The sequence below is a fragment of the Ctenopharyngodon idella genome, chromosome 16 (assembly GCF_019924925.1).
Source record: "Ctenopharyngodon idella isolate HZGC_01 chromosome 16, HZGC01, whole genome shotgun sequence".
In the NCBI taxonomy this organism is placed as follows: Eukaryota; Metazoa; Chordata; class Actinopteri; order Cypriniformes; family Xenocyprididae; genus Ctenopharyngodon; species Ctenopharyngodon idella.
Window position 1 is genome coordinate 20,475,926 of NC_067235.1, and position 288,358 is coordinate 20,764,283.

General features: G+C 36.7%; 14 protein-coding genes and 1 long non-coding RNA gene across 74 annotated transcripts in view; 4 read left to right on the forward strand and 11 right to left on the reverse strand.

Moving 5' to 3' along the window:
• phactr4b (phosphatase and actin regulator 4b) overlaps window positions 1-21,392 on the forward strand; it is a 46,218-nt gene extending 24,826 nt beyond the window's left edge. For 7 of the 8 annotated variants that reach the window (XM_051865422.1, XM_051865424.1, XM_051865423.1 and 4 more), the window contains 13 exons: window positions 3,183-3,353; window positions 3,844-3,924; window positions 8,364-8,813; window positions 10,167-10,571; window positions 13,120-13,251; window positions 15,301-15,811; window positions 16,792-17,087; window positions 18,095-18,275; window positions 18,806-18,861; window positions 19,233-19,294; window positions 19,444-19,581; window positions 19,795-19,871; window positions 19,966-21,392. In XM_051865422.1, coding sequence (XP_051721382.1) covers window positions 3,183-3,353; window positions 3,844-3,924; window positions 8,364-8,813; window positions 10,167-10,571; window positions 13,120-13,251; window positions 15,301-15,811; window positions 16,792-17,087; window positions 18,095-18,275; window positions 18,806-18,861; window positions 19,233-19,294; window positions 19,444-19,581; window positions 19,795-19,871; window positions 19,966-19,981 — 2,576 coding nt within the window. In that variant the 3' untranslated portion in view covers window positions 19,982-21,392. The remainder of the gene's footprint in view (window positions 1-3,182; window positions 3,354-3,843; window positions 3,925-8,363; window positions 8,814-10,166; window positions 10,572-13,119; window positions 13,252-15,300; window positions 15,812-16,791; window positions 17,088-18,094; window positions 18,276-18,805; window positions 18,862-19,232; window positions 19,295-19,443; window positions 19,582-19,794; window positions 19,872-19,965) is intronic. The other variant, XM_051865427.1, reaches the window with a different exon arrangement.
• A 952-nt stretch (window positions 21,393-22,344) lies between these two features.
• On the forward strand, window positions 22,345-30,175 carry rcc1 (regulator of chromosome condensation 1). 2 transcript variants are annotated; one of them, XM_051865864.1, is made up of 10 exons: window positions 22,345-22,518; window positions 23,260-23,366; window positions 24,811-24,998; window positions 25,120-25,299; window positions 25,379-25,475; window positions 25,553-25,675; window positions 27,625-27,771; window positions 27,879-27,998; window positions 28,107-28,259; window positions 29,386-30,175. In XM_051865864.1, the coding sequence occupies exons 2-10, from the start codon at window positions 23,291-23,293 to the stop codon at window positions 29,559-29,561; spliced, it is 1,260 nt and encodes a 419-aa protein (XP_051721824.1). In that variant the 5' UTR covers window positions 22,345-22,518; window positions 23,260-23,290; the 3' UTR covers window positions 29,562-30,175. The 2 variants fall into 2 exon arrangements, with proteins under 2 accessions (XP_051721824.1, XP_051721825.1); XM_051865865.1 differs by having other exon boundaries at window positions 22,358-22,518; window positions 23,266-23,366.
• A 25,564-nt stretch (window positions 30,176-55,739) lies between these two features.
• oprd1b (opioid receptor, delta 1b) lies at window positions 55,740-70,851 on the reverse strand. 2 transcript variants are annotated; one of them, XM_051865192.1, is made up of 4 exons: window positions 70,731-70,851; window positions 63,597-63,793; window positions 58,419-58,771; window positions 55,740-57,571 (listed from the first exon to the last, which is right to left on the reverse strand). In XM_051865192.1, exons 2-4 carry the CDS (start codon window positions 63,761-63,763, stop codon window positions 57,039-57,041), a joined length of 1,053 nt encoding a protein of 350 aa, XP_051721152.1. In that variant the 5' UTR covers window positions 63,764-63,793; window positions 70,731-70,851; the 3' UTR covers window positions 55,740-57,038. The 2 variants fall into 2 exon arrangements, with proteins under 2 accessions (XP_051721152.1, XP_051721150.1); XM_051865190.1 differs by lacking the exon at window positions 70,731-70,851 and having other exon boundaries at window positions 63,597-65,376.
• Window positions 70,852-72,513: 1,662 nt separating this feature from the next.
• Window positions 72,514-85,043, reverse strand: tcea3 (transcription elongation factor A (SII), 3). Of its 46 annotated transcripts, none has more exons than XM_051865143.1 (24): window positions 84,822-85,043; window positions 84,024-84,086; window positions 83,581-83,686; window positions 83,314-83,416; window positions 82,976-83,140; window positions 82,800-82,898; window positions 81,712-81,732; window positions 81,387-81,476; window positions 80,177-80,260; window positions 79,970-80,077; window positions 79,772-79,864; window positions 79,398-79,487; window positions 79,157-79,270; window positions 79,000-79,053; window positions 78,441-78,500; window positions 78,205-78,270; window positions 78,009-78,080; window positions 76,676-76,696; window positions 76,085-76,245; window positions 75,906-75,967; window positions 75,634-75,783; window positions 74,633-74,779; window positions 74,182-74,253; window positions 72,514-74,070 (listed from the first exon to the last, which is right to left on the reverse strand). In XM_051865143.1, the coding sequence occupies exons 1-24, from the start codon at window positions 84,888-84,890 to the stop codon at window positions 74,062-74,064; spliced, it is 2,079 nt and encodes a 692-aa protein (XP_051721103.1). In that variant the 5' UTR covers window positions 84,891-85,043; the 3' UTR covers window positions 72,514-74,061. The 46 variants fall into 46 exon arrangements, 44 of the variants coding, with proteins under 44 accessions (XP_051721103.1, XP_051721102.1, XP_051721106.1 ...); XM_051865142.1 differs by having other exon boundaries at window positions 76,637-76,696; XM_051865146.1 differs by lacking the exon at window positions 82,800-82,898 and having other exon boundaries at window positions 76,637-76,696.
• Window positions 85,044-109,114: 24,071 nt separating this feature from the next.
• tent5ba (terminal nucleotidyltransferase 5ba) lies at window positions 109,115-115,148 on the reverse strand. Its single transcript, XM_051865816.1, has 2 exons — window positions 114,722-115,148; window positions 109,115-110,778 (listed from the first exon to the last, which is right to left on the reverse strand). The coding sequence occupies exons 1-2, from the start codon at window positions 114,875-114,877 to the stop codon at window positions 109,753-109,755; spliced, it is 1,182 nt and encodes a 393-aa protein (XP_051721776.1). The 5' UTR covers window positions 114,878-115,148; the 3' UTR covers window positions 109,115-109,752.
• Window positions 115,149-115,549: 401 nt separating this feature from the next.
• LOC127497390 (uncharacterized) lies at window positions 115,550-125,555 on the reverse strand. The gene is made up of 4 exons (XR_007925531.1): window positions 125,495-125,555; window positions 125,141-125,189; window positions 116,735-116,819; window positions 115,550-116,629 (listed from the first exon to the last, which is right to left on the reverse strand). It is a non-coding gene; the product is annotated as an uncharacterized LOC127497390 (long non-coding RNA).
• Window positions 125,556-134,397: 8,842 nt separating this feature from the next.
• zdhhc18a (zinc finger DHHC-type palmitoyltransferase 18a) lies at window positions 134,398-143,608 on the reverse strand. Of its 3 annotated transcripts, none has more exons than XM_051865637.1 (10): window positions 143,490-143,608; window positions 142,628-143,398; window positions 142,241-142,401; window positions 141,994-142,143; window positions 140,719-140,856; window positions 140,044-140,095; window positions 139,208-139,310; window positions 138,982-139,091; window positions 138,557-138,659; window positions 134,398-136,556 (listed from the first exon to the last, which is right to left on the reverse strand). In XM_051865637.1, exons 2-10 carry the CDS (start codon window positions 142,867-142,869, stop codon window positions 136,215-136,217), a joined length of 1,401 nt encoding a protein of 466 aa, XP_051721597.1. In that variant the 5' UTR covers window positions 142,870-143,398; window positions 143,490-143,608; the 3' UTR covers window positions 134,398-136,214. The 3 variants fall into 3 exon arrangements, with proteins under 3 accessions (XP_051721597.1, XP_051721596.1, XP_051721598.1); XM_051865638.1 differs by adding an exon at window positions 137,312-137,382 and having other exon boundaries at window positions 136,320-136,556; window positions 142,628-143,551; XM_051865636.1 differs by having other exon boundaries at window positions 142,628-143,552.
• Window positions 143,609-144,133: 525 nt separating this feature from the next.
• On the reverse strand, window positions 144,134-146,443 carry pigv (phosphatidylinositol glycan anchor biosynthesis, class V). Its single transcript, XM_051864287.1, has 3 exons — window positions 146,070-146,443; window positions 144,735-145,880; window positions 144,134-144,653 (listed from the first exon to the last, which is right to left on the reverse strand). The coding sequence occupies exons 1-3, from the start codon at window positions 146,157-146,159 to the stop codon at window positions 144,351-144,353; spliced, it is 1,539 nt and encodes a 512-aa protein (XP_051720247.1). The 5' UTR covers window positions 146,160-146,443; the 3' UTR covers window positions 144,134-144,350.
• A 2,733-nt stretch (window positions 146,444-149,176) lies between these two features.
• Window positions 149,177-169,282, reverse strand: arid1aa (AT rich interactive domain 1Aa (SWI-like)). Its single transcript, XM_051864286.1, has 20 exons — window positions 168,064-169,282; window positions 161,273-161,470; window positions 159,112-159,726; window positions 158,182-158,292; window positions 155,572-155,779; window positions 155,304-155,393; window positions 155,021-155,194; window positions 154,010-154,334; window positions 153,701-153,849; window positions 153,474-153,577; window positions 153,150-153,359; window positions 152,842-153,046; window positions 152,324-152,456; window positions 152,081-152,244; window positions 151,798-151,939; window positions 151,572-151,694; window positions 151,385-151,481; window positions 150,302-151,139; window positions 150,075-150,205; window positions 149,177-149,992 (listed from the first exon to the last, which is right to left on the reverse strand). The coding sequence occupies exons 1-20, from the start codon at window positions 168,961-168,963 to the stop codon at window positions 149,252-149,254; spliced, it is 5,658 nt and encodes a 1,885-aa protein (XP_051720246.1). The 5' UTR covers window positions 168,964-169,282; the 3' UTR covers window positions 149,177-149,251.
• A 6,117-nt stretch (window positions 169,283-175,399) lies between these two features.
• Window positions 175,400-178,622, reverse strand: gpn2 (GPN-loop GTPase 2). Of its 3 annotated transcripts, none has more exons than XM_051865105.1 (6): window positions 178,500-178,622; window positions 177,558-178,020; window positions 177,316-177,472; window positions 177,062-177,222; window positions 175,738-175,868; window positions 175,400-175,634 (listed from the first exon to the last, which is right to left on the reverse strand). In XM_051865105.1, exons 2-6 carry the CDS (start codon window positions 177,975-177,977, stop codon window positions 175,562-175,564), a joined length of 942 nt encoding a protein of 313 aa, XP_051721065.1. In that variant the 5' UTR covers window positions 177,978-178,020; window positions 178,500-178,622; the 3' UTR covers window positions 175,400-175,561. The 3 variants fall into 3 exon arrangements, with proteins under 3 accessions (XP_051721065.1, XP_051721067.1, XP_051721066.1); XM_051865107.1 differs by lacking the exon at window positions 178,500-178,622 and adding an exon at window positions 178,156-178,307; XM_051865106.1 differs by lacking the exon at window positions 178,500-178,622 and adding an exon at window positions 178,145-178,280.
• A 359-nt stretch (window positions 178,623-178,981) lies between these two features.
• snip1 (Smad nuclear interacting protein) lies at window positions 178,982-184,108 on the reverse strand. The gene is made up of 4 exons (XM_051865104.1): window positions 183,812-184,108; window positions 183,498-183,627; window positions 180,342-180,913; window positions 178,982-179,804 (listed from the first exon to the last, which is right to left on the reverse strand). The coding sequence occupies exons 1-4, from the start codon at window positions 183,973-183,975 to the stop codon at window positions 179,549-179,551; spliced, it is 1,122 nt and encodes a 373-aa protein (XP_051721064.1). The 5' UTR covers window positions 183,976-184,108; the 3' UTR covers window positions 178,982-179,548.
• A 137-nt stretch (window positions 184,109-184,245) lies between these two features.
• Window positions 184,246-186,756, forward strand: dnali1 (dynein, axonemal, light intermediate chain 1). Its single transcript, XM_051865108.1, has 6 exons — window positions 184,246-184,878; window positions 185,001-185,137; window positions 185,703-185,872; window positions 185,960-186,138; window positions 186,410-186,574; window positions 186,648-186,756. Exons 1-6 carry the CDS (start codon window positions 184,798-184,800, stop codon window positions 186,687-186,689), a joined length of 774 nt encoding a protein of 257 aa, XP_051721068.1. The 5' UTR covers window positions 184,246-184,797; the 3' UTR covers window positions 186,690-186,756.
• Window positions 186,757-202,275, reverse strand: gnl2 (guanine nucleotide binding protein-like 2 (nucleolar)). The gene is made up of 16 exons (XM_051865102.1): window positions 202,080-202,275; window positions 199,780-199,864; window positions 199,560-199,654; window positions 199,272-199,411; window positions 196,181-196,365; window positions 195,968-196,034; window positions 195,705-195,863; window positions 192,821-192,934; window positions 191,991-192,119; window positions 190,161-190,265; window positions 189,914-190,072; window positions 189,473-189,580; window positions 188,715-189,184; window positions 188,531-188,610; window positions 187,341-187,420; window positions 186,757-187,224 (listed from the first exon to the last, which is right to left on the reverse strand). Exons 1-16 carry the CDS (start codon window positions 202,141-202,143, stop codon window positions 187,090-187,092), a joined length of 2,175 nt encoding a protein of 724 aa, XP_051721062.1. The 5' UTR covers window positions 202,144-202,275; the 3' UTR covers window positions 186,757-187,089.
• Window positions 202,276-240,130: 37,855 nt separating this feature from the next.
• rspo1 (R-spondin 1) lies at window positions 240,131-263,693 on the forward strand. Its single transcript, XM_051866338.1, has 7 exons — window positions 240,131-240,540; window positions 244,646-245,220; window positions 250,364-250,555; window positions 253,290-253,430; window positions 255,370-255,579; window positions 261,751-261,792; window positions 262,066-263,693. The coding sequence occupies exons 2-7, from the start codon at window positions 245,124-245,126 to the stop codon at window positions 262,218-262,220; spliced, it is 837 nt and encodes a 278-aa protein (XP_051722298.1). The 5' UTR covers window positions 240,131-240,540; window positions 244,646-245,123; the 3' UTR covers window positions 262,221-263,693.
• Window positions 263,694-280,140: 16,447 nt separating this feature from the next.
• fhl3a (four and a half LIM domains 3a) overlaps window positions 280,141-288,358 on the reverse strand; it is a 39,262-nt gene continuing 31,044 nt past the window's right edge. For both annotated transcript variants that reach the window (XM_051865250.1, XM_051865249.1), the window contains 4 exons: window positions 286,498-286,672; window positions 282,862-283,031; window positions 281,901-282,087; window positions 280,141-281,742 (listed from right to left, as the gene is read on the reverse strand). In XM_051865250.1, coding sequence (XP_051721210.1) covers window positions 281,591-281,742; window positions 281,901-282,087; window positions 282,862-283,031; window positions 286,498-286,672 — 684 coding nt within the window. In that variant the 3' untranslated portion in view covers window positions 280,141-281,590. The remainder of the gene's footprint in view (window positions 281,743-281,900; window positions 282,088-282,861; window positions 283,032-286,497; window positions 286,673-288,358) is intronic.

The following is a 288,358-nucleotide window of genomic DNA, read 5'->3' on the forward strand; positions in this document are numbered from 1 at the left end:
GGCAGTGAAATGAGGAAAAAAAAGGCAAAGATATTAAACGCGAGTTAAGCTTTTTTTTTTTTACTTGACCGCTGTGTTTTTAGAATGCCGTTTCATGGGTGAGACACAAAGTGCAACACCTAAACATGTCCGCCAAAAAACCTGTAAACCTGTTTGATATTTCATGTTTGCATGATGGTGACAGACTGAAAGCTGCTTTTGTTGTCTGTTTTTACAAAGCATTTGCTGTTAATAATAGCCTATTACTGGTGTTATTTATTGCTATTACTTTTTGGCTAAGAAATATTTAGCATTTTCTTATTTTATATTATTTCTGAGTATATAGGATGTGTTTAAGATAAGTTTGTACAACATTTGCCTTCATATTTCAGGCATATTTTCCGCAAAGATATTTAACACCATGTCGATCCCTTCATGTGTGATGCACTTGGAACGTTTTTTTTAACCAGATTGTTAATAAAGAGAATGTTACTTAAATCATATTGTAATAAAGTTTTTAAGTTGACTAGTTAAACTGTTAAAAAAAACTGTTTTTAGAGAAAAAAAAAATTGTGACTACTAGGCCTGTAAAAATTAACGTGTTAATTTTGCGATAAATTAAAAAAAAAAAAAAAAATTTAATGCAATTATCGTTTTTTTTTTTTGTTATCCTTTGGCTGAGCTACAGTATATGATCACGCTATCATTCATTCAAGTGCTATTAAACCATTAAAGCGCAATAAGATGCAAAAAAATTACTAAAATCTGTACTGCCACGCTGTCTGTGAACAAACACCCGAAACACGTGCAAAGAATGCTGCTTCAGACGTTGAGTTCTCTTTTTGTGCTTGAACGGACACAAATACACAAAATTATGTCAAAATGCACATTTTTGGCAAGTATCATCGTAAGCATAGTCTTACACGACTTAAAAAGTATTAAATGAACATAAAGAATTTGTCATATGTGTGTCAGATCCATGTCGGGTCTTAAAGTGACAGCAGCCTAATAAACCTGCTGCTGTCTATGTCATTAATGTTAATCAAAAACAAAAGACAAAGAGAAAATCTGCTCTTGACTGAATCACTTTTGTAGCTTTCATAAGGATTAATCTATATTCAATTTGTAATTCATGCAGTGAAGACTGTGCAGTGTTTGATTATTCAATTTCTGTATATTTACATGTTAGACCTATACCTGAAAATCTTAAAGCACTGTTTACAAGGTTACATAGGTCAAAACCAACAAAAACAATAATTTTTTGTGCCTTTTAGCAGAGCAGGTCAAAATCTGAACCGGCCCACCTGGGCCAGTAGGGAAAAAAAAAAAAAAAAAAAACCTTAGCGTTGAACCCTAATATATTAAAAGCACAGCTAAATGTGACATTTATTACAATGGGTTCATGTAAAGATTGTTTTAAGTTCACTTAAATTAAAAGATGTTTTTTTTTTTTTTTTTAAAGCCTATTAAATGTTAAAATTGATAGCTTTTAATTATACTGTAATGATGAATGGCTATAATTAATGGTTAAAATTTAGGAAAAAAAGTCCATTTATTAGTCATCAGTGTCAGTACTGGTATCAGTGATATTGGCCTTAATTCTTAGTGCTTAGTAAAAAGATGCAATTAAACAAATATTTACAATATACCATCTTTATGTTGTTTCTATATTATTTTGGAGATTCAATGTGAAAGTATTATAGTCTAAAAATGTTAAAAACTTTAATGTTAGTGTGATTAATCACGATTAATTACAGAAAAATTTGCAATTAATTAGTTTTGTTTTAATCGATTGACAGCACTAGTGCCAACATATGATTTTCTTTACACAATGATTTTCTTTTATTTTTGTTAATGCTTGAATTTGACTAGATATTGAAATAAAAACAGCCTACAGGGTTCCCACAGTTCTGGAACACATGAAAATGTCAGGGAATTTCAAAAGTGTAATTTTTCATGCCGGCAAAAGTCATGGAAAATATTAATATTTTTGTAAAAATTATTATAATTTTTAAAAGTTCATGGAACTTTCTGTAGTAATTAATTTACTCTAAAAATAATATTCTCTCTCCCTCGTACCAAGGCTGCATTTATTTGATCAAATACAGTAAAAACAGTAATATTGTGATATTATTATTATTATTATTATTATTATTATTACAATTTAAATTAGTTTTCTGTTTTTATATATTTTAAAATGTAATTTATTCCTGTGATGGCAAAGCTGATTTTTCAGCAGTCTCCAGTCTTCAGTGTCTAAAATTCTGATTTGGTTAGTATTTTCATGGAAACCATGACACAATTTTTCAAAAATTTTTGATGAATAGAAAGTTAAAATGAATAGCATTTATTTTAAGAATTTTTTGTAACAATGTTGAAGTCTTTACTGTCACTATATCAATTTAAAAAAAAATCATACTGACTCCAACCTTTTAAACAGTAATGTACAAAAAAAAAACACTAATATTTCAAACAGAGAATGTGTTTTATAACAGTCGCAGCTAAGCAGGTACTGTTATAGGCTGATAATCTCTAAATGGAAAAATATTTTAAATGGCCCTGGCCCAGTACCTTACTGTACTTATGTGATGCACAGCTTCATCTGTGTACAAAAGAGAGTACAGTGAGGCCCATCCCCATCAACCGGAAAGTTCACAGCCACGTTCAGCACCCACTTGAATGGGCCAAAGATATGAAATTGTGAGTCTCTTGGCAGTGCTGGACCTGAGAGGAATGTGAGTGTGTAACATGGGGAAGCAGTGGCCTCTGGCCAGCTCACCATGCTGAGATGTGATTGAGGTTCGCAATGGGGATCAGCTCGTCTTCTCACGAGAGCTGCCAGAAAACACTCTGCGTTGGGGTTTAAAACAATAGTAACTCTTAGGAGGCTCAGCAGTTTAGTATGTTTTGATATTGAGGTTGGAGAAGGGTTGTGGTGTCAAGTATTTCATGCTTGAAGGCATCTCTGGATCCAGTGCACAAGACACAGCTGCATATTTGGGACAGCATGTTTGTCATGTTTCGTATGATGGCACAATATTATAATTCACCCTGATGTGGCATGCTATATATAATATGCTTACATAAACACTCTGCACAACACAAAGTAACATAAACCATCTGACCCCAGGCCTCTTGGAGCCATTGATATACCCCGTGTTTGACAGGTCAGTTGAGGCACTAATTCTCTGTCTGTTCTCCAGATGATGAAGGTGACCACCAGCACAGCACCATGGGGAGCGAAGGGGGCACGGCAGGGGAAGGTACCCCTCCTCCCAAGCGCAAGGGAAAGTTCTCTACCCTGGGTAAGATCTTCAAACCCTGGAAGTGGAGGAAGAAGAAAAGCAGCGAGAAGTTTCAGGAAACTTCAGAAGGTCCTTTGTTCTTTTTTCTTCATGTTTGTTTTGGAAAATATGTTTCCTTGACTTTTTTTTCTTAAATCACACCCTACTGTTTGTTAATGTTTTCTTTCCTTTGCTGATATGAATGTTGTTTTCTCAGATGTTTTGAACAATAATGAGATGATTTTAAAATCCTTTTGCCCAGTGGTTCGTAACTGGTTTCGCTTGAGGGCTTGATACCTGACATGTTCACCCAACACTGTACTAAAAATGTTTAACATACAAAAGTAAACAGTTGTCCTTATTTTGGTTTATTTTTGATGTCTAAATGTGTTTTAAATGTCCAGTAATTCAAATGATAATATTCAGTAATTAGCCTGAATCCATAAACACTGAAAGCACTCATCATATAAGGCCTTTGCAGGAGATGCACTAATCTGTGGTTCAAAACCATTAAGTTGTATACAGCTGTGTGCAGTTGAGAGTTTAGCTTTTATATATAGTGTTTTTGTTCCCCCCACAGTTTTGGAAAGAAAGATGTCGATGAGGAGGCCAAGACAGGAACTGATCGAGCAGGGAGTGCTAAAGGAGCTTCCTGACAATGGTAGGAGAGAAAAGTGTGTTTGTGTGTGTGTGTGTGTGTGTGTGTGTGTGTGTCTGTGTCTGTGTCTGTGCGCCTACTTAACGATATATTGTACCAAGAAATGTGTACCCTAAAGTGAGCTAAACCTGGCAAAACCTCCTTTTGGGGATAAAAAGGATATAAAAAGTAAATAAAGTGCAGAAAGTTTGCTATTAGGGTTAAGGTTAGGTAAAGTTACAGTATTTATAACTATATGTCTATAAAATCAATGGAAGTCTATGCAGTGTCCCCATTTAGATGTGTGTGCGCTCAAGAAAATGGGTGTTTCTTCAACTAAGGGCACTTTTATGTCCCGGGTTTTTTTTTTTTTTTCTTAACAGATTTTTGACACTTTTAAAATGCTTTTCATGTGTAGATTTTGTTGTTTTTTTCCTCACACCAAGAATCCATCTTAAAAATACATCATAATCTGTTTTCGTCATTTTCACCAAAGCCAATTTTATCCGTAATATTTTTGTCTGTCAGTTAAGCTGTAATTTTTGGCCAAATCATGCAATTACGTATGACATTTAAAAAAATTGTTATTATCTACTTATGTCTATTTTGGATTCATAAAATGCTAGCTACTGTTTGAAATTAGTTTTAGTTAGCAAAGAGTTAGCTTTTTTTTTTTGTTATCAAATGAAATACATAGTCTGAAAAAGATGAAAAAGACATTTGTTGGTTCAGGAAAAATGACTTAACACGATTCTCATTTGAGGAATGTATATGATAGTTTGATACAATTTTTAGATCATATGTTAGTGATAGTATGAAAAGTATTTTATGAGAGTTTCTTTCTAAAGGCCCATAGGTTCAAAAGCACCCAAGAAACACCCGTGTGTGTGTGTGTGTGTGTGTGTGTGTGTGTGTGTCAGGCAGGGGGTTTGCGCCTTTAATTTCTGAGTGGTCTCGCTGTATTTCTTACATTCTGTCATTGTGGTCCTTGAGGATACTGGACATACCAACAGTGAAAACTCTGGGCCTCAGAAGGAAAATAAACATTGGGAATGATTTCCCCCTCATTTACAGATGTGTGGCATCCATTAGTGCTGAATCACAGTTCTGTGCTTCAAAGCTGTTTTGATACATGTGCTGTACATTCATTTCAGTGCACCATCTCTCTTCACATCAGAGAAAGACAGACAGCTCAGTGAGGTTGTTATCTCAGCCCCACATAATGTGGCAGCAGTCAGGGGAGCTGAGACAAATTCAGCAGTTTTCGAGGCAGATGAAGGGTGGAAATTTCAATTTGATACTTTTTTTTTTTTTTTTTTGACTTCATATTTTGGGAAGGAAATGACATGCAGTTTTTCTTAAGACAAGAAAGTGGAGCAAATTGTGCCCTGCAGCAAAAAGCTTTGAAAGTCATGTGCTGTGAACTGGCTGCTTTGGAGGCCTATTTATTTGAGAGCTGCTCATGTAACCTCTGAGAGATGTGTGAAGAGATGCAACCTGTACTTCAGAGCCAGTCGAAGATACAGACTTGTGTCGTACTTCAGAAGCAAACCACATTAGAATCTAACCTGATGCGAACCTGATCCTTTTTTTTTTTTTTTTTTTTTTTTTTCCTTTTTTTAAGGCTCTCAGGGAAAAAAATATTTATTCAGTGAATACTGTACTTAAAGGTGAAGTATGTCATTTTTGTCTGTGCATCTCCTAGGTGTGTGTGTGTGTGTGTGTACTGTACTGTTAATTAATCAATAAGGGTTGATTCACAAAGCATGACCTCAAGTGCCTTTTTGCTTGTGAATACTACATATTAATCAAGGGTAGCGTTAGTTCTGGCAGGTTCTCTCAGCTGATCCTCGTCTACCTATAAGTATACGATGCCTATCACAGCATTCATATATCAGTCCTTCAGTATTACCAGCGGCTATGACGTTTCTCAGGAGCTAATTACCCCCCTCCATCCCCAGCTCCTCCTCTCGTCCAGTCAGGATTTGGCCCCTGAATCAGAATTTTCCCCCTTGAATCAGACTAATTCTCAAATGATGTATACGTTAACATATTCAACATTGCTACTCTCCCTGCTCTTATCCATGCTAGGCTGCATGGATGCGCAGGGAGTTCTTGCCCGGAACTGAACCATAACGCCAATCCAAACTGTATGCCAATTGACCCTTCGCCGGGAGTTTGATTGACAAGCGATCTGACCAATTATAACGTCGAATCCGCCATTTTGTCCGACAAAGCAGTCAGGAGTTAGAAGATTAACCTCGGTGGACTTGAACTTGAAAAATGGTGTTTATTTACGTCTTTCCGTGTTTTAAACAACATTCCTTCTCATGTTCATTCATGTTTATTTGATGCTATAAATTAACTAATAGGAAGAGATGATTGGTTCACGAGCCGCTTGAGCTGAGGCACTACAGCAATCTGTCACAACGCATTTAAGAGCCACAAAACGGTTTTTATTGTTTGAATTTCTGAAAAAAAAATACACAATTTGAAAGCTGGGACTTTGTTTAATATCATAAGTAACCTGCTCTGTCTTGTCTGTTGACGTGTTGTCAGTGTCCTCTTTGCTCCGCGATGTATTTTTCACTGCGTGTGGCGTGATAGTGCCATGGCTTGTCGGACAAAGCAATAGTAACTAAGGGAGGCAGGTCTTTGCGAAGGGTCAGTTGGAAATCAAAACCTAGATGAATTTCTTACCTCCATGGAGTATAGATGCTAGAAAGTGAATGGTGACCTGGGGCTGTCAAACTCCAAAAAGTACCATAAAAGCACCATAACAGAAGTCCATATACGGCTTCTGCACTATTTTCGAAGTGTTAACTCATACAATACAGAAAAAAATATTATCTCTCAAGTCTTATCTGTGTGATTTGAATATGCAAATATCCACTTTTTGCACATTGCAATTGATCATGAGACACACAAACCATTTGGCATCAGTGACCAAACCTGGTGTGACACATCTTGACACACCATATTTGTCGTGAATGAGATTTCAGACACAAAACGGAGGAGAAAATTTATGAGTATCATAATTAATTATTTCCTGTCTTTTTCTGACATAAACATATTCAGAAGACGTTATATAATATAGCGCACAGTATAAGTCAGATAGGCTACTTTTAACAGTATTTTGACAGAAAAGAGCTTGAATACAGAAAAACATGGTTTCATCAATGAACTAAATTAAGTTTTAACAACTTGACTATCCACCTTATTCCTACAGCCCATGAAGCTTGGTGCGAATTATGGGTGTAACTTCGTTTAAGCTGTAAACAATCAGTGAAAGGCTCGCTCTATGAATGTTGTTTTTTTTTTTTTTTTTTTTTTTTTAAATGGGTACAATCATGAGATGACATTATTCTACTCACCCTTCAACCATCGAACATTAAAAGGACATTTAAATGTGTAAAAACATCAACAAGGTACTTTCAGCAAACCGTGAATAACCCCAAAATCACGATTCTTTCCACAGCAATAACGGACGGGTTAAATATCACTGTAGTAATGTATATCTGTATTATGTAACATACGTTGCCTTAATCAAAAATGTTCATTAACTTCAGCATTGTGTATACTATTTCAAAGTCATTTCTGTCATTTTGACAGATAATAAATTGTATTTACCTGTGAAAACAAACCTGGAAAGAGATGTGAGGATTTGAGGAGAAAAACGAGAGATTCTTTGTGCATTCCAGTGAATTATTAATGGGATATCTCGTAAATTAAATCGGGACAACAGACCACAAATATGCAGTATATGTTGTCCTTTTTCATACTATTACAGTGGGATGCAAAGGGGCAAAAAAAGAAAATAATCATGAGGAAAATAATGCAGCGACTGAAAAGAGCTCTTGTCATAGATATTCTTGTTGTAACGCCACGTTAAAATACCAACCGTTACGTTATTCTCATGATGTCTGGAAATAAAACATGAAGGAAAATTGATGGATAAGCTTTATTTGTAGGGTAACCTTATGATTTGAAATGATTAGTTTCAGTCTTTTTAAATGAAAGTTCCCCAAACCGCAAGTGCCATCCATAATTCAAAACGCAGTAGGCTCGTCAGGAATAAGGTGGATAAATGTATTACAAATGACAGGCTCCATTAAGTGTTAAGATAAGCTGTCAAAAATTTTGAACAAATTTCAGCAATCCTGACAAATTTACATTATCTTCATTCCATCTTAGTCCAGAATAAGGTGTAGTTTCCCTCACGTTTTACTAGGCTTCATGCAACTCTGCAAATAACATCTGTGACACAAGACAAAATGAAAATCTGTTTTGTTGTTATGAAAAAGTGGTGGCAAAAGTACATTGCACTGACTATAGATAATCTAGACTAACGTTGATGATGGCAAAAGTAAAACTGTTGACCTGCCTTTATAATATAATATTAATCCAGTTACTTGCAATGTAGTTATGATTTAATTTTTTTTGTTATAATTCTTTGTTAACAGAATCAGGTGAGGCCCATGGCCACAAGACACACTATGTGAAGAATGGTCACACTCTGCCTGTAGGAGTTGGTGGAGGTCTGGGGCTAGAGCAGGTTCACTCGCCCTCTGAATCTGAATTCAGGGTCAACCCTGTCTGGCTGCCACAGCACGATGACCGCAGAGGTCGCGCCCCCTCTGATGGGGATCATCGCGGAGCATTGGGCCCCCGGGCCTCCAATCAGGACGAAGGCAGGAGAAGTGGTTGGTCTGTCGGGACGGAGGACTGGAAATCTAATCTAGCCTGGCAGGGAGATGATATCCGACGTGGAGGAAGACCTCACGCTGAAGTGGACAAGAGGCCTGGGCTAATGAAAGCCCCATCTGAGGATGGGCGCAGGACTCGCCCCGAATCAGACTGGAAGCCGACGCTTCCCCGTCACTCGTCTGTTGAAGAGGGAAGGGGAAGACGAGGTTTGTAGGATCAATTCTCTTCATGTTTCTCTAGTTCCCTTTCAACCTTCCTCTTCTTTGTTCTCCACACTTCCGTCATCACTTCCTCACCTTCTGTTGGGCCAACTGGAGTGAGACGAGTGTCTGTTCCCATGGGTTCTGCTCCAGCTAAGGTTCTTATTTAGGAACTGAGCACAGCTAAACTGAATTCTCCTGTTCTTTCCTAATTAATAAACCAGTCACCTCAAACCTCATCAAAGCCAGCATTATCATCTTTTATCCCAAACCATTCCTCTGCAGGCAGATCTGTCTCACCACTAGGACTGATGAGACAGTTTTAATTTAGATTTAGTCACCATTCAAATGTTGCTCTACGTTTAGAGCAATGTAGCTTATAGAATAATTATATAAATGTTTTTCAGCTTTTCTCATGATATTCAATGTGCGTATTGATATTTGTGTTTTGTTCTGTAGTGTCTTAAATTGTCTTAAAAAGATTAAAAATCTTTTATATTCATTTTTTTTAATTTTATTTTATATCATCGTTTCAACCGAACAGCCATTGTAGCAATTAAAACTGTTTAATATAACGAGAACAATTCAATAAGAATCATTAAAATAATCAAGGCATGTTTTCCACACTTTTTCTTTAAATTATTGTATTTAATTATAATATATTATATTAATTATTATATTTTTAATATGAATTTCTATTAGAAAATAATAATAAAATATTTTTATGTACCTACATTTATTTTTAGTAAAACATTTTAATATATTAAAAATACCACATAGGAATTTGCCAGAACATGTTTTAATGATAATGCAACAATATTAATTTAGTATTTTTATATACTATTATGGTATGTATGCATTTTTTGAATTGGCTTTTTACATTTTCAGTTTTCACTTTTTAAAATTTTAGTAATTTTATTATGTGCTTTATTCGTTTGTATTAGTTTTTGTCTTACTAATATTTAGGTGTAATTTGAATTGTATAAAAGTAATTTTAGTATTTAAATTTTAATTTTATTTAATTTTAGTTAGTTGCCAAGGCAGCATTTTTCATGTTCAGTTTTTTTTTTTTTTTTTTTTTTTTTTTTATATATATAAAGTTTTTCGTTAATATTTATATTTTAGCTTTAAATTGACAAAAATTATTTTTAATAGTTTTTGCTAACAATAACAACACTGTGACAAATAAATGGCTGAATCAGAGTTTTGAATTGATTCACTGAAGTGGTTCTTCTGTGAATTTTGAACTTTGAAGTTATAAACGTAATCCTATCTTCAGATCATCTTAAGTTAGGAAACACAAAGTAAATATATTAATCAGTTTTTTCATGTAACTGAATATTATGTTTTCGCTTACAGAGTCTGACAGCAGTCAATACGTTCCTAACTCAGAGGTTCTGAGGGACACACTGCGAGAGCCTCTGCCCCCCAAGCAATCTGTCATGCCCCCGAAATGGCTGATGACCTCCACCCCGGAATCTGGTGTTGACAGCTTGCCTCGCACCCCTGTCCACAACCCTGCAGCTGGTTTCTCCTCTTCCTCAGCCTCTTCCAACTCTTCCTCCTCCTCAGCTGTCAGCACAGCTGGAAAACCGCTACGAAACGTCTCCTCAGCTGGTGCCAACACACAAGCTTCCAGCGGCCCTCCCCTCACCACCTCCTCAGGACCATCCTCAATGGGCTCTGTCCCAACTCAGCCCACTAAACAGCCCCCCCTCCCTCCACCCAAGCCAATCAACCGTAGCAACAACCCCGCCATGTTGGGTGAGTGGTCACAAACATGTCATACGAGATATAAGATGACCTCTATTAAAGTCAGTGAAATTACTAGTCACAATTCATTTGCTTCCTCATGCAAGCTCACTGATAAGTCCTCATAATCTTCTCTATGGGTGTAGATAGGGCATGTCTCTACAAAAGTTAAGAGACTTCAATGTTGATAATCCCTACCAATATTTTTAGCAATCACAGTTAGGAATTACTTGACCTTTATAAATTAAATTACCAGTTTCTAGGATAACTGTATAAAACGTTTGTTCTGCAAACCACCACAGATGACTCATTTTAATTGTGTTAAAATGAGTATGTTTTATAAAATAATTTGTCAATACATATATTTTATAATACTCACATTTATGCAGTTTATGTATATATTTATAATATAGTATTTACATTTTGTATAAATATTTTAGTGCATAAAAGATATATTGTAATCAGGAACTGATCAGCAGTGGAAACATTTGTTTGGTTATCTTACATAGTCGAGAGTGCTGTGTTAGGCAAACTTGTAATACCGTAAATGAGGAAATGAATAAAATGCTCTGTGAGAGAAGTCGAAAATTAAAATTAAAATAGGAATTCCAGTAAAATTCAGATACTTTCTCATTTAGATTTCACGTATTGTGACAACCCTAAACCACCTATGTAGAGGCTAACAAGGTAATCCTTTCATACATAAAGATAGCAGTATTAGTAATTTCTGTCTATGTGTGTAACTGTGTATGTGTATAATTTGACAGATTTTAAAATATCACTACTAATATTCAGAGCAAACCTACTGCATTTGCTCACAGGAATAACACTACAGCATCTCATACAGAATGCACTGATTCTTATATGTTTGTGTTGGAGCATTTTAAACGAGACTTCTATTTTTACTTTAATATATTCTAAGCATGTGTGATGCAGTCGTGCCAAAAAAAGAAACATGATTTCTTGTGTAAATTACATTAAATCCATGTGACACGTCTTGAGAACCCAACCATATATTTATTACACTTCTGCAATACATTTCTGCTATTCTCTGCTTATAGAGCCAGTTTTTCTTTTGGGTTCATGACCCTTAAGCTGATCAACTTGATAATAGTCTTTGATTGCGAGATACTGAGTTATTACTAAAGACAATGTTTTCATTTATGCTGTAATCTTGGATTTGTCATTTGTCCCTGATTATTGCAGGAAAACAATAGACATGTTTGTTTCAATTTAGTGGGAACTCTTTCTTATTTGGGAGAATTTGTTTACTGAATGAGTTTCTTTGTTAAATCATATGAGAAGTTCTCCTGGCAGCTGCATGCAAAATTTCATCCCGCTGATATCAATATCTGATGTTGAATATGATTTTATTAGCCCTTGACTTGAACTATGAAAAATTGGAACCTATTTAGGGAAAATGAGATGTTGAATGTTATCAATATATTCCGCTTTATATTAGGAATTATATATTTAAGCAGTATAACGCAACAGTCCTGCTGAATCGAATATCAGCATGGTTGTAATTTGCTCGTAGGCACAAGTTATATTTTTTTGGTCTTCCAACAACAAAAATAGCTCAAAAGGAAGCCAAAGCATCAATCTTTTCATGGTTTGTAGTGTCTAAACATCGTGTATCAAACATTCGATCTCTACACTGCCTCCTGCTGTCCATTTGGAAACCAGTCAATAAGCATGTCAGTCAGTGCCTCTGACAGGCAGAGCTGTACATCTCCCTTATGCGTTGTTGTTGTTGTTTTACTGCACAGTACACTGGAATGGTTCAGATCTTGATATTGAACCACAGACACCAGACAGTAGCTCTGTTGCATAAGAAGAGTTATTGTACAAAAGTCTTGCTGTGTTAGTATTAACTACAACATTTTAAAGTGTGTGGGTTTTCTTTTACTTTGACTGGTTGCACAGTGCTGTGGCATTTTTCTTGGTGTAATGGCAGTTCTGAAGATAGTGGTGCTGGTGACGTATTTGGATCATCTAGGTGTTCATATCTATGGCTTTAGCTGGTTCTTTATCTCACATATGCATTTAAAGTCAATGTGAATTGCCATTTGCAACCCATTTTACTTCCATAATGTGCTGTATTTCCAGGATATTCAACAAGAAAAAATGAAAATGAGGATAAAACAAGTAGCTATTCGATTTTGAAACTAGACAAACGCAAGCTTGCTGAATGCCTAAAATAAAATCTGTCTATTTGACTATTGGTTAATGTTATTCAATAGCTTGCTCGGGCGAAGTAATGTCACCAGAAAAGGAAAGTTGTTTCAGAGGAAGAGCATTATATTTTGATTTTTAAATATTTTGAAAAAAAAAAAAAACATTTTAACAATCTGCACCAATTAATCATTCACAGTAAGACCAGGAACGTGCATTAGGAAAATAAATGGGGTCAATTTTGATTTCACATTGACTTTAAAAACCTGTGTGTGTAGTCTCACTGTTGTGCTGTTTACAGTCAATTAAAGGAGTAAGTCGTCACTGCTTTTGTAAAGGTGTATGTTGTTTGATGCCCGGGGACTGTGTTTTTGTCCCCCGCCAGCCTCCACCCTGCACGGGGGTGACGGCAGCGATTTCCCCCTCTACTGGTCCTGTTGGAAGCGTGAGGGTGACCATGACGTCTACCTGTCCCTGCCTGTCTACCTCTGCCGGCGGGCAGGAGGCATGCGCACAGGTAAACGTCGAGGCCAGGCCTGTCGCCAAAGCTGCGTCCTTCATCTGCTGCTGTGTGCGCTAGCCTCATCTTTCTCACCTTCAGCATAGCATGCCTTTAGTGCACCACCTGAGCGTGAGACTAACACGCCCCCCTTGCTGCTACTCTTTCTCTCTCACTCACATTCTCAAGTGCAAAACTGCATGTTTTGGGCATTAAAGCTGTCAAAAGCGTGCAGCACGTTGGCACATTATTAACAGGTGTTTAAACGGCTAGAAGACCCCCTGTGGAATTGAGCCAATCTTAGCCACCGCTGTTGGAAATGCCCCATCATGCCAGATGCCAGCATATGTTCTGTATAAGCTACTCCAGGCAACAGTTGCTCCACAAGCAGCTGTGAGATTAGAGAACGAGGAATGAATCCAGTCCACCTCATCACATGCTGAAAACCTGCGGGTTGCTTAGCTTTAGGGCTAAAATTCATGCTTTTGATTCATAGAGAGGCAGCCAGGCTAATCCAAAGAATGTTTTAACATGCAGTTTGCATGTTAAGCTTATTTTATGCTTCCTTCTCATTAATAATGTTTGGCCACTGTACTTCATTATACTTACACTATATTTTTGGCAGTTATGTGTAGAGCAGTTCATCTGTAAGTCATGTGACATGGGATTCTGATTGCATTGATTAGCAGTCACATGGCTTTTCGTCAATGAACTTGCTTGCTTAGAATGTGTTCTGTAAGAATTAGTTGGTCTTCGGTGACGTTACTGGCGAATCGGGATGAGAGTCATTTGATTCTACTAATATGATATCACTGATCTGAAATGTGAAAACTTTAAAGTCTGTGTTCAACAAAAATGACATTTCTGTAATCATTTACTCACCCTCATTCCAAACCTGTATGATTTTGTTTCTTCTGTGGAACACAAGGATACATTTTGTCTGTACTGGATGCTTTTTACCATGCAGTTACATTGAGCTTTTAAACTTCAAAAAAGACACAAAAGCACTTTAAAAGTATCATAAATGTAGTCCATTTGCCTTATGAAGTCATACAGTAGCATTTTGTGAGGAACGGATGGAAATTTAAGCTATTTTCACTGATGTTATCCGGTGAAGGGTTATTTTAATATTATTTCTTTACTATTACAATATTTATTAAAGGGGTGGTATAATGCCATTTTTACAAGATATAAAATAAGTCTCTGATATCCCCAGAGTGTGTATGTGAAGTTTTAGCTCAAAATACCTCACAGATAATTTTTTATAGCATGTTAAGTTTGTCACTTTTTGAGGGTAAGGAAAAAATGTTCTGTTTTTGTGTGTGTCCCTTTAAATGCAAATGAGCTGCTGCTCCTAAGCAGAGGGTGGGTTTCAAGAGCTTGTGTTAGCACATAGTGTTAGCAGCGTAGATTACCTCATGAAGACTCACTGAAAATGTCAGAAACTGTTCAGCTTTTTATGTTCAAACCGAAGTCGGACAATGATGGAATAGCTCAAGAAGAAGTGACAACATGTAGAATGCAACAGGACATTTCTGAATGGTTAGTTGCTTAATTTATGTAGCTGATGTGGGATATCTTAAAGTCATTGATTAGCATATTAGACTGTTATGTGCTTTTGGTGTTTTTATTATTTTTTTTATATATTTCTATTTAGCTTTAATTTATAATTCAGTTTTAGTAATTGTGCTACTTCTACATAGTTTTTTATTTAACATTTATATTTTATTTTATTTCTAGATTTATTTCAGTTAAAAGAATGATTTTTAATAGTTTTAGTTGTAGTTAACAATAACAACACTGCTTCTGTGAGCTGAATCATTCAGTTGAGGGAGTTGAACTTGAGAACATCATTCAGACTGGTTTTGTGAACTGGACCAACTAATTTAATTGACAAGATTTATTTAAAAAAAAGTCTCATTTTGTTTTCCATGGAAGAAAATCATATGGTTTGGAATGGCATGAGGGTGAGTGACAGAATTTTCATTTTTAGGTGAACTGTTCCTTTAATTAGAGTAAATAATACAGTAATGTTTACAATGTTTCTTTATGCATAATATTCTACAGCTGAACTCTCACAAGGAGGCACCAACCTAGTACCGGTCAAACCCTCGCCCCCCATGCCCCCAAAGAGAACCACGCCTGTCACCAAGCGCAGTGCAGAAGACTCCCCACTGACCATTTCCTCCCTTCCCTCTATTCTGTCTGAGGACATGAGGGCCAACATCCCTGGGGGCTACCAGCTGCCCCTACCTCCCCCATCCCCACCTCTCCCCTCACACATCCCCCCGTCCCCTCCACGGGCCCACACCCATCACCTCCTCCACCAACACTCCTACCCCTACCCCCTGCCCCAGCCACTTCCTGTCCATTTTGACCCTCCCAGCCCTCCAGAGGAACCGCCTGCCCGTCAAGCACCCGTTCCCTTACACATCATGATCCAGAGGGCGCTCAGTAGCCCAGGACCCACCCTCCCACACCCAGATGGCTCCCAGCGTGCCCACTCACTGCTGTTTGAGACACCACCGGAGTACCAGGGCGGCCGCCCACTGCCAGTCACCATCCAGCCTCTCAAACTGTGAGTGTAATCTGGGCAGTTTCTTTACTTTCGATTAGAGCTGTCAGTCAAAAATTAAATAATAAATAAAAATATTTAGTCCGTTTGTAAATGTTTTACAGCAGACTATGTTTTTGACCTTGTAACGTTTAATCTAAATCTAAGACTTCTCTCTGATGGTGTATGCTGGACTTCTCCAATCATTTAGTGCACTTAAACCCCATCTTTCCACAATTTACTGCAAACTTGAATTCATTTTTTAAATCCAGCCTTCATGAGTCAAATTCCAATCAACAACTGATTGATAGAACCAAGTCCCCGCCCTACATTTATTTTCTTTTTTGATAGTTCATTACACTCAAATGTATACCACAAAGAAAGAAAAAGTTCTGTCACTACTTCAGTTTCAACAAAACTTTTAAAATAGCAGTGATAAACATTTAACTAGTAATTTTCTGCCCTTCTTCTTCATGCTCTTGCTGCTGCTTGATCCTCCATAGACATTGAGCCAATCACTGTGATTTTGCCATGTAATACATTTTCCTGGATCAGCATATTTTGTTGATCTTGGAACAACATTCCTGTCTGAAAATTTAGTCCTAATACTATCCCTACCGCTAAACTTAACCCTACCCATAAGCTATCCTTAAAATCAGAGGGAACCGATAGGTGAATAACACTGATGTAGAAGCACCTAACCCTGGTTGTAAGCTTAAACTTGACGTAAACTTTAAACTTGTCATTCAAATCTGATTGGTTGATTGGAATGTTGTTCCAAGATCAACAAAGATGTTGATTCAGAAACATGTTGTACTGGTGTTCACACATTGAGCCTTGGTGCTCGTTTGGGAGAGGCTGGTTTAATCCGTCTTTGTGTTGCATTCCCTTTTTCTCCACAATATTTTTATCCTCTCTTAAATGTCCCTGACAGTAAAAAGTTGCAAATACAGTACATTAATATGCATATGGGTCCAATATGAAATGGATTTTTATTTGCTCAGGGATGAGGATGACTACTCTGATGAAGAGGAGGAGGAAGAGGATGACGATGATGATGATGATGAGGAACGTCCACCTAATCACCTCCCATCCCCTCAGTCCCAGCCAGAACTTGAGCCTCGTAGCCGCAGATGTCTGGTGGGGGACCTGAGCGTCAGCATCATCCCTGAAGGAAACAACAGCAGCGAGGAAGAGGAAGATGAGGAAGATCAGCAGCCAGAGGAGAGCGATTCAGACGGACCCGTGCTGTACAAGGATGATGAATCAGATGAAGACGAGGAGGATGATAGCCCACCAAGTGTGTATATATATGTGTGTGTGTGTAGATATACTGCTTGTTTATTCATATAAAAGTTTCGACTTTTGACTTCAGTGAAAGTTACATTAATACGCCATGAGATGGCAGCACAAGAGTCAGTCAGTCAGTCGCGAAGTCTTTTATATTGAAATGGACTGAAACAAGGAAACAAGGACGTTGTTTTTACTTTAAACATCTTACGAGATGTAACTGACAAATGCATCGACTAGCACTGTAATGGGAATGTCTTAAATGTTAAAAGGACAAAGACAAAAGATATCGCTTTCCTCAGCAGACATTCAAACTGATTTTGTAATTATGAATATAAGATTGACTTGAAGAATATCAGCTAGATGCAGGTAATACACTGGCTCAGGATATCTCTCTCATAATACTCTACATATTACAGTGAGCTTCAATGAAGCGACTCAACGTTTCTTCGTTACTAGTTTTAAAGTGACGTTTTAGAATTAGTAATGGAGGCTTGGGCTCAACTGTTAAACTGTCAACTTGAGATTTGAATCCAAGGCGGAAGGAAGTAGTTCCTCTCAAAACAGGGTTTTTTAAAGACACTCCATTGTTGTTGTTGTTATTTATTTACACACTTGTGCCGTCTAACTGTTGTATAAACGCAATATCACATTTGTAGCCGTGCGATATGGCTGTATATCGGCACCCTGTGATTGCCTCCGGCACTCGGCCTGTGGCTGATATACATGCCATATCGCACGGCTACTTGTGTCATATTTCATATATATATATATATATATATATATATATATATATATATATATTAGTACAATGTTGTATATATTGTTAAATGTGTGTACATTTGTATAATACATTTGTGAATGTGTTTTTAGAATGGGCCTTCTGCTGTCTGTATTAATTCCAGTTTTTTTTTTTTTTTTTTTTTAGTAGGATTGTATGTTCAGACATCTGTCCATATAAAAAGAGAGCCAAAACTTCTGACTGTATGCGTGTATATATGTGTTTGCTCGCTGCAGGTGCTCTGGCCAGCAGGGTGAAAAGGAAGGACACATTGGCGCTGAAGCTGAGCAGTCGGCCCTCTGCCCCAGACAGACAGGCTCCTGAGAGGCAGGCCAAAGTAGAGCACACGGGTCTGTCGTGGCAGAGCAAGGAGCAGTGGGAGGCCATCCGCACACAGATTGGTAGTGCACTCACACGGTAATAGCCCTCTCAGCCACACACCCACATAAATGTTTACACTGAATAACTGTTGAACTGTGAATCGGCCATAGGCTGATACTCCGTGTAAGAAGAACCAACCAGAAGTTAAGGCCCATTCACACCAAGAACAATAACTATAATGATAAAGATATAGTTATATAAACTGCTCTAAATGTAAAAGAATAGCAGAGTCCATACCACAAACGGCACAGATAAACAATATCGTTGGAATCACTTTCACAACGATTGTTTCCAGCTGGTGAATGATAAAAACAATGGCAGCCAATCAGAATCCATCATGCTTTAAAGAGCTTGAGCATTTAAAGTGACAGATGGCAAAACTGCACTGTGTGCTTATAATAAACAGAACAATATCATGCCTATTTAATTTAATATTGAAATATATTAAAACATTACATTACATTTTAAATTATATTTAAACATAATTAAAATATTGTTTATTATATTGTGCAAAATAAAGAGAATATATAAATGATGAGGTTTTTTGTTTGTTTTTTTATCTGTAGACGATTGAGCCAGAGACCTACTGCTGAGGAGTTGGAACAGAGAAACATTCTCCAGCGTAAATTGCCTCTTTATGCTCACTCAAGTTATTGTATCATGATTTATTTCCCTGCTTCCGTCCTGTCCCTTTTTTCTCATTTCATTAGTTACTCATTTATTCTTGTTCATTTATTCCCTCAGTGTTCACAAGCAAGGACTTCCCTCTATTGGTTCATAAGATATTATTACAGATACTTTCTACTAAATAGAGTGAAGTCCTTGCTTGTGTTTCTCTCATAGATTTAAAAAACTTTCCTGTCCACTTTTATTTGTACTTTAATAGTTGTCTGTCCTTCATGTGCTCGCAGTTTTCAGTACTTCACATCATTTTCCTGTGATATTGGATTTGATTCAGCCTAATCGGTGTTGATGGTTTCTTCATTTTTCCAGCCAAAAACGAAGCGGACAGACAAGCAGAGGTCAGGGAGATCAAGCGCAGACTCACCAGAAAGGTGCGATTCGGTTTTCTTGCATTAAAATTTACCTGGAATATAATTTTAATGTTGATTTTAGCAAGCATTAAAAGTGATCTTGCTTCCAATCAAACATTCGACAGCATTTGTGACATGCATTTGTCCGTTTTTCTTTTTCATTTTTTTAGTTGAGTCAACGACCGACTGTAGCCGAACTACAGGCTCGGAAAATATTACGTTTCCACGAGTATGTGGAAGTCACGTGCGCTCAGGACTATGACCGCCGTGCTGACAAGCCATGGACCAAACTCACCCCTGCAGACAAGGTACAACTACAAAAACGAAAGCATCTCATTTACATCTGCATAACTTGCATATACAGCCACACACAGGAGAATATATTCCTGGAGAATATAAATAGTCTTAAAAGACACTGCTTTCTTTTGAATTTCTCACAAAAAAGTAATCTGATTACATATCTCGTGTTACTTGTAATGTGTTACCCCCAACACTGACCAACTCTAAACCTCTTTGTTTAGGCTGCTATTCGTAAAGAGCTCAATGAGTTTAAGAGCTCTGAGATGGAAGTGCATGAGGAAAGCAGAATTTACACAAGGTAAGTGTATTGTTACTTTCAAAATAAAAATACAGAAAACTGCAAAGCATCTAACCATTAATTTGCATTTTATGTGGTTTTGTGTCGTTTCTAGATTCCATCGTCCTTAGCGGCGTCTTTTAACTGGAAAATGAAGCACTTAAAGGCCGGTGGATATTGGGATGAAATGGCTGTTTTTTTCTGGTGAGGAGCCTCAGGGTGTCAGAGAGCCTCTCAGACTGCTTTTACTATGAATGTACTTCTTCAATGCACAGGGTCACCTGGAGCATTTAGAAACAAATCAAAACAAAAACAAAACAGACCGTTTCTCAGTTGTCCACCCACTGACGTGTGGGACGGGTGACCTCTGGGGGACAGATGCAGTATTTCTCCTGGACTTTAGGGGACCCACGTGCCAAGACCGAGAGGGATGAAGGACTTTTTAGAGGATGTTACTTGTGCCAATGGCAGATATTCCTCTCTCTACTCTCTGAATGGCCTTTTTTCTGCTTTTACTTCATATGATAAACTTTATTTCCTTTCAGGGAAGTGTAACAAAGTTAAAAATAATAGTAATAATAATGATGTGACAATAATAAATACAATAATAAGTGTTAGTTACTGACAAATAGCAGGGCAGACAGAGGAACTGCAAGAATAAGGCCTGAGCCTGGACATTAATTGTGTATTTGTGTATGTTTGTATAGGCTGCTGTAATTTTTCTCTTAGTTTGGAACGTTCTAAATGTTAGATACTTTAAGGCTCAAGATTTTTTTTTTTTTATTTCATAACTTTGGCTTTGGCCCTCTTTATTCAAGACAGGGTTACAGATTCCCCCTACTTTGTGGTCCTCACTGTTTGAAAGGAATAGAACATAGGTTAAATTTTTAGATAGAATGTAAGCGTTGCATATCTCACTATTGATCTACAGCGAAACTGTGATCTGTTATCTTTTACTATCTTTTTTTATTAATCATATCACCTCTGTAAAAGTGAGGTCCAGCTATTTCAGTTTTAAGAAGTGTCCAAATTATGTTTACAAAATATTTTATTTCTAAATAAAAAGGATTTCCTGATTATTTATTACCCATTTAAAAGGAGAATGAATTTAGTCCGGGCACGCACTGATACAGCTCTAAAAATGAAGTTTTTGTAAAGTACTGTTGACAGGGAGGTTTTTGCGGCAGGAACTCTTCTTCATTTTTTTGCCATTATTTTGTCATTTATGTTGTTTTTGGCCAGTAGGATTATAGGAATTGCTCTGCTGTACAGATCTATTCTGTAGATGAAACTGACTGTTTGTGTATATCTTGTCTTCCTTTTATTTTAAAAAATATTTTAAATATATTGAAACTCATATAGGTTACTATTTTTTTAAGCACAAAATTATTAGTGTATTATTCAGCACTACAAGAATGGGAGCAGAATGTTCCATTGTAATGTAGCGTTGTATATTATTGCTTTTTAATTATATGTGAAACTGACAGTAAATTTGCTGTTTAGATGTAAACACTAAATCTAAATTAAAATGCTTACCAATAATGTTTGTGTCGCTCTTTCTTACTAACAAATGCATTCTTATGACATACTGACTATCATTTTGTGCACAGAACCTAATAGGTAATGATTCACATTTTATAATTTAAAATAATCTGTGCCACAGTTCTTCTGGGGACCCGAATTTCAGAAATAAAGATGTTAATCAAAGACAGATTACAGTCTTTGTTGGACCCTTTTTCACAGTTCTGAGATGTCCAAATGAGATATTACATTGCAAATATGAGAAATCAGTTGCAAAATTGCAGTTACGGAAATAAACACACTATGCACATAATACATTGCAAAGCAGATAAAAATGTGCCACAATTAACATATAACATTGAAGGTGCAATGAGGTTTTAGAGAGTACTGTTAGTGCTGAGGAAGGGCCAGAAATCACAATGTATATGGTCATTTTTTACATCTGTAGTGGCTTTCAGATGTCTGACCCAGTATTTTAATTGTTAACTAATACTAAAATATTAAAATTGTTTTCAGTGATTGAAGCTGATATTGAATAAAATATGAAGAATAGACAAAAACCTTTTGCCTTGTCAACTAAAAACATTTTAAGTATTAAACTTACTAAAACTAAAATAAAAATAAATGAAGGCTAAATAGAAATATTAAATAAGCTAAAACACATAACACACTTAATAAAATGAAAATGAAAAATGAAAATATAAAAATAAAAGCATTCAAAATATCAATAAATGCCATAATAGGATCCAAATAAAAACAACAACGTAAAAAAGGTAATGATTTCTTTACACACCTTTTGCATTGATTTAAAAAAAAAAAAAAATCCCACCACATAATTAGAAATGTTCTTTGGATTTGATTTTGTTCAGATTTTTTTATTATTATTTTGGTTGTGGTGTATCTGCTTGCAGCCATTCTTCAACCACAAAATTGTCCCACCCGCCTTTCCAATAGGTGGCGCCTGTTCATTTGTATATTAGCGCGAATCCAGTGAAATACATGAAGCAAGTCAGGAGTGAGACACGCGTGCGTTACACTCTCTCAAGGAGTTATTGGTGTTCATAAACCTTCTCGAGCCAGCAAAAGCTTTGAACCCGGGCATTTTTTGTTCATACGTGTTGGTTATCATTTCAGCTGCCTACCGACGGTAAGATAAAATTGTCTCTCATAGTTACAGGAAATGTAATGCAAATAGTCCTTGTGAAATATCTGTTGCCGAACAAGCATGATTGAGCCTGTTTAATTCATTCATTGCTCTTAATCCCATTTAAAGTGTGATGCTTGTGCGATGTGAGTTAAGAAATAATTTGTCGTCAGACTAAATGTTGCCAGGATGAACCGTATAGACTCTGACTCCAGGGTGTCGCTTTTCAAGGCTTGATCTGTTTAAACTTTTAGCGGGTTGTTCCTATGACTTTGAACTTGAACTCGGCTCTTATTCCGCCATGTTTAAATTCATTTCCTGCATCTAAATTATGCATAAAAGCTGAAAATTAGACCCTCGTCTGTTCTTTCCAATGCCATGTTTGGCCGATAAACCGCCATCAAACATTTGCTGCTGTCAGTCATAGTCTGTGAAGTCAGCGCCAAAAAAAGTGTCTGTCCTAAAACCCATTAAGTTGCCTATGTTGTCCACATTTTTAGCTATTATAATGCCCCCCCAAAGAAGCTTGATGTGCCTATAAGACCAAATTGGCGCACATTATGCTTTAATATGCTATCTAGGTAGACTGCAGATTTTGACTTTTGAGAACTTTATAGTAAAAAGTGAAATTAACTTTTGCTTTCATGACTTTAGCAGTCCTGGCCTGTTTTTTCTTGTAGGCCTCAAATGCTGTTTAGTTCGGCCTTGAAGAAGTTACTTGTGTTAACATGTCTTTATTCATAGTTTTAGGTTTTGTCAAGAATTTGGAGTCACCATGCCTGCAAAAAAAGCTGTAAAGAGACAAACTGTTGCAGCATCTGAGAACTCAACAGCTGTGAAAAAACAGAAAGGTAAGCCGTCTTGTTTCAATTTTCATGTAGTCAGATTGAAAGTGCCCCTATTATGCTATTTTAAGCATTCTTAATTTTTTGTGGGTCTCCTACTACAGGTTTGCATTGCATGCATCCAAAAAAAAAAAAAAAAAAACCCCTCTTCTCGCAGTGTCTGAAACGGTTTGATAAAGGATTCGGTCTATCTAAACCCCTTGGCCCTGTGTACACCTGGTATTAAGATGCGTTTAGGTTGATCGGATCATAAGTGGACAATGCTAAATACAGGTGTAAATGGGGTGTAAAATGTTTTGAGACTGTCCACTCTGACCACTTCAAGAGGTAGTTGAAAATGGATTTGACCATATCCTCTTAAGTCGTGACGTAAGGAACGCCGTTTCTGGGTCCGAGCCCTGGCTCATTTCACTTGAGAATGCCATCTCGACGGCCGTTTATGAGCGCTATTTATTCATATTAAACATTTAACATTTTAAAAAGTTAAACATTTAAAATACTTAGTCTACACAACGTTTTCCGTGCTCACAGCTTCACAGACAAATAATATATTAACGATTTATAAGATGAATCACTGTCTGGCCATCTGGGATTTTGGTATGGAGATAAAGGTTATGATTATAATTTTTTTTGGTAGTATTACACCACATCATGTGTGTATATTAGCACCGTTTGTTGTTTTCTTATGGTATGAGAGAGAGCGTTTGGACCTGGAAGCGCTGCTGCGTGACATCAGACTTAATCGAATTGCTTTCGTAGTGTAGACGCTCATGTGGACGAGTGGACGAATGTCCGAACAGCGCAAAAGGTCGCCTTCTCTCCACCTACTGACTTGTTTAAACATTATGGGAAGTGTGCTAGCCATATGGGATTTAAGCTTTGTCGGCTGAAGACCCAAGTTTGGTTTGAGGATGAAAAGTGTACCAAGCACAATGTTCTCTCACCATTCCTGTTTTCTAACACACTCGCAGCGTTCAGCATGGTCTTGCGGCTATCAAAGCAGAAACAAAAGCTGCTGCTCTCCGTATGTTTTTCCATCGTCTCTGGGCACGTTCATGTGTAAATTGCGTGAGCTTATTTTGTCCATTAGATCAAAAGATCTGAAAACCCATACATTTAGCCGCCCATAGACCCTTCCTCAAAGAAATCGAGATGGATTAAAACACCAGGTGTAAACGGGTATGTGTCTGCCTTGTCTACTTGTGATCCGATCGACCAAAACTCATCTCAATACCAGGTGTAAACAGGGCCCTTCTTTCTATCTAAACCCTTCCTTTTCTGATTAGTCAGATGGCCCAGTCTGTTGTGATTGGTCTAACGCTTTACAGCACATCATAAATGTAACGTCCCCTTATGGAATCAAATAAGTACAAAAATGCAGTAGTTGTTTTTCTGTGATATCCAGATTTGAAAACTCATGCATCTTTTTTTTTCCTGTGGTTGTTTGTAGTTTCTCACAGTAGTCATGGCCAGGAGAAGGGCCTGGTGCTTGTTCTCGGGCAGGGTGATGTTGGGCAGCTTGGCCTGGGGGAGGATGTGCTGGAGAGGAAGAAACCAGCTCTGGTGACTCTTCCTGAGGGTATCGTGCAGGCTGTGGCTGGAGGCATGCACACAGTCTGCCTCAGCGACACTGGAAATGTAAGCTGAGCACAAATAACATTAATCGTGACCTCAAAAATGAGCTCAACTCAATTAGCAAGACTGTTCAAAGTTATTTTATGTTTTTTCTGATGCCCTGCCTGTTCTCATCCCTGTGTAGATTTATACATTTGGCTGTAATGATGAGGGTGCTCTGGGTCGTGATACATCCGAGGAGGGCTCAGAGATGGTGCCAGCAAAGGTGGACCTTGGGGAAAAGGTTGTGCAGGTTTCTGCAGGAGACAGTCACACCGCTGCCCTCACGGAGGAGGGGACCGTCTATGTCTGGGGCTCTTTTAGAGTGAGTATAGCCTTTATGTATACTGCAACACAATGGAAAAGATGTACCAGTTTTGATTGACCTCTCCTTTCTGATGCAGGACAATAATGGTGTCATTGGACTCCTGGAGCCCATGAAAAAATGCACATTCCCCGTCAAAGTTCCTATAGAAAAGCCAGTGGTTAAAATAGTCTCAGGTGGGTCATTCAAGCTTTGACTTTAGTAGTCATTCTCTTTGAAATCTTTCTTGTGATGTTTTGAATTCATTCTAAAGGAAATGACCATTTGGTGATGCTGACTGTGAGTGGAGAGCTGTACACCTCAGGATGTGGAGAACAAGGCCAGCTGGGTCGTGTGGCTGAGCACTTTGCTAACCGCGGAGGCAGAAAGGGGTTGAGTATGTATCTCCATGTTGATCGAATAGTCACTACTGGAATGTGAATGAATAATTTTAGGGCTGGAACGAGGTGTCGTTGTAATTGATTACGTCAATTTACATAAATTAGTTGATTTGCTTGTAATTCATCGATTTGGCTCTGACTCTCGGGCATGCTGAAAATCAGCCGTTAGATATCGAGCCCAGTCTAAATTGTTTTTTGTTTTTTTTTTTGTTGTTTTTTTTAAAAAGAGACCAAATAAAATGGTGCCCTCCACGCTCTGTAAAACTGAAATGGCATAGGCCTACCACAACAGCACAACTTCTGTGCAAGGGCATCTGAAACGAAAACATCCCGGGGTTCTTCTGCCTCAAAATGATGAGAAGGCAGGGCAAGTATTTGGACTATTATAGTGAATATTTTTTTTTTTTTTTTTTTTTATAAATACACAGCACTAGAATACGGTGTCAGTCCCATATTTTGTGCTTAATATGGCTGCATTCATACAGCATTTTATACGAAATGCTGTGGGTGCGACATACTCTCTGCAACAGGTTACAAAGCATTTAAAGGATTAGTTCACCCAAAAATGAAAACTCATTAATTATTCACCCTAATGTTGTTCCAAACCCGTAAGACCTTCGTTCATCTTCGGAACACAAATGAAGATATTTTTGATGAAATCCGAGAGGTATATGACTCCTTCTTGGACAGCAATTTAACCACCACTTTTAAGGTAGAAAGGTACTAAAGACATCGTTAAAATAGTCAACTTGACTGCAGTGGTTCAACCATAATGTTATGAAGCGACGAGAATACTTTTTGTGCGCTAAAACAAAACAAAAATAACGACTTTATTCATCAATATCTTCTCTTCTGTGTCGTTCTCGTTCGCTGTTTACGTTCAGCACTTCCAGGTTCTACATCCGAACAGCGGCTCAGTATTGGCTGACACTGTTCACTTGAGCAGAACAACGCATGTGTGTGATGCTGATGCAGGAGCCGGCCAATAATGAGCCGGCGTTCTGACGTAGAACCTGGAAGCGCTGAACGTAAACAGCGTAAAAAGTGACTGTGAATGCAGCAATAGTAAACACCTTTCCTAATTAGGCCTACACAAACCTTATCTTTTGTCATAAATAGTATCATTAGGTAATAGTGCATACATGGATTAGTTACAGTTATTATTTATTGGTCAATTAACCAAAGGATTAATCGGCTTTTCAGAAAATAAACGATAGGTTAATCGATAATAGATTATTCGATTAATTGAAAAAATTGTCGAAGGATTAATTGATTGAAAATATAATCCATAGAAGCTGGCATGGCGTAAAGAAAAAGAAAGAATAATTGTTAGTTCCAGCCCTAAATTTTATTTATTTGCAATTTTAGCTTATTTTCTGAATATGTTGATCATTTTAAAATATACTCTAAAACAATCTTACTGACCCCACAGTTTGCAAGCCTGCATTTACTCTAACAAAAGTACTAGAAACGGTATTATTGTGAAATATTACAATTTTAAATAACTTTTCTATATTAATTTTAAAATGTAATTCCTGTGATGGCAAAGCTGACTTTTCAGCGGCCGTTACTACAGTCTTCAGTGTCACATGATCCTTCACAAATCAACTAACATTTGGTGCTCTAGAAATATTTCTAAAAGAGTTGTGCTGAATATTTTCTGAATTTTTTTCAGAATTCTTTGAATAGCATTTGAAATGCTGTTATAAAATCTTTTGTAACATTATAAATGTTTTCAATCTTACTTTTGATAAATTTAATGCATCCTTGATGAAAAGTATTACCCCAAATGGCATTCAAACATTTGGATGACCCCAAATGTTTGAATGCTAGTAAAATATAAATAACTCTGTGGTCTTATCCTTTTCCAGTTACCACCTTTGCTGGTTAAGTTCTGTCTTCTACAGTGTTCATATAATTTTATTTTTTTTTCTTTCTGTGTCAGTGAGACTGCTGGAGCCGCAGATGGTTATCATTAAGCCACGGGGGAAGGTCATTTTCACGGATGTCTTCTGTGGAGCGTATTTCACCTTTGCTGTGTCTAAAGAGGGGCACGTCTATGGATTTGGCCTGTCCAATTACCACCAGCTTGGTAAGATTCTTAGCTCATCCAGTCCTGAAGATTAAATGGTCTGTCTTTTGCAGTCTTTTTAGAGATGATATGATTTTTTTTTTTTTTTTTTTTTTTTTATTAAACAGGCACCCAAAGCACAGACATCTGTTTTGTTCCTGTGAAACTCAGTTCTTTCAAAAATTCCACCACCTCCTGGGTGGGTTTCTCTGGAGGGCAGCATCACACACTGTGCCTGAATTCAGAAGGTAATTCATCCACAAACTTCATATCTTATATGTACGTTTGGCACTGGCATTGAATCATGTGTCCCAGCAGTGTATCAAATGATTTTCAACTACTGACTTCATCCACAGGACAAGTGTACAGTCTTGGTCGGGCGGAGTATGGCCGTCTGGGCCTGGGGAAGGATGCAGGGGAGAAGAGTGAGCCCACACCTGTCACTGGGATCAGTGACGCTCAGGTGGTTGCCTGTGGTGCCTCTGTGAGCTACGCTGTCACCAAACAAGGTGAGAATACACCCTGTCCTGGTTTACAAGCACTCCAAACACTTCAAATCAACATAAACTTTTTAGCTTCAGGTTCGTTTTGACTAATTCTAAATATTTTTAGCCACTACAAGTTGTTATACAAAACTTGAAATGCATTGTAAACAGTTTCAAACTACAACCAAATTTAGTATAAATACACATAGAGAACCTAAAGAGAATGCTTATGCTCACCAAGGCTGCATTTATTTGATCAAAAATACAGAAACTACTATGCCCCATATGGTGATGGACAAAAATAAGATGGGAGATTCTCTCGCAAAAGTATTGCGTTTCCCTGAGAAACTTTGTTTTCTCTTGCAAAAGTACAAAAAGAAGTAAATTGCAATAATATCGTACAATATTAATATTTTAAAATGTATGTAATTTATTCCTGTGATGGCAAAGCTGAATTTCCAGCAGTCATTACTCCAGTCTTCAGTGTCACATGGTCCTTCAGAAATCATTCTAATATGCTGATTTGGTGCTCAGGAAACATTTCTTGTCAATGTTGAAAACAGCTGCTTAATATTTTTGTGGAAACCGTGACGCATTTTTATTCAGGATTCTTTGAATAGAAAGTTCAAAAGAGCAGTACATTTGTAACATTAAATGTCTGTCACTTTTGATCACTTAAATGCATCCTTGCTGAATAATTTTAATTTCTTCTTCAAAAAAAACCCTTACTGACCCCAAACTTTTAATCTGTAGTTTACTTTATGGCAGATATTTAAATGCATTTATAAATTTAATATCTTTCATATTGTCCATAATGCTTTGATGCCTAAATTCAGTTATAGCTTGGTTTTACTTGTCTAATCAAAACTGATCAGTGCATTTATAGTTTGATACCATTTGGGTTTGGGTTGTAGCATTGTTTGTCCCTGTAGTTTTAAATGGCAAATGCAACAAATGACGCAACGTGTGTACTGTTGTTCACAAATGTATCCTCAACCACTAATTACATTAATTGCACCACTCAGAGCAGTGTTTTTTTTTTTTTTTTTTTTTTTAGGACATTAACAAATAACATAATGTACTCTTGGCTTGTTTTGATCTCACTTAAAAGCTGTGTTTTAGTTTTCTAACATCGGTATCTGTTGGCCAGGCTCTGTGTTTTCCTGGGGAATGGGCACCAACCTGCAGCTGGGTACAGGAGAGGAGGATGATGAATGGAGCCCAGTGGAGATGACGGGCAAGCAGCTGGAGAACCGTGTAGTTCTATCAGTGTCCAGTGGAGGGCAGCACACGGTCCTGCTGGTCAAAGACAAGCAGGAGAGCTGATCTTTAACTCCTTGACTAAAGACAGCTGAGCCAATCTACTGTATCAGTGGTATCTGTAACCTAAAGCTTGATCAAGATTTTGGGAGTCTGGGGTTGGTAATGCTTCCTGTGCTGTGCTAAACTAAGTCAGCGAATGAGGGAGATGGTAGGTTGTGAAGAAGGTAGGATGAGAATCATCTAATTAAACCTTTTATCCCGCTTTATGGGGAGCCCAAACATTCACTGGATATGGTCCGGTAGATGATCAGAGACCTTTTTTATGGACTTTTGTTTCTTCTTTGCTTTATTTTCTTAATTCTTTTTAACCAAGATCTTTAGTATGCCTCCTGGAGACTGCCTGTCATGAATGATTGTATGTCTGTATGAGCTGGAAAGTGATTTAATAAGTGTTTTAGAAAAGTCCCAGAAACCGTTTTTTTAAATTCCATGTTCTGGTCTGAGCAATAAATGGTTATGATAGCAGGTCTAATCTATGTCTCACAAAAAAAAAACAGATTTGGTATTGCTGTACTTTGCAGTGTTAAACTGTTTACCTAATTTCTTGATGAAACAATTATTGTATCCATGCATTGCTGGCCCTCTGGACAATTAATAAAAATGAGTCTTTACAGAAACTGACCTATGATTACTTATTTAAAACACAAACTACTCATTTAGTGCAGATTTATTAGAGCAAGAAGTCACTTTTTAATGCCTAGTTTCATACATTTAATGACTTTGTTACCCAAGAAGGTTTGGAAGCATATATAGTGTTGTAGTTATTTATCTATTTTAATTGTCAACTAGTGCTCTTCAATGTGAAATGCCTACTTTTGTTACACAGATGCATAGGTTTGCTCATGATGTCATTGCTATGGCCTGAAATGCAGCTGGAGGGCAGGAAGTCATTTTTCTATATAGGAATCGCTATCACAAACTCAATTTGTGTCGTTTATGGTCGCTCAAATCATTCAAACAAAGAAACCACAGAAGCTTTTATTGTTTATGTAACTTATCTTTTTTTTTTTTTTTTAACTTAATAGCATCTGCTGATACTGAAATTAATATGGATACCTGCTAACCTGTTTTGTTTTTGACTTGGTTAAATATTCATTCTTATCATTTGCAGGGAAGAGAAGCTATTTTATCCCATTGCATGATCGTTTGGTGTTTTCGCTTAAGTTTTGTAGAATTCTGTTCACAAAGGACCCTTTTCACAAACAGTGATGCATTTTAAAGGTTGTCAGTATTGTAAAGTGTTTTTATACTTTTTTTTTTTTTAATTTTTATTTTTTTTTATAAATATATATATGAATGTATGTACATATATAACACTATACTTATATTACCTTTGCATCAAAAAATAAATAAATAAATAAATAAATTTAATGCTGCTGTGAGGGTGTTTTTAATACAGTGGCAGTGAAGGATAAAATGGACATCTTTCTTTTGACTGCTGTTATCATTCTCTATTTTTTCCCCTCTTTTTGAAAGTTGTGAAAACACTTGTGGAGTTTATTATTTGAGCAAATGGGAATACAAAAAATATATATATAATGTAGTCTCATTCACAGCTATAGAAGTTTACCCAACTATGACGACTTCCTGAGAAACCCGGAAATGTGAAAAGGGTCAATGTTGATCTGGTTACTGTTGAAAACTGTCACGCTCTGCTGCTTCAGCCATCATATGGTAAAAATGTCCAAATAAATGAGTTCAACAAACTGACAGAAGTAGATCCATTTCTTTGTTGGGAAGGGTGTAAATGTAACTGTAGTTTCAATGTTGTCTTTGTAAATATTCACTTTCCCAAATGGCCATGGAGGAGAATCGGAGGGTCACATTCAGCGGACAGACACCGACACACCTGTATTTTTTGTATTTATTTCAACATGACAACTAAAATGAAACCCACAGAAGCCTGTGAACAGTTTTATAGTGGCTGCGTGCAAGTTATGCTCATTCACAAGCCGAGTTAGAGTCATACTCGCAAATGTCATGTTAATTATTAAACCTAAGAAAATACAAAACTTTCAAAAACACTCAGCAATGTGATTATTATATTAAGTGATAGGCAGTGGGTTCAATTAGTGACGACATTAGATTTGCTATATGGCGTCTTCCCATTACCACCTCAACCTGCTTCCCTTAGTGTTTTGTTACATGTAGAAAAGACGAAAATCGTATTACACCGTTTTTTTCCCTGAACGATGATGTGAGTTCTAATTGCAATTCATGATTTGGCATGAATGACCTAAAATGGTGACATTTTTCACAATCAGGACAGAAAATCAAAATACTGCCCTAAACTCACTAGTAGAAAGGCAGTGCAAAATAAACAAACCAGACTAGAACTCAACACAGCGTGAGGGCAGCTTCACATTCTCTATATCTACCGCCTTGATGGCAGGCAAGTCTTTCAATTCAGTAGAAAAAACACTCCTCTTCATAACATAAGGATCAAGTCCAACACATGTTGTGATTTTCTGTTTATACCTTTCTATACCAGCACAGTACAGACTTTCTTCCATCTTGTCCATTCTAACCCAGATAGCAACTTTTTGCCAAATCTGGCCCAAATCTGCCACGTGCGGTATGATGATCTGGGCCACATGTGGCGTGGAATGATGGCACTTGGGCGGACCGCTCATGTTTGCCAGATCTGAGCCACAAGCAGGCCATAGCAATGCCATATGTCAGTCTTTATAAATTATTTATAGAATCATCTTAGCATTAACAAGCAGAATCACTGAAGGAAAGAAGAGAACCGAAAAAAAAGACACAAACAGAAACACAAGAGCTACAACTGTCTTCAGCCACAGCCTTAGATGAAATCAACTGAAGATAAAAAAAGACATTAAATCTCTCCAGATCTCAGCAGAGGAGGATTAAACAACTCCACAAACAGCATTACAGCTTCACATATTACTAACCAGAATGACTTTATTTACTGTCGTTCATCTACAAAAGTTCTTATAACTTTTTTGCAATCATGTGGTTCTGATGATGCACGAAATTCAGATGGGGGGCAGGAAGTGAAAATCAGAATAGACGAGATGGAAGGAAGTCCTTAATGTACTGGTTTAGACACTATCACAAGAAAATCACATTTCAGTGATTGCTAGTTTTGCCCGGTTACATGATCTCAATGACGGTTAGTTTTGTTCCTTTACAAGATTTCAAAGACAATAGTTTTTTTTTTTGTTACAAGGTTTCATTGATGGTTATTCTGTTACGACATTTTTATAACATCTGTTTTATTCGGTTATGAGATTTCAGTGAAGGCTGGTTTTGTCCGGCTATGTGATCTCAATGACGGTAAGTTTGTTCCTTTATGAGATATCAATGACAATCGAATTTCAGTGACAGTCGGTTTTGTTCCTTTGTTTTTTTTTTTTTTTACAAGATTTCAAAGATAATTGGTTTTGTTTCGTTGCGAGATTTCAATGATGGTTGGTTTCATTCCGTTACGAGACTTCAATGGCGGTCAGATTTATTCGGTTGCGAGATTTTAATGATGTCTGTTTTATTAGGTTATGAGATTTCAGTGACGGCTGGTTTTGTCCGGCCATGTGATCTCAAGGACAGTAAGTTTGTTCCTTTACGAGATTTCAAAGACAATCGGTTTTGTTTTGTTACAATATTTCTACGATGGTTGGTTTTGTTCATTTAAGAGATCTCAATGACAATCGATTTTCAGTGTTAGTCGGTTTTGTTCTTTTACGAGATTTCAAAGACAATCGTTTTGTTTCGTTCCGTTACGAGACTTCAATGGCGGTCAGGTTTATTCGATTGCAAGATTTTAATGATGTCTGTTTTATTAGGTTATGAGATTTCAGTGACAGCTGGTTTTGTCCGGTTACGTGATCTCAATGACGATTAGTTTTGTTCCTTACAAGATTTCAGAGACAAATGTTTTTTTTCGTTACAAGGTTTCATTGATGGTTGGTTTCATTCCGTTACTAGTTTTATTCTGTTACGAGATTTTAATGACGTCTGTTTTATTCGGTAATGAGATTTCAGTGACGGTTTTGTCCGGCTCTCTGATCTCAATGACGGTAAGTTTGTTCCTTTACGAGATCTAAATGACAATCAATTTTCAGTGACAGTCGGTTTTGTTCCTTTGTTCTTTCATACAAGATTTCAAAGACAATCGGTTTTGTTTCGTTACGAGATTTCAATGATGATTGGTTTCATTCCCCTTAGAGACTTCAATGACGGTCAGGTTTATTCGGTTACGAGATTTTAATGATGTCTGTTTTATTAGGCTATGAGATTTCAGTGACGGCTGGTTTTGTCCAGCTATGTGATCTCAATGACGGTAAGTTTGTTCCTTTACAAGATTTCAAAGACAATCGGATTTGTTTCATTACGAGATTTCAATGATGGTTGGTTTTGTTCATTTAAGAGATCTCAATGACAATCAATTTTCAGTGACAGTCGGTTTTGTTCCTTTGTTCTTTCATACAAGATTTCAAAGACAATCGGTTTTGTTTCGTTACGAGATTTCAATGATGATTGGTTTCATTTCCCTAAGAGACTTCAATGACGGTCAGGTTTCTTCGGTTATGAGATTTTAATGACGTCTGTTTTATTCAGTTATGAGATTTCAGTGATGGCCGGTTTTGTCTGGCTATGTGATCTCAATGACGGTAAGTTTGTTCCTTTACAAGAATTCAAAGGCAAACGGTTTTGTTTCATTCCCCTAAGAGACTTCAACGACGGTCAGGTTTATTCGGTTGCGAGATTTTAATGATGTCTGTTTTATTAGGTTATGAGATTTCAATGACGGCTGGTTTTGTCCGGCTATGTGATCTCAATGACGGTAAGTTTGTTCCTTTACGAGATCTCAAAGACAATCGATTTTCAGTGACAGTCAGTTTTGTTCCTTTGTTCTTTTACGAGATTTCAAAGACAATCGGTTTTGTTTCGTTACGAGATTTCAATGATGATTGGTTTCATTCCGCTAAGAGACTTCAAAGACGGTCAGGTTTATTCGGTTATGAGATTTTAATGACGTCTGTTTTATTCAGTTAAGAGATTTCAGTGACGGCCAGTTTTGTCTGGCTATGTGATCTCAATGACGGTAAGTTTGTTCCTTTACAAGAATTCAAAGGCAAACGGTTTTGTTTCATTCCCCTAAGAGACTTCAACGACGGTCAGGTTTATTTGGTTGCGAGATTTTAATGATGTCTGTTTTATTAGGTTATGAGATTTCAATGACGGCTGGTTTTGTCCGGCTATGTGATCTCAATGACGGTAAGTTTGTTCCTTTATGAGATCTCAAAGACAATCGATTTTCAGTGACAGTCAGTTTTGTTCCTTTGTTCTTTTACGAGATTTCAAAGACAATCGGTTTTGTTTCGTTACGAGATTTCAATGATGATTGGTTTCATTCCGCTAAGAGACTTCAAAGACGGTCAGGTTTATTCGGTTACGAAATTTTAATGACGTCTGTTTTATTTAGTTATGAGATTTCAGTGACGGCTGGTTTTGTCCGGCTATGTGATCTCAATGACGGTAAGTTTTGTTTCCTGACAAGATTTCAAAGACAATCATTTTTTTTTTTTTTCATTACAAGGTTTCATTGATGGTTGGTTTCATTCCGTTACTAGTTTTATTCTGTTACGAGATTTTAATGACGTCTGTTTTATTCGGTTATGAGATTTCAGTGATGGCTGGTTTTGTCCGGCTATGTGATCTCAATGATGGTAAGTTTGTTCCTTTACGAGGCTTCAATGACAATCGATTTTCAGTGACAGTTGGTTTTGTTCCTTTGTTCTCTTTTATGAGATTTCAAAGACAATCGGTTTTGTTTCGGTACGAGATTTCAATGATGATTGGTTTCATTCCCCTAAGAGACTTCAATGACGGTCAGGTTTATTCGGTTACGAGATTTTAATGATGTCTGTTTTATTAGGTTATGAGATTTCAGTGACGGCTGGTTTTGTCCGGCTATGTGATCTCAATGACGGTAAGTTTGTTCCTTTACAAGATTTCAAAGACAATCGGATTTGTTTCATTACGAGATTTCAATGATGGTTGGTTTTGTTCATTTAAGAGATCTCAATGACAATCGATTTTCAGTGTTAGTCGGTTTTGTTCTTTTACGAGATTTCAAAGACAATCGGTTTTGTTTCGTTCCGTTACGAGACTTCAATGGCGGTCAGGTTTATTCGATTGCAAGATTTTAATGATGTCTGTTTTATTAGGTTATGAGATTTCAGTGACAGCTGGTTTTGTCCAGTTACGTGATCTCAATGACGATTAGTTTTGTTCCTTACAAGATTTCAGAGACAAACGTTTTTTTTCGTTACAAGGTTTCATTGATGGTTGGTTTCATTCCGTTACTAGTTTTATTCTGTTACGAGATTTTAATGACGTCTGTTTTATTCGGTAATGAGATTTCAGTGACAGTTTTGTCTGGCTCTCTGATCTCAATGACGGTAAGTTTGTTCCTTTACGAGATCTAAATGACAATCAATTTTCAGTGACAGTCGGTTTTGTTCCTTTGTTCTTTCATACAAGATTTCAAAGACAATCGGTTTTGTTTCGTTACGAGATTTCAATGATGATTGGTTTCATTCCCCTAAGAGACTTCAATGACGGTCAGGTTTCTTCGGTTATGAGATTTTAATGACGTCTGTTTTATTCAGTTATGAGATTTCAGTGATGGCCAGTTTTGTCTGGCTATGTGATCTCAATGACGGTAAGTTTGTTCCTTTACAAGAATTCAAAGGCAAACGGTTTTGTTTCATTCCCCTAAGAGACTTCAACGACGGTCAGGTTTATTCGGTTGCGAGATTTTAATGATGTCTGTTTTATTAGGTTATGAGATTTCAATGATGGCTGGTTTGGTCGGCTATGTGATCTCAATGACGGTAAGTTTGTTCCTTTACGAGATCTCAAAGACAGTCGGTTTTGTTTCATTGTGAGATTTCAATGATGGATAGTTTCGTTCCGTTACGAGTCTTCAATGATGGTCAGGTTTCTTCGGTTGTGAGATTTTATTGACGTCTGTTTTATTCGGTTATGAGATTTCAGTGACGGCTGGTTGTGTCCAGCTATGTGATCTCAATGACGGTAAGTTTGTTCCTTTACGAGATCTCAATGACAATCGATTTTCAGTGACAGTCAGTTTTGTTCCTTTGTTCTTTTACAAGATTTCAAAGACAATCGGTTTTGTTTCGTTACGAGATTTCAATGATGATTGGTTTCATTCCGCTAAGAGACTTCAAAGACGGTCAGGTTAATTCGGTTACAAAATTTTAATGACGTCTGTTTTATTTAGTTATGAGATTTCAGTGACGGCTGGTTTTGTCCGGCTATGTGATCTCAATGACGGTAAGTTTTGTTTCCTGACAAGATTTCAAAGACAATCTTTTTTTTTTTTCTTTACAAGGTTTCATTGATGGTTGGTTTCATTCCATTACTAGTTTTATTCTGTTACGAGATTTTAATGACGTCTGTTTTATTCGGTTATGAGATTTCAGTGATGGCTGGTTTTGTCCGGCTATGTGATCTCAATGATGGTAAGTTTGTTCCTTACGAGGCTTCAATGACAATCAATTTTCAGTGACAGTTGGTTTTGTTCCTTTGTTCTCTTTTACGAGATTTCAAAGACAATCGGTTTTGTTTCGTTACGAGATTTCAACGATGATTGGTTTCATTCCCCTAAGAGACTTCAATGACGGTCAGGTTTATTCGGTTACGAGAATTTAATGATGTCTGTTTTATTAGGTTATGAGATTTCAGTGACGGCTGGTTTTGTCCGGCTATGTGATCTCAATGACGGTAAGTTTGTTCCTTTACAAGATTTCAAAGACAATCGGATTTGTTTCATTACGAGATTTCAATGATGGTTGGTTTTGTTCATTTAAGAGATCTCAATGACAATCGATTTTCAGTGTTAGTTGGTTTTGTTCTTTTACGAGATTTCAAAGACAATCGGTTTTCAGTGACAGTTGGTTTTGTTCCTTTGTTCTCTTTTACGAGATTTCAAAGACAATCGGTTTTGTTTCGTTGCGAGATTTCAATGATGGTTGGTTTCATTCCGTTACGAGACTTCAATGGTGGTCAGGTTTATTCGGTTGCGAGCTTTTAATGATGTCTGTTTTATTCAGTTTTGAGATTTCAGTGACAGCCGGTTTTGTCCGGTTACGTGATATCAATGATGGTTAGTTTTGTTCCTTTACAAGATTTCAAAGACAATCGGTTTCGTTTCGTTACGAGACTTCGATGACGGTCAGATTTATTAGGTTATGAGATTTTAATGATGTCTGTTTTATTAGGTTATGAGATTTTTAGTGACGGCTGGTTTTGTCCGGCTATGTGATCTCAATGACGGTAAGTTTGTTCCTTTACAACATTTCAAAGACAAGAGATCCCAATGACAATCGATTTTCAGTTACAGTCCGCTTTAGTCCCTTGTTCTTTTACGAGATTTCAAAGACAATCGGTTTTGTTTCGTTATGAGATTTCAATGATGGTTGGTTTCGTTCTGTTTCGAGACTTCGATGACGGTCAGATTTATTAGGTTACAAGATTTTAATAATGTCTGTTTTATTAGGTTATGAGATTTCAGTGACGGCTGGTTTTGTCCGGCTATGTGATCTCAATGACGTTAAGTTTGTTCCTTTACGAGATTTCAAAGACAAGAGATCCCAATGACAATCGATTTTCAGTTACAGTCGGCTTTAGTCCCTTGTTCTTTTACGAGATTTCAAAGACAATCGGTTTTGTATCGTTATGAGATTTCAATGATGGCTGGTTTTATTCCGCTAATAGACTTCAATGACGGTCAGGTTTATTCGGTTACGAGATTTTAATGACATCTGTTTTATTCGGTTATGACATTTCAGTGACAGCCGGTTTTGTTCGGCTACGTGATCTCAATGATGGTAAGTTTGTTGCTTTACAAGATTTCAAAGACAATTGGTTTTGTTTCCTTACGAGATTTCAATGATGGTTGGTTTCGTTCCGCTAAGAGACTTCAATGACGATCAGGTTTATTCGGTTACGAGATTTTAATGACTTCTGTTTTATTCAGTTATGAGATGTCAATGATGGCCGTTTTTTTCTGATTACATGATCTCAATAACGGTTAGTTTTGTTCCTTTACAAGATTTCAAAGGCAATCGGGTTTTTTTTCGCTACAAGATTTCATTGATGGTTGGTTTCATTCCCTTATGAGTTTTATTCGGTTACGAGATTTTAATGATGTCTGTTTTATTCAGTTATAACATATCAGTGACCGCCGGATTTGTCCAGTTATGTGATCTCAGGTTTTGAGATCAATGAAGGCAATCTGGGTTTTTTTCGCTACAAGATTTCATTGATGGTTGGTTTCATTCCGTTACAAGTTTTATTCGGTTACAAGATTTTAATGACGCCTGATTTATTCAATTATGAGATTTCAGTGACGGCCGGTTTTGTCCGGCTATGTGATCTCAATGACGGTAAGTTTGTTCCTTTACGAGATTTCAAAGACAATTGGTTTTGTTTCTTTATGAGATTTCAATGATGGTTGGTTTCGTTCCGCTAAGAGGCTTCAATGACGGTCAGGTTTCTTCGGTTATGAGATTTTAATGATGTCTGTTTTATTCAGTTTTGAGATTTCAGTGACAGCCAGTTTTGTCCGGCTATGTGATCTCAAGGAAGGTAAGTTTGTTCCTTTACAAGATTTCAAAGACAAGAGATCCCAATGACAATCGATTTACAGTGACAGTCGGTTTTCTTCCTTTGTTCTTTTACGAGATTTCAAAGACAATCGGTTTTGTTTTGATACGAGATTTCAATAATGGTTGGTTTCATTCTGCTAAGAGACTTCATTGACGGTCAGGTTTATTCAGTTACGAGATTTTAATGACATCTGTTTTATTCGGTTATGACATTTCAGTGACGGCCGGTTTTGTCCTGCTATGTGATCTCAATGATGGTAAGTTTGATCCTTTACAAGATTTCAAAGACAATTGGTTTTGTTTCCTTACAAGATTTCAATGATGGTTGGTTTCGTTCCGCTAAGAGACTTCAATGACGGTCAGATTTATTCGGTTATGAGATTTTAATGAAGTCTGTTCTATTCAGTTATGAGATTTCAGTGACGGCCGTTTTTGTCCAGTTACGTGATCTCAATGATGGTTAATTTTGTTCCTTTACAAGATTTAATAGGCAATCGGGTTTTTTCGCTACAAGATATCATTGATGGTTGGTTTCATTCCATTACGAATTTTATTCGGTTACAAGATTTTAATGATGTCTGTTTTATTCGGTTATGAGATTTCAGTGACGGCTGGTTTTGTCCGGCTATGTGATCTCAATGACGATAAGTTTGTTCCTTTATAAGATTTCAAAGACAATCGATTTGTTTCATTACGAGATTTCAATGATGGTTGGTTTTGTTCAGTTAAGAGATCTCAATGACAATCAATTTTCAGTGTTAGTCAGTTTTGTTCTTTTGCGAGATTTCAAAGACAATCGGTTTTGTTTCATTGTGATATTTCAATGATGGTTGGTTTCGTTCCGTCACGAGACTGCAATGGTGGTCAGGTTTATTCGGTTGCAAGATTTTAATGATGTCTGTTTTATTAGGTTATGAGATTTTTAGTGACGGCTGGTTTTGTCCGGCTATGTGATCTCAATGACGGTAAGTGTTTTCCTTTACGAGATTTCAAAGACAGTTGGTTTTGTTTCTTTATGAGATGTCAATGATGAGATTTCAAAGACAATCGTTTTTTTTTCGTGACGAGATTTCAATGATGGTTGGTTTTATTCTACTAAGAGACTTCAATGACGGTCGGTTTTATTCGGTTACGAGATTTTAATGACATCTGTTTTATACGGTTATGACATTTCAGTAACGGCCGGTTTTGTCCGGCTATGTGATCTCAATGACGGTAAGTTTGTTGCTTTACGAGGTTTCAAAGACAATTGGTTTTGTTTCCTTACGAGATTTCAATGATGGTTGGTTTTGTTCCGCTAAGAGACTTCAATGACAGTCAGGTTTATTCAGTTATGAGATTTTAATGACGTTTGTTTTATTCAGTTATGAGATGTCAGTGACGGCCGTTTTTGTCTGGTTACATGATCTCAATGACGGTTAGTTTTGTTCCTTTACAAGTTTTCAAAGGCAATCAGGTTTTTTTCGCTACAAGATTTCATTGATGATTGGTTTCATTCCGTTATGAGTTTTATTCGGTTACAAGATTTTAATGACGTCTGTTTTATTCAGTTATAACATTTTAGTGACGGACGGTTTTGTCCGGCTATGTGATCTCAAGGACGGTAAGTTTGTACCTTTACGAGATCTCAATGACAATTGATTTTCAGTGACAGTCAGTTTTGTTCCTTTGTTCTTTTACGAGATTTCAAAGACAATCGGTTTTGTTTTGTCACCAGATTTCAATGATGATTGGTTTCATTCCGTTAAGAGACTTCAATGACGGTCAGGTTTATTCGGTTACGAAATTTTAATGATGTCTGTTTTATTTAGTTATGAGATTTCAGTAATGTCCGCTTTTGTCCGGCTATGTGATCTCAATGATGGTTAGTTTTGTTCCCTGACAAGATTTCAAAGACAATCTTTTTTTTTTCGTTACAAAGTTTCATTGGTGGTTGGTTTCATTCCGTTACTAGTTTTATTCTGTTACAAGATTTTAATGACGTCTGTTTTATTCGGTTATGAGATTTCAGTGACGGCTGGTTTTGTCCGGCTATGTGATCTCAATGACGGTAAGTTTGTTTCTTGATGAGACTTCAATGACAATCGATTTTCAGTGAGAGTCGGTATTGTTTCTTTGTTCTTTTACGAGATTTCAAAGACAATTCGTTTTGTTTCTTTACAAGATGTCAATGATGGTTGGTTTCGTTCCGTTACAAGACTTCAATGGCGGCCAGGTTTATTCGGTTGCAAGATTTTAATGATGTCTGTTTTATTAGGATATGAGATTTCAGTGACGGCTGGTTTTGTCCGGCTATGTGATCTCAATGACGGTAAGTTTGTTCCTTTATGAGATTTCAAAGACAATCAGATTTGTTTCATTACGAGATTTCAATGATGGTTGGTTTTCTTCAGTTAAGAGATCTCAATGACAAACGATTTTCAGTGTTAGTCGGTTTTGCTCTTTTATGAGATTTCAATGATGGTTGGCTTTGTTCAGTTAAGAGATCTCAATGACTATCGATTTTCAGAGACAGTCGGTTTTCTTCCTTTGTTCTTTTACAAGATTTCAAAGACAATTGGTTTTGTTTCTTTACGAGATGTCAATGATGGTTGGTTTCGTTCTGTTACGAGATTTTGACAACGGTCAGATTTATTAGGTTAAAAGATTTTAATGATGTCTGTTTTATTCGGTTATGAGATTTCAGTGACGGCTGGTTTTGTCCGGCTATGTGATCTCAATGACGGTAAGTTTGTTCCTTTGCAAGATTTCACAGACAATTGGTTTTGTTTCTTTACGAGATTTCAATGACAATCGACTGTCAGTGACAGTCAGTTTTGTTCCTTTGTTCTTTTTTTTACGAGATTTCAAAGACAATCGGTTTTGTTTCGTTACAAGATTTCAATGATGATTGGTTTCATTCCCCTAAGAGACTTCAATGGCGGTCAGGTTTATTCGGTTACGAGATTTTAATAAAGTCTGTTTTATTCGGTTATGACATTTCAGTGACGGCCGTTTTTTTCCCGGCTTTGTGATCTCAATGACAGTAAGTTTTGAGATCAATGAAGGCAATCTGGGTTTTTTTCGCCACAAGATTTCATTGATGGTTGGTTTCATTCCGAGATTTCAATGATGATTGGTTTCATTCCCCTAAGAGACTTCAATGGCGGTCAGGTTTATTCGGTTGCGAGATTTGAATGATGTCTGTTTTATTAGGCTATGAGATTTCAGTGACGGCTGGTTTTGTCCGGCTATGTGATCTCAATGACGGTAAGTTTGTTCCTTTACGAGATCTCAATGACATTCAATTTTCAGTGACAGTCGGTATTGTTGCTTTGTTCTTTTTTACGAGATTTCAAAAACAAACGGTTTTGTTTCGTTACGAGATTTCAATGATGATTGGTTTCATTCCCCTAAGAGACTAGACATAGCCGGACAAAACCAGCCGTTACTGACATCTAATAACCTAATAAAACAGACATCATTAAAATCTTGCAACCAAATAAACTGCACCGCTATTGAAGTCTCGTAACAGAACGAAACCAACCATCATTGAAATCTCGCAACGAAGCAAAACCGATTGTCTTTGAAATCTCGTAAAAAAGAACAAAGGACCAAAACCGACTGTCACTGAAAATCGATTGTCATTGAGATCTCGTAAAGGAACAAACTTACCGTAATTGAGATTACATAGCCGGACAAAACCAGCCGCCACTGAAATCTCATAGCCAAATAAAACAGACATCATTATAATCTCACAACTGAATAAACCTGACCGCCATTGAAATCTCGTAACGGAACGAAACCAACCATCATTGAAATCTCACGATGAAACAAAACCAATTGTCTTTGAAATCTTGTAAAGGAACAAAACTAACCATCATTGAGATCACATAGCTGGACAAAACCGGCCATCACTGAAATCTCATAACTGAATAAAACAGATGTCATTAAAATCTCGTAACTGAATAAACCTGACCATTAATGACATCTCTTAGCGGAACGAAACCAACCATCATTGAAATCTCGTAAGGAAACAAAACCGATTGTCTTTGAAATCTCGTAAAAGAACAAAGGAAGAAAACCGACTGTCACTGAAAATCGATTGTCATTGGGATCTCTTGTCTTTGAAATCTCGTAAAGGAACAAACTTACCGTCATTGAAATCACATAGCCGGACAAAACCAGCCGTCACTAAAAATCTCATAACCTAATGAAACAGACATTAAAAATCTCGTAACCTAATAAATCTGACCGTTATCGAAGTCTCATAATGAAACAACACCGATTGTCTTTGAAATCTTGTAAAGGAACAAAATTAAAAGACATAATTAAAAGCTCGCAACCGAATAAATCTGACCGCCATTGAAGTCTCATAATGAAACAAAACCGATTGTCTTTGAAATCTCGTGAAATAGAACAAAGGAACAAAACCGACTGTCACTGAAAATCGATTGTCGTTGAAGTCTCGTAAAGGAACAAACTTACCGTCACTGAGATCACATAGCTGGACAAAACCAGCCGTCACTGAAATCTCATAACCGAATAAAACAGACGTCGATAAAATCTCCTAACCGATTAAAACTCATAACGGAATGAAACCAACTATCAATGAAATCTTGTAGTGAAAAAAAACCCTGATTGCCTTCATTGATCTCAAAACTTACTGTCATTGAGATCACATATCCGGACAAAACCAGCCGTCACTGAAATCTCATAACCTAATAATTTTTTCCTTCATGAGATTTCAAAGACAATCAGATTTGTTTCACTACGAGATTTCAATGATGGTTGGTTTTGTTCAGTTAAGAGATGTCAATGACAATTGATTTTCAGTGACAGTCGGTTTTCTTCCTTTGTTCTTTTAAGAGATTTCAAAGACAATCGATTTTGTTTCTTTACGAGATTTCATTGATGGTTGGTTTCATTCCGTTACTGGTTTTATTCTGTTACGAGATTTTAATGACGTCTGTTTTATTCGGTTATGAGATTTCAGTGACGGCTGGTTTTGTCCAGCTATGTGATCTCAATGACGGTAAGTTTTTTTCCTTTACGAGACTTCAAAGACAATCGGATTTGTTTTTTTACGAGATTTGTTCAGTTAAGAGATCTCAATGACAATCGATTTTCAGTGACAGTCAGTTTTCTTCCTTTGTTCTTTTACGAGATTTCAAAGACAATTGGTTTTGTTTTGTTGCGAGATTTCAATGATGGTTGGTTTCATTCCATTACTAGTTTTATTCTGTTACGAGATTTTAATGACGTCTGTTTTATTAGGTTATGAGATTTCAGTGACGGCTGGTTTTGTCCGGCTATGTGATCTCAATGATGGTAAGTTTGTTCCTTTACGAGACTTCAATGACAATCGATTTTCAGTGACAGTCGGTTTTGTTCCTTTTTTCTTTTTTACGAGATTTCAAAGACAATCGGTTTTGTTTCGTTACAAGATTTCAATGATGATTGGTTTCATTCCAGTAAGAGACTTCAATGACGGTCACGTTTGTTCCTTTACGAGATTTCAAAGACAATCAGATTTGTTTCATTATGAGATTTCAATGATGGTTGATTTTGTTTAGTTAAGAGATCTCAATGATAATCGATTTTCAGCGTTAGTCGGTTTTGTTCTTTTACGAGATTTCAAAGACAATCGGTTTTGTTTCGTTTCGTTACGAGACTTCAATGGCGGTCAGGTTTATTCAGTTACAAGATTTTAATGACGTTGTTTTATTCAGTTGTGAGATTTCAGTGATGGCCAGTTTTGTCCGGCTATATAATCTCAATGACGGTAAGTTTGTTCCTTTACGAGATTTCAAAGACAATCGGTTTTGTTTCGTTACAATATTTCTACGATTGTTGGTTTTGTTCAGTTACAAGATCTCAATGATCATCATTTTTTGCTCAATTGTGAGATCTCAATGATGGTCTGTTTTGTTCAGTTACAAGATTTCAATGACGGTCAGTTTTGTTTTTTCATTCTTTTACGACATTTCAAAGACAGAGAATTTTGTGACGAGATTTCTATGACAGTCGGGTTTCAGTGTCAGTTTTGTTCCATTACAAGATTTCAATGATGGTCTGTTTTGTTTTCATTACAAGGGTTCAATGATGGTCGGTTTTATTTCTTTATGAGATTTCAAAGATGGCCTGTTTTGTTCCATTATGAGATTTAAATGAAGGTCGGTTTTGTTCCTTTACAATATGTAGATTTTTCGCCGCTAGAGGTCGCCTATTTAAAACAAAGGCGTAGCTTGATGATGCCGAGTTTGAGCGCGGAATCTTGGGAGATGTCGTCTTCACCTCACAGTCAGTGGAAAAGAATTGGGACAGGACTCGGGCAGAAATCATATTCATGGATGAGATTATTAACATTATTAACGTCCTTTACGAGACTGCAATGACAGTTGGTTTTCATTGTCAGTCAGTCAAATTTTCATTTGTTAAGAGAGCTCATTACGGTATGTTTTGTTCTTTTAAAAGATTTTAATGACAGTTGGCTTTGTTCCATTACAAGATTTCAATGATGGGCAGTTTTGTTCAGTTCCGAGACTTCAAGGATGGTCAGTTTTGTTTCGTTACGAGAGTTCAGTGATGGTTGGTTTTGTTCTGTTATGAGATTTCAATGATGGGCGCTTTTGCTGTGTTATGAGATTTCAATGACAGTCGGTTTTGCTGTGTTATGAGATTTCAATGACGGTTGTTTTTGTTCCATTCTCAGATTTCAATGACAGTTGATTTTGTTCCTTAACGAAATTGAAATAATGGCGCTTTAAAAAAAAAAAAAAAAAGCTTGTTATTTCTTACGAGATTTTAATGACGGTTGGCTTTGTTTCTTAATGAGATTTTAATAACAGTGGGTTTTGTTCTATTACAAGATTTCAATGACGGTTGGTTTTCAGTGTCAGTCAGTTTTGTTCTGTTATGAGATTTCAAAGACGGCCGGTTTTGTTCCTTTTTTTTCTTTGACAAGATTTCAAAGACAGGCGGTTTTGTTTCATTACAAGATTTCAATGATGGTTGGTTTCATTCTGCTAAGAGACTGAGTTTTCATTGTCAGTTTTGTTCTGTTATGAGTTTTCAATGATGGTCGTTTTTTTCCATTATGAGATTTCAGTGATGGTCGGTTTTATTCGGTTACGAGATTTCAATGATGGTCAGTTTTGTTCTTTACAAGATTTTAATGACAGTTGGTTACGGTTTTCAGTCAGTTCAATTTTGTTCAGTTGTGACATCTCAATGATGGTCGGTTTTGTTCCATTAAAGACAAAAATGATATTAAATTTTTGCAGTAAAATATCCAAAAAACACTAGGCTAGTGTTATATATTTTGTTCAGTTGAGTACTTACAATATCTGAAATGTTTCCAACTATTTGTAAATCGTGAGAAAATTGCGATTTTAACAAGGATATGGGACGTGTCCGTGAGTCGCCTGTCAATGGAGTTATATCTGTGTTACCCTCGGTTTCCGGTTTTATTTCGTAGAAACCATGGGAACGCCAAAGACGCTTTAATATATTACATGTTTTATTAGACAAGAGAACAACTGTTTGGTTTATAGACAGAAAATGAATGATTGTTATATAGCTCAACACGTTTAGTCTTAATTTTTAAATCTAGTTTTGTTTATTTTCCGAGAGTACATTTTTCCATGCCTCAGAGAAAAACTCTATTTTGTCAAGTAGCTAAGTAATACAGCATTTTCACCATCATACAATACATTTTAAAATTAATCGCATGCCATTTATCAACCCAAGCCACACAGCATTTATTAATATGATATTCTGAAATCAATCTAGCTTACTGCAGTGTGCAAAAAGTGTCTCACAGCAGCCGCCGAGCGAATGTTTAGAGTAACATAATAACATCATTTTCAACACAGTCAAATGTATCTAATATGATAAACAGCGCTGTGTGTTACCTCATACACTTGACCGGAACAAGCGGAAGCGGCGACTACAGCATAATAAAAGTTCCGCTGCTCGGAAGGCATGTGTCGTGCTCGTCTCTCATTATCAATCGCTCCAGTGGCCTCGTTCAGCTCATCACTCACCCTGCTCTGCTTCACACTACAGTAACGTTAATAATCTCATCCATGAATATGATTTCTGCCCGAGTCCTGTTCCAATTCTTTTCCACTGACTGTGAGGTGAAGACGACATCTCCCAAGATTCCGCGCTCAAACTCGGCATAATCAAGCTACGCCTTTGTTTTAAATAGGCGACCTCTAGCGGCGAAAAATCTACATATTGTAGCTTTAAGACATCTCAATGGTTAGTTTTATTCCGTTATGAGATTTCAATGGCAGTCGAGTTTGAAATGATTCAAACTGTTGTTTTTGTTTTGTGGCAAGATTTCAATGACGGTTGGTTTTCAGTGTCAGTTTTGTTTTATTACGAGATTTCAGTGACTGCATATTTTGTTCGGTTATGAGATTTCAGTGAAGGTTGGTTTTGTTTCTTTGTTTTTTTACAAGATTTCAAAGACAGTCAGTTTTGTTTCGTTATGAGATTTCAATGATGGTTTGTTCCTTTAGGCTGGCCACACACTTGAAGATTTTAAGTCTGATTCTGAGCCTGATTTGCACCACCAAACGGTGGTAACAAAAAAAAATGACCATCATTGAAATCTTTCAAAGGAACAAAACTGACCGTCATTGAAATCTTTTAAAGGAACAAAACTGACCGTCACTGAAATCTTTTAAAGGAACAAAACTGACCGTCACTGAAATCTTTTAAAGGAACAAAACCGACTGTCTAAACCCTCATAACTAAACAAAACTGACCGTCTTTGTAAACTCCTAACAGAAAAAAAAAAAGTTTAGATCTCATAATGGAACAAAACCAACCCTCCATTAAGTCTCGTAATGAAAAACGGACCATCTTTGAAATCTTGTAAAATAACAAAACTGACATCACTGAAATCTCATAATGAAATGAAACCGACCATTATTGAAAAGGCATAATGGAACAAAACAGGCCGTCACTGAAATCTCAGTTTTGTTCCTTTACAAGGTCTGATTGACTGTCCATTTTGTTTTATTACGAGAAGGCAACCAGGCTTCAATGACGGTCAGTTTTTTTCCTTTGCGAGATTGAACAAAACCAACCATCATTGAAATCTCAAAGTGGAAAAGAACCAACTGTCATAACAAAAATCACATAACAAAACAAAACTGTCAACCATTGAGATCTTGTTAAGGAACAGAATTCACTGTCACTGAGATCTAGTAAAAGAATGAAACCAACTATCATTGAAATTTTGCAATGAAACAAAACCGACTTTCTTTGAAATCTCATAAAGGAACAAAGAAACAAAACCGACTGTCATTGAGATCTCATAAAGAAACAAAACTGACCATCATTGAAATCTCGCAAAGGAACAAAACCGGCCATCACTGAAATATCGTAACGAAACGAAGCGAAACTGTCCGTCGTTGAAATCACATAATGAAGCGAAGCTGATCATCATTGAAATCTCGTAATGAAAAAAAAAAGAACTGTGATTGAAATTTTGTAACAAAATAAAACAGACACTAAAAACCAACCGTCATTAAAATTTTGTAATGAGACAAAACCGATCATCACTGAAATGTCGTAATGGAGTAAAGAAACATAACCAACTGTCACTGAAATCTCATAAAGGAACAAAACTGACTCATTAAAATCTAATAATGAAACAAAACTGACTGTCTTTGAAATCTCATAACAGAAGAAAACAGACCGTCACTGAAATCTTGTAAAGGAATAAAACCGACTGTCATTGAAATCTTGCAAAGGAACAAAACCAACCGTCGTTGAAATCTTGTAAAGGAACAAAACCGACTGTCATTGAGATCTCGCAAAGGAACAAAACTGACCGTCATTGAAATCTCGTAACTGAACAAAACAGACTATCATTGAAATCTTGTAATGGAACAAAACTGACACTAAAAACCGACCATCATTGAAATCTTGTCACAAAACAAAACCAACTGTCTGAATCATTTCAAACTCGACTGTCCTTGAAATCTCATAACGGAATAAAACTGACCATCATTGAGATCTCGCAATTGAACAGAACCAACCGTCATTGAAATCTCATAACAAAACAAAACCGTCAACCACTGAGATCTCATAAAGGAACAAAACTGACTGTCATTGAGATCTAGTAAAACACCAAAACCAACCATCACTGAAATTTTGTAAAGAAACAAAACCAACTGTCTTTGAAATCTCGTAAAGAAAAAAAAAAACATTGTCGAGATCTCACAATAGAACAAAACCGACAGTCACTGAAATCTCATAAAGGAACAAAACCGTGTACCATTTAAATCTCGTAATAGAACAAAAACTGACCATCTTTGAAATCTTGTAACTGAACAAATCTGACCGTAAATAAAATCTCGTAAAGGAACAAAACCGACTGTCATTGAAATCTTCTAAAGGAACAAAACCGACCGTCATTGAAATCTTGTAAAGGAACAAAACTGACTGTCATTGAGATTTTGCAAAGGAACAAAACCGACACCGTCATTGAAATCTCGTAAGGAAACAAAACTGACAGTCATTGAGATCTCCTAAAGCAACAAAAGTGTCCATCATTGAAATCTTGTAGCGAAATGAATCCAATTGAGACCTCGCAACTAAACAAAGCCGGCCGTCAATGAAATCTTATAATGGAACAAAACCGATCAGAAGATAATAATAATAAAAAAATAAAAATAAATAAAAATTGTTCTAAGATGACACACAAAGACATCAAGAATCAGCACATGAATCTCAACAAAGGTGACAATCAAAAGTGTCATGCTGCAATGCATACTGGGAACAATAGTACAAAACTCCCAGCATGCATCACAGCATGAATAAATTATGCAGCCGAATAGTCCTATTATTTTCTTTAATTCTAACTATTTGCTTTTATTTTTGCTGTGGTTTTTGATCTGTCTTTTAGTAGCTTTTTGTGATGTCCAGAGTTGATCTGATTGTGTGAATATTTTGTTGCCACCATTATTGAGATTCATATGCTGATTGCTCATATCTGTGTTTGTCACTATAATTCACTTTTTTTAAAAATCTTTTTTATCTCCAACCTTATAGCTGTTTTAATGGCACAACACAATTATTGCATTCAAACAACATCAGTGATTCAGGCTATTTCACAAAGATTATAAAATCGTCATCTGACCTTATTTTAGTTTTCTTTGCTACTGCAATTGTTTAACAAACACATTGTCACAGCAGTCAGAGAACAGAAACATATAAGAGTTAGGAGTCCAACTAATGGAAACATTGTTCACCATTATGGTGACTTCAAATGAAACAAACATGAGTGTTAAACTTCTGTTAATTCTCAATAAGAACTTCTGTAGAAAAAAGTCTAAAGTTAGTAATATGTGAAGCTGTAGTGCTGTTTGTGGAGTTGTTTAATCCTCCTCTGCTGAGATCTGGAAATGTTTAATGTCTTCTTTTATCTTCAGTTGATTTCATCTAAGGCTGTAGCTGAAGTCAGTTGTAGCTCTTGTGTTTCTGTTTGTCTTTTTTTTCTGTTCCCCAGCAGAAAAGTATACTCTGTTAGATATATGGAATATCAGAGTTGATGCTTATGTAAGTATGTACTAAACTGTTGAAAGCACTTGAGGCTGGAAATGGTTTGGTCGCTATTGATAAAATTTGCAGATCAAAGCACCACTTCAGCATCCATGAAGGGGAAATGGCATTGTGCTCTCGGTCTGTTCTTTATGTTACAGCCCACAGTGAGTCATGCTGAGAGACTTCGTGGGGTATTTCAGTTGAAAAGCCCTTCAAGGCCCACTTTCTCGGAAAGCTTTGAAATGCTAACAGCCTCTTCTGCAAGCACTTAATTGACCACCATCATTTAATGCTCTCATCAATGTTTTTTGATGCCTGGTGTGAGACAGCATGAGGTAGCTACACTGAGAAGTGGACAGGGCACTGGCATTAAATGTTATTGTTTCTAATGCCAGCAAGCTACATTAAATGTTTTTGAGAGAAGGACATCCTTATTTGCTTAAGTATAAATGTGTCATTGTTAGCTGAAGTTTCCATCATGTAGTTCCAAAAAGTCAGGAAAATGAGAAGTTTCACAGCAGGCAGCCCATGAATTGTTAAAAGCATAAGGATTTTCTAGTTTGTTACAGCTTTTTCCTTAGTTTCTTAGTTTCTTAGTTTCTACAGCTTTTTCCTTAGTCTCAGTGAAATCAAAATGGACCATTCTTGTATTTTTTTTTTAAATATTGCCAAATTTGTTATAAATGGAAAAAAAATTGCTCTCGTAATCTTTAATCAACTTTCACTTCCTCTTGCAGCGACATCTCTTCTCTGATGATGTGCTTACTGGTGTGAGGGCGGGACAACCTGTCACTCACATGAGCAAACCAATAGCAAACCACAATGATCCAATCAATTCTCCATGGACAAAATCATGTCCTCTCCTACATTTTTTTTCTTGTTCGAGAAGCATTTAAAATGGGATGCATCACAATAGGTAAGAAAAGACTATTGCAACTTCCATTTCATGCCGACTTTTTACACATGACGTAAATGAATTGTGCTTTACAATATTAACAACCTCAGTAACAAATAAATCAACTGCAAACATGCTGCAAAATGCAAAGCAAAAGGCATTGGTGACTGAAAACGTGCGTTATCAGTAGTGATGCTAAAGTTCACATTTTTGGTGGTGCACAAAATCAATCAATCAATCAATCAATCTATCAATCTATCTATCTATCTTTTAATAGAGTGCACCATAACTGATAAAATTGTTGCGCTTCTGTTTTCACAACTGAAAACTGGCACCCTATAATTGTTTGGATTATATGTTCTTTTCTCTCAGGCATAGAATGTGCATCGTATGTTTATAATATCAGCATGTCTTTAACCATTAGACCAGTCATTATTGTATAGCATCTCATCTTGATGGGTAAACAACCACATCACCATGGAAACTGAGCAGGGCAACCTTTAATGGAAGGTCTTAACTGGATATGGGTATGCCATATTCTCCTTAGATAAATTATAGGGACCTGTTTAGCTTAGAGAATGACTGACATTTTATATAATGTTTTTAATGTTTATGCATATTTATCTAGTTTTACCGTGTATGATAGTTGACAGTCAAAGTGGGGGGGTGGGGGGTGTTATTATGTGTAAGAATGTTATCCGATTTTAAAATCCACACTGACTCTCTGATTTAGCCCACAGCTTGTCAGTAATGAATCTCATAAGGACACTGAAGGAGTTGAGCACAATATTGTGCAGAGTGTGATCCTCCTGATCAATCTAGCTGACATGCTGTGTCTCTTGTCATTACTGTGCCTCATGATGCTTCCCTCCTCTCAGTGTAAACAACATTGCTCTCTGATCCGCTGTTTATGCCATTATGTAACTGACACTCCAAACCACAATCACAAAGAACCAGAGAAGCACATAAATGACATTTGCTGACCATAATGATGGTGTTCGCTATTCAGACCATTTACTCATCTAAGATTGTGTCTGCTGGCCGGTTGAGACTCTGTGTCGCTCAGTAGCCATTTCCAGAGTCCATTATCCCTACTATGGGACAAGGTATACTGCAAACACCATTGCTTTAAGTGTCAAGGTACACTAAAAAAATGGCTTTTTAATTTTACTCAATTTTTTAAGGCAAGTGGTTACACTAAATTAATCTTCATTTTAAACATATATTTTTAGTTGAACTTAATCAATGTCTTTTAGTTATTTTAGTTATTTCACTTTAGTTTTTTAGATTCCAATATATTCAAGTCTGTGATTTTGAGTAAATGGAAAAGACCTGTTTGTATTTGACATTCAGTTATGTTCTACAATGAAAGACTGTCTGCAACTAGCCTAGCACAAGTAGAAAGATACTTGTTACTGCACTGGCATTAGCAACATTATTGTCTATTGGGCAGCGTCATGCTTACATGCAGCCACACACACACAAACAAAAATTGGTTCTTCAGTGGTTCTTTGGGGTGGTTAAGGTGCTATATAGCACCACTGCCATACAAAGAACCCGTTTAAGCCCCTGTATACAGTATTTCACAGAAGTGAGTACACCCCTCACATTTTTGTAATTATATTTTATTATATCTTTCCATGTGACAACACTGAAGAAATGACACTTTGCTACAATGTAAAGTAGTGAGTGTACAGCTTGTACAACAGTGTAAATTTGCTGTCCCCTCAAAATAACTCAACACACAGCCATTAATGTCTAAACCACTGGCCACAAAAGTGAGTACACCCCTAAGTGAAATGTCCAAATTGGGCCCAAAGTGTTAATATTTTGTGTGGCCACCGGTTTTTTCCAGCACTGCCTTAACCCTCTTGGGCATGGAGTTCACCAGAGCTTCACAGGTTGCCACTGGAAACCTCTTCCACGATGACATCACGGAGCTGGTGGATGTTAGAGACCTTGCGGTCCTCCACCTTCCGTTTGAGGATGCCCCACAGCTGCTCAATAGGGTTTAGGTCTAGAGACATGCTTGGCCAGTCCATCACCTTTACCCTCAGCTTCTTTATCAATGCAGTGGTCGTCTTGGAGGTGTGTTTGGGGTCGTTATCATGTTGGAATACTGCCCTGCGGCCCAGTCTCCGAAGGGAGGGGATCATGCTCTGTTGGCATTCATGGTTCCCTCAATGAACTGTAGCTAACCAGTGCCGGCAGCACTCATGCAGCTCCAGACCATGACACTCCAACCACCATGCTTGACTGTAGGCAAGACACACTTGTCTTTGTACTCCTCACCTGGTTGCCGCCACACACGCTTGACACCATCTGAACCAAATAAGTTTATCTTGGTCTCATCAGACCTCAGGACATGGTTCCTTTGTCTGCTTGTCTTCAGCAAACTGTTTGCGGGCTTTCTTGTGCATCATCTTTAGAAGAGGCTTCCTTCTGGGACGACAGCCATGCAGACCAATTTGATGCAGTGTGCAGCGTATGGTCTGAACACTGACAGGCTGACCCCCCCACCCCTTCAACCTCTGCAGCAATGCTGGCAGCACTCGTACGTCTATTTCCCAAACACAACCTCTGGATATGACGCTGAGCACGTGCACTCAACTTCTTTGGTCGACCATGGCGAGGCCTGTTCTGAGTGGAACCTGTCCTGTTAGGCCCCCGTGCCCCCAAGGCCCCCCTATAAGTAAATATTCCAGGGCCCCTACACAAGACTTTTTGACCTCAGAAAAGCATAAAAGTGATTCAAAACAGCTTTTGCCGTTGTAGTAAATTCCCATTTATAGCCAACATATGAGAGTGGAGTAACATATCTAAAATCTGAGGAGAATGAGGTGGAGGTGGGATGCAACAAGACAGTTCAGATACTGAGAGCTGTCAGTTGCAGTTTAAATTGTGTGGAAGGAGGAATACAATTGGACGATGAGAGAAAGCTAAGAGATGGTGAGCACCATTTAGCACCATTTTTGTTTTCAAAAATAACAGGTGGACTGATTCTGCACCTCTCACTGTGTTGGAATCTAGACAGAGCAGAGGTACTGTATATATTGAAAGCCACAGTAAACAGGACCCCATTTTGCAAAACTAGCTACAGAAAAAGGGGGAAAAATCAGCTTGGCCCTATTAACAGCAAAGTTCCAGTATAGAATAGACAATGAAATATTTGTTTGACCTCCTGTGGCCGACAATCAATATTTTCTGCAGATCAACAACTTTCACAGTTTCAGTTTATATCCTGTTTGTGAAAAGTGAAGAGAGAGAGTTAGGAATGAATTCATTGATTTCCATACATGGTTACTTTTAGGCTATTTGTCACAATGGAAGCAAACCAGAAATAATTTAATTTGACCAAATGAGCAATATATCTAAGTATACAGTGAACAAAAAAGATTCAGGATTCGTTTGGTAAGAAAAGGATATGATGAGTAAATAAATGAGAGATTTTTACCATGATGCTCTGTTTTTCCATACATTGGAAGTGGATGGTGACTTAAGTAATTATTCAACGACAATGTATTTTTGGACCAACGCTCACTGTCTGTAATTTTCAGATGCTTGACTGACTACACAACATTACTCCATTATTATATAAGCACACTGAGTGAAACAAAATTTCATTTCATTTCAACCGGAATGACAACAAAAATCAGTAAAAAATACAATAGATTAAATATCAGGAGCTTTTGTCTTTATAGAAGTCACTGTACAACAGCCTCTTTTTACTTTTTATCCTGATTCAGATGCGTGTAGCCCAGTACTTTACTAAAAGCACTTATTTCATAATGGGGGTCTATAGGTTGTCTGCTGAAGAGATTATGTAAAAGTACTTGAGTCTCCAACCTTTACAAGTACCTGCAGAAAATTAGCATAGTAGTTTTCCATTTCTACCAGCTGTTTTAGTGCTTTTGTGTTATATTTTTACCAAACAAAATTTAAATCTTTAAAACAGGTAAAGAGTGCAGGCTTATCATTCAATATATGATATGACGAATGTATATTTTAGATACTATGGCTCACTTATCATGTGGGGAATGAAAATTGAGATAAAGGTTATTTTTCCCAACACCCATGCAACCTACAGAAACATTTTAATAGGCTACTTTAGCTTTCACAATATAGACATTGACAGTTAAGATAATTGGTGACGTCTAAATACCGTGCATCCATAAAAAATAAATTCATGAGGAAATATGCAACAGTTTCACAAAAGTACATACAAGTTCTTACAGAAAAGCAATACTCACTGCTAATACATAAACACATTCCTGACTGGAAAAGGATTGTTTATAACAGCTCAAGAAACTAAACTCTCCTTTTACAGCAAAGCTGACATTTAGAATGAAACGCTAATATTACAAAATGAATCGTTAAATGTCACTTCAACTTTGGGATTTGAAGAAGGTCAAAAAACAACCATTCTGCGCTAATGGCAATGAAATGCAAGAATTGTTGCACTAAATACTTCATAAAGAACTACAAAGAAAATATCAGTGTCCTTTTGTGATAGAGTCAGAATATGTCTAAACACTGTGTACTTCATAGTCAAAGGTTATCAAACACCTTCACTAGTAGCACAAAATTACACCTTATCAAGCACCATGAAATGAATGTGTCGAGAGTTTATGTAACAGTGTATTTTAACAGCCATCCTGAGGGAATTACTCTGTCATCCTTGCAAATCTTTCCTGCAAACCTTAGGATGAAATTTTGGTCCATTCTCTGTATCCGACACCTCTCTTTCTCCATATATCTTTATCTTCAGGTTTAATGAAATCCTCTTATTATGGAGTGGCAAAAGACCTCTGTACATTTTCACCGTTCTTTGAAAAACTAGCATGTTTGTCTCTTTAAATGAAATATCCATCTTACAGCTTATTTTGTTGTATTAGAATCTGAATTTGTGTATTCAGTGCATCGTTTGGCCCCGGTAATAATGTAATTCAATAACAAGATCCCACAATTCCCAGGGAAATGCATTCACTTTTATTTTAAAATCTGATTACGGGAATCCACTTTGATGGCTCATATACCACTAATGAATGTATGCATTTCCTGTTGACCATTCAAGGCCACATTTTTGATGTCTTTGCCAATGCATGATTAGAATCTTGATGGTCCAAATCATCTTATAATTTTTGGTGATTATTTTAGAGCCATCCATCACATTTCCCACACAGTGAAGTCAAGAAACGTGGGAAAAAAAGATGACTAATAAAACAAGCATTTTGCCTTTCGGTATATGAGCTTGTCGTCAACTTTTATTAACCTCAGAGGAGTTTAAAACTCAGTGGTGGAGATCTGGGTGACCTCAGACTGCAGGTCTTTCTGTGTCCTTGGTAGCGTACCAGGAGGCATCTGGTCCAGGTCTAGTCATGTAGGCTGCTTCATTGAATCAGACTTGGCGCACACCGAGATGGGCTCTCTCGTGGCGCTACGGGCTCTGGAAAAGCTGCCGTGCTCCATGCGGGAACGAAAGGGCAGGCAGAATTCTCTGAAGCACCTCTTGAAGTTTTCATCCAGGAATGCATACAAGACCGGGTTGAGGCTGCTGTTCATGTAGCCAAGAGCAATACACAGGTGCCAGCAGGCGACCACGAGCAGATTCTTGTGGTCGATCTCCACCACAGTCTTGACGATGATGAAGATATGGATGGGGGTCCAGCAGATGATGAAAGCTGCTACCACCACCAATACCATGCGGGTGATGCGCCGGAGGTTTCTGTCCTTCTCTTTGGAGCCGGACAGCAAGCGTACACTCTTAAGGCGAAGGATCATCAGGCCGTAACAGATGGAGATGACCAAGACGGGAACCACAAAGGCGAAAATGAAAACACAGATCTTGGTCACAGTATCCCAATACTGTGGATCTGGGCCTGGGAATTTCAACATGCAGACCGTTTTGCCTGAGGAGAATATATATGTAAAGAAAAAGATAAGAAGATTTGATAAGCCTAAAGTCATTTCATGATTAAATTTACTGATAATTTGTTTTGTAATTCCCTAACTATTCGTTTTTACAATAGTTATTTTCAGTCCTCGAGTCAGACTGGCCAAGTGTGTTCCAAGAGCACTAAAATATATAGATATGCAAGTTATCAGAGTATGCTTACTTCCCTACTATATAGGGAATAGGCAAAAAGATTCTAAAGTGCGTATCTGATAGACGCTTTACTATCCCATGAGGCCATGGGAGAAGAATTGTGAAGCAATGCAACTGATGCTGGGATGTCACATGACAATGACAACGAATAGTTTGTTCATACTACCCATATTCATACTATATAGTACATACTGTTTTAACAGTCAGGAAGTACATTTCAAACCAAATGTAGACAGTTTGCAATTTCGGACAAGCTACTGTCTTTATAAGCGAGTCATTGAGTTCAATCAACCAATTCGTTAAAAATACTGATTTCTTCAGAACCTGAAACAAGTGATTGTCTTTATATGAGCAAGCACTGAATCATTCATTCAACTGATTTGTTCAAAAAAAAAAAAAAGATTCATCTACAGCAAAACGCTCTGGTGTATTAGAGAGCGTTAACTAATTCAGCATGGTTTTGTTAAAAACTAATTCAGCATGGTTTTGTTAAAAACTATTTCATTAGCAGAGCAAAAAATATACAAAGTAACTAGCAATTTTGGATCTAAAATGTAAGTTACTCAAAATGAACATCTATTGTGCTATAAAATCAAATACTTCAGTCTTTTTGCCCCACTGTCTTTACCCCACAGTCTTTTTGTCCTCACCTGTGTCTGTCACTGTAACGGCCATAACCATGACTGGGAAGCCGACAGCAGAGGAGAGAATCCATATGCAGATGTTGATGATCTTTGCTTTGACGGCTGTGCGAAAGTCCAGGGCTCTCACTGGATGGCACACGGCAATGTAACGGTCCACACTCATCATCGTCAATGTGAAAATACTGGTAAACATGTTGTAGTAGTCAATAGCAATGACCACTTTACACAAGAGCTCACCAAATGGCCAGGTGCTCATGAGGTATTTGGCACTCTGGAAGGGCAGAGTACTGGTGGCTAATGCATCGGCCAAAGCCAGATTAAAGATGTAAATGTTGGTAGCTGTCTTCATCTTTGTGTACCTATTGAAGAAAAAAAGAGCAAAAGTCAGCCTGAGAGAATCAGCTACACAAGCACTTCATAGTTTTTGAATGTCGATCTGCTGCACCTGGGTTTGCAATGACGAACATTCATGAATACAGATGCAGATGAATGATGAATTGGATGCGCTGATTGTACATGATTTGAGGCTCTTCTTGCTTTTGCCCTTTTCATTATAATTATCAGATATGATTAACATGAGCACATATTTCCATTTGTGGAGTTAATCATCATTTAACAGCCTTCCACACTGTATTTAACTTTTATTTCAGTTATTAAAATCTTAACTTATTAAAATAATGCCAGATATGACATGCATTAGCATATTTATGAATTTTTAGATTATTTGTTAAAACATAAAAACATTTATAAATTTTTTTTTCACATTTTTTTTTTTAGTTGCAAAGTGTTATTTGATGTTTTCCATCAAAAACATTTACACTTTTTTTCAAAACTTGTTAGTTTCTCTGTTTATTTTAAAGCTAATAGTAAAGAGTTCTGTACAGCTAAAATAATGATTCTTCAATAATAATAATAATCATCATTACTGTTGTTGTTGTTGGTGGTGGTTTTTTATTATTATTATTATTATTGTTATGGCTATAATGGATAATTTGGCTATAATGGCTAAAAGGACCATTTTAATGGCTGTCTATGGAGAAAGAGTGAAAAGGTGTAGTTACAACATCTACCAGCAGGGGCTAACAACATGCTTTCATTAAATGGTGTCTCAAGAGTCTCTCTGTGATATCATACAATAATCAGCTCATGATTTTTTCTGTTTTATTTTTTTTTTAATTAATAGTGGGCTGATGAATGGATGAAAGGATGCAAATAGTTACTAAAGAAACGACCAATGCCAAAGGTATAAATTGTAATCCATTGATTATCCTGTCTTTGAGATTTGTCTGGTGCCCACACAGTGATCTCTTTTGAGGACTTGACATTTGAAGTCTCACAGAGCTGAAGAGAGAAGGCAGCACATCCATTAGTGACACTACAGTTTATTCCTCTCTTTGTACATGACTATATGTGTGGTGAGATGAATAAATCTATTATTATACGTTCCATTAAGTCTTTTGTACTGAGTGCATAACATGTTTTGTTGTATATCCATGACTCATATTTGCATTTCTAAATTTACACTAGTCCCTCACTCATAGGGAAATACTGGTTTGCTAAGTTGTCTATTTGTACAAACCCAATTCCAAAAAAGTTGGGACACTGTACAAATTGTGAATAAAAAAGGAATGCAATAATTTACAAATCTCATAAACTTATATTTTATTCACAATAGAATATAGATAACATATCAAATGTTGAAAGTGAGACATTTTGAAATGTCATGCCAAATATTGGCTCATTTTGGATTTCATGAGAGCTACACATTCCAAAAAAGTTGGGACAGGTAGCAATAAGAGGCCGGAAAAGTTAAATGTACATATAAGGAACAGCTGGAGGACCAATTTGCAACTTTTTAGGTCAATTGGCAGCATGATTGGGTATAAAAAGAGCCTCTCAGAGTGGCAGTGTCTCTCAGAAGTCAAGATGGGCAGAGGATCACCAATTCCCCCAATGCTGCGGCGAAAAATAGTGGAGCAATATCAGAAAGGAGTTTCTCAGAGAAAAATTGCAAAGAGTTTGAAGTTATCATCATCTACAGTGCATAATATCATCCAAAGATTCAGAGAATCTGGAACAATCTCTGTGCGTAAGGGTCAAGGCCGGAAAACCATACTGGATGCCCGTGATCTTCGGGCCCTTAGACGGCACTGCATCACATACAGGAATGCTACTGTAATGGAAATCACAACATGGGCTCAGGAATACTTCCAGAAAACACTGTCGGTGAACACAATCCACCGTGCCATTCGCCGTTGCCGGCTAAAACTCTATAGGTCAAACAAGAAGCCATATCTAAACATGATCCAGAAGCGCAGGCGTTTTCTCTGGGCCAAAGCTCATTAAAAATGGACTGTGGCAACATGGAAAACTGTTCTGTGGTCAGACGAATCAAAATTTGAAGTTCTTTTTGGAAAACTGGGACGCCATGTCATCCGGACTAAAGAGGACAAGGACAACCCAAGTTGTTATCAGCGCTCAGTTCAGAAGCCTGCATCTCTGATGGTATGGGGTTGCATGAGTGCGTGTGGCATCGGCAGCTTACACATCTGGAAAGGCACCATCAATGCTGAAAGGTATATCCAAGTTCTAGAACAACATATGCTCCCATCCAGACGTCGTCTCTTTCAGGGAAGACCTTGCATTTTCCAACATGACAATGCCAGACCATATACTGCATCAATTACAACATCATGGCTGCGTAGAAGAAGGATCCGGGTACTGAAATGGCCAGCCTGCAGTCCAGATCTTTCACCCATAGAAAACATTTGGCGCATCATAAAGAGGAAGATGCGACAAAGAAGACCTAAGACAGTTGAGCAACTAGAAGCCTGTATTAGACAAGAGTGGGACAACATTCCTATTCCTAAACTTGAGCAACTTGTCTCCTCAGTCCCCAGACGTTTGCAGACTGTTATAAAAAGAAGAGGGGATGCCACACAGTGGTAAACATGGCCTTGTCCCAACTTTTTTGAGATGTGTTGATGCCATGAAATTTAAAATCAACTTATTTTTCCCTTAAAATTATACATTTTCTCAGTTTAAACATTTGATATGTCATCTATGTTGTATTCTGAATAAAATCTTGAAATTTGAAACTTCCACATCATTGCATTCCTTTTTTATTCACAATTTGTACAGTGTCCCAACTTTTTTGGAATTGGGTTTGTACTCTTTAGCATTGCCATCAATCACATTTTTCATGCTCATTACACCAGGTAACATATTACTACAACAGGCCTGTTCTGGAAAATATTGTTTAGAGGTAGTGCCATCTTATTGATCTCTGAATGGGGTGTGTGTGTGTGTATATATATATATATATATATAGAGAGAGAGAGAGAGAGAGTGAGAGATGATAGAGTACCAAGCAACTAGTTTGTCGTTTTAAGCAAAAACCTTCATTTTAGGTTTGAGCTTAAAACAAAGGTGTTTTGGATATTTTTACAGGGATACAAGACAAAAATATGTGAGAAATAATGGAATAAAATGAGGGGAAAACTTTTATGTTGATGCAATCTAAAATGCATTCATATCAAGTTCTCTGTCTTGAAACTTCAGGGGGAATTATTAATGAGTTCTTTTCACATCTAACTTCCTATTGTACAGCTTCTTCCTTCCAGGCTGTAGTGGCTGATACACTATAACACTCTCTTCAGCTACATTTTTTTATGTCTCCAAATGGGAAAAGGCATCTGTGAAAGGTAGGCAATCCCGAGATTGCGAATATGATTAGTCCATTCAGACTTTTCCTAGGCAATGGCTTTGCACTCTTGAATATATGTTCTGTGAATAGATTAGAAAGATGTGATCTTGCTGAATTGTAATGGTTTTGTGATCTGAACCACTCTGAGGGAACATGCCAAAGACTCAATTTATATTTCAAAGATTTTTGGTTCCCTTCCATTTTTTTTTTTTTTTTTTCCTTCTCTATATAGAGTTGTAAAATATGTTCACTTTTAGTTTAAATGTATGCAACCTAACAAACACAACACTGTTTCCTTTTGAATATTTAGTTGATTTTCCTGGGTTTTTCTTAATTTTTGAGTTCCTATTCTGTTTACTTCCTTGCAGCGTTCTAATGCTCATTTCATATTTGAAATGCCTGAAAGGTTCTATATAGAATGATTTATGTGTTCAAAAGAACTCTGGTTGGTTTTTTATACAGTAGCTGTGTGAAAGGGTTTTATACACTGTGAACTTTGGGTTTATGGAATTTGGGGTTCCTCAGATCAAGAAAATTTTGCAAAACCTCTAAGCATCCTTTTGAAGGTACCTCAAAAGACCCTAGTCAGAGTAGCAGTATATTTAATTTTTAACAGGAATGAAAACAAGGCTGTGAGTGATAAAAGTAGTGTGTTCAATGAACTGTACTGTTGTTTAACAACAGGTTTTTTTTTTTAAGTGCTTTCAAACAAATATTTGACGTGCCTCAAAGCCTCCCTTTTGGTTGAGAAATTTTGACAGGCTTTAGGGTTCTTACAAGAAGGTTCTTACATGAAGGGTTTCATTTTCCTTCAAGTTCCTTGAAGTTTTAGAAAGGGTGCTTAGAGGTTCTACATTGGCATTGCGTTTGCCAGGTGTTGATCTGAAAGGGTGACTCGAGTATCTTTTTATTTTACAGTGATATAAACTTTAAGGGGTTACAACCATGAAATTGTAACTGATTAGAAATTTATTGTTTATTTTATTGCACAACATTATACACAGAAGATAATTCCAGAAGAAATTAGATTACTTTTTAGTTTAATGAAGCATTTTGTGCAAAATAGATTTTATTTGTAAGAAACCCACCCTGCCTTTGTGAAGTCAAAACCCAAATATAAGGGAACTCTCCACCCTCAGATGAGCACATTACAAATATCTCACTCCTCAGCTCTGTCTTTCATCTTCTACCACTTGATCAGATTTCAATCATAACTCCCAAGTCCACCACATTCTCTGTAGATAGGTTACAGGCTATTCCCTGGGTTCAAATAGATCTAGGAGACATTTGACGTTGATATTTCTCTTTAGAATTTGTGCACTTACTAAACCAGCAAATTTTGGGCTAAGTGATATCATATCTCAGTAGCTATTAATGTCAAAGTGTGGTAAATTAAATAATTAATGATTACCCCAGTTGCAGAGACTTTTTAAGTATAGGCTACATAGGCTATTTATCGAATAAACAAGTTCTCTTACCTGACCACGCCGTACATAACCAGAATATTTCCAAACAGTCCCACCACGCATATGACGGAATACAGTGCGGTTATGCACACAGCGATAGCGACCGCAGTGCTGCCTCTCACCGCCTTCGGCTCGCTGACTTCGCTCCAGTTGGACAGAAGTCCCGCTGGTTCCTCCATAAAGCTCGAGTTGTGGAGAATCAAAGGATACTGTTCGAGAAAATCATTAACAGTCACTGTTGGAGGCTCCATTATGCGCTTCCCCTGTATGTCACACGTCTTCTAATGTGAGTAAAACTGGAAGATTAAACATATATCGTTAATCTAAAAGGTATAGAGAGATATAGAACAGCAGTTAGAAAGGCATCAACTCCACTAGTCACTTTAAGCAGCCCTCCTTTTCTCTTCTCTGCTCGAGAGCGCACTCGACTTCCAACTGCGCGTGGTGCTGTGCATGCGCTCTTACTCTCTCCCGAAGTACAAACCATTTGCATGGAAGGAGTAGTGAACACACTGCAAATACTGCGCACACACACAACAGTGTCACTCGACACACTGTAAATGTGGACTATATCTATGCTATTTACTATGAACAGTGCGTTTGTTATATTTTTCCATTCCGCACACTTAGAAAAAGGTTAAATAGGGTTTCTATAAAACCCTAAGGTTCTTGACTCGATTTTAAAGAGCCCTTTATGCCAAAAACGTAAGCTACTATAAAGAGAAATGTCTTACTTTCATAAGGAGAAATGTCTTACATTCAATTTTTCTAGTGATAAAGCATGTTTATGAGCTGTTTCATTCATAACATTTAATATTTTTGCCTATATTTTTCTTCTAAGCATGTCTACAGGTAAAGAGACAGATACATTTTAGCCTTTATGCTGCACAGTGCACAGATTTTCACAAAACAAATGTATTTATGATGTATGGAAAATGTAAAATGCATCCTAAAATTTCTTTCTATCTATCCATCCATCCATCCGGTTCAAATCATTGTCTCAATCCAAAACAACACTACTGATGTTGCAAGTTAGCACACACAAGTGATGTTGCAAATTTCCAACATTATTGATATTAATGGATATGACCCTTGATTAACCTTTGCTGTTTTTAAGTTTGGAGGCTTATAAGTTCTTGACCTTGCTGCTTTGAGGTGACAGATTTGTCAAGATTGTGATTTTGTCAAGCATTGCTCTTGGCTTCATTTCCTGAAAAACAGGACACCATCTGGAGGCTTTGTATTTAAGTCAAGCTGTTAAAGCATGTTGTTTTGGTACCTCTTAAAACATTACTGAGTTCATTCAATTTACAAAGTAGTAGATCAGCATACAGTAGGCCTACTTCTGTCTACATCAATGCATGATACAAGTCAAATGAAACCTTTATCTGATTTACTTTTACAGGTGCTTGGATCCCACTAAGGAAAAGAACAGTGACCCTCAGGGGTAAATTTGCAATTAGCACACATTTTGATAATGAAATCATGCTCAAATGATTACATGATCAGTTCAATCAAAAAGATTCTTCACTATTCTGTGGCTTCTAATCACAGGGGTTGTGCGGAAATGAAATTATATAACAGAGAATCTAATTCAAGCACTTGACAATATCCTCCCTGATGGCTCTAATGGTTCTCTATTGTTGTAACATGCTTTTTTATCCAAAATTCATTATAAGCTATGTTAAATGTTACCATTTGTGTAAGCTTTGTATATAGCTCAGAAAACAAGATGATTTCTCTGGAGCCTGTTAAAAGAACTGATAAAACAGAGATAAACAAATAGACAGATTACTGTTTTTTATGATGAAAAGTTCTGCAACGCTTTCACACAGAACAGAAATCTTCCATGATTTCAGAATAAATGTGCTATGAGATTTATTTTGAGTGAATTATCCAGTTTCTGAGTGTCATAAGAGCTCGTCCTAACAACGAAGTTACATTTGACTTGTATGACATTAGTATAAATGTATGATACTGTATTATGGCTGTTAGCCAATGAATTTCAAAGCAACCACAAGCTTTCATCTGGACTCAGTCTGTTTTGCTTAATGCCCCATAGGTCACCATTTTAGCTGGCCAGTAGACACTTAAACTGAGAGAGCATCTGTTGTTACAGATGGCTCGATAAATATGGCTTAATGAGAGAGATTGGATCATTAACTTGCATAGACTATTCCACTTCTTCCCAGACAAAATATTCCTGGAAGTTCTCAGCATACACTGAGATACAGCCTTCACTTTTTACTTCTTTTCTATGAACTAGTTCTACCTGTATGTGTGATTATGTTGGGTTTGTCAGAGAACAGATGCTGAGCCTGGCCACTAACAGATTGAAGTCTGCTTTAGCCTGACAGGTCCAAGAGCCAGATGCTCCCATTAAACCATCTGATCATTAGCCAAACCATCCTTTAGTTGTGAATGAACTGACCATATGCCTTTCAGAGAGAAATATTACTAAATATTGGCAAAATAAAATCCTGAGCCCTTTTTATGTTTTTTAAAATGGTATCTAAAATTGTCAACGAGAGAATGAGAAATGTTTCTTGATCGTTGATTGTTTCTTGAACAAATTTGTAATTGCAGCTGTATTGCTCACTGGTTTGAATGCCAGGTCATTTTAAGTGGCTTTGGATCAGCACTTGATACTAATAATCTGATTATTTATTCTTTCTTTAAAATTTAGGCCTCATTTTAAAGCTATATAAATTTGGAGTGGATACAGGACGTCAAGCATTGAGTAACAAGTATACACAATGGATTTCATTCACACTTGTAGTAATATCTGCTGTTAAATGTAGGTATATTTTCTTTGAAGTGTGGTAAAACGGATTATGTAATGCTTGAATATTATGTATTGGATTGTTATGAAGCCCCAGTTCGCCCAAGGATCAGTGCATGATAAGATGGCGGGTTTGCTTAATTATCATTAATGCGAAGGACAGAACAGCCACGAATGCCATTAGCATCTAATCAGTGTTTCTGCCTCTTGTCATCAGCAGAACTGATGAATTCAAGCCAGTGGGAGTCCTAGAGTGAAACATTCCTGTTATGTTTACTGGGGATGTTGTAAATTGAAATCTTAAGTTTGTTTTTGTTTTAAACAGCCAAAAAATAATGCCCCTGTTTAGCTGTTCCTTTTATTGAGTGATTGATGGCTTCATTGTTTTTTCCTCCAAGAACATCCTTGGCTAAAAGGCAGATTGCCTGTTGTTAGCATAATTATAGTTTACAAGGCTGCAATGCATGTCAAAATAATACATACGTAATATGTACCCCCCTTTTTTCCCTAAGTTTATTTGCATCGCGGAATCTCTACTCTGTCCATTACAAGTTTTTCTTTTCCAATTGAATTTCCTTGGAAAATACTGTATGTATCATATAAGTTTGATGATTCTCTTTTTTTGAGGGACTGGTGGATTAGATCACGGGTGACTGGTGCATTAGATTGATGAGACTAGCCAGCGGGGACTAACTAGCCTTCTGCCCACATATTGGAACAGATCTTCTGGCAGCCACCAACACTTTGAGACTGAGAAATCTGTCTATCACCTCTCATTTTCATCCAGATCTGACCATCCAGCTTCTCACATGAGCTTGTGCTGTAGAAATACACTCACTCTGCCTTGTTTTTCAAAAGATTTAGAGCTGTAAAATATATATACACAATATTTATGGAATATAATATCTTTGTCTTGCAACCACACACTGCCATGAAAATAGTTCTTATAAGCTCCAAGCTCCACTCTGTGCTTGCATTTCATTGTAGAATCCGTTGTGAGCTACTGCATTTCTGATGAATGTATATTGACCATCTGCTATGTGCCTTCACTGTTTTGATAAACTAATAACTAATACATTTTTCCTAAAGAAATTACATTAACATCAAAGCAAGTTAGTCACTCTTAGAAAAAAGTTCAGTGGGGTTCTATATAGAACCCTAGGATTCTTGACTTTAAATTTGATGCCAAAAAGGTTCTATATAAGAAGAAATGTCTTCAATTATTGCTTTCATGTTTAAAGGGTTCATTTCAGTTTTTTTCTACACTGTAAACCTGAATAAGCTGGCAAAACTCAAACAATTTGAGGTAATCAGTTACATTAAAATTTTTAAGTTAAGAAATTCAAAGTTTAAGTAAGCAGAACTGGCAGATTTTTTATTTTGTACCAATATATTTTATTTGCTCTTAACTTGAAATATTTGAGTAAGCTAATTCATACATTTAACTTAAAATATCATGTAATCTCAACTTAAATATTTTAGTAGTGGAAATTGGCTAGCTTTAACTAGCATTAGCATAGCAATTTCTGAACGAGTACAGCAATATAAGAGATTTAACATATACCTGTTGTCAAACCAAGCTTATGCTCCACTCGTCACTATGTTGGTTAAAAAAAACATAACAAACTTCTGAAATAGCATAGCTAAACTTTAAACGCTACTAAATATTCCACTTAACATTAATCTTGCACACACACAAACATTATATAACACTTTTTTATATAACACTTTTTTAACACAATTTTAGCATTTACTCTCCCTTTCGAGACCTAAATAATGGTGGAAGTCAATGTCACTTTAGCGCTCACAAATGCAAATTTTCAAGCAGTTCCTAAAATAGTTATCAAAACATCTGAATGGTCACACTGTCTGTGAGTGTAACATAGCAAATGTACAGTATATTGTTCTATTCTAATATATCTTGGATCTAGCAAAATGCATTTCAGAAAGCATTCTTGGCTGTGATGTATTTCTCTGTACAGTGAGATGTCAAATCATGACCAATATCAGCATAGAATGACTATAGTGCTCCTCTTTGTTTGGCTCTTTTATACGTGTTTGCAATACAATCATGACTCATCTTTTAGTCATATTATCGCAATTGTCTTCTAGAGGTCACTAAATTGCCTCTGTAAATACATGTTGATGCTGCTGTAATACATTTCATGCCATGACAGTTGAAAAGAGGGTCATATAGTGAGCCAATTATGCTCTTGTCTGCCTGAGATGTGATTCTTGCATAGCTGGCTAAATTGTGTAGGTTTTTTTTTTTTTTTTTGTTCCTTCAAGAGCAACTTACAGTTCAATTATATGGATCCTTACACAGCACTTTGGTTTGTATTGAACTGCATTTCAACTTCACACTGAAGATAGCGTCGACTCTGTCCTGCCAGTTGCAATTTATGCCCTATACCGATTATTTATAAAAATTAAATCCCTTAACTGATTGAGTAACACAAATGTATTTATCTTCGATTTTTAGATTTTTAGTTGTCTAGGGGAAAAAACAGGTTTTAATATTTTATAAAGATGAGTGGGCACTAAGAGCAATCATCCACCTCCTGAAGTCATGATGGCTGAAGTCTAATAGAACACATTAGATGTTTGATAGAACGAGTCTCAGTCCTTTGATACCTCTGCAAAAATGATCCAAGAGGTCCTAATGGATTCTCTCAGTAAAATGTAGTTGTCATGGGAACAGCTGACTCACTTCATCCTCAGCAAGGGGTCTAGTTTTATAGCTAGGATTGGTTGTATGTGTGCTATTGAGATTTTTCTGACATTTTTTAATAGTGTGTTTATTGATATACTCGGTCAAATCCAAATATACTCTTTCCAAATCCAGTGGACATAACCCATCACACAACGGCAGTATTCCACTGCATAGATTTCTGAACTGTGACAAGTAAGTGATAAATGTACAGCTATTATCGATTGACTGTATATAACAACCGACTAACTGTGCATTTTTCAATTACTTTATCATTTTACCTGTATAACTAATCTTAAAGCTTCTGCTATAAGAAAAAAGTTACAATGTACTAAACAATTGTCCTAACTACAAGATGAAGAACAATATTAGAGTTATATGAATACTGAAATTTCTGAGGTCACTATCACGAAAATCACGCATAGATATGCATACATAGATGCCTCATTCCACAACTCCAGACATGTCGGCGCTCCCACCATCTTGCAACAGTCAGGGTATCGTCACTTAACGATGGAACAACATTGCGCAGTTTCTGGTTGTGAAACCATAAATGAAATGAGATAACCTTTCACAGGTGAGAATGTGTTGGTTTGTGTTTCATATGTATTAACTCAATATTACATGTTTTTACTATGGTACTTTTAATGCTTTTAATTTTACTATGGTAACTTTTTGATATTGTGTCAGCTGACGCCTTCGTCATGTATTGTTTAGTTTAGCTAAATCATCTGCTGAAGTCCATTTCATATAGATATTCATACATGCGTCTAACTATGTTTGCAGACGGTGTCGTCAACTTGCTCTTGAACGTTCACGGACCACTCCAATATGGCGGACGACTTATTAAAACGACCACTAATGAGGAATTTATGTATATATATCTCTGTTCACACAGATCCACGTAAACGACTAAAAACACTATTATTCATGCCAGGCAAGTATTTGTCAATGTCACTTTTTATAGAAACACTACACGCTTATAGACTGAACACATAATATGCATGAGCATGACATCACAAATTTGCGTTTGTTTTTTTTTGTTTACATAGAGACGATAAAAGTTTGTTTTCAGGCCCCCAAAATGCCATTGTTGTGTATATGAACAGCCAAACCGCATAAAATGTTTTCCATTTTTAGTTGAAAACGGTGTTGTGTAAACGGTCCCTAAGATTACGGCAGTTGCATTTGCTTGAAAAAAGATAGCACAAGTCCACGGTGTTATGATACTAGAGACATGAAAGTAGCGCCGTTTTCATTTAACTGGATGAGCGGACTGCTATACAGCATTGTCATGGACGATGGCCAAAATGAGGAAATATCAGAAAGCTGGCTGATGCGATTGACCAATCAGAATCAAGTATTATAGAGCTGTGTAATAAATAAGCATAATAAAAATAAAAACTCTACCACTCCTTTGAAAACAGTCTTTGCAGGTTGGCTATGGACAGAAAAACATGTATGGGGAAAAAAAGGATTATCGTCTCCTGTCTAAGAAATGTCAATTTGCATTTTTTTTTATCTTACCTTGATCTGTTTTTGTGTTCATTTGCATTTTTACCTCCTGATGCTTACAGCAATACCCATGGCTCTCCAAGTATGAAAGCTGTAATATGAAAATCTAAGCATCAAAATGACTGAGGAGCTCTCTTACCTGCAGGGCATCCAATTATCTGCTCAAGCCTGAGAGAAATAACTTCTAGAGAAACTGAATGCTGCACAGTTCTGGCATAGTTATCCACTGCTTCACGCCGTCCTCTCAATGGCATTTCCTTTTTTACCACAAGAAATGCTGTCAGAAGCGGAACATTCATTAACAGCCTTTAATTCAATTCACTTCTAATGAGTGGGCACCCTGGTAAACTGAGTAATGAAACCTGAGTGAAGATTCAGGGCTAAAAGGGATAATTTCACACAGAGTTACTCATCTCATTTCAAACATAGTGCATTGAGGATAGCAGAGACCAGGGTACTTATTAAGCCCAAAATATAGTGACAGGGGCATCATTAGCTCGGCTAGAAAGTGCGTCAGTAGGAAATGCCCATGAATAATGACACACAGGGCAGACTTTGACATCCCAATGAAACAAATTTCCCACAAGTATACACGAGGAAAAATGGCTTTCACTTAAACTCTAGGGGTCTTCATTTATCAGTGTCATAGGGTACAAAAATAATTTATTTCTATTCTAAAATAATAGTAAAGGACTATAAGTTAGGTTTTAAAAATATAGCATGTTTTAGGAATAATTTGGTTAATTGACACAATAGATTACATCATATATGTAAATTGTTTACTTGTATTTAATTTACATATGTTGACTCAAGTACAGCCGTCTACAGCAAAATAAAGTTCGACAATTTAACCCTCTGGTGCCCTTCGGTCATTTTTGACCAAAAAATGTTACGTTTTTTTTACTTCACCGGAATGGTACGAAACTTGGTAAGGTTTTTGGCACCTGCTATGTGAACACACACACACACAAAAAAAAAAAAAAAAAAAAAAATCATGATGGACATGATTCAAAAAGGTTAAATAGTCCTGAAAAAGATAGTCACAGTTGTACACCTCTCGGTCAAAATCAACCGCATTGGAAATGAATGGAAATGAATTTCATCTAGTGGAAACTTTTGGTACTGGACCCAAACAAAATCTTAGTGAAAACTAATTTTTTGAGGTATTTTTAGATTAAAACCTGTTTTGGGAAATATATATTTCATATAAAAATTGAAAATTGTATTTTTATGCATTTTTCATAACTTTTCTTAGGTTCACTTTTTTCACTTCAGCAATAACCTGGCAAGTGTCGTCTTTAAAAAGAGACCAAATTTAAACTGTCATAAATCTTGAATGCTTTGGAGCACAGATGTAAGGTGGAAATTTCATATTCAGGTCTATGCTCAAAAAGTGAATGGATTATAACTACTGCATAAATATAATTTAGTACCATAAAATCCCCCCCAAATACAAAAAAAAAAAAAAAAAAAAGTAATAAAATACATAATCGAACTAAATTATAGTATATTCATTTAATTTAAATAAAAAAAATCTGTCATTTTTGACCACCACGCGAAGTGCACCATGCAGAGGGTTAATCCCTTAATCGCTAGGACCAATCGTGTCCTTTATGTATTTTTGGGAATTTGACAACATGATGTGGAGTTGTCCATGGTGCTTTACTAAATGCTTTTGGCTGTAATGGTAAATCACTCAGCATTGCAGTTAGGCATCTTATTTCTCTGAGTGCTTGTTTGTGTGCAGGTGAGTGAGAGAAATGTGTGGTATTTCCTGCTTTCACAGGGCTGGCAGGTTGACAAGCGTTCAGTCACACCTGACTGAACAGAAACCACGCATATTTGATGAGCTTTGGACAACCATGGCTGTGCCTGAAAGGTCCTAGGCCTTTTAAAGCCTGCAAAAAATACTACAAAAAATATCAAATCAATATAACAATTTATTCAAATCAATATTACATTCATTGCTTTAGTTTTTGCTATTTTTCTCTACATTTATGCATCACCATAATTTAAAAAAAAAAAAAAAATATTTAGATCCATTTTTGTGTTGTACTGTATAGCTGCTACATCTGAGATAGATTAGGATTCTCTTCATTAATTAAATGTACATTTTTTAATACATTGTTTTTTTTAAATCTGACCCAAAAAGGGTTCTGTTTAAGAAACCGATTAATCAAGTAAAAAAAATTAACACTGGCATTTCATAAAACAGTATAAAAGCGTAGAATTTTATCAGATTGACATTTCCTAAGTAATTAATGTTCACTTTAATTATGAATATACAGAACACTTTGCTGTGTGGTGTACTTTTGTAAAAGTTAAAGAATACATTTACATATTATAAATTCAGGGCCACTTTCTGGTAGAATAAAACATTATATTACTTTCTCTTTCAAATTAAAAAAAGATCCTACATGGCAGTGGCGAGGCTACACCAGGGCCAGGGTGGCACTGGCCCACTCAGACTGATGGCTGGTCCACTCAATCAAATGAGACAAAATAATTTTTTGGTGGGAAAGGAAGAAAAAAAATCACATATACAGGACAATAATAATCGCTCAAATTCATGAATTTAGCCGATGTCACTCCTGAAACTTTGCAGTGTGTATGTGGCTGCTGGTCAAGAATGAAAAAAAAAAAAAAAAAAATTTAATCAAATTCTGAATTGATTATATATTGCCTAGAAAGCGAGCAAAGAGCTGTCCCTTTATAATCACTAAACAGCTGTCACTCATCTCACCAAGTTCCATTATAATCAATGAATCTCAATTACATCGAGTCTACACTTTTTCAGTGAGAGGATTCGCGAGCATGCAGAACTCAGCACTGAACAAAAACTCCGGCGTTTTGAGTGGTTAGTGTATTCTAAATTAAACACCTCTGATTGGCCATTACGTTCAAGAAATCAACAGATATTTCTGTGATTGACTACATTACTCAACGATGTAAAAACACATTGAAAATGGAAACCTTCGACACTCTCCAGAGTGCAAACACAGATATGCACCGGATTGTTTGTCAAATCGCCAATATGCTATTATTTACAGAGAGAACTGATCCTAGACCAGCAGGTTATGGGCAGCTTTTCCCTCTAAAAGCAGTCAGAAGCAGCCGCAGTCAGTGGTTTGAGAGAGAAAATTCCACGCTAGTCTCAAGTCCTTCATCCAGGGGAAGGGTAAGCCTTGCCCAGCCTTACACACGCTCCGTCTATGATTATTTATCTTCGTTTATTGATCTTATTCTGTTCATTGGATAAATTTATGAATGGATTTTGTTGTTTTCATGAAACTATTGGCTGACAATAAATCTCATTTAACTAAACTTAATTGTCAAATTATTTTTTATAATTGATGTTATTTGAGAGTAGGCATTGGTCCACCCTATTTCACCAAGGTCCGCTCACTTTAAAATTTCTGGCCTCGCCACTGCTACATGGTCAATGTTGTTGGACTTCTGGCTCCTTCAAGTTAACAGAACTAGAAAAAAAATATTGAAAGACACTCGTTACTTGCATTGTTCTACTGGACATAAGAGGATTTGTTTAGAAATAAATATCAAATACATAAACCAAAACATATTTTTCTGACCTTCCAGCGATTACCACATTCATTGCACAACACAAATGTGGTCATTGGTTCATCAGCACTCCGGGTTTGCACCTATGGAGGTCCAAAACATTCATCAGTACATTTATTTCACAAAAAAATTCAAGAAACAATGAAAGGAAAAATCAAAAAGGAAGCAAGTATTCTAGGTCATAAACACATTTCAGTTTCCTTAGATAAGATGCAGTTCTGACATTCTTACAAAGTATTTTTTATAAGAATGTTCTTTGAACGACCAAAGGCTCATTTGATGGTTCAAGAGGGTTCTTTGTAAAATCTGCACAAGGGGGCTCCTACTTTCAAAGATTCTCCAACCTGAAAGCCCTTTTTAGAAAGTGCATTACTCAGACTTTGCATACTAGGCTCATATGCACTATACATATCAGCTAATAATCCAGTAATAATAGAAAATGCTGTTGTTTCATTGACGTACCTGGTTGTAGGTGCAGTTTTTCTTCCTGCACTTGCCACACTGCAGCAGGTCAGTTGTGGTTCCTCCAGTCTTTGCCATCTGATGTTCTCGAATGGCCTCCTGGGTCAACACGTTCCTTAACTGTTTCAGTTCATCACTAGCCATTTCCTACAATAGCAATAGTGTTCATTTATATACAGCAGATTATGTATTGACTTCTGATATATCTTTCTAGGTAGAAGATATTTGTTTGACTACAGTTTCTTGACACTGAAGACTGGAGTAATGATGCTGAAAATTGACAGCTTTGTCATCACAGATTTATTTTAAATTGTAACTGTTTTTTATGAATGTATTTTCAAATAAATGCAGCATCTTTTTTTACAGATTTTTTTTTTTTCATAAATCAGGAGACCTTTTTGCTGAACAACACATTTTTAACCTGTAATTGTTATTTATTATTTATAAATTGAAATTATTTAAGGGCCCAATGAAGTGCAGCATTATTCAATGTGTTGACGTAACTTTCACTGAGACAGGAAGACAGGGCGGGAAGACAGGGCGGGACATATTGAACAGCTCCTCCCCTTTTTTAAAATGACCAACAGCGTTTCGCCTCAATGGAAAGCATACACTGCCTTAATCGTTTCCTATCCCCTATATAGTGCACTGTGTGCCTTTCACCATGTAGAAAATAGTAAATGTGTGAACAAGTGACCAATTTTAGCTGCAGATTCAGCGTCTATTTATGATGTAGGGGGCGGGATGCTTTAGATTCTAAAGAGCATTTGATTGGACAGAAAATCTGATGAGAAGCAGCGTGATGTCATCCAAATCATTGATCCATACTGACGGAAGTGAGAGACTGTAAGTTTTGAATGCTTATATCTCCTAAAAACAAATTGTGTCATTATTTCAGAGCACACTAGCTTATAGATAAGAGTAAGACTAACGTATTCATACCAAATAACTTCAATTTTGATTTCATGGCGACTTTAAGAGTTCCAAAATGTGCAATCTACCTCAGCAGTCATGGTGGCGATGCGGCTCAACTCGATGGCTCCAGCTAAGACATTTTTACGCAGATTGGGATTTTTAGGATCCTTCAGGTTACTTATGCGGCTGCGGACTCTGTTCTTGTATTTCATGTCTGTGGCTTTTATCTCCTGGTAGATATGTAGGCAGAGGAGGACAGTTAAGGAGATCTACTTTTGAATTTTAAGCAATGGCTTCAAGAGGATTCTACACTCATTTTTACAAAGCAAGTAACTGTCAACCAATAATGTCCACAAAGGATATGATCCTCTATTTCCGCTGCCATGCCCTCACAGTTTGCCCCATAGTCTTTAAAGTCATCTAAGAGGAAAGAAAAGCATATTGTGAGCATCATCTCCACAATAATGAACATCAAAACGATATATTTCATTATGTCTGTGTGGGTGTCAAGTGTTTGTCATTGTTTGTTTTGCGTACCATCTGTACGTAGGGCAGCAGTCAGCATTTCAATGCATTTGTCCCTGATGGAATCCCCGGTTTGCAGACGAGGAGATAAAGGACCCACACTGGAGCTAAGCGACGGAGAGAGGGGGCTTGTGGGTGTTGTAGGCGTCTTTGGGGTCTCTGGTTTACTCTTGCTGTATGGGAAAAACAGGAAGCAGGAGATTTTAGTTCTCTAATGACCATGAGACAATTTAACTTTCAGTTAAACCAAAGCAGGAAAAGAGAATTCTAGTTTTATTTTCTAAATTTAAAATTATTTAAAGATAGAATGTTCCAACATCCCAACAGCAGCATTGATTACTGCTGTCTGTGAACATTATTTTCATGATTTGTTGAGTCATGATTTGAATGACTGGGATTTTGTGGTGTATTACAACTGGGACATGAAGCAGGCAGAATTTTAAGTATATCTGATCCTATCCAAAAGGATGAGAGTGAGAACATAATTCCATAATAAAGTAATATGGCATGCTGGTCACAGCTAAATGAGGTAAATAATAATAAATAGTAAAGTATAGTTCTTGCCATTCCCTATATTTCTTGGCCTGAGGTGAGTTGCCATACCTTGAGCTAGTAGAATCTCTCCTGGAAAAATAAGACATGAGAGTTTACAGTTCGAACACGAAAGTCATGGATTTATCTTTGCAAAGGATCAGCAAGTTTGGATTAGGGATGTGTGAGACTAGTCAACTAATTGGTATTGCTGCTAGTTGACACCAGAAATATTAGTCATAATTTTTTTTTTTTTTTTTTTGCACATTTATGGTTTGCTTTATTTATTAATTTATTTATTTTTTACAAAGGTTACATTCAAATTACTGTCACATTATTGTTACAGTACTGTTTAAAAACAATACATTATTTTGAAAAGTGTACATCTTAAGCAGAAAACAAAATCATAAAATAATTCTACCTCAGACATTCTATGCATTTATTTTGAAATGTCCACTCGGAAGATGAGTATTTTGACAGTCGAGTTCCAGAGGTAAAAACTCCATTCATTTTCTCCATAGGGAAATTGATTTGAACGATAATTGTAAACCTTTAAAGACTGACCTACTGTGAGATACGAGGTTGTTAATCCATGGTATTTGCCCACATTATTTCAGCTTATTTTTAAAATAATTGTGTTTAACAGTGGAATTCCTGGTGAAAAACTACATTACCCATGATGCTGTACAGAAAACTACACCAATCAGAGAGTTGAAAAAAAGCAACTTGCCAAAACAGCTCCGGCCACTCCCATGAAGCACTGTGAATGACGTAATCGAGTTAATCTCTCTACGCTCTTAAAATACTTACATTTTTGTATATATATATATATATATATATATATATATATATATATATATATATATGCATATTTTGCAATAAACTTAATATATATAACATCAACATTTGTAAAAGAGTAGTATTATATTTCTCCATTGTTTTTAAATTGATTATGCTGTTCACAATGCTTCATGGGATTGAAGTTCTTTCAATCACTCAAGTCATTAAGCGCACAGTCGTGTATCTTTGTCTTTTTGTTTGATCTTCAAAAACATTTTTGCTTCAAATCAAAGTTTGAAGTGTTGTAAATAATTAACTTCGTAGCTGCTTGGCGCATGGCTGATAACTCTTTAACGAAGACTTTTTAAATATCCCTATGGGAAAAATGAATAGAAAAAATACTTCTGGAACCAATGCCGCTGAAAAAGGGGGCAGGCACTGTTGCACCCTCTTGGTCCTGCACTGCCTGTTGATTCAGTTGATTTTAATAAATATGTCAATATTGGATAACGTTAAACACTTATGTTTATTGTATAATGATCATAATGCAAGGCAAGCACACATTCCTATTTTGGATACTTTACTATTTCATTGCAAGACCAACTGCATTATTATAACAGGTTACCTCTCCAATTTAGTTTCACTTGATTGTCGTTTTAAAAGGTGATGGCTTGACTTGGAGTCGGTAGAGTCCTTACTGCAATAAAAGAGCAAAACACAAATGCCTGACTGTCAGTAACCATTTCATTTGGCCTGGAAATGTCACACATTTTAACATTTTTTTTGTTGTTTGTTGTTGTTTTATTAATGCATGAGCAGACCTTTCTCTCCGTCCTTCTATGCTCAGCTTTCTAGGATGGAGCTTTTTGGAATCGGTGAAGTCCTTTCTAGAAATAAAAGTGACAATAAAAATTTTGGTGACAAATTCTAATGAATATAAAGAAACCACAATTCTTGCAAATCGCCAGCATCCTCAAACTCCCAAGACAAAACAACAATAATGCATGCACTTCTGCTGCCCTCTGCCTTCATTCTGCTGCAAAACATCTATTCGAACCTCTCAATCTTGAGCTTCATTGATGGTCTTTTGAGTGGTTTACTGTGTCTTGTGTCTTTTCTGGAAAAAAAAGCATCATCTAAGCACTATGGGATGACAACCAATTATTAACACGACAAGCCATGTAAAGACTTCATCCAAATTAAATGAAAGCGATAGTTCACTCAAAAATGTAAGTTCTATCATTCTTGTTATTCCAAACCTGTATGACTTTCTTTGAATATAGCACACAAGTCATATGGATGCCTTTTATGATACTTTAAAGGTGCTTTATGAAGCATGAAAGCTCCCGTCTCCATTCATTGGAATTGTGTGGAAAAGAGCGACCAGTGCAGTGTTTAAGATTTTCCTTTTGTGTTCCACAGAAGAAAGTAAGTAATACAGGTTTGGACCAACATGAGGGCAAGTAAATGACACCAAAATTATTATTTTTGGGAGAACTATCGTTTTAAAATAGTAACACCAATGGTTTAGTTAAGACGAAACACTATGCAACATCAAATTTAATTTCACTCAACAATGGTGTCGTCCAGGGGTTAGTATTCATCATGTTTCAGACCTATCTTTCTCATTGTGTTCAGACGTCCGTCGCTTCGGGTCTGATGTGTCTTTTCTATAGTAAAACAGCTTTAGTTATTCTTCAGACGGTGAAGTAATTAAAACACAGGCATACAGCTTTTAATATCAACATGCTTTTCATTTCCCCTGACCCTAACCTTTCTTTCTCTTTGTCTTTATTTGTGTCTAATGAGGGACGTTTTGTAGGTGTAGGAGGTTGAAGATGAAGAGGAACAGGAGGGAGAGGAGCACTGGGAGCCGCTGTTTCTTTTCTAAGCAAAGAAAGTCACTGATTATTTATGAGACAAAAAAACACTGCGCTTTGTTAGAACACAGTGTTATGCTAAATTAATGTTGCAAGTACTTTGTTTACTCAAAAAGACGACACCAAGCCCTAACCTTTCTTTCTTCATCTCTCGTTTCTGAGGAGGATGTAGATGAAAAGGTAAAGGAGGAAGAGGGGCATTCGGATCAATTTCTTTCTTTGCCCTAGGCAAAAATATACGATTTACATGTGGCGTTACAATGAGAACAAGGTAAAAACTTGTGCTTGTGGTAATACTAGGTCATCTAGTGAACTAGAAATTATAATTTACAATTTTCTATCAATTGAATACTGAATCATTTAGAGCCACCACCACTATTTTACAAAATAAAACAAACAAAATCAAAACTAATGCAATAATAGTATATTATATTGTGCTCTTCTATTTACTAAAAACCCTCTTTATCACAAAAGAGGACCAATAACTTGAACTGAAAGGGTCTCAGACCTTTCTTTGGGCTCCTCTAGTGATGGACGTTTGGGAGGAGGAGGAAGAGAAAGGACAGGAGCAGGAGGAGGTAAAGTTTCAGAAGGATCTTTCCTGTGAAAATAGATATTTAGTGGTGACCCCCTATGTGGGATATTTACTACAATTACTATAAATAATACAAATTATGAACTCATTCTCCTGAGTGCAATCCCTGACCTTTCTTTCTTCACTTCTGATGAGCGCTTAGGGATAGGAATAGGAGGAGGAGGAAGTGGAGGATGAGGGTGATGATGAAGAGGAAAAAGAAGTTCATGTGCGTCTTTCCTGCAGAATAATAAGCCAGTCTCATTGCAGTGTTGACTCAACATGAAAGCAGATATTTTCGCATCACACACTGCATGCACTTCTAGCACAATGTCTAACCTTTCTTTCTTTCCATCTATGAAGGGACGCTTAGGGGGATGAGACTGAAGAGGAAGAGACTGTAAAGAACCCAGAGTGTCTTTTCTGTATAAGAGATGTAAACATCCAAATTCAGCATTTAAACCACATACACTACCATTCAAAAGTTTGGGGTCAGTAAGATTTTATTAATGTTTTTGAAGTCTCTTATACTCACCAAGGCTGCATTTATTTGATCAAAAATACAGTAATAACAGTAAAATTGTGAAATATTATTACTGTCACCGAGACGAACTCCGTGATTCCCTCCTCTGGCCATCAGAGGGCACCATCACCCGAATACTGACACACACACACTACATTTCCCACATCCCCGTACCTTGGCGCCAATCATCACACCCAGCTGCTGTGCATCACCTGGACTATTTAAGCCACTCAACCTCACAGTCACTGCAAGGTCTTGTATTACTACGGTTTGCATTTCTGAGCATTTACCATTCTGATTGTCTGCCTGTTATTTACCCAGTTTGTTCCTCGATTACGATTCTCTGCTGCCTGCCCTTAGACTATTTACTGCTTATTGGACTTGTGATTGATATCTGCCTGCCCTGATCTATTGCCTGTTTTACGACTACGATTCTGCCATATCCCTGCTGTACCTGTCTGCCCCTGTTTGACCACTGCCTGTTTGACCACGAGACTGTTTAATAAAGCCTGCTTATGGATCCCACTTCGTGTGACGACTCGTTACAATTATTATTTAAAATGTGATTTAATCCTGTGATGGTAAAGCTGAATTTTCAGCATCTTTACTCCAGTCTTCAGTGTCACATGATCCCTCAGAAATCAATCTAATATGAGGATTTGGTGCTCAAGAAACATTTCTCATTAGTATAAATGTCGAAAAGAGTGCTGCTTAATATTTTTGTGAACACTTTTTAATGAGGAATAGAAAGTTAAAAAAAAAAAAAAGCATGTATTTGAAACAAATTATAAATGTATCACTTTTGATCAATTTTATGTGTCCTTGATGAATATAAGTGTTAATTTATTTTCAAAAATCATACTGAACCCAAACCTTTGAGAGGTAGTGTATTTCTTTCGCTGTATCAGCAATCACTGTGGACAGCATGCAATATGATGAATAGACTGCATCAGAAAATAAAACTTTTCGCACTACAATGATGTGTTCTTAGCTAACACTTGCCAAACACATGCAAAAAGCTCTGACCTCTCTTTCTTTACATCTACTGATGAGCGTCTTAGAGGATGGTGATAAATGATCGAAGCAGGAGGGAAAAAATCAACGGGAGCATCTTTCCTAAACAGAAGTGAAAATTCATCTTACATTACAACTCTGCTTGCCCAGCATACAAGTGGGAACAATAAAACACAATGATGTCATCAGGATTGTGCACCATTCAGAATTGAGAATAGCTTATTTTAAGGAAATTCCTGAATTTGAATTGAAATAGCAAACATTATGTAGAATTTTAATTAAAATTTGAATTTAAGGATGATAGAAATTACTATGTAGTGTAGTTTTTAAACTATACCTTGTTGGACATTTTGTTGTGCTGTTGAGAGAAAAATTAATTGTTCATTTTATTGTTTTGTTGTATTTAACTTTATCTGATCAATGTAAACAATATATTTCATAATTCAGAAGGGAAAAATAGGCATACATAGTCAAAAAATAATACTGCAATTAACAATTTTGTTTCGTTGAAAAATAACTAAATTCTTATGTTGTGTGACTGTTACCTTCACACAGTCAGTTTCTGGGATTGACAACCGCATTTAGTGTCTCGAAATGTCCAGTTCACACAGCAACTTACAGTAGCGTCTGTATGAACGTGCAGCGAGAGTCCTTACCAATACAGTGACAGTGAACAAAGAAATATCAACGATGGCGACGTCCATAAAACTGAAAAGTCTTATCATATTTTGACACGACAAGAGTCAAAACAAGTCGCGAATTCATCCGTCAAATCTTCATTAACTGACAGTTGGAACATTTGAGCCGCGCGCTCGCGCGTAGAACACAAAACTGATGGGAGCGGCTCCGGTGGAGAACAGTGACTGGATCTAATACCAAAAGATGACACACAGGTCGTATCTCCTTCTCTGCAAGTTACCAAAACCACACACGGTAGACACGCGCTTAGAGCGGCTCTCTCTCGCACTGTATGACGTGACAGACAACGAGCTGTGCAGTCCGGTTCCGTTCGTACAGCGCGCGTTTTCCAAGAATGCGGTTGTCACTCCCGTAAATAACCGTATTGTGTGTGAACCTAACTGTATTAAGGACTCAAATACAGGACTGATAACAGTATTCTGTTGCTGTGTGAACACGGCCATGTGAATTCAGTAAATTGCACTTCCTGTCCAATTCAAACTGAATTCAACATCCTGTTGGACATGAACTGAAAAGTCAATTCTTAAATTCTGATTATTGCCCAACACTAGCAACAGAAAACTACAATGTTAAAGTTCAGAAAAAGCCATTCATGCAATTGTCATGACCTAGATAACCAGAAACTAGTTTGAAACACTGATACTTTCACCATAATAATATGGCTGCATGTTTTGTGCTTCTTCCTAACCACAGTCACATGCTTCAACCGCATGCACAAGCCCTAACCTCTCCCTCTTCACTTCCCCAGATGGAAGAGGACACTTAGGGGGCGGAGACGAATGCGTCTTTTGGGAGGGAAGATGATCACTGTTCAATGCGTCTTTCCTGAACAGAATACACAGAAAAATCTAATGGCACAGTTTGGGAGGAGCAGAGGGGCTTTATGCAGTGGGGCTTCTCACCTCTCTAGCTCCTTTTTATTGTTAATAGATTGTTTCTCTTTTTTCTGGTCACTTTCTTGTTTTTTGTTCCTGAGCTCTGCATCTCGTTTCTCTCTTCTGTGTTTTTCATCGGGTTTCTTGTTGAAGTCTAAGTCTGGTTTAATTTCCGTTGTCAACCTTCGTGGACTGACGAGATAAACAGGTTATACTTCATAACGTAAACCACTTTGCTTACTTCACCTTTTGCATTAACTGCCCTCTTATATGTTTCTGGGAAGAGGTTCCCAAAGCTTTCAATTACACTGTACAAAACTAGGTCTGTAATACTTCCATGTTTGCCCTGTTATCAGCAAACATACCTGGAGTCTCTCTCAGGAGAAGTCCTGTTGGGTGACCCTGATGGCTTGCTTGGATGACTGCCATTCTCATTTGTCTTCTCAGACTTTTGGTTTTGAGCTGATTCTGTCAAAGACAAAAGGTGTATAATTTAACATTTTAAAACAGACTATGTTATACTGCATATGTTAATAACACTATAAATATTGTGTATTATGAACCTTTTTAAAATGGGATTTGGTGTAAAGTTTAAGCTGAGTGATTTTTTTTCTTTAAAACATTATCCCTACCTAAAAGCTTCTTCCAGTTTTTGATAAGAATCTTTGCCAAGTTGACAACATCCTCATCTGTGCAATGTTTTCTTATTCCGTTGACAGACATGCCAATTCTTGTATCCTGGAACAAAGTAAATCTTAAACGTTAGACAAACAAAAGCAAGAGATATCAGACAACCTATGGTCACATTCACAAGAACAGCTGCATTTGTGCACTAATCAGTCTTTTGTATCATATCTGTTTTATCATTCAAATCTCTCACATCATTTTAAAACTTACATTTCAAATGTAGCTAATTATAAAAATCTCCATATTACTCTAACATGGATATTTTGATTTGCACTGTTGCATTGTGTGTGTGTGTATATATGGCTCTTTGTGATACCTTTGATTTGCAGCTATATTTCCCTACAGGGATCAATAAAGTATGTCAATACAATTGATCCAGCAGACATACCTGAAGAAGCTTCAGTGTCATGTTGAAATTTTTCAATTCTCTCAGAAGATCTAGAGCTCCGTCCTAAGCAGACAGGGAGATGGTATTTTGACAATTATTTACTGTTAAGTGTTATGATTTTTCTTAATATTTTCCTGTATTTTACTTATTGTTGTATTGTAATAACACATCACTAGTGCCAAATTTCAAACATTTGGCCTACAACACTTTCACAAAAACAAAACTGAAACTTTTGTGTTTCACAAATGAAAGAAAGCCATACTGGTCTGAAACAACAAGAGGGTGAGTAAATCATGGCATAAGTTTCATTTTCATTTTTGGGTGAACTATCCCTTTAAATTCTGTGCCCATGCGCGTGAAACTATTTGAGTCGGCCAAAACAATACATACACTCACCGCCTTCTCGACCTTGTGCAATTTACTACGAGGAATCAATGCATACAGGCTGTTAAATATTAACAAAAACGTGCATACATGTCAACCAAACTGTCTATAATGACGCACTTTTGTCCTCGTTCTTGTCGCTGCCCTGAATAAATCTAAAGTAACGTTAAATCTGCGCAATCCTCAACCAGCACCTGTTGTCACATATGCGTCTGTAGTCCTATTACACATTACCGTCTCTTTCACTTGCAACAACATTAAACAACGCGTGTGCACGCCTGTACCTTAATGAAGCAGAATTAAAACGGCGCAAACACACATGCAAACAAGTTTAAATTAGTTATTCATAAGCAGCATGCGCAGAGATCGCACAAACAAACAGCGTGAAGCGTTGCGTCAAAATTAGGATCTCACCATGTTATTTCTAGACACCATCTTGTCTAGTTTTTTAGCAATCCGCAACAGGTCCTCCTCTCGCGTCATTGTGTGCGCATTAATATGCAGTGAGTGAAAATGAGATGTGTTTATGATACGTTATGTCATATAAATCTTATTAATTCAGCGAAATGTACGAAGTTTTGTTCCCACGCATAAGTTGCTCCTGCACGGTCAGTTGAGACGGGGGGGCGGGGCCTTCGGGACAGTCGCAGTTGTCAATCAAGACTTCTGGATTTATTACAATTCCTAAATATAGATGTTACCAGGGAGCGATAAAAGTTCTGTGATTTTTTTTAGGAGTGGTTTTAGGAGGGACATACTATGAATTTTGTTACTTGGGTCTATTGTATTTTATGCCTGTTTTTGAATCAGTTTTTCCGATTGAGAGCCAAATTCTGGTAACGCTTTATGAACGACGTTTACATCGTTAGTCTGTCATTTAAATGTTTCTTGAATGTTATTTAAGTGTTTATTGATTAGCTAGACCGTGTGTGGCAAATAAGAAGCAAGTTTTGAGGCATTTGGTTCAATGGACTTCACTACACAATAAAACTCGACAGGTTTTAAATCAGTTAAGCAGCAGATGGCAGCACTGTGTCATATATTAATGTCTTTTGACGGTTGCATCTGCTGTGGAAGAGCCGTGCAATGAACTGCAATAGCCTATTCAAATAGTTCACTCAGAAATTAATATCATTTACTCATACTCATGTTGTCCCATGACTTTCTTTCTTCTTTGGAACACAAAAGGGGAGACTGACAGAATGTTAGGGACTGACAGTGTTGGTAACCTTTCACTGAATCTGTTAAAGAAAAATGGAAAGATTGTCAGTCAACATCTTCTTTTGATGAATTAACAGTTTATATTTCTTGCGGTAATATAGAGTATTTTCATAGACACTTAAGCTTTTTACAACCTGGAATAGCCTACTCGTTTAAAATGTAGGCACTATTTGGCTTTATTTTGCAGCTTGTGGGAGGGTGATACTGGATTTTCATAAACCCTCCTACACTTTTCATCACACTCACTCTGTAGGAACATTGTGGTGTGGGGCCTGGATGTCTTATTGTTATTCATTCAAATGTGTAGAGCATGTTTGAGAAGCTAAAATAAAGCTCAATGCGATTCCATGTTGGGATGACCTCAGATGACATCTGTCCTAAAATGACACAGCGAATATGTTGTGGCATTTTTCCCACCAAAAATCTGCACAAAATGCACCTTCACCATAACACCAGCAACATTTCATGGCCTTGTACATACAAATATTCATCACTTCCTCTTAGTTACCTTTATTGCAAGTGTGTCCTTCTTCCGATGTCTTTACCCTAAATAACCTCTATGGCTTCTATGGTTGCATAAATTATATAAAATTATCAACATACGTTTAAAATGTGCTGAATTACAGCAGATTTCTGGGAAACAGATCTATCATTACCCTTTTCAAGCACCCCACATCAGTCAGCAAAGGCAACCAGTTCTCAACTGCAACAGACAGACAAGTAGAATTTGCCTGGAAGGCCCGGTTTTCAAACCACAAAGAAAAAAGAACAAGAAAAAAAGAAGAGACTTGAAAAATGGTTTTCCTTTTGATGACCTCCCGCTTCAATTTTATGACAAAATAATGAATCCACCAGTACCCACCTACAGTGTCTTCTCAGAGAGTTTGCGGTGTCTCTACCAATTATAGACACAAGACGCCGGACTCCGGCAATTATGGAGAGTCTGAGATGACATCAGACCAGAAAATGAATGATTTCACCGTGCTTCAGTTTTTTTAGGCGCAGAGAGCCCCTGTAATAAAACACAAAGATGCTAGGCTGGATTGCCACGGCATGCACACCAGCCTTTGGTTAAGGGTGTATTTATAAAATCTCAGCAAAGAACTTTTTTTTTTTTTTTAAGTTGGATAGTTCCTAGCATGTTTGTGTGGAAACAGTTTTGAAGGAACTGATATTTGCTGAGGATTTGAGGCGCTCGCACGGCAGGAGCAGAACTAGTGCTTTGTATACAGTATGCCTGGCCAAAACCACAAAGGTGTGTTTGTCATTACAACCCTGAGAAAAGACGGATATTAAGAGTGTTTCATTCAACATAATTAGTCTGATGTAGCTCAGATGCTGCAAACCGTGTTAAACAATGACCCAAAATTCCAGACACTATTCAGTGTTTCCTTGCTACATGTGTCTATGCAATTACAGCCTTTTAATAAACTCACTCATGCTAAGTGGTCACAGACATCATTGCTTCAAAAAAGGAACTTGGTATCACGCTCAAATTCCTGCAATTGACAAGACGTGCCTTTGTGATACCACAGACGCTGAACTCCATAACGAGATAGTTAAAGGCAGAAGTGTGTTAGTGTGTAAATCCCCTCTTACTCTCATTTCCCTTCCTATCTGCCATTAATCCTTTTGTGAGAACATCCACATCCCCTTACTTAGCCTACACTTTTCCTGCTGCCAAATTCAGAGCAGTTTTTACCACCTACAAGCCCAGTTTCACTTATTTCTTAATCAGCTTTAAGCGTATTAATCAGCTTAAGAGTTGCAATGAGGTGAAATCTTTTAAACTGGCATTGAAGAAAAAAAAAACATATATTGGTGTGTTTTAAATGTTACATTTTCTGGAGATATACTTTATTTATTTTATTTTTGATAAACACTACTGTTCAAAAGTTTATGGTCATTTTTTTTTAAGAACTACATTTTTTTTCTTCAGCAAGGATGCATTAAATTGATCAAAAGTGACAGTAAAGACATTTGTAATGTTACAAAAGATTTATATTCCAAATACATGCTACAAAGAATCTTGAAAAAAAAAGTATCACAACATAGATAATAATAAGAAATGTTACTTGAGCACCAATTCGGACTTTTAGAATGATTTCTGAAGGATCATGTGACACCAAAGATGGCTGCTGAAAATTCAGCTTTGCCATCACAGGAATAAATGACATTTGAAAATATTTTTCAAAAGAAACAGATACTTTTAAATTGTAATACTATTTCAAAACATTACAGTTTTTAAAGGAGACCTATTATGCCCCTTTTCACAAGATGTAATATAAGTCTCTTGTGCCCCCAGAATGTGTCTGTGAAGTTTCAGCTGAAAATACCCCACAGATCATTTATTATAGCTTGTCAAATTTACCCCTATTTGGGTGTGAGCAAAAACAGGGCGTTTTTGTGTGTGTCCCTTTAAATGCAAATGAGCTGCTGGCCCCCTTTCCAAAAGAGGGCGGAGCTTTAACAGCTCGCGCTTCAGACAGATACTCAACAACAAAGCTGGAGAATCTCACGCAGCCAAAATGACAATTGGCAGTAGTGGTGTTCAAACCGGAATCGGACGCTGATGGAGAGACTCAGGAGGAAGAAGTTAGAACTTTTAGAATACAACTGGACGTTTCTAAATGGTTAGTGGATAAATGTATGTAGTTGATTTAACTCATCGACTAGCATGTACCGTCATGTTAATCTTTTGTGCAAATCCAGCGTTTAACTGATCCTCGTTACTTTACTGACATTCTTCGGCACATTTCCTTTACAATTGAAATTCAACCATGGTGTCCTCAGTGACTCATATGCAGACTCTTATGTTCGTTTGTACATCCAGCAGCCCAATATGGCCTCACCCCCTTTGTTGTATGGTTCTGGGGGCAGGGTTTATGTAAATTTTGGGGTTTGTGATGTCACCAACCCGGGAAGAAGCTTGTTGTAGTTCCTACCAGCCGTTTGTTGTAGTCCTTAAAAAGCGATTTCTGTAAAAGAAAATATCATCCTTTGCATTGAACTTTGAGCATCATAACTTTGCAGATGTTGTTTAACAGCAACATTACACACTAACTAAAGATAAAAAGTGAAATCATAATCAAGGATCTCTTATAATCTTGGTGAGCATGAGGTGTTTGAATGAATTTTGATTGATTTTATATTGATTTATACAGTTATTTTCACAGTTTTTTTTAAATTCGAGTATAATGGAGCCAAATCTGTGGGTCATAGGGCAGGTCACATACTCAGTCTTGGTTGCAATGTAATTTAGACAAAATGTGTAGTTACTACATTTTGCCTTTGTAGGGCAATACAGATGATAATTGACATATGCACGTCAACAGTTGATGCAACAGTTCCAGTTTGTTTTTGCCAAACTACAAATCCAATTTTGGATATTCTTATCAGGTCTAGTTCATAGAGATCAGCAGAGTTTATCAGACTTTGTTGATAAACAACCAATACTGCAGTCTGTAGATGTCTCTCTGTCGTTCACACAAATCTGCTGGCTCAGCTTTTCATTAGTTGCATTAGCTCTTTGCTGCTGCAAGAGAAAATTTAAAAGCTTTTTGGCTTTCTTTGGGCTGATGCCAGCATATTTTGAGGATGGAGGATAAATGTGGACCCCTACTGCATGTGTTGAAGTTATCTGTATAGGATTAGTATTGAATTAACCACTAGGAGAACCAGTGCTTTAGTCTTTAAAATATGTGTTGGTTTCGACCACTGAAGCCAACCATTAAAAAAGTGCACTTGTATCAAGGCAACACCTCAAGACTAGACGTGTCCTGTGAAAACACAGTGATCATCCACAGACATACTTAGCTCATTGTTATAATCTGATTAGCTCACTTCAACTCCTCTCAGTGTTTATAACCCTGTGAACACACTCATCTGTTCTTATGAGACACATCCTCCCCTACACCGCATTTTTGGTTAAATACATAACCAGCTCATTAAGGTAACTCCAAAAGAAATTAATATTTTTATTCAGCAAATATGCATTAAATTGCTTAAAAGTGACAGTAAAGACTTTTACATAGTTACAAAAGATTTCTAAAATTAAAAAAATTAAATTCTTTTTGTGGCATATTTTATAAATTTGTATTTTTAAAGTTTTTCAAATATTACCTTTCATGCAAAGTGTAATATAGCTGTTTGTGAAGGTAAAAGGTTTGCAAAGTTGTAAAGATCAAAGTGCACGACAAATAAAGTTATTATCTCCTATAAGAAAGAATTGATTCAGAACTGCTGAAACAAGTCATCAGCAATTTCAGTCTCACTTCCTGTTACAAACCTACATAGCAATGTAACACATTTGCATAATGCCAGCCTGTGGTCTTCATTGGCTGCCAGCGAATGTACTTTGACCCGACCTCAAACATTGTTGTAGCTGAGGCCTCTAAGAGTTTAGTTTGTGTTGTCGACATGTTGAGAAGACGTTGTTTTCTGCACTGCAAATCTACTTTGCATGCACTTCAAAAGGTTGTAGACTCATGCTTGAACTGATATGGAAAAACCAACGGCATCTTTCTTATTACTGTGTATTAAATGCTGAGGAAGCCTCCGGAGCTGAAATTCAGATATGGTAATAGGCATTTTGTTTCCGACACACACTGTAAGCGGTAGACCAATCACAACAGACTGAGCCATGAGCAAAGTAGGATCTTGTGTCATTTTTCCTTTATGACATCACTTCATACCTGGACGCTTGGATAAGAGAGTTTTGGAGGTTCCATGGTGCTTGGCAAAGACTTGTCATAAACAACTCTTAGAAGCTTACAGGAGTTGTTACCTCCTTAAAAAGTGCAAAAACAGAGAGTAGCAAAATGTGTTGAAGCAAAATGGCACCTCTCATCACAAATTATTCTTTACCCCCTTAAAGCCTGAAATTAACTCTCATTATTTGACTGTCTCTAACATTTGATAGTAACAAAATGAAAAGGAAAAAGTGTTGTAAAGTATAAATGATGACTGGGATCCATCCAAACATATTTCAACTGTTCTTTCACGTTTGCACAGGATTTATAGATACCACATGATTCTTGCAGCCTAGCGGAAGCAGGGGTCTCCTCTCCAAAACCTGGATGGAAAATCTCCACAATGGCTTTAAGGTCGATCTCAGGTCAGAAGGAAAGAGCCGTAAAACGGGGGTAAGGGGTGATGTCACTAGAGAGAGGCCCGAGGTAGCTGATGTAATGCAAGAGGCTGTTGGCAGGGCAACTTTCTAAACACATCCGTAGACCAGAGGAGACGTAGTCCGTTGGGACTAGCACATTGCCTTAAGCGGCCCAGAAGGTCAGGGTTTGTAAAAGACGAGGTCCTGTGACTCACCTCCATGGTCAATTTGCTGAGGGTGTTTTCCAAATCAGCCCAAGTGGAGGAAGAGGCCACTAAGCACAGAAGCTGAAAACTCTTTGGTGCAGTCAGTCCTTCCTATGAGGAAAAAGAAGGAAAATAATATGTTGTTAATAGCTTACTCCATTTTTCAGCTTGATTATCTGACAGTAAGAATGTTTTGTGATATAGGTTTCTACATTCATAGTCATAGTTACATTAGCAAACAACCTCTGTTTGTTTTTCCTTAAAAACAAAGAATTATTCATAAGGTTGAGGTTTAGTGGTCTTTTTTTTTTTTAAGCAACATTACACATGATTCAATTAATGACTCATAAGTTGGCCATTGTAATAGCTGTATCTGGTGAATTAGTTCACAGTTGGAAGACAAACATCCTCTCAATGGACCTTCCAGATCTAAAGTTAGAATCAGTGGGCTAATGTATAAAGTGGATTTTATTAAAGGCAGCAGTATGTCTGGAAGCTTGACTCTAGGGGAGCAGTTAAACACGGTTTTGTGGTCTGATTACAATGGCGGGAACTGTCTTACAGTAGAAACATAAATTAAAGTATTTTAGATGGTCATTAATTAAACCAACAGTTGTATAGACATTGAATTCATATGTGATTTTTCAGTGTTTTCTTGTGCAAGTTCAAAATGAGAATGTGTGATACTTTTAATATGTGACTAGTGTCTTGCTTATAGAGAAGTAAGAAGAAAAACAAGGAAGACTCATGACGTTCTTTTTTCACCAGTTAGGAACAGAAAAAGGAAGCGTTTGACCTAAATGCTTGACAACAAGCAATTACTAGGAGCAAAGTATGGAGTCAGTCACCAAGAAAACAGGCGGAAGTAAGGATATAACAGAGGGTGATTAGAAAGAAACAGGCAGAGGAGAGGAAGACATATCTGATCCGATCAAATCCCACTTTGAGCTCTCAGACAGAGGAATCCAGGGTGCAGTGTTGCATCATCACTTTTGAGTCTCTTGGATAACAGCAAGCTGTCTCATTATCTTGTGATAGCTTAACCGTTCTCTACAACAATCATACAGCTGCAAAGACTGAAACTTACTCTTTATCTAATTGGCTTTGTTGGGAATGGAGTACAAGCTGCACAGTATAGGTACTGCCTACATTTAATGTGAAACAGTACATTTGAAATGCGAATCATGCAACAATAAACATTTTAAAGGCACAATATGTAAGATATTTGGGTTCAAATATTCAAAAAACACTAGAAAAATGTTATATATTTTGTTGACTTGTATACTTACATTATCCCAAATGTTTCCAAGAATGTTTAAATCTAGAGAAATAAGCAATTTTAACTAGGACACGAACCGTGTCTGTGCGTCGCCTATCAATGACGTCATACCTGCATTACCCTCGGTTTTTATTTTGTAGAAACCATGGAAACACCAAAGACGCTTTAATATATTATGTGTTTTATTAGACAGGTGAGCAACTGTTTGGATACATTCATCGACAGAAAACTAATCATGTTATATAGCTCAACACAGTAAGTCTTATTGTTCAAATCTCTTTTCTTGATTTACAGCGAGTACCATGTTTTACCATGACTAATGGCACTTTTCCACTGCATGGTATGGTTTGGTACGACTCACTTTGGCTCACTTTTTGGCGCTTTTCCACTGCATGGGAGGGCTCAGTACGGAACGGTACGGGTCGCTTAAATTGGTCTACCTCGGTGGAGGTTCCAAGCGTGCCATACCGATACTAAATATATAAAATGTGTGTAAACACTGCAGACCACTGATTGATCAGAGAGAATTGTCACTACGAGCATCATTGGATTTGAAACACGAGACACCAAACCCGCTAGATTTAAATAGTCAGTAAGAGCCACGGCAGTATGTGATCTGCCACGACTTGCTTTAAATGACCGTCACACACAACTTGAAAAAAGAAATGGCTGTATTGTGGTCAGTAGACGAGGTGCAACTATATGATCAGTCTATAATCCCACCCACTTTGAAGCGGTAGTAAACTGCAATGGAAAACCAAACCGAAAGTAAAGCGAGCCGACCCGTGCCCATACCGAGCCGAGCTTAGTAGTACCACGCAGTGGAAAAGCGCCATAATATCGATCAAGCTTACTGCATTGTGCAACAAGTGTCTCATAGTAGCCACTGAGCGAACGCAGAGTAGCATAACAACTTTCAACACACAAATGTATCTAATATGATAAAACAGCTCTGCTTTACCCCACATACACTTGACTGGAAGAAGCGGCGACTGCGGCATAATAAAAGTTCCGCTGCTCACAAGACATGTGTCGTGCTTGTCTCTCATTAGCAATCGCTCCAGCGGTCTCGTTTTTGCTCGCACAGCATTCGGCCATTCGGCTTCATACTACAGTAACGTTAATAATTTCATCCATGAACATGATTTCTGCCCGAGTCCCATCCCGATACTTTTCCACCGGCTGTAGACATTAAGACAAAACATCCCATGATTCCGCGAAATCAAGGCGTCATCAAGCTACGCCTTTGTTTTGAATAAGCGACCTCTAGCGGCGAAAATTTACATATTGTGCCTTTAAACAGCAGTGTACTACATAAAGTAAAATATGCTAATAATATTGTATATTGTTATCTCATTAACTCATTGTTATTATTTCAGCCAGTCTAATTATCTCATCTTATTTTTTGAAATATTAAAATATTATTATTAATAATAAATAAATATATTACAAAGTTATTGAATCAACATGGAACGATTTCAACTGAATAATGACTGTTTACTATTCTTTTTAGAGCTGCTTTACAGCAGAATTGAATTCTGTTTGCATCACTGTAAAGCTGCTTTGAAATGATACTATATAAAGCGCTATATAAATAATTAATGAGTAAAGAAGGAGATTAAAAATTGCAACTGATTTTCTTTCTAATTCATTTGCTCCAATAAGAATGGAAGCTCAAGCAAATTGCATTGTGGGATACAGTGTTCAGAGTAGTGAAGTTCTGTTGTATATTGCAAATTTTGGTCTGCACATTTATGTTCATTTACATATATTGATAGATGTAATTAATTGATCAGCATATCATTTTTTTTAAACAGATGAACAGAATTAACTATTCATACAGAAAATGTAAATACTATGGTTAGTATACAAACTGCATAAAATAGTAGTATAGTGGTACACAATTCAAACAAACCCATTGTTTGCTGGAAGTCTGTCTCTTCATGCATCCATCCGTTTGTAATGCCTCAATCCAAAATGCGAGTGTGCACATGAAGATCACATTCAAATGCACCACTTTCATTTTGCACTTGCATATGTAATGTGTCTACTCAGTGTTTTCACTCAATGCTTTTTTGGCATTAGGCCACTGCTATTACTGAAGTGAAATTACCACCGTGTAAATGTATGTGTCACATGTGTGTGTTGTGAAGCCATTTTTCAGATAGCAGAAGAGCTGTCTAAGCTCTTTCAGGTTTGGCTCACGGTGACAACAAATCTACAGTAGCCGTTTCTGCTTCTCTCATTCGTTCTGCTACATCCAGCCTGAGGCATGGAAAATCCCAGCATCAGCCAGAGTAAATATTCCAACAGACAAACTGAACTCTTCAACAAAGCATAAATTTAATTCAGCAGCCCAGGAGGAAAAGCAGTGAAGTTTAATGCTGTAATTAAGATATGACTGGGTCAAAGACATAATTTAAAGGATGGTAAGTGAAAATCTTTTAATCAGGTCTGAATAGTTTAGCGCACCTCCTCCAACTGAAATCACTTTTAAACAGGATAAACAACATGATAAGATCACATTTTAAGTGTGGGTATATGCTAATTTTGATCAGACTGCACAACTGCTAGAAATGAGTGTATGGACAAATTTGTAAGGACAGAAGGCAAAAACCCATTTAGCTAAAAACAAACAAATAAATAAACAAACTCACTGAAATCATATAATCATCATCATCTACTTTTCTTTAAAAATGTAACAGCTTTTATAACAAATAAAATCAAATAAATACAATATTTGTATGTAATATATATAATATAAATGTAATATATAAAATATAAAAAAATACAAAATATAAAATACATATATATTATAAATATTAAATATATAAAATATACATTAATAATTTACTTTAAAGATATAAAAAATAAAATACTAAAATATAATTTTATTTATATAAAATAAAATATAAATGTCCTTTGCGGTAATAAATACTGACAGTTCATTCTCAATAGGACTGCTGCTACTCCACAGCTGTCTAAGCTTAGTGAGAGATTTAATGTCTGCACATAAATCATGGCAATACCCTGAAGTTTGACTTCAGATGAAGGTAATGCAACCCATCTCTAGAGTGTCAACATTATGCTTGAAAATCTCACAGGTATTGAAACACTGTAGGTGGGATGCTGTTATCACACAAATGATCATGTTTTACTTAATTTATTTAATTATTTTAATTGACTTATATTGCTAACTGGTATGTATTTTTGTGAAAGAGTAGACCACCAGAGAGTACCTGTAAACAACAGAGCTTTTGTTCCAGCAGTAGCCCCCTATTGAAAGCTGAGACTTTTTTTTTTTAATAAAGAAAACCTGTTTTTCTCATCACAGGCAGGGAAGGTCTTGAGCTGACCACCCTTGTGATTGACCTTGTGCTACAGAAGGGGCCACTTCACTTTTGGTTACACAGGAAATTATTTTGGAGGAAATAATTCTGGCTCTGATAATGCATGATAACAACTGCCATATTAAGCCTGTGCATTTTGGCAAAAGTATAAAATGAATAAACTCTATTTTTAATAATTTAAACTTTCAACTAAATACTTAAATTATGCATTTCAAGCTTTTATGTGACAGGAAGCATCAGTGTGCAAGATACGGTTTCAAAGGGAGGAACTATTTACCTCAAAGTTATCCTAAAATATCTACCCCACCCACCTACACATGTCAGTCACCAATTCTCCCTGGTTTTCTCTAGTTTCTTCCACACATAGAGCTTTTGTGTGTTTTACACAGGATCTGAGCATAGACATAGGAAGTTCAAGTCAACAAGGGAATTGTGGGTGGACATGATGTCACAGTAAAGCTAGTGTGGATGATGCAGGCTGACACAGCAGTGACTGAGTACGAAATTTTATTTCCAATAGGAAATATATCAACTTATTTCAGCCACAACTTGATGTACAATACGGACAACACTCAAAAAAGCTTTATGGTTAAAATGAAGTTAATTAAAAATACCCCATTAAATCAAATATAACAGATTTGTAGCTGTTGGTAAGCTTCAATGTAATTTATAAGCTAGTAAATTTGACAAAACCTGAAGTTCTTTTTTGGTTTAAATGAATAGTTAACTCAAAAATGAAAAATCTGCAATAATTTACTCACCATCATGTTGTGCCAAACTTGTATGACTTTCTGTCTTCTGTGGAACACAAAAACGATATTTCTGTCCATACAATGAAAGTCAATGTGGTCCAGCATTATTTAGACAACAACATTCTTCGAAATATCGGAAGATAAGAGTGAGTAAACTGCCACATAATTTTCATTTTTGGGTGAACTGTTTATTTAAGAAGCCAAAATAAGAAGTCCATTTTGTCAAATGTAACAGATTACCTCTTTACCTATTAAACACTGGGATTTAGATGAACATAAGGTTAAAATCTACATTTGTTTTTCTCTACCTTCCATCCTGGGAATCCATTAAAAATAAGGTTTACAAGATTCATATGTGTGATGGTGTTAAATCAGCCCTAGTATTTGAGATAGACTGCACAAAAGTTGCCATCACATACCTCGTGATGGAAGTATTCCTCAATAGTGACCTTGGGAATTTGGCTCATCTTTTAGCCAAACAAAATATCAGCCAAACAAAATATAAATAAAAGCAAAGTGACTTTCCAAATAAAACAAAGTAAAGGGGAGAAAACACAATAATGCAACAACAAAACCATACAAAAACACCTACGGTAGTGAATAAACATCAAAAACATGTTAACATCATGCCCCAGACACCAAACTCCAACCAACGCCAATAGACGCCGACAGGGGTAACACACTGATCCAACAAAACCCAACAAACGTGTTTGATGGTGTTTGTCTGTGCGGTGTGAATTGGCCTTAAAGGGTTAGTTCACCCAAAAATGAAAATAATGTCATTTATTACTCACCCTCATGCCGTTCCACACCCGTAAGACCTTCGTTCATCTTCGGAACATAAATTAAGATATTTTTGTTGAAATCCGATGGCTCAGTGAGGCCTGCATAGCCAGCAATGACATTTCCTCTCTCCAGATCCATTAATGTACTAAAAACATATTTAAATCAGTTCATGTGAGTACAGTGGTTCAATATTAATATTATAAAGCGATAAGAATATTTTTGGTGCGCCAAAAAAACCCAAAAATAACGACTTATATAGTGATGGCCGATTTCAAAATACTGCTTCAGGAAGCTTCGGAGCATTATGAATCAGCGTGTCGAATCATGATTCGGATCGCGTGTCAAACTGCCAAACTACTGAAATCACGTGACTTTGGCGCTCCGAACCGCTGATTCGACACGCTGGTTTGACACGCTGATTCATAACGCTTCGAAGCTTCATCGGATTTCAACAAAAATATCTTAATTTGTGTTCCGAAGATGAATGAAGGTCTTACGGGTGTGGAACAGCATGAAGGTGAGTAATAAATGACATTATTTTCATTTTTGGGTGAACTAACCCTTTAAGGTTTAAATGAAATCTGTAATTATCTTCTTAAGTAAACAACAGGAATTCTGATGCATTGATCTATGGATACTTGGACTAAAACCCAAGAATAAATACAACTGAAAAAGTGTTTGATAGCGGCTTCTTCTGTAAATCAATACCACAAAGTCACAGACAGTTGATACATAACAAAGGAAACTTTCACAGAAACCAGTGGAACTTCAGGAAAGAGACTGATGCCATTAGGGTGCCTGTATATTTTTTCAGCCTTGATCAAGGACTAAGAACACTAGTTCCCAGCAGCAGCTTCTAAGAATCAAGGAAATGGGATCTCCACAGAGTTCCTCTGAAGCCAAATCCAAATCACACCCCACTTACTGGGGCTTTGCCTCTGATGAGTGATGTTGCACTATAATTACTTTCCTGTGAATGTCCTCACGGTCACCCAGCTATACAAATGAGCCGAAAACACCCTGAATCTACTCTAACGTAAGCTGTGAACATACCATGGATGTGCAGACAGTCCACTGCACGGCTGAGTCAAAATAAGACCTACAGTGAGAAATGGACCTGGATCTACATTTAAAAATAATGTGAAAAAAATTGAGTTGCTGATTGATATTTTTGGTCAAATTATTGTCAAAAGTGCATGAGATTTTTAAAATTGGTCTGAATTTTTGAAACCCACAAAATACAAGGTAAAAGGCAATATAAACTTAAATAAGTTTAAACCTAAAACTACACAAACACACACAATTTCAAATTCAATAAAAAACTAGAATACACACAATTTAGAAAATGAGTAACAGTTATACAGTATAAAAATGCTTTTAAGACAAAATATAAAGTAATTAAAAGAAAATATACTGTAAGTAACTTAAAAAAGAACAAATATGAGCAGGCAAATATCTGCCAAGGAACCACAGGAAAAAATGAACAGTAGATGCCAACATATTCTCAAAACAAAGCATAAAACTAAAAGCAAAGGAACACAATAAAAATAAAAGAAAATGTGCCCACGAGTAAAACGATAAATGATTTTCTATTTTTGATTCCCTCTAAATGACATTTATTTTGACTCAAAGCTTTGCACGTAAGCCTCAGAGTTCCAGCGTTCCCGTAAAACGGTTTTACTGTGAAAAGGGTGGATGTTGTTGAATTATGTGTGCTTTGAAACAATTTAATGTGGGCCTACAGCGCTGTTATTTATAGAAGGCGAGTTTCTGAGTTCGTTCCCGAGGTCGTGTTTATTTTGTTTCTCAGGGAGGGTAAAAACATTCCCCTCCAGAAGTTTTATAAAGTCTTTCGCTTGAAGACAGCAAAAGAAACTTGAGACAATGGGACACTGTTGCACAGACAGTGGGATGCTCTGTGACCTTGCCCATGATCTCCGCTCCCCGTGCTGGGAACAGAGGATGTCTGAGATCATAGCCCCACAGACAGCCTTGCATCCCCCTCAGCACACCACAGGCCGCAGCACTTGGCTCAATCTCCAGCTTGCGATAACATCCGAGCCTAATTCCTCCTGCAGACTTCACATGAGAACCACGTGTGGGGCGAGACGACAACCAACGGAGCATCTCTCGAGCCAATCGCCCCACCTGAGAACATCTGGCCCTGGGCAGAACAACCCGCAGCTTTCATCTGGCCTTGAGAAGCAAGGGGGTGGAAAGAGTGACTTTCTCATACTGTAAATATGGACAGCCTCAGACAGCTCACTGTTTCCTCAAAGCGTCATCGGCTTTAGTGTATACTCTGTCTGTAGGGATCAGCAGGGCTTTGCTTTGCCAAACCTGCTGCACCTTTATATTATCTATCCTCATACACAGTAACAGTCTCATCTGAAGGATAGAAATGCCAAACTGTTCTCAGACCAGCTTTCATATTTGACAGCACCTGACACGACAGTGAGCTCTTTCAGAAGGAGTCTATCCTAAACAGCTGGGATGGATGTGTCCCGTTTATTTTAAGCTCTGTTTCTCAGGATGTTAGGTTAGACAGCAAATAACTTCTAACTTTTATGAAGGGTCCTGCCAAATTCCCCAAAACTGGTCTTGTTGCCTGGTTGAATACCATGTAGCTATTAAACAGGGGCTCATTCACACAAAATGTGTATTCATGCAAATCAGTAAACACCGAAAAAATGCTAGGAGCTTCCTGTATTCCTGAATTAAAAACAGCCATATTTATACTGCTATATTTAGGTTTATTCACCCGTTCTATTAAAAAATACTGGATTTTAATGATTTTCATGATGTTTGGTTTCGATAACAGTTCTTGCACATGCATTTTTCATCCGATGCAGGACAGGACCAGACTAAAAATTGTGTGAAAGTGTTCAGCAGGAAACACAGTGTGACTGGCAAAGTCAGATTGCCAAGCTAATTACACGAGCTGGCTCTTTTAATGACTCTTACCGGGCTGTTCTTTTTAGAGAAATAATAACATACAGCGTGACCAGAGATTCCCAAGCTAATGAGAAGGCATTTTTAGTGATTCAGTAACACAGCAGTGAAGTCCTAAGTCTTGATTCCCAAGCTAATGATTATTATGAGCTGGTTCTTTTTACTGAATCAAATGCATAGAGCACAAGCAGTGAAATCTGTTTCCTGAACAAAAGACTCTTATGAACTAGTTCTTTTCCACAAACACTTAGAGCTTATTTTCTCAGTTATCTGAGTCACTTACTGAACCACAAGACATTCATTTCATCATGTGAACAATAGTAAACCATGAACTGATATTGTGTTATGTGCCAGGATTTAGAAACCTAAATCGGTGCAGTTACTGAGTGGTTCTTCATATGACAATGTGTAGTTAAAGAGTCAGTGGTATTTTAGAAAAAAACTAATGAAATATGTTAATACATTTTTTGTTCTTTGTTTTTATACATTAAAGGGTTAGTTCACCCAAAAATTAAAATTCTGTCATTAATTACTCACCCTCATGCTGCTCCAAACTAGTAAGACATTCGTTCATCTTCGCAACACAAATTAAGATATTTTTGATGAAATCTGTGAGCTATCTGCCCTCTGATAGACTGCAACACAACTACAACTTTCAAGGCTCAGAAAGGTAGTAAAGACATCTTTAAAACAGTCCATATGACTACAGTGGTTCAACCTTAACGTTAGGAAGCGACGACAATACATTTTGTGAGCAACAAACAAACTTTATTCAACAGTTTCTTCTCTTCCCTGTCAGTCTCCTATGCTGTTTACATTGCAGACTCAGTGAAGTGCTTCTGGGTTCTACGTCAGAACGCCGGCTCATTATTGGCCGGCTCCTGCGTCAGCATCATACACATGCATCATGGTGCTCACGTAAACAGTGTTGGCCGATACTGAGTCGGCGTTCTGACGTAGAACCCGGAAGCACTGCAATGTGTCTACTACATCAACTGCATAGGAGAATGACATGGAAGAGAAGAAACTGTTGATTAAAGTCATTATTTTTGTTTGTTTTTTGCGCACAAAAAGTATTCTCGTCACTTCATAACATTAAGGTTAAACCACTGTAGGCACATGGACTATTTTAACTATGTCTTTACTACCTTTCTGGGCCTAGTTGTGTTGCAGTCTATCAGAGGCCAGATAGCTCACAGATTTCATCAAAAATATCTTAATTTGTGTTCCGAACATGAACGAAGGTCTTACGAGTTTGGAGCGACATGAGGGTGAGTAATTAATGACAGAGTTTTAATTTTTGGGTGAACTAACCCTTTAAAATAAATTTGAAACTAAGAAATTTCTTGAAATTGTTGATGGAACCGTTAATGAATTATCAGAAACATAATCATTAAATTCCTTACGATTCACCCCTAGCTATATTTAGAAGTGTTACACCCTGCAATTTTGTTGTTCCAATTCATAAGGACTGGCTAGGCAAGCAGAATGAGAGAGCATTTGCCTTTGGCTCCTAGCGGCCCATCCTCTGCCAGCACTGCACAGTGTCCAGTCAGGCCTACAGTAGCACCTAAGCTAGGCCTGTGTTTGGTTTGGGAGCAAGGAAGTGCGGTTGGGCAGTAGGATTTGGTCTGGCCGGCATCGCCCTCCCTCCTCCCCCCCTGCAAAAAAACTCTAGAGGCCTGCGGCCTAAACACTGCAGCCATTCAGCTGCCCCGCGTGCTGGGGATAAAGTTGGGATTGTTTGTCAGCGGACTGCAATGTGAGGAATGCAGAGCTCCAATTCCCCTCTGGGAAAGGAACATTGAAGGGTGGACATTCTGTCCTTTTCTCTCTCTTTCTCTCTCTATCTAACTCTCTCTCTCTCCAAATCATCATTTTTTTCCTCAGGAACAATCCATTTACCACATTCAGCAGCAGCCTCAATCATAACGGTTGTGACTGAAGTGGAATAACAGATCGGATCTCTCCCTGGTGAGCTATTCTGAGTTCCTGGCAATAGTGAGCTTAGAGGCCCACAAGCCCCTTCACATGAGGATTCCATATCCACAGTCCACCCCACTGGCATTTCCATGCGCACTCCATCATTCCCTGTGACATCACATTCCTGTCACATACTCACACAATTTCCTCCTTGCATAAACGCGGTGCACTCCCAGTGCCACCGGCTTTGCAGCTTGACATATGGGACCATCAGCAAGGGGCGACGTCCTTAATGAATATGTTCCTGAACTAAACAAACTCAGTGAAAGGCTTCTGCTGAGATTTTTAAAGCTCCCTTTGATGTTTCTCCCAACAAATGAGCCCACAGATCTGCGATGAGAGGCTGATACAAGGAGAACTTTCTTTCTAACTTGTTTAGAGACCACACAGCCCATAAAGAAAGATGATGCCTGTTCATATTTGTTGGCCCACCGGGCCAGTCCCGTGATTTAGACCAGCAGCAGCATGTGTTAACCTTTAAGTCCTATAGAATGATGTCAATTTATGGCAATCATGTGACTAACAAAACAGTTTAATTAAAAACACCTACTGCAGCCTGACAGCATCTGCTCTTCTGGCCAGCTGTGCGCTCACATGGTTCAAGAAAACCACCATTGGCACGCTTGCTCTGCCAAGATTCAAAGGCTGGAGGACACATTACACCAGGTGCTTGCAAGGTCATGACCATTTCACTAAATTGGAAGATAATTGGAGAATCTAGCTCTCCTTTCTCTACTACATGTGAGCAATATGTTAACTTTCATTATATACTCATCCATGACGTTTAAAAGCTCTGTTCCAAAACCTAGTGAGTTGCCTGCAGGCAACTGTCTTCAAAGGCTAAAACCTAACGGTCATTGACCCTCATAAGTGACTGATTTGAAACACACATTATAGCCTATGTAGAAACAATTTGCATGCCATACAAATAAAGCTCCATATGTCAAGAATATGGGAAAATTAACTCACAATTGAGTTCACTGTTGCAAAATGAACAATGGCATACTCTAAGCATAATCATACAGTACTTACAGTAGCACTTACAGTTTAAATAGTCTGTTTTAATCCTTTTAAACTATTTTTGATACTTTTCATTTATTTAAATGAAAATTTTTCCCCCACTGAGCTTGTCATAATGCATTATGGGGTTAGACTACTCAGTAAATGGGTAAAGGCTCTTTCTCACCAAAAACAACAACTATAAAGATAAGGCAGGGAATTCTTGCCCAGAACAGAACCATACCGCCAATACAAACTCTATGCAATTATCAATCATATTTGACGGTAGTGGTCCTGACAGAATTCTGTTTATTATATATTTATGTTTCTGCCACTTTAAAATCTTGACCTCTTCAAAGTCTGTTCTGATTGGTTGTCAATGATTTTATCATTCTGAAAGTGATTCCAAAGATATTGTTCCTTTGTGCCTTTAATGTTAGGCAATAGATTTGGACTAGCATACCCTATTCTCATAGAACGAACGATTATTAAAACTGTATAGTTACAGTTATAGTTATCTTTTTTTGTTGTTTGGTGTGAACAATCCTATATATTGTTGTCAATGAATGGGACGCTAAATAAAATGTAGGCTTTGATAAGATTTTCCCAGTAAATAAGCAAGAATAAACTGGTGTCCTCCATGACTTCTGTTCTTTCCGACAACAAAGCGGCACGCTCGTAATCACTACTTCAGAAGTGGGAAGTGGGAAATTTCCGATAGCACGTGAAGGTAACATTATTCACAGCGTGCCGTCTTTGATTTTTTTTTTAACGGAAATATAAACGAGGCTGTGGATGACATATCTCTTCAGTGGGTTGTACTGTTATTTAATGTTTTTGGGATCTTTCTGCTGACGAAACTGCAAAAATATCTTTCCAGGAATTTTCAGTAGACAAAAAACTCCCGATAATATGACCTGTGGAAAATTGTAAGTGATCTAGGAGCCATTGAAAACACGGTAAGTCTATTCCCCTTACAACCTTGCTTTCATACCTGTCATGGCGCTGCTCTGAATACGGTGCAACGCAAGAGCGCACATTAAATAGCCTATAGCCTACAACTAGAACACGCTTTTGCATGCCTGCGTAAAGTATCTACGTTCTGACATTAAAATACTATGTTTGGAATAAAGATTAAGCCTAAAGGGGATGTTTTTTACGATAAAATCGGCTACGCTGCCTCTGGCGTTGAGAATGCAACGCGTAATCGCGTCGCGTTAAGAATTTCAGGTCGGACACATTTAGAACCCAATGATGCACAAAACTGAGCTTATGTAACTAAAATTATCTGCATTCACATACTTAGAGAGTAAAATTGTTTTGGACCTGAGGCATTAGGCATACTCCTGACGTGAAGGGTGTTCGAGCCTACCTTTTTTTCTTCTTTTTTTGATGAATTCTGAGAAAGCACTGCATGTAGGCCTACCCTTCACAGAGAAGCTAATGACATAGGTTTTTCAAAGATAACCTATAAACTAAACCATAGAAAAAATGTGTCAGCTACATTAGAAGATATGTTCAAACTTGAAGCAGTGGCTCAGCAGATAGAAGTCTGGAGCTGCAGTGCTGACTGTGGGAGTTTTGAGAGTTAGCCAGCTCTGCCAGAAGGTTCACCGCCTGTGCTTTATGACCAAGTCGGTTCATGCCAGACCAAAGCCGTTTTAGCGAGTAAATAGCCTATCAATAGCTTTCCTCCCTCGTCGGTTTGCTCTTAACTCTCATTACACAGACCACACATTATCAAAGACACATGCAGATCACAGACATCAAAACTACCTCCATATAACATGTACTTAATATTATAGTGAGATTTAATCTGACCGCACTGACCTATAGTTGCCTAGAAATATCATTAACCATTAATATTAAGCATATTTTAATGGACTGTCCTGATTTTAATGCAAGGCGACATTTCCAGAAAGTACTTTTTTAAAGAGTTTACTTATTAGATGTTTTTATTAAAAAACAGTTTTAGCAGGAAAAATGTTAAAAAACAGTTTATGAAAAATTATTATCAAATAAATATGAAACATGTAGTTTTTATTGTAATGTAAAAATGTATTTATCTTTTATTTCTTCAAATGTGCCATGAAAATAGCTTTTGATGCTAATAGGGCACTAAAATAAATATCATTACTCAAAAAAACGCAACAAGAATTTTCTATGACATTTAAAAAAAAATCAGATTAAACAGATTAAAAAGAAAGGAAAATATGAGATACTTCGTAACTTTAAGAAACGCTAGAAAAAAGTCAACACATTATAATGAGTGACCTACCTTTTGTGGTCTGCACATCAAGTTACAACTTTATAGCATTCCTTCAAAAATAGGACTTATTTGGTTTCTTCCTATTGAAAAGAGACTCGCCCTGTTCATTTTTCCATTCTTTTCTCTGCCCTGATTCAAATGACGAAACATGTGATAACTTTGTCTTTCCCCCCTGAGGCTTCAGGGTACATATCGTGCATTCCAGTCATGAATTTATGGTTTCACCGTGCTGTTTTTCCAACACTTTTCTGGATACTTATTTCAGTGATGGTCGATTTATAACAATGGTATTAGGTTTGACACAAAGATTTAATGTTAAAATACTCCATATATACTGAATAGAGCAGTCATGCTTGAGGGAAAACTTGTTTTGATTGTTTGGTGTTGAAGGTGTGTGATCATTTAAAATTAATTTGGAACCACATTGTGTGCTGCAGACACTGTTTAAGATGTTTTAGACAGGTTGTAATTTAAAATCCTCATTAATTGAGATTGATTTAGCTATTTTGTGTGTCACACAGCATCAGAATCATCCATCTCAGGCGGTGCTTTGAATGTTGCAGACGTTTTAATTTAAATGGCTCATTAATGGAGACTGAGTCATCTTTTTAGTAACACATGATTAAAACAATCAGTTTAATTTTTTTATTGACCTAAATTTGGCATGAGATCTCTGTCAATAGGACTGCACAAAATCAAGAATATTATCCATGATGAGTACATGGATGAGTTCTCTGAAACAGAATAAACACATTCATTAAATTTGTGCTCTTTCCAAATGTCAGCCTGTCAGGTTTATGAATACCATGAACATAATTATCTAAACAGCGAATATTGCACTTGCCCAGTGTTGCGGCGGCGGTCCAGTTGACCTGCCCTCAGTGATTCAAGGATGAAGACAAGGAGCGTCATTGTTCCAGGGGAAACAAGACAGACAGGTGTGACTCACACACATGGATGTTATTGGCATGGACAGAGGAGAAATATTTCCCAGCCCTACCAAAATATTAAACATCATATTCATTTTCCATTGAAGTTTTTCATTTTTACACGAGGCACACACTTTTAGGCAAATACATTTTGCTGTGCAGAATATACAGTTGACCCAAAATGTATTTGGACTATATTTGAATGTTATTGCATTAGACACAAAATAAAGTGCCATTTTACTTTTTTTTTTTTTTTTTTTTTTTTTTAAATAACTAATGTCAAAAGTGATTTTTAGTGGATGTATGAAGCCAGTTCACACAGGTGTACACTTCTGTTTAAGTTAAGTTTATGTTTTTTGAAAGTCTTATACTCACCAAGGCTGCATTTATTAGGTAAAAAATACAGTAATTTTGTAAAACATTATCACAAGTTAAAATAACTCTTTTGTATTTGAATATATTTTAAAATGTAATTTATTCCTGTGATGGCAAAGCTGAATTTTCAGCCATTATGCCAGTTTTAAATTTAAAATTAAATTTTAAACATTTCTTACTATTATCAATGCTGAAAACAGTTGTCGTGCTTAATATTTTTTGTGGAAACCATGATGCAGTCTTTATTAGGATTCTTTAATGAATAGAAAGTTCAAAAGAACTGCATTTATTTGAAACAAACATTTTCAGCAACAATGTAAAAGTCTTTACCATCACTTCTGATCAATTCAATACATCCTTGCTAAATAAAAGTATTAATTTCTTTTTAAAAAAAACCTTAATGACCACAAACTTTTGAATGGCAGTGTAGTTCATATTTTTCTAACTTTTCTGAATACTTTTTATCTTAATTTTGAACAAGATATTTATTGTTCTATCATTAAAAACCAAACAGGCTTATTATTGTTAAATGGTTGCTTGAAATGTGTGTTTGTTCTTTATTTTTAAGTGTTGTCTTGGTGTCCAAACACCTTTTTGTGGTCACTGTATCACTGTAGCTGAAGTTGTTTAGAATAACATCATATATGAGTCATGACATATTATATTGCCATTTTGTGCCATGAAATGATATTGTTGCCCTCGTTTTGAAGGCTGCTGTATTAAGTTTCTGGGTTTATGTTTTACATTTTATGTTCTTTTGTGAACACAATTCTGTTATGACATTTTCTATTTTTTTGTTTTTCTGAGGTCAAATACTGGTTTCATCTGCAGTGACACTTGAGGAAAATGGTAACATAAAAACTCTTACAGATAACAGGTGTAGATAACAGAAAATAGTTGGTATAAATTACATCAAAGGCTAAATACATGTAATAGCTTGTAGCTTCTTGTCGAAAACATGTCTCAACATGTTTGAGCATGTCCTTATATATTCCAGAATGTCTGTGCTTTACAACCCGCTGAATTAAATAGCACTACCTCATCCTAATTTTTTAAGCCACTGTCTGACAGGGTCTGCTTCACCAGTGACACTGTTTGCACTGGGCCGGGATATTACACATGGTTTACCAATGGCTGTGTTTTTCTTTAGGGTTCCTTAGTCATTTAACTAGGTGGGTATATTTATATCCTTATAATGTGAGGCCTAACATGAGGGAATAAGTGGATTATTATTCCCCAGTTGTCTACTTCAGCTTTATGACAGTAGTTGCTCCCCTGATGCCTTTTGAATAGCGTTGGCCAAACATGTCTCTCCATGACACACTGAAATGAAACATCACCTTCACTTAAAGGGATACTTCACTAAAGAACATAAATTTTGCCATTATTTATATACATGTTTTTAAAACATCATAAATTTACTTGAGAATCAAAATTGTGTGCAATTATAGTACTTGTTTTTAAAGTTCGACATTGACTTTTATTTATCCCATTAGCAAGTGATTCTCTTTAATGTCATAAGAATAAAAATACTTCATATTTATTAATTCTTATTTAATTAATAAAAAATGCATATTCTCAGAAAACAAGCCTTCATATTTTTTAAGGATGCTTTTTATATCCCAAAATTGCAAAATCAGTCATATGAGCTCTAAATAAAAGCAAAACATTAATGTTCTTATATACTTCTAAACTTTGTATGGAATAGAATTTTTTTTTTTTTTTTTTTTAAACTTGTTCTAAAAAAGATACCTGAGATTGAATAAGTGGATGAATTTCTAAATTGATAATTTATTGACTGATTCCCAAAAGGCAACGGCACAAAAAGACTCGAGCACAATGGTGAAAGGAGAATTTATGGATTGTCCCACTTGTCTGAACCTACAGTTGCCAGTCCTGACCATTAACTACTTTAAATTAGCAAAAGAATGAACCTGTTGTAGTGACAACTTTAAATAATTAAGTATTTGAGCAATTCACAATGGTAAATTACATTATATATTAGTCTACTAATCAGTAGTAATCATTTTTAACATCGCATCCCTTGATCAGTTAGCTTACATCGCAATACCAGCTCCTTGATGTTTACAAAAACAATGACATGGATATGGCTTTATGAAAGGAAATAGGATTCTATCTCCAGGGGCAGCATGGGTGGGTTAACAAAACAGCCTTTGTCTGTTACCTTTAGTGTCACACTAAAAGAGAGGCCATTGTGCTTTAGAAAGGATCCTTATGGTTCATGTCCTGGAACTGCAATGGATCCATTTCCTCAGATTAAGAGTCAGCACACATTCAGACCACAACAGTGCTACACTTGAAGTTTCACCACTGACCACTTTCACCTCTGCTCTGTTGATACAGAAAATCCTTACCATTTGAAATTCTTTTCCAACACAAAGTGAAAAGCCTAAAATGATTATAAAATATATGCTTGAATATTAATAACGACAAAAAAAACTTCAAAAGGTAAAAGAGGTCTAGAACACATGAAGATGGGTTTTGTGCTTTTTTAATCACATGAAAATACATGCCTCCATCCCTGAAAATAGAGTTTTACAATTAACAAGGAGACAGAAAAATGGTTTTAGAGAGCACAGGTCTCACTTGTACAATGTTTTTAGGCACTTGGAATTACAACAGCAAACATTCCGTTCTTCATGACAAAAATAAAATATCTTTGGTCCTTTAAAAAACCAAGAAGCAAAACAGAGGTTGATTGAAACCACAGTCTGGGGGAAAAAGAAAAAAAAAATCCCATATAGCTTCACAACGCAGAACGCAGCCTTCTCTCCCCGCTTACATAACCTGCAAGAGTTTAACTGAATCTATAATGAGTTTGAGAGAGAAAAAAAAGTTGTTTTTTTTCCTGCTACATGTGAAAAAGATCTTCGTTCACTCTGCAGAACAGAATACGTAAGGATCGGCTCAAATTAGACATACAGCAGTGAACAGTCATTCTATATATGTCACATTTAGCACAAAAACAATTGCCATTGTTTTGTAAAAGCTCCTCCTAAACGTCCATTTTTGTGTTTGAAAAAAAAGTTTATATATTCACTTGCATATCGTCTTCACCACATGGGAAGGTACAAGGGCTGAACTCGATTTTTATCAGAAGTCCTCTGCAGGGGTCAGTTGCAGGGCAGCCATGTTGGGTAGGTACTACTGCAGGTGTGCACCAGCGGCTGCACGTGAGCGATGTAGTAGTTACTGAAGTTGATGTCTCGCACGTAGGGTGCTGGCTGGTAATAGCATGTGACGTTGGTAACCGTAGGGATGGCATTCTGTTCAGCCAGCACCCTCAGTGCGAGCATGGAGATAAGATTTAATGTCTGCCGTCGTTCGTGTCCCATCAAGCAAACCGTACTCTCATTGACCACGTGGTATAATGTGACAAGGCAGTCGTACCGTTTGTGCTCCATTCCGGCAAAGTGATTCTGTAGGTACGCCTCGAGCTTTCGCTGTTGCTCGCCTATGTCTGGAAAGTCAATGAAGAACCGAGAGCACATGTACCTCTGGAGTGATTTCATCTCCGATTCGGAGGTCGGCTGAAACCCTCGCACCAAAAGGTGGCAGTATTTTAAGAGACCGCCTCCCCGGATCTCCTCCGGGTTTCGTGTTGCGATGACCTTGTTGCACAGATGGCCGAGAGCTTCCTCAAAGTCCCCGTACATGCTCTCGCCCAACACCGTCGGATGGAAGCACTCCGACATGGGTGTTTCTGAACAACGGTCGAAGAGAAGAAGAGAGTCCAAGACTATCTGGAAGGAGTCCACGCTGAACTCAAATTGGCGCCTCAGAGAGTCCACGAATTTAAGCTCAACGTTCTTGCCGGTGTTGTTGGAGAGCGAAATGAGGCTCCAGCGGTCGTTGTCATTGCAAACCTTCACCAACTTCTGCACATAGGCCTCCTTCAAAGTAAGTGCTGAGATTCTTTCCTTGCTGACGCCCTCAGGTAGGAAGTCCAGAAGGCTGTCGAGAACCACATCTTTAACCACATGGAAAGCCTGGTCATCTGACAGTGAAACACCAAAAATCAGGTCCAAGTCCTTGTATCCGAGCCCTGTGTCTTGGTGCAGAACGTGACTGGCAGCCGAGCCGTTCAGCCTCACATCTCGAACTGTGATGCCTTGCTCCTCCAATCGTGCTCGAACCACCTGCAGAAATAGTTTAAGATCAGAGATCAGAGACTGTTTTATTTATTGGTCAGTAATTGATATTTAAATGTACATATTTCCCCTGTTTTTACATTTAGATAATCTTTGCTGTCATCTAATGCTCACTTAAAGTTAATCTTTAATAATCTAACACTGTTAAATGTAATTTTTAGCAAATCTCAAAGTCATTATCCATTTTTCAAACTGTACAATATGATGTTGTGATTCCTATGTATACTTCATGTAGCTTTTAAAACAAATTATTTTATTTTTTGTTTTATTTTTTATTTATTTAGAAAATTATTATAGAATTTTATTATTGGCCAGTTATCGATTATTCACAATAATATCAAAATCATTTTCATCTTACCATATCAGCCATAACTGAAATATCCCTAATCAGTAACATCTAATCACTACATGAACAAGTAAACACTGGAAAACATAATAGCGCACTAAGTACTGCCTTATTTGAACAATTTGAGGATACTTTGTTATGCCACCACTGCTATTAGATAATTACCTTATTAGCTAAAAAGCCTAATAAGACAAGCTAGGCTTCAATGTTTATTTCAGGAACTGCTAAAATCACAGATCTCTTGTATTTATCCCCCCTCACTCTGAGAACATCTTTAGAATCACAGTTGGTCTAGACTCTATAGTCAGTGATCAATAACACATCAATTCACTATAGTTTGCAGCTGCTGTCCTTTTGTCTCGTTGTTGATGTGATTTAGGCTGTTGAAAAGTAGAATACTGACAGCCATATGCTCCAACTAACTTCCCCCTGAGAGAATTTTTGTCACATTTACACATTTAACATTATTTACTATAATTGGCCTTTTAGTGTTAATCTTCTGTGCTGAATGCATTTATTTGCAAACTGTCATTATGTTTCCAGTACATTTTAATGCATAGACTACAGCTAAAGCTGATTGTGAAGACCAGTATTAATGTGTTAATATGGAATGTGCACTGTAGAGATTGGCACATCTGTGCTTCGGCAGGAATACATCCACAGGGAATTGGAAACATACACCACTGTGTACAGCTGCACAACATGCTAAAAGGCATTATACAAAACTGCTCGCTTAAGAATACTAAAACTACAGAGGCAGATGTTAAGACTTCACATTCACATGTAGGTCTTATAAATCTTGAATGTGAAATGGGGAACGCATTCATAAATGCCTAATTCAATAAAGGCAAAAATGTTGATTTTGGCACAGACCACATTTTATGCATGCCAAGCAGATTTATATGCTATTTATATTGTTTTGCAACCATTCAGAGATTAAAATGTGCTTAAATCAAACTCATTATCTCCGTCCTGAATGCACGTAACCTTCATTTTCCACAGCTCTGTCGGATTAATGTCAATCAGATCACCTACCCTCACTCCTGTCAATCAAATCATTAGCCTTCTATTTTTACACATTAGGTCAGATTGCAGCAATTGACCAAGTGAATGCAGTGAAACCAAGCACACATGCTGAGAACATATATGGTTTTACAGAGTTGACGCACAATTAATCAACATGCAAATTGCAATATGGCCGAGTGCAATTTATTAAACCACAAAGGGTGTGATTTTTTTAAACAAAAAGTCTGTTTACTTTATTTAATAATGGACTATTGTCAGTATGAACTTAAGTCAATGGTGTTTCAAAAACACTGACAATGACAAACAGAAACTCAAAGGTTCTTTAGTTCTTTTAGGGTTTAACCGGATCACCTTGCAGTGCATGTGAATATTATGATATTAAGATGACGCCAAGTCAGGTTCACAATTGCATTCAAAACCTACATTTTATGGTTCAACTGTACATCACAGCTAAAAGCACAAGGTGCAAATGTGCAATCATGACACCGTTATGATGATAATGAAAACAGCCACAAAGTCCATGTAATGACATGGATGCCGTGGCAAATCATTAGGGTTAAGGAAAACTAGTAACAGTGAACGAGCAGCCATCTTTTGTCAATTTCGCAATGGCATGTGGAGGCTGTGCAATAAAACATCAAAGTTGGTTTTTACAGGTTTTCCATTAAATATAATGGGCTTCCTTGTTTGGTTTTATTGACAGGACATTACTATCTGTTCAAACACAGGCAAATAACGTATTATGAAACAGAGATTGTCAAAGGCTTGACCATTCATTACAGTCCACTCCATGTGGAGCAGAACTGGATCAAATTAAGGAAAACTGTCAAATCCAGTTCATAAGTAGTTTCCATCTTCATGTAATAATTAGAACCAATATAGGCCAATCTCGGCCAGTTTTTAAGATCTAAGGAATGGCACTTATAAAGCATTCTTGAGAACACTGAAATCAAACATGTCAGATGTACATATATGACTGATGGGCAACTTCCCTAAAACCATATGGGATCATATACATGAAATGCTGAAACTTGTACACATTTTCTGTTCAGCTGCAAGCACATTCTCCCCAAAGCACTTAAAACAAACCCTCTCTTGTTGGGGAAGCCATTCTAAAGGAAGTGATCTGGAGAAAAGATCAATATCTGCTTGTGTGTGTAGATGCAAACCCACACTGCTTGTGTATGAGAACAAGAATTCTTTTCATTAAGAAGGGGGGCATTGATGCTGGTTATCACTGGACTAGCTCAAGGAGTGTTACATTGCATGGGATTAGGGTCGGTAATGAGTCACACTCAGTGTAGGATTCGTGAGAATGTCCAAGTCATTAACAAGTCACTTAAATTTGCTAAGTGCAGTTTTCTGTATCTGCTGTGGAGGGCCAAAGGCTAAGAATGTTTTGCTTATCCTTGGGGGGTTGAGACATTACACCAGTAGTTGGCCATGCAGTGACAGGCCAGTGATTGAAAAAAAAAAAAAAAAAAATTGAGTACTTTTTTTTTTTTTTTTTTTTTTTTTACATTTATTCCTTAAAATTAACTAAAATAAATTTACACTAGACTAGAACTTTTTTTTTTTTTAAACAAGGCATCCAATAGTGACTAGCATATTTTACCATTACACTTGTATTTTTGACTAATACCTATTCCATTGCACATTTTTGCCACTGAATTCTGTGAGCATCTGTGATTCAGATATTAACTATTCACTTTTGATAGCCTATTTCAATTTTTTTTACTGGTAACTTTTCATTAGTTTCTAGTAGTCCCCGTAGTAATATCCGTTCCAGTTTTACTAGTATTTATGAGACACTAGTATCTATCCCAGTTATTACTAGTTGCTTTTTACTTTATATTTCAACTAAAAATCTTACAAATCAGATTTAAATGTTAGTAACACACTAGTGTCTGATAAATAGTCACTAGTGTATATTCATTTAGTACTGGGGCAACTAGAATAGATATTAGTTACTATTAAACTTAGTTTACGATTAAGAAATAAATACTATTATTAGCAAATGAATAGTTAGTAGTAAAACTTGAAGGTACTGGTTATATCTGCAACACACTAGTTCGAAGTGAACAGCTGATATTGACTTGTCACATTGGGATAGTGACTAGCAAGAGTCCTAGTGAATAAATGAATAGATATTAATCACTACTGGAATACTAAGTAGCCTACAAGCAAGTAATGAACAATAACTAGTGAAACTGAAAGAAGAGATACTACTCACTTTTGATTACTTGCTAGTAATTAAAAAATAAATAGGTAACAGTAACATAAAATGATAGCCAATAGTTTTAAAGAATACATTTTGAAACATCTAACCATATGTAGTATGGTTATATGTTTTATTTATTTATTTTTAATGAAATACAAATATATATATATATATATATATATATATATATATATATATATATATATATATATATATATATAAAAAAAAAATTCAAATATTAGGCTATACAGACCCGTAAAAAGAAAATGTTTCACAAAATTAGTTAGGATATAGTAATGTGCAGAAAAGTATTCAGAGAGATGCGCTTTCATAATAACCTGAACAATCTGTCGTGGCTGCACCGAAAGCGTCGGGAAGTTTCCACGTCCGTGAACTGGAACCGTTTCGCCAAGAATAGAGTCCAAACGTTGCACCTGCTCCCAAGACAACACGCAAAACCGCCGACACTGCTCTGACACATCACCGGAGGACATGTCGATAGAAAGAACAACCAGCTTTAAAAAGGCAAAAACTTCTGCTCTACTCCCGCACAGATATCGCTGTCTTTCCAACAGATGAAGTTCCAACGCAAAACCGTATGTGAAAAGCTCAGTTATTTCGCAGTTGCTCTCGTTATCAGCTATATATAACACGGTTCGTGAGGTATCGACACAGTATGTGAGGTCATCCAGCTGCGTTCGTGATTCACTATTCCCAATCCACGCACAACCAAGAGACGCTGTAAGTATTACAGTTATGCTAGAAACGCACCATCTGAATGGTCTTTATACCTATTAGATTTGCATACGGGCGTATTATTGGTTGAATATCTTCTCATGAATAATGTCATAGCACCTTCGGATTGGATTGGCGGAAGCGTGCAGCTGTGACACACCCACCGGTTTAAGGCCTCAGTTGTCATTCACAGTAAATGTCTCGCTTTCAAAAAGAGAAACCAGAACCTGAAACAAAACAACAAAATAAGAATAAACACATATATTTCTACTATTAAGTTATCTGTATCTGTGAATTTGAACCTTATTCTCGTTTGGTAAATTTATATTATGGAAAATTGATCAATTTATATGTTGTATTTAATGTATGTTCTTTTGTTTTTCTTTTCTTTTCCTTTTTTTAAATAAAATCTGTAGCTGTAATTTGCCTTTTTTGCCAAGTAATTTTGTCAGATAATTACCTTAACCAAGTTTAGTGTTTTGTTCTTCCCTCATAGTTAAAATATTACAAATATATACATAAAATATATTCTGGTGGATTAATTGATCTTGTAGTAGAGTCATTAGAAAACAACAAATATCCCCTCCAGACATCACTTTTGGCCACTACTGTATGTGTGTGTGTGTCTTGTTTGGTAAATTTTATATGGCAAATTGCCATTAAATATAAATGTTTTAAATTTTATTTTTATTATAGATACATTTACATCTTTATCATTCATTTTTTATTATATGAGCCAAGAACTGAATTAGCTTTTTATACAATAAAATAAATTTGACATGTTTCAGCAGCATAACTAAGCAAAGCAAAAGAACAGGCTTTTTCTTCACTGCTCCCAAATGAGAAAGGAAGAAAAAGAGAAAACCACAAACCCCATAAATCAGGAGTAAGCATCTGAACGTGGGATGTTTAGGGAACCAAATCAGACTCGCACATTTATAAAAAAAAAAAAAAAAAAGATCAACATCAACTTGTACTGATGTTAAAACTTCAAATACTGTGTTACCACATAGCTTATTACTACTGGGACTGCCCTAAATCTGAAGTCATGTCTCATTATTCATTGGTGAATGAAGAATTACATCTTAATTCCCAATTATATAATAATGATTACTGTAACAGTATGTTTGTGTGAACTGCCTAAAAACATCCAAACATCTGTTCAGACTAGATTTATTTGGCTACACAGAGGATGAAAAGAAAGGCTGCTACGCACGATTCTCTGCTGCGTGGCATTTGTGGATGACTCACAGCTCGCAAGCTGTTGATCGGTCTTGGGGGCAACAGCAGCGGGGGTTAGTCATCATAGATTAATGTGTATGTGATCAGAGAGACGAACTACATACCATTTCAATAGGGGAGGTCCTGATAGTGTGTGATGTCAACCAATTTCAGTTCCCCTGGCAACAGCATCCCCCGTCGCCAGGCAGCACGGAAGAGGGAGCCCTCATCAGTGTTCTGAGCAGGTGGTGATATGAGACACCTGCGTCATTGGCCTAAAAATAGCTTGCCTTGAGGAAGGAGAGCATTGTTGGTGACAATCCAGGGCCGGAATGATTTAGAAGGGTCGCAGAACATTCAAATAGAGTGAAAGCAAGGAAATACTTGATATTCACCTCGCCGTCACCGAAGGCCCTGCTGGGTGGATGTGGATCTGTAATTGCAATCCATGAAGCACACTTCTGGGTGTATCCATTTGACCTAATGCATGTAGACAAACACCTTTAGCTTAAAGAAAAGTATCTCTGTTCCCAGACTATTCCTAGTTTCACACCCAAGAAAGGGTGCATCTTAATCCCAAAAGTGTTTAGAAAGGATTCACAACTTGTCTTTTTGTTTGGAATGCAATTCTGCCGCCCTTAAAACTTTAAACAACACCCCAGACTGATGGATGTGGATCATTTTTTCTTATTTGATTACACCGAACGCATAAGCGCTGACTAGTGAAAAAAAATAGGCAAAAGTCTAAAAAGGGTCCTTAACCTTGGTTAGCAAATAAGTTACTTAAAGTCAAGTCTAGAGATTCTTAACACATCGCCCATTACAGATTCAGGTCATATTGAATTTTACAACCCGCATTCTGGTGTTATTGAACTTTTCATGGTAGGTTTTGGCAATTACTTCATCATTAAAAAAAACATTAAAACAAAGGGCTCAATATAGCACTATAAAATGGGTTGTACCATAACTAGTTTGTAGTATGGAATGCATCAAACCACACCAGTCACTAGATTGGTGGATTGATTGTCATCACAAGCTGCTGATAAATAAGAAAATGAATATAAAGTATAAATAAAGGCATTCTTGAAGGCAAAAGGCCTATAAAAGAGCACATAGCTCCCTCACCAGGATGACACAAATCCTGGAGAATGTCACAAGACTGACATCTCAATGTGACTAAGCAGGGTTTGACATGATGATCATGAGTACATATTATCCATACTTCATTAGAGCTAGGGTGAGGCGTACGGCTTTGCGAATAGGATAGGAACAAGAGAATTATGACGTATATTACATAACACTGCAAGCTAATAGCTGGCTGTTCATCAGTTAACACCTGATGAAGAAAAACTGGACTTCCTCATTCTTCAGGTCTGTCTGAGTTGACTGGAGGTCAGAACAATATTTCATGACTGCAAAGCTGAAAAACAACCAGTCAGTGTGAGACAGGTGCAAAAGAGGTTTGAAAGGTTTTCCTCCCCCTCAGTCTTTAAATAGTCTATGATCTATGTAACTTGTTAATCACTGTCATTTTGATACTACATTGTCTGATATAATATTACAATATATTATAAATAACTATGGATCTAACCATACGCTGACCCCCAAAAATTGTTTGGACACTTAAGATGTATGAGTATCATTGCATTAGATAACAAAATAAAAGTGGCATTTATGTTAAAGATAAATATAACAAACACACTTTTTAAGCAAAAGGTTTTAAATGATAAAACAATAGATATACTGTTCAACACGAAGACTAAATTGATTCGAACATTTAGGGGCTCCAGTCTTCAGTGTCCTTCAGAAATCATTCTGATATGTTGTTTTGCTGCTCAAGAAACATTTCTTCTTATTATCAATGTTGAAAACAGATGTGCTGCGTAATATGTTTGTGGAAACTGTAATATTTTCTTTCAGAATTATTTGATAAATATAAAGTTCAAAAGAACCGCAAGTATTTTAGATGGAAATCTTGACTTTTGTAACAGTATAAATGTTTTTTTACTGTCACTTTTGATCAATTTAATGCATCCTTGCTGAATGAAAGTATTAATTAATTTAAAAAAATATTACTGCCCCCAAACATTTGAACAGTAGTGTACCTTTTGTAGATGATTACTGGTGCAGACAGTATACCTCTTAAATAGGTACCTGAGAGATTCCCTATGACAACAGCACCATTTGTCTTTTATTTTTGGTGTTACTAGGCCATTCTTTTAACTATTATAGGGCTGGCTCCTGTTAATGTTTGATAAGATCCACAGGTTCTTATCTAGAAGTCCCATGAGACTGTTCAACTTCTGGAATCATGTTATGTAAGCTTATCTGTGATGTAAAAACAGATTCTCGCTGACTGAGGGACTTTTTTGACAGAACATAATGATGTAGTTTAAGTCAAAGTAAATATAATTTTTACACATTTGCTGCAGTATTTTATTTCAGGTTTAGATTTGCTTTTATTTCCATTTTGTTACATTTCCAGATGTCAGCTCGTTCTTGCATTAGTATAGTACACACAGGCTTATTGTCTACCTGGACATGGTGTACAAAAGCTAATTCTCCATGAAACCACACAGACAAAGGAACAGTCCAACCCATGATAATCTCCCTTCAGGCCTTGTAACACTCTGCACTTAAGTGGCCACTCTAAGTGATTGATTAAAAGCTTATTTTTCTCATGTTTGCTTTACATTTGCGTCACAGACAAGGTGTGCCACCCGCATATTTTCTTCAATTAACTAATCTTGTGTATTTATTTATATAACTAAGAATTATTTTCCTCAATTAACTGACTGCTTAGCACTGGTTTTATGTCAGATTATGACTTGTAGTTCAGCCCTATATCATATTCAGTGTTGGTGGGGGGTGAATGCCTTGTAACAGTTGCTCTTTTAAGCACAAGGGTCAAATTTACTGCAGTCCTCTTGTTGCGTAAGGACATCTCCATTTGTATGTCGCAGGAGAAATAAAAAGTGTGGGCGGATATTCACAAATGAAAAAATTACTGGTGTAGACAACAGTCATTCTTGGTGGATTTATAAGCATTTTTTGTTTCTCACGGCAAACTATATAAAAAGTGTGTTTATGTAACACAGCTTAGGAATACAACTGGTTGTGTAACATTCATAAACAGTGAGAATGCAGATCTCAAGAGTGACATGAATTGATTTTGTACCACATATCACATTTTACAGCACACCTCCTAAGAGAGAAGGAAAAGTGGACCTAAGAATACAGGGCCTCCCCTGAATGGAACATCTCAGATCAGAGAGAGAACCCCAGCCTTAAAAGGAACCATATCAGGAGTTACGCAACAAGCTCACATCTGTCCTCATATATTCGAGCTGGTTCTCCATAGCCAGCCTAAATCACTAGTGTAACAGAAGAAGCAATGATGCATACTAAAGGCCAGAACTGTCCCCTCACCACCAGAGGAATCCTCTAGCAGGCAAGAAATTCTGCCAACTGTCACTGCCAGTGCAGACGTCATGTAAGCTCCTATTTCAGCAATATTATCATGTTAAAAAAAACAGCAATATGTTAAAATTTGCTGCTTTTAGATAAACAGACAGACAGATAGATAGATAGATACACAGAGAGATACACAAAATACTCATTGAAACAAAGTACCCTAGTGAAAAATAAAAATACGAAAATGTATTTGAAATGCATTTATTTTATGCTAAGTATTCTACAAATACATTTACATATTTATGTATAAATACCCTGCAATTGTACTTTTGGTATACTAAATTCATATACTTAAAGTCTTTTAAATTGGAACAACTAATTTTGTCATTATTTACTTACCCTCTGTATGAATTTCTTTGTTCTGCTGAACACAAAGAAGATATTTGGAAGAATGTCTATAACCAAGCAGATCTTACCCTCTATTAACATAGTAGGAAAGAAAAATACTATGGTAGTCAATAGGGGGTGAGATCTGCTTGGTTACAAACATTCTCCCAAAAGTCTTCCTTTGTGTACAGCAGAAAAAAGAAACTCATACAGGTTTGGAACAACTTGAGGGTGAGTAAATGATGACAAAAAGTTCATTTTTGGGTGAACTATCCCTTTAAGTACATTTAAGTAAACACATTTTAGCCTTAATATTAAGAAATGTGCATTGTGCAATAAAGAAGTACTCCAAATAAAGTTTAATTATAATATTTATACCAGTAGGTCTCAAGCGATATGTCAATAAATATGTTAATGGATACGTAGTATACTACATGAAATAAATGTATTTTAAATAAATTTTGGTATGTTTTTTTTTTTTTTTTTCACTAGGGTATGTCTATGTTATTGTTGGCAAATCTAAATAGAAATAATGAGGGTGAGTTGTTCCCCTGCCAAAGATGAAAATGTGATCTAGTCCACTGTGAAGAGATCAGCGTGTGACTCAAATCAAGAGTCACCGTGAGCCTTAAAATATAAAGTCAGCGTGTGCCTCAAATCAATTCCTCCAAGACTCTTCCTGAGGAGGGACACCACAGGTTTTAAAACTCTGTGTACTAAAGATGTGGTCCTCAGCTGTGCAGTTATAAAGTCATCACTACAGCCTATTGCAGCTTTCATCAGATACCTGTATTTCCCATTACAGGCCTGAATTTGCATGAAGATATGCGTGGGTGATGCTGCAGTGAATATTTTAAAGTTCTGTTAATATCATAAATCCAGCAACCCCTGCAGTGGGAAACTGCCAGACTGGAATTCTGCCTCATGGACATGAAATAATATTTCCACCTACTGTCAGTAACACTATCACTCTAGAAACAGTGTTAAAATAACAAATTAATTAATTGAAAACCAGTTTAGCTTCTTGGATAATTGAAGGTTTTCCAAATATTATGCAAACATGTATGTAGACATTCTGGTTGTACCAAACCTTGGCAAATGCTGTGAATAGACTGCAGGTGTAGTCCATTCACAGTAGACAATAGGAAATCAGGGATATTTAAATACAATAATATTCTACTTCCTTTTTTCTTAAATTGCTTAAGATATTCATACTTATTCAGGGTTTCTTCTTTCTTCTTCTCTAAATCGGAGGGCACATCTTTGTGCAGCTTCCACTCTCAGTGCTACTGCCAAAGTCCATAATGACAACGCATTGTCTTCCAACAAAAACAGTGAGACGCTATGATTATAGAACGAAGTTCCATCTTTAGTGCTCACAAGTAAAGAGCAGTGACAACAGATCCAAGAAAAACCATGATGATCTACAGTAGTTGCTTGGCCAGTTGAATGCTTAGTAAATCTTCATAAGGCATCTATTTGTGTAGCCCTGTGCTATCTATTCCTGAAATGTTCAACCACCATGGATTGAATAAATTAGATAATATATACCTTCATAATTTTATTCCTGAAATCATGAGCTTTCCACGACAACAAAATATACCCCCGGTTTTACAGACAATGCTTAAGCTAGTCCCAGACTAAATGCATGTTTGAGCTATTTTAACAGAACGACATATCTTGTCAGTGCTGTTGTTTTGTCTCAAGATGTACACCAGTATTGTTTTTTTTAAGGAACTTTCATAAAAGCTACTTAAATGTCATAATTGAACTAAGGCCTAATCCTGGCTTAATCTAAGCCCTGTCTGTGAAACAGGGTCATAGATTTCCAAAATCAGCTTTTTTGACTTTAGTAATTAGCTCTCAAGTAAATATATCCTGTTTTAGGTATTTTTAGATATTTTTTACTGGAAAACGAAACAAAAACACTTTTTGCTTTGCCATGAAGGGTCAGGTTTGGCGAACATATGGTAATTCAGTTAATAATTTAATGACATGCTAACCTCCCCAACCAACATCATGTAGCATGAAATTTAATCAAGAAGATATGATTAAGATATGAGTGACTCAGAATCTGTTTGCTATGCCATGAGGTCATTTTATGAGTCCTGGTAGACATGCACTCTATTTAGATTAATTTAGCATCTTTGCTGGCATATCAACCTCTGTTTTGAATGAATCAGATACTGTGTGCATACACAAATAGAGCTAAATACACTCACCATTAGTAGGAGTGTAAGATCATGCGCGCGTGGTTGTACGTTTGACGGGATATTTGTTCACATATTGCACACATGGATTCAGCAACCACATTACTGGAAGTTACCCTGAAGTTTATGGAAACACTTATCAGGCCTTTCTTTATTGTTATTGCACCTGCCATGACCTATTTAATGTGTAGTCTGTTACATAACCTATAATGTCTTCCTTCATGAAAACATACCTATTAGTCATTGTAAACAGATGTGCTGTTAAAAATCTTTTATCGTATGTGTCCTAAAAGTAATAGGGAAATAACCAGATAAACAACTACGCCATAATCGCACACTGGGGAATTCGCTTTCACGTACATAAGTGTTTATGGATGCTGTGACCTTTTAACTGTGATTTTATGGGGATTTTAAAGGGTTTTATGAAGATAAGCAAATTGTTTTGGACATCAAAAGAGCTTGTTTAATGTGTCACTACACTCTCAGATTTATGGGATCTCATCACGAAACTTTTTTGTGTTCTCCATGAATGCACTGGAGAAAAATTCAGGAGGAGTTTATAATCCTGATCATTTGTCGATCACGTCTTGCACCCAAAAAGGAAAATTATGTCATTTACTCACTCTCATGACATTCCAAACCGGTATGACTTACTTTCTTTTGTGAATCACAAAGGGAGACAATTTTAATAATGAGCTGGGTGTTGCTTTTTTTTAATTTTTTATAAATAATGAAAGGAAGTCAGGGGGTGTCAAACTCCAAAAATGACAAAAACAAGTACCACAAAAGTGGTAGTAGGACTTAATAGATTTGTGTGAGGAACAGACTGTAAGTAAGTCAGATTGGGAACAAAAAGACAAAAAAGACAAAAAAGTATTTACAGTTACCATGCAGAGAATTAAGTGCTAATGAGTTCTAAATGAACGTTTAACCAGCAATATTAAGCAATGAACCCATTAGAGATGGAGGGAAAGCATATCAGCAAGAGCCATGTGACTGCAAAACCCTGATAAGATCTGACCTGCTAACAAACCAAAGGTACGTAGTCATGATTCTGCTGAGAGCACTTTCCAGTCCTGTACAATGGATCATGAAACCCATGAAACCCTTGAAATAGTGTTCTATCTGTTTTGCCAAAATCTTTACTGTACTTGTTTCAATAAAATTCCTCAATCTATCACAATCACACATGATCGATGACTTAAAAGACCATTTAAAAAGATTCACAGTGACACCACACAGAAGCATTTCATAGTACACTCTTAAAAATTAAAGTTTAAAATTTAATTTTAAATCAAATTTTCCACCTTCGGGCCGAATGGTTTCTAAGAATATATATTCATCAGTTTTATATTTCCACTAGAGCTTGGTTCGGCATGGTACGATTACAAACCGTTCTCAGCGTGGTTGGCTAACCATTCTGGTAGACTGCGTGTAATTATGTTGCCATTCAGGATTGGTGACTTGTCTGTTGCCTGGCTACCAGTTTCTCTGTAGCTGGCAAAGAGCGCTATTTTAGCAAAGTAAACACAAGTTAATAATAAAATTAAAATAAAATAAAATCTGATCATCGTTCATAACGCGGTCGCTGTTTACATCTCATACTGTCTGTAAACTCTTGCGTTAAAACAAGGCAACTGCTGACGCATTTGTATTACATTCCAAAGAGTTTTGTTATCAGCCCACTGAGGAAAATGAAACCATATCCAAACTGGATTGGAACAGAATGGAACAGTTAAGCAATGAGAACAGTTTCGCCTTATGGTGGAAAAGCAGCTTATGGTTTCATGGAACCTTTCTATTGTATAAAAGGAACTTTATAGTGAAAAAGTGAGAAAATGTTAAAGTCCCCCTGAAATCAAAATTTAATTTTTTTTAGCTTTTAGTATGAATATGTTAGCCTTAAGGTTATGAATAAGCTGGTGCGTTCCAAAACAATGAAAAAATTCGCATTTAGGAGATACAAGCGTTCAAAACGTACAGTCTCTCACTTCCGCTAAAATGGATCACAGATTTTCATGACATCACTGCGGACTTCAGCTTCTCATCAAATCTTCTGTCCAATCAAATGCTCTCAAGAATCTGAAGTCCCACCCCCTCCTACACTATAAACAGATGCTGAAGCTGTGGCTGAAATACGTAATTTGTTCACACATTTAATAGTTTCTATATGGTGAATGGCACATAGTGTACTATATAGAGAATAGGGAACGATTCAGACAGTGTAAATATGCTTTCCATTGAAGCGAATGAAGTCCGTTTTCGTGTTAGTGTCCCGCGAACCGCAACAGCGTGAGCACAGTCTGCTCCGGTCCAGAGACACGAGAGCACAGAGCGGATCATACACGCGAGTCAGCACGAGTCAAAACGTTCGGACACATTTGAATTCTACAAACAATGCTATAATTTAAAGCAATATGGAGGAGAAACGGTTAGAGGTTATGAGGAAAATTGAGTTTTATGAGCTCAGGTCGAGCTGTGATCTAGGCAAAACACTACTGGGTATTTTGAAAAAAGGGGAGGAGCTTCTAGATATATCCCGACCTGTCTTCCTGTTTCATTGGAAATTACGTCAACACAGTGAATAAAACTGCACGTTCCAGGGCACTTCGGAGGGCCTTTAAGAAAAAAAATGGTTCTTTTAAGAACTGTTCACTAAAAGGTTCTACGAGGAAACAAAAATGGTTCTTCTATGGCATCAGTGCAAAAAAACTTTTGGAACTTTTATTTTTAGGAGTGTATGTGGTCACTTTAGTCTAAACCTCTGAACAGATCTCTTGATGTACTTACAGAAAAGAGCATCATGAACATTCTTCAAAATTTCTTGTTTTGTGTTCCACTGAAGAAAGAAAATAACAGGTTTGACATGAGGTAAATGCCAATTTTGCAACTGTTTTTTAAATGAACAAATGAGAATGTTAAAGAGAGCTAAAGAAAAGAGGTTACACATTATTTTAGGGTGTTCTTGTTACAGTATAATGACACATTTAAGTACTGAGTAATATTAATTAACATGTACTTACTGTTAGGTTAGGTTTAAGTTTTGGGTTAGGGTTAGTTGCATGTAATTATGCATAATTTGCTATTATTACTATTGCAAGTACATACAATGTGTAACAAAGACCCTGTAAAATAAAGTGTTACCATAAATAAATTCTGAGGACAGACTTCCACTGCATGTTCAAATCAGGTGAGGACAGCTGAGTCAAAACCTCAATGTAATTATTTGACTTAAAACAAGCCTGGAACCTTCACCCTTGAACAGTGCATCACAGCGGCATGTGTGCATGGTGTGTGGGTGGTCTATAGCGCTTCAAGGAGGAAAGGGTTCACACTTGACGCATAATTTGGGACATTTTACAGTGATTCAAATGGTGATTTTATTTGGTAAAACAAGTTTTCCATTAATGTCCAATATTATGTTAGGAACTGTTCACTTTCGATCATCACTGCAACATGAGAGTGCAAACGAGAACTAATTGTGAGTAAATGTCTATTAGCGAGCTTTGTCTAATCCTTCACCTGTCAGGCTACTGATCCAATTACGAGTGACGGGTGATTTGGGCTTACCTTTGTCCCATATCTTGTCTCATTCATTAGCGTAGACAGCTGATTGAGCACAGACTGAATGACTTCTCATGCAGGGGACAGAAAATGTGAAGTGAAAAAGAGTAACGAGACCGTATTTGCTTTCACTGAGGAGAATATAGAACTAGGAACTGTTTCGGGGAATGATTTGATATGCAATGCAATGGCGGTAACTGGAAATACCATAAGCACACATTCCCTTTTAATTTTCACCACGTGTTTGAAGTAGGTGCTCTCCAAGCACTTTTAACACATCATGAACACACAATGAAGTGATACTTTACCCTTCTGTCATTTATTGTATTTCCCTCTAGGCACTCTCACTCAGGAAAACTTTAAAAATCTTCAGAAAAAAAAGCATGCCTGAAAGCAATGAGATAACAATGTTGTGCTATAGTAAATGAGAGGTTTGTAATAGTTTTTGAGGTTCTAGCAAGCAAAATGCTTTCAAACAAACAGTGTTTTACTTTAAAAGTGATAAAAGCTTCCTGTTTAAAAAGTAGCATGAACATTCTTCAGAATTGTGTTCCACAGAAGATATGATTACAGGTAAAAGGACATGGTGATAGAATTTTTTGCAATACACCCTGCCATTTTCGTAAGCTTGTAATTTATGTAATGTCACGACTTCGGATTTCCTTCAGTAGTCTGGCTGCTGTTCAGTATTTTTTTGCCTCTTGTTTGCATGAAGTTTAGCATGTTCTAACTTTTTAATGATCTTATTTTGTGTGTATATATATATGTACAGTATACATACACATACACACGTACATATACTACTGTTCAAAAGTTTTGAAGTTTGTAACATTTTTTAAAATGAATTAACTCTTTTTTATTTCACAAGGACACATCGATCACGTTCAAAACTGCTTTTACCAAGAACAACATGTTCCTGAATCAACATCTTTGTTGATCCTGGAACAACATTCCAATCAACCAATCAGATTTAAGGGACAAGTTTACAGTTTATGTCAAGTTTAGGCTTAGAATCAGGGTTTTGCTGCTTCTACATCAGTGTTATTCACCTATCATTTGCATCTCATTTTAGATTTGGGGTAGCTTATTAGTAGGGTTAGGTTTAGGGGTAAGGATATGGTTAGGACTAAATTTTCAGACAGATATGTTGTTCCCCGATCAACAAAATATGTTGACCCATGAACACGTCTAACTCGGCAAAATCAGAGCGTCCAGTAAAAACAGTAAAGATATACTCTATTGTTTTAAAATATTCTTTTGAACTTTCTATTCATCAAAGAATCCTGGGGGGGAAAAGTACCACAGTTCCCACAAAAAAAAAAAAAGAAAAGCTGGATGGAAGGAAACGCCAAGATGTCATAAATTCTAAAAATGTGTACAAAAAACATATTATGCACTCATTATATTTTTATCTGATAAGGAGACATGTGCATAAACTATGATGTAAACATATTTAATGAACCACTTGAACAACACAAAAAACTTTTGTTCCAACAAAAATGGAACGTGACTTTGCCTCAACAGTGGATGCGATTGGATAACTAGACTAACCAGCTGACTAATTTCATTGCGCAGCATCTCAAATTTTGGTTGGTCATTCTGAAATGCCTGAGGCCAAAGTCTGTCATCAGAATGACTTAGTTTAAAGGTGGGGTAAGTAGATTTTGAAAAACACTGTTGGACATTGTTGATATTTGAAATCAACCCAAACAAACCCACCCCTCTCTTCATTGCTCCGCCTCCAAAACTCACACTTCAATCCTAACCACCCTGCTCCGGTCTCGAACCCCGGCCCGTCAGCTGCTGGCAGGCGAGGCGAGTACACTAACAATGACGCTAAACACTGCATTATCTAGCGGTCGTCAGTGTTCAGTAGTTTAACTGCACAACTCTCACTATCTGGCTACTGTTACACACACAATGCGAGTGGATGTCTGTTTATCACAGCTGACGCGCAACAAAATGCTTCATGAAAAATAAAGTGCAGTTGATGAATGAACGACAAGGAAGCACAAAAAATGAACGTACAGTACACAAGAGTAAATACAAAGTGTTCGTTGTTAGTTGCAAACAGCAGAGCAGCTCCAGACAATCAAAACCCAGTGTTACTCACATGTGAAGCAGAATGAAAGCAGCATCCGCGTCTGTTTTCAGGCCTTCCCACTTAGCTCTCTCCAGCGCTGGAAAGCTTTTCTAAAATAAATGCGGGTCCTAAAGCGCTTGCCCAGTCATAAACCTTAATTCCAGTGATTTTCTTTTGAGCTCTTTTGTATTGTGTCCCATCTCTTTTTTCTTTTTCAAATCTCCCTCTTACTCGTTCTCTGTCCTCAACTGTTATACACCCCCTAATGCTGATTGGTTACACGTTTGTTGTTGGTGTCGGCCTGACTAACTTTCAAACAGTGTTTTTGAAATTCTACTTCACCTTTAATTGATTGGTTGGTTTTATGATTGCATTCCAAAAACACCAGGCATCCGAACGCAAGATAACATGACAGTTAGGGCTGGGTGATTTTTCAGATATTTCCGATTAATTCGAATTTAATGTTTTGCCTCGATTTTATTATTTTTTTAATCGAGAAATCGCGATTTTGAATAAAAATGTTAGCAAGCGTTACAATTAGACATGTTGACAATACAGCAATGAAAACTGCATTAGGAGAAGAAAATGATCTGACCTCATGATGGCGCCGGCGCGCCTGATTAACCGCTCTCATGTGACGCTCTATGAACGTAGAACACATCACTATTCTTAAGCGGCTGTTCATTCAGAAATGCGTTATTGCGTTATAAAAATGAGACGCAGGTAGTGGAATGAGAAAAAAAGGCAAAGTTATTAAACACGAGTTGAGCTCTTTTTTTTTAACTTGAGACACTGCAAAAGACGCAAGACACAAGAGCAACACCTAAACATGTCCGTCAAACATAAAAACAATATGATAAATAGCGCAATGGAATGCAAACACCTGTAAACCTGTTTGATATTTCATGTTTGCATGACGGTGACAGGCTGAAAGCTGCTTTTGTTTTCTGTTTTTACAAAGCATTTGCTGTTAATAATAGCCTATTACTGTTGTTATTTATTTTATTACTTTTTGCCTAAGAAATATATAGCATTTTCTTATTTTATATTATTTCTGAGTATATAGGATGTGTTTAAGGTAAGTTTATACAACATTTGCCTTCATATTTCAGGCATATTTCTACAAAGATATTTAACAAATTGTTTTACATTTACACCATGTTGATCACTTCATGTGTGATGCACTTGGAATGGAACTTTTTTTTACCCAGTTTGAGAGAATGTTACTTAAATCATATTGTAGTTAAGTTTTTAAGTTGACTAGTTAAACAGTAAAAAAAAAAAAAAAGAAAAAAAAGAAAAAAAGAAATCGAAATCGTGAATCGGTCAATCATTCTGAAAAAAAATCGAGATTTTATTTTTTTGTCATATCGCCCAGCCCTAATGACAGTGTTTATAGTGTTTCATCTCCGCACTCTGAGACGCAAGTCACATTTATGATGGAGAGGAAAAAATGCCACAGTTTCTTCCCCGATTGCAGCAACTTCCAATTTTATTAAAGATATTTTGTGCCAATTTCCCAGGAAGTAATGATTTTTTTCTCCTGAACACATGGGATGGAAACTATGCTTTATTCGCAAATGTTTTATGTGATTTTCCAATTTTGCGCATAAGTTAAATTCGGAACTTTGGATGAAAACGTACAGTAGCTAGTGATAATAATAAGAAATGTTATTTAAACACATGTATAATGATTTCTAAAGGATCACATGAAACAGAAGACTGGAGTAATGACTTCTGAAAATTCAGCTTTTCCATCACAGGAATAAATTTCAGCCTGGAATAGATGTGCTCTCACTACAGTTGTAGTTAAGCAAACAATATGACTGGCCTGAAGTGAATCTTGAATCTTCAGACACATAAGCCATGTCTAAATCAATGCAGGCCTGCTTTCCTGGCTCAAAAAGAGGAGGGCATGAACTCAGGTCTTTGAAGAACTATACCGCCAACCCTCTGCATATAGGACAAGATGTCCATCTGAAGAGCATTATGGTTTTGCCTTATCAATCACTGGCCTTGACATTAGCAATAAAATACTGCCCTCTTCATCTGACCTGTGCCAGCAAACCCTTTGTAGTATTCAAAAGACTATGGAATACCATCACGAGATGAAGTATAAAAGTCTGGTATATGATTTCTTGGCTGCTGATTACCCAAGAATCACCATTACATGAAATCCAATGTATGAAAACAGAAGAAGCGCTTGCAATAACAAACTTTCACAAATGAACAACTCAAACATAAATGACTGGTGCATGTTAAGTAATTAAATTCTATATATAGGAATTCAGGAGCCTTACTGGTACAATTAAGCTAAACTGACATGAGAAACACATAAATAATTAAAAAGAAACAGGAACAACACAAAAATAAACAGGTGAAAAAATATGCACAGATTAATGCAAAAAAAAGAGGCTATTTGCCAGATCACTCTGACATGTAGTACTTTTAATATTGGACACAGATGCTGAGAAACCTTGGCTTCATCTTCTTCTAGAATAATAAATCTAAGACTGTAAACCTGCTTTTAGAGCTAAGGTAAAAAAAAAAAAAAAGTATGAAATGCATCATGGGTTGAGCTTTTGAAGTCAGAGTGGATTCAAAATGCCAAGAAACAATGTGACTAATACAAACACAGACATGCTAATGAAATCCATAATTTAAAACAACAACAAATAACAATTTAACAAACTACCTGTACCTGCTTGTGCAAATCTCACCACCACAATGTTAGGGGTTGTGGGTGGTTGCCAGGGTGTTGCTAAGGTATTCTGAGTGTTTTTAGTGCATTGCTATGTGAACATTTACAGGACCAAAGCTGCGTTCAGATTGACAGGGTCCCTATGAAGTGTTCAATGCTCCCTATTCCCCTATGCACAAGATATCATATGATATCTGAAGTTCACTTGTCAAAATGTGTTCATTCAGAACACCCTGGAAACAGTGTTGGGGGTAACACATTTCAAGTAACTAGAGTTACATAATAATATTACTTTTCAAGTAGCTACTAAAGTAACGCAAAATATCTGTTAAGTTACTTTTTAAAATAAGTAACGCAAGTTACACTAATAAGCAAAAATTACTTTAGATTATATTTAAAAATATGAGTGTTGAACTTCCTTCTCCTGTATCCTATTCTTCTTTAATCCAGAATGGCTGCACAGCTGAAAGGTTTGTTTGAGCTGCGCCCTCTACTGTACAGCCTTAAATATGCATTTCCTTCAGCCTGAGGCTTATTCATTTCACTTTTGGTGTGAAAGGGCCTTAAAGGAACACGCCACTATTTTTGAAAATAGGCTCATTTTCCAACTCCCCTAGAGTTAAACAGTTGAGTTTTACCGTTTTTGAATCCATTCAGCCGATCTCCGGGTCTGGCGGTAGCACTTTTAGCGGCAGCTTAGCATAGATCATTGAATCTGATTAGACCGTTAGCATCTTGCTTAAAAATTACCAAAGAGTTTCAATATTTTTCCTATTCACAACTTGACTCTTCTGTAGTTACATCGTGTACTAAGACCGACTGAAAATGAAAAGTTGCGATTTTCTAGGCCGATGTGGCTAGGAACTATACTCTCATTCCGGCGTAATAATCAAGGAACTTTGCTGCCGTACCATGGCTGCAGCAGGCGCAATGATATTACGCAGTGCCTGAAAATTTGAAAGAAAAGGGTGTTGATACAGTTTTTTTAGCTTACATCTCAAAGGAATTGCCTAAGGTATTTTTCTAATTGCACACAGGTAAATCCAGTCACTACCCAATTTGCCGGCTGGAACTCTGCAACTACACAAACTTAGTGCCGGTCACATTGGAAGTTACCTAGCTGGGGACTATTTTCAGGCGCTGCATAATATCATTGCGCCTGCTGCACCCATGGTACGGCAGCAAAGTTCCTTGATTATTATGCCGGAATGAGAGTATAGTTCCTAGCCATATTAGCCTAGAAAATCGCAACTTTTCCGTCGGTTTTAGTACACGATGTAACTACAGAAGAGTCAAGTTTTAAATAGGAAAAATATCGAAACTCTTTGGGCATTTTTGAGCGAGATACTAATGGTCTAATCAGATTCAATGAACTATGCTAAGCTGCAGCTAAAAGTGCTGCCAGACCCGGAGATCAGCTGAATGGATTCGAAAACGGTAAAACTCAACTGTTTAACTCTAGGGAAGTTGGAAAATGAGACTATTTTCAAAAATAGTGGCGTGTTCCTTTAACATTTGCCAAAGATATAACTTTTTTTGTTGTTATTAAAAAACAAACAAGCACACCCAGCCCAGGAGAGAAAAAGTAACGCAATGTGTTACATTACTTTTCATAAAAAGTAACTAAGTAACGCAATTAGTTACTTTTTTTAGGGACTAACGCGATATTGTAATGCATTACTTTTAAAAGTAACTTCCCCCAACACTGCTTGGAATATCATCCTACACAGACAAAGCAACAGTAGTTTATATTGAGGTATAATGGCATAATACTTACATACTTAAATAAATGTAATATAAATTACCATACTTTAATTTAATATACATGTGTACATAACACACACACATTATTGTTACACTTATATTATTAATTTAATTATTATAAATTGTCATATTTGAAAGCATTAAATTGAGTGATAAATGTCTGTTGCAGTGATTAATATAAAAATGAATGTCACTTGGTTATATTATGTATATTTTATCTTATTTAACCATAATCATGATAGTTGCACTGTAACGGTCACATCTTGTGCAAAACGGGTTTCAAAGAACGGGTTTCAAAGTGCAAGTTTTTGAAAACGTGTAAACTCAGTGTAATCTACAAAGATGCCAACCTTTGAAAACGGTGACGGCATGCACATGCGTATTACGTGTTTAGTCTATAGGCTCTATGCATTTGGCGCAAGTGAAATGTAAAAGAATGCATATGTGTTCAGGCGCGTAGTCTTTCTTTACTAAAAGTGACATTGCCAACTACTGGCCTGGCATGCATGATACAGTGTTTTTAGTCGTTTTCACGGATCCGTGTGAACAGGGATCTTTTTGACAATGTTGTCATCTGTACAAAGAAAAAACTTTTTTATAATAAGCAGTCCAATTTGAGATACATGTCTAGCACAAATGGTGTGCATTTTTTCAAATCTTTAATCCTAAGTGTAAGCAATAGAAAAAGCCTTAGCAAGCACCACTAATGTGTTATCAACTGTCGTAACCATTTCCTGTTTGTCTAGTATCTACAAAGAAGACAAACACCTGTAATTTCCACAATATCCAAAAAGTGGCTGAGGAAGAATGTTTTGTATCTGTGATGCAAAAGAAGGTACAAATTACTACATGCTGACAGTGTTCATTTTTGCTTAATTGAGATCAGCGTAGGTGGAAAAATAGCAACTTGTGATATCCTCTAGCCAATGTGAAGTGGTCCAGACAAAAGTCTTTGTGGAGAGAGCGGTAAAGCCACTGTCTACAATGTGATCCATAACCATTACATGCTTTTGATTTTATCGTGCAGTTAGATAAGAGGATGTGGTCTAACCCGAACACCCTTATTTCATGGCTTTGCAGTGACATACACTTTTCCTTCACTATAACCACATTTGATGATGTTTTCAAAACTGTCAGTCAAAATGAGCTGATGTTTTCTCCATTTCAATAAAATTATTCAAATAAAATCTAAATGACTTGGACTGTTATACTCAAGTTGTCTACAATTAAAATTCTGTCTTAGAAAAACAGGTTCACGGAGTTCAAAGGAAGAGCTTCTTAAAAATAACAACCAGTCGCTCCAAATGACATTTAACAACAAAGCAAACCTCATATCAACTTCTGTGATAATTTCACCACTTCAGCTCCAGAGGTTCCTCATAATTGTGGCACTCTGTCAGCAAATCAATTCCTTTTTACCCAGACACAGGTATATTTTCATCACAAGCAAGGGTTGCATGAGGGTAATTGAGGTTAGCTCTGGGCCAAAAACACTATGAAGGTAGGTACAAAGCTATGATGTTGTTCTTCTCTACTGTTCCCACATCTTTTTGTAAGTCTAGACTAGCTTATACTAAGAAAGAAGACACAACAACCCCACAATTATGCATTTCAGCATTTCCCATATCCAATTTTGTTACATCAAACCAGAATAAATGTCAGCTTGATGGCACTGTGGTGAAGCCAAATATCACATTCAAAATAGCTCAAGTACTGTGAATGCAAATGCTTGAATCAATCAAACAGGCAATCAATCAACAATGCCTCCAGGAGAAACAAACTCCTTATCTGATGCATGCAAACAAGAAGTGGAAAACTGTGCCATCTACTGTTTAAATGAATGTGCCCTTTCTGGCATGCAGCAGATCACAGAAGGTAACAAAAGATGTTATGCGATTGTGTCCCTCAAAATCAGAAAGCATTCATGCAACTAAATCACATTTGGAAAGAACATTTGTTTATTACATTAAGTCTTTAGGTGAAAAAGGATAACACAAAACACAAGAAGTTATACATTCTTTTACTTTCCCTCAAACACAGCTGGCAGTGATAAACTTCTATTTAAGGTCTAGTCCTTAAGATGTGCAAGACAGTTCTGCAACTTATACTGTCAACTTTATTAATGTGCCAGACTCTTTACTAAAAAACTGTCTTAATGATGGTGCAATTCGTCGCTAATCCATCAATCTCAAGGCAAAATGTTTCAGTTACAACAGGTCTTTCTTTCACGCTTAGTAACACCACTTTAATAGAAACAATCAGAAAACAATCTTTGACCCACCAATGGAAAGTCAGAAATACTACAGGGTTTTTCCTAGATTAAAAATGTTTTTCGGTGGTAGCTTACATACACGTGTAAATTTGATGACACTAAATGCAAATAATTAATTATAATAATTATATATATAAAATATATATATATATATATATATATAAAATAAGTATCACGATATGTAATATAATTGTAATTATATTTATATTGGATATATGAGATATTGATCATCTAACTTTAAGAATTTGACAGAATTTTCGGTAACACTGCAACAAGGTTCAATTTGTTAAGCTTAAAATGTAAAACTTTTCACAGCATGTATTAATCTAAGTTATAGTTAATTAATGTTTGTTCATAATACATTAATGTTAGTTTATACAACTCGATATGTTAAAGTATTATTATATGTAGAATTTAACATTATCTTTAAATGCTTTAAAAATATTTTCGTTAGTTCACGATGCATTAACAAATTAATGCATTAGTTACAACTTTACAACAGTGATACCAATTGTTCTACCTCAAAATGCTGTGGGAATTCAAACTAAAGTTGAACTTTCAGAATTGTACGAAGAAAAAAAAGAAGAAGTAGTTAACTTCCACATTTCCATTCCCAGGTTTACTGATTATGAATTTAGAGCTAACTAGTTGTTTAAGTTGATTGACTTCCTAAATGGGTCACACAAGCTTTATGGTCTGTGCTGTAGCACTTTCCATCTCAAAATGCAGAACTCAAGATCTTGGAAGAAAAATACTGCATCAAAGACTACTACATTTGCTTTAGGAAACTCAAATATTCACTTTGGTGGCCACCAAAAAATGTTCAAAGTAGGAAAAACCCTGTATTAAAAACGACACGAAATAAACAGAAATATGAAAGCTGTTAATTCACTGTAAGTCACAACATTATACAGGAGATAATAAGCTCTGGACCAACAGTAACAGTCTATCATGTACATAGAAAACTCATTAACACTCAAATCCTGAGCTCTCTGATACTGTTGGATGCGAATATCTTTGAACCAATGACTTTATTGTAGAAGTTCTTTAACACCACACAAAATGAACAGAAGTGACTCTGAAGTAAGGCTTTTTTAGACCCAAGTGACCTTTCAAAGCATGTAGTTATTGCATTAGGTCTAAGTGAATGGCAAAAGGCTGAAAGAATGGCTTGAGGTTCTGTAAAACACTGATCATCTGCTGATATTTTTGTGCAAAACGACTGAAAACCAAAAGCATCTTCTGAAGATATTTTGCGGTTCTCTTCACCAAGTGTATGTTGATGATAACGGAACAAAATCCCTCTGTTATTTAAAAAAAATCAATGCAGGCTTATTCTCATTCGTTGAAAGATGGCATGTTTCCTGAGAGGATCCTGAGTATAGTACGTCACAGTTTCTTAAAAAGTGTGATGCGTTCTCAAAGTGGTAACAGAGAGGAGAATATTTGCACAAGGCTGCTGGTGGCAGAGTTCCAGCGCTCAGTTCAGTGGGATAAAGCCCATGTCGGGAGCGTCACTAAAAATGAGCGGACTGTGGCTGAGGGAGTATGGGGGGCTAGGCAGACGCAACATAGGTTTATGGGTGTGAAGAGCAGCCCGTTTGTTCCCTCTCTGGGGGCAAGGCATGTCTGTGGGGCGTCGGGCCTGGCGGCCTGAGCAGCCGGTAGAAGGCTTGCTGGGTGGAGAGACAGCGATGGAGACGGTACTTAGTAGACTCTCTTGGGTAACCGGAGCGGTTTTGGGTGTGCCTGGAGTGCAGATGCTCTGGATCACTGTGGAGTGTGCCATTGATTCTATAAGCTCCTTTGTGCCCTGTGTGCACTGCAAAAGAAAGGGTAAGAGATTAAAATATTAACAAAGAAGATCAGTCATAAAAAATGCTTATGGGGTATCCAAGTGCCAACTGATGTTAAGACAGCAGAGCAAGTATGAGTATGAGAATCTAGCCAAATCAGAATTAAGATGAAAGAAGGTTAGTACCGCCAAGGAAATAATGAGATGAAAAAGCATATCGTTTTACGGTTTCCGATGAGCTCAGGGTGAAGTGGTGCAGCTGATTTTATAAGGGGTTCTCCAGGGGTCACAAAAGGATGAAAACACCTCTTAACATTAGGATAAACATCCATCATGAGAGAAGGTGGAAAAGAACACGTGTGCATGATAACTAGCATGACCTCAGTCGACAGAATCCCGAGAGTGGATGAAAATGAGATAAGTACAGATGAATCGTGATGATGATACATTAATTAGGAAACAATGACATAATGGAGGAAAAACAAAACAACTGCAGACCTCTGGCAAGCACTAATATATGAACACATGACCATTATAAAATGGAGTAAAAACAGATGTCAGCTAAAACACTCAACTCATCCAGGAGCAAAAGGAGGAACAGAGAATAGACGGCGATTCCCAATGATTTCTGCTCTCATGACAGATATGTCTTATGATAGTGGTTTCAATGCATAGAAATGGAAGCCAAGCAGACGGTTCAAATCAAAGACTGAGTAAAGGCCAAAGAGTCAGGAGAAGGTGGTCATGAATGACATGCAAGCAGCCCTATAACACACCCTTACCACTGAATGTCACAGTGCTGCAGGAGCCTTCAGGCAGTGCAGGAGAGGGCAAACTCCTGACAGTTCTCCTCCTGTGTGAGGTTTATAACTTCAAACATCAGGGCTTGATGCAGGTCAATATCAAAACAACACAATAAACTAATACGATTTGGATTTGCATTTGTGGACTTCAATATTTTCCAAGCTAAAAGCATTAAAAACACACATTTTTACAATTCTATCCTCCTCTCCATGATTTTAAACCTGTGAGATTACACATTTATAAAATGTTATATCTAGGTTCCAATGTAATAGTATATAAACTGAAAACTTTATGTACACTGTGTTTTACATTTTGAGGTAAAGATAATGACCACTCTAGCTTTGTAATTTTTCCATGTGCATATCTCACACATCAAACAGAAAAGGTGCAAGCCTCATTAACTGTAACTCTTTCCCAGCATTACATCACTAGCCGGGGTTTACATTAAATGATTGTGATTATAATTAAACCTGGACAACCTCAAGTGCATTTTCACATGCTTTCCTGTATCAAAACTTAAGTTTCAGACCTGTTAAAATTGTGGATTCTGTTCATATTTGCACTATTGTTCAAAAGTTTGGGGACATTAAGAAATTTGATAAAAATACAGTAAAAATCAGTAATATTGTGAAATATTATTACAATTTAAAATACCTTTTTTATTTTAATATATTATAAAATGCAGTTTAATCCTATGAGGGCAAAGCTGAATTTTCAGCAGCCATTACTCCAGTCTTCAGTGTAACATGATCTTTCAGAAATCATTCTAATATGATGATTTGGTGCTCAGGAAACATTTATTATTATTATCAATGTTGAAAACAGTTGTGCTGGTATGTGTGAAAACTCTGATACATTTTTTCAGGTCTATTTGATTAATAAAAAGATCAAAAGAACAGCATTTATTTAAAATAGATTTTTTTGTAACAATGTAAAAGTCCTTCAGTCACTTTTGATAAACCACATCATGCTGAATATAAAATAATTCAATTATTTTTTTAAAAATCGTACTGACCCCAAACTTTTGAAATGCCATGAAATGCTTTTTGGTGGATGGTGGATGCAGTAATATGATGATTTTAAACCACAGCTACCAGGGCTGTACGGTGTGACATATATGTCACACATGCTAAGAAAAAAAATCAGTCTGTGCAATTAATACATTTACCACAGTAGCATGCGTGCAGTACAGTTTTGCGTGTGTGAGACAGAGGCACTCATACCATGTTTGTGTCATTCTTGGCCACGAAAGGAGGGAGCTCAGCATCAGAGGTCACCGTTTGAGGTGCGTCATCTGCAGGTAAAAAGCCTCTTCTATCAATCAAGCTGTAAAAGATGAAAAGGGAGAAGTGCGTGACCTATTGTGACTTGACTTTCAAAACATAGCACATACTGAACTTGGAAAGAAGTCAAAGAATTGTACAATTAACATGTCATAGCTGGCTGAGAAACTGTGTTCTTGTTTGTATCAATATGTACTGAAGGCCAGGATGTACATCAGCCTGAAGCTAAATGACAAGCAAAGTTGACATCCTTCACTTACTCATTAACAAACTCTGATATTTGCATATTTCATAATTTAGTCTGATGAATACTAAAATAAACATCTATTTCTGCTATGATGTTGGCATATGCATACAGTACTGACCTGGGTGGCATCGGCCCACACAGCACCACACAACAGTTTGTGAAGATGTTGTTATAGGTGTAGGGATTCCCTGATTCTTCACCTCTTTTACTGGACCAAGAGCCTTTGATCTGCAATGTATAAAACATTGCAATTAAATTATAAGTATTGACTACATTATTAATTAATTAATTATATAGCTTTTTGATATTATTGATTAAATTCATGCATTCATGGTAATATTTACATCTTCGTTGGTTGTGAGGTTGGAGGCCACAAGATAAGTATGAAAACCTGACAGACCCAGAATGGACCAGATGGAGAAGAAGCAAATGACCAGTTCGACAACAGTGCAGAAAGAGTTAAGGGTGCAAATCTGCTATAAATGTGTGTCAATGTCCAAATATTGCCCTGTTCACACCAGAAACAATAACTATAAAGATAACTATAACGATAAATATATGTTCTGTGATTCCAGTGATGCTGTTTAACTGTGCCATTACCAATACAGTTGTGATGTTGATGTTTATATTTAGAATGATTTTTAACTACATCTTTATCGTTATCATTATAGTCATCGTCTTTGGTGTGAACGGGCCTTAACAGTACAAAATATACAAAAGCAATAACAGTACAAAACAGTACAGTGATTTGTTAAGAACAGTTATGCAAAATCAATCCCATGTGCTTGCCTTGAACAGTCATTCTGCCCTATCACTGAACTACAAGTATTCTTCTGAGGTCAGCCAACCAGGTTGATTAACTCAGAGGTTGTGGTGGAAAACCATGACCTCAAGCCGCAAACTTAAAAGGGGGCTGGACACCAGCGGAATCTGTATCTAGCGGCAACTGTTGCCATCCTGACAGGAAAGCAGGGCGTGGTGGAATCCTTGAGCCGATTAGGGATGAATGGGATTAGGAAAAAGGCGGAACCAACAGCAGTGGGCCTGTAAACAGATAGTGAACTCTGTCAGCCTTGCTACTGTGTGCTTCTGAGCATGGGGCGGTGCAGACAACAAGCATGCCAGCGATGGAGACAGGAGTGTGAACACTCAACACAGTAAAAAAAAAAAAAAAGGATATCTGGCTGGGCTGTCCTGTATTGCCTGGATGACACCTCTATCACCTTGTGATCCTGTTGATGAGAGTAACTGATCAGAGAACAAAACTGCTTCAAAACTGACTAACAATATGTCAGTTAAAATACAACAGTTTCACACGTATCTACAGTACTGTTCAAATGTTTGCATTTAATTGATCAAAAAACTGTAATAATGTGAAATATTTTTGCAATTTAAAAAAAACTGTTTTCTATTTTAATATAATTTAATCCTGTGATGGCAAAGCTGAATTTTCAGCATCATTACTCCAGTCTTCAGTGTCACATGATCCCTCAGAAATCATTCTAATATGCTGATTGGATGCTCAAGAAACATTTCTCATTGTTATCACTGTTGAACTACTGTTAAAAAGCTGTGCTACTTAACATTCTTGTGGAAACCGTGATGCATTCCTTTCTAAAATTCTTTGATGAATAGAAAGTTCAAAAGAACAGTTTTATTAAGAGTTGTATTGTAACATTGTGAGTGACTTTCCTGTCAATTTTGATCAACTTAATATTCCTTGCTGAATAAAAATATTACTTTCTTTTAAAAACAATTACTGAATCCAAACCTTTGAACAGTATTGTAAAGTATTTGAACAAACCAGATTTTAACTATCGTGTTTTTGTGTGAAAGTGACTGTGGTGAAACTTACGTAAAGTGAGGTGCGTAATCACACAACCAAAGATAAAGGAGGTCAGAAAGGATAGCGACACTGTGAAGGCATAAAAAAAGCGATAGTTGCGCTTTCCAACACAGTTCCCCACCCAAGGACAGTGATGGTCGAACCGCTCTACAAGAGGAACAGAGGCATTCTGAGAAACATGCTTACAAGAAACCTGTGCATTCTTATGCAATGATTATAAGGAACTGATTTGTTATGGGTTAAACTATTACACATTCATTTTCACAGCAGCAACATGATATTTTGTAGCTTTTAAAGAAATAGATCACCCAAAAATTCTGTTGTTATTTACTCACCCCCACTTCCTTTCATTGAATTACAATTTGAGTTTTCAATGTTCAAAAAGCAAAAGTACAGTAAAAGTTTAATAAAAATGGACCATATGACTTATGTGTTATATTTCAAGCCTTCTGAAGCCATTCAATGGCTGTGCATGAGAAACAGATGAAAATTTAAAATAAAAAATTAATAAATTTAACTGAAAATCTTTGTTTCCACCCTAATTCTCCATGGCACATTCACAAGAGTTAATTACAGAAGCTACATAGCTAGATCATTCATAATTTATTTTTAATCCAATTTTCAGAATGAGCTGATTGATCCAGGTCTGAAGTATTAGTTCATGAATTGGACTTATCCAATTTGTTCAACTTACTGATCGCAGAAGTATACAATTCACTGAATGTGAAAATAAACAGTGAATAATGACTTAAATTTCAGTCTATACATAAAGTGTAAGGCTTCAGAAGACATGGAATATTGTACACAATTTGTATAAACTGCTTTTTTGGTTCTTGTGTAAGTTTTAAAGTGATAGCTCACCCAAAAACATAAACTCTGTCATGATCAACTCACCCTCACGTTGATCCAAACCTGTATGACTTTCTTTTTTTCAGTGACACACAAAATAAGATATTTTGAAGAATGTTGGTAACCAAACCATTTTGGTTACCATTGACTTCTATTGTATGGACAAAAAAAAACAAAAAACAGACATTTCCTTAAAATATCTTCTTGTATGTTCTCACAGAAGAGAAAGAAAGCTATACAGGTTTGAAACAACATGAGGTGAGTAAATCATGACAGAATTTTCATTTTATAATTGAAAAAACAGCAATATCATGTTATCAGTTCATTTGGGTTTAGAATAACATGTAGGTGAGTGAGTGATAATTTTCATTTCTCAATGAACTATTTCTTTAAATGCAGAAATTTTATGTGCTGAATATGTAAATCCTGCCTTACCGACACAGTTGTCACACAGGCTGCAGTGGGATGTCCGGGGCGGACGGAACATCTTGCATGTGAAACAATATTTAAGCTTGACCACCTGGTCATTTATAAGGATCTCTTTAGTGCGGGGAGGTGGACGATATGTTGACGATCCAGAATTATCTTTAAAGAAACCCACAATTTTAATATCAACATACACAACAAATAAGTTAGAAAGCAAAATAAAGACAAATAACAAACTACACATTCAAAGCCTCACCAATCTGTCTCTCTATGTCAGCAGCCTCATCCGGCGAAGCCCTGGGTAAGATCCCAGGGTCTGTAAAACTGGTTTGAAAGAGGGTAACGATGACGAATACAAATAATACCCCACCAATTACTGGAATGAAGACAGTGAGGTTTTGCACCAGAAAGGGGCAACTGTTATGGATCAAACACAAAGACAAGAACAAAGTTATCACCTGACACAAACATGGTTTAAAACGCTTACTATCTGATGATAACCATGTGAATACAACTCTTTCAGACTGGTATGATGTCAAGAAGAACTACATCAGGTGGTGGAGATGTCTCTATTGTCAGAAGTAGTAGTATTGTCTAGCAGTGTGAACACTGGTGTCTCTGTGAGTAAGTGCATACTACTCACTCAAATGTGAAGAATAAGCCACTGGTGATGAAAATAAGGCCGATGGTCAGCGGTAGCACGCCGCATTGCCTGGCCAACATAATACGCCCATCACAGTAGAATCGATTTTCTCCAGGGAAAACCTCCCATTTTCTCCGCAGGCGATGGGAGCTTTTCCTATCACAGGGTAGGGTGGAGGACGTCCGGGTGGTTGATGTTCTGAGCGTTCGTGGGTCTATTTGTTGATACTCACAGTTTTTCATTTTAAAAAAATTGTAACTGACAGTATAGAGGTAGGAGAGTATAGATGTAACCTTAAGAGCAGGTTTAGTAAACTTGTTACAAACCGAGCCCTAACAAAGAGGAAGCTAGATCGAAACTACTTATCAGCTGTGAAACTCCGACACATATTACTAAAGATACGGTCACAAATGTACTGACCAATCACTTGAGTACTAATTTTAATAGGTCAACATATCTATTGAACTAAGCTAACTTGAAAGTCCACAAAGTACATAATGCGTTGCTCAATGCATTCGTTTGCAACTAAACATCCCCTATAGGGATTACACCGACGAGCAATTATTATATGATCATGACATGTTGTTGTTTTTCCTATAAATGAGGAGTCTCTTTGCTAAGCTAATTACGTTAGCTTGCTGACTAGTTGTCAACTATCTCAGCGGACGACATTATCCTCACGCGCTGTTCAACCGTCATTTGAGCGACACTCGGCTCCTCGCGCTGCCCAATAGTCCGATCGCTGTCCAACCGTAATGAGTCTGTTAGGTACTGAAAATGAGATCAAACCATGTTGTTTACATTTATCTAATAGCTAATATAACGTATCGATCAGCTACAGCCGAGATACAAAAATATTTACCTCAGGGCGATCACTTCCCTAGCCGAGGATTACCTGAAGAAAGCGACCAATGACTCGCAAGGGATGCGTCATCTCAGCCAGACCAATGAATGATTACTTCCGAGATGCTATGTCACGATCTGTGTAAATTTTTACGGATACTCATTTGTTGTACACCAAAAATACGATTATAACAAATATATGCAAAACATCCACAGCCATGAATGTAACAAAATATGTATACATTAAGGGGCGAATATTCAAACCTTTATAAAATATTAAAGAAATAAATCTATTTTAATTATTTTTTGTCTGCCAAAGTGATCCAGTTTGTGTTTTTTTTTTTAAAAAACAAAGCAATAAATACTATAATAGTATATAAATAATTCTAAAATAACATTGGAACTGTCACAGACCTTTTTATTTTACCACTTATATGACACTTTGTACCCACTAGATGGTGATACAACAATATAACAGGGGTCTTGTGATGTGACCATGTGTTTTTTTTTCTTTTTTTTTCTAAAACTGCAAACCAAATCATGAAGGCCTGAAATGTTTATGGATATCAAAAGTAACTTAAAATTTAAACACAGAATATAGTTTGGCTAAGGCTTTTTAGCAATGTTATTCTTTTCATATAGGAGAAAGAAGTACACGACTAATTTGTAAATGGTCCAATAAGGATATTTATTAAATACTTATCCAATACAAAAATATATATTAGCCTTTTAGGGAACACCAGAAACCATCTTTTAAAAAAAAAAAAAAAAAAAAATCCTTTAATTACATCAATATTTGCCAAGCAGCATTAATGTTATTTAAAAGGGCAGATGAACATTATGAAAACTGAAACAAGCTCTTCAATTTCTTCCTGTAAAGTTAAGTCCAGGGAAGGAAGTTACAATGCAGAGCCAGACCTAAAAACCAATATGATATGAAATATCCCATGATGCACCGTGTATAAACTGAGCAAGTCTGCCAGTGCATCAAGAGGTAAAGGACTTGATTATTTCTGCACATTCCCACAGCACATCTTAAGCCAGGTTTGTGATCCTTTTGCTGTTGTATTTGGTCAGGTCTGAACAGCCTTTCATCTTGCAGCAGAGGTTCATACTGAAAAAGCAGATGGCCACTGATCCAGTAGAGCACAGGTGAAGAGGATGCAAGAAACCGTGTCAACACCTGAGGACACAATAAAACAAGGCATGTTGAGCAAGTATACTACATAGGTTGCATGATAATGGTCAATTTCAAGAGTCTTACCTGCACATGCATACAGAAAATTCCAAACAGAAGAAGGACAGAACTGTGCACAATGTAAACAAAGACTTTTGGATTATAGAAGCCATGCGTTTTTCTGTCTTTTCCTTTGTCTCCCAACCCCAAATACATACAAAACACTGGGTTAGCCATTATGTACATATATGAGGCGATGAATCCCAGAGTTGCAACAGGCAGTGCCAAAATAAAGTTGGGTATCTGCTTCCATCGAAAGTATCGAAGGAAGCCCACATCCCAATAAGCATCCTGTATGTACGAATACAAAAGTGGAATTTGCCACTGGCACCATCTTGGTGTTGGAGATGCTGCATTAGCCACGCGATATCCTTTTTCCCGGGCCAAATTAAGCAGAGCAGGGGGAACTTGAGTAGCAGATGGATGGCAAAACGTTTGACAACCATAAAACTGAAACAGACAAAAAGGTAGCGCTACGACAGCTGCATAAAATGCTCCTGTGAGCACAAAACGAATAAGCTCCCAGACATAGTGACGATATCGAACACTCCCTTCTCCTTTGCTAAAGGCCCGGGTACGGGCAAAACCACATTGCAAGGAGAGATACAGCAAAAATCCAGCATTCACGAGCCCGTTGGCACGAGCACCTGTAGCAAACCCCAGGAGAAGACAAGCTCCTATTGTGAATCTTTTCTCTAGTAACCAGAGGCCTGCAAAGGTGAGAGCTGCAAAGAGAGTCTCTGAATAGCCTGCAATCATAAAAACATTAGCCGGTGTCAGACAGTACATTAAGACTGCAATAAGGGCAAGTTTTCTGTCCTGCACCACCAAACGACTCAGTTTGTATAGTGCCATGGCACTTATGACAAAGAGAATGCTATTCCCTATAGCCACAGCTAAAAGTAATCGGCCATGCATTGTGAGAAATCCACACAAGGGCCAGAGCGCAGTGGCTGCTAGTAATCGCAAGATGAGAGGAAATAGAGGAAAGAATGCAAAGTTGTGTTCATATATGTATCCACGTTCTGCAATGAAGAGAAAATGCTCTGCATCCCAGTGACTAAGGCCACCAAATAATGCTTCGATGGCAGGGTCAAGCAGGAGAGGGGTCTCTGATCGCGGAGGGCTAAAGGCATCTGCCACATGGTCTGGAATCACTGCATTCAGCACAGCCTTCAAGAGGACACAAAATAAACAAACAGCAATTTGTCATATGCCCAGTTCTGCAGTAGGTGTCACTCTAATCTCAACTTCACAAAAAAGCGCCAGCGCTTATTTTATGAAGCTTTATATCAATAATAAAGGCAGAATACAAGTACAAATATATAATTTTACGTCTATTCGTTTATGTCAGTTGCTTACCTGTAATAAAAGGGAAAGCAGTCGCGTGAACGTTGCAAACTGTACAACTGTCCACACGTCTTGATTTTCACAATTGTTTGAAGGTGACATGTTTGACAGAAATTTTCATTAACGAAAACAATAGAACATTTCAGCAAATTAGCAGATACGATAAGCGAGGCATCCTTAAAACAAAAGGAGCCATAAAAGGCGATATGCTTTTTATTCTTTGAGTTTGGAACAGCAGCAAAAACATCGCTTCCGCAGTCGAATAATAAAACAAAGCAGATTATATTCACGTTTTCCAATTCGTCTCATAAAGCCATTGAAAGGAACGATAGAACTAACGACACGCACTTCCGTCATGCAGTCTTACAAATGTCAAAATAAAAGCCCCAATATCTTAACCGGTAATATAGAGCTGCTTTATATAAACATTTTATTATATTACTTATCCTGCCCCTACAATGAACACCCTTTAAAAACAGTTAGGTATTCAATTATTTCTACTTCATAAATGCAGAAAATATTTATATTTTGCTTCAGCTTTTCATGGTCTCAGGAAACAAACGGTTTTCATTGTCTTTTCAACTGATGCCATTAAACACTACTATTAGAGTAACATTAAATCTTACTAATTAAACTAATTTGTAACATTCAAAGACAACATTGAGTTAATTCAACCTTCCATTCATAATCACATTCTAGGATAAACGGCCTGTTATTTATTAAATAAAATAAAACATCTAAATGGAAAATAATCACAAACATCTTACCAAGATTTAATGTACATTTATTCTTACCACGTGGAACATATAGTATAAAGATTTCATAGTGAATAAATGATATTCATTGAGCCAAAAAGGGAAAAACAAGGAATTTACATTAAGCTACATAGTCTGAAATACAAATATGCAGAATTCATATCACTGGAGAAAAAAATATCTCAACTGTGTTTCTTCATCTAGAGTTATTTTGTTGTACCAGGAGATGAAATTAAAATATTTCAGTTGTTTGCTGCACTATGGAGTAACCGTGGAGGCCAAAAGATGGTTCAGTTTATATACCTAGGGATTCTGATGCAATTAACCCAACTTGAGTGTCCGCTCTTATTCTTCATAGATAAAAAGGGATAAGCAAGAGAGTGTGTGAAAGATAGAGGGAGAGAAAGAGAAAAGGAGGTCTAAATTTACAACATCTTATATACAGTACAGCCTCGGCTGCATCTTAAGTTGAAAACCAGTCCTAGAAGGTGATTTCTTTATAGGGGTCAATTCATACAATCAAGGGTTAAAGAGAAGAGGTCAGGGTGTTGTACGTCCTTGATACTTTGGGGGTTATTCTCCTCACCAGCAAACTAATGGTTTAAAAACTGTTTAAAAATGGAGCCGACTGAGCCAACATTTTCCCAATGTGGAACAGTGCAGTACGTTTGCAGTATGTTTACAGTTGTGGAGTACTGTACAGAAAATGACAACTCATTTCTGCTGTACACGCATCCAGAAAAGCTGACCGTGTAGCATCAAAATACAACCACCAAACAATGAAGAGTCTACCTGTCGATGTGAACAAGAGCTGTGTATTATTTGCACCCTCTTGGGGAGAACAAAGGAACAATTAACCCCAAAACTCACTGTAAACAAGACAGCAACTTTGGTAAATAGTTTGTTTTTCAAGCTATTTATTTTATTCATTTATTTATTATAAAAAGTTCTTTCACCTCAGACAAGGACACAAAAGTTGGGGTCCCTGTCCATGTCATCTAGTTGGCATCAGTGTTACAGTTTGTGTCAGTGTGTTGAGGTTCTGGTTCATGATCCACAGCAAATTCGTGACAACCTTCCCAAAGTGAGACACGGAGAAAAGGGGGGCCAGTGGGTGTAATATGAAAGGGCTTGCATAAATTAAAAAAACAAAACAAGAAACAGTCAATTTTCTCTGCTTTCAATCCCCACTCGCAAATGGGGAGGACAGGCAAGGGGGAAGTATGAAAACCAGAGAAGGTGGAGCCATAGCTCCGCACAGCTGTCATGACTGGCCTATCAAAAAGAGTACATCACAGATGACATGGGACACCAATGAGTTCATGAGTGGGGAGACAGAAAGGTCCAGTAGCCGCGATTCATAAAGCGTAAACTCAGAGTGGTTCTCCTCCACCTTAGCGAGGGCGAGCAGAGCCCGAGCAGCCCGCCGCATCATGTCCACACTTGTTGGCTCAAAGTGTGACCCCTGCATGTGCAGTAAGGAACCTTGGCTCTGCTGAAACTGTGTAGCCGCTAAGCTGTCCTCCAAGAAGCCCAATAGATTCCCTACACTGGCCTTCTGTACCGCAATGGCACGGGCCGCCAGGCTGTCACCCTGTGCAAGATTGGCCAGCAGCACGACCGCCATCTCCCGACAAACAGGCACCTTTCGCTCTCCAACTAGACGCACAAGGTTCCCAAACAGCTTCTCTAATCTACTAAAAGGTGGCGTTGCCAGAATGAGGTCCACATTGTTGTCCTGAATGCTGAGCTTACAGAGGGTCTCCAGGACTAGTCTCTGGGGGGACAAGGCGCCATTAAGCCCGAGACTAGGGAAGGGGTCTTGGGCTTCGGCTGAAGGACAAACGGCCCAATGGAGCAAGCCATCCAGCAGAGGCAGGCAGATGCTCTCAGTGTAGACTGAGAAGTCAAGCTGGCCTGAGATGTTGGCAAGAGTGACTAAGCAATTTTCCCGCAGTAGCTCCAGACAGTCCCACCACCATTCATCTTTCTTGCTACCAAGACTCTCATCCACCTCTTCTTCTTTCTCGTAGGTTAAAGGTGCCTGCTTTCGCTCTGGATGCAGATGGTGGAGAAGCAGCAAGCGGCCCAGCAATAACAACAGCCCTGGGTGCTTGGACATCTCCGAGTCATTTCCCGGGACGAACGAGAGGCTACGGACGATGTTGGAGACACAAATGCAGCGACGGGCAAGGGAATCTTGCCAGTCTGAGAGCGTGACGAGAGGAGCTTCATCCTTGCTGTGTGGCTCATCTTCTAAAATGGCAATGGAGCGCTGACCCTGTAATGATGGGCTTGGAGGTGCTGGCCTAATGTTTTCTGGAGTTGTCACCTCTGATACTTTTTTCTCTTGATCTTTGTCTATGTGTGATGTCCCCTCAGAGGCAGTTTCTAAGCAGTCAGCAGGTCTGTCCTCCCTCAAATCTGAAATTCCGTTGGTCACTTTCTCAGTGGATGACTCTGGAGAAGGCTGCCGATCCACTTCTTTTCGTTGCTCTTCACTGGATGAGGGCAGTGAAGGTGCCTGGCTGTCCTTCTGAGCTCTCTCTTTCTGTCTGGGACCTGGGCAGCAAGATGCTTCCGATGGTGCAACAGGTCCATCTTGCTTTCAAAGTGGGTTTGGATGTGTTCTGTTGTATCACCTCCACCGATACTCCAGTGCAGAAGGCCGCTGTCAAATTCCTGCAATCGGCCAAGCTTATTCGAGCAGTCCACCACAAATGGATCCTTCTTTCTTACAATCTTCAAGGGAAGCTTATCAAACTTGCTAGCCTGTTTGGGCTTCTCTTGAGTCACAGCCAACTCGAGACATGGTGGCTCTGAAGTCTTGGGTTCTGCAGATGACTCTCCTTCAATCCCTTGGCAATCTTCTTTCTTCACAGAGTCTTCAAGCGTCCTTGGTTTTTCTTCCTGTTTTATCTGGAGCGGTGCTGAATGTTGTTCTTGATGTTTTGACCTGTGCATTTCCTCTCCTTCATCTTCCTCCTCTGTTTCTCCATCTTCCTCCATGCCCTCCACCAATACCTCGTCTTCCACAGTGTTTTCATCTTTTTTGAGCACGCTGGGATCCAACAGAGCTCTTTGTCCTGGATCACCAACTTCATATTCCCTCAGAATCCCAAAGATCTCAATGAGGCAACGGCGGAAATACTCAACAATTAGTTCCAGGAAACCAGGGAGCTTCAAAAGAAGACAATAGTGTTATTTAGATGAACACTTAAGTAATGGCAAATATTTTTGTCATTTCCCCAAAATGACTCACCTGTATAAGGTTGAAATTTGAAATACTGTTGTCATCATATAACAAGATGTTGATGGTGTCTAAAGCCCATGTGCTCTCTGCCAACAGTCCTGATTTAAGGGACATCATGACTCTCCATGCTTCTGGAGTGCCTACAAAAGTTGTATATAGTTATCTTTCCATATCTCACAGGTCTAAGCCAAATAAATGATTGTTGTAATTCACTACAAGAAATAATGAACTCTTACCAATTTCTTTCATGGTAAGACGCCTGCGTGATTTGAGAACTGGCGGCGTAGCCTCTATGGAACCTGGAGGGAAGGATAGGTCTCTTCTCATCATTGGAGGCTGTACTGAGGGAGGTACAATGTGAGATGCAGGGACTGGAAGTCCCACCTTCTGCATTTTGATATTGCTGGGCATGAAGGGTGATTTGCTGGGGGAAGTCCTACTTTCCATGGGGCGAGGCATGGGCGTGGGGCTTGAAACCTGTGGAATGTGGTTTTGCATGGTTTGAGGAGACTGGTAGTTGGACTGCAAGGGTCTGCTCATTGGTGGACCTGCACCACCAGGGCCATATGGGGGTTGTCGTGGCCCAGGCCACTGCCCATCATGATTCATGCGTGGTTCAGATGACATCATGTCTTCAGATCGGTTCATTGCATGGTAGCCAGGTCCCTGGCCAGGACCAGCAGGAGGTCCTTGACGGTTAGGGTAACTGGGGTAGCCCATATCACCTCTGCCCTGCCACATGCCACCTTGAGGACCGTCAGGACCAGACTGCATTGGACTGCCCATCATTTGAGGTGGAATGGAACCCTGGGAGTTTGGGCCCGTCCCTGCTTGCATCCGATCTCTTCCAAAGGGGAAAGTGAACTGATTCTGAGGACCAGCTGGGCGGCGCTCAGAACCAGGGTAAGAACTGTTATACTGGTTAAACATTTCCTGCTGACCACTTGAGGGACCACTAGGGGGAGCCTGCGTTGGTGGCTGTGGCTGCTGAGCGTTGTATGGCCCACTGAACATCTCACCATCATGATGCCGTTTAGCTGGTGGGTAGCTGCCATCACCTGGCCTTTTGTAGTTCTAAAGCAAACAAATTACTTTTAAAATGTATGGCAAGGCTTTCGGTAGCATTTATTCATTATACCAACGTCAAATATAGTAGTCAACATTTGAAGTGGATCAAAAAAAGTTCAAAAAATTGTTCTAAGAACTAAATTGTCCTAAGAAGAAGGTTTTAGGTCAACTTTGATAAAAGGTTTTGATCCACTTCAAAATGTTGACTACTGTAGAAAAACATCAACTCATTCTATTAACTGCTTTCCTACCAATTGTTGTTGCGGGTACATTCCAGGCTGCTGATTCGGATAGGAGCCACCAGGAGGCGCACCCTGCCCAGGATACTGATTACTATAGGAATCATGTCTGCACAAGCACCAAATGTAAGAGAGATCAGTAAAAAGATATAGCAGAAATACAAATACAATCTCCATAAAAACAGAGTAGTCAACTAACCGCTGTTGCTGTGGAGGGTAACGATTTGGTGAGTACATTCCAGCTTCAGCACTGGAAGGTATTATATTTGGCTGTGGCACTCCAGGCCCCATGCTGCCATCTGTGCCCATCCCTGACTCTGGTCTACGCAATGCAGGAGAGGTTAGAGTTTATTGCATCATTTCCATAACACCAACAAAAGAAAAAGGATGAGTTTAAATCCAAAAAAAGTAAAGATTTAGTATACCTTCTGTCATAACCGGGACCATATGGATACTGGTGTCGCTGGCCCATAGGCATGTTTCCCATAGGGCCTTGTGGTCCCCTGTTGCACTGATCACTAAGACTGCTGTTGGGACCCTGCCCACCAGACATGAACTGTTCTCCAACTAGGACCACAAGCACACAGCTCATTATACCATGTAGCTAACCATGAACTATAATGGCTCATGACACTATTATAAAATATGAACTGTTATACAAGGTGTACAGGACAAATTATGTTACAGAAATACAAAAACACAACAAACCTTTACGCATACCACTGAAGTGGTCTTTATTGGGTTCATAGGGTCCCATGCGAACAGGCATCTCTGGGGTGCTCATGCCTGACTGGTAGCCAGAGTTGGGGGTCATAGTGCTTCTCCGTGAGAAGTCGCTATCAGCAAATGGATCTTGCAAGTTCACACTGCTCCTAAGAAACAGGGCAGGTAAGAAACAGTTCACAGTCAAATGACAAAGGCAGTAGCACAAGACAAACAAGCAAAACTCACCTGCCACTTGGCATTGGGGGCATCTGGCTGTGTGGGGTGGAGGCAGGAGTAGGGGGCTTCAAGTCTCCGCTTTCCGCCATGGAGCTGCTGGTGGACTGTGGTGTCTGGGGCCCCTGGAGAGAGCCAGATCCAGCTGTGCCATGCAAAAAAAAAAAAAAAGACAAGATTGGGAACATTATACTTCTATATTTACATGCAAGTACTACAACACCAATAGTACTACAAGCCAAATTCTTGGGCAAGATAAAGGGTCATGAAATATTTCATAAAGGAGTTCTCACAAATAATGTGGAGAAATGTTAAGAGTCTAATGATGTAGACACATACTCTTCAATCTGCAATCATGTTGACATCTCAAAAAATGTGTTTTAAGGTTTTATGACACTTTAAAGATAACATATGACTCCTGCAACACGGTCATTAGTGATTAGACATATATACATGAGTTCAAACAAAGCTTAAATTGCACCTGCAATATTAATTGATGAACTTAATTAGTCCAAGTTGCCAGTACTAACCTGGGGAGGGAGGCTGAATTTTGGCCTGGTTCTTTTTGCTATCTCCAGACATAATGTCAGGTGGTGGGTCTTCTCCACGCTCAATTTTACATTCAAAAGCATACAGACATTGGATGTACTGCTTTTTCAGAGAGCTGGCGGCACTGCTGGAGGTCCCCACGTTCAGATTTGTGGCCAGCTCCCTCCATTTTTTGTTCTTATTAACCTGCAATTACAAGGATGCCAAAGCATATAAGCAAATGCCCTTGAGAGAAAATGAGTTGAGACTTTCAACATTATCTAAATGTGTATGGACAGCTTGGATATACCTGTGTAAGACCTCCAATCTCCTTGACGGACATGTAGAGGCGGAAGAGATCAAGGGGCTTACGTCCCACAGCTGGAAGGTTACTCATGCCCATGGCTTTTTCCTCTATGAAAGCCAAGTAACGGTCTACCCACATCTTTCTTTCTGGCTCTGGGCCTAGCTCATACAACCGAGTGATCTTCTCATTGGTTGTTGTGGAGGAACTTGACTTCTAGGCAGAAGCATTTATATGGAAGGAATTACACATGAGGTGCAACAAAGGGTGACTGAATTCAGCTATAAAAGGCATTATCTAAATATCTACCATCTGAATTGTTAAGCAAACCTTGGATTTTGATTCTGTCTTGGGTGTACCCTCAACTTTGTTATTCATTTTCTGGGCTTGGTTAATTTTCCCATCCATACCAAAGTCTGGACCAGGGGACATGCCTAGGAGAGAAACATAGGTTAACTGTGTTTTGACCTGGCATGAGATTTGACTTAACAAATGAAGTGCTTTAATTTCAGCTAGGTTATATAGTGTACAAAAAGAAACTTTTGTTATGATCTTACCACTAGTGTTGTTAGACATGTTACCACCCATGGGGTAGGGAGAACCCTGGGTGTTCATCATCCCAGGCATGTTGTTCATAGAGGGGACATACGGAGGTCCTGAGGCCATCATACCAGGACCAGGAGACATATTGGGGTAACCTGGTAGTCTGAGAGGCAAAACGTAACATTTCACTTCAAACAGACTCATTGCCATCATTTTATATTAGACAAGGCAAAAAATAAATAAATAAATAAATAAAAGACATTTAAAATGTGTACTTGTTAATGATATTATGCAACTTCAGTTGTATTTCAGTTATTGCATACCTTATGTGTATCGAGTTGGCGGGTCCATGCTGCATTGCTGAGGCGTCCTGTGGCTTTCTGTTGAGGCCTGGAGGTGGGCACATCCCGGTTCCCACTTGAGGGGGCATGTTACCCATATTAGGGCCCATACTAGGACTCATGTTGGGACCCATGTTGGGGCCAAAGGGACGTGCACCCATCTGGCCATGAGGCATCCTCCCAGAAGCCATGCCTGCAAACAGTGGCCCTCCTCCTTGCCCAGACATAGGATTCATGGATCCGCCCATGCCAGGGCCTGGGTAATTGGCATTAGGCATGCCACTATAACCAGGCTGCCTGGGATAACCTGAAGAGGAAGATGGGAAGTTGTAATCTGATACAGGGTTGTGTAAAAACAGGGTACTTAATTTTGTTGTAAAATATATGCATGCATGGAAATGTAAAACAAACATAATGCTATATTAATAATAGTTTTACAATGACAGTAAAGCCAGTTAATTTAATAAACAGCACACTGCTTATGCTATCTTTTTGTAGAGAAAAACTAATGGATTTAATAAGAAATCTAATCCAGGATTACATTTTCTGCAATGAAACAAAAAGTCTGAAAACCACAACAACAGTATTAGCAGTTTGGTCAATTAAAAGTCAGCATTGGCCAAATGTGGTGGGGTATGGATGCCTCATGGGTGGGTTTGTGAAGAGACTTCCAGGCCCTTGAGTGTTTTAGCAGCATGTAGCGCTGCTGTAACCCACAGTCACTGTAGCTGCTCAACTGACGTGAGCCATGCTACGTCAACTCCCTTTTTTTCACCAATGCTAAAAATAACCACACTGTGATCCACTGGTCGCACAAAGAGAAAAAGAGTGAGAGTGAGAAGGATTTGGAGGGACAGCAAGAAGAGAAAGACTAAAACAAAAGTCCTGCACCTCCACTACAATCACTTCTTTTAACATAACACCCTTTTTAAAATGTGCATTTTTCTTCATTTTTTTTTTAGATGATGTGATGTTTAGCAATGAGTCACTTACCTTGTGGCCCATATTGACCACCACCCTGAGGCGCATAGTTCGCCACAGAGTTGTTCTGTTGATAAGAAACCATTCCAGCATGCACCTGGCCTCCAGATGACTGACGAGGAGACAAAGCAGAACTAGACTGTGGAGACCCATAGGGAGCCATCTGAGGGTTTCTCTGCATATATCCTGCACAGACAACAAGATTGATGAATTGATACAATAAATAAAAAGTGAGCCTGAAGATGGAAAAAAAAGTCCTGTCATTGTAAAATAGAACTTATACAGACTGTGTTACCTCTCTCTTGTCCCATGCCAGGTTGATTCATCGAAGGGTGCATGATCCCATCAGACTGTCCACTTGAAGGGCGGGGAGGCATCTGGTTCCCTACAAATGAGAAATGCACAAATTGTGATTAAAAAAAAAAAAAAAGGTTGCAAATGGTACTACGGAAATACATTTCTTATTTAATTTTGGTAAATATTCCAAATCATCTGCATGATGACTCAAAGTGGTACTAACACATTTTAGGATTTCTAAATAATTTAAGGTTTACTAGCCCTACCTGGCATCGTGGCAGGAGACAGCGGCCCCGAACGAGATGCTGAGGCACTGGCAGGCGAGCCCACCGGGGGAGAGGTGTGGGGGGAGAAGGGCGACTGTGCTGGATTGCTCTGCTCTCCTTGACTGCTAGATACTCCAGATGTGCTGACTCCAGGACTCAGAGCGCCCTCCGTACCAGTAGGTAGGTCATCGATAGAACCGGATAGGTCCTAAGCAAATAGAACGTAAAAGGTCAGAAAAATCAAAGATTAAAGCCTTGATGTAACAGAAGTAGAAAAAGAAAAAAAAACATCTTTTCTGTTGTGTTGTACAATACTGTGCTAAAGTCTTAGGCACTTTAGTATTTTCACCCCAAAAAATGGATTTAAGCCAGTTATTTATATCTTTTGCTGTAGTGTGTCAGTAGGAAATATCAGTTTACATTTCCAAACATTTAATTTGCCATTAATTGCAATAATCCAGTGAGATTTTTGTATGCACAAGGAGTCTGACAACAGCCAGTATGTTCCATACGGAGATCTGATCTCACCATCATCGAGTCTGCCTGGGATTACATGAAGAAACTGGAAAAACCTGAGACAGACTTAATCCAGAAGAACTGCGGCAACGTCTCCAATACGCTTGAAGGTTCCTACCTGCAAAGCTACCTGAAAAACTATGCGCAAGTGTACCCAGGAAAAAAAGCTGTTTTAAACGCAAAGGATGGTCACACCAAATATTGATTTGATTTACTTAATAGAAGTTAATTGATAAATAAAATCTATTTATGACAGTATTTTTGAAAGCATCCTCACTTTACAGCATTTTTACACAAGTGCCTAAAACTTTTCATAGTACTGTAGCGTTGGATGTAGGTTTCTTCAAGCGTATTGGAGACGTTTCTGCAGTTTTTCTGGATTTAGCCAGTCTTCATTTTTCTGTTTCTTCATGTAATCCCAGATGGACTCGATGATGGTGAGATCAGATCTCCGTGTGGAGCATACCGGCTGTTGTCAGACTCCTTGTGCATACAAAGATCTCACTGGATTATTACAATTAATGGCAAAAGGAATGTTTGGAAATGTAAACTGACATTTCCTACTACAGCACTACAGCAAAAGATATAAATAACTGGCTTAAAACAATTTTTGGGGGGGAAAATACTAACGTGCCTAAGACTTTTGCACAGTACTGTACATCCCAGTGAAACAGATTATTGAAAAAAAAAGAAAGAAAAAAAAAATAGTGTGGGGACTGGGTTCTGTCGAACAGTTTTTAATTGGATGGAGGCCAATCTGAATGCAAGCTTGCAGTCGATCGTAAAAAAGGTGTGGACTAAATGATTGGAGAAATCTGGCATGTCACAAGTGTCATTTCGCAGGAAGATCAAGTTTTTACAAGCTCAAAAAAGATCAAGAATTACAAGCTCAAAAAAAAACAAAAACAAAACAACAACAAAAAACATGTGCATGGATGAATCCTTCACAGTAAAATCAATGACATGCTTTTATAAAATTTAAAGGTAAATTGTTTCATGCCGACTTCAAAAATCACTGCTTTACAGTTTAAATTCCCTTACAAAACAAAATGTAAAAGAAAAAACAAACACAAAAAGACTGGTGTTATTTGGTATTCCAACGTTTCTGCTAGGACTTTAAAAATGAAGCTGTCAGCTGATTCAAACAATTCTTCATGCCATTATCTTCAGCTTTCACAGATTTTAAAGCATAAGCTCTATGGAAAAAAAAAAAAAAAAAAAAAAAAAAATCCACATTCAGCAGCATAGGAACTTGCAGCTTCTGGATAAGTTTTGTTGCTTAATTGTTAGGCCAAGGCAAGATATATTTTCTGTACTGAAAATTAGCCCAAGGACTCACCAAAAAAAAAAAAAAAAAAAAAAAAGAATCATCATCTTAAAAACAAACAAACACAAATCAGCAGCACAATAGCAAGTTTAATTATACCACAAAACTTTTCTTCTTCAGAATAAATCTTCCTGTGACAGCTTCTTCCACTCTGCAACAATGAACTCTGGCACACTTTTTTTTTCCTCTCTGGGACACACATACGCTCAAGTGCTCTCGTACACATACAATCACACAGCCAGAGGCTGCTGGCCTTATTTATCTCATCTGGGGGGGGGGGGAGTGAGATCACAGCGTCCCTGAGGTTGCCATGGCTACGGCTGTCGGCTGCACGTGTGCTGAGTCAGCGCAGCTGGGTGTCTCTCCATGTGTCCTTTTCAGACACTGTCTCACAGGTCATAACACACACTCAAATGCAATTATATCTCGAAGACAGAGAAGCAGGATTCACATGGAGAGTAAAAAAAAAAAAAAGGTACCGAGAGAACCGACGGCATATATTTCCGTGACAGACCATATGAAATTCTCCATTTAGCAACAACCCCAAAGGTCCTACATAATCACTCCTGAGATAAAGGTGCAGCTGAGGCTGAATTATGCTCACATCTTCAAGCTAATTACTCTGAACAAAAAGTCAACATAAAATAGAACGCTTTGACTGAAAAAAACTTGATTGTGCATTTGCGAATCCGTCAAATTCACAATGCATCTTTAAATGCGTCTGGACGAAGTCAACAGCTTGTGCGAAATGAAAGCATCAGACTCACTGGTAGACTGGAGGGTCTGCCCTGCATGTCCTCTGTGCTGCTCTTCGATGCCAAAGGCGGGCCGGAGGTTGGAGCGCTGGACTGGGAGCTAAAAGACTCCTGGGAAATCTCCTGTGGGGGGAAAAGCCATCCCAGGTCAGTCGATATAGGTATCTAGGCCAGTGGATGCATGCATAGATGCTTTCGCTTACAGATATTATGGGTCCGTTTTGGTCAGTCTCACAGTTAATAATAAAAGTTCCTGTTTTTGTACTTAAGAATAACCAGTTACAATACCACTTTTATTACCGTATAAGCCTGTGAATGCGGTGGCACTGTAAAATGAAATGCATTCCAGATTTTAAAATAAATGCAAAAGCAGTCATCCAATTTAGTTCAAACACATATTAACATGCAATTCACATCCCACCTTTACATTTGCATACGTTCACAAATAAACATGGTAAATAGGTTGACAAAACATCATTCAGTTGATTTACACATGAAGCGTTATTTGACATACATTGTCAATACTTTACAATAAGGTTACATTTGTTAATGCATTGTGTATTATAAACTAACAATGAACAACCATTTTCAATTTTCAAACCATTTTTGCAGCATTTATTAATCATTCTTAATTCACATTCATTCATAATACATTATTATTAGAAAATATAGACTACCATTCAAAGATTTTCTTTCAACATTTTTGAAAGTAGTCTCTCTCTGCAAGGCTGCATTTATCTTATCAAAAATACAGTAAAAGCAGTAATATTGTAAAAAATATTTCACAATTTAAAATAACTAACTGTTTTCTATTTTAAAATGTAATTCATTCCTGTGAGGAAAAAGCTGAAGAATGGGGTAATGGCTGCTGAAAATTCAGAGTCCTTTCATTTTCTCATTTTCATCCACCACTTGGATAAAAAAGCAGAAAGCTTAAGTTACCTGAGGAGGAGGAGGAAATCGCTGATACGGTGATTGTTGCTGCTGCTGTTGTTGTGGGGGATTCTGGGAGTATGACGTGGGCTGTCCCTGCGGCATCTGTCCGTGTCCCGCGGGCTGCTGAGAAGCAGGTGTAGGCGTCTGCGGTGGCTGCTGTGATGGTGGTGGTGGCGGCTGCTGCTGCTGGGGGCCTTGGCCGGGCGGGTAGCTGGGCTGGGCCTGGGATGCAGGAGGAGCCTGGGAGCTCCCCTGCTGTGAGGGCTGGGACTGAGGCACCTGTTGCTGTGGATAGGGAGACTGGCTAGACTGGGATGCTGCTGAGGACTGCGAGTACGGGGACTGGGATGAGCCCGGCGAGGGGCCGGGCATTTGCCCCTGAGTTTGCTGGGGCATGTGGGGTTGTTGGTAAGGAGGGCCAGCCTGTGCATGTGGGCCAGATGACTGGGGAGCATGAGGTTGCTGTGAATAAGGTGCCTGGACTCCTGGTTGCCCAGGGGACGGCTGGGGGTATGGCGACTGCTGCTGGCCGGAGTGAGGCCCCTGACCGTGCTGACCATAATAAGGCTGCTGCCCCTGCTGCACGTAACCCCCTGGTCCCTGCTGTCCGTATGATGGCATCTGCAAAAACAAGTAGGATGGCACTAAAGATCATTAAACTCATGGCATTTCCTACACTGATTTACATCATGCGGGTAAATAGACTAAAAAAGAAACTTCCTTTCACATGCTATAGACAAGGTTCCCACACTTTTTGACAAATGAATTTGCAACACTGACGCTTTTATTCCTGTTAATTACTGTAAAGCTGCTTTGAAGCAATCTGTATTGTATTAAGTGCTATAAAAGTAAACTTGACTTAAATTTCCATGACTTTTCAAGTCGTTCTTGATCAAAGGATTAAAAGATTTAAATTACTACTTTAAAAAAAAATAATAAAAAAAGACCAAAAATGTACTTCGATGTAGCAAAACAGAGAACACACAGCATAAGAAAAATGGATATTTCCACATCAGAAATTTCCATGACTCTTTCAGGCCTGAGAAATCACAATTTTAAAATTCCCTGATATTGTTAATGAGTTTTCATGAACAAATATCAAAATAGGGACAGAGTTTATTGCTAAAGAAACAAGATCAGATGGGTTTTATTTATAACCTGTACATAATGAGCCTAACAACATTTTAACCTTTGTATTCCCTAAATAATAATAATAAATGGAAAAAAATGTGGTTGTTTTACCAGGCAGAAAGTGTGACCTTGTCCGACATCACATTTGTAATTATTTATTAAGGCTAGTAATGCTAGAGATCCAATGATACCTGGGACACAATATTGTCCAAACAAAACTGTCATGTTTTGTAACACCAAAAACCAGCCAAGAACTAAATTTTACTTCAAATTAAGAATATAATCATTCTTAATCTGTCTTCCCCCCCCCCTCACAAGATCATGCATTCTGGGAGTTAAACATAAAAGATACTGTTGTGTGGTACTTTATGCATAACCACATTTGACAGCAATGTTGAATTATCATTACCAAACATATCAAGAGCGAAGTCATTTAGAATTATGGGTTAGGGTCCAAGATAATGTTGGTTTGATTGTAACATCACGTCCTGAATGTTTAATAATAAATTTTAAAGATCTGTCTACATGCATCAGAGAGGTAATATTCATTTTGTATTTGACTGCAATTTCATTTTACACTATTAGCAAACTGACTTCATATTTTTTTTACCTTGAACCTTCTTTCTTTGAAAACAGACAGAACATAGAGTGCCTGTGTAACTATGCTGCTAAACTAACTTTAAGAGCTTAAAAAGCTTGCTTACGAAATTACATAGATACCAGTGCATCGAAATCACAATCGAAGAACACTGAAAAACAATCCAGTATTTTCCCCCAACATCTATTTTTTATACAAATGAGAGTGCGCATTGCAGTATGTTACAAAATAAGCATTATTAGTTTCACAACACTTACAATTTCCAGAATATTCTCATATAATTACAAGTGTAAAGCACATGAAGCAAAAAACAGTATCAATGGGGGGAAAAAAACAGTATCAATGGGGGAAAAAAAACAGTATAAATGGCGTAACATACGCCATCCCTGAAAGCCAAGTCAAAGTGTGAACCCTAAAACACTGAGAAAGAGCAATGACCTGTTGGCCGTACTGCATACGTCCTTGCATGCCCATAGGGTATCTCTGTGGGCCAGGGGGCCCATAGCCCTGGCCTGGGTAAGCAGGGCCCTGCTGGGGCCCTGAAGGAGGCCCTTGATGGGGCTGCTGGGAGTAAGGCCCACCTGACCCATACGGCTGACCGCGCATTTTCCCCATTTGATCCATGGAGCCTGGAGTCTGTGGAACGAAAGTGACAAAGAGGTTTGAGCAAAGGTAACTCACAGATAATGACAGAAAAGTAAAAACTCAGTTTTACACAAAGACATTTACAAAGCTTTCAAAAACTCAAGGACATATTTTCCAAAACCATAAAATCAAACTATTATACTGTACTACTGCACTCCCACACTTGAGAATTTAATTTTAAAAAGCCAGGGTGGAAATGAAAGAAGAGCAAGGACAGAATAAAAATGCAAGAAACCACAAGAGAAGAAGAGAGAGAACAGCCAGAGGGGGAAACGATAGTGGAAAAAGGAGAAGGAAAAAGAGAGACAGCAAATAACCCTCTGCTGCCGATTCCCACGGTTATTAACCTGACCGTTACCTTGCTCAGCCTTAGTTAAGGAAGTCAACAGTGCTATATATAACTCATTTCAAATGGAGGGCAGTCTGCCGAATATTTAACACATCCCAGCTGTAGCTCTGCTTGAGCCTCGGCCAAGCCAGCTTTTCCTTTTTTCGGAAAAAGACGGCAATCTTGGCACCGAATGAATGACACAGGGCTTAATGACATGAGAGGAGAAGTCCAGCTTGACTTGCAATGAGATGAGTGCTGGTGCATAAAAGTCCAGAATGAGGGGTCATGTAAATATTGGAGTTGGAACAGCAGCCATGTTTTTGTAAACTAGCAATTATTGAGAACAAAACAACTGCATAAACAGGGATGAACTAGGGATGGGCGGTACATCGACTTGAGTTTGTACTAATATATATAATATATATTATATATATATATATATAAAAATATAATAAACGACTAGATGAGGCAATTCCGTTTATATCAATATACAGTAGTTGAATAAAAGCCTAAATTCAATCTGTTCATCATATAAAGCGATCGTGTCTGAAAATTTGGACTAAACCGCTCAATACATACGGATTAGTTTTACAACCTCTATAAACTTTGTAGCGTCAAAGTTGCAATTGTGTAGGCTGTCTATGGAGGGACAGAAAGCTCTCAGATTTCATCAAAAAGATTGTCATTTGCGTTCCGAAGATGAACGAAAGTCTTACGGGTTTGGAACGACATGAGGGTGAGAAATTAAATGACAGAATTTTCATTTTTAGGTGAACTAACCCTTTAAGGGCTTCAAAATAACTCGTAAGATATAGTTAACGCATATAGTTTAATGCGGCCTGACCCGTCAGATGCTCTGACAGATACTTGTGCTGTTTAATGCGTTTGAGATGTTTTTTTCTCAGTGCGTTACTTACATTTCACAGGTATATTCTCCATCTGTAAATGTTAGAAAGTCTTGCAAATTTTTCCATTTTACAGTCAGGAGTGGACAAGCCTACTGTGACTATTGTAATAGGGTAATCAAATGTAGACTAATATAATAATTATAAGCACAGATGAGGAAATATGTGTTCGTCTTACCATTTTACATTTAGTATGTGCTTTTGATTTTATTTTTAAATTTGGTTTTTACTTCTGCTTTACTCCGTTTTTAGATTGTTATGTTGTTACAATGTTAGAATATAATGTGACATAATATATAGCACAGCCTACATGGTTGCATTCACTATATTTGTTTTCATAGCCTTTGATATGAACATAGCTGGTAGGACAACTTTGTGCAGGATGTGAAATAACTTTTTTTTTTTTTTTTTTTTTTTTTAAATACAGTTGGGGTTTTTTTGTTGTTGTTTTTTAATCCAAATAGAAAGTAGAAGAAAATACCTTTATATTGCCATTTAGCAAAAAAAATACAGAGAAGATTTTTTGGCCATATCGCCCAGCCCTAGGATAAACAACAAAATACAGCCAGTTTCCAATATCCATTCCTGCTGAATGCAGAACATGGCAGTATGTTAGTAATTGCAGCAACTTAAAATAGTTTTTCACAAAAGACAATTTGACTGATTCAAAAAAAAAAAAAAAAAAAGATTTAAATCTTGCCTTTAAAAAGCTGAACTTCATTCCCCGCAAGCAATGACCATTAATTGCATGTACATGCAGTTATAGTCATAACATTTTATTGTCTCCTCACAACATTTGTTATTTTTACTACATGTGTATTTAACATTTTTTTAAATAATAAGTGAATGTTAATTAAATTAACATCCTTATGACTGAATAGTGGCTGTAACAGTGAGTTCACAGTCCTGTTCTCTTCCAGGTTAAAAATAAATGTGATTTAAATACCTGTTACATTCAATTATAGTATTTCATACTAGTAATACTTACACTTCAACAATTACTTGCCATACTTGAGAGAACAAAAATCAATCACATCAGACAGAAAAAAGGAGCATATGCAGTTCATAATTCTCCATGTACGTTCACAAAAAAAAAAACAATCAGCATACATTCATCCATATCGTCTTGTTTCATGATGTTAAATCTATCCAACATGAAAAATGAAATCCTAAAGGTCAGCTTAATATGATTACAAAGCAGCCAAATAAATACTCCTCACCAGTGCTCACCTACACAGTATTTGATATCTAAATACAGTATAAAATACAGTTCAGAGTTTGGGGTCAATAAGATTTGTTTTATTCAGCAAGGATGCATTAAATTGTTCAAGAGTGACAGTAAAGACACATATTAAAAATATTTCTATATAAATAAGTTATGTTCCTTTCTAGTTTTCAAAGAATCCTGAAAAAAAAAAAAAAAAAAAAAAAAATGTATAATGGTTTTCACAAAAATATTAAGCAGCACAAATGTTTTCAACATCGATAAGAAATTTTTTCTTGAGCACCAAATCAGCATATTAGAATGATTTCTGAAGGATCATGTGACACTGAAGACTGAAGTAATGGCTTGCTGAAAATTCAGCTTTGCTACCTACCACAGGAATAAAGTACATTTTAAAATATATATAAAACAGGTGATCAAATAAATTCAGCCTTGGTGAACATGAGACTTCTTTCAAAAACATTTTTAAAAACCTTATTAACCCCAAACAGTAATGTATACCATATTACGCCATGTAATACAGCTGGGTGATCGACTGAATATAAACAATAATAAAATTAAGCAACTTTGTGAATATGGTGATGATTATAATAAGCTTTTTAACTGGCCATTCAGTTTCATGATCCCTTTTGCAACTCCAAGGATGAGAGTTATAAAAGATATTTTAAAAATGTCTGATACTAAATTCATGCATAAAACATCATCAAACTGCTGACAAATCAAGATATAATAAGTTTAGCTCAGATCGCCCAGATCCTATAATACATTATGTTTTTAAAATTTCAACATTTATCTTGAATATCATGCTGCTGGTACTATTGTGACACTACATTAAACATCAGGTGATAATCATTATGATAATAAAACATACTCCAGTTCATTAGGCAACATATCAATCATTGTAATATTAATGTGATCTTTTGGCATAATTATATTGTAACTTCCGTTCAGAAGATAGATGAGCAACGTAACTGTAGTGCACCAATGAGTGTAGTTTCACTGATTCATATTACATTCGAATCTCACACTGTGATATACAAAGATGGAAAGAAGGGCTTTGTGATCTGATGACCCAGAATATATAACAAACAAACACTGATTTTGGTTTTCAAAGTCAAATGACAATGCACAAATGACGCATTTATGCATATGCTGACAATGAAGTGTTACTGTGGCAATTATGAAATGCAAATGTTGATATGAAGTGTTAAACTGATGGAAGCAAAACTAGGAACCAAATCGACAACTGTGAAATTCAGCCAACACTTTTAAATGACCCTTTGTTTAGTCTCTTTATTTTGCTTTTTTTTTTTTTTTAATATATCTTTTTTTCCCCTAGTGAATTCAAGTCAGATTGTGTAAAAATGGATGGCACAATCGCCTTGTTTGTTCTTCGCAGATGGGCACTGACTCAAACATGACCAAAGCTTAAACATCATCACTGAATGACACAACATGAAAAATAAATAGACAAGAAAGTACACCTGTGTTGTCCTATTAAATTTGGACCAGTGAAACCTCAAGTAGGAAGGAAGCATGTCAAATATCTAAGAGGCTTGTTTTGAATTTGGCTTGAGTTCAAACCTTGAAAGAAGGTCTACGGCTGTAAACGCTCTAAAGTGTGAAATGACTGAGGGCAAGCTGCTCTTGACATTTTCCAGTGTCCGAATGGAAAAATAAAATAAATAAAAGCAGCACATGGCTAATCTGCATAAGATAAAGTGAGGGCTCCCTTGGCAGGAGAGGCTGCTGGACGGGCGCTGTGATTGGCCACGGGGGGGATGGGGTGGACACTAGAAGACTTACAGATCGACTGAAGGCAGGACAACATTCAGAAGCTGCAGTAAGCATAACTCTGACTCTATAATGTCTTATTGAATCTCAAACAGAGTTCAAAGCTACATCAAAATCAATCAATTAATCAAGCAATATAATTAACCAAGAAGTTCTGTACAAATTGTAAAAGACCTACACTACATTTTGATGTCAGTAAGAATTTTTTTAATTAATACTTTTATTTTGCAAGGAATATTTTTTATCATCAAAGAATACTAAAAAAGTTGCATGGTTTCCACAAACATATTAAGCAGCACAACTCTGATAATTATAAGAAATATTTCTTGAGCAGCAAATTGATTTCTGAAGAATCATGCCATACTGAAGACTGGAGTAATGATGCTGAAAATTCAGCTTTGCTATCACAAGAACAAATTATGTTTTAAAAGATATAATATTTGATCAAATAAATGCATAAACATTTGTTTTAAATACCAACCCAGAGATCCTAATCTTGTTAACAAAAATAATGAATAATGCTCAGATTAATGAGGAAGTTAAAAAAGGCAGGAAAATAAAGCACCTTTTTCCCACATTCTTCACAGGTTCTAAATATTTCACAATATCTTAATTGGAAGTAACAATATTTTTCTTTAATGAAGAAAATTAAGAAACTCTGGGCATTATGGGTAAAAAGAAAAACTTGCAAACCACCAAGTTTCAATCCCCTTATCAGATGCACATGTACCCTCAACTTAGTATAAGAAACTAAGTTAACTGTGGTAAACTGATGTAGTTCAACCTTGAAATTGCACTTAAAAGTGTTTGGACACATCCAAGACAAACAATCATGATAGGGACCACATGAACAAGAATTTAGCATGCAGTGAATGACCAGACAGGAAATAGTGCACAACATCATACTGTAAACAACTGGCATGAATTAAAGAGAATTCAAAAAGATTTTCTAGCTCAATATCTAACAGGCTAGAGAAATAAGACACAGACTATTCAAGTGTCTTCAATAATCAAAACTGCAAAAACACACTAAAGCTTCCCAGTCGGTGAGTGACAAAGTTTGAATTACAATTTTTGCTGACATTTTTAAATACGGGTTTTGAAAAAATTTTGGTCTAACACACCATCACAACAAATACCAAGACTTGCAAAAATTTAAATGACTATTTATATTATCTTCTCCCATACAAGAAATATTCATAAGGAGAACTGACACGCATCCTTTTTATATATGCATTTTATACGTATGCTTTTATACATTCGTATACAAGTTGTTTAAAAGTTTATAAAACATTAACTGACAACAAGCTGTTAAAAGTGTTAGTGTCTGAATACAACCCAACTTGTTAAATTAATAAACTCATACTTCCCCAACATGTAGAATTCGCCCTAAATGTAATTTCACATATACATTACATTACTGAAAGATTGAGGGAGGTGAGGAACATGAGCTAATCAGCAAGTGTTTCAGTTACATCATATGCAATTATAAATGGCCAAGAGCACAGGATGCAGAGCCAATCAGATCTCAGCGAGCATGTCAACCCAAGACCAACTGTCTCCTGCCTTTGACAGGAGGACTTTACCTCCACAATTCAAATCCCACTGCAAACCAATCTGCACTTACTCAAATCACTGGGCTTGTGTTTACAAACTGCGCGCACAGAGACCGACATTCAATTGAGTCTACGCTTTAAAACTAAAGCTTTTCCTCATCAAATGTACTAGTAACGTCATTTTAAAGTGCATTAAAATACATTTTAAGCCAAAATAAGGTTAATTAGCCTATGTTTCTCGACCGTAGCAGTGTGACACGTACGTATCGGTTTACACAACACGGGTTTTTCCACATGAAATATCTGCTGATATTATGTTAATCGCCCTCCTAATTAACATCAGAACTGACGAACAACACGCCAATCGGCTACATCTAGCATATTAGATAAATATACAGAACAATAAAGCATATAAAACACAGAAAGGCCTAACAGGGAAAAGCTAAATGCGTTTAAGCCTCCTCGATGGAGAAGCAGCCTGCGCTAAATACGCATTTTCAACCAGAGATCTACCTTCAACTCAACCAATAATAGCCAACAGTTTTCAACTCACAACACACGTCCAGCCACGAACCTAGTGGCTTTTCGAAAGTTTCGTTATTTAAACTAAATATAAACAGTTAAATGATGAGCTGCTATGGAAAACCAAGGAGGCAGCCATTTTATAGTCTCTAGCTCAGACAATAGCAAGCACAGTGCGTTTCAACCACTCATATGACTTGAGCAAAGCCAGAGAGAAGCAGTTTTAAAAGGCATTAGGGTTGTAATTTTACCTGGTTTCTACCCAGGGGCTGTCCGGTACTTCCAGGACTCATGGGTGGCGGGTGATGGGTCCTTTGTTGCCAACCCGGATGGCCCCCACCATACTGCCCGCTGCTGCTGCCTATATCTGCTGGTCCCTTAGCACCGTCCTGGCTGTTGTAGTCGCTCGGCGGGTAATTCGGGTAGCCCCGGGCACCGCTCGGGGAGGTGAGAAGCTGGTTGAGAGTCGGGGTGGATGTTGGCTGCGGGTTTCCCATGTTATACCGCTGATTGCTGTAAGATGCAGCCGCTGCTGGCTGCTGCTGCTTGGCTGACTGCCCCCCTACCGCCTGAGCTTGAGGAGCGCTGCGCGGAGAGTTCATGCCGTAGCCTTGGCCCGGGTACGGGCTTCGGTTCCCGAACGGACTGTAGTTGTTGTACTGGTGGTTCGGGAAGCCGTGATCATGGGAGTTGGGTTGATAGGGGTCCATCATGCTGCTCGACAGCGCGCCTGGCCCCGCTGCAGCTGCCATGCCAGGGCTTTGTTGTCCGCCATGTTGATGAAAAGGGGCCCGGCCGTAGTGCTGCGCGTAGCTATAGGAAGCTGGCTGAAACCCGGGCGCGTGATGGTGTACCATCCCAGGGTGGTTGTTCCCCTCCGGTCCGGTGGTCTCATTTTGATTATTGTTCACCCTCGACGGATTCCCGTTGCCGTTCTTCATCTCCGACTCCCCTCCTCCCCCAGCATTTCCCACATCGGCCCGGTCCTGCAGTTCCCCGCGAGCCGGAGATCCGCTCTCTAGTCCCGGTTCCTTATTTTCCTGCTGCTTCTCCCCCGGTACCGACTCCTCCTTTGGGTCTCGATCCGGTTTTTTCAGCTCGGAAGGCGGGCTGGTGTTGAGAGAGGTAGCGCTGGCGACCTGAGCGGCCATGATCCCCCCCCCTCTCCCTCTCGGCGAGTCGGTCACAATCAAACGCGAAACATTGAATGTAAATACAATAGTTTTACAACAATTTACCCGTGTCCCGACTCATCCCCACCCCTTACGCCGGACCGAATCCGGACTCCACCGTCGGCCCCGTTTTTTAGACTCTCTCGCACCGAGTTCCCGGGAAATGAAATTTAACCGACACGGAATTTGTGGGGGTTCTGTTGCAGAAGTAGACTACAGCCGAGGAACGGATCACACCAGCACGAGGCTCACTTAGATACAGCCATTTTACCGAGGTGCGCTGAGACCAGTAAAATATGGCTCGGACTCACTTCAGAGTGCGGAATGGATTCGGAGAAGGGGGGCCGGTGGGGTGGGAGGGGGGTGGTGTTAAATTGACGTTGCATAACGGCAAGGTTGAAAACGGCTCCTCGAACAGATTTTGGTGGGAAAACTGTGGCAGTAGTGATCTGAATGAAACCATATAGCCAGGCATTACTATTGGATTGGTTGGATGCATTCTCTCCATTAAGTAAGCTTGTCTTACTGGTTTGCTCTATTAAATACCAAAGTCTGCAGACACACACGAAACAGAAAATGCTTCCCATATCTTTTGAGGTTGTCAAAGACTGCGTGTCTTGTATTTTGGCACAAATTCATCTGTCACTTGGTAGAAGCGGTTCAAAATATGCATATACCAACATCATCATCATAATCATAAAAAAAGAAACTATGCAAGATAAATGTAAATACACTCCAGGTGGCATTAAATACAGTTTACAAGTAACTGTGGGTGTTTGCATTTTAAAATTGCAATTTGTTTGCATTAAACTGAAGTTAGGTTAATAATTTTCACATTGTAGAGCCTATACAGTACATGTTAACGTTACAATACATTTCATTATTATTTTATATGAAAAAACCATTTTGGTGCGGTAATCACTTTAAGTAAAAACTGGGTTCTGAAGTCAAACCGGTTAAGAAACTGTTTTAGGGGGTTGTGCTGATTGAAATGCGTTAGGAAAGTAAGAGAAGGGAGGGTTGGTGGTGGGTTGAGCTAGTCTGCAAGCAGGAAGTGAAAATGAAAAACGAGAGGGAGGGAGAGAGCACGAGTAAAGAAGAAAATCAGATAAACCACACAAAGTGGTTGAAAGGCAGAATACATTATCATCACAAAATAAGCCCATCTATTTATACTGTGGTTCAGTTTGGAATCTAAAAAGAGATAGAGAAAGAATCTCTTGGGAAAAATATCTTTTTAGGAGAATAACACACCGTCTCTCGTTCTCTGCTCTCCCCACCCCCTCTCTCCCTGCCTGCCTCTCACTCGAGCTGAAGCTTTGCTGCTTGCAAAAGCAGCACAACTCTGCTTTGGTATCTCAGTATGGGGGATGGGCAGAGCAGAGCAGAGCAGCACAGCGCACAACCTTAATGCAATGCAGAGCCGCTAGCATTGCTGGCCAACTCAAGTTGTGTCCTGTGAAGTAGTGAGATGTTCTCTGGCACTTTGTAAGAGTATATTGAATCTGGGAAATGCATTTCTCCCCAGTGAAATGTATACATATTTCATCTTAAAGCAAAGAATATGGAAATAAGATGAATAATTTATGGGAAATGTTATTTAGTGTTTCATATATTTGATTTGGAGATCTAAAATATCTTTGTTAAATAACTATTGAATCCTTTGTCAGTGAAAATGATAGCAATGTTAAGTATATTATTAAAAATATTTGGAGTATAATAAATATTTAAAGCATAAAAATAATATAAATGATAGTGTTATGCTATACAACAAAACAACAACTAATAAAAACTATTTCATGTCAGTCCCATCATTTTATCTCTATACATAGCAAATTATTTTCATTTTATGCCCTTTACCAGATGCTTTTATCAAAGTAGCATTTTTACAGTGCATTCAAGGCCGTGTTATTTTAGTAGCATTGATATATACAGGTTTTGGACAATGAAACTAAAACAATGGCCAATGTAGCATTGGCGGTTTCACACCTATATATGCTCGGTCTTGTGGCCAGTCTTCACTGATTTTACATTCCATCAGTAAGAGCAGAGTGTGAAGGTTGAATTAGCAGAGCAATAGCAATCCACACAACATAATGGAAGACATGTCAAGAGTTCAAAAGAGGACAAATTGTTGGTGCGCGTCTCGCTGGCTCATCTGTGACCAGCAACTGTTTGTGGTGTATCGAGAGCCACAATGTCCAGGGTAATGCCGGCATACCACCACGTAGGACAAACCACATCCAACAAGATGCAGAATTAAATGTGCACCTCGACTCTCTTGTTTCCACCAAAACTGTTTGTTGGGAATTCCACAGAGTCAATATTCATGGTCAGGTTGCTATACCCAAACCTTTGGTAACTCGTGCCAATGCAAAATGTCGGTTTCATTAGTGCCAACAGTGCAAATCTTGGGCTGTGGACATGTATTATTCTCTGAAGAGTCCACTTTCACTGTCTTTCCCACATTATGGTGTAGAGAAGGACTCCTGGACTGTTGCTGCCCAGAGTGAAACACGAGGTGAATCGGTGATGGTTTGGGCTGAGGTATCATGGCATTCCCTACTGTGCTTGATGGGCGCTTCACTGCCAAGGACTACCCAACTATTTTGGAGGAACATGTCCAAGTAAGGGTTCATAGATTGTACCCTGAAGGGGGTGCTGTGTATCAGCATGATAATGCACCAGTACACACAGCAAGACTTGTGACACAAGGGTTTGATGAACATGAAAGTGAACTTCTCCCATGGCCTGCACAGCCACTTTGGGGTATTTTGGAGGAGCAAGTCAGAAAACATTTCCCTCCACCAGCATCACATAGTGACCTGGCCACTGGTCTAGAAGAGGAATGGCTCAAAATCCCTCTGGCCACCGTGCAGGACTTGTATCTGTCATTCTCAAGATGAACTGTTACTGCATTGGCCACAAAAGGAGGCCCTACACCATACTAATAAATGATTGTGGTCTAAAACCAGGCGTTTCAGTTTCATTGTCCAACCCCTTAATATGTTAAATTAGATTTCATTTTAATTTTATTTAAAGTTTTTGTAACTTTTTGTTATTTATTATTTTTTTTTTAAATATGCCTATATAGGTTTTATTAACTTTTAGTTTGTTATTTTAGTACTTCAAGTTAAACTAAACTAAAATGAAAAATGTCTCCTTGGCAATTAGCTAAAATATGTTTATTTATTTATTTTATTTTAAGTAATGAAAATGTTTTGTCATGGTTTTAGTTTTTTGTAGTTTTACAATAATAACCTTAATTCAAGGTATACATTTTTGCTTATCTATTCTCAACTATTTTACGCTTTGGCGGATAATTTTTATGAATTCTCTTCTCATTTGTATATTTTTTTTAATGTTTTTGAACATACAAATTCATACGAAATCACTGACTTGTAACATACAGTCAAACCAAAAATTATTCATACATTTTTGATATATTTTTACTACCGTGAGCTGGACACTAAAGTTCATTTATGTAAGTGAGGATAGCAAAATAAAGTAAACTGTGACATATTATACCCAAAAATTCTTCATACAGTGGACTACCAGTAAAAATGAATAAAAATTTGGAACCAAAAATTATTCAGACACTTTGATCTGACATAATTAAGATTAAATTATAACTTTTTTTATAATTTCTGACACAGTTTAACTCTGAGATCTTGTCATATTTTATTACCATTTTTTAAACTATAGTGAATAAACTGTATTAATGAATGAAATGTTCAAGGTGTCTGAATAAATTTTGGTTTGACTGTACGTTTTCTCATGACATCAGGTTGGTATTCCGGATCAAACCCATGACCTTAGTGTTGCAAGCACCAAGATCTACCAGTTGAGCTACAAAACAAATCAATACAAAACACACAAACCAGTTTTAAACTGTGATATTTACATGTAAATGATCCACATATTTAGAAGATATTTTGTTTGGTAAAGACAACAAGTAATTCAATCCAATAAATTGTGCTAAATATTGAAAATTTAATGGTTGCAGATTTTCCGTCTTCCTTCTCTAAATACGTGGCATTGAACGCTGTCATTTTAAATACGTTGCTCTTTTCCTACAATGGTTGAGAGAGAATGAAATCTGGAAGACATATAATGATTTTGCTGAGATTTGCAAGCGAAAAATGAAAGCCAAACAAGTACGGCTTTCATCTGTCTTTGTTTGTCAACAGTTTTAATGAGGCAGAGTACAAAGTATGCCACATTTTCTGTGTAAACAAAACCATGTGTACTCAAACCCTTTCATGACCTTCGGTGCGCCAATAAGCCACATGCATACACTGCTGGTAAAGGGAGGAAACTGCTCAGCAGAGCCCTTCATTCAATCAGAGTTTCATTCAATCCCTTGTTCTCAGACACACCCCCACATGGGAATCCATAAAGTAGCAAGAGCAGACACAAGGAAGTTGGTCCTCAGCCAGCAGGTTGCTGGGCAGCCTTCACACACACAAAATTACTCTCTGAAGTGTGCTAGGGAAGGAAGTACCACTCCAGAGAGCCATAGGAAACCATAACTGGGGCATAATCGTGTGTTTGGCACACACCCATGACATTCATAACAACAAAAATATTTATGGTGACTTGTTCATGGTGACTTAATTTGCCTGGGAAAAAAAACAGGCTATATATATATATATATATATATATATATATATATATATAATTCCATGTGATTTTCAGACCATCAAGTTGTACTAATACCTATTTGTTTGGTTTTTTTAGCTACAATTTATAACAGTTTCTATCTCTGTCAATTTATTTTGTCAACAGAGTTCAAATATCATGAAATCATAGACCCAAATTGAAAGAAAAAGAGCAAACCAAAAACAGTTTAATATATTTCCTATACAGCAGCAGTTTTTCTTAGAGTTCAATAGTCACACACCAACTAGTTACTTTCAGACTGAAATATCTAAACTTCTTTTATCACCCTAAACGATGCCTAGAGCAAATACAGTGTCGAGCTTGCACATACTCAGAACCTGTAAAGCAGAAACAGATTTCACATTACCAACTCCATTCCCTGTCTGTCTCCTGTTTTTACCCTGCGGATTCGATTAAAATGTGGACTGGATTATGAACCGACATGGATAACGCTTTGGCACATGAGGTTCTAATGACATACAGTGTGTGCAATAGCATAGTCCTGTTTGTGCACTTATTACAAGAATATTATAATCTGTACATTCTTTTTCAGGTATATATAACAGTATATCGCAGCACATATAGTTATATATAAATGATACTAAGTCACCTGACTGTCACAAGCGTTTTTAGACCGCAATATAATTTTTCTATTCCATCCCGCGTTTTCCATGGTTCCGAAACCGAGTGCGCTAAGAGGCGAAGCACTTCTTTCTGGTTCCCGGAATACTTCCGTGGCTCGCACAAGTATGTGTTAAGGTGACTGTTGTGCAGATTTATTCCTAAGAGATGCTGTGGCACTTTCATAAATAAGCTTAAATTACTAGATCATATTTTACTGATATTCGCAAGAAAAACATGACCAAAAGACAAGTTCTACAAACACCGAGCACTATCTAACATAGTTGTCATGTCTTCCTCTCGTGTACAATGCATTCCTGTGTTCTTCCGCGGGTGAGAAGGCCTTTTCAAGGTCCAGACTACACATATGAAAGGTGTTCCGGCTCTGCCACAAGTTCGCAAAATACGCGCCCTGTATCACGAGAGCGAGTGAGAAAACCTGCGCAAATTATTAAACCAAATCAGAACCTTTTATATTGTTTTACGAGGGTGTAACCAATAATAAAAAGCAGCAGCGTTCATTAATTTCCAAACAAACTGTCGCAAATTTCACACATTTAAGCACGACGATAATGAGTTAGTAATATGTGCCATTTGAATTATCCGGTTTATAAAACGGTCACAGTATTAAAATGAAGGCGACTGCAGTTTCCTAAAATTCAATAATAAACGAGGCTATATAAAGCTGAATAATATATTGTGTGAACAAGTAGCCGTTACGACTGTGACCTCTAGTGGTGATACTTTCCGTGCATTTACACACTGATCAATAAACTGCTCATAAAAGGAAGTCCATGTCTATTTATGCATCAAATCTTTCAAACCCAAACACTAAGATGTAGATCTATAAAACTGAGAATTCAGTTTTCAGCTCCTTTCTATCAGTGCCACTCAAATTGAAATAAGGATTCATTTTACTACTTCTTTGAAAGAAACAACTTTTTTGAATTACAAAAGTTATTACAAAATACATCTTTATTTAATTATTAACCGTGTGAACACACATCTAATAAACTGAATGGTCTAATTATTGCTTATGTAGATCAATTTTACTTAAAACCATTTTAAGTGCTCAAGACAATGATTTCGTTGTTACTAAATGCAGAATAAGTATTTCAATGTGGGGAACAAAAAAACATTTATTCTATTATTTTATTTTATTTTTATTATGTATTTTATTTGCACCTTCGTGGAAGTTCATCATGTCTACAATGTTTGAATATGTGAAATAAGACAACTCTGCTACTTTTTTTTTTTTTTAACTTTTTCTTTTTTAATCAATATAAAAAAGGGGTTACAAATCCATGACTTCATCCTCCACAGTTTTTCCAGCGACCTCCACATATTTCTCCTGTACACCAAGAGTTCTGAAATAAATAGTTAAGGACAATCTTTCACGATTGTGATTGCATGAAATAATGAAACATAACTTTAACAAAAACAGAAAACCAAACAGTATGATAAGGATACGTGCTGAACTGGAAGTCTGCTCCGACAGCAGCAGACATCATGACCTGCAGGTTCCTCTCCTCCAGGTCTCCAAAGCAGTAGCCATTGGCTTTGTCCACAGTTCTCAAAACTTGCATCATGCTTTCCTTGTCCTGTAGAGAAATAACAATGGTCAAAATATATGCCACAGAACCACATGCGTTTACATTTACATTCATGTATTTGGCAGGCGCTTTCATCCAAAGCGACTAAAGGTGTGTTCACACTTGGCAGGTTTGGTTCGATTAAAACGAACTCTGGTGCGATTGCTCAGATAGTGCAGTTCATTTGAATATGTGTGAACACTGCCATACGAACCTTGGTGTGACCAAACGAGCAGACAGAGACCCCTGAAAAAGAATTCTGGTGTGGTTCGACTGAAATATATACACAACACAGATAGCAGTGTGCTGTAAATGCTAAGCAAAACAGGACTAAATGTATTATTTTCTTTTTTGATCCAGACCAAAAAAAACAAGACAACCGAACTACAAGTATAAACACACTCACTAAGGATTTGGTTCGATTGCTCTGTTAGTGCAGTTCATTTGTATATGTGTGAACGCTACCATCCTAACCTTGAAGTGCACCAAACAAGCGGACCAAAACCCACTTTTACAGGGGGTCTCTGTCCACTTCCAAACGTACTCTGGTGCAGTTTGACTGAAATATGAACATAACACGGTCCAAAGACATCTAAACGAACCAAAAACAGGACACGATGTCACAAGTTGCGACCCTAAAAAAGACAGAATGCTCAAGTATAACTGGTTCTTCTTGTCATAGGTGCTATGTTGCCCATTACAGATCGGTACAGGCATCAGAACAGCCGTCTTTGCAACAGATCTTCATTTGTGTGCAACAGAGGAATTTCTGGTGCTATTTTGACTCCTTTACACATTTTATAAGTTGTTTGTTAGTTCTCAGCTGGTAAAAATACCACCATACAGTATGTACACACATACAACGAGTGCGTTTAGCCTAGCACACAGCATTGTTTTGGATGTTCGGTAAGTTCAGGTCGCAAAATATATGCCATAAAATCTGTTATTTTATTCTGTATCTTTAGGTTCGGTGTTAAAAATGACAGTGTGAATGCTAAGAGAACCAGGACTAAATATATAATTTTCTTTTTCAATCCAGACCAAAAGAAACAAGACAACCACACATTACATTGCATTCAAGGTACACATTTTATCAGTTTTAGCTTTCCCTGAGAATCAAACCCATGACCTTGCCGTTGCTAGCGCCAAGCTCTACCGTTTGAGCTAAAGGAAGAAATGCAATTACAAAAGGGTGCACTAACCTGTACGTTAAGAGGTACAAAAGACACTAAACTGTAGTCTTGGATCACTTCAGCTAACTTCACATTCAGGTGGTGAAACTTCTTGAAGAAAGGGTCCGAAGCGAGGTGCTCCACCAAATATGACAGATCAAGAACCTCAGTGTAGAAGTCCAGATTGAATGCTTGTAAAAGAAAGATGGTATTAAAAGAAAAGTTCATCCACAAATGATTATTTATTCAGACTTTCTGCATCAATCTGGACTATATCATCTTACCAAGTTTGCCATATTGCTCAATGAGGTCCATTTTTGAGAGCACATTGACATGTGGCAATTCAACATGCAGCATGGTGGACAGGGACGTACACAGCACAGAGATGAACTTGGCCGGATCAGCACAGTAATGGGAATCCACCAGATGCACTGCAGTCAGCTGCCAATATCAGATGAAATCAGACAGGAAATACATCTTTATAAATCAGAGAAAAGTTCAGGAAAAGTTCCCACCATGTACTTACCCTAAAATTCCACTTCGACAGCTGTGCAAATATATTCTTGACCGAATTATGATGAGTGTAGAGTTCCACCTGACCTGGGCAGTCAAAAAGGAAGTAGCAGTCATGGTGGTGCTTCATTTTGTTCTCTAACCAGTCCAAATTTGCCTCTAAATATTCCATAGAGTAGATGAGGCCACCATTGGGGCCAAGTTTTAGACCGTCCATCACATCATCCAGAGTGATGAGCTCGGATATGTCCACGGCACATGGATAAGGCAACCCTTCATTGGCAGGATCCAGGTTTACAACAACCACCTTACGCCCGAGGTGGCTCAGGAACTCCTGCATGCCCCGGCAATAAGTGGTTTTACCTGAACCAGGTGGACCAATCACAACCTGGCCGAAATGTAGAGCTGGTTTTGAAGGATGTGATGACATCATAATGAAGACAGGTTCACCACTATGCAAACAAACTAGGCTTCATCTAAGAGAGAAAATGACAACTTTTTAGAAAAAAATGTCGAATTGTACAATTTAAAAGGTAATTGACAATGTTTTTACAAATGAACCATGTTCTTATTCAAAAATGAAAATTCTGTCTCAGTCACCATGTACTTGCATTGTAAGGAAAGTGTCTTCTGTCATTCAGGTTTGGAAGAACATGAAGCTGAGTAAATGATGGCAGAATTATCTCTAAACTGAAGATTAAAAACGAGCTACAACTAAGTTTAATTAGACATTTAATTTTGATGCCCTAGTAATCTCTTATTATTATCCTTAAATTTAATATTACACAGCAGATATTAATTACGCAGATTTGCGCGTAATAAGCGTAACACTTATTCTGGGAGTAAGTCTGTATATGCAGCCGTAAACAAAATATTTTAGACAGATAAGACAAAACCAAGATAATCTAGAATTAACGTATATTATAAATGAACTGTGTAAAAACAAAACACAAACCTTTGAAAGTCAGTGAATTATTTCGCTGCAACATGATGCTAGAAACATGCTGGGAACCGGATGTTGATTATTCCAAAATAAAAGTCCCTTAAAACTTACTCGACGCTTTTCCTTAGTGAATACAGAACTATATAAATCGGACGAAATCAGCGTGAAATAGCATAAGATCATCAGTTTATACGGAGAAAAATGTATAACTTGAAGGACAAAATGTGAGCTTTATGTCACTAAACATCTCTGAGCACTGTATATTTGTGATAGTTTCATTCAAATAACAGTTTACTAATGTAAACCGAAACATTTAAAATATAACACTATAATCACTACGCAGAATTTAACAAATAAAATTAACTACTGGATTTCTTAACAATGCCAATTTGAAAAAAAAAAAATAAAAAAAAATACCTTGGCTCATAAGAGGGACCATTAATTTCAGATTTCCTCATTTGCTCTTACTTGTGCAGTCAATCAAAAGGGAAACATTCATTATTATCCATATTTATTTTACAATACAAAACATCTAAAAATCAAATACGACTGTACTGTGAGAGAATAGAAAATATCTAAAGAAAGATGGCATCTTTTGTATAGCAATATTCAAATTAGTCTCAGTATTTTCTGAATAACCATGAGGATGATTAACTTGCTGGCGCTAACTAACCATGTCTCTACTTACAGACTATAAATGAAAACACATGAAACAAGCACATCAAATACATCCAGTAATATTTACAGTAACCAAATCTGGACATTATATTCACTACTTCGAGTATCCAAAATATATGATTTTTTGAGGATAGATTAATTAGTTCTGGCATTGAGCACTTGCTTTGAGGGACAACAATGTACACAGTTTGACGGGATACAAAAGCTATCCACCTGAGAATAAAGTCATACAGACAACTTGGTCAGGCTGAAGCGTGACTGTTTCATTGTCCAAAAGAAAATTATGAATTACTGAGCAATTTACGCTCGTCCTGTTCCTACAGGAAATTCTTTCAAAGAGTCCAGCACAAAACAGGTAACTTTGGTAAACGTTGGCCTGAGAACTACTCATCCAGGCCTTCATCGTCTTCTTCCTCCTTCTTTGCATCAACCTCAGCTGTGTCAGAGAACTCATGAAGGAGCACATACTCTCTGCTGCTGAAGCCAAACTTCAGTACATCTTTTTCTTTGAGCTCGTAGTAACGTTGAGGATCTATACGCTGATTGTTTAGGTAGGTGCCGTTACCAGAACCCAGATCGATGATGTACGGCTTCACTCTCCTGCCCGTGGTGCCGTCCGCCCGTGTGAACTCCACTAATCTGGAGATGATAAAAGGCAAAGAGAAAAGGTCAATCTTTATGGGAAGAAATTACCACATTAATTCAGCAATATTTACTTTTATTTTTTAAAATCGCAATATTGTGGAAGCAGCAACAGATAATTTCTTCCGCATTGTGACGTACATCTGAGTGAAACATTATGAAAAAAGTGAGAGGAAAAAAAAAAAGTAGGGAGGGGACTTGGTTCTATACATCCTGATTGATTGAATGGAGGTAAATCTGAATGCAAGTTTGCAGTCAACAGGCCCTTTTCACATTTCTGGGGTTCTCAGAAGCAGAAGTCATCAAAGATGGGTAACCCTATGATGGTGAACAGAAACTACAACATATATAATTTTTGAGTTTCCATTTTCTGCAATTTGTTTCAATAGAAAATCCATGATAGCATCTATAGATTAGTAAATGCTGTAGAAATATTGCTCCTTTTTCAGTTCATGTTAACTAGTGTAATTAACTAATGTTAACAAATGAAACCTTATTGTAAAGTGTTACCATAATATCTGTTGTTGTTCTGACCTGTACTGAAAAACAGCATGCTGTTTGGAACAAGAAGGGTGGTCGATAGGAATGTCTGCAATCTTCCTCTGTCGTCCAAGTAGATACGCACTCTGTCTGTGGATGTACATGACTGGAAGTGGCTCGTCATTCTTAAAGGGGTACAAACGCCATCTTCTTTTAGGGATACGGGCCTCGGGAGGCTCATTATACTTGATCACCACCCCCCTGAATGTATTGGTATCTTCCACCAAGGCACCTGACAGTTCAAAGTTGGGCTTTTCCTTCTCAGGTGCAGGGGCAGAATCACTATCCTGTTGACCACCGAACTCATTTGCCTCATCGTCCCCACTGCCACTCTGAGCCTCCTGTCTGAGGCGATTCTCCCGCCGCCGTTCATTATGCCGTTCCCTCTCAGCCTGCTGTTGCTGTTGTATGTGCGCATCCCGTTCTCTTCCCCTATGTCTGTCCTGCTCTCTGTCTCGCTCTCTTTGCCGTGGACGATCTCCCTCCCTTTTTACCCTGCGGTCATTTGAATCATCCCTTCTCTCACGATGCCGATGACTTTCAGACCCTCTGTGATCATCTTGCTCCTGTAATAAAAACAAAATCTCCTTAAACAAAACTCCACTTAGAATGCCTTTTTAGTTGATTTAAATAATAATAATAACAACAACTAATTATATATATATATATATATATATATATATATATATATATATATATATATATATATATATACACACACACACACACGCACACACACACACACAGGTGCTGGTCATATAATTAGATCATCATCAAAAAGTTGATTTATTTCACTAATTCCATTCAAAAAGTGAAACTTGTATATCATATTCATTCATTACACACAGACTGATATATTTCAATGTTTATTTCTTTTAATTTTGATGATTATAACTGACAACTAAGGAAAATCCCAAATTCAGTATCTCAGAAAATTAGAATATTACTTAAGACCAATACAAAGAAAGGATTTTTAGAAATCTTGGCTAACTGAAAAGTATGAACATGAAAAGTATGAGCATGTACAGCACTCAATACTTAGTTGGGGCTCCTTTTGCCTGAATTACTGCAGCAATGCGGCGTGGCATGGAGTCGATCAGTCTGTGGCACTGCTCAGGTGTTATAAGAGCCCAGGTTGCTCTCTAGTGGCCTTCAGCTCTTCTGCATTGTTGGGTCTGGCATATCGCATCTTCCTCTTCACAATACCCCATAGATTTTCTATGGGGTTAAGGTAAGGCGAGTTTGCTGGCCAATTAAGAACAGGGATACCATGGTCCTTAAACCAGGAACTGGTAGCTTTGGCACTGTGTGCAGGTGCCAAGTCCTGTTGGAAAATGAAATCTGCATCTCCATAAAGTTGGTCAGCAGCAGGAAGCATGAAGTGCTCTAAAACTTCCTGGCATACGGCTGCATTGACCTTGGACCTCAGAAAACACAGTGGACCAACACCAGCAGATGACATGGCACCCCAAACCATCACTGACTGTGGAAACTTTACACTGGACCTCAAGCAACGTGGATTGTGTGCCTCTCCTCTCTTCCTCCAGACTCTGGGACCCTGATTTCCAAAGGAAATGCAAAATTTACTTTCATCAGAGAACATAACTTTGGACCACTCAGCAGCAGTCCAGTCCTTTTTGTCTTTAGCCCAGGCGAGACGCTTCTGACGCTGTCTGTTGTTCAAGAGTGGCTTGACACAAGGAATGCAACAGCTGAAACCCATGTCTTGCATACGTCTGTGCGTGGTGGTTCTTGAAGCACTGACTCCAGCTGCAGTCCGCTCTTTGTGAATCTCCCCCACATTTTTGAATGGGTTTTGTTTCACAATCCGGGGTGCGGTTATCCCTATTGCTTGTACACTTTTTTCTACCACATCTTTTCCTTCCCTTCGCCTCTCTATTAATGTGCTTGGACACAGAGCTCTGTGAACAGCCAGCCTCTTTTGCAATGACCTTTTGTGTCTTGCCCTCCTTGTGCAAGGTGTCAATGGTCGTCTTTTGGACAACTGTCAAGTCAGCAGTCTTCCCCATGATTGTGTAGCCTACAGAACTAGACTGAGAGACCATTTAAAGGCCTTTGCAGGTGTTTTGAGTTAATTAGCTGATTGGAGTGTGGCACCAGGTGTCTTCAATATTGAACCTTTTCACAATATTCTAATTTTCTAAGATACTGAATTTGGGATTTTCCTTAGTTGTCAGTTATAATCATCAAAATTAAAAGAAAGAAACATTTGAAATATATCAGTCTGTGTGTAATGAATGAATATAATATACAAGTTTCACTTTTTGAATGGAATTAGTGAAATAAATCAACTTTTTGATGATATTCTAATTATATGACCAGCACCTGTATGTATATTATATATATATATATATATATATATATATATTCTGGGTCTGTTATGCTGTAACATCTTTTGTAAACAACAATGAATATTGCTTATTAAATATTCTACAATAACCACTTCTTAATATACACAAAAAAAACAACTATAATAATAATAATAATAATAATAATAATAAATATTTTAAATTCCTATTAAAGAAAATAATATAGCCTACTGTATTAGGTCTGCAATGCTGTAATGTAACTGTAAATAAAATTCAAATATTCTAAAAATACTAAAATATCCACAATTTAACAACAACAACAAAAAAATCCATTAATAACTTGTATTTTAAATTTCATTTTTATACAACCTACTATATTATTATGACTATATTGGGTGTGTAATGTAACAGTAAATAAAATATTTTGTAAACAAGGAAAATCAATATGCTCACAAATATTCTAAAATAAATATCCACAAATTAACAAAAATAATAACTTGAATTTTAATTTGCTATTTAATAAAATAATATAGCATAATACATGATTACTATATTCTGTCTGTAATGCTGTAATGTTTCTGTAAATAACATCTTATATAAACAACAATGAAAATTGATGATAAAATATTCTAAAATACCCACAATGTAACATTAATAACGTGTATTTTAAAAGTAAATAATATAGTAAATATATAATTTGTTTTATAATCACATTTTTTTTTTCCACCGAGGTCCCCACAAGTTTTAGAGCCAAAACCCTCCTAAAGACAGCTTTCTCATCGTTTCATGACACAAGTTGATCTGTATCGGTTAAACTCACCCGCTTTAACCTGACGTCGGTGCTGCGATGCGGGCTTCTGCTCCTCCGGGCTCGAGGTGACCTCTCCTGTTGTCTGCCCGATGGACGGTCTCTTCTCGCTGGCGATCTGTCCTTTCTTCTGACTGGTGATCTACAAATACAGTTCAGGAAACATTCTGTAAGAAACCACTGTTTACAAATAAAATGACCTGTTGATCCACCCCACATACTACACTATTTTTAATGGAATGGCAAAATAAAAAAAATAGGAACAATTTCTTTATTCGGCTGAGCTGTCATGAAGATAAGCAGGCTGTGAGATATAAGGCGCTCACTTGCTGTCTCGTCGTCTCGTTGGAGGGCTGTTGCTGCTTCGGCTGGAGCCTGAACTGGATCGACGTGTCCGCGGAGGCCGCGCGGGACTCACTTTTTCTTGCTTAATTTTTGTCTTTACAACACGGGCAGGAGATTCTCTGTGCCGTCTCCTGTTATCCATCATGAAATGAGCTTGCTTATTAGCTTCGTAGAAAGTAAGAGTCGTTCATACCAAAGGAGAGCATGAAAACTGATTCAAACCACATTTACGAAACTTCCATGTATACTTCCGGTTCGATGATTGTACGCTGAAGAAATCTGTCCTTCCTTCTCTGGAAAGCAATTTAGTTCCGCTTTCTTCAAGGATTCAATGTACCGTTTTTTAAAATTAGGAGATTGAGATTATAGAGAAATGAAATAAGAGAAATGTTAATAATATACAATAAACAACATGTTACAAATTTTAACTGGTTAAATTATGCAAATAGTAAAATAAAAATGAGAAAAATTAAAATAAATTAATAAAAAGTGTCAGAGCGTAATAAAAACAAAATAAATAAAAAACAAGTATACAACGAGTAAAAGGATGCCGATTCACTTACCTATCAAAATCATATTGAATATTACATGCGCCAATAGCCTTTTTTCTTTAACATGTAGTGCCACCCAGTGGCGAAATCCGTCTTTTCTGATTAGAACAGAAAAAAAATATATAAAAATAAAATGCCACATATTTGTATAATTTATTTTAAAAGGTTTAAAAGTCGTAAATATTTAATCGGTAATTTTTTATAAGTATAGTTCGTAAAGAATTTATTTTCAACCGATTATTTTGACTGGTTCACTCCTATGGACTGAACCTAATGGGACACGCGCGGTTGTTATAGCAACAAAACGAAACTTCTACAGCGCTACCGAGGGAACTTGAAGTCTTCCCGAGCTTTATACCATAACGAAGAATTTGAAACATTTCTGTATATTTTCTTAGCACTTTTACATTCTAAGCATGATTCCTCCGTCTGACTCCTTGTTGAAGTATGATTATCCGGTGTTAGTAAGCAAAAATACAGAGAGGAAGTCTACAAAGGTAAGCACAGTTATTGTATGTATACGAATAAAAACAAACCTGCAAACACTGTAAAGAATTCCTTGTTGTTGTAATAAAGCCTTAACACTTGACATTCATCTCTTCCTTTACATTTCACACAGAGTCGCCCTTTGAAAGTGAGTCCCCAACAGATGGTTGACTCCGGCCCAGTCCCACCTCCACCCAAACCCAAGAGTCCCTCAGCGGATGACAGCAAGCAGCAAACCGAAGATATCCTAAATGCCATTCTACCACCAAAGTAAAATAAACCTCTTACAATGATTAGTAAAAGTTGTCTTCAACCGGGTGCTGAAACTACCATAGCATGGTATTTTAGCTGCATATGTGTTTAATCACATCACACAATAAAGTTTAACATTTTGGGCTCAGTAAAATTCGTTTATATTTATAATGTTACAAAAGATTTCTATTTCAAATAAATGCTGTTCTTTTGAACTTTCTATTCATCAAAGAATCCTGAAAAAAATGCATCATGGTTTCCTCGAAGCAGTGCAACTGTTTTCAACATTGATAATAATAATAAATGTTTCTTGAGCAGCAAATCAGCGTATTAGAATGATTTCTGAAGGATCATGTGACACTGAAGACTGGAGTAATGATGCTGAAAATTCAGCTTTACCATCACAGGAATAAATTACATTTTAAAATATATTAAAATAGAAAACGGTTATTTTAAATTGTAATATTTCATGTGCAGCCTTGGTAAGCCTGAGAGACTTCTTTGAAAAACATTTAAAAAAAATCTTACTGACCCCAAACTTTTGAATGGATCTGTATAAATCATACAAATGGCTCTGTCGCAGGGAATGGATGGAGGACAACCAGTTATGGGTGCAGCCAGTGTCCAGCGCTCCATGTACACGAATGGATGTTATTCATTTGCAAGAACAGCTGGACAAAAGCCTTCAGGAGAGGCAGGCCAGAGAGACAGGCATCTGCCCAGTCCGCAGGGAGCTCTACTCTCAATGCTTTGGTAAAAATACACACATTCTAAGTGAAGTGTCATATTAATAGCTCTTGACATTGATTTACATGACATTCCTTCTTTCAAATCTCTTAGATGAGTTAATCAGACAGGTCACTATTAACTGTGCCGAGCGAGGCCTCCTGCTGCTGCAAGTGAGAGATGAGATCCGCATGACCATCGCTGCCTATCAGACACTGTACGAGAGCAGCGTGGCCTTTGGCATGAGGAAAGCACTTCAGGGGGAGCAGGGAAAGTCTGACATGGAGAACAAGGTCCTTATAGGGATAGTTCGACCAAAATCCAAAACTTACTTTCTTCTGTGGAACACAAAAGATATTTCAAATGTTTTTTTCTTTCTTTTTTTGTCCATATAATGAAAGTCAATGGCATCTAAAACAGCATTTATTGACTTTTGTAGGAAAAAAAGCAGACATTATTCAAAACATCTTTTGTGTTCTACAGAAGAAAAAAAAAAGTAATTATCTTTAAAGCAAGACCTGAAAATGACCATTTTCTACTTGGTGAGATAAAAACTCTTGGTAGATTTCAGAGTTGGAGAGCGAGAAGCGAGATTTGGAGAGGCTGTTGAACGAGCAGAAGGCTAAATGTGAGGCCATTGAGAGACAGGAAGCAGAACGGCGGGAAATTGAGGAAAAGAAGCATGCTGAAGAGGTCCAGTTCCTCAAACGAACCAACCAGCAACTCAAGGTAAAGCAGAGATCATCATAATCAGGATTTATGACATTATTTTTCAGACTCTAATGATTCCACTTATTTTTAGGCACAACTGGAAGGCATAATTACCTTGAAGAATAAAGCCTAGATATTATTCGAATAATAATACACTCACTATCTATTCAGTTTCAATGAATAAAACATTTACAAAAGCATCTGTTCTGAGTATTTATTCTTTTTTCTCAAATCAAAAGAAAAAGAACAGACATAGACACACGGGTACATGATCCACATTTCAACACTTCTGAATCAGGACACTGTCTTAAGTTAAAATTTCGAAAATGCACAGTGCTGAAATGAACTGTAGTCATAATGTTCATGAGGATGGCTGGTGCCACAGTATGAATAAAGTGCATTGGAACGATTGCATCACAGATCAACCAAACCTTCACCTTTACACTAATCACTGATTCCACTCCAGATGTTCCAACTTAGCCACCGACATGACGATGGAAACGGATTGATTTGAATGGGTATTTGAGCAGGTCTTATCGCTTAGCTCGTTTGGCTTTCTTGCCATCCAAGGGCATTTTTCGGTTCTTATTCTTGTTCTTGACATTGTGCGTCTCATAATAGCGGACCCCCACTTTCTTCACTCTTTGGGCACGCTCCAGTCTTCTTTTCTGTTTGGGTGAAGTAGTTCAACAGAGAGAGAGAGATTAGTTTGGTCTCATTTATTTTGGAATCGAGGAATCAAGAAGACTGACAGCAGCAGTGGAGCTTGGAGAACAGTGCATACCTCTTTAGATGTGAGTTTGGTAGGCTGTGCAAGCTCCTCATCATCTTCTGCAGCTTTCCTCTTTTTGCCCACTGTCACAGCTAGAAAACAAAAAGAGGACGAGTGTCTTTTACTAACTTTTTTAAAGCACCAGACATCCCCTAATCACTGAAACATCTCTGAAAATATTCTGTGAAAATATTTAGTATATTCAACTGGGTTTGCAATACCTTGCATTATGAAGATTTTTAAATATTGTTTATACTGCTGTCTATGTCAATATTTGAATATTTAAATACTGTTTAGGGTCAGTAATCATTTGTTTTGAAAGAAATTTAAATTACTTTTACTTTTACAATAACGTACTAAATTGCCAAAATTGACAGTAATTGACATTTATAATGTTAAAAAGATTTCTATTTTAAATAAATGTTATTTCGAACTTTCTATTCACCAAAGAATCCTTAAAAATGTATCACGTTTTCCACAAAAATATTCAAGTGTTTTCAATGTCGATATTAATAAGAAATTTTTAAAGCAGCAAATCAGAATATTAGAATGATTTCTGAAGGATCATGTGACACGAAGACTGGAATGATGATTGCCGTCAAATAAATAAATTACATTTTAAAATATATTAAAATAGAAAATAGTTATTTTTCTGCTAATTTGCTATATTTCCTAATCATGTATTCATTAACATGTATTCATTACTTCAATGAGCTCATTGTTTCTGCCTTAAATTAATACATTACTTAAATTAACACATTGTTAGCTAACTGCATGATCTGTATATGTACATTTCTGAAATTACATAATTTAATTTAATTTAGAGTAATCTGATAACAGATTACTCTAAATTGTAATGTTGACATGCATTTTCTATAAAGCTGCTTTGAAACAATATGTATTGTGAAAAGTACTTTACAAATAAATATGAATTGAATTGAATTACATTGTAATACTATTTCACAATATTGCTGTTTCTACTGTATATTTGATTAAATAAAGGCAGTCTTGGTGAGCATAAGAGAATTCTTAATAAAAAAAATCTTACTTCAAAAATGCAATAAAAATATAAATTTATATATATAAAAAAAAAAAAAAAAAAATGTAAAAAATAATAGTGATTTGGTGTACATTAAATATGCAGTTCTATGTATCTTTTAATACATAAACCTTTGGGATCAACTTGGGTTAGTTGGGTATACCTTTCCGTTGCAGATTCTTTGCAGCATTCTGCTTTGCTATGGTTTCAGTAAACACCTTTTCAGAAAGGCCTTTAGGAATGCTGTAAAAATACAAAACATTACAATATCAATAGATAAGAGCTAAACCCTGAACACAAAATCACAGAACCCTTTCATAACCTTATTAATACGAGTGTAAACAAACCGTATGGCGGAGAAGTGCTTTGACTTGGCACGATCAAGAAACTCTTTCAATTTGGCAATCTTCTCATCCATCTCTTTATTCACTTCACGTGTGTTCTTTTTCTCTGCTGTGGTCAGGGGGTCGGAAACGGATGATTCTTCTTCCTGTAGTTCTCCATTTTGCTCTTTTTCCTCATCCTCCTCATTTTCCTCATCTTGCTCATCTTCTGACTCAGAGGGATCCAGTATGTCAGGCATCTCGACAGGCACAAGATCCTCCTCGCTGAACTCCGGAGCGACGTTAATTTTGCCAAAGTTCTGCTTGACGTTACTGAAGATTTTCTGCATCTCCTCTTGTTTCTGTCTCAGCAGCTTTTGATCATCCTGCTGGCTAGATGAGGCCCCCTCCACATCCTGAGCTTCAAGTCTGTTTTCCAACTCTTCCTTCTCGGTTTCCATCTCAGGCATTTCCAGCATCGGTTGTGCTTTGTTCTGAGTGGAAAGATCAAGTGTCAGTTTAAGACTATAAATGTTTAAAAGTGCATTAGGATCTGCCAGTATAAAGACAGGCAAAATTCAAGTAATTTTGTTGGCCACAGTGACTTATAGGATTTGTACCAAGTAATTTAATATGCATTAAGGAAGTTACATATAAACAATGTCTTCTGAGGTCTTTTAGAACACAAAGCTCTAATTTTAGCAAAAAATTGTCTTGGAACCCATTTTTGAATAGAGCCTGAGCTATTGTTTTACTAAAAGAATCTGAACTTGTCCATTTACCTCTTCATCCATCTCACCCCCAGGGGGCTTCACGAAAAAGGGGATGCGTCCCCTCTGCCAATCATTCAAAACCATTTTAGACACAGTAGACAGATCTGGCTCTCCACCCTGTTTTACAAGAACACCACAAAATACCAGTTGTTACAGCACAGACACATACAGTATTTGGACAAAGATAAAGATGTGAACTAACCAGTGTAACCAACCTGTAGGTCAAAACCCTTTTTATAAAACTCTGATTTTGAATTAAATCTTAGTGGTTTTGGCATGAGAGTATTAAAAATTTGGCTATTCGAACTTTAAATTAAATGTTTTCCACCGGCTTAAAGTAAGCAAACTGTCACATCTCAATCGGACACTCTAGAGGAACGAATAAACAAATGTGCCGCGAGGACCGAGCTGACAGTTCATTTTATCAGATACTCCACAATCAGGCCAGACCTTAAGCAGTTTTCCGGTGCGAAAGGCTAGCTTTTCCAGGAAATCCTCGGCGGAGCTCCAGGACGGAATGCGGTATGTCTTCTGGATGTACTCTGCTTTGGCCCTCTCCAGCACCGCTCCGATGTGATCCTCTGGAGTTCGGATCTTCTCCACTTGGACCTAAAAACAACAGATATAAAATAAGTGGATGAAGCCGCAGCGATTGCAAAATCTGAATGGTTGACTTTGAGAGTCAAGGCCATCGTACCACTCCCTTCAGCACAATGTCAGTCTCGCTGTCGTCGGAGGGGTAGACGACGCCAGGACAGTCAATGAGGAAAATGCGTCTCATTAGTGTGATATACTGCCAGACCTGTCAGACAGAAACAAAACAGTTGGTTGTGGCATAAAAGTTGAGCTTGAACCAGTCCATAGACTCATCCATTTTCTCCATTTAAGAAACCACAAGACCTAAAACATTTCAATATAATGAACTGCACTTAAACAAATGCGATTTATAATAACTTGTGACAAGTTAGCAAGCAGTCAATTAACTTTTGAGTTTATAAAAATGAAACTGAACAGATTGTTTTTGAATGTTGCTGCCTGGCCAAAGGCCTAAACAGTGATTCAGGCAAATTTAACATTTCAACATTAGGAAAAACTAGTTAAAGAGGCACAATAAAAAGTATTATAATCAATCAAATATATCTATTTATTTCATAATCGAACTAGAAACACTGTTTTTAAAAGAAAAGAAAATAGTGGAAAGAAAACGTCTAATAATTGAAGAATCACCCAAATCAGGGCACACAAGGGAAAATTTAAATTATATAATTTATCATTTAAAATATAAACAGAAGAACGTGGAAGTCCAGATTTGTTTAGAATTTGATTTCAATCTGGCCTTTGTCAGTAATCTGTTTTTCCTTTGCCTTGAACTTTCACTCGCTCTCTGAAAACCATTTCTCAGTTCCATGTTTGTAAAATGAGAGGAAAAATTTGACAACATAAAAAAGTAATTTCACACAAAAACAAGAATACACAAAAGTAGCAGCCAAAACCAAACTGCTGGAAACTTAAGCCATCCAAAATGTTAACACATGTCAGGAGCTGGCAGGTAGTATTACACTCGCTAGTGGACTACAAAATAAATTTTACAAGAAGAGTCGCTTAATCGTCTGATGTTCACGATCAGAACATAACAACTACAAGTGGATGTTATAGGAACAGATCACCAAAAATGATTAAATAGAAGGTGACTTGAAATGCACTTTAAGTGCTAAATGGGTTATTGGCTGGTTGACAGCCTTCCCTCATCATTCATATTCATTGCATGGAAAATAGCAGCTTGAACATTGTGCTAATCTTCTCCTTTTGTTATACAGGTTTGGAATTACATTAGAATATTAATATTGCAAAAATACTATTTTAATTTACTACTGTAAATTATTATTATTATTAACAATAATAATTTTATTTTACAGAACAAGTAAAGTGACAATACTAATATTTATGGCTGTCATAATTTCTATGCTTTTAAACATTAAACCCTTCTTTCATCTGCTAAACACAAAAGAAGATATTCTGAAGAATATCAGTAACCAGTTGATAGACCCCATTGACTTCCATAATATTTTTTTTTTGGAGCCCATCAACTGTTTGGTTACCCATATTCTTCAAAAGTAGCTTCTTTTGTGTTCAGCAGAAGAAAGAAATTCATACAGGTTTGGAACAACTTGAGGGTGTGTAAATTATGACAGAATCTTCATTTTTGGATGAACTATCCCTTTAACTTATAAACGAATATCATTACAAATTTAACAAGATGGTTGGTGCACTGCATTTTCAAATGCATGTTATAGTAGACCGAAACTCGGTCGAAACCCGCTCCCAGACACTGAAAACATTGGATCATCCTCTGCTCACGTGTTAAAGAACAAAGTATCTTAAATGTATTTGAAAACACACATGTATTTCCTCAGATTTATACAATGCAGGTGGGCCAAACTTTTCAGGTAGGAAAATAAAGAAATCCATATGGATATGGAAGAAGAAAAAAAAAAAAAGAAAAAAGAAAAAGCTTCAGAGGTCTTACCTTAGTCTCACCAGCAAGGGGTGCCACGTTACAGACTTTTTTGGAGCGCAGGGTATTGATAACAGAGCTCTTTCCAACATTGGGGTAACCAATGAAGCCAACACTGATCTGCTTTTTGTCTGAGTGGAGCTGAGCAAAAATAAATATGGACATGTTAATACTAGGCAAAAGTCTTTATGAAAAATAGCAACTAAATAGAAGAAATACACAAATATATTGTCAAGTCCTTTGATATAATGTCGGTTTCATGGTATCAAGGTCAGGAAAACAAGACAACCTTGGATCAACTCTTCCCCCAATAATTTGCACACATCGCCTCTTACATTTCACTATCCACTTTTAAAAGGGGGCCAACAGCCAAGAAGTTAAGACTTGGTTGGTACACAACCAACACAGGCCTCTTAAATGTCATTACACCTGCAGATTTATATTGCACGCATGGTAACCAAGATATTTTTGTACCGCTGTTTTCTAACTCCTAAAAGAGTGTCTTGTCAAATAACTCTCAACAAAATTTATGTTACGTAAGCCCACTATCCTTTTTAGTATTTCCAAGTTTTTGTTTACGGCTGTGCTCCCAAAAATAACTCAGAGGCAGATGTGAAGACAGGAGAGGAGCCCAATAGTATGGGAGGGTGGGGTGCATCTGCTTTCAACATCTGTTGCCATTACAGACCAGAAAAACAGGTTGATCTTGTCCTAAAATTGTGGCTTGAGTAGATAAACGTTGTGGAGCAAAACTGCTGTGTTTAACACCTGCTGCCCCTGGTTTCCAAAGCATGATGATGTGAATGCACATAAAAATATGTTGTAAATGTTTAAGGTCTCACCTTGCCGAACTGCCGCAGGAGCTGGATTAGGGAGCCCTTGCCGAAGGAGTTGGTAAGGCTGGCGTGAAAGGCCAAAGTGGGGTATTCCTGAGAGAGAACTGCAACCCAGCGTTTCTACAAAATACACAAATGTATAAGCAAGAATCCGTAGAATGATCCTAAGTGAATGTACAAAAGTTTATACGATGATTAATAAAATGTCCATATGAACAAAAAATGTTCCAAAATGCAGGTTATCTAATTCAAGAGCATATTCATGTCAGTGTGTAAAATGTTTATTAATATAGTTATAATTGTTTGTTGCCAGCTACCCTGGCTATATTCATGGAAAGAAAAAAGGGAAAGATATAAAAAGTAAATAAATAAATTATTAAAAATATAGAACAACAAAATAAAAACTTAAGTAAAAAAAATATAGAAGGTTTTTAATGTTTATCTTTGATAATTCTAAATCTGGTCCTCATTAAAAATCTTTTCATAAGAGTCAATATAATTAATTAATATTATATAATATAATTAATATAATTAATGAATTCATTTCAAGTAATTAACACAAAGCAGTTAAAATGTTGCACATTTTCACTAATAATAATAATTTGAATGCATATTGTGATTGCCTATTTTTCTTTCACATTACATTTTGGATTATTTTAATTGCTGGTATATGAGCACAAAAAAAAAAAAAAAAAAAAAACATATACATGCTCTTCAGTTGGCATATACATAAGAGGATTTTCATGTCAGTGTCTGCCTTTATAAATCCCGTTTTGTTCTTTACTTCTGATGTAGGATGAAATCCATGGAATCAAGGAGGATCAAATCTGGTCAAATGTGGACTTTGTAAATGTCTTCCAAGGTCTAGACACTAGAAGTGATATATGAAATGGTTTTTGATAAGAGAGAACAGATTTAAAAAAAAAAAAAAAAAAAAAAAAACCCACACAAAAAAAGCACAAAGGCACAAGCTGCCCAACAAGAATCACTGCAGAATGATAAGTGATTCCCTCTCAACAACAAAAATAATGGGTTTCCCAATCATTTTCCTGTTAGATTTATAAAAGACCTCAGTCATAAATCTGAAGGAGGTAGGCAAATGCTTCTTTGGCTTGAATGCAAAGGTTTGCAGCTTATAAACAACTGGTAGAGCTCCCTCGTTCCTTGTTGCTCCATTTCAGAATCGGCAATAACACAATTTACAAACAACAAGAATTATAGATGTGAAAGATGTCAAAATATCTGTCAGAGAAGGAGCCTTTAACTGGTTAAATCTTACAAAAGTTGGGCAAGCCAAGATAAACATGCCTGTCTGTCAGTGAAACAAACTCCAGAGATGGGATAACTGAATGTACAACAAGACACATTGCAGACAGTGGCCCTGTTCCAAAAACCTAGTGAGCTGCCTTGCTGTCCATCTACTGCCTACGTAGGTGGTTCCATACATCCTAATTGTCCTGGAACAACAAAAGTGACCATTTTGGATAGCTCTACACAGGAAGGAACTTGCTAAGTACTTGCTAAACTAACAACATGATACTCTAATAGGCATACAAATACATAACACACATAAATATAGGATAAAAGTGTATTTTATTAGATTTAACTATTTTATCAATACATTTTGCTACTTAAAGGTGCAATATGTAATATTTTCTGTCCGCTAGAGGCCTATTCAAAACAAAGGCGTAGCTTGATGACGCCAAGTTTGAGCGCGAAATCTTGGGACATGTGGTCTTCACTTCACAGCCGGTGGAAAATAATCGGGATAGGACTCGGGAAGAAATCATGTTCATGGACGCGATTATTAACGTTACTGCAGTATGAAGCAGAGCAGGAAATAAAGCTGCATTTGATTATGCTATGTTAGCTACTTCACAAAATAGTGTTTTTCTCTGAGGCATGGTAAAGCACATGGTAAATCAAGAAAATTAGACTAATAAGACTAAACGTGTTGAGCTATATAACAATAATTAGTTTTCTGTCTATAAATATATCAAAACAGTTGTTCCTTGTCTATTAAAACATGTAATATATTAAAGTGTCTTTGGTGTTTCCATGGTTTCTACAAAATAAAACCGGAAACTGAGGGTTACGCGGGTATGACGCAATTGACAGGCGACTCCTCACACGTCCCGGAGCCTTGGTTAAAATTGCAATTTTCTTACAATTTACAAATAGTTGGAAACATTTGGGATATTGTAAATACTCAAGTGAACAAAATATAACACTGGCCTAGTGGTTTTTGGATATTTTACTGCAAAATTCTTACATATTGCACCTTTAATGAACAAGTATATTTATCATTAAGACTTCTGACATTTCTATCACCAACTCAAATGAATTTCAAAAGAGGCTAGTGTTAATGCTAAGCTAATAAATACGCTAATACAAATACATAGCACACACAAAATGTTGGGTAAATAGTGTTTTTTTTTTGTTTTTTTTTTAAATTGAACTAACAGTATCTTCATTCCAAAATACTGCTTTTCGTTACTGAATGAATAAGTAGATTTATCATCAAGATTTCTGACATTTTCTTTCACCTACATAAATGGTGTGTTGGAATGTTAAGCTAAACTAACAACACAATGCTCTAATACACAGCACACACAAATGCTGAGTAAAACTTTTTTTAATGATATTTTTCACTAATGATTGAATAAGTAGATTTATAATTGAGATTTCTGGCACTGTGTCTGCCATTTTGGATGGGCGTTTTTCACTTAGCTTACTGAAGTGCACTATGCTTGCATTCTACATTGAGTTTTCCCAAGAGAAGTCATTTTAAAAAGCATCTGGAACATCATTCCAGCCTTCATAGGCAGCTCAACAGGTTTTGGAACTAGTATAGATAATTAACTAGTATTGATAGATATTAACTTCTTACCGTAACCCATGTGGGAATGAGGTCACACTTATTGAGCACAAAGATGAGATGCTTCCAAGGTTTCTCTTTCTTTAGGTAGGACTCAATGCTCTGGGAACGAGTGCCTATAGGGTCCCGAGCATCCAGCACCTGGATAATGACGTCCGAAGAGTCGATCACCTGTGCAAAACATGCTTCATTTTAGGATGTGGCATCATTTGTGAGTACTGTGGTTTTCATCAAAACTTTCAATGAGCAAGTTGTTGGGAGATGGTCATAGCTACCTTATACAGCTCACCCCAGATCCTCTTTGACTGACCCTTCTTGAAGATTTCCTCCCTAGCCTCATCCCTGCAGTGATGGGGAAATGAAATGGCTTTAAGTCAGTTATCCAGTTATGTCAGGATATATAAACCATATCTGCTAGACAAACAGGGCATAGTTCCTGCAGTAGGGATGTACTGAACTATAGGATCTTTACAAGTCACTAGACTCACTTGACTCCGCTGTCCTCAGACACCAAATCACGGTCTTTCTCAGCACTGTAGCTCTGAGCCGAGACCTCTGCCTGTTCAGCAAAGTCCTTCAGCTCTCCCACAGTCAAGTTGGGCCTCTTTCTTTGTGCCTTTGGTCCAAACGTTGTTTCGAATGTCTCCGTGTCCAGAATGTGCACCTTGGAGTTCTAGAAGAACCAGCAGAAGATCAATTGACAAACAAATTCATGAGAACTATTATAACCTCCTACCAAGATCTTCATAACTTTTGGAATTTCTTGGATGAAGTATCTGATCTTTCAGTTACTTTTGTCCCATTCCCAAGAGGAAAGAAGCCCCAATGATTTATGGGAGAGAAGAGTTTACTCAACACATTTTATGGCTTAAAAGAGTGTGTCATAAAATGTTATGCCACACAAAGCAACATGATTGCTTCTATAAAGCATGTATTAATATGAGACTGTTAACATTTCACAAATCTATTTGTTTTTCTCAATCTGATCTTTAGGACTGACTTTCTGTTTGATGGAGTGATGAAATCTGTTTGTTTAAACAGTGTAGTCTACACTGTATCTACTATAGTAAAGAGTTAAGCCTCAACACAATGCTAAAAGACATAATACACTAAACCAGGTTAAATTTGTATATTTGACCAGAGAACCAGAAAGCATTGCACACTCTGTAACATCCCAAACAAAGAAAACTTTAAATCCGATCTGACCGTTTAGACACACTCCAAAAAAAAAAAAAAAAGATCAGATTGTTACCTTTTTCAAACTAAATGCAGATGTAGTTTAAATCAGATTTGTAAACACCAGCTTTACATATTTCAAATTTGATATACACTACTTAAGTTTGGTGCGGTACGATTTAAAAAAAAAAAAAAAAAACTAATACTTTTATTCAAGCAAGGATGCATTAAATTGATCAAAAGTGACAGTGACACTGTTACAAAAAAAAAATAATAATTTAAATGAATGCTGTTCTTTTGAACTTTCTATTCATCAAAGCATCCTGAAAAACACAAATGTATCACGGTTTAGATAAAAAAAAAAATTAACCAGCACAGTTTTCAACATTGTTGAAATGTTTCTTGAGCACAAATCAGAATATTAGAATAATTTCCGAAGGATCATGGGACACTGAGTAATGATGCTGAAAATTCAACTGTAATCATATTTCAGAATTACTGTTTTTTACTGTATTTTTGATCGTCTAACTGAATCCATGGTGAGCATAAGAGACTTCTTTCAAAAACATTTTCAAATCTTACCGACCCCAAACTTATGATCAGTAGTGTAGCTAGAATATAACTAACATTTTAACAAAAAGGCAGCTAATTTTATAGTGTTTATAAAGACAAGTATGCCTATATCAAGACAAAAATCAAACAAAATCCTAAGAATAATGAACGAAATATCTTACACGTTTAACTGCACCAGGCCAAATTGCAATCTGTAATGACCTAAAAACAAAACAAAAAAAGGGAAGCCATACCACTGTTGCAACAGAGGATGGAATAAAACGACAAGCAATTTACAGATCTTGTCAAAGCCAGTAACATTTCTCGTAAGAAATTGTACTTCTGGTAAGATTACATTTCTTCGGAACAATTGACGTGGATGATAAAAAACAACCTGATTTGAGGCTAACCACCACATCACAACATGTTCAAAATATTTCTGAGTAAGAGCAAAAATGTGTGCAAACAATGGGCATTACAGCACACACTGGAGGAGCTGCTCAAACACCACAAATCAAAAAGAGAATGAAAATCAATAATTGTGATGCAGTATTGCCAGTTCCCTGCAACCAAGGTTGAATACAAGAACAAAAACATAGTGAGTGTCACAGTTCTGAGATGCAGAACAAAAGTAGAGTGAGATGTTCATTACACAAAGTCCTAAAAGGACTTTGCTCACACATGGAACAGTTTAGATCCTGAAGCGAATCAACAACAGTTGCAGAAGGAACGTGAAGAACTGAGGAAAACATTACATTTTATTCTGAGCACATATTTTTTGCTCTGTTCTTTACTACTGGCAAATGGCAGACCCTTAGGTGCCAAAAAGTAAGTTCTATCGCAGGTCAGGCCGTGCCCTCACTGCACCGCTGTCAGAGTAACAAAATCACTGTATCGTTGACATGACACAACAATTGGTCCTGTTGTGTTTTTGCTGTAGTTACCTCATGTGGTCTACAAGTTACGAGACGTTTAGCCAAGAAGTGTCCCGAAAAACATAAACACACATGAGCAAAAGCCAATTGTTTATGAGAATTTGCCAGAAATGGACAACTGGTCATTCAAGTCAGAAATTAACTTTTTGAATGGGCAATTTTACCCTTGGAGCTTACGGTCAGGAACATTTTTGCTTTATTTTTTCTAATCATAAGACAACACGCAATATAATACTTTGACTCCTATCTACATTAGGCAGAAACTCTGTGTATCATAAAAACAGCACTACTAACGTCAGCATTGTTATTGTTAAATAAATCTATTATCAATCGTTTCAGTAATTGAAATAAAGCTAAATATTAATATTAGATGAAAAACTTGAACTTAAATGTAAATTAGAAACTAAATGTAGCCTTGGCGATAAACTGAAATTAATACATTTATGTTGAAGTACTAAAATTATTAACTGAAATAAAAATAAAGCTAAATAGAAATACAAATATAAAAATTAAAAACTGAAAATATAAAAATAAAAGCTTATTCGAAGAAATACTATAATTGTGTATAAATAATACTGCCTCATGTAAAGCCCAGAGTTAGACATTAGCATGTTGCTAATGCTAACACATTATTATGGTACTCTAAAATACGTAAAAACTAATTCAATTATTATTTTAATTATATTTATAATTATAAATATATTTAGGATTCACATTTCTTGTATGGATTTATTTTCCTGAGCTCATCACAATGAATTATGGGATTTTCTGCTCTGCAAATCTCAAACCTTTTCTAAAGGGTTTCATGCAAACAATTAGCCTACCGGTCTCCTCTCAACAGGCTACACTGAGACTAAAAAGCAGGATTTTTGTATTAAAAAACAGCAGATGTATACTAAGATATCTGCATACTCACATGTGCCTTTATTCTGTCATGCAGCAAGGACATAGGTAGCTTGCTCTGTTTCATCACTACTCGGTACGGATCTTTCTTTACTGCGTTCATCTCTTCTTGGAATTTCTGCAAGGATGACTGCTTGATGACACGTGTATTGGCTGCATAGGGAGAATATGGGAAAAGCAATAAAATTTTCATACATTCAGATCCTATTCGTACTTGGAAAAGAGGACAACTGAGGCTAATTCCCCTCATAATCAATCACACAGATTAGGATTCATTAAAAATAAAATGTATTGCTCTTACCGAACCACTTGATGTTGGGCTCAACTCGGGCCACAGTTCCAGGAGCTACTGTGTTCTGGTACTGCAAGGGCTTGATCACCTTACCTCGACTGTTGCTGTGAGCATATGAATGAGAAAAACATGCATGTTTTATCATAATTATCGCAAAAACCTCCTATTAGTTTGCTACTAATCTGAATCTTGTATATGTAATTTCGTAAATGATGGGTCAAACTGTTACCATCTCTGCTTCTGTCTGTACATATTCAATCGTCTGATGGTGGCACGGTCCCTCATGTTGTTCCCTCCAGCTCCCTTCACTCGGTCTGTAGGGTTGGGAATGTTAAAAAAGATAAATACTGTTATACACAGGGACATATAGTGCAATCTACAGTAATTTTGAGCTGCATAACTGTAATAGATTGTTAAACTGGAACACAGGGGTCCCGATTAACAGAAGGGCTCCTCATGTCAGTTCCAAAGTCTACCAACAGCCTTGTCAATGGACTGCACAATTTCTATTTTTAAATATTTTATTCAATTAATAACAGGTGAAATATCACTGCTGGTATGTACACCTCAATTGTATATTTCAGTATATTTTATTAGCCTATATCACAAACAACAATGAATGTTGTATGATCAAAAGTTAGGGGACCGTAAGATTTTGAAAAAAGTCTCATGTTCACCAAGATTGCATTTTTTTTTTTAAAAAAAAAAAAAAAAAAAAACAGTAAAAACTATAATATAGTGATTTACAATTTAAAACTGTTTATTTAACTTTTTTATTTTATTTTAATATACTTTATAATGTAATGTATTCCTTTGATGGCAAAGCTGGATTTTCAGCATCATTACTCCAGTCTTCAGTGTCACATGATCCTTCAGAAATCATTCTAATAATATGATGATTTGGTACTCAAGAAAGATTTCATTTATTATCAATGTTGAAAACAGTTGTGCTGCTTAATATTTTTGTGGAAACCATGATATTGTCAATTATTCTTTGATGAATAGTTCAAAAGAGCAGCGTTTATTTAGAAAAGCATTTATTTTAACACTGTAAATGTCTTCACTGCCACCTTTTGAAACAATAAGTAAAATTTACTTAATTTTTCTTTTGCAAGTTTTTGCACGCATATTTTTTAAGTAAATTTCAAATATGGAATTAAATAACTCCACTTAACTAAGTTAATTAAAATTAACAAAGAAAATAAGTAATTTCTACTTAGTTGAAGTTTCTTTTGCAATACATTTTACTCAAACAATATAACACTGAATTAAACCATTCTTTTAAAGTGTATGCTTCACTTAGAAACATCTAAGTAAATAATACAATAAATATTGTGTAAACACCATATCTACATATTAGAAGTAACGTGGCACCTGAACACAAAGACCTTAATACTTGGTACACAATACACAATGACGGTAACATTCGATGGATCGTTCTGGAGTATGAATGTGCCATTTTGAGTAGAAAATTAACTCCAAATGTCACAAAATGACAAGTTCCTAAACCTAACCACAAAAGCAATGATAAAACTGTAAATACAGCTGGAAAACAGTGAAAAATCAACCTCAGTAATTATTCAAGGCCCAGTGCATGATGGGAACACCAGTATCAGAAAAGTTGAGTAGTTTTACTTAATTTTATATGTTGATATTTAGCTTAAATTGAGTACTAATATAGAATTTACTTCGTTTTTTTTTTAATTCTTGCCTGAACTAACTTTTTCATGTAAAAATTACATTAGTTTTTTCTGTAGTTCTTACTTCACCATAAAATATTTTTTTTACAGTGTTCATTCAGTACCTATCTTAACTTCAGATTGGTCATGTGATCATGCTAAATAGTTTTACAAACAGAAAACTGCCTTTTTATATAAATAGTTTATTATAAGCAGTGCAAGAAAATAATTTGGATTTGGAGCAAAATGATGACACTGACAGCAACAAATCTTTAGGATATTTAAACATGTACCAGTTATGTAAGTGACAGCCATAATTGCTCAGACTGACAACTTATACTGATTCAATTGAAGCATTTGACATAGATGAGTAACATGCAGTGTGTTTTCATATAGTTAGAAAAATGTCCGCATAATGCATAATGATGGGGAAAAAAAAAAAAAAAATCAATTCTAGGCGACAAATATCCCTTTAAAATAATAAAAAAAGATAATTTCTGACACTTATCCTGAACATTTTTGGAAAACATTCAAACATTGTGGTAGCAATGTAGTACGATTTTTATTTATTGTTATAATTATCATGTAAAAAAACAAGGCACGTTTGGTACACTGACAGTCTTCACAATACAAGTGCCAGCAGCCTCTGATGGGACATTTAAAGGCTTGACAGAAGTCGTGGTTACACACAATCAACAAGTAACCCAGTGCGAATAGAAGAAAGTTGCTTTACAACATGCAACAGTGAAAACATAGCTATAGAACGACTCGTATACTTCTCAACAAGAGTTGGCTAACAGTTTAGCGGGCTAGCAGTTCACATCCAGACCAGCGGTTCATTTTATCTTACCGGGATTACTGCTGGAGTTTGAGGGATTTATGGAGCTTTTCCCCTTGAATTTTGGTTTAACCATTGTGATCGATTACTCCGGTACACTTCCAATACTGTAAATAAAGAAATAAAGCTGTATTTCAGTCCACTGTAGATTTACACGTGTTACAATAAACTACACAGGCCAGGAAGTACGTCATCAATCAGGCGACAGATTTTTTTTCTTTTCACCAAGTTGGGAAAAGTCAGTTGCTCCTCGGACTGAAATCTAAGTTACTTATAAATATCTAAAAAGCCACAATTTAACCACAGGTATGTCAATGTACACAAACTAATATGCCGGTGTATGGATTGTTAACATGCCCCGAGGTCACGTTAACTCCACCTAATTTAACATTTTAACATCTTTTATGGTTATTGCGCATGCAGTTTTATGACCTTATGTCAATTAAGAGACTACATGGATTATTTTTATTTTTAAAAATGCCTGCAGGATAGTTAAATTAATGTACAGAGAAATATGATTAAGAAGAAAAAGAGTTCTAGAAACTAACCTATATAAACTTGTACTTATAAATGTATTAATAATTTAAATTAAATTTTGATGTTGTTAAAAAAATAAAATAATTTGGAAAACTCTTATTTGCATTAATTTTTAGAATGACCATTGGTAATGCACGCATTACACTCATGCAGGACTCTGTATACCCAGAAGAGGGCATGCCGGGATAGTTATTGCTTCAGTTGCATTATCCTGTCCCATGTCTTTGAGCTTCAACCAGTGTCTGTTCCCTACATTTAATCAAGACTTTGTCTTCTGCTTTTGTACCGATTAAAGAAATCCTTTTTAACTTTAAAAATTTGACATTATAATAAGATGTATAACTTACCTGTTTTCTTTCAGCACATGTTCTATTCTACAAGATTACATTCCACTCAGGTTAAAGAAATCAAATTGGAAAAAGGAACAATAAACTTTGCATATTGTCAAAATGGAATTATAGAAAACATTACACAGATGCATTTAAACAGTTTTTAGCTTGGAGCAACGATAAATTTGTGTTGCCAGCCGGTGTATCGTGTAAACTTAAAACCTGCGCAGAGCCTGTGTGGAATGCGTAGATAATGGCTTCTGGGGCGGCCCACACAGTCAATGAGAACCAGGCATACCTTGTATAATACTAGTATTCTATAGACATAGAATCCAGGGAAATATCAGAGATCATCTTTAATAGTTTGATGTTTCTACTTAGCTCAAAATATTTTATAGATACTTTTTATTTATAAATAAAAACTTGTTCTTTTCTTGTATTTTCTTTTATTTCAGCATAAGAAAATAAATAGGATTAGAACTTTCCTATATGTCTTAAGTTTTGTTTTCGAATCATCTTTACACTGTTCGGGAATAACTCATAGTCTTTTGAGAGTTGAGAGAACTTACGCAGAGATTTGCACTAATATTGTAGAAACAGTTCAGACTCTGTAATGTTCTTTTGTCATGTTTTTCTTCAGTTGTTCGCTTTCAGTTAAAATCAAATGTGACAACAACAGCAATGCACTGCAAATAGGGGTCGACCAAGCAAGAAACAAAAACAATGCATAAATTATTTTCAGATTTAATTTTCCCTTTTAAGACCCACATTACTCTGACGTCCAGCTTGTCTTAAACAAGAAGCTGACATCATAAAAGAGAATGAGAGGCAAATCAGCATGATTTCCTGAGACATTTTCTCAGAGAACTGTCTCTGAAAGGCTATTAAATCGAATGGAGTTGCGGTTGCGTGAAATTCTATATTTTGTTTCCAATCCTTTTATGAAAAAGCTCCAGACTTTTTACTCATTTCTATGATTGCTTGGTATAAGCCACCATAAAAACAATACTTTTCAAAATTGGATTGGATTCAAACAGAATATTGTTGTCTATGAAAAATTATCATCAATAATATTTGAAAATTGCTGATGGCATCTCATGTATAGTATTAACTAGAGCAATATTTGATTTGGTTGCACTGAATATTTGAATATTGAAGTAATGACAGTTGCTTAAAGTATATCTGGAGAAGGATTTGTAGAGATTTTTGTTTTTATTCCAGAAACTTGTTGAGCTATTCATGTTCAGAAATACAACATTGCCAGATATTACCATAATAAATAGTATGTAAATAAAACTAAATCGCACTGAAATGGTCTGTGAATTGTTTTTTTTCTAACACTAAAAGTCAAATAAGGACACCACAGTTTCATGCTAAACACTAAGAATAACAGCCCAGGTTGAATTAACTCTTTTCAAATAATAGAAGATACTGAGCAATTATCCTAAAATAAAGGATTCAGCACGTATTATATTTTATTGAGCAATTCAACAGCAGTTGCAAACAGGTGTGCTCCAACAACCGATGCCAGAGTGAGAGGTATTTTTAAGATGGCTTGCTGATAGGTCCACTTTGTTTTAGTCAGGGAGGGAGAATTTGCTTGTTTGATTTTTCCGTCAAGATTAGGTGAAGTTGCAGGGTCATGATATCCCTTTAGGTATTCACTTAATCTGTTCTCGGCACTGCCAGTAAACTGCTCGGCAGCCACACAGGATAAAGTAATGATCAAGACCGCAGTCTTTGCTGGATTTGGATGTGTCTGGCTGGTTGTGGGAAATGCACTAAGCAGGCTATTTGTTCAGGGCCTGATCACCTTCATCATTCAGGTGTACACTTCACTGTCATCAGTAACTCATACTTCTTACGTCAATAAAAAATTCTTTGGATTTCCTATTTCTAAAGCAGAAAAGGAAAGTTAAAAAGTATCATATACTGCACATCCAAATCTATCTGAATATGTATTTTTATGACTGATAAGAATTTTAATGTTAATAAATATAATCAAGATTAATATTTATATTATTTACATTATATCAAATATTAATATTTAAAAATAATATTATAATTGAATGAATTAATTTTTATTGGTTTTCATTTTTTATATTGGTAGCACTTTAGAATAAGGGTTCATTTGTTAACATTATTGTTAACAATGAACAATACTTCTACAGCATTTATTAATATCGAAAGTTGTATTTATTAACATTAGTTAACGCACTGAACTAACATGAACTTGAACATTTTTATTAAGAAACATTATGTATATATATATACACACACACATAATGTATTATAATCATTATAAGTATACTCTAAAAAATGCTGGTTTAAAAACAACCCAAGTTGGGTTGAAAATGGACAAACCCAGCTATTAGGTTGTTTTAACCCAGCAGTTGGGTTAAATGTTTGACCAACATGCTGGGCAGTTTTATTTAACCCAACTATTGTTTAAAAATTACTATATGGATAGCTTAAAATGAACCCAAAATAGGTTGGAAATTAAAAATCAGACACATAATTATTAGAGGCAACAATAATAATCAAAAGGTGAACATTTATTAATAAGCAATTTAATAAATGTTTATTGTTTAATTATTATTATTCATTAAACTTATTAATAAATATTCATTTATTAAACACATTAATAAATGTTAATTTCCAGCATACTTTGGGTTTATTTTAAGCAAGCAATACAGTAATTTTTAACAATAGTTAAGTTAAATAAAACTACCCAGCAGGTTGGGCAAACATTTAACCCAACCGCAGGGTTAAAACAACCCAGTTGCTGGGTTTTTCTCCATTTTCAACCCAGCATATTTTAGAGTGTATCATTATGTAAGTATACTTATTTTAAGTATAATATTTAATATGAAATATTAATATTAAAATTTTATCAATGAATTTAAATTCTTTAAAAATATTAAAACCTTCACTCTAAAAAATGTTGGGTTAAAAACAAATCAGGTTGGGTTGAAAATTGACAAACCCAGTGGTTGGGTTAAATGTTTGCCCAACCTGCTGGGTAGTTTTATTTAACTCAACTATTGTTTAAAAATTACTGTATTGCTCACTTAAAATGAACCCAAAGTATGTTGGAAATGAACATTTATTAATATTATTAATAATTGAACGTATTAATAAGTTTAATGAATAATAATTTGACAATAAACCTTTATTAAATTGCTTATTAATAAATGTTCACCTTTTGATTATTATTGTTGCCTCTAGTAATTATGTATCTGATTTTTAATTTCCAATCTATTTTGGGTTCATTTTAAGCCAGCCATACAGTAATTTTTAAACAATAGTTGGGTTAAATAAAAGTGCCCAGCACGTTGGTCAAACATTTAACCCAACCGCTGGGTTTGTCCATTTTCAACCCAACATTTTTAGAGAGAGTATATATATATATGTATATATAAAATATTCAGTGTTTGTGTGCATATAACACTGATGTCCACAATCGATAACTTTCATTATAAATGGCCATAACAAAGCCATGACAGGTTACAGATCAAGAAATCTGAAAGCTGAAGCACAACTACATCATATAATCATCTGTAGTGCAGAGACGATCTCTAGCTCCAGAGTTACCTTTCAACAGTCAGTCATCATAGCCTATGGTCTCGTCACCCCTTTTTGCTCTGAGCAAATCATAGCTGAGTCATGGTAAATGATACAAGATTAAAGCTTAAAAAAAGAATTGAAAGCAGACAGTTTGTCCTTTTAAAAAACCAAATGCTATCAATTATTCTCATCAGCAAAGGGAAGTACATGAAGCTATACTTAAAGCAGGATTTAAGCTAAACTGGTCATTTAAACATCAAGTTAAATACCCTACTGGCAACACTTGACTACTGGCAAAACAGAGAGGCAAAACACTAACAGACTAAAGACCCAAACAGTTGCTTTTTTATGCAAAAGCAAAAGGATAAAGGCACAAGTGCAGACAAATGAATACAGTTTGACCTCACATTTATTATTTACATTCTATTCATTTATTTTTAAGAACCTGCTATGGGAATGAGAATGACTGCTTGCACACTTTGCGACTTTGTAATTTAACACAGGAAGTCATATGCACTCTATCCACAGTTCTCACACCAGTGACAGGCAGTGAATACTTTAAGTCATTACAAAAGCCAAAATCTTTGTTTATTAAATTAGCTGTTTTCCTGGCATTCAAAGACATTCAGCAGTTTGATTGAAACTGCTTTCGAAGGAAAAAGCCAGAGGGTGATTTTTTTGTATCAGAGTGGTGAATGTTATTGGCAAACATGTGGAAATGCAATATGACCATCATTTGTATCTCAAAAAGTGACATCACAATTCATTCCTGACAACCACTGAGGCTTTCTAGAGACTTCACATTACTTGTAACATTGTTAGTTTAACAGAATTAGCAATGCTAAACCTTTTGCAGGATAGTAGATATATTAACAGCTTCATAAAAAAGTCTAAACATTACTTTATGTAAATATTACTTTTCCTGTTTCTAAAAACTATGACACAAACACATAAAAACATAAGTAGTGATATGCAACACAGAACAGGAAGTGCATTTTTCCAGGCTTGTAAATGTAAACATTCAAATCTTTCATCTGTTTGTGAGCATAGCATATTGTTTTATCCCAAATAAGAGCTTCTGGTTAAACAAAAAGTATCCTAAATTCACAATGATCCTTTATAAACACCATTCTTTGGTCAGACCATAATATGCTGTGGCAGAAATCATAAACATTTTTTTTTTTTGGACTAAAACATTTTAGCTCCCTCTTTGTTACTAGACACAAGATACAAGATACACTCCAGATACAAGATGCTACAGTCTAAAAGGTACATCTCTCTTTCAAATCGAAACCACGCCACTGGATAATCAAAACATGCCTCATGACAGATATTCCATTACGCTGCACGGTCACATCGAGTTGAATTACTGTCTTATGATTGCATATGTGCAACTCTGGATAATATATCAGAAGGACATGTTACTCATCTTTATCGGACAGCAATGTATAGCTAGCATGAAGCACTTCAGGCTTGAAATGAAATAAAATACTTTTTATGTTGTCAACACAGCCATTTTTTAAAACAAATGCTTTCTTCATGTCTAAACCTTTGCCCCAGTTATACAACAAAAGAAGAAAGGTGTTTGTTAATAAAGGTAAGAAGCCAGAGGTTTTTTTTTTTTTTTTTAATGAAAAGGTGATCAGGCAAAGACTGTGACAGGGGCAAAACAGGCATGACATGGATTGTAAGTAGGTCAGATTTTGGAGAAACTCTAAAAACTGTCTGTTTTTAACAAAATCTAACTAACATTATTCTAACAGTGAGTAGAAAAAAGATAATGCAAAATAAATGATTTCCAGGGTAATATTTAAATAATTTGCTTTAGAATAATGACCATTATTAAGGCCAATGATTATTTAATTTAGTAAATTTAGTATTTAACTTATCAATATTATGAATAACTGCCTTTATAATTTAAGAACAGGTCCCCCACATGAAAATCATCATATTTGTGGGTCTTATGGGCATCAAAAATGAAAACAATTTAAAGAGCAAGTGAATACATACTGCTCAATGCATATAGGCACATCTGAGCCAGGACTTGTGTGTGGGTTTTTTGTGTGTGTTGTTACATTAATCCTCTAATGTGTTTATCCTCTGTTAAGTTACTCCTTAAGCTTCCACTTGTTTAGCTCTCCGCTCCCTGGAGCCTCAGTTTTCGCACCACATAAATCACAGGGCAGCATTATCTGCTGGCAGCAGTTGATGGAGATAGTGCCAGGAACACGCTCCTTAAACCACCAGTGTTTATGACGACCCCTCTCCTATGTAATTCACTATAGTTAAAGACAAGGAAATAATATGGTTAATATTTTGATCCTAAAATAGTGCGTGACGAACCCAATGAACTTTGCCGTACTCTTTTTTGGCCCTCTCGGTGGGCCTCTTTATACTGTGTGTCAGCACTGTGTCTGTTTTAAGAAGATCAGCCAGAAGCTCTTCTACTTGTTTCATAGCAAGAGACAGGAAAACATCTATCTGTAAACCCACTAGCCAGGAGCATAAGAGCCATCTGAAAAGCCAAGTTATTATAAGCTTAGGAATTAAAGCTTGGCCTATGAATATTTATTATATGGATTTACTTTTACTAAACATGTAAATGTAACTGTTTCCATGACTAAATTACATAAAAAACAAGATTTTTGCTGCTTTTTCAATATACCTAATTAAAATGAGCTAGCGACAGGTGGAGCTGGGGAAGGTGGAGGGTTTCTGAAAACGCGCTGCAACTGCTACAGCAAATGCTGACCAAATATATAAAGGTTGAGCAGTGAGCTCATTGGCTACTGATACAGCAGGAACCAATCAGCTGTGCCCTATAGAGAATGATGTGATTGCAAGCAGATTGAGTTAAGGACCTATCAACCTGCGCCATCTAGAGTTTCATGACAGAACTTTGCATTTCATCACATTCAATTTGTAAAATGAAAGTTAAAGTTGCATGAAACGGAAATTGCGGCAAGTTTTTTTTCCCTGTTGTGATGTATATCTGAGTGAAACGGCTTTTCTAACAAGAAATGAATTCAATTTTGTCCATCAGGAATTGATTGTATCATTGGATCGTTGTGGTTTGCTGTTGCTGTGATCTCATGTGAGTGACAGGTTGAATGCGGACGTGTTCGCCGTGTGTGCAATCGTGTCAGTGGTATGAAGATGTAATTTTCCCTTCTTTCTCAGTTTCTCTGTTTGTCTAAAACCAGTGAATTAACTAAAATACATTGTAGAACTATTACTTGTCACAGAAGGCAAGTAAATAAGCTATTCCATTCTGTTCCAACATTGCAGTACCATTTTGCCTGGCATGCTCATTCTGTTCATAAAGTGACTTTGTAGCACCTTAGATGGCACAACTAATTGTCTTCTGTTGTGAAAAATATCCACATGATGGTTTCCTTCAAGACCTGTGTTAATCTAAAGTGTAATGCAAAAATGGCTCTCCACCCACAATCTCAGTTTCACGAACCTATAGTGCTGCCAGACCAAATCTGTTTTAAGTCTAGCCAAAACAAATAAGCTCTTCCATCTCGAAAAAGTCAGACAAGCTGTCATGAAGTTCTATTCTCTCTTTGCATCACTTTAGTGCATCTGGTTTGGCGATCTTCCTCAGGTATTTGAAGGGGAATTGGGTATGCTTTGGGTATGGATGGTCAAGCATCAAATTATGAATTTTTGTGATCTTAGAAAATAGCAAATTAATTAAGGCTAAATAATGACCATTCGGATTCAATGAAGAATCATTAGCTGTGGAATCATAAGTGAATTTATTTCTTTAAATTTCTTATTTACTCATAAAAAGCTCACATCACAGGGCAACCCGGGAGCCTCTGACTCCAGTGGTTATCTTTTGCCCTTTAACATAGATAGGGACAACAGTGCAGACCATTTAGCTCTCAGTCATGTTCTTTCTGACTTAGTCTTCTGTTCTTTGTTCACTACCTAGACTGTAAAGACGCAGGCCCATCTCTCCAGAGGAAGTTACTCAGTAAAGATCAAAAGAGGGCACACTACTATAATCCATTCTATCTCCTGGAAAACAGTCAGTTTCCACCCTTTCCCTTAGAGGAAAAAAATCAGCTCACATAAGAGCTTGAACTTTGCTCGGTGTTGATTGAGTGCATAATGTTCAAAATGTCCGAACTTTGTGAATTATAAACCAATGCTTTAAAGGTTTCCAAAGGAACACATCTGTGGTCAGTTCTGATCACTGGCTTTGCCTGTCTGGCCGAGGAAGAACCACTAAATTATGGAAAAGTTGTATAATATCATTCAATTGTAAGAAGTAAATGTTAGCTGTGTAATTGTGTTACAGAAGTGCCACAGAATATAACATCTCAAAATTGAATTGGTCATGGAACAATTGTTGGCTGTGCTATATGAAAATATTCTGAGAATCTAAACTAAAATCATTAAATTCCCATCCCAATACGTTACCCATTCACATAACTCCAGGGCTGGAAGATCTCTATCCTTTTGGTTTGACACTACAAAGGGTTTTTACTGTACTGCACACTCAAAATGAAGAAAACAGGTAAAGTTTGAATTATTTGACCTGTCTCAGTCATTTCATCACATTTTGCCCATTTTCTGTGGGCCAATCTTGGTCTGCACTCAATCTCTACATCTAACCAGGTTAAAAATTTTTAATGTATCTTGTCAAAGGCTGCACTTTATCAAAGGTCAGGAGTGTTTTTGGCACTTCTCTTTCCCCTACATAAACACACCAAAATACAAATGAGTTTATTGATACAGGCCAAAAAGCACGCTCATTTAAATATTGACTTTGAGTGTCAGCAAACTGTTGTTATTTTACAGCACAACAGGGAAATTTGTTCAAAAAAAGTTATTTCTTCAAATTTCAGAGCAGTCAGCCAACTATCCTTGGATTCCTCGCCTCCTTTGACCATGAAATCAAATGACTTTTCCTGTTTCCCTTCTCCGCTCTTTACTCAGGCCCATGTCTGTTTGACATCAAACTGACCAAAGATGATTAGTGTTTGGGTCTGATGATGTTTATTCAGAAAATGGCCTTGACTTTTCAGCAGCTGTTTCCAAGAGAATCATATGTGGTTTCAGTAAATAAGGGTCTATGACTTGTCACATGTCAGCCTCAATCCCACCTTTATATGCCTTTTTGGCTGCTATAGAGCCATTGTGGATTTGTTTAAATCCAGGCAGTGGCATTTTTACAAGGTGAAAATATCAATACTACTCATTTTGGGTCAGTGTTACAGGGTGGGCATGTTGTTTGTGTGCCCTTAAACTTCAATGAAGTGTATACCTAATGGAATTAGACTTGCTCTATGATGTTTGGATTCAGCTGAAGAGAGTCTTCTGATGCACCTAGATGGCATGCTTCACTAATCAATCACACTCACTGTTCTCCTGAGATATAAATTTACATGAGTTAAGGATGCACTTTAGATACAATATATTGATACCCAAGTTTACAGGGCATGGGCAATCCTGCAATATAACCATCTCCAAGGTGCTTCTGCTGCCTTCTAAGGTTACACATTCACTCTCTGTTGTGTGTTTTCATGCTGCTTCTCCATACACAGGTCATAATGTCTAACCTGCATCAATCACAGTCAAAACAAGAGGCCAGAGATAGTTTTTAACGTTTGACAGACATGTTTACCCAGCACAGTCCTACAAAACTAACATTCTGTACCGCTACTCTCAAATAGCTCTCTGGCAAGGTGGTCATAAAAAGAGAATTTAACTGGCTTGAGAAGTGAATCTGATAATATTATTTATTCTTCAGTTTCTTTGTTTAAAATGTTGCTGAATCTTGAATCTCTCTGTTTGTTTTCAGGATTAAATTTGATTTTAAATGTGAGATTTTCAGTGTATATGTGTTTTTTCTTCTTTTAACAACAATGATTTGTGGGTTCTAATGTTAGAAGTTAAACACTTAAAATGAAATGAAACACTTCTGTTTATTTTATATCAATCATCTCAAGGTTTATTGACTTTGATCTAAAGCAGCATAATGAATTTCTGTTTGCACACAAACCTCACTAAAGATGTTTGTTAGAAGTTAAGTTAGAGGATTGAACGATATCTACAATGTTGATGCCCAACATATGCATAAAACGAAAAAAAATGTATACAAATGTTCTATAAATTACAAGAAATGCTTTATGTGATAAATATTTTTTTCCAGAATATTTAAAGGGATAGGTCACACGAAAATATACAAATATTATTTACACAATCTCATTAGTTCCAAACCCATATGACTTTCATTTTGATGCCTGTTCATGCTGTTTTTATCAATTTAATGAAAGTGAATGGGGGTTGGAGCTGTTAACAAAATCACCATAAAACTAGTCCAAATAAAACCATATTCCAAGTCTACTGAAGCCATATGGTTTATGGTAAATTTAAGTTATTTTTTCACTGAAAATATTCAAAATGTCAGACATTTCTGATTTTTAAATTTGGATCTGTTTCTCACACAGCATCTCCTTTTATATTCCACAGAAGAAAGAAAGTCATACAGGTTTGTAACGACATACTGATGATTACAGATTTTACATTTTTGGTTGAACAATCCCTTTTAAACTTTCAGACGGGTCAAGATGATCGCCAGTATTAATGGAGGGTTACCAGATATTCAGCAGTATGAGAAAATGTTCTTAATTCGCAGCCAGCTCTCAGTAGAGATGACGTTTTCGGGCCAAATATAATATTCAATCCGATGCATGCTCCAGGACCTGTAAATTAAGGTCCCCTATGCTCCTTTGATGAATGAGCCTTGCCAGATAATGGTGTTCTCTAGCCGGGAAGGCATCTGCACAGGCATTTGCACTGCCAAAACTGTCTTACTACACTTCCTTCCATAAATTTGTTGAAACCGAGGTCACACCATTTCTGTGTGTCCAGGCTTCATGTCAAGTAAAAGAAAAAAGTTAATGCTAATGATAAAGGCAAAAAAGGAAAGATAAGCTGCATCACTGTGGAAAAGTCAACCCTGAATAACAGATGTGTGTCCTTGCTCTTTATTTCAGCACTTTTGTAAACTTCCAATGAAGTGATATAAAAGTTAACTACTGAGTTCTGACAGAAAGTCATGTCTTGCACCTCATTACTGAGCCCATACTCTTTTGTGTGTTGAGTGAATAGGGCTTTTACCAGCACATCGCCAACAGCCTAAGGAGATGATTTGGAACAAAGCTCCAAATGTTCTCTGGTATAAATTAGTCTGTACTTCCCTGTCTGTACTTCCCTGTGACTCTTCTTTATTCAGAATGGATGCCAATATTTGTACCAACAATTGCCTTAAGTAGACTGTGGTCAATTGCATGAACTGGTTTTTTTTTCTGATTTAATTTTTTTTCATCATGTTTATCTTCAAATCTCCATGAAATTGTAGAGAAAACATATGACATCAACAAAGTGATCTGTCCATCATAAAGCAACATCTTCATTACATTTTTCTTTACTCACATTCCAACTAAATGTTTTCCATCCTTTTAAGCTCTGCACTTCTAAATGTCCATTCAGAAGAAAGCAAAACAAGTGGCACAGAAACAGCCCTTGACAGAGACACAGCACTCACAACTTTGAAGTACCTGTTAAATTCATTTGGCAAACAATGTGGCGTTTGTGCAAACAACACTTCAGGTCATCCTCTGCAATGAAATCCATAGTCAATTATAGTCAACAACTTGTTTGTTATAGCCTACTTTGTTTTGCTTAAAATAGAAATAGCTGAATTTTATGTATATTTTTATGTACCCTATAAAGCTTTAGAAAGTTTGCAAATTCAAAACTTGTATCATAAAAGCATATTTTTGGTAGTCCACATGGCTTGTGTGCTATTTAAAAAATAAAGTATAATTGAAAAGTAACTAATTGTAATACAAGTAATATAATTGACTGCTGTGAATGAATCATTCAGACCGGATTTGTGAACTTGACCAATTGATGCAATAAAAAGATTTGACTCCAAAGATATTTGATTGAAATGGGAATGGCTTCTTCATGCTTCGTGAACTTGATCAATAGAGCTAGAATATCAACATTTTTATTGAATGAGCTGATTCACACAGAACTCACGTCCAAAACTTCCACGATGTATATGCCATGACGTTCTACACTACGCCATGACGTACAACGCGTAGTACATCATGTCATTGTGTAGAACGTCATGACATTGTGTACTATGTCGCAGAAGTTAGCACTTTTTAGACGTACGTTGAATGCATGTGGCTGTCGTGCCGGAAGCTCGTTATTTTACTTTATAAAGTTTTAAATAAGGATACTTGTCTTAAGCCCGGAACACACCAAGCCGACGGTCTGCCGTCAGGCATTTTTTGTTCGTTGGCCGACTAAATTGTCTCAGTGTGTTCCACACAGTCGGCTGAAGTTGGTCCTCGACGGCTTTTTTTTTGGCTGATTCGACATGTTGAATCAGAGTCGGAGCTCGTTGGTCAGTCGGGCCATCTGATCATTCTGGGGTGCGTTTCCCAAAAGCATCGTTAGCCAACAATGTCGTAAGTCCCATTGAACTCTATTGGTAATGACGGAACTTGCGACCATAGTTAGCTTTGGGAAACGCACCACAGATTGGCTGTTCAGCTACTGCCACCTGCTGGTGCGGAAAGGCATTTCTTCTTACGCAGGCGCAGAATGGCATTCGGGTGTCGCACGTCGGTTTGGTGCATCAGGGCAACTTTGGACCCAGACGCTGCCGACGTGAGCCAACCCCGCAGTCTGCTTTTGTCGCCACTAGTTCATCGGCATCGGCTTGGTGTGTTCCAGGCTTTACACTAACACATCGATTCACTTCAGAAGGCCTTTATTAACCCCCTGGAGTTGTATGGATTTTTTTTAATGGATAGATGCATTTTTTTTTGTCTTCAGAATTTGGGTTGCCATTCACAACTATTATAAACCTTGGAGGACTAAGGATATCTTTAAATATATCTCCGTCTGAAAGAACGTCATTTTTGGGTGAACTATCCTTTTAAGCCCAGAGTTTACGATTTGGGGGCTATGTGTAACAAACTTACTTATTCTGTAAAACAGGTTGCATCACAATGCGATGTAGCTGTCGTGGAAAAAACAAATAAAGAATACCATTCGCAGCAGCAGCAGCAATCATTCTCCCCTCCGCCATGTTTAAAGTTTGTGGCCACCACAACTTGGAAAATTGTGTTTTAAAATTATCCCCGAGCATCCCAGTGGTGAATACGACTTGAGAGAGAGTTCATGTCGAATTTTTACTAGGAAACTCGAATTACGATAACTCCAAGCACGTAAAGGCTTGGAATTATCAAGGCAAATTTTGCTTGACCCAGAAAAAAGAGCGATCACTTGCATTCTTCAACACATAGGCTATCCTTGTGTTCATCTACCAAGTAAAAAGGCCAAGGGTTTGGAATGACATGAGGTGAGTAAATGATGACAGAATGTTCATTTTAGGGTGAAATATCCCTTCAAGGATGAGGGGAATTTTGAGGTTCTTCCATGTTTCTGTCTCTTGGGGTGTGGCAGAACAAAATAAGAGGTGTCTGTGCCATAACTTCATGAGCTTGTTTTTCAGTACCTGTGTTGAATATCACGTAGACAACTGTTTGACGTCTGATGTAGTTGGGAGGGCAGAGCCCATCTGGTACAGCAATATTATGACTTCTCCATAGAATAAGGTGTATTTGTCATATGATAAATTACTATTGTGTTGATTTACTGTACTTTGTGCTCACACACAGCCGGTGTGTGATGAGAACATAAGTGTGCAATTTACTGCCACCTCACTTAGCCTGTGGCTCGCACATCTGGAATGGATCGGGTGAGAAGGTCGAAGAAAAATTAAGAAGCACTTTAAACACAGCAAAATATTTAAATTGAGCCAGCTGATAGGATGTGTGAACTATGCACACTCCTGCTGCAGGAATGCAGGTTGTGAGAGCATATGGTGCAGAGGCTTGATTTCAAGCAGACATAAGAAGGATGCACAAAGAAAAGCCATACTCACACAGGTCATTCAATCTTCATATTATAAAGCTCTTTCAACAAGAGGCCTCTTCATCATATGAACTGTTTTGTCATGGCAGTGTTTTAATTTTGTGTCCATTTGCTCATTCAGACACACTGGCAGCATTTGCGTGTGTGTTGAAAGCACAAGGGCTTTGGTGTATTTTAGTGGAACAATTAGGAGAACAAAAACATACAGTTCAGTTAGTTTATAGGTTCACAAGAGTAGTGTTTTTGATGTATTAATGAGACGGCAGGTCCATATGGTTGCCTGTAAACTTCACCTTGTCACTTCATCACACTGCATGAAAATAGAAAACTGAAAAAATTTCTGGTGGCATTCGATGTGTATGGCCTGTGTGTGGAAATTGCCCAATTAAGTGTGTGACACGTCCAGACACATGTGCAGCTTGGAAGGTTTGTGGCTTATTGTACATGTCTGTTAGCTTTGAGTCCATCTATGCTATTGTACTGCTAAAATTACAATAGCATATATAGCATATAGATGGACTCAAAGCTAACAGCTGTACTAAGCAGTGTACACTGTAAAAAATTACCGTGATTTTAATGGTAAAAGACTGTAAAAATGCTATGGTGAAAAACAGTTAATTGGTTTACAGAAAGTTTGATACATTTTTTTTTTTTTTTTTGTCAGGACTCTTTGATCAAAAAACAAACAAACAGATGTTTTAAAAATATTTTTGCATTTCCAGATAGGTTTTTGAAAGTCTGGACAGCAAAAATTCAATTCAAACCACAATCAGATTTTTATTAATGCGTCTTAGTCTGAATGCTCTGGCTGCTCAAATTGGACTTTTAATGCAACTCTTAATGCAACACGATAACGATAACGTCAAAACTGGTATGTCAAAATGGTCAAAAATGGTATGTCCAAAGATTCCGGCATTTTACTCTGCAACGTAGGAGTTCTGCAATGCAACTCAACAGGGCACTTTTTTTTTCTGCATCTGTTTTGAAAGCCTCGTCACATACGTGGGTACGCCTATACGTCGTTACCAAAGCATGCAGAGGTGGTTATGTCTGGATACAAACATGATTTGATCACTTGCAATTAATAGTGCAGACAGTCTGCCTAAAAAGGATCTGATTTGAGAAAAAAAAACAGATTTGCCTGCAGTCTGAACATAGCCTTACTGGCCCAAAACTTTTGAACAGTAGTGACTGTATAACATTAATCCAAATATTACGTTAACTTCAACCAAAGCTAAAGTTTGCAATGTATAATCAAGACAACCCAGTGATTAATTATCTCCACTTTCCAGATTAATGTCACCAATCAAAGCCATTGTGACAATATTACAATATTTTTTTAGTCAAGCAAATGACATAATTTGTTTTAAGGGAGGATTACAGTGGGCCAATCAGTGGTGAATTCAGTGTTTAGACTGAGAGTTACTCGCCAAGAGATGAGCTCATCTATACTCCCAAAGATTACGGCTATGTGAATGTAAGTGTGAGCGTGTATATCTTTCTTGAGAAATTTATTTGCTTTATTTCAAGCAAATAAAACCACCTTTAAAACAATCTTAAAACACAAAAGATTTACTTCAGACAAGGAAATTTGGCAATAATTAAGATGGAAAATCAAGCTTGATTATTGTGTCATAGGAAACATGTTAAATTATGACCTGAATTTTAGTATTTCTCCATAATAAGGGATCATATTTCTTGGCTGGGTTTTCTGTTAATGATGAAACAACCTAACTAACATCATACATTATTTTATGATGGAGTACAGCTGTTTCACACTGCAAGTATAAGCGACACATTATTATTACAGCATTCACATTGTCAGCGTGGTTATAGTCTGATTATGTTTGCACACAATGTAGATCATTTTTAGGGGCTCTGCTTTCTCATTTTTCTGGAAACCTAACAGATGCAAACAGCAAAGCATTACAATAACAGGCCTATGATCTATATATCTTGATAAAGAGAGACACTGTGAATTCATAGATCATCTGTTTTGAGGGCTATATGCTTATATCTGCCATTATGCAACATGCAAGATGTTACTGCCTTGCTACTGGAGTAGTTAGAAGAAGAAGAGGACAAGGAGGAAGAGAGAGTGAGAAGCTCTCATCAAAACTTTGTAATTTATAACATTTTTTCATGCTACCCAGGTGAAAAAATACTATAGTAATTTATAGTAAATACTATAGTGTTTTTGAACCATACTATAGTAAATTGTAGTATACTGTATATATTATAGTATTTACAACACTTTGGTAATGAATGCTACAGAATATTGTAGTATTAACTATAGTGAACTGATAAACTGTAATACTTATAAGTACTTATATCAAGTACTTTACTATAGTATGGTTAAAAAACACTATAGTATTTACTATAAATTACTATAGTATTTTTTTCCTGGGTACTTCGATAACAATGCTTTTGGGATGTGTGGCATGGAGATTAAGTACTACTTACATGCAACTAATATTCTACCAGCTTTGTCCCATCTGACAAGAAATTAGATTTTTGATACACGGTGTTTACTGCAAAGTGACAGACTAATTACTAGCATATTGACATTTCCAGTACACAGGGTGTGTTTAAAGTCACAGATGTACACAGCTCTGGTTTCTATTGAATGACTCCACCATTTTGACATTAGCACGTTTTAAAGGCTTTGTGCAAAGTATAGACATCCCCTCTGCATATTTACACTTCCTTTTAAAGATCTGACACAAAAAGAGACAGACTTTTGTAATGAGGTGATATAAAGAAAAGGCAGAAAATCTTTTGGTAATTTGTTTCTTTTGCCACAAATAAACCATTAAATGGGTTCTGACATTACTAACCAAAAGGTGGCACAAATAAATACTCAATGCAAATGAGATCTTTACACTTTTTATCAGCACTGCACTATTGGTTGCAATATATAGACTTTTATGGAGTAGAGTGAACTTGAACCCCCCCCCGCCCCCCAAGTCTGAATTTAACAAGTCTGAAAGAATACAGACAGTTTAGAGAAGCTAGATTTTGTTGAACTTTACAGAAATGAGCCCTGGAGAATTTTGAATTTTGAATGAATTTTGTTTGGACTTAATTGACCTAAGTGACCTTGATTTTCAATTTTTTTCCATTTGGCAAAAGCAGATGAAACCATGGAAGTGTTTATTTTGAATGTGCTGAAAGTGTTTGTTTGAAAAGCGTGAAAGTGTTTATTTGAAAGTTTGAGTATGTTTATTTGAACATTGAGAAAGTGTTGAACTTGCCCTTTCCATTTCTAAATTGTTTGATTGGTTGCATTTTATTTGTTCTCTCTCTTTGCTAATGCAATGTTAATTTCATTTATTGAACTTTGGGGATTACTGTCTTTACCGACTGTACCCTGTTTGATGAATGTCACCCGCTAGTATCAATTCATTTTAGATAAAATTGTTGCACTTTTATTCTAATTATTCCATCTGTAATTTAGTATTGTGTATCTTCTGCTGCAGAGTATTGTGAGTAGCATTAGCAATATATATGATTGTATCAGTACATCCAATCTTAAATTGCTTTGAGTAAAAAGTAAGAGCTAAATAGCCAATGTTTCCCCAAACTGCAAAAATTTGAGTTAACTTTATGCACTTAAAAAAATGTGTTTTTCTAGCACTTGTTTTCAAACACTATTAGAGGTTAAATCTGGTGCCATGACCCAGAGGGTTTGGAATAAAACACATTTTAATTCTGTCAAATTAAAGTTAAATCATGCAATCATTCAGATGTGTTTGTCTATACATACTTTAAAGATCGTGAGAAAGTATTTATTTTTACAATAAACAAACAAATGTGGTATAATAAGACTGTCAGGTACAGCACGTCCTCACCATGAAACAGCGAAACCATGAGACAAGACTGGCAAACATGTTGCTTCTTCTCCTTCTTATTGTTTTTTTTTCTTGATCTCACACTAAATGTTGAAAGGTATATTTATGGAGCAAGATTGTAAGAGTTGTTTCAGATGGTTTCAATTCATCAGCTGGATCATACATCTGTTCCTGCTTCAGACAGTAAAAAAAATGCTTAACTTACAAAAAATGTTTATTTTGGATTATGTTTGCATCAGCCTCTCCAGTTCTAACAAGTTGTCAAATATGTCCAGATGTATTTGTGTATTTGCAGATGCTGAAATCTTCAGTGCGAGCTAAAGTCTTCATATAGATGACTGGCACAAATCAAGTATATTGATCAACGAGAGCTTGTGCCTTGTTTTCATTTTTTGAACATCAAAATGACAAAATCTCCATTGTGAATAACTTTTTAAATATATCTTTATTTAAAGGATGAAATAATGGTTTAACATGCTCTATCACTAAGAAATATTCATGGTTATAATCAGTTAAACAGGCAGGTAGAGTCCTCTGTTAAAGCTATATTATTTTCCAGTAAAAAAAAAGAGGCTTTGAACATAATACAGAAAGCATGAAATTAAGGCAAATATAGACATTGACCAGTATCTTTCTACAGGTATTTCTATCAGTATTTGTTCAGCATTGCTGGCAAACAATGAAACATTGTCTGATTCTTTCTGTATCAGCAGTGTGATCTCCTAACTGGATTTGATCAATATTTTATATAAACCAAGAGCGCTAAAAACAACCAGAGTCATCTAAAACATCTCAAAACGAAAAGAGTTCTTAGTCAAACAAAGGTCATGATGTTAATGAAATTTGCAAGTTTAAATCTGTTCAAATTTTTAGAGCAGCTTTGTTATTACATTTTCTATTGAATTTGAGTTTACAGTGCTGATTTTTTGACTCAAAGTGAAGAAACAAATGAGCTGAGAAGAAAAACTAGACAAATGCATGCAACCAAATGCCCAAAGAACTAAAACAAAATGTTTCTCGCAATCATTTCCATTTGATGCCGATGAACTCATTACCCCTGTAATGTAAAAAGCACAAGAGTTGATACTGGCAGGACGGAGACGGGATGAAAAAGAGGACATTTCCATTGATTAACACCTTTAACTGTTCCCAAACATCTGTGGAGAGGTATTAAGTAAAAATGATAACAATAAATTTATAATAATATTAAAATAATATATGATTAGTCAGATTTTTATTGGGTAATACATGGAGCTTGTAGATGCTGGGCAGGGACAAGAAAACTTTGCACTAGTTGTGAGATTGAACATTTAATGCATCTCCTTGGGCCAATAAATAATGCTTTGGAGAGCAGGTATTGCATGATGTTCTGTACAAAGAGAACAGTGACAAAAAATAATTTGAGAACGAACAATTGGCCATACTTACATAAGAGGTATGAATGGTTTTTAATGGGGGTGGGTGTGGGTGTGTGGGGGCAAATCACACACAGTTTCTACCAATCTCATGTTAATCTTGAGTACCTATAGAGTAGTAGTGCATCCTTCATATCTCCAAAATTTACAAAAGATGTAGAAGGTAAAGTCTTACCGAAAACAGCCGAGCGCCTGGAGGCGTGCCGTGTGAGCGGAGCTAAAGAGTGACGAGCACGCACAGCTTTTGCGTAGCGATCGTCTGCAAGCTATCAATGGTCAGCCAAACAAATGTATTTAAACACACACAATACACCATCGCATTATCCCTGGATAACTTTTGAATCACTATAATGAATATAGTGATTGCAAGTATCAGTTTCTATGGTGATTTTAAAGGGGGGGTATCACACACAGTTTCTGCCAATCTCATGTTAATCTTGAGTACCTATAGAATAGTACAGCATCCTTCATATCACCGAAAAGTCTTTAGTTTTATCATATTTATAAAAGATACATATGCTGTACCGAGTCTTTCCGAAAACAGCCGAGCGCCTGGAGGCGTGCCGTGTGAGCGGAGCTAAAGAGTGACGAGCACGTGCAGCTTTTGCGTAGCGATCGTCTGCAAGCTATCAATGGTCAGCAAAACAACTGTATTTAAACACACACAATACACCATCCATCGCATTATCCATGAATAACTTTTGAATCGCTATAATGAATATAGTGTATAATGAATGATGAATAATGAATTTATGAATTCACTGTGTTCGTGTTGTTTACATTATATGCACTTAGGCGCCTATTTCCAACAAAACAGACATTTGAAGCAGTTTTACTCACCACCTGCGGTTCCGACTCATGACCGGGATCATTACTGCTGTGACCGCTCCATCTTTCAGTTTCAAACGATCTGTAAATCCAGCGTAGAACTGGGCCTTGTTTATGAAACCATAAGCGCTGATCCTGAGGGCTCGAGCAGCCATGGAAAAACACGAGATATTCTCCATTCATTTTAACCAATAAAAAAGTGATTGCAACTATCAGTTTCTATGGTTATTTTAATAACAAATATCAAGAGCGCATCAATGTAATGCATGAGCACAAATCTCTCAGCTCCACTGAACACTGGGTTCTTTATGAAGCAAGGTTATCTTTCCCTCACAACCAAAAACACACTTCTTTGGTGACATTGTTGATTTCGTGGTCTAAAAACAAAGTGACAAATCTTTCTCAAGCAAGTCTCTCAAATACTCTGTCATACGTCCAACTCGTGTTTTGAAACTTTGGCCATGTTTAGCATGAGAATCCAACTCTTTAACAGTGTAAATAAGTCAGAATGCATGAAATAGCATTATACCCCCCTTTAATATACACTAGTGACCAATCAGGAAAAAATGCTAAATGACAACTAACACAGCATGCAGTCCTAAAAAGTCCTATTGAATATTTCTTTTCCTTTCACAAAAAAATCCTCCACCACTCCACCAGACGCCAGGACATTTGATGTACTACCTAGCAAGATAAGATGTCCAGTTTTTCCTTTGCAATATCACTTATATCATTTTAAATGATCAAAGCCTTGTACGTTGTTCCACTTTTCAAAGGGGTTGAGAAGGGAGATTTTATTCTGTTAATAACTACACATTTGGAAGCATTAAATATAACTCAGAGATTGCGGTGCAGTCCGTTCCAAGCAAAACACATTTAGGAAATATTAGCCATGGCTTCTTTGATTTTGTCCAAAGCAGTGGAAACATGATATACAGTACAAATAACAAAATTAGGGAACATTAGAGAAGTGCTTATTTGGTGAAATATACTGTTTTTGATGTTGTCTATATTTCACTAAAATAAAATGTACATAAAAAAAAGCAATAAAAGGAAAGATGAACCTAAAGATAATAGTGGTATTACAAGACAAATAAGAGCTTTCCTACATTTTGGCTTGGCATTACTCTATTCCTACGTAGTGCAACTCAACTGCAATGGATCTACTTGATGAAATGCACTGCATGTGACTTGGATAACATTTTGTTTTGATATGGGTTATGCCTATATTAGGTTAGGTTTCAGAATGTGTCGATAATTCAGTAATATTGTTGCTTAAACTCTACAACACTTGAATGTGGCTCAGCTGGTACCAAAGACGCATCTTAAATCTGTCTGGTACAAGTAAAACCCATTTACGGCTACTGCGTATTGCCTACATTAACTTGGCCGACCATCATCTTGCGGGAGTTCGAGAGCCAAGAACATTAAGGTCTGACCATGAATCACTTCATTTTAATTGCTCTGATACACTTATGCCAGTCAAAAGCAAGGTTTCCTTTCTTAAGTGCCCAGTTCTCAAGGAAAGTGCATAATAAAAACAAATCGCTTTCAGACTGAATGTGGGCTAGCAGTCAAGAAATTGATTTGAAAATTCATGCTTGCACCACAGGAGTTTTTCTTTCTGGCGATTGATGCTATATTTGCTTTTATAAATGTCAATCCAGAGTCGTCTTCCGATACACCTGACAAGCGTAAAGATTCTCAACTTGATCCCTTGAAAAAAGAAACCCTTTGAGGTCTCTTACTGGGAATTACATTGTAAAAGCATTTGTAATGTATTCCTGCAAGGGGTTAGACAAATAAACAAAGCAAACCAGTTCAATAGTGAAATCCTGGTCAGACTTGGGCATTACACCTGGTTGAAATGTTCTTTTTAAAGAGACTATATATTGCTTTTAACAATTTTATTTTTACCTTGGAAGGAAGACATAGTTGAACATGTGGTAAGATAAATAAACCCATAAAACATGATCTTGGACAACTGCCTTTTCCTCCTCCTTCAGGTAGGTTGAAAAATCATGATTTTTTTTTAACCTGGAGAAACAAAGAATCTTTAAAAGAATTTCTGCGTTGTCCAACTTGTTAGTTCACCACCCCTTTGCGTGTCTCTGTTTATGATCAATGGAGTCTCGCTGATACTGGATTGTTGTCTACGCCTACATCAGGTTGGCAAACAGTAACCGTAGCTGTTGTTTTATGCTCCACCAACCAATATAGATCATCCTTTTGCACAAAAGCCAGGCAGTTCCTCAGCTTTATGGCTTCGACCTTCAGGGCCTTACCTTCACCTCAGGTTGCCTTTGCCTCCCGGAGATGAGTAGTGTCGGTCAAATAAGGGCACAGCCTTTGAGTTCAAGCCCAAAGAGCTCATACCACAGGACATAAATTGCTCTGCTTGTTAGGGCTCTGTAGAAAACGTCTGTGTATCTGACTGAAGACGAGAACAGAGAGAGCAAAAGCCAATGATTGAACTATCATCAGTCTCTGAGAGAGATGAAGATGACCTGGAGTTTTTTCAAAGCTTCGCAGAAGTGTTTTCTGTGCTAGGGAGTCTAAATATGATCCAGTTGTTCTAGTTCCACTAATAAAAGATGCAAATATTGTATATTTGTGCTTTAAATGTACACTGCCATTCAAAGTTTGAGGGTCAGAAATGTTTTAACTCGAAGTGCTCGCCAAGGCTGCATTTATTTAATCGCAATACAGTAAAAACAGTAATATAGTGAAATATTATTAAAATTTAAAATAACTGTTTTCTATTTTAACATATTTAATAAATGTAATTAATTCCTGTGATGACAAAGCTGAATTTTCAGCATAATTTCTCCAGTCTTCAGTGTCACATGATCTTTCAGATATCATTCTGATGTTCTGATTTGGGGCTCAAGAAACAGTTCTTATCATTTTCAATGCTGAAAACAGCTGTGCTGCTTAATATTTTTGTGGAAACTGTATAATGTATTTTTGTCAAGATTCTTTGATGAATAGAAAGATCAGAAGAACAGCATTTGTAACATTATACAGTATTTACTGATTAATTTAATATGCCCTTGCTGTATAAAAGCAATAACATCAAAAACAACTATTTAGAAAATAGCAAATTTCCATGCCGACTTGTTTTAGTAGTTAGATCTAAGGGCAGATCTATTATGCCATGCAATTTTATTTTTTTTAAGCTATTTTTATAATTTAGGCCAAAGATGATGGTGCTATAGTCTTAAAGGTGCAATATGTAAGATTTCTGTCCGCTAGAGGCCTATTCAAAACAAAGGCGTAGCTTGATGACAGCAAGTTTGAGCGCGGAATCTTGGGACATGTGGTCTTCACATCACAGCCGGTGATGCCCGACATCACAATCGGGATAAGACTCAGGAAGAAATCATGTTCATGTTTTCTCTGAGGCATGGTAAAGCATGGTACTCGCAAAAAAATCAAGAAAATTAGATTTAAACAATAAGACTAAACGTGTTGAGTTATATAACAACAATTAGTTTTCTGTATATAAACGTAACCAAACAGTTGTTCCCTTGTCTATTAAAACATGTAATATATTAAAGCATCTTTGGTGTTTCCATGGTTTCTGCAAAATAAAACCGGAAACCGAGGGTAACGCGGAAATGACGCAATTGACAGGCGACTCCTCACACGTCCCGGAGCCTTGGTTAAAATTGCAATTTTCTCACAATTTACAAATAGTTGGAAACATTTGGGATATTGTAAGTACTCAAGTGAACAAAATATATAACACTGGCCTGGATATTTTACTGCAAAAATCTTACATATTGCACCTTTAACTAAAATCTGAGGATCCAAACGTGTGCAAGCACACTCTTCATGCTTGAATACCTTTGATACATAATTTCTTACCGATATTTGGCCCCATAACCGGCAAAACAAAATGTACCATAATTCAATTTAAATTTAGATCACCGTCTGAAAGATGCATTTGCACTGATGTAAGACTAAACTCGAGAATGTTTCATGTTGTTCTTTTGAAACTTAAGAGCACATCACTCGCACCTGTTTCAAATCGCCTTGAGAGTAGTGCATGAAATGTTTCAAGCGTCCTTTGAGAGACAGTGCCGAATCATTTGTGGAATGGAGATCATCTTAGATTGGTCTGCACGATTACAGAAACACCCTCATGTTCTTGATTAGACATCACACAGAAAGGTGTTCCTGGTACATGTTTCTAAAAGGAATCTTAAATGATTCTTTAATTTGTATCCCTAATGAAAAGTTTTTGCCTGCAAAATAGCAAAATAAAGGTCAGTAGGTCAATCGATGCTATTTTTAGAAACTTGTGAAAATTCAATGAATATTAATGTTGTCTTTTACTTGACTAATGTAATGTATTTCTGTCACATAAAGGTATAAATGCTAAAAGATAGTTATTTAAGGCACATTATTTTTAACAGGAAAGCCAAGACAAATGACTATGGCTGCAAATGGCTAAAACAGATGAAGATCACAATTTTCAGTATGCATGCAATAATGAATATTTAAATAATGCTTTACATATCACAGTATAATGCATTTTTTAAAGAATAATATAAATAATTATAGAAAATATAAAGAATTAACTATATTTGTTAAACAAATTGTAAGTAATTATAATTATATGTTTCATTTGGATCCATTTGGTTGTTGGCTGAAGGTGACACCACCTGCTGAGTGCTACTTGTAGCCAGTGCTATTCTTGCCTGGTCACAAGTTATAATATGGCTAGCATATGTTGGAAGTTGTGATGTTCTGGGCACATTGTTTTTAGCATGATCAATCCTCATCTTGAAGCAGTGGGAAAGGATTCAAAGAAAATACTTCCCATAACATTCTTGAGTTCCACATTTACTCGCATGGCAAGGCAAGATTTTGTTTGAATGCTCTCAGTAGATTTTGGATGACTTTTGAACAGTAAGACGAATTGTAGCAAAAGGATAATTTGCAATAAAACAGTCTTCTGTGCTAGACTTGGACTGATCAACTGATTGCAGTATCCATGCGCGGCCTTAATCTCCTGCATAAATAAATAGATGACAAAAAAAAGTTATTTTTTGATAGTACACACATTTTCTTTTATTAAACCATTTTATTTAAAAAGTAAAACAGGCCATGGGTGCAATTAAAGCCCTGGGTATAATTAGTTTTTTTTACATGTATGCTAGTGTATGTGCACAGTTGAACGCACAGCTTTGGAAAGTAAACTTCAATTGACTTGTACGCATACAGGCGTTCAACACATGTCACATTACAACCCATGTAAACATCTTTGTATTCTTTCAGGCTAGAGTTGTACAAATGAGGGTACGTCCTAACCTCTTTGCAATCTTAGGTCTCCATTGTCACTGTAGCTTGCATGTGTTCCTGTCTGTTCTGTTTATGCAGTTTTTCTTTGACTACCTTGTGAATCGACACCCTGAGAGCACGGTTGCCACCTTGTGGATAAACGAATTACTGCAAAAAAAAAAAAAAAAAAATGCGCATACGCGACCTGTACATACAAATACACATGCACTCTTCTGATGATGAAATTCGTGTCACGTGCACTATATGCTGACCCTCGCGTACGCATAAAAATAAACTATACTTTGGGCTTAAGAATTACCGTATCTCCAAGCAACACACAGTAATGGGTTTTCTAAATGAAACAGTTGAATGAATGATTCAATGACTCATTCATAAAGACAGTCACTTGTCACTGCCTACTGGTGTAACGATGTAACATGCAGGAAGAACTAATGCACAAACAAAAAAGTCTTAAAGTCAATAATTTTATCCCTTTAAACTCATCTTTGATCACCAAAATGACATATTTAAAAGTTTTTTTCCCGTGAAAAAAAATTTCTTCATGCCTTAAAATAGCTTGAATGTAACTCTACACCCTTCCCTCATTTAGTATACGCGGATCTATGAATATGATAATTAGCCTCGCCTCCACTCACTCACACAAGCTCAGAGATCCACTCGGTCAACTTACTAGGTAAACACATCACAATGATATCGCTTTTCACAACGTTGGACACATAACGGTAATTAATATGATTAGCCTTTTGCTTGACTACGTTATCAAACAGCTAATAATGTGTTTTTCTAATGTTACACAAACCATGTTCCCATTCATCTCAGAGTCAGACAGCTGCCTTCTAAAAATCAACATCCTTAGAAACGCTTTGAACAACTTAGAACGTCAGTGCAGAAAGGCATATAGTTCATCATAGCACTGTAATATCTAAATCTACCAGATTTTTCATATCAACGGAAAAATATACCGGGATAACCTGGCTTCTTTTGATACTCCCTTGCATGGTCAATGATATGCTAAAGCCTGCCAGCATGTTGATGTGATTGGTTACAAGGTAGTTTGTGACATCACAAACACCAGCGATTTCAAACCGCGTTTTTGAAACTGTCTTTAGATCACTGCAGTTTTAAACAGAAAATACTCAGAAATGGTGTTGACTTATGAATTTGCACATGGTTTGTCTTAAAGCATATTAAAAACACCAGAGACACATAAACAACAACTTTAATATAGCATTGTAGATGCTTTAATAGTGCCTGAATCTTTTTTTTTTTTTGGAGAGCACTAAGGCACGGTCCACACAGACACAGGTATTTTAAAAACCACAGCTTTTTCTAAGCAGTTTGGCCGTTCGTCCACATGCAAACGCAGTATCTGGTCAGTGAAACCGAACTTTTTGAAAACTCCTGCGAGGGTGAAGATTTTTCGAAACTCTGGTTGCAATGTTGTCATGTAGACTGTGAAACCAGAGACTTTGGCTTGTGATGTCAGAACTGGAACCGGTAATAACCTTTTTTCCAGGCTTCTGATTGGCCAACATGGCTTTCCGGTTAGGGTTATATCGCCACCTGTTGGTTTGGCATGCTCTTGCCAGCTCTTCATAGCGTGTTTTTGCTTTTTCATGTGGATGCAATTTTTTTTAAAATGGAGAAAAAAACTCAGTTTATAAAAATACCCGTGTATGTGTGGACTAGGCCTAAGACTAGGCCTTTTTTCTCTGAAACATTTTAACTTTAACTTAATAATTTATTAATTTCATTTTAAATCAACTTATTTAATTATTAATATTAAACATAATTAGTAAATATAAATAGTATTGCTTGCCAAAACTATAACACAAAAAACAAAGACATGTCAAAGTGGCTGCTTTGAAACAGAGAAAAAGAGATTTTATCTACATCCCTAGCATTACTAAGCAGTTTCCTTGGATTCCCACACTTCAGCATTAGATGATGGCCATGTTCTTTTTGGGAGGGGATTAACATTTCTGCAAATGCTGCAGACCCCCAGTGAGTGACTAACCCGATGGCAGACAATGTATGATCTGTGGAGGGATTAGGGTGTCTGCATCACACCCTGTTTATACCACCCTGCCTTTCACACTAAGTGTGTAGAAATGTCGAATCAGTCAAGATGGAATGTTGCCCAGCCATAAGAGAGCTGTAGGATCAGGTCAAACTCCTGGTGCCAAGCTGTATCACATTCTGCAGCCTTAAAAGGACACTTTGGTTTGATTCCAGAGCCGATTTGATTTGACTTTCAGACGGCACGTCTATCATATACACTTCACGCTGTTGCCATTATTGGTTTCTTGGTTTGAAAGGAGAGGAGGATGGATAGGCTTTTATTTCCATTATGTATTTCAGTGATACTATTGTAACACAGTAAGAAAGTTGATCAACACACAGTATACATATAAACCAGATTTCTTGGTAAATGTAAATGGATAAATGTATGAAAACTGAGTTCAGGAATTCCAAAGTTTATTGCATTTTTTTTTTCTCATAGTGGTTTTTTTGCTCTGATGTATTGCAATGATGAAAAGATCTCATATGGAGATGACGAGAAAAAGAAAACCAAACAAATTAATGCCTGCTTATAATATAAATGATTCTGTCTTTCATCAGTAACACATGTACAAAGAGTGTGTGTCAATGACTACCATATGAAGAAAACCATAGAGGCACAACTTCAGAAAGCACATCGAGGAACAGAAGTGTCACTTCACAATTTGTTCGAGTTTTGCAGTGAAACATAATAGATGGATGACACAAGCTTTTATAAGAACAAAAGAAGAGTTTAGTGGTGAGGACAGAAAGCAAACATGCACAGCACTGAATATCCTCACGAAAAGACAGAAAGGATGTTACCATTTTGGCATTAATGAAAAAATAGATGATTTATCAGTATTGCCGTTATTTTGAACTTTCTGTCCAACAAAGAATCCTAAAAATTGATATCATGGTTTCCACAAAAACGTTAAGCAGCAGTTGAATATATTACATTTTATACAATATTAAAATCAAAAAAAAAAAAAAATTTCTTTGTTTTTTTAATTGGGATAATATTTCAAAATATTACTGTTTTACTAAATATCATTTTAATAGAAATGCAGCTTTGGCGAGCATAAGAGATTTTAGCTACATATTCATATTTTTAATTAAAAATTCATTTCTTTTAACACAAGTCAAATGTGGCCCCAGAAATAAGATAGAACAGAATAAAACTAAATGTGAATGTAATTAATCTCACTGCTTAAATACATCAACTTAATCATTCCACAAATTCAATGTGGATTTGTAGACATTTGTACATCTCTACAGTTGTTCATATGTAAAACGGACTACTTCTATTGTGTGTTTCTGGTGTTATTTGAAATCATTTACCTAATGTGAAAGAAACGATTTATGCACATACCGTAATTCTGAGTAGCATGCAGCAAATGTCTATCTGCACATCTCATGTATGATTCTGAGTACAGAATCACAGGTTCATGACAGACTGATGGTCTGTCTCTCTCTACAGATATTGTTACAGCATTTCACATGGTCCATACTCTCCCTGGACAAACTTGAAATGTTTAAGCCATTAACCCATGACAACACGGCATTGTACTCTATTTCATTTCTTACTCTGGCCTATTATTCATTTCTCTGTTTTAGGCAAAGGATTATGATGATGTTTTTTGTTTTCCTTTTTTTTCCTTTTAGCCGTGATGGATCCATATGTTTTATTTTGACATTCACATCCTGATGCTGGAGTCATAAACCTATCATTAAACATCATTAATCCCCAGGTCCCTCGTTAAACCGGCCATTCTGCAGTCTACCCTGGAGGTATTACAACAACCTTAACTACCATTGGCTGATAGACTTCAGCAAAAATTATTACCTTAATAAAGTATATTTTATAATATTTGCATGCACAAGCATCTTATATCTGACACTGCAAAGGCTGTCTGGCTCATTTTAAGTGCTCCCTCGGGGACATTTCTTGGCAGGATAAGTGATGTGTGGCACTCCCATTTGGAGAGGGACCGCAGTGATGCCGTATGAGTAAATATGAGCTTTTAACTCCGTTCCAAGTCATTTAATTGTGTTTTAGGTTAAAGTCCATGTCATTGCCTTCTATATCCTTGCCTTCTCCACCACAATCTCTCTACCCGTCTAGCTGGAAATATGAAAATAATACTGCAACGTCACCTCATGCTGCAGACCTCCAGAGACCAAATACAGCTGGAGGCGTCTGCAATCACCAAATTTAAGAACTGTGTTGTAAATTTAATTAACGATCACAGCAAAGCTAGTAAAATTCAATGTCCAAGAACACTGTTTATGGGTATTTAACTTTAACATTTAATAGCAATGATGGTGGGAGCTGGGAATGCTTTTTGATTTGGCATGGAAAGTGTGAAGAATCCTGCTGATACTTGCACCACAGGTTAACAACACAATTTCAGTTCACAGAAAAAAAAAGAAAGAAAAAAAAAGTGAGATTGCTTTTGCAACAGTTGGTTTTGTTGAGGTTTAAAGTGAATAACATTTTTAAAGGGAATAATATAGGGAATAACATTGATGATATTAGATTAAGTGTATATACAGTAGACTTTTTATATGAACACTTAAGCCACTGTTAAAAACCCACAAAAATGGCAAATGCCAAATAAGATCCGATAATAGAACTTTTAAATTTGAAAGACCATGTCTCTGTGACATTTGGTATTAAGATTAAGAGTCAACACTAAATTATTCAATGTGAGAATGACAAGTGGTACAAGACACATGATAGTTGCTTTGACCATTTTAGAGATTTGCTTTTTGTTCCCTACTAAGAAGAGGGGTGTCTGAAGGGATAGCAAGCAGATGCTTGGCCATAAACTTCCCAAATGAAAACCAAAGGTCATAAATCTCATCTCAGTAATGGCTGTATATGCTGTTTTAGAATCGCTCGTCAAAATATTGCAAGATTTAACTGACATCCAGACATCCAGAAATGGTCTGTAATTGTTAGGGCAGAACGAGGTTAGTTGTTACAGTTTCTAGTCCAGTGAATATTTCTTAGTGTAGGTCAGTTTTTCTATAGTCATGTACCTTAACTACTTGAAACTGAAAAGTTTCACTTGAACTACTGAAAATACACAGAAAATTTACATGGATATTGCCCAGGTAAAAAGATACACCCCCGGCTTAAGCCTAGTCCCAGACTAAAATGCATGTTTGAGCTGTTTTAACAGAAAGCAACTTACACTGACAAATCTAAAAATGTGTCAGCGCCATTTCTTTGTTTTAAGAACAGATCTCGCCCCCCATTTACTACCATAATAAATACTATAGTAGTAAATGGAGGGCGAGATCTGTTTGGTTACTGACATTCTTCCAAATATCTTCCATTGTGTACAGCAGAACAAAGAAATTCATACAGGTTTGGAACTACTTGAGGGTGAGTAAATGATGACAAAATTTTCATTTTTGGGTGAACTATCCCTTTAAATGTATGCTGTGGTTTTACTGTACCTTACTGACCTAACCTTAAAATTACTTATATATATCCTTTGTGACATCCTCCCCATGTGGAATTGTATCTTATATAAAGTAGCTCTCAGACAGGATTTATTTCCTTGAATGAGCCCCAACTCCAGAAAATCCTTTTCCCACCATTTCTTAAAACCTAATGCTTTCTTTAATGTCTTGCATCCATTGTGAATTCTTCACCCTTCTTGAAGACACGTATTATACTCTTCTATATGAGCGAGACCACCACTGCTTTCCTTTCGCCTCTGTCTTCATGGGGAGCGCTGGATTAAAATCCTGGGGGGGTGGATTATGGCAATAACCATTTATTAATTTCTACAGGCTCAAAGGTACAGTATGATCTGTGAGAAAAAGAGCAGGACAATAGAACTCCTTCATATCCTGGTGTCTGCAAGATTCATTGCCGTGTGTTACTTTACAAAGCGCCAGTGAAAAGAAACAGATGCTGTGTATCTGATACTTATAAAAACAGTGTAAATCATTGCTACCTTTGAGTATACATTTTTAAGATGATCAATAATACCTATACTTAAAGCTTTTCAAGTTCCCCTGAGAACAAAGGCTTAAAGATCAGGTTTAAAGATAAAACTTTATAAGCAATTCAGAGCAGAAGAATTACAGCATATCTCAGAAACTTGTAGATTAATCAAGCAAGCGATTCTGCCCATATCTGGACAAAACGTTAACACAAGAAAACAAGGAGTGCTATATACTGAATGTGAAATTATTTACAGTAAGACAACCTATTGCCAATGTTAACATATGTCGTCCAGGTAATATCATAAGGCATGCATACTTAAGGAGGAGAAGGTATTACAATGTTGGAGGCCTGTTCTGTATATTTATTGAGAAGTCCACAACTCCACTGCAAACATATTTCATCAGAAACAAAGCTGTAGTTCATATCAAAGCTTTTCTAAACCCTTAAACCTAAGTATTAAAGATATTGATGATACCTCAAACAACGCGAGTTGTTGAGTGTACTTTTCTAAGCAACCGGACTGGACTGGCCTAGCACATGATAAAATGAGCAAAACAAAATTCCCTAGACAACCACCCAATCAACTGCCTAGCCATTGATGGAGAGTATATCATTGCTAAAAGCAGCAAATACTGTATATTGAAGTACAATTCACAGTGAGGTAAGTAGCATTGCTATTATATATGTTTTACATTACTGTTCAAAAGTTTAGGCTTAGTCTTTCTTTTAAAAAGACAATAATATTTTTATTCAACATGCAAGCCTTAAAATGATCGGTAACACTTTACAATAAGGTTCATTAGTTAATGTTAACTAACAGGAACTAACCATGAGCAATACATTTGTTACTATATTTACTAATCTTCATTAACATTAATGAAAATACAGTTGTTCATTGTTTGTTCATGTTAGTTCACAGTGCATTAACTAAGTGGTTAACAAGATTTTAATAATGTATTAGTAAATGCTGAAATTAACATTAACAAAGGTTAATAAATGCTGTATAAGTGCTGTTCATTATTAGTTCATGTTAACTAATGTTAACTAATGAACCTTATTGTAAAGTGTTACCAAATGATCAAAGATGACAGATAAGACATGTATAATGTTACAAAAGATTTCTATATTAAATAAATGCTGTTTTTAAACTTTCTATTCATCAAAGAATCCTGAAAAAAAAAAAAAAAAAAAAAAAAAACATATCATGGTTTCCACGAAGCAAAAAAAAAAAAAAAAAAAAAATTAAACAGTACAACTGATTTCAACTTAGATAATAATAAGGAACGTTTCTTGAGCACCAAATCAGCATATTAGAATGACTTCTGAAGGATCATGTGACACTGAAGACTGGAGTAATGATGCTGAAAATTAAGCTTTGCCATCACAGGAATAAATTACATTCAAAAATATAATAAAACAGAAAGAAAAGTTATTTTAAATTGTAATAATATTTCACAATATTACTGTTTTTGTTGTATTTTTTTTATCAAATATTACTCCAAACATTTCAACGGTATTGTAAATTTTTCTTGACAATATTTTAGCAATAATGATGTGTGTATAGAATCAGAACAAGCTGGAATTCTCAAATGAATGACTCATAAGTCAGTTCTTTTCAGTGAACAGTTTGAAATGATCTGAATCATCAAAGTATTCGTTTGACAGGTTTTGAAAGCATGCAGTGTTTTGGCTTGCTGATTTAGATAAAATTACCTGCCTCACTTTCATAACCACCCACTTTCTCACATCAGTAACACATGCACATCTTATGCAAACTCTCTTAAAAACATATTCCTGTTAGAGGTGTTTTGTTTTATGTGGTGTGTATGCAGTATTATCTTGGAGATAAGCATTACCTGTCTCTTGACCAATGACAACTCTGAAGAATGGCTGAGATTAGAGAGATGTGCACACAACAACGGCTGCCCGAATGCTTCACTTTCTGCTTCATGGGAAGTTGTCATGGTCTTGGCAGCACCATGCTGCTGAGAGGTGGATTTCACTGTGAAACATTACGGGAGACACAAAAAAACAGCATTTTTCTCGCTCCACATTTAAGGACATTGCAAGGTTGCAACAGAACAAGTCAACCCCAAATACTTGACATTAAACTTACCTGTTAGCAAAAGCAAAGTTTTCATGGTATCTGTTTAGAGGAGTCTCTAGGAACTGATGTTTATGGCCCCTTGTTGAATTGTCAGGAAATGGAAAGTGCCTTATGATTGATGTCAGCTTCATATGCAGTCAGGTCAGGTCAACACTTAGCTGCTGTGAATGGACCATAAAACACTGAATACTGATCTCAGAATTGCACAGCACACACTTTCTCAGACTTCTTTCTTTTCTTTCATAGAGTATCAATGAACTTTACATTAAAAGATTAAAACTAAAATTAAAAAAAAGGAAATGATTTTAAAAGATATAATATATGACAGACAAAATTACCTTACAACTTCTGATTGCTGATGCAGACGGTTAAAAAAATCCAGAAAAGCTCATTTTAAATTCTTTCCTTTATATACTGATCCCTCTCGGTAACAATAAACAGACAGGAAATGATTTCCAATTACGTAAATTAAAATGGCAACACCTAATCCTCGTTTAAACTCACAGAATGAGAGAAAGGAGAGAAGCTGCGCTGTGGGCTAACTGTTGTTTTTCAGTGGAAACTTTTGATAAAACGTTTATCCTTGAACTAGGAAAAACTTTTAGTATGATTCCATGTCATGCAAGATTGGTTTATATGAGGCCAGATCTGGTGTAAACAATACATATTTTCTTTTATATTGGTAGCTCAGCCAAAACTCGTAAGAAAACTCTCCTGCTCTTTATTAGACTACGGCACGCACTCTCAACTTTGTCCTAACAACAGACAAGCAATCCAAGGATTGGTCAAGGAGTAAACAAGCTAAAACAATGGAGGAAATCTAGATGACTTAGAGATCATCATGATACAGGGTTGGAGGTAAAAAAAATAAAATCATAGCTTACTGGCACAAAAATTGCAGGCTCAGGCCCAAGCTGGGGTGGGCCAGGACAACTCACTATCAAGGCAATTCATAACTATATAAAGTTTTGGTCAGTTTTTACAATCTCATTCATACGTTTTCATATGATCTGCTTACGCCCTATTGAGGGTTAGGTTTAGAGATAGGATTAGGGCTTTTTTCCGCTGAAAATATTGTTTTTGTACAAAAGATATTTTAAGAATTCATTTGAAATGTAAACTCATAAAATAGTTACATTTTCTCATGAGATTGGGATGTTCATTTGTATGAAAAGCTGGTGATGCACTATAGGCTATTTATAATGTACAATCAAGCATTCGTAAACACTGATTTTCAATAAATATTAAGATGTGGTTACCAAGAGCTGAAATAAAACAAACAGTTCTTAGTTTACATTTACTTTTATATTTAATTTTGTGTTATTAAAATCTTAACACAAAAAAATGAACATAATTTTGTGTATATTGCCAAGGGTGAATAATAGCCTATCTGAGCTCAGTGTTTTACATCATCCTTACAGGAGCTTAACAACTGTCAACACGTTTGAATCGTAGCTGGCAAGAGAGTGTTAGTGAATTAACCTAGCTCAACATTTTCATCACAGTGAGTACAAGTACAGTGGTGGCCACTGAAAACATTGACAATCTTGCATCTGTTTTAGCTCACTAGTCACAGTTTGCACTATATATGATCTGCCCGGTTTTACTTGAAAACTATCTGGGGCTTTAAGAAGCTCTCCTCCACGCCTTTTGTCAAATGTGGCACTGAATTGCAGTGAAGAGACGCCAGTGCTGGTGAGTAACTAACTTATCCCCACTTACATAAATACATTTTTCAGCAGTGCAATTAGAAGTTCAGCTGTTTTCAAAGTTCAGTAACAAGCAAGCTAGGCTACTTCTACTAACAAGCAGCGACTAAACGCAACATCGCTATTTTAATGAATTGTTTTTGTCTAGAATAATCAAATGGCCCGTCGAAGCGTTTCTCTTTTTCACGTATATAGCGTTGACCGATTTATTATTACCATAAATTTTAGAATAAAGTGTAAAATGAATGAATAAATAAATACCCTAAATGGCCAACTCTCTGTTGGAAGGTTAGATTCATTCTAGTGAATCAATTCATCCTAAATGGTCCTATATACATAGCTTTGGAAAATCCGATTCATTCTAGTGAATCGGTTCGTTCGGACGGTTCACGTAAATGAACGGATTAAATCATGATGGTTTACGACTTTTTGCAACTTTATGTAAATTTCAGTGTTTTTATGGTATTTAATATAATTTCGTTGTCACATTTTAATTTCTTAAAATCTTTTTTTTTTCTTCTTAAAATTATATTTAGCTTATATAATGGAAATTAATCTACAGTTTCAAAAGTATCTTTCTCAAAACAGAGAAATGATTTGATGTAATCCGCTTGTCAGTCATCACGTTCACATATAAACTCCTGTCACTACAGTGTAACGTTTGATTTCTTGATTATCATAGCTTTGATCCATAGTAAAATTTGTGCTATTGAAACATGTTATAGCTACTTTTAGCTGGTATTTATACTTAGAGCTGGTATTTATGAAAGAATATGGTAAAGAATCTTCTTTGAAAGTTTGTTAGCGTGACTTCCCAGTGGTATGCAGGCCAGCTCACTAGCAGGTATAAAGTTATTTTATTTGCTAAATGATTTGACAGAGTTTATAATGTCAGCCTTGTAACATTCTGATTAGCTGTTTAATGTGTTGCTCTGGATGCTGTCCATGTGTTCTGGGCATAGAACCATCATCAGGTGCCACCCATAAGAGAAGCTAGAATGTGACTGTGTAATGGTAACATCAATGCTGTTTGTTTACTTTATAAACAGAGTGCCATGGGGACAAAAGATCAAAATTAAATTTTTATGTTGCCAGTGTGGAAAATAAAATAACTTTGGTCAGATGTTAAATAAAGAGGTTATTTAATGCATTGACATTCAGATGCAACATGTGTGAAGGAGGATAAACCATAGGCTACCAAATAAAAGAATATGGCCTCTTGTGCCAAAGTCCAGTATCCATCTAACATACAGTTTAGAACAAAGGTTAAACATAAAATCATGAAAAAAAATGTTTTAAGGTCACATTGAAATCAAAAAAGACAATTCTTATTTTTTTATGGAACGTAGCAGTGTTTATTAAAAATGATTTATCCATGCACATCATGACGACTAAAACATGCATGTTCTTTCTCATAATCTTTAATCAAAATAACTTCACCTTCCACTTGCAACAACATCTCTTTATGATGACGTGACAACCTGTCACTCACATCAATATCAATAGCAAACCACAACAAGCCAATGATCCAATCAATTCCTGATGGACAAAAGTAAGTACCGTCCTACATTTTTTATTTTTCGAGAAGGATATACGTCACAATATGGAAGAAAAGACTATCACAACATTTCATACCGACTTTAAGAAACAAGTCAACTTTTTTTCTAACGAGTTGAATCCAGGGAAGCATGTCTGTACTTGTTTTTCTTGCCTGTTACCTGTTTTGAAGACAGAGGTCACCAATTAATGGACTGCAATCCAGATCCACACTCTGGATTAGTTACATCCTGGCCATAATTTTTCATAAAAGAACACAGCCTATAAACAAAAGTGACATAGAGAGGCTGCATCTAAAGCAACATATGTACCATGAAAAGGTACATTTTTGCTGATTTTTATTAATGCCACATTGAGGTAGAAAATGTGTTTATATATCAAATCACAGGAAAACATTTAGCTCAGTCTCTTTGGTTTATAGATTCTCATGAAAACAAGATGCTTGCTGATTGTCATATCAATTGCAAGGTTTTTTACAAAAACAAAAAACAAAAAAACAATTAATCATATTACTCTAATATAAGAATTAGCTAGTTTAAATTAAAAGTTTGGGAGCATTCCTTGTTGTAATTTTATTTGTCTTTTAAATATTAATATCATAATCTAACAAACAGTCATAGAATAAAAGTGGTCTTTGAAGGTCTCTACAGATGTTTTTATTTTTATTTTGTTGTTACAGATAGATGGATGGATGGATGGATGGATGTTTGTCACTAAATAAACAACATTCCGGCACAATTCCATCACAGGTTTTTTGTCTCTCAATGTGTGTTTGTTGAGGGGTGGGGCCAGATCAACCTTCAGCACGCCGAAACTGCTCTAGATGGAGTTGGATGCAAACTTCGTGAGGTAGAAGCTCTCCGCAATGACTTGGATGCTGTCCGGAGTTTAAAAGTGGATTTATGTGGGACTTGCTTCAGAATTACGGCAGAGAACCGCAAAATAAACCAGGCCTATGTGGGCTCCATTATAAACGCAGTTCAGTGGAATTAGGGGATTTATCCTTGGGATTTTCTATTTAAAGTCATTTTTGTTTCTTTTCCATTCTCCCATGCCCACTATTGCTCAGATTACGCACGAGGACACTGATGTAAACTGTCATGACATTTTAACCGAAGTCAAAGCAAGTCAAGAAGCGCTTGTCCCATAATAATCACAGTAGACAATCTGTTGCTCAGCCGCTGGTGTCTGCTAGCAGCGCGAGGAGAAGCCCATATTACAGACACATTTAGAGCCTCGCGCGCAGTGGATCAATATGACGCTCGCGATACATAGTAGGTAGGTTATACGATCGGCTTACTTCATTATTTGTATTGTATAAAAACATTAATTTACGTCTGAGAGATCGCCACGGAATAAATTGGTTTGTTTGAACAATTTGAAGATGTCCACAGCCAGTTTCGTTAAGACCATGACTCTAAACGCTGAGCTTTTCATTTACCTGAATATTGACATTTTTATTTGACACACATTTTTATCCGTCGAAATGTTTACTTCGATTATATAGAGACGATGTCTATGTATTGACACTCAAGTTTCATCTATTTTTATTAAGTTAATTATTATCATTTTGTGATACAAGATTTTTATAAACTTTTTCATATACCTCTATTTTATTTCTCCTTCTTAAATTGACATAATAATAATTAATTTAATATAATATAATTTTATTTATTTTAAAATGTTAATTATTAATAAAAGGCTTATTATTATTAAAAATTATTCAGTAATTCAGGTTTCTAGACAAAAAAATAAATAAATAAACTTTTTGCTCACAATATTTAAATAATCAATTTTTAGTTACCTAATCAATCCTCTGGTATTTGTGTTTGATTTATTATTGAGGGCCAAATAGGGTTGAGAATTGAGACACAAAAAACATGGAGGGATGTCCAAATGTTGACCTGCTAGTTACTAAAATCCATATCTTACGGCTTTTAAACATCTTTTGTTCTGTCTCTGGTCCAGTGTTAGGTAATCTGGCACCATAATTCTGCAGTAAAACCATTAAGTGTTGTTTAGTGGACCGGTCCAGAGGGAGAGATGACGGTATAGAGATAAAGACAGGTGCAGTCTGACAGCTGCACGCCTGGTGCCAGTAAACAGATTTAACAGCATCATTTACTGCCGTAGACAGATATTCCGATGAAGCTGCTGCGGTCCTGACTCATGGGTGCTGGCGTAGATCCAGTTCAGATGAAGACAGTGTGATGTTGAGGGCAAAGAGGGGGTCACCCATTAGTGTGCTGAATTGCATGGATTGCTGTGCTGACCGAATGCATCAGATTTATTGTATACTTTACTCATAGTTATTGCATGATCATTGGTTAGTTTTGTGGTTTTATGTTTGGCTGCCGTATATACAGAAACAACATTCCAAAAAGTACTTTATGTGCCAAATACACAGTCCGTTCAACCATTTTAAACACCAGCACTAATTCTTTGTCAGTGTATCACCGTTTCCGATTTTGAGTCTAGTCCATAGGCTTTTATTGCAAGACATTTTGGATGGATGTTGAACGTTTAACTGTCTTTCCTCATTTCTTTGGGGTTCCTGGAGCGGAGGATTTCCAGGGGGTCTGGGCCATGGTTCCAGAACATGCCAGACAGACATCCACTCTGTTTTTGCTCTGCTTTATTACAAACTCTGTTTATGGCCTGTTTACTGCTCTGACCTTTTTCATGGTTCCGCCTGAACTTGCTGCCTAATACAACTGCCCGCACACATGTTCTGTGGGATAGGCTGGGCTGTTGGCCTTTGTCATACAAAATGGAAAAAGGCAGTTTAAAGAAACAAAGAAAAACAGTTGTGGATATACTGAGAAGGACTAGAGCTGAGACCACCGGTGGTCCTTGAAGGATTCTAGGTGGCCTATGAGTTGATTGGCTGATATAAAAAGCAGAAGCAAAAATAATGGAATATATCATTTATAGCCAATGAATTAGCTGAATGAATGATTCATTTTATGTACAGAAAGTGTGCAAAAAGGTTCAGTCCAACTTTTCAGATTGCAAATATTCAGCTAATTTACGTTCATTAGATGAAAGTCATTTCATTAAATAAAAACAAAATTGCTGTCTAGCAAAATTATGGATCAGTGGCCGGCCTCGAATGAAATTCAAAAATGGTTTCTCCGCCTGAAAAATGTTGGTCTTCACTGGCATGATGTGGAGCTGTTAATTGCTGCACTTTGCAACATCGAGAGAACTTACACAACAGACAGTTTAATCTTCTTACTATTAAATGAGACAGAGTTTTGGTTTGTTATTTAACTGAATGAGCATGACAGAAGAACAGGATCTGTTGTTTGTTAATGGATGAAAGAGCAAAGACAGAGTTTACTGCAAACATGAAAAGCTGTCCTAAGAAAAGCTCAAAGGCATAATCGGTCAGATGGTGGGGATGCCCTTTATACTGCAATCAGGGGCTTATTTGGGAAATGAGAGTAATAGCTTATTAAAGATTTGCTTGGATTTTACTTAATTGTAGATAAATATTATTGATTGAAAAGAGGAAGGCTTTACACAGTTTTTGTTTAAATTTCTTCTTTTGTTTTAGATGTACGAAATCTAAACCAAATCCAGATATATTCCCTTTTTTGATTTCACCTGAGCTTCTTCTTTTCCTCTTCTGAAAACGTAAACTTGAACATCATCTATCTTTTATATTCTGGAGAATTCCCCTTTCTGCTTCCAGGGCGATGGCATATCTGTGCGTCAGACTTGACATATCTCTCCTAATTAATATTGCTGACGAGCGCTATGAACAGCAGGCAATGGGAGGTTTTGGCTTTGGGTAATAAATACGAAGAAAGCGTCGAAGACATTGGAGTATTAATTATTATCTAAGATAAATAAACTTTGGGAAAAGAAGATGTCCGCAAAATTTTGGTGGAGAGAGAGGAGGGTTTCTTCTTATTCCTTCTAGACTAGAGATGATCTTTTAATGCTTGATGTGCAAGATAAATATTGTTTCCATTTTTCCCCCTTATTTAAATCACGTCCACTTACCACATCTGTGTATGTGGTTTATTAATCTTTGCTGTCGCTTAGTTTTACCACATTGCTGTAACCAAAAGATCCTGTTAACAACCCTTTAAAAAAAAGAGAAAGATGTTTTTTGTTATTTGTGATATATATCATGTTACAATTAAACACTTTCACAGTTCTTATTAATAATGTTTTATAATTGCATGACATATTTGCACAAAGTGGCTTTTCCACCCGCTGTATTTTCACCATTGCTTTTGGAAGTCAATTTCAAACCAAACAGAGGGAAAATCATGTTTGTTCATAAATTACAATTTATAGACTCAGCAGCTTTTCGTATTTCAGGAGTGTTGAATGGCTAAAATGAAATATAGATATCTGCAGAGTTTTTGTTGGCATTTAAAAGCACTTTTTGGTATGCTAAGAATTAACAAATAACATGATACAAGATCCAGAGGACCTGTGGCCAAATATGGCCCTGCTTTCCTGATACTTCTAGGCATGATGTCTCTCTTGCGTAAATCCAGAACGCTCATCCATTTCTGCTGGAATGTGATTAAGAATCATTCTATAAACATATCTATCTGTCATAGTGAGAGGCGTAAATGTGACCTCTTTCTTTCCTTTAGCTGCTTGAGAGACATTTTTCTGCCTATTGTTTTCTGACAGATAGGGTAAACATGTTTTTTATTTGTTTGTTTGTTTTGTCTCCATTCCTCACTTTTGGAAGTGCGTCGACCAAAGGTTATTGTGGTATTTGTTTCACGGTGCCCTATTTCTGGTCAAATCGGTTTTAGCTTTAGTGGCCGGTCTCTTCAGCTCTTGTCAGTCTTAATGGGAAATTACAGTTAAAATGAAACATTTTGTTTGCTTTCCCGGCTCATGAATCTATCTGGCCAAGGAAAAAATAAGCATGGCAGGAATGTGTGGTTTAAACGGACAAAATACCAGTTTCGGCTTATGTTACACAAACTATTGTGTCCACATTTATAGTTCCAGACCAGACTTCCATGAATCAATTTAACAAATTTAGAGCGCAGAAATGCTGAACTTCGTTGAGAAAGAGCAGTGATAGAGATGAAAGAGTGCAGTTATGTAAGCCCTGCGTAAGACTATTTTCTTTCCGTCGCTTTTTCATTGATTCCAAAAAATATTTTATGACAGTTTACAGAAAATGCAAAAGTAGTTTTTAAAGTATTCACAAAAAAAAAAAAAAATTCATCTCTTCCCCTGGGCAAGATATTTGGACTTTCTTTTGACGTGCTGACTTAACAAAGTACCGTTTTTATATACATGTCTCATTGTGCTTTTCTCCCCCCATTCACCCACTCCTCTTCACATCCAACTCCCTCCTTCCCTCGCTCGCCCCCTTTTCTCTGTCTCTCCGCTGCAGATCTTGGCACTGACGGATGCGTTGTCACGCGTAGGAGTCCAGAACCTTTCTCCATCTCTCTCTCGTTTTTTTTCGGCACTCACCCTCCTCCTCCCAGCATCCCTAATAAGACACATGCTCCTGGGCTGGGTTGCTCACTCACGTTAGGATCTCCTGGCAAGCTCCCGCCACAAGCTTCCCTCTCCTCTCGGTTTCGCCCCAGGCTTCATGGGTTGAAGGGCAGTTTGCGTTGTCCACAAGATCTCATCTCACCCAGGCTCTCCGCACCCATACTTCATCCTTCTCATCTTCATCGTGTTGAGTGCTATGGTTTGTTCTGCAAAGATGTTCGGACTTGCAGCGGCAGAGGCCTCAAGCCAAGGGTTCTGCGACCGGCTGTAGTCGACTCCATTCCACCTGCCACAGCGTGAAAGGGGCCCCCTCAGCTGTGATCTGTCTGCCTGCAGGCGGGACCCAGCGTGACTGGGCAGCAGGGACTATGCGTTTGGGACTGGTGGCGCTGGCAGTGGTCTTCCTCAGCTCCATGGGTCACGGCGATAACCTCAAGGCCTCCAAAGCAAGAAGACAGAGACGGAGTGAGTGTTGATGTCTGTTTTTTCTTCATGTCTCATCATTAAGTAGCTCGGGTTAACTATCCCTTGAGACACTGCAGCATTTCACATTTCATTTCTATGCCAGACCCTATTATTTGTGGCTCATTAGAGTGTTTCTGACTTCCTTGGAATGTTTTTGTCATTTTTTCAAGCCAGTTTTGGTGGGGTATTAATAGTGTAGGACCTGTTCTGCTGCTTTTAATAGCAAATTTTCTTTTAAAGGCAAATTGTAAATGAGCACGTCATATTCCAAAGCATAGCCAATTTTCACCCATTAGAGGTTTTTGCCTGGATACCTAAATATAATGCCTAACACACTTTATTTTGTAATTTGTCTGGCTTCAGAGCAACTCTAGCCTTTTTATGACTTTTTTTTTTTTTTAAATAGTTTTTCCCCCATTATTTATTTATTTTATTTAAAACTTAGTTTTGAAACCCACACCTTGCAGCAGAACTCACTTCTAATATTGAATAATGTTTCATATTTTAATGAACACATTTATGTTTATGGAAAGTGGTCTATCTTATTTTTTGTGTGGTATACTACTTTCAAATACTCATTAAGTAAATAATTTGGGGAATAATTTTTGGTGAAAAATCAACCTGCACATTGCAGCAGAGCTCACTCATGTGTGCTTGTCTCATAGGAAGAGCATTTTATATTTATATTTTAACAAAAACATTCATGTTTATCAAAAGTAATGTAATGTTTAAAAAATTAACCTGACAATCAGATCAATTCCTCATCATAATTTGACTTTTAAATTAAGGGGTGAGTGTGAGATTATTCATTGGGAAATGTACATTGATGACTGCTTGCAGTGTTGAGGAGTGTACAGCCTCCTCTAGAGGAAGTTGTAAGCAATGCAGAGACATTCACAGTGGCTGTATACAAAGCTGCATTGCATTTGCTACTGGTTAGACTGCTCTTATTTAGCTTAGTCAATAAGAGACAATAGTATTAAAACATTTACATTTATTCACCCACCATACATTATTAGCAACAAAACAAGCATATATTGTGTTGTGACAGTTACAGCAGGTCACTAAGGCTAGAAATCAAGTAGCACGAGGAAGCCTAGAAGTGCTAATCAAAACACAGCACCAATGAGAATGTAAAGTTATCTGTGGAGAAATAAACAGTGAATAACTTGGTCAAATAAATCAGCGGGTGCTTCACAATCTGTTAAGACTTCTTGACCTCGCTGTAAGCTCATGGGGCTAGTGCTTCTTGATAGTGGAGTTTTCTAGCATTTTATCAACAAAATGAAAGCAAACACCTCTGACAGCTGTTATTATACAAGTGATTGTTCAGCGGTCACACTTTAGTGCCTGTTGGTACTTTCCAGCTTTTTTTCCTGTTTCTAAAAATATCCAAACCATACCAGCAAAACAACTAACGTTTCATTTCATCTAAGTGTTTATTTTTGTTCATTATAAACTATTTTAAATTATGATAGCACTCTGTACATTTATTCTATGGCATGGGTCTGATGCTTAAAAAAGGGATCCAGCAATTCTGCCTACTCATTTTTTATCAGTATTTTTGCCCTGTTTTCCAGTAAAAACATCTAAACATTCATTAATAAACATTAATTTTAAAACACTTAACAAAATTGTGTAAGAAATAAGACCTATTTTTTAGGAAATATATCTTAACTTAAGTTTGTTTTTCTTACCCCATTAGCAATTTTTTTTTTGGTTAAAGTACCTCACTAAATTTTGTTAGGCTAATGCTTTAAACAGGAGAAAATATATATATGCCAGTGGGATAAGCAAAAATAGCTTTAAATCAGGGAATATTCGCTGACGCAATTCATTTTATTTTTAAAAATATTTTGCTATTTTCACTTTTAAAAAGCTTGCCAGCTATATTTGAAATCAATTTATGTGTAAGATGTGTATTTATGTATCTAAAAATCTTGTTTATTGAACTGTAGTTCCTCAATACAGTGATAATTTTCCAAGAAATCTCATACATGTGTTTCTTTTTGGCCCCTTTCTGAGTTTTAGGTCATTTATTTTCTGCCACATATAGGGTTAAAGGCTTTTTCACACTTACATGTTCACTAAGTGGACAATTGAAATATTTTAATGTACAGTATAGTTCATCAGCAACAGCTTATATAAACAGTCCACCTAATGATATTTCAGGGATAATGAAAGGGGTAAAATGTTATTCAACCGGATAAAATCACTCATTTTATGGTTTCATGGGGGGTACATGTGAATGTGAGCAGCATAGTCTGACAACTTTATTATTAAAGAAATGCAAAAAAGCAATATAAATAACCTTAAAGAGCAAGACTGGTACAAAATAATTAGTAATAATATTTGGATTACTTTCGTACAAATTCTTACTGAATTCCTGTGTTTTAAGACATATTTTAAATTGTTAAAATGAAGGAATCATTCTAGCCCAGAGTCTGAAAAAAAGATGAAAATGTCACTGTGTCTGGACCCGGAGGTGCATTCATTTTGAAATACAAATTAGAGATTAACATAATGCCAATGCATAAACAATGAACAAAGCTAATGTAAAAATTTAAATAAAGCAATATCTTCAACTTGAACTGGCTGCATTCAGTCATCTGACAGTCAACTGAAAGGTGCGGAACTCTTCACTGGCTGTCTTGATGTTCATTGTCAAGTTGGATTGATTTATTAAAACTGGTGAATGACCATTGATAAGAATGCAGGCAGAAGTTTGCAATTCTATTCAGAGTCTGATGTGACCTCACATGTATTGGTCCATTATGTATAAAAATACTTGTTCAGTGAGGCAAAACATGACTACTTTTTCATTTCAAGGAAATTTTAGATTCCAGTTTGGTAATGAGATATTTGAGGGTATTTCAGGTTGTATGAAGATCTCACTGTGTGTTTGTTCATAAAAAGTTCTTATTTAATCCTTGCACTTTCTGTAATCTTTCACCTGAATCCAAAGGGGACCTTCTAGTCATCATAATATAACACTGTCTAGAAGTAAAGGGGCAGCTGAGTCTGTCTTTTTTAGTGTGTGCGCAAGGTTTGTGAGTAGCGCATGCTATGCAACCTAACCAACCTTCCTGCATATTTGTCCGGGCTAACTGCCGATTTATAGACCCGTGCAAAACAATCTTTCACGTTCATCATTTATAATACTAGATTCATATTTGTTGTTCCTGCTGAGAGGCTTTTTCATTTATTTCAGCTGTGGAGAGGAATGCAGTGAACGGATAAAGGACACCCATATGCCTGAAAATGATCCACTTCTAAGAAACTTTTTATGGACTTTTTTTTGTGTGTGGTTGGAGGTCCTGAACCCACCAGGGAGTCCTTGCTACTGAATATTAATAGTAGATCATTTTAATATTAATGGTTAAAATACTTTTTCTGCCTGATGGATAAGATTATATCATCTAATAAGTATTTTTGTCATGTTTTCCAGTAAAAAAGTATGTAAACATCCTTAAAACAAGATCAATTTAAGGGATTTATTCATCCATTAGGTTGCATCACTTACTGTATGTGCAGCTTATTTACAGCTGGATGGTTATTTTAACAACATAGAGATTGATTGCCTTTTGAGAGTGTATATTTAAAACTAATGCTACACACATAGACCCATAAATTAAAGCAGATGACCGTGGTTTTGACTCCAGTCAGCCTACCAGGAACAGGATGTGCACACTGACATGCTTTCAGTGTAATCGTTTATTTCTTCTTGGCCTCAAACACTGAAATTTTTGGACGTTACAAGCAAGGCATGGAAGTCACAAGGGATGAGTGAGCTTTCTTAGATATCTGTAGCTGATTTTATTTCATCATGTGTCAGCATTTTGGGGCACCTGGACGGAACGAGCAAAGATTGAAGTTTCAGGCCCCTATTGTCCCTAGTTGACCCCAATTTTAACCACCCAATCCAAAATACTGCGATATCTTCCAATGAAAGATTTCCACATGAATGTTTTTAAATGAACAGCGTGAAACGAACAAGGGTACTTGGCATAAATGAACTGCAAACACAGACCACTGTGTTTAACAAGATAAACCAGTGCCATGTTTACAGCCCTGCAGTCAGTGCTGTTTAGAAATACTCATGCTGATGTGTCGTAATGAATCGCCTGTTCTCGCAGTGCTATCTCAAATGAATTATATTACACCTGCTGAGTTTGTATTATCTTACACAGTATTGCTGGAATGACTAGCATAGCTTGTTTTTTATGTTGTGTTTTGGATCTCTGTCTATCTGTCTGTCTGTCTGTCTGTCTATCTATCTATCTATCTATCTATCTATCTATCTGTCTGTCTGTCTGTCTCCGTCCATCCATCCGTCCATCTGTCTGTCTGCCTGTCTATCTATCTATCTGTCTGTCTGTCTGTCTCTGTCCATCCATCCGTCTGTCCGTCTCTGTCTGTCTCCATCCGTCCGTCTCTGTCTGTCTCCATCTGTCCATCCATCCGTCTGTCTGTCTGTCTGTCTCCGTCCATCCATTCGTCTGTCTGTCTGTCTGTCTCCGTCCATCCATCCATCCGTCTGTCTGTCTGTCTGTCTCCATCCGTCCATCCATCCATCCATCCATCCGTCTGTCTGTCTGTCTGTCTGTCTGTCTGTCTTCGTCCATCCATCCGTCTGTCTGTCTGTCTCCATCCGTCCATCCATTGCTCTGTCCATCTGTTTGTCTGTCTCCGTCCGTCCATCCATCCGTCTGTCTGTCTCCATCCATCTGTCTGTCCGTTTGTCTGTCTGTCTATCTGTCCGTCTATATCCATCCATCTGTCTGTCTGTCTGTCTCTGTCCGTCTGTCTCCATCCGTCCATCCATTTGTCCGTCTGTCTGTCTGTCTGTCTGTCTGTCCGTCTGTCAATATTTCTATATATAATATAATATAATATGTTTATTTATCTTGATATTTAGGGGTGATGGTAAACTCATAGTAAAGGACCTTGGTTGTTCATTCAAAGTTTGCAGGTTGAAATCCAGGTATGGGTTGCTTGAGAGTGTCTGACATTGTAATCGTGTTAACGTGTTTACTCCTTGGGAACTAGTCATCGTAAGCACTCTGGATTACAAAGGGTCTTCTATACTTTAAGAAAACACCGCCAATATCATGCTCACTCCTATTTTTCTTTTTTCCATCAGTAAGCACTGAAGTACCACCATCATGCTCAAATGGCTGCGAACACTGCTCAGAGTACAACGGCTGTCTTAAATGTCGACCACGACTCTTCATCCTACTGGAGCGGAATGACATCCGTCAGATAGGCATTTGCCTCGCTGCCTGTCCTGTTGGATATTATGGCATTCGAAATCGGGATATGAACAAATGCACACGTGAGTCTTTAAGCTGTACTGGAATATTTTTATAATTTCAGAACTGTAAATAAGTATATGGGCAGAATGAAGTAAGATATGATATCAGCATATTAGAATGATTTCTGAAGGATCATGTGACATTGAAAACTGGTGGCTGCTGCTCAGAAATAAATGACTTTTTAAAATATATACATATATTAATATATTATATAAAAAATACCAAACAGTTATTTTAAATAGCAGTGTATTGTACTGTACAAAATTTGTACTGAATTTTTGATCTAATGAATGCAGTCTTGGTGAGCATAAGAGACAAAAACATTTAAAAAATATATGTACACTTTAGAAGTACTTTCATAAAAATTGAGCATAAAAAATCCTGCTGTTGTGCATCTGTCAATCATAGGCAGCTATATATATTATCACATGACAAAAATGTGCAGTTTGTTAGATTAACAAGGAGTGACACAGCTTGCCCGCTGACACATCTTACCCCCCCTCCCCTCTTGAAAGATGAAGATGAATTGTCTGACCAACACACAGCATCATAAAATGACTTTTCTTTCCCATTTGCACAGGCTTTAACGTCAGTTATACTGTGTTTAACGTCATTGGGACGATGACACATATTATGCAATTACGAAACAATCACATTGTTCACCACATTCATTAGTACTGTAACCCAATGACATTAAACTAGCGCAATCTGACCCGTGAATGCCAAATCCTGAGCCAGTGATCTGTTTTCTCTTACTCTGCGGGTGAAAAACAGGATTGGGGGATGAAATACAAAGCAAAACATTGGTAATACGCTGCTGTTTGTCTGTTTCTCCAAGGAAGTCTGTGTTGTTATTGTAGGCTGTAAATGCAGAGGTCATGATAGTTCAACTCTGTCCATATTTTTCATTCTTTCTACATAAACTCTACGCAAAAAGCATGAGGACTTACCTGTAATCGGCCTCTTTGTTTTAACAACGCGCTGTCTAGGTTTCAGCCGGAGACTCGGTGGCCTGTTCCCATCATGTGCGTGAGCATTTTTACTGTGATAAAGGCAAAGCAGGGGAGAACTGTGGATAAACAAGGAAATACCTCTCGTAAATTGATTGGTGGTACCTCTGTTGTGGGAGGAAATTAATAGCTTTATTTGAGCCCTTTATAACTTGAACCTACCGAAGCTTTTCCAGTTGTAAATTGAACGTCTTGCTCCCTTTTTCAAGCGTGTTTTGATAGCCAATTAGTGTGAACCACAGCTTGGAGTCATTATATTTTGTTATAGGAAGAAAATACTTTTGTTACCAAGATACACTCTTGCATCACTCCGCCTAATACCTCTCAGATGGTTCTGATTTAAACTTTCATTCTAGATAACCTTAAATTTAAATGTTAGCATCAAGGGAAGTGAGAAATTAGCGGAGCGCTGTTTTTATTTCACAACCCTCTGGAGCCTTTAATTCATCATTTCTTGACTGTATACTTTACACTTGCTTTGAAATACCACATGCAGCTGTCCGCTTGTTAGCCTAAGTATTTTTATGACCCACACATTGAGACCGAAATGCGTTGTATCCACAGGTGTGGACTCCAAATCGCTCAGAACGTCACCAGACCTCTTATTGTCAACATTTTCCCCTCAACTTATTTGTTTCTTTCTCACTTGGAGTGTTTTTGTCGTGTTTTGAAAGACGGCTGTGCATGCGAACCCCTCCTTTATCTCAGGCCTCTGAGTGGCTGCCCCGCTGCAATTATTCAATCAGCTGCGTGCATTTGATTTGTCTCCAAATCCCCATGATGTCTTGTTAACAACATTTGTCTTGCATTAAGGGTCCATTTGTAAATGCTTGAGTGCAAAAGAATTTGCTCCAAACATTACTAATTTAGTTGTCAGGCATTTAAAGTAGTAATTGAGAGCAGAGGTTATAACAAAAAACACGGCACAAGTATGTTGTTAGGCCCTCTTCTGCTTTTGGCTGGGACTCAGAGATATCCGAGATATCCGTGTGCTGCTGCTCTGAGAATGTCCCAGGTATTCGAATGGAAATTTAAGAACCTTATTTTTGCACATTTTCACATATGTCACGGTAATTTAGCGTTTAAATCTGTTTAGCAAAATTATTAGCAGTCCTTCTTAATTTAAAGTTCAGTCTGTGTCAGTCAGAAGACTGTTGGAGGAAAAAAGGGATTTATAATCCGATTTAAAGCAGGAAGTATTCAGTTGTAGTATTTTAAACATTTTAAAACAGAGAAATAGTATCTAAAATGAGGACCATTTACTGGGTGAACTCTTGCTACCATTGAAGGACTTTGAAACATCACAAATCATTCTTAACATGATCATCAGGTTTTAGAGCAGTGGTCTCAGACTTTTTGACCCTTTTAGGTTTTACAGCGCCAAAGGAAAAGACTGAGATGGATATTTAAGAACTGGATCCCCTGTTTATCAGAATAAGATAATGATGATAATAGTAATGGGGTTATGAGTGGGGAAATGGATTCTGTTTCTAGTTTTCATTCTGCCAAAATCCACAATTGCCCCCAATTTGAGGCAGTTTGTATGTTTGATCAAAGATTGTAATGAGACAGACGTGTGAGGAAGCCATTTGAGAGTCTTGACATTCTTGAATGGACTACTTTTTGGATAAGAAACTGTAAGAGCCGCAACAATAAGTCACCAGATGGTGGACCACTTGTTAATAGTTTAAAACTGCTCTTGATAAAATAATTATATCACTTTTTTTGTGTTTCTTCATTTCAGAATGTAAAATAGAAAACTGTGAGGCGTGTTTTAGCCGAAACTTTTGCACAAAATGTAAGGAGGGCCTGTACTCACACAGAGGGCGGTGTTTCTCCAGCTGTCCTGAAGGATTCACCGTCAATGGCACCATGGAGTGTGTAGGTGAGTGAGACCGCATTGTTTATTATATTTTGCTTATGTGTCTTTTTCATATGGTTCATTCTCTCATAAATGAGCGCCTGTCATTTTACAAATCTGATTTGTTACATAAATTTATGTTAGATTTTATAGATTTTATAGATTTTACCAGAAGAATGTTTTAAAGTGCTAATGAACACCATTTTGCCACCTGTTATGCTTGAACTTAGTCAATCATAAAAAACATATTGTGAATGTTAAATGGAAATAGAACTTTAGAATTTTTCAAACTTAAATTAAAATGTAAACTTTTAAACCAAAATACTCAGTTCTACATCACTGTGTCTTTTACAGTTACAGTTTACATGGCAAAGTTTTGTGGTTATTGCATTTTTTAAGAAATATTCAGTATATAAAAGTTTATTGTATAAAAATTATATACTGTATATATACAGTCAAACCAAAAATTATTCAGACATTTTTGATATTTTTGATATATTTTACTAGTGGGTGCAGGACAGTATAGTTCATTTATGTAAGTGAGGATAGCAAAATAAAGTAAACTCTGACATATTATACCCAAAAATTCTTCATACAGTGGACTACCAGTTAAATTGATAAAAATTTGGAATAAAAAATTATTCAGACACTTTGACCTGACCATGTTTTGCTTAAGTGTTATCTGACATAATTAAGATTAATTTTTTCTGATACAGTTTAACTCTGAGATCTTGTCATAAACTATAGTGAATAAACTGTATTAATGAATGAAATGTTCAAGGTGTCTGAATAAATTTTGGTTTGACTGTATGTATGCATGTTTATATATATATATATATATATATATATATATATATATATATATATATATATATACCAACTTTTTTTTGGATGTGATTAATCATTTGACAGCACTAATAAAAATACACACAATGATATTTTAGTAATATAATATTTTATAATAACAGTAATATACAAAAATCCATATATTCTGGCTTTTTATTTTATATGCAGCCTGTGTATTTAAGTTATTTTTTGTTTTTTATTTAGTGCATGTCATCAGTTGTTATGGACACATGGTACTGTACTTCTGTCATTGCGAATCAGTTCTATTGCTGGAATGATGAAACTGGAAAGTTCTTGAATACCTTTTGTTTTTTTGTATTTCTTAAAATTCTGTTTTCCTTTTTCTGTGGTTTCTCAATCGCTGTTGAAAGGAACGTTGGCAAAACGCCTGTTGGATGATAAGAGTTTATTGATTCCTTTTGAAAATATTTCTGTCAGAAGCAAGCAAACACAGCACTATTAGCAATACTCGCAATGGTGGTGCTGGCTCCTCCAGGCTGCTTGGCCTTTAAATGCAAAGCCTCGACTTTCAGGGTAACATTTTGCCAAAGCTTATGATGCCTCACCTGCGTCAATGAGTAATAAGTAATAAGTATTAAGTAAGTATTAAGTAAGTATTGTAATGTGGATTGCTTTTGGCATGGATGAGTTCCCTTTGACCTTCCTGCCCCCAAACACATTAGACCCCCAAAAATTGGATGCTTAGAAAAGACATTGCACTCGAAAACAGCTCAATCCAATTGAAAGTCTGGAGCTTGACAGCTTGTCATTACGTTGAATAAAAATGGAGCCTACCTCATACAATCATAACACATGCTCTGCTTTTTAGCAAAAAGTAATTGGAAAATGTGAGTGATGCTGGATTTTAGCTGTCTGAATCTCCACTGTGGATTCTTTGGGGTTTCCTAATGCAATTTCTTCAACTTTTGTTTGGAGTAACTTGTTTCTCAAACCCCCGTCTAGAGGAACAAAATGTTCAAACCCCAAACAATTTCTGTCTTTTCCCTATTGTCTGAAAATATATTAAATTGTGTAATTGGTACATAATAGATTCATTCTAAAAAACAAACAAAAAAAGGTTATTCTGTTTTTTTTTTGTTTTTTTTCTGTGTTTCAGTCCAATGTGATCTAAGTGAGTGGAGTCCATGGGGCCCTTGCATGAAGAAGAACAAAACATGTGGCTTTAAAAAGGGTAACCAGACCCGTACCAGGGAGCCCGTACAGCTTCCAAGTCCTGCCACTTCCACAGGGGCCGCGCCGCCCTCAGGCTGCGTCCCAGAGACACAGACCCAGAGATGTACTGTGCAGAAAAAGATCCCTTGCAAAGGTAAATCAGAGAAAGAACAACAGAAAAATGTTGGAAAGAGGGTGGATAGGAAATACTTGGGCCAAAAGGAATGCGTGAAATCTGTTATCCAACTTCAATATGCGTGTTTGCAAATTACAGATTTGTTGATTTATTGATCATTTATCTTTTTTGGCCATTCGGAAAAACATGTAAACAGTCTCCTGAAACTAATTTGATTTCGTTTATTTACGGTTTTTGACATAATACGGTGTAAATAAATCCTCAAGTGTTCCCAGTAAATAAACAGAAGCCCAGCTGGTTTGTAATCTTTTCGTCGCTGGCTGCGGATCTGAGGGCGGCCTTTTGTTTGTTGCTTTAACTTACTGGAAAGTTAGGTTAATATGCTGCTTTGGCTCTAGATTGGGAACGGAACGGTAGTGGACCTGTTAGATGTAAACTGTTCAAAAAAAAAAATCTGAACATGTTGTTTCTTCCTACAATTGCGCTCGCCTGGATGGCTTGTGTAGATTTCATAGAAGTAAGAAGAGTAATATCCGCACACCAAGTTCAAATTGTTTTTGGAGCCGTAAACTCAGTGTGCAGACATTATTCTTCTTACTTCTATGATTGTCATCTTTTTGTCCTGCAGCTGAGCCCAATTAAGGTTTGGGACGTGCACGCCTTTTTTGTTTTTTTGATTCTTTTGTGTAGATTTCAGCCTATATGAGTTTGCATGGCGGAAAAGAGTAGTTTATAGTATGAGTCTACAAAAAAGCTTTCAAATGCCTGATCAAGCTTTTTTTTTTTTTTTTTTTTTGAGATACCTCCTATATCAGCACTTACACTACCATTCAAAAATTTGGAGTTAGTAAGATGACATTTTTTTTTAAAGAAATGCTGCTTTTATTCAGCAAGATGATCATTAAAATGATCAAAAGTGACAAAGACTTTTATAATATTACAAAAAATTTGAGCTTTTGAGCTTCCTGTTCATCAAAGAATCCTGAAAAAAGTGTTTAAGCTTCCACAACAAAATTAAGCAGTACAACTGTTTTCAGCACTGATAATAAGAAATGTCTCTTGAGCATCAAATCAGCATATTAGAATGATTTCTGAAGGATCATGTGACACTGAAGACTGAAGTAATGATGCTGAAAATTCAGCTTTGCCATCACAGGAATAAATTAGAAAATAGTTATTTTAAGTTGTAATAGTATTTAACAATATTACTGTTATTTTCACCAAATAAATTTGAAGAAACATTAACTTTCTGCATTTCTTAGAATTATATTTTTCGGATGAATAAGAAAATGGTTTAATTAACTTTTCATTATTAAAGTTAAGCTGAATTAACTGCAAAAGAATATGTATTTTTTTCTAGTTATTAAATATTTTTGAAATTTATTTGAAAGGCATCTTTGCCCAAAATAAAGAACCCTTGTGCTGCTCTAAACCCAAAAGACGTTTTCATCCGTGAAAAACAAGTATGGGAAAATGATTGTTGTAACCGTTGAGCTTAAAAAGCACATAAAAGTACAGTAAACGTAGGCTAGTCAATATAATTTGTACAATCAGTCAATCATTTATGTGTGAAGACTGCAGTTTTTACTCAAAATCTTGTGCTTCGAATCTAGCATGCATACAAGAAAGCCTGTTTTTTAACACGTGCAGTGCAGTGAGCCTGTTCACGTAAGCAGAAAAAGGCAGAAAATAAGAAATTGCACCAAACCTCAATGGATTTTGTGTCTGTCATCAAATTGATACATTTGAAAATCTGCAAATGAATGAGATTTGAGAACTAAGGAAGTCTCCTACATTTTAATAACCACTGGGCTTTACAAGTAAAGATAGCTCATTTGATCAGATTTTTTCATGAATGCTAAAAAATTTAACATCGTCATCGACAATACAGAAATCAAGCCAGGCTAATAAAAAGTGATTGTGACTGCTTTCACTCTATTTTTGCTTTCTCTCTTTTGTCTTTCAATAGATATCTCTCAAAAACTGAGGTCTCCTTAATTTATTCATGCCTAGATGCCATATTCAAGTGATTCTTATCAGTTTAGGAAATTGCATGACTCATGACTCAGTCTAAATGCTAAGCTATAATAGTAATTGCCACCCATTGAGTGTTTCCTAAAATAAATAAAAGAATATACCTTCTAGAGCTCTTAGTTTTCTTCACACTGTTGAGAAACAGCGTGTTCCTGGAAATTACGTCTTATTCATGCAAACAGCCTAACGAGATCAAGTGCTCGCTGTTCTTCTGTCGGGCTCCATGCTTTGCTGGACTAGGTGTGACAGCGCCATTTGAGAAATGAGAAGCAAATTTACTCTGCATGACGCCCGTATTGTGGAAAGAATTTTCACCCGGGGTCCATAAGAATAATTAACAGTGAAATATTATAAACTGCCCCATAAAAGTGCTATATCGCCTGCCAAATTTCTAAACTTAGAGAGTCCACTTGTCGGAAAAGCTTTCGGAGAGAAAGAGCTATGGTGAACTAATAGGTTTGGACACATGTAAAGTCATTTGTTTGTAGTTCAATCTCATAATATCATGCTTGCCCTAACTATGTTAAGATAGGATCAGTTAGAAAAGTGTTCTGCCAGTTGGATTCAAAACATGTTTTCGCCACAAAAGCAAAGCGGCACCACCTACCCGAAAAGAATTAATGCAACTCAGGTGTCAAGAACTCATAGGTTATGGGTTGCATGACCCGATTGCCCTCTTTTTTTCTAAGTGCGTAAATGTTCACCTCGTGCTAAATTAGCAAGGCTGTGAATACATCTGCAGGAATTGGCTGACAAGGCTGCTGTAAAAATCACAGGGGGCAGTGCTTGTATAACACCGGTGATTTACTGGTCTGCAGATCTCACGCTTTGTGTTGATTATGCCAAGCTCCCCCCTTTCTCTTTCCCTTCCTGTAGCTTAATAAATGTCTTTGCACGAAAACCGAATACACTAAATGCGTGATTGCCTTTGTCAGGCGATAGTGTTTAGGTTGGATTGAGCTGCGCTGTAATTATTGCTGTCATAAATGAATGGATCCTCCCCAAGCGCTCTTACTGCTTTATCAAAGCTAACAAGTCTCCTCCATGTGGATCCAAAGTTTAAGGCTCCTTTTCCTTCCATGTTTTTTTGCGTTTCACCTCGGTTTTAAAATCGTGATTAACTGACACTCAAGTTGAGTTATTTTCAATTTTTTTGTGAACTCAAGGCCTTTGAAGTCCTCACATGAACAAGATTGCTCTTCTCAAAGCAGTGAACACTAAACAATTGAATTCAGTTACACTTGTTTTGTTTTGTTAGTGAAAATCACTGATAAAAATATGATATAATTAATTGTTTTTATACAATACATACAACATTTAAGTCCCCCAATCTGATTGGACGAGCACTGGGTTTCACCAGGTGTGAATATTTCAGTAGGTTACATTGTTATGCCAGTAGGTGGCAGCAAGTGACTTTATGAGTCATTGAATCATTCATTTAAATGAATTGTTCAAAGCACACTGATTCATTTGTGACTGGCTGCATTCAAAATCACATAGGTACTTCTTTCGAATAATTAATTGCTTTGACTGCTAAAAAGTACTTTGTATGTAGTATGAATGTAATCTGGATGTACTTCATTTGTCATGTGACCTATCAACGTCCGTTGTGTTGCTTCACTGACATTTACAACTCCTCTCCAGTGGCCTCATAGGATAGTAAAGTGTCCATTAGATGCGCACTTCTGAATCTAGCCACTAGTAGGTCACCTGCATACTTTTCGCATATGTGACCCTGGACCACAAAACCAGTCATAAGTCGCACTATCATAAGTCATAAGTCGCACTTTTATTTGTAGCAATAGCCAACAATACATTAAATGGGTCAAAATTATCGATTTTTATTTTATGCCAAAAATCATTAGGATATTAAGCAAAGATCATGTTCCATGAAGATATTTTGTAAATTTTCTACCGTAAATATATCAAACATTTATTTTTGTGAGTGGATATGCATTGCTAAGGACTTCATTTGGACAACTTTAAAGGCGATTTTCTCAAAATTTTGAACTTTTTTTGCAGATTCCAGATATTCAAATAGTTGTATCTCAGCCAAATATTGTCATATCCTAACATACATCAATTGAAAGCTTATTTATTCAGCTTTCATATGATGTATAAATCTCAATTTCAAAAAATTGACCCTTATGATGGTTTTGTGGTCCAGGGTCACATATTGTTTTATGAATACTGTGAAATCATACATAATTCTCTGTTCTCTTTTTCATCTACTATATATTAAGGAAGTCATTATGTCTTAATGAGTGAGTAATTGAATCATTCATTCAACTGATTTGTTCAAAACATATTGATTCACTGTTGAAAAAAACAATCAGCTGTCTTTATAAGTTAGTCAATGTATCATTCATTCAGCCGATTAGTTCAAAACACACTACTGATTTGTTCAGGAACAAAACAAATGAGTGTCTTAATTGAGTCATTCAATCCAACGATTCATTTAAAACCATTCATTCAGAAACGAAACACCACTACTGTGTGTTTCTCAAAGATGCGCCGTGGCTCTCCTGTGGGTTCATTTGGAGCTATTTTTGCTAGCGGAGCAAAACAAACTAAATATATGGCCATATTGTGTCATATAACATGTTATTATGATATTATTGTCTTTTTTATCTGTCGTATAAAAGCAATGGCACTCACAAATATAGAGCTGTTAGTTCTGAATAATGGTTGAGATTACCTGCAGCCAAATAGCCGTACAACTGCACTCTTTCTCTTGTGATATTGTGAAAATGTTTAGTTGTTGATGCATCAATACTATAACAGGCATAATTGCAAACAGCATTATATCTCTGATTTATATATAGCAGAAAGGACTGCTGTTTGTGCTTTATAGACCTTGGCAGGACTGTTAAATAAACTGAGGGAATTCTAATTATTGCTTGTTTTGTTGTTAGATTCAGGTCCATTAAGCTCTTAAATGTTTGCCAAAGAAAGTCGTTTTTTTATCTGTTTTACAATGATGCCATTTCAAGTCAAAAATCTGTAAAAGTGAAACTGCTTTTTATATAACTCTTAACAACCAAAGGTTTAATCAAACAAATGTTTGTTTGCACCCTTTCCATTCTATTTTTAATCATGCATTTTATGCAACAGTTTGTGGTAGAACATCAGGGCCTTGAGATGAGCAGAGAGCCAATTTCAGGAGCCGCAGAGCGGCTGTGTGTGTGGCTCATGTTATCAAGTGCAGAGTGAATGCTCTCCAGCACCAAATGAGTGTTGACTTTGGTTTCCAGGGAACACTGAGACTCACAACACTAACTTCATAACAAATATCAGTCAGTCCGGAGGCCCTGACTCCCCCTTATAGTAGTGCAAGTGAGGCTGATGGGAAACGAACCAGCCTGTGTTTTTCAGTACTGTTTTTGGACAGTACTATAGTTCAGCATGATCTAATCAGTATTTCTAGTTATTTTAATGTAAAGTTTACACATAGGTTTTTTTCACATTTGAATACATGCTTCCATATGCACAGCTTTAAAAATGTGTGTGTGGTTTTTTTTAATGAATTATTTGTATTTATATAAAAAAATATACATTGTATAGCTACATTTTACTATTATAAAGGTATTTTTACATATTTTTATTTATCCTAAACCTAACCACTTCTCAACAATATATAAAAAAAACAGTAGGCAGATAAATGTAAAGTGGCAATAATTTTAGTTACAATATGTTATTATATAGATATTTTTGTGTGTTTGAATTTAATTTTTAAATTGCTTGAAATGCAAAATTACATGTATTAACTTAATTGTGTATATTGAATTTTTTTTTCATGTTTTAAGTATAAATTCAACAAAATTTTGTGAGGTTTATTCTGAAAGCAAAACAAAATTAATAAAGAAAAAAAAGGGAGATATAAATATAAATCTAATTTAAAATATACATACAGTTTTGTTTCTCAAATACATTTATCTTGTTTTATATATTTTTCCTGAAATACAAAATTAATACATCTTGAATTTTCTAATTACAACCAGTTTTGGGGGTAAGGCATTACAAGTAACGCAAATTACGGAATCAGATTACTTTTTTCAAGTAACTAGTAAAGTAACTCATTACTTTTAGATTTATAACAAAATATCTGTTCCTTTTTCAAAAAAGTAACGCAAGTAACTTTGTTTTCCCATTTAGAGACTGACACCCCTGCTGTCCCCGCGTTGAGAGAAACTGGGAGTAAGTTTGCACTTCCTTAAACCTGAGGCTTATTCATTTCACTTTTGGTATGAAAGGGTCTTTACATTTGCCAAAAATAGAACTTTTTATTTTTTTAATTTTTGTTAAAAGTCAAACAAGCAAGCCCAGCCCAGGTAAGAAAAAGTAAGGCAAATGTACTTTCCATAAAAAGTAAACCATTTAGTTACTTTTTCAGGAAGTAACACAATATTGTAACACATTACTTTTAAAAGCAATTTTCCCCAACACTGATTGCAACTTTGTTTTATTTAGGGGAAAATAAGAAGAACCCACCGAACCGTGGAGAAAAAAATGGCAAGAACCGTGGACGAGACTCCAAGGAAAATGGCAAAGGAGGAAAAAAGAAAAAAAAGACCCCTAACCGGTCCACCACTGTCCCCACCATTACAACAAGCATGGTGACCTAACCTTATTATGGTGTCAGGTGAGCCTAAGAAAGGAGAATTCCTGGCCCACCATCATTGACTGAAGACGAACAGTATTGGATTTTGACATCAAAATTATGCAAGAGAAAAAAAAAAAAAAAAAAAAGGAAAAACGCTGCTACACGTAAAACATGCTCAATGAGAACTGGAGGATTGCTGTACTAAATAATGAACTGTGTAAACTGAGCAAAGCTTGCAGGAACCAAGGAGCTGGGTTGGTTAGTCTCGTGCTATTTGGAAGCACTCAGAAAGACTGTGCGTGTGCAGGGTCGTCTTTTTGTAAGCCTTCCCACAGGAAACAACATTGTTTGTGGTTGGCGAAATGTTCCATATGTTTCTCTTTAGAACTATCAGAAAGGTTTCTGAACTATAGAAGACACTGCAAATGAGGCCCGCTGTCCTAAAAGAACATGTAAAATACATACTCTTGTGATTCACCTAATCCAGCTGTAATCACATTCTTTTTCTCCAGAGTTGGATTTCCTTATGTTTGTGACAGGTAGCAAACAGTCTGGAGTCTGTCTGTGAGTCTGTCTCAGAGTGAAAAGTATTTTTTAATGTTTTTTTTCTGTTGTTTATAACAAAAGAAGGCACTGGAACTGATATTGTGGTTTACAGAGAGAATGTGGAGAAAGATGAACTTAAATGATGATGAAACTATCCAAACATGAAGAAAAAAATGTGTTATATTATATACCTTGAGACAAACGCACTTATAACTTGCAGCCGGTAGAGCGGATTTACATGTTTTAGTGGTCTATGTAAAATAAAAGTCTTTCGATTAGGGGAAAATACAGTATTTTCTGCACAGAAGAAGGCAGCAATAATATGAGGAATGTACAATGTTTAAGTATGTGTATGAAAGATTGTGTGCGTGTGTCAGATTGTGTGTTTTTGAATCTGTGTTCTTGTGTGCACCTTTATGTTGTAAAGCGAGGAGAAGAGAGAGGTCAACAGAAGTCTTCAGTACATTTCTTGTGACCAAACCAGTGAGGAACTAAACCAGCATAATGCTTAAGCAGAATTGATTATATGCTTTATAGGTTTTTCATTGCTCAGTTATCATGTTTGCAACAGGTTCAATATATCACATCATTCATAATGCTTCGCAACATACAGTATCAGTATCAGAGGAAGGAATGCTGTACATCATACAGTTATTTAAATGTAGCATCCAGTCACACTTTTCTTAGTCTGTTTGCTTCCCACAGCATCTTGGCTGCGTTTTCCAAAAGCGTTGCAAGCATAAGTAGATTGTTGAGTCCTGTGGTGCTAATGGTTTCTACGATATATTTAGGCTTACGAAGCTTTTGGGAAATGCAGTGGGTATTTACAATATACACCCCTAATGAGAATTATAACACTGAAAATGTCAGCTTCTGTTTATCTTGATGCAATATACATATTGTTATCATATATCTATTTCAATAAAAATCTACAAGGTAAATGCTTAAACGTTTGGATGCAGTTTATATGTAATGGGGGGGGGGGGGGGGGGGGGGGGGGGGGTGGATCTAGTTGTCACACGGGGAAATTGTTAAGGGCAACATCTCTTAACAGTGCAGTTGTTACACATGTTACACAGGGTTTCGTACACCTAATTCAAAACTCTCTTAAATTAGATTTGTGTATGTGTGTGTGTGTGTGTGAGAATTTCATTGTCCACACATAAACATATATACATATATATATATATATATATATATATATATATACACACACACACACATATATTTTATAACTGAAAGGTTATTTTTTGTGATAACACTTAACAGTGTCCTTGTACTAGTTACATGTACTTGCTATAGTAACAACACTACATTATGCATAATTACAAACAACTAACCATAAACTAAATCCTAATCTAACCCTAACACTATAGTATGTGTTGTTAATTAATATTACTCAGTACTTAATACTTGTATATTTACACTGTAACAAGGACACATTAAAATAAAGGGTTAACTTCATTTTAAGGTGACGTAGTTACATTGTAATTACTCAAATAAGTACTGAGTAATATTAATTAACTACATGTACTTACTATACACTGTAGTGTAAACCCGGATAAGTTCTACTAACTCAAAAAATTTGAGGCAACTGATTGCCTCTATTTTTGTAAGTTAGCAAAATTAAATATCATCAGTAAGCATAGCTAGTTTTTTTGAATACCTGTTAATTACAAATAAACATTAATTTAAATCAAAATATATATTTAGTGTTTTGTTCATTAATTTAATGCAACTCAACGTTTTCACTGTAAACGCGAATAAGTTGGCAAAACTCAAAAAAATCGAGACAAAATTTTTAAGTTAAGAAATTCAAAGTTTAAGTAAGCAGAACTGGCAAATTTTTATTTTGTACTACTCATACATTTGAATTGTTCTTAACGTGAAATGTTTGAGTACACATACATTTAACCCCCCTCCCACAAAAATGTAAAAAAAAATAAAATAACCCCAATGTAAACATTTTTATTAAAGTAAAATTAGCTAGCTATAACAAGCTAATTCAAAAAATGCTAACTTGCTAATTTGTTAACATGTTAACATTAGCATGTTATAGCACTTGTTGAATGAGTGCAGCAATATAAAGCATTTATCGTGCTTGCTCTCAAACCAAGCCACATGCACCGCTTGTCACCATGATGATAACTCTCCAAAAACCCACATTAACAGAAACTCTTCTGAATTAGCATAACAAAACATTAATCACTACTAAATCTCCCACTTAACATTAATCTTGCACAAAAAACATTATATAACACTTCATTTTAGCTTTTACTCTCCCTTTCGAGTGCCATGGGCAAAGCATGCTGGGAAACAGAAATCCCAGCCCAGTTTCAGTTAAACGTAAGTTTGTCTAAATTAAAAGAAATAAGTTCATAAAACTCAAAACAGTTCAGTTTACTTAAAATATATCAGTTCTGTGAACTTGAAAGAAAAAGAAAGTTCTAAATACTCATAAAAGTTCATTTAACTGAACTAATTTGTTTAAATTAAGTCTGTCCTATACTCAAACCAATTAATTATTTTGAGCGTTAGGGTTTAACTTTACAGTATAGAGTCACGGTTCGGGTTTGGTTTAGGGTTAGTTACTTAGTTATGCATAATTTACTGTTATTACAATAGTAAGTATATAGTAACTTCTCACTATGTCACCTAAAAATAAAGTGTTACCAAATTAAGTGGGTTAAATTTTAAGCTGTCACTGTTACAGTGTAATTATAAATTTAAATACTGAGTAATATTAATTAACAACATATACTTACTATAGGGTTAGGGTAGGATTAAGGTTTGGCCGAGGGTTAGTTGCATAATTATGCATAATTTACTGTTATTACTATGGCAAGTACATGTAATATATGTAACAATGACACTAAAATAAAGTGTTACCATAAAGTGTAACCGTTTGTGTTCAGGACAACAATTTTTTTTTTTAATGAAGCTGAAGCTATCACGTGTTTTATGTTATGAAGATTTATCAACCTAAACAAAGATTTGAGATTTTTGTACATTACCTTTTTTGCTGCATTTCATAATTGTCTTAATGGTTACATTTTGCTAAAAGCCTCTAGGCTGTGTAACAATTTACATTAGTGTAAAAGGGTTCAATGAACTGTAGCCTGTTTTTCTTTTCTTCCTGTCCGATAATAGTGAAAACATGTAGATAGATTTTAGTGGCTATGCATTTAAGGTATGTGTTAATACAGAAATGAATCTACATTGAGAAATATTCACTGAAGTAAAAAGTGTGACACTAGCCCCCGTCTCAATGAAAGGAGGCAGTTTGCATTTTTTTAGGGACCTTTTACATATTTTATTTTATTATTATTATTATTTTTAAATATTGTTATGGATATTTGGACATAAATTATCTTTACCCGCAGTATAATGAATCAAACTGAATCAATTTCAGACCTTTTTGCAAATCCGATTGGCCAATTGGATCAAAAGAGTATTCATGTGCGAATCTGGCATCACTAATTCTGAATCTAAGCGGTCAAACTTGATGTGATTGTTGAAATATTGACAGGGAAAATGATTCTTATATCAGTAGGTATTCTCCATTGCTGGAGGTTTTTTTCTCCATTATTGAGGATTTATCAATAATAGGCTATTTTACTGTGGCACAGCAAACAAGAACCGCAGTATTTTACTGGGTGGTCTGTGTCACAACAGGACAGGAGACAGTATATTTGGGCAGGAATGTGTTTGTGTTTGTACCTTCGTGATTTTTGTTAGAACAGCATAGCAATTGTGGTTCAGAATGTGTGGCGGTAGTTGGTGCCCGGGCAAGGGCCGTAAAACTTGAGACAGAAATAAAAACTAATGATGTGTCATCGCCAGGGGGAGGAGCTTAAACAGGATCGCACCCTCCAACTGCAACAGCCGTTTCTCATTACAGAGGGGAGGGCAGAAGAACGGTAGAGAGTGGACCGTAAATTACACTTTCATCCCCCTTCCTGACCATAAATTCTTGCGCCGGCTCCATGGGACGGAGCTCTCCCTCTCGTTCACCCTCTCCCATCTTTTCTGTCCCTCGTTTCATCTCTCGCACCCCTCCTGCACCCCCCCCCCCCCCCCCCCCCCCCCCTTTCACTTCCCCTCTCTCTGCCCATTGTATCCATATTTAGGCTGTCATTCTCGTTAAAGTCACTGTTAAATCAAAATAGACAAACTTTTTTATGGAATATTGCAGTATTTATTATAAATGATTTATCTGTGCACATCGATTTATTATTATTTTTTAATTCATCAGTACTCATAATCTTTAATCAAAAAAACTTTCCTTCACTTGCAGCAACAGGTGTGTTCGACTTGATGCGGCGCTGCGCAGACCGATCAGATTATGAAATTAAAGTACTGCGAGAGTGATTTGAAAGTATAGGAACCATCTGCTCGCTAATCGGGGTTGGGATAATTGAAACTGAGGGGGCACAAATCAGATCTATGGGGGCAGTGGCGCAGGCGCTGGTGTTGTGCCGAATTTCGACCTCCTGCCAGATTATTATCTCCCTAGTATTGGTAGGTTTAGGATTAGGTGTGGGGGAGGGGTTAGGATTAGGCAATCAGGTAGCGACTTCAACAAGGGGCGTAATAATTTGGCAGGGGGTCGAAATTAGGCACAACACTGGGCCAGTGAGAAACTTTGTGTTCACTAGCAAAAATATAGAAATATTGTTTTTCCTCCTTCCTCAAATTATTTCTATCACAAAAGTTTTGAGAGCTCACGTGAAGTTTCTCGGCGGAAAGCAAATATTTACAGTATGCATTTATTTTTGTCCCATCTCATTTTTTCCTCCACTTTCAGGGGCTTCAAATATTAACAAACCTGAATACTCCATGTGAAAAAAAACGTTCAATGGGGTTCTATAGAACCCTGTTCTTGTCTCAGCTTCTATATGGAGAAATGTCTTAAATAATTGCATAATACTTTCACATTTAACTGGCTATTTCATTTTTTTCTAGTGATAAAGTGTTTACAAGCTGTTTAATTAACAAAATGTAATTAAAAATTAATGAAAACAAAATCAATTAATTACAACTAAATCCTTAAAGTCCCCCTGTAGTCAATTATTTTATCCCTTAAAACTCATCTTTGATCACCAAAATGGCATATTTAAACATTTTTTTCCTGTGAAAAACAATTTCTTCATGCCTTAAAATAACTTGAATGTAACTCTACACCCTTGCTTCATTTAATATACGTAGATCTATGAATATGCTAATTAGCCCCGCCTCCGCTCATTCGCATCAGCTCAGAGATCCACTCGGTCAACTTAAACACTGCACAATGGTATCGCTTTTAACGTCGCTAACAACGTTGCTTGACTACATTATCAAACAGCTAATAATGTGTTGCTACTGTTACACAAACCATGTTACCTTTCGCCATCTGAGTCTGCCTTCTAAAAATCTGTATCCTTAGAAACACTTCGAACAACTCAAAACGTCAATGGAGAAAGGCAGTTCATCATTACATCGTAATGTACATCATACACCCGCTATATTGCTAAATCTACCAGATTTTTTTATATCAACAGAAAAATATACCGGGATAACCTGGCTTCTTGAGACTCTCCTGCTTCAAAGCGGTCATAGTTAATGATATGCTAAAGTCCGCCGGCACATTTATGTGATTGGTTACAAGGTAGTTTGTGACGTCAGAAACACCAGTGATTTCAAACCGAGTTTTTGAAACTGTCTTTAGATCGCTGCAGTTTTAAAGAGAAAATACTCAGAAATGGTGTTGACATATGAATTTGCACATAGTTTGTCTTAAAACATATTAAAAACACCACATAGACATAATAAACAACATTAAAACTTGACTTTTAAAACAGGGGGACTTTAAAATGATCCAATGATGGGAACCCCTAAAATGTTCCATATATGAAGCGCCTGACAGAACCTTTTAAGGTTCTATATAGAACCTTTTCTTCTAAGAGTGAGTGTAAAATGAAAAAAAAAAGAAAGAAATTTTTGAAAAACATCACAAATATTTCTGAATATATCACCTCGTGAGCGCCGAGCATTTTTGCTTAGTCACAGAACTCAAAATGTCCCCCGTCCTCCCTCTCAGGTCACGGACTCCACCGGGGCAAATGAGGCCGCAAGTTTCCTGCATGTCATATACTCTCCACATATAAGCCAGTGCTCTCCCACTGTTATTACCAATTACCCAATTTCTGTCTTTCTTTCAAATCATAACCGAATCCAGCTCTCCTCACATGAACTCAGGGATTCCCCAGAGAGAAAACTGCTCCACGGTTTTCATCTCTCCTGCTCTGAAGCACAACAGCCTCTCGTATGGATCGAGATCTGAGGCGAGGGAAAATGGGGGCCAAAAAGGGATGTTTCTAAAGGGGTGCCTCTGGAACAGAGCGTGATGGAGTGTGTGGGTGGTGGGATTTATATGCTGGCACCGTGTGTGTGGTGTCTACCAGCGAGGCGTCCTGCCAGTGCAGGAGATAAATCTGACCCACAGGAACTCCAGAGGTTTTTATGAGACTCAAACATGCAGGCTAAACATAACTGCACAATTCATTGTATTTCAAAGGGAAGCATGAAAACAACTACGAAACCTTTCTTTACGATCATTGGCTGCTGATTAAAATGCATGCGAGCTTGTGAGATGACGGGCATCCACGCTACCAGAAACACCAATCGCCAGCAGGTGCAGACAGGGTATAAAACTCCTGTGCGTGTCAGGATGAGACCGCTGGAGCCAAGAACTGTGCTTGACTTGCCTGGGAACTCCACAAACATCTGCTTCCACCCATCGGAGAGCAGTGTTTGATTCACAGTTTAGGCACTTTCTTATTTGCACATATTAGCTAAAGAATTATTCTTGTCAGGTTTTCTAAATCAAGTCTATTGAGACTGATACAGTGTAGGCTCTCATACTCAGATTCTATTATATTGAAATGACACTGACACAAACAATGGCCCGGGTACATTAGTTTCTTCATTAAAGCCGGAATAAAATGTAAGTTTCAATAGTCTTTTCTTCCCTAGATTGTGACGTAGGCCTATATCCGAGTGAAACGGCTTCTCGAACAAGAAAAAATGTAAGGCGGGACTTAATTTTGACAGTCTGGAATTGATTGGATCATTGTGGTTTGCTATTGCTGTGATCTCATGTGAGTGACAGGTTGTCCCGCTCTCGCGCGCCAGTAAACACGTCATCAAAGAAAAGAGATGTCGCTGCAAATGAGGGGAAGTTATTTTGATTAAAGATTATGAGGGCACAAGAATTAAAAATAAATAAATAAATTAATTAATTAATTAATTAATAAAAATTAAAAATAATGATGTGCACGGATAAATCATTTATAATAAATACTGCATAATTCCATAAAAAAAAAAAAAAAAAAAAAAAAAAAAGATTTCATTGTGACTTTAATAGGTTTGATAGGTTAGATCAGGTCATCACAGAATCTGTTCTTTTGCATCCTAACCTTTTCATTGTTTAGTGGTAAAATGAAGGCCTATTCTAAAAATGTCAAGTTTACCTTGCGATTTCATTTCTTTGAATGATATGATGGATCAAGGCATTTTTTAAAAAAAAAAGCTCAAGAGACGCACCGTATCATTTGTAGTTTGTGATTGTACAAGTGTCTTGAGTTTTGACAATAATAGAAAAGTGCTGCCACTTAGTGGTTGTTGTACTCCAGCACTTCATCTGGGGGTCTTTGTGTACAAGACGTTCTCATTTAATTATATAGTTTGTTATATAATTACTTAGGTAATTTTTTAGGCTATATCATTTTCTAAGGTTATGAGACTGAATCTACATTCCAAATAATAAAAATAATGCCTTGCAAGTAGCAACAAGATTTAGTGTATAATACAGTTGCTCCAAAGTGTATTTGCATTACATAAATATGTATATATATATATATATATATATATATATATATATATATATATATTACACCAAGCATTTACTTAAAAGGAAGATAGCAAGCACACTTTTCAAGCAAAACACAAAAGAAGCATTTGGACAGTTTTTGACTGTGAAACCTAATAGAACATGTTAATGTGATTAACTAGCCTATTTATGTAAACTTGAACTACATTCACATGTAGCCTACTCTAAAATTATCTGTCATGGAACCACAGTTTAAAGTTGTTGTTGTTTTTTTGTTTTGTTTTGTTTTTTTGTACAAAAACATGGCTAACGTCTTATATTTATAGCCCATTTTATTGTAGAATTGTTTGAACAATTATACATTTTACAATTTAGGGCAAAGAAATTTGGAATATATAAAGGCAACAGTCAAAAGCATGCTAACAGTGAACAATTCTGAGGGTTGGCTATAATAATTTTATTTAGTCAGTGAGATTTATTTATTTAAATTTACTCGTGGCCCGTGGGACAGACACACCACAAAAAGGCATGAATTATGTAAACCGAACACTGAACACGCAGAAAAATCCTTTGACCAACAGAGGGCGCTGCTCGCTTTAGCAGCTTCACGACGTGTTTTCTTTATTCATCTTTCTCTACTAATTACATGCTTGTTTTGCCATAGAAACTGGACTCGGGTCAACAATCGTAAGGATGCTAGTTATTATCAGTTATTGTGTCATCATTATCATCTTCAAGGTATGCCACACAACAACTCCCTAATGCATTAGGCTACATGTTCTCTTCACATATTCAATTACATTGATTCATGAATCATTCAATCATAATAGTAGGCTACCTTATTTAACCAGCTTATTAGGAACATTCTATTCAGCCAATAACGCCTATAGGACAAACGAATTCATATTCATAAGGAAAGGACTTATACAGGACGCACATACACAGGTAGTTTATGTCCACTTCATAGAAGTTGCTGGCACTTTATAATAACTTTGATGCTTAACAGATAAAAAATAATAAAATAAATGAAATTGAAATATGTATGTCATGAATGTTTGAGTAATATGATTTCCTATTCATGATGTCCTATTCATAAACTACTGTTTTGTTAAAATGTGTAATTTTGTCTAGTTTGGCTATTATAAAGTGTTATCAATATGCCTCAGTTTATTGAGTTTTGATATCAGTGAAGATGTCTAATGTTCTTTTTTAAGTATCAAGTATCTTATGTCTCTGAATTAAGTTGTACTTCTTAATTCAGTTTCTCAGTCCTGTTTGTGCATGTGTTGTGTTGTGACGTGGCAGACTCAATTTTGAAGAGCAGTATTACAGAGTATACTATAGCAAACTATATACCACATTTCTGCATTTATATATAGGTTAAAACACTAAAATGGTCAATAGAATAAACAATAAATAAATAAATATTAAATTAAATATAGGACAGGATAAGAAAACTAGTAAAAAAAAAAAAAAATAGTACAATGTAGATTGTGAATCATTTTTTGTCCACTAGAGGGCGGCTCATCATAAATCTAACTTGTTTCGTTCTGGTGAAGGAGAAATTTACTCTCGACTGATACCCTGCTTATGCAGTAGGCCTATTGATAGTCATAGCACATATTAAATGATGAAAATAATGAGCATTTTTTGTATTGCTGCTTTCGATTGGGTCCTGCCTAAAAACAGGAAGCTTGCCAAATGGACTCATGACTCGATAAAGTGAGTAATGTTAAGGATATTTAGGAAATTTTATATAATTCACTTTGATTATTGTGTGAAAACTTCCCCTACTTATGTTAGAGCTCAGATCTTTTAGACATCAGTGTCACCATTGTGGGCCACATGACAGCTTGTCATGCTGAGTCAATTTTAGCGCCTGCTACCGTGTTTGTAGTCTTAAATGCTTAATTTAATGCAATAAGTCCTTAAAAAATAATTGTTTGAAGGATGATGTGCAGTGTTCTCAGTGAATTAGACTTGCTAATGTTAAAATAGAAGCAGCAATAATAATACAAATAGAATTTAACATTTAAAGAAATGTTTAAGAATTCTCATAACTTAGGACAGTTGCTAGTGAAGGGTTTGGGACTGTGCATGTTCTTGGCGAAATCAGCCAGTCGGTGTCAACATGATGTCCTGCCAGCATGATTTTCTTGATTAGTCACATGGCTTTATGGCTCAGATGGCAACCAAACTGTGGACTTCCAGCACAAACTGTGCAAATGTTACTGAGATAAATAGGAACGGGTATTACAGATCCTTCCTTGATTTTAACCTCTGACTGAATTCCTTAGAAGTAATTTGAGAGCATCAATTGTAGGGTGTTTGTAATTGTCTCCTTCACCTCATCTGCTTCACATTTGCTTTCCACTCATTGATCTTACACAAAGACATGTTTGTTTATTAACCTTCATTTTTATTGTTTGAGTTTAACTTTGAAACACTTTTCAGATGGTCTGCTGCATATTTGCAGTTGACTGTCTTATATTGATTAAAATGATGTGTTTAGAGCCTGAACATCAGTCTTTATCTGATCTTGCACATTTGATAATCACTTTTCACAATCATTTTATGATTTCATGATTTAAATGTATGCAAGATATATTGGTACCATAATGATTATTGGCCGAAATTAGATTTTGGTCAATATTGGATGAATAATATAATAATATTCAGTGTCACATGATCCTTCAGAAATCATTCTATTATGCTGATTTGACACTGAGTTATCAATTACTGCTGGTGTTCAATTATTAATAATATTTCTAAATATTATCAATTTTGAAAACTTAATATTTTTGTGCTTAATATTTTTGTGGAAACCGTGATGTTTTTTTTTCAGGATTCTTTGATAAATAGAATGTTCAAAAGAACAACAAAAACATTAAAACAAATTGTAATTATTCCAAACTTTAATATCTGTTAATGTAATTTTCAGCAAATCTCAAAATGAATGTCCCTTTTTTATATTGTAAATGTACATTATAATGTTGTGATGTCTAAAGTCACTTTGATTGATTTTACTTTTTAGTGTTATTCAGTTTATTTACATAAAATAGCATAGAAATGTAATATTCAATCAATTTATTGTTTATCAGCCATGAAAATAATTAGAAGTTTATGGGCATCGGCCAGATTTTTAATATTAAATATCACTATTTAAATGTCATAAAAGATTATAACAATAGCTGATAAAGCAAATAAATGTTTTGTTTCAGCCACCACAGTTTAACAAAATGCAGCTCTATATGCACGTCCAAGTACATGTTTCATTGCCAAATGGAGTTTTGGTGATATACCAACACAAATGTAATGGATGGTGTTCAGTTGTCCTGCTGTAAGCCTGACACATTGTTATATTTAGGCAACGCAGCCCTTTTTCACCCGCAGAAATGGCTGCTTGAAGAATGGAGTGTCGGATAACCACTCAAACCATCGTAGTCCATCCACAGGAAAGAAATGTCTTGACCTCAGAGCGAGAGAGAAAGATAAAGACAGAGAGAAGGGAGGAAGAATATATTTTGGGGAAAGCCAAACCACAGACGCAGCTTCCAGACTTTTACCATTAAACATCGAGCCTGAGGGTGTCACTTAAAGACTTAGACTGATGACTTTGTGTTTTGCCATTGAGCTACAAATTCTCTCATCTCTCATTTTGGCCTGTTTTGTTGACAGGAATCGAGAGTGATGAGGTTTTTGAAAAATGTGTACAGCAAAAATACATCTGGCTCTATTTGCCGAAACAGACCTCAATGATGTTGTCCCTGACAGAAATATCAAATACATTGACTGTACTTTTGAACTGGATTAATAGAGATGGAGAGTCATCCCATGTTCCCACTTTTAATTCCCCTCAGGAATGGATTGTGACCAAAATCAGCTTTCTTTATGCAACTGTAATATTTGTCTATTATTTTATGTTGTGAGATCCTGTTTATTTTGCATATACAACCATCTGTGTCTCCAAGTGTTGACTGCACAGACATGTCTGTGGCTAAAGCAACGACCGAGCACCGTGTCATGTGGACACTCGCTCTAAACCAAACGCTAACGGAGACCGGTGGAGAGCTTCTCTGGGATTGTGAGTAAACCCTAGGAATGCACTGCCTGGTTTTACACGGCTCCTTCGCTGCACATGCCTAGTGCCACGTTTCACAGCGGCAACAGCGAAAGGTCATCCCTTTTTTCCCTTTCACAATTCTTTTTCCTCCTCCTCTTCTCGCTCCATTTCTCTTGCTAGTTTAAACACACCAACCTCTAAATTATGATGTCGCCAGATATGATGTTTATTATGCTTGATTTCGAAGCAAGGAATCAACTCAGTAGTGAATTCTACAATTTATACATAAAATTTTGAAACTTCTAGATGAAAAGTGCCTAAAACCTCATAGGAATGTTTGCAAGATGTGTACATTGCAACTGTGCACTATTTATTGACCATTATAAAACGGTTAGTTCCTGTGCTTGATTCTGATTGGTCAATAGCTGTGTTTTATTCATGATAAAACATGGCTATGACCGCTTCACCCAATGGTTCTGTGTATCACCACACAACACCCTTAGCAAACATTCTTAGCAACTTAAACTGTTTGTTCTCAGTTTATATTGTTCATTGAAGCTCATGTAGAAGAGTATTGTGAGAAAGAGATCGATTGAGCGAGTTTATTAATACCTGCATTCAGATTTAGCATTTTCCTTCAGGTCAGTCCTATGTTCATAATAAAACATCTGTTTAAATGTCCAATGTATTATCTTGTCCTTTTAACAGTTAAGGGGTTTTCCCATGACTGACAGCGCTAGTCAAAGCATTTGTCAGTTGCGTCTTGTTCCGTGTTCACAACAATTCAGTCTTTTCAATGTAAAAGTCTTCGCTACTGACTGACACACTCATAAAGACAGTCTTTGCCGCCATCTAATGGAGTAATAATGTAATTTCTGTTGCTGTTCACGGTCAGGGACTATTTTCTTCCGGCGGAAGGAAGGCTTTTAGTGGAAGTTTACTTCATGAAAGTTGCATTGATATATATTTTTGGCTTTAATATTTGTATTGTGTGGTAACCTTTTTATAAAAGCAATAAGGTACTCGAGGCTAGTGCTGTATCGTGAATAAGTCACAGCTGAAGGGTCACAACTGTTAAACGGTCTAAGTGTACTTTTATAAATATATACTGTCTGTGGAAGGCGTAGGACCATAAAATGTTCATCCAATTATTATATTCGGTCCGAATGAAATAATACGATGTCCTACCTGCCTGTCAACATATGTTTTTACATTCCCTCGCGCACCCTGTTCATACAGACATCATATGTCATCAACGCGTTTTATGCTATGCAGAGTTTATACACATTACAGACAGACCTGTCACAAAGTGCCGCAAACAAACAGCAGCCACCTTTTACAGTTCCTACCAAATAAAAAAAAATGAGCTTATTCTGCGTTTCCCATGACATTCTACCCGAAGCTGTTCACGGAATTATGCGTTTCTATGTCAACAGTTTCAACACTAAAAAATGAATCTGCAGCAGTCAGGTACAAGTCGTTCACGTTCATTATTATTGTAATGTTATGTGCTTTGAGACATGAGGTAGTTTAATGCCGTGTGTGTGTGCGCGTTCATGTGTTTTGGAGTAGGCGTGGCTTGGGATGGCGATTTGCAGGGCGGGTACTTTCAATGCTAACAGGCTAACATTAGCACATTTAATATAATGGTAGTTCTTTTGTAAGAGTTAGGGTCTCTACATCCCTTCCCCAGCTTCTTAAAATCAAATAGTTATGACCGTATTAATGCCAGGAATCGTCTCATCGATCAGTGACTTGAAAAATCACTAGGTGTTCATGTCAACTGAAACCACGTTCCATACTTTGTCTTCTTGACCTAAAATTATATCAGAAAACAGTCTAATAATTAACTTTTAAATAGTTATTTAAGAATACTGACACAAGGTAACACCGACCAAGCTGACTAATCATTCTGAAAGCCTGTCTAGACATCTACCTATGGGACTCTGTCACCCTGTAAACTGCAGCTGTTTTGTGAGTGAAACGATATCAGCACTGACATCATTTATGACTGTAACAGTTACGTTTCTCCCTCATTGTTAGGACACATGGAAGAACTTGAGCTGAAATGCGTAAGCAATGTGATTCATAAGGACTCTCAACGGCTGTGAATCTCCTCAGCTCCCAAATTGCTTAGGACGTTGACCTTGTTTAGCCATCATATACGCTATTTTTAGGTTTTTGTTGTGTGCGCCAGTATTCAGCAAAAAGAACGAACAGGCTACTTTTCCTGCAAATAGGTCCTTGATCTGTCAGCTCAAACACAGATTTCATAAAGGTCATTCTGGTAAACAAGATTAAATGCATTTTACCAAAATGCTGACTTAAAACTACTTTGCTCAATTTGACAATGCCTGAAGCACAAGCTTTCAAAAAAATTCACAATAATGTTTAAATTGTGATCAGGTGTTTGTCATATGGTGTGACCTACGTGCTAACGCGTAATGTGGATGCTGTTTGCTAAATGGACTGATCTGTGCTTTATAGAGCCACTTCGTGTTGAGATGGAGTCCTGGTTTTAATGAGCATTTAAGTTCCATTAGCCTCCCACTAATTTTATAGCCAAATTTAGCGTGATGTCTTTACTGGTTAAATAATCACTGTCTGGCATGTGTTAGAGAATGCGTCTTGATAATAACAAGCAGACACATAAACCAGTATTACATTTCTTAGCTTATCTGTGAAAAATGTAATGAGAGTTGTAAAGAGAAGAACCACAATCACAATTGGGGTTATCGAGACACATAAAGCTAAATGAAAGCGAATACAAAACATGTTATAAGCTATTGTTTCCCACAGTGCTTCATTACTCTCCACTTAGTGTCATCATGGGAACTAGCAGTGTGTACAATAAATCATCTGGTATTTTCAGAGAGCATTTGGCTTCACCGGACAGGCTAATTGTTATAGACATTTCAGCACTTAATATACAAAGCTTTTAGATGTCACTTGAGAATAAAGTGAGATGACATCACACACTTTCTCATGCCAGTCTTTTCGCTACTGATTCTCTGGGCATGATTTGGGTAAATAATAATTGAAGTAGAATCCAAGGAATGTAGCTTAATTTTGTTTGCACAAATTACATCAGTGATATTTTGGTTTAAAATGAACAAGAACATCAGTTAGATGTTCTTATCTCTGCAATTTATACTTTTATTGCCACTCTGGTGAAATTCACTATTTTTTTTCAAAGTTCTGTTCTGTAAATATGTTTTTAAATGACAAGTTAATTTTGTATTGGTTGTGAACTCTGCTATGAAAGATACACTGAGTTTGATTCAAACCACTAACTCTCAAGTGAGTTTGAGAATGTTTAGTGAATCAATTTTACTGAATCATTAGAACCAGTTCCTAAGAGTCATTTTCAACAAATGCTGTAATATAGAACTGCTCTAAGCTCTATAATTTTCGCTGTCAGTAGCAGCTAGCGATAGAGTACATCAATGTTTGTGGCGGGAGTATTATTTTCCATTCATTTTCTCCATAGGCATTTCAAAAATGTGAGATTTTAAATTTTAATCAGTTTTTTAGAAATCAATTTCTCCATCGAGAAGATGAATTGAATATTACTTCTGGAACTGTACGGTTGTGATCTTTAAGTCTATATCACTTTAATTTCAAGACTATTCCCTCTTTGTACTTCCTTTTGAAGTTTCTGCACTTTCAATTTCACTCTTATCAGTCTCATTTATAAAAACCTTCTTTAATCTAGTATATTATCTACTGAACAACATCCCACACTCATCCCCTATCTCTCCTCCCTTTTTTTTTGTGAGACAACAATACTGATGTTGTCACACCAATCCTCAAGGAATGTTGTCTAGATCCTGCAGATTTAAATAATTACACATGATGTATCTTAAATCTACCTTTTTAAGAAAATGTTTTGAAGAGAGTTTTTTCCCCCGTCAGCTCCATTTTCACCAAGTTTCAAATAATCTGCATAAGCCTTTCTAGTCTGGATTTCATCCTTGACATAGCACGAGACAGCTCTCCAGAATCTCCACAGGTTGTTAATGACCTCTTCCTTTCTGTTGTCTCCATCTTCTCAATTTAAATCAACCATGAAAGGCTTTGCATGTGATACTGTCGGCAATAATATACTTGAACAATCTGCATTGCTGTAACAGGTCACTTCTGGTTCACTTCTTACCTTGATGAAAGTATAGTAGTGTTTTTTTTAATTAACACAATCCCTTCCTCCCTTTTTCACAAGAAGAGTACCCCAGGGATCAGTTCTCGGTCCTCTCCTTTTTGTAAACTGGTAAAACATTGACTCTAGTATAATGAAATGTTATCAATATATATTTTGTTTGCAATTACATGTATTTTGTCACAATACATGGCTACTTTTGGATGTTTGTTAATGGAAAAATTAGTTGATGTAGTACCGACAACTACCAGTAGGGGCTAGGCGTCATACTAACCAACAAATCATTAACCCCTTGGTTTCGCCCCACAATAATTTGCTGATCTGCTTCACTAATGTGTATCAGCTACAACCAGTTTTACAAACTATTGCACTATTGCTCCTATATTGAGCATTATATTGTTATATTGAGGTCACTGAACGTGAACATTTTTTGCACCAGAGTGAATAAGTCAAATGTCTTTATTATGATTGGTTCATATTTTAATACACACAGCGCAGACATTAGAATGTCAGATAAAGTTAATCCATTCACAACTGGATCAATAGAAGAGGTTTCACAGTTCAGTGTTTTTCTTCAATGCAGTTGTTGGGCTTCATCATTTATTCAGCAGTTTTGGTGGCCTCATTACTTTATGATGAATTAAATACAGGAGCCACTTCAGTCGGTGTAGTCTAACTTCACAGTGTCTGGTTTTCCCACAAGCCTTCGTTGGTAATGATTCACCCACCACTCATGTGATCCTCCTAACCATCCTCCATTGCCTCACTGACCCTCTCTTTTTTCCCATAAACCTCTTGACTGTGTGTATGTAACGGAACCCCAGTGGAAGTGCCATGGACCAGCTCCAAAAGCTTCAATCTTCCCTCCCTCTCTTCTCTGTCGTCCTCTCATTTTCGTTTTCAGCTGTTCTCTCCCACATGCTATCCCGACATCCACCAGAAGGTCTCCCTCCCCCACCAGCATCTCCTGATCTCCTTTTCCATTTCCTTCTTTGGTGAAAATGCTGAAAAAGAGAAGGGGAGGAAGACCTTCACCAGTGTTGAGAGGGAGCGGATTTGGCCACGTGTTTGTTTTAAGTTCTTATGCCTCATCAAGGCGAAGAAATAGCACACTCAGCACGTTTGCATATAAACACACCCATCTAGAGGCACAAGGTAACCCCGAATGACATTGAAGACCATAGTGGATGCTAGTAGGCTCTTGTAATTGAATGTCTTTGGCCTAAACTCAATTTGTACCAAAAATACTTGTTTTTGGTGCTTTTGAGTAATCTAGACTCTGGAAGAAAAAAAAAAAGACATCAGAATTTGTATAATTTATAAAATATTTATTAACAAACAATCAATAACATTTTTTTTTTATAGTTTTAAAAAATGAAATGTTTTTCTTTAACCACACCTCAAACTTACAAAAGCTTGTATCACTTGAATCATTTTCACTAAATGCACATTAGCCAACTCTTTCTCTCCTGCATTAAAGCTCAAAGTGAATATATACTTATACATTTAGAAATATTCAGAGGGTAAAACTAGTAAAATTGGCATTAAAAAAATAACACTTACTGTCTCAAAATGACAAAGTTTGACAACATGCATACTATCGTTTGTGACATACTGACACAAATATTGTTTAATTGCATTCACTCTTAACACAATGACATGTTTATAAAGATTTAACAAATTCTGAATGTAGAGGTCATAATGTAGACAAATTAATTTTCAAACAACTAAAAAAAACAGGAAGTGAACAGAAATAGTATGTAATTTGTGTATATACAGTGTAATGCGTGCTGTATCTTGAAGTTTCTGTGCTTCTATAGATAATTAAAGCTATAGTAGTGCAAATGCAAACCTGTATTCAAAATGCATTTCAAACTTCATTTTCCCACTCATTTCTGAACCGCAGAAACATTTCAGCTGTTATTTTTTCTGACATTTCTATGCATTTGGAAGACTCTCCACTGTTTTGAATGCATGTGCAATGCATCAAGAGAACTAATTCTGCTTAGAAACAAGGTTTTAGTGAGATTTTAGAAAAAGTGCTCACTAACTACAGCATTCAACAGTCACATACATATTTATGTGACATACATGGTGTGAAAAAGCTAGATGTTCAGGTTTGGGTGGCTGCTTCTCAAAGTGTAACTTTTATTGTACCCAAAACGCAAAAGTTGTGCATTCATTCCTGTTCTTACACTTTGCTTGGCACAGAGTGTTTGGAACAAAAATTCTAAATGGGCGTTGTCACTTTAACAGAACACCAACCTTTGACCTTTCGGTGTTTATGAAGGAATCTGTTTGAGTTCTTTCACAGGCTGCAAACACAGACTACATCCACCCATTAATGACCATTACCAGCCTAATGACAGCTTTGGCTGGCCAGGAAAAATAAAGATGGGAATAACTAGTAGGCAGATCAGATATTTTTATGTGTGCACAGAGACCTACAACATTAATATAGTGTTGATTCTGGATTAGTAGGGACTCAACGTTGCATGGCTTTCAAGTCTCAACAGCAATCTTTGGTGCATCTTTTAAAAGTCTTGTTTATCTGGTCGCAAACTAGCAAGCCTATTCTTGAAGTATTTTGGTGAAGCTGAGACAATTGTATGTTGCTGGTTTGCTGTGATCTCAAACAGCAGTATCAGCATGGGCTTAAATTGAGACAGGAAGTTCTCAGGTGAGGGCACAGCAGTGTAAAATGTATGCGACGTATGCGAGTGTATGGAAGTAAGGTGTGTGGATGGGGGTCGCGTTCTATAGGTTGCTGTTGCAGTTGCGACAGAGGATCTCGTCTTGCTCGGGGAAGAAGCCGGCACCCACCAGCGACACGGAGCATCGAGAGCAGGTGAAGCAGGGCTGGTGCCATTGCCGGTCCTCGAACGAGATGTACTTTCCACCACCAAAGCCTAAAAGGAAATAAAAATGATGCAAGATGTCTCTAACTTTTCGTCAGATAAGTTCATGACGCAATCATTACACAATGTCTAAATGAACATCTGTAATCCCTGACCTCCAAAACTCCTCATCAGTTTTTGAAACGAAGTGACATCCCTTCATATTTTACCTGTAATGGGTTTGTTGCAGGCTTCACACTTCTTAGCGTACAGGTTGCCAAAACATTTGATGCAGTATGGGCTATCATCACGGGAGGTGAAGTGCTGGCCAGCTAGTTGGACTTTACAACTTGTGCACACAAAGCACTCCTTATGCCACGGCTCATCTCTATAGGTCACACCACCTTTAGCCAAGGCCTGAGGTGGAGAGAGTTCATCAGAGACATAAACAGTAACCTATCAGCACAAGTTTACATATACTTAACCAAGATAGCAAGATAGGAAAAGAATACATTTACAGTATTTAGCATTTATCAAACTTCTTTGTATCCATTGTTTTCTAGGCATAAAACAACTTGTCAGACTTGTGAGTGTACATTCAAATAATAGGTAGAAACTGTATGCTAGGGATGGGTCACTATAGTTGAGTAGTTTACTAGTTGTCCAACAATTGAAGTTGGGCAGTTTTAACTAGTTCTGAAGCACCAAGATTAAAGCACCACCGCTACAGCCTTACATATTCAGAAGAATTTTTGATAGTTAGTCCAAATTTTGAGACTTCCGCATATCCTATAGTTTTATGTCTTTGTATTCAATTTAGCTGTTATTAAATTATCCAATCAGGGTAAGGCAAACTCAAAACCAGCCTAATTATACAGATTTTTAAAAAAATACATAGTTTTGCACATCCCTGCAAATAATCGTATTATCTATGAGATAAATGAATAAATGTGCTTTTTGTATTCCACAGAACTATAGAGCCAAGACTCCAAACAGATGGTGGTCTGTCAAGACAGGATGTGAAATTGACAGCCAGAGTTAATCAGTGACTAGCAAGACGTCTGATATGCAACAGGAAGGAGGAATGAGGTCAGAATTCGGACTTTTTGTCAAGGAATGTGTGCGTGGACTGATGGGGAACACATGGTTACGCATTTCAGGCAAAGAGGCTAGTAAAATCCCACTACTGACCTGTTTACATCGAGTACAGCGTGGTGCAAACTTGTTCTCATAGCAGGGTACGCAATAGTGGTCATCTTTATCGGGGATAAAGGACTTGGAGCCTATTGGCTGTTGACAGCTGTTGCAAATGAAACAGCCCTCATGCCATGTGGAGCCAGCATACTCAAGCTTCCTGGTTCCTGTGAGAGAAAAAGAAAGGAAGGCTTTAAAACAAACAATTTCCTGCACAGATCAGGGTGCCACAACATCTATACATTTTTGTTGGTAAAGTAACTTTAAACATAATAACTAGAGCTGTGAATCGATTAATAAATATATAAATATATAGACTTGAATTCAGTACTGAAGACGCGCTCTAACCGTTCATTTGAATCAGTGAGTTGTTGACTCGAGAACAGATGCAATCAGATCAGTCCAATTCACGAATGAATCATTTAGTGAAATTTGCGAACCGATTTAACAGATTGATTGAAATCAATCAGCTTGTTTACAAATCGGACACCGCTATCGCGTCTCTGAGTGGGTGATGATTTCTTCATTTCAAAATAACAAGGAACTATATGTTTTTATGAATTGTAGTAGAGTAAAAAGTACAATATTATGCTTTGGAATCTAGTGAAGTAAAGTATCGGAGTATTTTTATTTTGGGAAACTTTTAGAGTACAGATGAAAAATGTACTTAAGTACAGTAACAAAGTAAAAATAATTTGTCCTACTTCTAGGCAGTGTTGAATAGTAACAAAGACCACGATGCGCTTCGTTTATTTGTATCCACTGGTTACTAAGTAACATGGTCAGACAGTTACGCCATTGTTTGGTCCTCAAGTCAGGGAAAACGTCTGTGTTCTGATACATGTCAGATCTCCCAGTTAAGTAATGCCGCCATTTTGGTGGAAAAGGGATATAGCACTTCTCATTCTATAATAAAAGTCTTTCCACTTCTAGGATCATCAAGGGAGCTTAACAGAAGTGGAGGCCCATCATATTTGCCTATATTCTTTGCAGCATCCTATTGTGGGACCTGCTGATGAGCATATCACTAACAGTCTTTTCACCCAGTTTGAAAGACAACTGCATGTTTCTTAAGAGACCTGAACTAAGACTACTTATCGCTGGGATTTCCCTACAAAAGATGAATTTGAGCTTTCTAAGTGACAAAATGATAATCTGACAGTCGAAGCTCATCAGCTGATTAGAAGGTTAAAGGTTGATGCTCATAATCCACTAAGCGTTTCACACGTTAACCAGATCAAAAGCCTTGTAGAGAACCTACTCAAAGAGAGTCAAAATCCACTGTCAAAATCACCAAAGCTTTACACAGAGAGCAAAAGATAAAGGTCGTAATCCCTTGGATAACGAAAGATGTAGAAGAAATATTGAGTTCAAAACTCACCCCAAAATATGTTTTACCACATTCAACAAAGCAAAGTATAATCTGTGAAACAGAGCCCTCCATCCTTTTCTCTTTCCCTTGTCATCTGCACATCATAAACAGAGGTCCTAACCACTAACAATGTGTTCCTCTTCCTATAATGTAGCCCTCAGGTTGAATCTGGACTCAAAATTGTGGCAGAATATTTTTTTATCTTCTTGTTTTTGGTTTGGCAACTTTTGGAGGTTGTAATACAGTTTGATTTGTTCACTGGATTTACCTCAAAAAATAACAGCCACAGATTTTAATGTCAATAGCAACCTGATTTACGTTTCCAGGAGGAAACAGAGTGGTGCAGGAATGACGTCAGAACCTGGAGGACTAATTTGCCGCCGGTTCCTTCGAGATTTTCCTATGGGGTTTTATAATGGGGTTTTCAATTTATGAGTAAAATAAAGCATGTGGTAAACATAACTTGACGATACTTTGATACGTAAATTACACACACCCATACAGAAAATTTTGAAGCAGTTTATTTTTAAAAACGTATTTTTCTACTAAGTAACTAGAAAACGTTTGGGGTGTGAGCGTGTGCAGTTTACATTGTAGAACAAAACGTCAAAGTATCGTCAAATTTTGTTTACCACAGGCTTTATTTCATTCATAAATTGAAAAACCCCATTATAAAACGGCATAGGAAAACATGGAATGAACCAGCGGCGAATTAGTCTTCCGGGTTCTGACGTCATCCCTACACCGCCTACAGTGCTTACAAGCCAGCAAAATAAGTGTTAAAATTACAATTTTTTTGTAAAGTAAACTCCACATCAGATCTGCTTTCCCTTTGTCATGATACTCAGTGCACGTCTTTACAATCTAAAGGTGACTTTATATGGTTAAATAGGTGCAGGAAAGAAAACCAACTGCAAAATCAATATGCAAATAAATGTCAGGAAGAAGATCAATCACAATTCAGTATTCAAATAATATGATGACATCACCATTGGTTATATTTTCAGTGCTGAACATGGAAGTCAATGGGAATTTTTCAGTTTAAAACTACAAAAACCAAAGACTAACACACATAAGACTAAAATTACCTACAAAAAGTTTAAATGGAATTTACTACATTTCAAAAGTTTGGGGTTGGTAAAATTCTTTAATGTTTTTGAAAGTAGTCTCTTATTCTCACCAATGCTGCATCTATTTGCAAAAAAAAGAAAAAAAAAGAAAAACAGTACTGTTAGGAAATACTATTACAAAATATTAATATTTAAAAATGTATTTTTAAAATGTTTTCTATATTGTATTTTAATTTTTTTTTTCATTTGATGTAGCTGTGTCACATGATCCTTCAGAAATCATAACATGCTGATTTGGTGTTCAAGAATCATTTCTTATTATTATCAATGTTTAAAACAATTGCTTGCTTGCTTAATAATTTTGTGGAAACTGTTAAACTTTTGTTTCAGGATTTTTTTTTTTTTTATGAAAATAAAGTTCAAAAGAACATCATTTGAAATACTGAATATAAATCTGTCAATTTTGATCCATTTAATATGTCCTTTCTGAATAAAAGCAATAATTTCTTTAAAAAATAAGTAGAAATAATCTTATCGACCCCAAACTTTTGAACAATAGTGTAAGTTGTTCAGGCTGAATTAGTTGCATAAGTTTCATTCTTGGGTTTTATGGAATATCAGTGCCTTGCAGGCATTATAAAAATACATAAAGGTCTTTCAATATAGGGCTCACCTTGCAAGCCTTGTGAAAGACCTCCTGGAATTGTTACCTACTTTTCAGATAGATGCAGCCTTGCTGAAATATTTTACTGGCTTATCTCCTCCTATCATCAGAGGTTTGGACGGCAGCCATGCGCAATGATTTGGCTGAGAGACAGCAAGCCAGGCAGACTGGCAATTATTTTGTCACATCTAACCTGGTCCTCACCGCTCTCTCAATTCTCTCTATTTGCAGCTAGTACTTTTGATTTGCTTTGGCAGAACTTTGCAACTTTCCCCCTTTCTCTGTTTTGGCTCCTTCATGTTTGTGAATCTAATGTTACCTGCATACCTGTGGCCATGACAAGCTGTCTGTTACAGAAGTGTGAAGACTTGCAGTCTTACACAACAGGATTGAGAACAAACTAAAGCAGCGGTGCCAGAGTGTGAAGGAAGGGACTAGACTTGAGACCAGTCTGAACAGGATATATCAGGTAATGACATGAGTTATGACCAATGGGGTCTGTGGTGGTGTGCTGATGTCAATTATACCAGGCATGACGGTTTTATCGCAGGCCACACATTTGGAGGAGAACTCGTTGCAGTAGCAGTCGTTGCACAGAAGAGCATCATCCTGGCTGGTGAAGGGCTCGTCGGCCAGCGAACGGTCGCAGCGGAAACAGCGGAAGCAGTGTTCGTGGTAGTGACGGTCCTCGTAAAACAGCTCCTGAATCACACAGATGCAACAAAGGCATGTTAAAGAACATTTTAAGGGATAGTTCATGCAAAAATCACATCATATGATGTTCTTTCTTCCTTGGAACAAAAAAAGAAAAATGTTAAAGAACGTACTTTTGTGTTCCAATGACAAAGTCGAGATAAATTTCTAATTTTAAAGGTGAACTCTCCCTTTAAACCAACAGGTTTTCACTAACTTTCCTGCAGCTCAAACAGTAGTGCATGGTGCTAACAATGCCAAGATCATGGGTTTAATTCCCAGGGATAAAGATGTAAATGTGTACCTTGAATACGATGCAAGCCGCTTTGGATAAAAGCGTCTTCCAAATGCATAAATGTTATGTAAATGTACAAACATTAGCTAGCAGCAGAGGGTGCACTGGTGTCTCCATATTAAAATATTAAATATGTGTGGTTATTGTTAAAGACAAGTTTGACATACCAACAGATTAGTCTTGTTTATAAGAAAAAAAGTAAAAAGAGGCCACAAATTAAACAGCTTTTCCTCAATCCCAAGTACATTTCTGATTAAGATCTCAAGTAATGGCAATGAAACAGCATCTCAAACGCTAGCACATGTGCATCTAGTTATGTTGTGTGTGTGTGTGTGTGTGTGTGTGTGTGTGTGTGTTTGTGTGTGTGGAGAACATGGCGTCTGGGTTGACTCTTCATGTTAAATATGTAAACACATAGTAATAAGACAGGGATGGTGAATTTATGACCTGTGCAGCAAATGGCCAAGACAAACAGCGACTTTATATAGCATCTGTTGTCCCTCATTGTCATCAGAACTTTTGTCTGTTTGTCCACAAATTCCTGATTTCCTGTGGGGAGTTTACTACAGTGCCATATTAACTGCATTGTATGGTTTTTATTTAATTTAGAAAGGATTAGTTACCCTCAAAATGGGAAGGATTAAAGACTCAATTGGTTGCTAATGTTTTGCCTTAGGTTTTCAACATTGCTGCCCTGACTGAAGTTGAATGACATTTCTAATTGGACAATAAATGCCTTTCTCAAAAGAACTGCTAAACGGACAGTTTCAGGCTGAAACCACATAAAAAAGCTTTCACAGTCTAATTGAGTCTAAATTTTTTTTCCAACCACCATGGAAATGCTCCGGTAAAATCAACATTTTGCTGTATAAAGTGAACCAGACAGTACTAGCATGTCTTTTTAGGGAATTGTTTACTCAGAAATTTTAATTTTGGTGGTCCAAAGGTCTGGTCACATTTACTGGACACATTTGTTTGGTGAAATTTCGCAGGCGACATCCAGTTATTCCAATATGAATCATACAATCCTGAATTTTGCGTGAGGGTGAAAGATTTACTCACGCATATTTCGTATCGGGTTCAGGTTGGTCACTCAAATTCTTTGCGATGTGTGAGCTGTGCTTTATACAGTATTGCTAAACTACTGACAATGGACGGGACCTTTTTGTCTGCGAAATTTCGTCGAAGTAATTTAATAAAATTCAACACAAATTTGATATTCAAAGTCTGGTAAACTCATTAAAAATTATTTTAGATTCGGATTGTGATTCTCAAAATTAGATCAGATCATGAGGTGTCTAGGGATTCTCACCCCAAATTTTCATTGTATTTAAAAGAGCAGCTTAAACATTCTGCAAAATATCTTCTATTGTGTTCCACAGGAGATATAAAGTCATACA

What these genes read in the sequence shown, in the direction of transcription:
- rcc1 (XM_051865864.1), top strand. Translation starts at nt 23,291, where the DNA reads ATGCCTGCAAAAAAAGCTGTAAAGAGACAAACTGTTGCAGCATCTGAG. An exon ending in GTCCAATTACCACCAGCTTG is followed by an intron (nt 27,772 to 27,878) that starts GTAAGATTCTTA and finishes TTTATTAAACAG; the next exon opens with GCACCCAAAGCACAGACATC. An exon ending in CTACGCTGTCACCAAACAAG is followed by an intron (nt 28,260 to 29,385) that starts GTGAGAATACAC and finishes TCTGTTGGCCAG; the next exon opens with GCTCTGTGTTTTCCTGGGGA.
- oprd1b (XM_051865190.1), bottom strand. Translation starts at nt 63,835, where the DNA reads ATGGAGCCTCCAACAGTGACTGTTAATGATTTTCTCGAACAGTATCCT. An exon ending in GTTATGTACGGCGTGGTCAG is followed by an intron (nt 58,772 to 63,596) that starts GTAAGAGAACTT and finishes TTTCTTCAATAG; the next exon opens with GTACACAAAGATGAAGACAG. An exon ending in CGTTACAGTGACAGACACAG is followed by an intron (nt 57,572 to 58,418) that starts GTGAGGACAAAA and finishes TATTCTCCTCAG; the next exon opens with GCAAAACGGTCTGCATGTTG.
- tcea3 (XM_051865142.1), bottom strand. Translation starts at nt 84,890, where the DNA reads ATGACGCGAGAGGAGGACCTGTTGCGGATTGCTAAAAAACTAGACAAG. An exon ending in CTAGAGGAGCCCAAAGAAAG is followed by an intron (nt 79,488 to 79,771) that starts GTCTGAGACCCT and finishes ATTTTTGCCTAG; the next exon opens with GGCAAAGAAAGAAATTGATC. An exon ending in GCCAAGAAATATAGGGAATG is followed by an intron (nt 76,246 to 76,636) that starts GCAAGAACTATA and finishes TTTCCCATACAG; the next exon opens with CAAGAGTAAACCAGAGACCC.
- tent5ba (XM_051865816.1), bottom strand. Translation starts at nt 114,877, where the DNA reads ATGTCCTCCGGTGATGTGTCAGAGCAGTGTCGGCGGTTTTGCGTGTTG. An exon ending in AGCCACGACAGATTGTTCAG is followed by an intron (nt 110,779 to 114,721) that starts GTTATTATGAAA and finishes CTATTTCTGCAG; the next exon opens with GTGGTTCGAGCACGATTGGA.
- zdhhc18a (XM_051865637.1), bottom strand. Translation starts at nt 142,869, where the DNA reads ATGAAAAACTGTGAGTATCAACAAATAGACCCACGAACGCTCAGAACA. An exon ending in ATACAGGACAGCCCAGCCAG is followed by an intron (nt 139,311 to 140,043) that starts ATATCCTTTTTT and finishes CTCTTTCTGCAC; the next exon opens with TGTTGTCGAACTGGTCATTT. An exon ending in ACCTCACAACCAACGAAGAT is followed by an intron (nt 139,092 to 139,207) that starts GTAAATATTACC and finishes TATACATTGCAG; the next exon opens with ATCAAAGGCTCTTGGTCCAG.
- pigv (XM_051864287.1), bottom strand. Translation starts at nt 146,159, where the DNA reads ATGTCACCTTCAAACAATTGTGAAAATCAAGACGTGTGGACAGTTGTA. An exon ending in TGCTTTCCCTTTTATTACAG is followed by an intron (nt 145,881 to 146,069) that starts GTAAGCAACTGA and finishes GTCCTCTTGAAG; the next exon opens with GCTGTGCTGAATGCAGTGAT. An exon ending in TTTTCTGTATGCATGTGCAG is followed by an intron (nt 144,654 to 144,734) that starts GTAAGACTCTTG and finishes TTGTGTCCTCAG; the next exon opens with GTGTTGACACGGTTTCTTGC.
- arid1aa (XM_051864286.1), bottom strand. Translation starts at nt 168,963, where the DNA reads ATGGCCGCTCAGGTCGCCAGCGCTACCTCTCTCAACACCAGCCCGCCT. An exon ending in GCAGACCCTCCAGTCTACCA is followed by an intron (nt 155,780 to 158,181) that starts GTGAGTCTGATG and finishes CTATTTGCTTAG; the next exon opens with GACCTATCCGGTTCTATCGA. An exon ending in AATTCAGCCTCCCTCCCCAG is followed by an intron (nt 152,457 to 152,841) that starts GTTAGTACTGGC and finishes TGCATGGCACAG; the next exon opens with CTGGATCTGGCTCTCTCCAG.
- gpn2 (XM_051865105.1), bottom strand. Translation starts at nt 177,977, where the DNA reads ATGATGTCATCACATCCTTCAAAACCAGCTCTACATTTCGGCCAGGTT. An exon ending in TGTCGAAGTGGAATTTTAGG is followed by an intron (nt 177,473 to 177,557) that starts GTAAGTACATGG and finishes TGATATTGGCAG; the next exon opens with CTGACTGCAGTGCATCTGGT. An exon ending in TGAGCAATATGGCAAACTTG is followed by an intron (nt 177,223 to 177,315) that starts GTAAGATGATAT and finishes TTCTTTTACAAG; the next exon opens with CATTCAATCTGGACTTCTAC.
- snip1 (XM_051865104.1), bottom strand. Translation starts at nt 183,975, where the DNA reads ATGATGGATAACAGGAGACGGCACAGAGAATCTCCTGCCCGTGTTGTA. An exon ending in ACGAGACGACGAGACAGCAA is followed by an intron (nt 183,628 to 183,811) that starts GTGAGCGCCTTA and finishes CTGTATTTGTAG; the next exon opens with ATCACCAGTCAGAAGAAAGG. An exon ending in CCGACGTCAGGTTAAAGCGG is followed by an intron (nt 180,914 to 183,497) that starts GTGAGTTTAACC and finishes TTTTTATTACAG; the next exon opens with GAGCAAGATGATCACAGAGG.
- dnali1 (XM_051865108.1), top strand. Translation starts at nt 184,798, where the DNA reads ATGATTCCTCCGTCTGACTCCTTGTTGAAGTATGATTATCCGGTGTTA. An exon ending in CAGAGAGGAAGTCTACAAAG is followed by an intron (nt 184,879 to 185,000) that starts GTAAGCACAGTT and finishes CATTTCACACAG; the next exon opens with AGTCGCCCTTTGAAAGTGAG. An exon ending in GAACCAACCAGCAACTCAAG is followed by an intron (nt 186,575 to 186,647) that starts GTAAAGCAGAGA and finishes ACTTATTTTTAG; the next exon opens with GCACAACTGGAAGGCATAAT.
- gnl2 (XM_051865102.1), bottom strand. Translation starts at nt 202,143, where the DNA reads ATGGTTAAACCAAAATTCAAGGGGAAAAGCTCCATAAATCCCTCAAAC. An exon ending in CCCTTGCTGGTGAGACTAAG is followed by an intron (nt 190,266 to 191,990) that starts GTAAGACCTCTG and finishes TCTGTCTGACAG; the next exon opens with GTCTGGCAGTATATCACACT. An exon ending in GCACCGGAAAACTGCTTAAG is followed by an intron (nt 189,581 to 189,913) that starts GTCTGGCCTGAT and finishes CTTGTAAAACAG; the next exon opens with GGTGGAGAGCCAGATCTGTC.
- rspo1 (XM_051866338.1), top strand. Translation starts at nt 245,124, where the DNA reads ATGCGTTTGGGACTGGTGGCGCTGGCAGTGGTCTTCCTCAGCTCCATG. An exon ending in TGGCACCATGGAGTGTGTAG is followed by an intron (nt 253,431 to 255,369) that starts GTGAGTGAGACC and finishes TCTGTGTTTCAG; the next exon opens with TCCAATGTGATCTAAGTGAG. An exon ending in CGCGTTGAGAGAAACTGGGA is followed by an intron (nt 261,793 to 262,065) that starts GTAAGTTTGCAC and finishes TGTTTTATTTAG; the next exon opens with GGGAAAATAAGAAGAACCCA.